This window comes from Eptesicus fuscus, chromosome 17, assembly GCF_027574615.1.
Source record: "Eptesicus fuscus isolate TK198812 chromosome 17, DD_ASM_mEF_20220401, whole genome shotgun sequence".
NCBI classification, from domain to species: domain Eukaryota; kingdom Metazoa; phylum Chordata; class Mammalia; order Chiroptera; family Vespertilionidae; genus Eptesicus; species Eptesicus fuscus.
Window position 1 is genome coordinate 42,322,756 of NC_072489.1, and position 288,358 is coordinate 42,611,113.

Below are 288,358 nucleotides of genomic sequence, written 5' to 3' on the forward strand. Positions count from 1 at the left end.
TGGCTATTGCTGAAAGGGTACTCTGGGATTTCAGATCTGCTCCCCTGGTCTTGCTATGGGAACAACATCAATGATGGTTCGTTCATCTCAGCATTTCAGCTGTTCATTCAGAAATCTTCCTTGAGTACCTATGACGTTGAGAGACTATGCTGACAGAGGGGCCAGCCAGCCGGAACCAGTCTCTGGATGCAGTATGGACTGGGATGGAGCCTTCGGGACCTACCCCATTCACTCACAATGGGAAAATCGCGCTGAACACCGCTGAATCTATGTACGACTGCATCAGAGAGGGCTTACACCTGGCATAGACGGAGATCATTCTAAATTGTTCTGAATATGTTTGTATTTAAATATGTCTCCGATAATAAAATAGAAAGAATGCTTCATGCGATCAGAGAGCAGGACCGAAGCCTTCGTGAAGTGTTCCCTGGGCCGCTGTGAATGGCTGCGATTTCCGGCAGGGACGCGGCCGCCGCCACCTCTGTCTCTTTCCACTCGGCTACCCGGGGCTGGACTTGCTTTGGGACGAGTCTGCCTCCAGGTGCTGCGCGGGGGACTCGGTTGCTGGAGGGATGCTTCTCGTGAGTTGGAAGTCAACCTGGAAGAAAAGAAGAGGACGCCAAGAGAGGTGAGGAGGCGGTTTTCGACTTCCTGAAATTGAAATTGGGGGGAGACCTGTCTGGACCCGGTTTCACCGCAGGTGCAGGTTCTGAGTGGGGGGGACTCAGGAGAATTATCACAGCCACGACCCAAAGCGGCACTGGTGGCGTCACATAGGCTTGGCTAATATTCCCCCCGAAGTGCCACCTAAGGTGACACATCAGGTGTATCTGGATGAACTCAATATTCCTTCACTTTGTATGTATTTGAAAAAAACTACACCTGCAACTCAAACCACGATTTTGCCAATACTGTCGCCTAGGACAAGGACTAAGATTGACGGTGTCATCATAAGCCCCTTCCTGCGGACTGTGTGAGTCACAGGCGGTGTGATCAGGCACGCACTCGCTTCAGATCCTTAGAACTAAACTTTCTGCCGTCATCGCTGAGAAACAGAGAGGAGAAATGAGATAGATTGTTAGTACGGATTCCTAAACTCCAAATTGCCATGCGCATTAATGCATCATTTCCAGTAATACCTGGAAACTTGCCTGCTGGCTGTGTACACAGATATCACGATGGCATTGACCAACAAGCTGGGATATCCTGGCTGTGCAGGAGCTGCAGAACCATCCCGGGAAGTACAGGGAGAGGGAGTGGCTCAGTGTTCTCACCACCCTTCCCTGGAACAGCTGGAGCTGCCGAAGCCAGCTGGCAGTTGAGACACTTGTGACTAAGAGGGCTCTCCAGGGGATTATTTCTTGCCCCTTCCACAAAAATCTACAGTCAGCTTTCCTGCTACTTCCCCAAAGTCAGTGAAGTCAGAACCAAGGGCACTACGGTAATACAGGAATTTAGGAAAGAAACAAGAAACAACGAAATGAGGAAAGGAAGAGGGAAATGAAAGCAACATGACATCTAGAAGGCCGTGGGAAAGCAGAGGGGAGAACCCTGGATGCGGGGAGGTATCTGAGGGGGCCTTAATGGGAACATGAAAACCATCCAGTTACGGATCTTTTTCTTTCCCCCCCCAGCCAAGTGATTCTCCACTTTAGAATGGGAAGACTCTACTGTGATCAATAAATGGATTCTTAGTTGTTACGGTATCTGGGAATTATATTCAAAAGACAATATATTAATGGGTTATGTTAATTTATTTAAAGGCTATATGACACCGGAGTTGAAATATTTTGAAGCAGAGCATGTCACTCAAGATTTTTAGTTGGTTGTATTTGGCCCTGAATAGACTTGCTTTATTTATTTTTTATTTTTTTAAAATTTTATTTTATTGTTTAAAATATTACAAATAGTAGTACATATGTCTCCTTTTTCCCCCCATTGACCTCCCTGCGGCCTCCCCTCCCCCCATCCCCGCACATGCCCCTCCCCCTCCCTCAGTGTCTTGTGTCCACTGGTTAGGGAAGGGTTGCAGCGGGGAGGGTTGCAGGGGGAGGAGGGGGAAGAGATCAACTGAAGGACTTGAATGCATGCATATAAACATAACTAATAGACTTGCTTTAGTGCAAGACACATGCATACAGCTGCCTAACTGTCATTTGATTTTAGGGTAGATGAGGAGCAGAAGGTATAAGAAAAAAAGGGAAATTGGGACAGGGAACAGGCTACAATGGAAGAGTTACTCTGCTTCCTGCCTCTGCAGAAAGTCATTTACAATATGCAGGAGATGGAGTGATCACTGAGCCTCGTTATCTTTAAGATCCTAATCTAATATGACTAGAGCTCAAAAGATTTAGGCGTACAGATGAAAATTCTTTGCTTCTCATGTAAAACATGCCATGGAAAGTTCAATGTCAACTGTTTCTTTTGCTGAGGCGAGTGGGAAGGAAGGGGGTCTGGGCACACAGGGCACCAGAAGGGGGCAGAATGCCATCTGGTGGTAGCCCTTGCTGATGGCACAGAAGAATGCAACCCCTGGGAACCCGTGTATCTGGGCGAGGTCTCCGGGACCTTGCGAACTAACATTTGCCGGGCGCTTTCTATGTGTCAGTCGCTGTACTGCATGCTTTACATGCAGGTTCTCATTTCAATCTCTTGCGAAGGCGGTGCTATTGTCACCAGTTTATGGACGAAGAAGCTGAGGATGAGAGCGATTGGCTGATCTGTCTACAGTCTGTGGACAAATGAGCTGGATTTAGAAGCAGACAGTGCTTTTCACCAGTGTGCTGTGTTACACAGAGGGGAAGGAAAAGTCAAAAGGAAGCGGGGAAGGATATAATAGCAAAGTGATGGAAGACAAATTAGCCTATGAGAGCAATGAGATTTGTTTTTATGGGGAAAGAGGAAAGATTCGCAAAGAGTAGAACTATGCAATTGGTTGTGTGTGACTCTGGGTAAGTGACCTTTACGCGCTCTGTAAACGTCAGCCTAACTCACCAGTTTTGGTTCCCCGGGACCCACGGTCACAGTCACAGTCTTTGGGTCGAACCCAGGCGCTGTGGCAGTGACAGAGTAGGTGCCTGGGAGCAGCAGCCGGAAGTAATCGCCGTGATCACCTAAAAGTTACAAGGATAGAACTCAGTCTGCTGATTAGAAACTGCCCCAGGTAGATAGTCTTTAAGTGAAAAAACGATCTGAGGGTTTTAGCCGACCATAAGCTTGATTTTTCTTAATAGCGTTAACGAAACTGGTTAAGATCTACAACCATCATAGGCTGTTTTACCTAAAAGGAGGATGGGCCTCAGCTTCTGAGAAATGGGAGTTTCCCTGTGCTCTGCCCTGTGAATACGGTGTTTAACTCTAGACCCTGTGTTTTTAAAAACTCATGTCCAGGAAAGGGTCACTGGGAGAAAGGTGGAATGTCTGTAAATGTTTTTGCTTGGTAAAGAGCATGCACGAGACCTCTGTTTCAATATCTGAAAAGCCACCGTGAAGAAATGTGTACCTGAAGAACTAAGCATGGGAACTTTGGGGTTAAGTTGCTGGGAGGAAGATTTTGCTAGACAGAAGCAAAGACTCCTGGGACACACAGAGCTTCCACAAAGGAAATGAGCTGCGTTGTGAAGTAGTGAGGACTGAGGCAGAGACTGATGAGGGCGCTGGAGAAGCACCACAGCTGTGCGGTGCACAACCTGCCCTAGCGGGCGTGGTGGCCTGGGTTGGACAACCAGCTGCCTCTGGGGTGTTGTACGTGTACAATCTTACATGGAGTGGGAGGGCTGGACTGAATGACCACTGAAGGTCTGACTTTGAGAATCCTATTTTCAATCTATCTTCCATCACCTCTAAGAGAGAAAAATAAAATTCAAAAAGAAGGCCTGTCTTTCTATGGCAGGGATGTAGCAATTTGGCGAATGACCTCACATCTCTTTTGAACCAATTGTGAGCATGCCTTTAGATTTCTTTTTTAAGTGTACAGCAATGAATAACTGAAATAAAGGCAATTACGAATGAGACAGTCCATAAACAGTGAGAAAGTCTCTTTTCTGCCCCCTGTTAAATGTCTGTAATTTACTTTACAATACTTTAGTAAAAGCAGTATCTTATTATGCTTTTATGTTAGACAGTTTAAGTCACACCCCAGGGCTATCATTTTCTTAACCAAGGGCTCACATCCAGGTGTGGTGGCTAGGACTGTATCAGAAAGGCCCAATTCCAATAAAAATTAAACGGTGTTTGCATATAAACAGTCATACACGCAGAACCAACATGATTATTTAAAAAAAAGAATACTGAATTAAAAACCCACAGATAAAAATATCCTCCACCACAGATAATTTGATAGACTTCGTCCAAAAGTAAGTCCGCGGGCCCTACTGCTGGGAGCACCAAAATCAACCTCGTCTTCTTCCTTTCCAGTTGATCCAGCTATCCTGCTCTTTCCCTGCTACGCACTACCACAACATCGGTCAAGAAATCCTTCCTCATTTTACTTAAAAAGAAAAAAGGAAAAAAAGAAAGGCCCAATTCTAGATGCAGCTATTATGAGGGCTTCAGCTCTCTTTATCTCTACTCAACACTAGATGCTTTGCTAGGTAGGATAATGAATGCTAGCGACGAGTTAGTTGCTAGTTTTTTTCCCCAGAGGTAAAATGAACAAGTTATTAGTTCAGCCTAATGGATCCTGGAAATGGGCCCTTACTGGTGAAATCAGTGGTATTCAATATCTGTCGATTGGCTAGAATGTTTCAGAGGCATTGCCCATCCTTGGCGTGAGTAAGGTATGAGTCTAGCAAGCCCTGAAGCTCTTAGGGATGCCTGAGGTTTGATCTCTAAACAGCCCTGGTCCCAGTCTGACGCTCCCCTATGAGGCTACAGAATCCTGCCTTTGGAGTATCACACTGCCTTTGTCTTGAATGAGCCTTTCAGGTAAGGTGTGTTGGGATCATCTTAGAGAACATGAGTGATCTCCTTAAAGCTGAGATTTCATCCAGTTTCAACAGACTGTGTGAGTTGTAAGGTGTCTGCTTGGTGTGGTAGAATGTGGCTAAGCCTTGCTGGTATCGAGGCTGTGAGAGGCAGGCAGGTCTCACTTGCCCCTAACCATTGGTAGTCACTGTGTTGCTTTAAAAACAAAACAATAATAATAATAATAATAAAATAATAATAATAATAATAAACCCTACAAGCTGTGCATGATCCAATGGGGCTGATGCAGTTTGCAGCCCCATCGTGCATGAGATGTTCTGTACCATGTAGGAGGTTCTGTCAACCTTGCCCTGCAACAGGTTTATAGGATGCATCTTGCTAGCTTTGTCCTGAATGGAGGTGTAGTGACCCGCTTGGGTCAGGGACAAGACTAAGCATCCGGTTTACAGTCCTTTCTTTTTCTACCCCTTTCACACCAGTACGAGAGCTATTAATAGCTGCAAACCCAGAAAACACCCCTAACAAAGTGATATGAGGAAGTGGCTCCTGATGGCGAGAGAGATGTGACATTTGCATTTTCCTGGTCCTTGCCTCTTAATTCACTGTTCCCATGTCTATTACCATTCCCTCCTCCAGTCCCCCACCCCCAATGGCCTTGATGTCCCTGTGAGTCTCACTGGCTTACAGTTTGGCCTCCTGATTATGCTGAAGAAGAGGGAGTGAAAGCTTCCTTCTCACCCCACTAGGTAGTGGCGACCTACCTGAGGTGACATCATGGTTAATCCCACTGACAGAAATGACAGCCTTAGGGAGATAATTGTTATTCTCATCAAGCACCATTCCCTTGATGCCTTGGTGTACCTGTCAAAAAAAAAACCTTACGGTATAACTATGATCATAAAACAGTGCACGGTGTTTTAGAGTCCCCACAGCCCTGTCTCATATACTTTTGCATTTAACCTCACAAAGATTAGCCTAATAACCCCTTAACTGGGCTCTCTGTACCCTCTCCTTATACTAAATAATGTCTTTTAAATAGAGCAATCAGAACAATCCCATTAAAATTTGAGTCAAATTGTGTCATACTCAAACCCAACTCAGAGCAACAGCTAAAGTTCTTATGATGGTCTCTAAAGCCACAGCCTCAGTTAGCTGACTGATCTCATCTCCTGCTACCTTCTCCCCTACTGTGATTATTCCAACCACAACAGTGTTCTGGCTTCGTATTTTTTTAAATTAATAAAAATTTAAATTGTGATAAAATGCACGCAACATATAATTTCTTATTTTAACTATTTTAAGTGTAGAGTTCAGTAGTGTTAAATATATTCACATTGTTGTGCAAGCAATCTCCAGAACTTTTTCATCCTGTAAAACTGAAACTCTATACACACTAAACAAGTCCCATCTCCTTCTCTCTCCAGACCCAGGCAAGTACCATTCTACTTTTCTATGAATTTGACTACTCTTTTTAAAAAAACATATATTTTTATTAATTTCAGAGTGGAAGGGAGAGGGAGACAGAGCTAGAAACACCAATGATGAGAGTGAATCATTGATCAGCTGCCTCCTGCACACCCTCTACTGGGGATTGGGCTGCAACCCAGACATGTGCCCTTGAGCAGAATCGAACCCAGGACCCTTCAGCGCTTAGGCCGATGCTCTATCCACTGAGCCAAACCAGCTAGGGCTTGACTACTCTTGATATGTCATATAAGTGAAATTATAAGGTATTTGTCTTTTTTGTGATTGGCTTATTTCACTTGGCGTAATGTCCACAGGGTTTATTTATGTTGTAGCATGTGGCAGAATTCCGCCCCCCCCCCTTTTTTTTTTTTGGTTAATCCTCACCTGACAATATTTTTCCATTGATTTTTAGAGAGTCGAAGGGAGAGGAAGAGACACAGAGAGAGAAACATCAATGTGAGAGAGACACATCAATTGGTTGCCTCCTGCATGCAGCCCAACCAGGGCCAGGATGGAGCCTGCAAACAAGGTATGTGCCCTTGACAGGAATCCAACCCAGGACCCTTCACCGAGCCAAACTTGGCTACAGCCAGAATTTCCTTCTTTTTAAGGCAGGATAATATTCCATTTTATGCATATACCATATTTTGTTTATCCATTTATCTCTCATTGAACACTTGGATTGTTTCCAACTCTTGGCTCTCACGAAGACTGCTGCTATGAACAAATATCTCTTTAAGATCCTGCTTCCAGTTTTTTGTTTTGTTTTGTGTGTGTTTTTGTTTGTTTGTTTTGGTATCTACCCCGAAGCAGATTGTTGGCTCATCTGGTAGTTCTGTTTTTAATTGTTTTGAGGAACTGTAGTACTGTTTTGCATAGCGGCTGCACCATTTTACACCCCCACCAACAATGTACAAGGGTTCCAATTTCTCCACATCCTTGCCGCCATTTGCTATTTTCTGTCATCGTTTGTTTGTTTTCTAAAGCAGCCGTCCTAATGGGTGTGAGGTGGTATCTCACTGAGGGTTTGATGTGCATTTCCCTAGTGACTGGTGATGGTGCACATCGTTCAGTGCTTGTTGTTGGCTTTGCAGTTAGTTTTGTGTCCTCACTGAGGGACCCCCTTTTCTCCAGACATGGGCATGGCTCTCTCCCTCACCCCCTTTAAGTCTGTTTAAATGTCACCTCCTCGGTAAGGCCTCTTCATAGCATTCGGCATGTTATAAGATTTATCTGATTACTTTGTTTATTGTCTGTCTATCTCTTCTCACTAGAATATAAACTCCATATGGACAGGGGTATTTGTTGCTTTATATGCACAATCCCCAGCATAGAGTACAGTTTCTGATAGACAGTTTTGCTCAGTAATGTTGAATGGATACATTTCATTGGTAGAAGAAGCCCAGATATATTGATGAGTCAGAGCAAAAGTGAGACTTGAGCCACACAGAAAACCTTGCCTGCCTTTGGAAAAACCTTCTTTTTCCATAACCATAAACGTTAAAGAATTCAATGTTACCTGCTCCAAGAATTGGATTAGGGCTTCCCGATTACCCAGCCACTCGCGCTGCAATTCCTCTTGGCGGGGAAATTTGTCGCAACTCAGTTCCAGCGTGATCTCGAAACAGTTGGTATGGAGATAATTAAAGTCTTGCATTCCTAGGGGAAAGAGCAGGGGCAGATTTAAACAACCAGTTTCCCACCTGACGGGCAATTCCAACTCTCTTTAATCCCAATCTCTCCACACACACCTCGTTACTTTCAATTCTGCCTCTTGCTATTCACTTCCTCCTCCATAAAACCTTTCCTCAATTTCCCAGTTCACATGCCTTTCTCTTGTTCCAGTTTTCTCTCTTTATAAGTGCCCATTTGTCATGTCTACCCTCAACTACTTTTGCATTTAATGACTTAAATTCATTTCTTGCCCCTCTTAGCATGTCCAAAGTCTGCTTATTGGCTGTGCCTTAACATTAGAGTAGGCACATATATAGCTTTCTGGGGACAGGTTTCCTCTTTGGACTACCATGTCCTCCAAACCTGGGAGGTTAGAAATGAGACAAATACCTTGCTTTCACATTCGTCTTCCTACCTAAGAACACAGCCCGAACCTGGAAAAGAGTTACCAAGAAAAACAACCCTGAAGAAGCAGAAGGCAGCTGTATTTTTCCTCCATCAAAGCTGGCTTGTTCCTACCTTCTATATTATTCAATCGGATTATTTTAAAATAGGTTTCTGATGATTAGAATGGTGTTTATACCACAAATTTCTTTGAGTTAAAAATTACCCATTTATACTCTGCTGGAAAACAGGCCCCCTACTGTGTGGGGACATAAGAAAACTCCTACATCTCATTTGCCAATTTAAGATGGAAATCCTAAATTTTAGTTTTAAAATTCTGGCAACTGATAGAAGCTTATACAGAAAACTCTCTGATTATTTAGTGACTCACCACATATTCATAGTATTTGACATTATCTTGTACTTTATTTGTTCTGTAATTGTTTTCAGTCTATATTTACTCTCCCTAATAAAATGATAGTAACTTTCACCTACTCTCTGAGCTAATGTGTGCAAGCAGCTGTTGTAGGAAGCTGGAGAACAACTATAGCCTGTTCCATCACTTCTCTCTCAGAATTAGAATAAGAAGGCTGCATCTTCCAGCCGAATACAGATTGCTGGGCCTTAGCCCAGAGTTTCTGATTCAGTAGGTATGGGGTGGGGCCCCCAAATTTGCATTTCTAACAAGTACCAAGGGATGCTGATGAGGCTGGTCCAGAGACCACACTGTTGGAACAATTGTTTTAATGAAATTGATAATCTTGAAGTGGTGCCAGCTTAATTTGGGGCCATGATTCTCTCTTTTTAAAAAATAAATATTTTATTGACTTTTTACAGAGAGGAAGGGAGAGGGATAGAGAGTTAGAAACATCAATGAGAGAGAAACATCGATCAACTGCCTCCTGCACACCCCCTACTAAAGGATGTGCCCGCAACCAAGGCACATGCCCTTGACCAGTATCGAACCTGGGACCCTTCAGTCTGCAGGCCAACGCTCTATCCACTGAGCCAAACCAGGGGCCATGATTCTCATTGCTTTCCCAAAGGATAGAGAGGGAAGAACAAGTATAATTTGTAAAGTTATACTTGATATTTCTTTTTTGGGGGGGGAATAACCTATTGTTTTCCTAATGTAAACTAAAGAAAGTAAAGTTTAACAAAATCTTCTTGCTTTGTATTCAAGTGAGTTTTCAGCCACTTTCCCAGTACATGGTGACTCCCTAACCTTCCTCCTCCCCACTCTCTACAGGACCAACTATCAGCTTAGTCCTCACTAGTGAGCATTCTGCTACCTAGGCTCCAACCAGGCCAGATTTGAGAAAATAGGGAAAGACAACTGCTGACACGTGATTCCTAAAAGGTCCCAGCTTCTTGCTTCAGCCGCTTCCCGATCCTTAGGTCCCTTATCTACCGAAGGTTCATCAACAGAGGTTCGGTCTCAACTCCCTGTGATGGAGAAGGCCCAGGGTGTAGAGACAGAAGCCGCTTGCTGGAAGTGTCTGCTGCATTATCAATGACCAATGTCCAGGCAAACTCCTGATCCTGGGAGATGGGCAGGGAGGGTACAGAGCATATACCAGAGGAAATGTTTGTGTCCACGCCAGCTCCTCTCCTCACCTGTTGCTCTCTGAGGCATAACTCTATGCGAGTTAGAAAAAGCCCAACATTTGTAAACCAGCTATTTCCAAATGCTTTATGTGCATTATTTTATCTAATACTCATATCAAAATTATGGGGCAAATATTGTTATTCTTAATGTACAGATAAGGAAACCAAAGCTCAGAGAGGTTAAGTAATTAGCCTGAAGCCACATAACTGGTAAATGGGCAAGCTGGGCTTCAACCCAATGTGCCGTTGAAGCCCACACTTTAACCACTTGACTATGTTATTTCCCTCCTATGCCCCAATATTCTGTGTAAACCACCAGTTTTTAAAAGGCCACAAGGTGTCCCTGCCTTCATTTTAATAAACCACAAAATGCCATTAAATGCTAACTTACGACGTTGCCATTTTTAGATCTGTACCCCCAATGCAAAATTCTATAGTATTCCTGTCACTTCTCTGAGGAAAAAAAAAGATAGCCCTGGCCAGTTTCTCAGCGGTTAGAGCGTCGGCCTAAGGATCAAAGGGTCTCAGGTTTGATTCCCAGTCAAGGGCACATACCTCCACTGCAGGTTTGATCCCAGGCCCCAGTTGGGGTGCATGCAAGAGGCAACCAGTTGATGTGTCTCTCACACATCGATGTTTCTCTCTCTCTCTCTCTCTCTCTCTCTCTCTCTCTCTCTCTCTCTCTTTCCCTCTCTCTATCTCTCTCTCTCTCCCTCTCCCCTCCACTCTCTCTAAAGATCAATGGAAAAAATATCCTCAGGTGAGGATTTTATAAAAAAGGTAATTCAGAAGGAGAAATGAGCCCCACCCTACTCCAGCTTGAAGCACTGCTGTAACCAGGCCTCCCCTTACCCTTGCTGAGAGAATACCAGGAAGCCCCATTGGTGATGCCATCCGGGAAGTAATCCCCACAGTTCCAACCATGGTGCATCCATCCATGTGCATAGGAGTAGACCTTGGCCAGCTGTAGGGAAAGTGGGCAGAAAGGACCTTGAGTGTTCCCCACTCACATTGCGATGTTCATACTTAGAAGTTGCATAAAGCCAAGAAACCCTAGGTATAAACTACTGATTATTTGCTTTAGTGAAAGAAAATACCAGCCGAGATAGAGATGGTATGTGTGTGCAGTGGATTATAGTTAAGCAACCTGAAATCTGATTTTTCCACTATCTTGGGACTAAATTTCTCCAAGTGTAAAGTGAGGGGTGGCACTAGATGATATATAAGTTCCCTTCTAGGTGTACAATTTCTTTTTTTAAAATTATTTATTTTTATATTTTAAAATTTATTTTTCAATTACAGTTGACATACAATATTATATTTCAGATGTACAACATAATGATTAGACATTTCTATACCTTATGAAGTGATCACCCCGGGAAGTCTAGTACCCATCTGACACATACATAGTTATTACAATACTAGAGGCCTGGTGCACAGAATTCGTGCATGGGTAGGGTCCCTAGGCCTGGCTGGTGATCAAGGCTGATTTTGGGGCGACTGGCGGGGCGATCAGGGGGCCCCCACTGGCACCCACCTTGGCGGGCCATTGCCACCAGTCAGGGCCTGCGGGCTGGGGCAACTCCTGTGTTGAGTGTCTGCCCCCTAGTGGTCAGTGCACATCATAGCGACTGGTCATTCCACCGTTTGATCGATTTGCATATTAGGTTTTTATTATATAGGATTACTGACTATATTCCCTATGCTGTACTTCACATCCCTGTGACTATTTTTATAACTGACAGTTTGTACTCCTTAATCCATTCCTAGGTGTTCCATTTTCTAGCTGAGTTTTGTAAAAGAAAGAAGCAAGTAAGATAGGACTTCGTCAGGAAAAAACTGTTTCAAGGGTGAATTGTATGTTAAGAAAGGAATATATTTAGAATCTCTATTAATTCCCTTTCATTACTATATTCTATCAGTGAAAAAAATGAGATATACTTGCTTTGCAAAGCAAAAACTGGTATTATTCTCTATGTAATTCATTAATTGATGAATTAATAATTAATGTTATAATTGTAATAATAAATATTATTAAGTTATATAAATTATGTTATTAATAATATATTAACTATTAAATAATCTTAATTTTATTCTATTGCTATTTTTAAACTATGTGCATAGTCTATTTTTCACTAATATAGCCCTACTATCATGAAATTGCAAATTAGAGCCCCCAAAATTCACACTTAATGCCACTCGCTTACCACCAGCACTATTAGTCTTTGGGCATATTTCTTGCTTGTCATTAGCTTAAGTACTTTTTTTACACTGTGGTAATTGTACTATAAAGCTTTCCTATATACTTATTTTTTTCATGACACTTTGGCTTATCACTCAAAACAAAATGCAGTTTTCTAGACTGTAGGCTCCTAATGAGCAAGCAGTGCTGTCAGTTATTTTCTGTGGTCTGTACCTAAGAGGGTCCTGTGTTACTGACTTGACCTGGGTTACTCTCCTGAGTCCCAAGTTCCCAGCTGGACGAGCCACCGTTCTGCATACCTTCTGGAAAAGCTTGTCATCAGGCGTGGGGGTATTGGCAGTGCGGCGGTAACCCCGGAACCGATGCTCCAGGGACTTGTCATACGGGTAATTGGCCACCACTGCCCCTCCATGGAGATTGGCTGAAAGGACAAAGTTGAGGGAGCGTATCCACTGGATTACGGCCCGAGTCTCAGGTTCCACCTGAGGAGAGAGGAGAGACATTTGAATAACTTTGTCAGTAAGTGGCCTGAGGAGATAGCATGTCCAAATAAGACAGGTCCTACCAGGTGTGAGAAGTATAGGTGGGGAAATTTTGATCTTTTGCATGATGGTTTTAAAAAATTAAGTGGATGGCCCTAGTCAGGTAGCTCAGTTGGTTAGAGCATTATCTCATACACCAAGGTTGCAGGTTCAATCTCTGGTCAGGGCACACATAAGAAGCAACCAATAAATGCATAAGTAAGTGGACAACAAATCAATGTTTCTCTCTCTCCCTCCCTCTCTCTAAATAACAATAATTAAAAGAAGATTATCTTAAAAAATTAATTGATGGAACCCTTTTTCAAAATGAAATCTTATATGGAATCCTAATATATAAAACAGATAAAAAGAGAGCATTTAGGGCAGTGAAATCATTCTGTATGATACATGTCAGGATACGTGTGGCCAAACCCATAGAATGTAGCACATGAAGAGTGAACACTAATGTAAATTATGGACTTTGTGTAATAATGATGAGTCAAAGTAGGCTCATCACTTGTAATAAATGCATCAAGCTTGACCTCTCTCTGCCCCCTAGGGAAGCGTCCTCCAATTTACCCACGGCTTCAGTGGCTTCTGAGGCACCTTTGTAGAAATTTAGGGCTCTGGTAAATAAATGTGGAAAATGCTGGTTTACAGAAATGGTTTCCAACCTTCTCCTTTGCCTAACACATCTACTGTGATGTTGACATGGTCATACCCCAATTTCATAGAATAGTGTAATATGGGCCAGGCTTGGCTAAGAAGTAAAATCCCACCCTACTGATTGCATATTGTAGTGCTAATGAGGGATGGTATTCCAAGGAAAGCCACTGGACTTGTAGTACAAGTAGATCATTTCCATCTGCACTGTTTTTCCTCCTCTCAGGGTGGATGTGCTCAGGCTTATGTGGTGCTAATGTGTCTCAGGAGCAGGCCCGCCAGCAGGATGAAACCATTCACATTACCAGGGGTGACGTGACAGGCCTCCTGGGGAGAAGTGTTGGGACCATCTGACTGAATGGGATCCTCTGACTGAAGAGCAGGGAAATGAGAGTGTGGTAAAGTAGTCAATGCTCATATAGAAAGGAAAGAGGAAAACTATGCATAAGGGCAAGACTCTGAATTTCTTTCTATAGCTCAGTGTTGATGAGCACACAGTCCACATGTAAGAGAGATTTCTCTACAGAAAGCTAGAGTTCTGTGTCAACAGTACAGTGCAGTAGAAAGAATGTTGGATGAGGAGTGGGGAGACCTGGGTTTTAAACCTGATTCCATCAATTATAGCTGCGTGAATTTAAATTATTTTTTTCTATAAGCATAAAATCTATAAAACAGAGATGGATAACACGGATGGAAGCACTCGCCACACAGTGTTGCGATGATCAACTGAAATAATTTTATAAAATACTGTGCAACTGTATGATACTGCTTTCACTTCCCTCACTACCATGGCCACTAACATCAAACATTTTGTGAGCAGGTGCCCCTTGGAGGTCCCTATGCTGGGGGAGGGAATAAATACAAAGAGGCAGTTATTACTACTCTGGGCATACTAACATGGAGTTGAGTTGATGCCTAATTCTTGCCTCTTTAGTTGATGTGAAGATTTCCAGAAGAAATTCCAGATGTTGATTTACCTGCTTCTGTATGTAAATTTCTTCCCATACCTGGCTTTTCCAGTTGTCTGGAAGTGGCAAGTGGTGGTTGGGGCCTCCGTACTTCTCATTGTAATAGATGTAGGTATTGAGGTCGGGGAAGTTGCGGTTCAGGTCCACTCCATTTGCATTGTTTCTGCCAAGCAGATATCCAGAAGCCTCTGGGCCCTAGTGGGAAAATGGAGAGAGGGAAAATGAAGGTTTCAGACTGAATCCTATATTTGAAGAACCCCTACTTAAAAACAAAACAAAACAAAACAAAATAAAACAAAACAAAACAAAACAAAACAAAAAAACAGCTTTACTGAGATAAAACTTATGTACCATAAAAGTCACCCATTTGAAATATACAATTCAATTAATTTTAGGATGTTGACAGAGTGTACAACCATCACTGCAATCTAATTTGAGAACGTTCTTATTACCCTAAAAAAAACACCTCATGCCCTTTTACAGTCACTCTGCATTTTTACTCCAACCCTTGTAGATTTGCCTTTTCTGGACATTTGACATATGTGAGACCATACATATGTGTTTGGCTTTTTTCACTAGACAATGTTTTTCAGGTTCCTTCATGTTGTAGCATGTATTAGTACTTCACTCCTTTTTATTGGTGAACTAGAGGTCCGGTGCATGAAATTCTGCACTGGTAGGGTCCCTAGTGGCTGCCGGCTGCTGGCCGGGGCCTCCCTTCCTTCCCCCGGCCAGCCCCGCCCCCTGGTCGAACTCCCAGACAAACTCCCAGTTGAGGGGACAGTTTGCATACTATGCTTTTATTATATAGGATAGCTCCATTATATTTAACACATTTTGTTTACCCATTCACCAACTAATAGACTGTATTAGTTGTCTGGGGCTGCCATAACAAATTACCACAAATTAGGTGACTTATATAACAACAGAAATTTGTTCTCCCACAATTCTGGAGGCTAGAAATTTGAAATCTAGCCATGCTTGCTAAAGGTTCAGTGGACGATCCTTCTTTGTCTCTTCTAGCTTCTGGTGGCTGCTAGCAACCCTTGCTGTTCCCTAGCTTGTAGATGAATCACTCCAATTCCTGCTTCCATCTTCGTATAGCTTTCTCCCCCATCTGTTTGTGTCTCTGTATAAATTTCTTCTTTTTTTTTTAAAAAAAAATGTTTTTATTGATTTTTTTTTTTTTTTTTTTAGAGAGAGAAAGAGAGAGGAGGGAGAGAGAGAAAGGGAGAGAGAGATAGAAACATTGATGAGAGAGAAAAACATGGATTGGCCGCCTCCTGTACCTCCCCTACTGGGGATCGAGCCTGAAACAGGGCATGTGCTCTGACCTGGAATCCAGGTGACCTCTTGGAGCATGGGGTGCATGTGTCAATGCTCAACCACTGAGTAACACCAGCCAGGCACATTTCTTTCTTCTTATAAGAACAACGGGCATATTTGATTTAGGGTCCACCCTAATCCAGTATGACTTTATGTTAACATGATTACATATGCAAAATCCTTATCTATTTATATAAAAGCCTAAGCAACTGTTACGACTGAATGACCGGTCAGCCAGTTGCTATGATGTGCACTGACCACCAGGGAGCAGATGCTTAATGCAGGAGCTGCCCCCTGACGGTTAGTGTGCTCCCACAGTCAATCTCCCACGGCCAGCCAACTTCCCCCGGTTCCTCCCCTGGCCAGCAAACCTCCCACGGTCCCTCTCCCCATCCAGCAGGCCCCATCCAGCAGCCAGCCCAGCCTCAATCAGGACTGGGCAAGATGGCCCCGATAGGCCCTGATCGCTGGCCAGGCCTAGGGACCCCACCCATGCACAAATTTCATGCACCGGGCCTCTAGTTTTCAAATAAGATCATATTTACAGGTTCCAGGTAGACATGAATTTGGGGGGATACTTTTTCAGCCATTACATGGACATGTGGATTGTTTCCACTTTGGAGCTATCATGAATAATGCTGGTATGAACACTCATGTACAATTCTTTGCGTGGATCTATGTTTTCATTTATCTTGGGCAGATACCTAGTGGAACTGCTGGGTCATAAGGTAAGTCTATATTTAACTTTTGCAGAAATAGCTAAACTGTTTTTTAAACTGGCTGTGCCATGAAAACCCCACCATCACTTTTAAAAGTTAGTATACTTGCTTATCTTTCTTCTGAGTAATATCAACCTCATGCTTACACTTCAGATTTTATCACTTATTTGGTCGTGTATTCATTCATTCATTCATTCATTCATCCATCCATCTAGTTAACCAACACTTACTTAAGTCCATCTCTGATAGACACTGGGGAAAGATAATGAGACATTATTTTACCATTCTAAGAATTCACAGTATATGTGGGGAGTCAGATGTTTATACAAATAACTAAAATAAATTCCATGTAATGTTTTGGGTGGCCTTGGAGAAGGGGAATAGTGTCCGCTGAGCCCTGCTGACTGAGAGAGTAGAGCCCCATGTGGTGACTATTCCTAGAAGTAAGGTGAAGGGTTCAGTGCTGGGCAGCTAAAAACGCACAAAGGTACTACCAGTCTCCTATCTTACAAAGAAATCTTTTTTTCACAGATTTCTTCATTTTCATGGCATCCTGCTTATATTTTATTCTTAGATATCATTGAGAACATAATGTTTTTTGAAGTTCTCTTACATTTCCTACATCAATTTTATCCAGTGAAAAACTCTTATCTGATTTTTTTCAGTTTGGAGTTTGATTTTTCACTTCATGAAATAATGATTTTTTCTTATGCCTCTAGGGCAGTGGTCGGCAAACTCATTAGTCAACAGAGCCAAATATCAACAGTACAACGATTGAAATTTCTTTTGAGAGCCAAATTTTTTAAACTTAAACTTCTTCTAACGCCACTTCTTCAAAATGGACTCGCCCAGGCTGTGGTTATTTTGTGGAAGAGCCACACTCTAGGGGCCAAAGAGCCGCATGTGGCTCGCGAGCCGTGGTTTGCCGACCACTGCTCTAGGGGTTTTTCACTACTTTTCTATTAGTATCAACTAGCTCTTACCTGTTCCTATTAACAGCTATGTTAATTTACCTCTCAGTATTACTGCTCACATGGGGCCATTGGCTAAGCAGGCAGGTAAGGAATCCCCTTAACTGAAGGTTCCCATAAGCAGGGCTGGAGGTATATTAGTTTCCTGTTATTGCTGTAACAACTTGTCACCGATTTAGTGGCTTCAAATAGCACAAGTTCATTACATTTGGAGTTTTGGAGAGAAGACTGAAATGGGTCTTACAGGACTAAAACCAGGGCTGTTTCCTCCGCAGGCGCTAGGGGAATCTGTCACAGCATCCCGAGGCCACCCACATTCCTGGGCTCCTGATCCCTCCTTTCACCTTCAAAGGCAGCAGCATGACATCTTCAATCTCTGACTCTGACCTTCTGCCTCCTTCTTCCACACCCAACAGACTTGTGGTTGAGGACACTGGGCCCACCAAAATGACCCAGGATATGAAGGTTACTTGTTTAGCAACCTTTATTCCATCTGCAACTTTATCCCCCCTTGCCATGTAACATACCATATTCACAGGTTCCTGGGATTAGGACTTGGGCATCTTTGAGGGAGTGTGTGTTTGTGTGTGTGTGTGGGGGGGGGCATTATTCTGCCTTACTCAAAGCTGGTTTTTATTTTTTCATTTTATTTTAAATATATTTTATTGATTTTAGAGAGGAAGGGAGAGGGAGAGAGAGAGATAGAAACATCAATGATGACAGAGAACCATTGATTGACTGCTTCCTGCACGCCCCCTACTGGGGATCGAGCCTGCAACCCAGGCATGTGCCCTGGACTGGAATCGAACCGGGGACCCTTCAGTCCGCAGGCCGATGCTCTATCCACTGAGCCAAATCGGCTAGGGCCAAAGCTAGCTTTACAGTTTGGTGGCCAGGCTGGTCTTCCATGAGACAGGTTTCTTCTGGGTATGGAGGTAACTCTGAGAGTTTGATAACCTAATGGGTCCTCTTGGGATTCAGGTTCAAGCTCTGCTCCTTCTGAACAAGTGCACAGCAGGCAAGCAAAAGAGATTGGCTCCTTAATGATACCCATAGGATTTAGAGAGCTGGCGGGGGTTTTCCCCACTTCCTCCCACCCCCACTTCATCTCACAAAAGATGTGGGCAGTGAAGGGTCAAGAGAAGGACAGCAGGCAGGCCTGGGGTGCCACCCCCTCCCCAACTCTTTCAAATTTTTCTGCTCTTTTGGGAACTCAAGTCTCGAGGCACCTCTCTGATTTCCAATGAAGGGAAAAGGTTTTGCTTCTTCATTTGTTATATCACACCAGCAGGAAGTGGTGAGATTGCAAAGGTCAAATTTGTGTTGAGTTCGATATCTTGGCTCCATTCCCCATCCTGTCTCTGCTCACCCTCCAGCCCTACCCTGCTTAGAATATTCTTGCTCACGAAAGGACAGGTACCGTGGGGTTCTACTTGTATGGCTCAGCGTGGTCAGACTCATGGAGTCGGAGTGGAGGGCGGCTGCCGGGGGCTGTGGGGAGGGGAAGTGGGCACTGCTCAACAACGGACATTACATTTGGTTGAGCGGAGGGAGAAGTGCTGGGGTCTGCTGTACAGCGTTGTTCCTGTAGTTAACAGTACTGTCTTGTACACCTAAAATTTTGTTAAGAGGGTAGATCTCATCTTGAGTGTTTCTACCACACTAAAATAAAATAAAAAATTTAATAAAGCAGTGAATTCTAGTTTTTAAAATGAAAAAAAAATTTCAAGACCGCCCCAAATAAAACATTTTTTTAATTAAAAAAAAAACTTTGCACCTTAACTCCCTCCCCCAAAACAAAGCAGGAACGTATTCATTGTGTAAGGCAGGTGTCTGGCTTCACCCTTGAATATTCCGATTCAGTTGCGGGAAGGGGGTGGACTCTGTATTTCAAAATATTCACTTATGACTGTAATGTACAAAAGAATTGCCGCTTTAAAGTTAGGCACACTGACATTTTGAATTTATGTTCATAAAGTAAAAACCCATAGACACTTTTTTCTTCTCTCTCCCCTGCAAATGAAACTTTAAAATAAAGAATTAAAAAGCTGAATACTACACTAGTAGAGGAAAAAAACCTACAGAAATCAAGTATGAAGAATCTAAAATTAACCCCTCACTTCACAGTTCTGGGAAAAGCTTGATCTCTGCTATCCTCCCCCCTTCCTCCCCCCTCCCACCCCAACCCCAATGCAAATGTGTCTTGAAGGAGGAAGCAGAGCATTTAGGGTTCGAAGCCAGAAGTTCAGGGAAGGAGGTCTATTTTGCAATATCCCTTCATGCCTGCATAGTATTGTCCAGTTTACAAAGTGTCCTCACAAATATTGCCTCATTGACCTTCCCAATAAAACCAGGAGGTCAGCTTGGTCTGCGTGGCTCAGTGGTTGAGCATCGATCTATGAACCAAGAGGTCACGGTCAGGGCACATGCCCGGGTTGCAGGCTCAATCCCCAATGTGGGGCGTGCAGGAGGCAGCCGATCAATGATTCTCTCTCATCGTTGATGTTTATCTCTCTCTTCCTCTTAAAATATAAAAATATAAAAGAAAAAAACACAGGAGGTCAACTGGAAAGGTGTTGAGGGAACTGAAATTCAGAGAGCCCACATCATTGCATAGGGTTTTATAAGCCCTGAACCCAAATCTTCATACTTTCTTATATTTCTTTTCTCTCTGTGTTACATAGTGACACTGACTGTGGCACCGAGAGGACACACTGTCCACTGGCTTTTACTCTATCCCTTACGATGGCTTTATTCTCTGCACAGCGCGGTACCTGGGCGGCCGCCACCTCGTAGCCATCTGGGTTCATGGACGGCATGATGTGGATGCGCGTGTCCTGGACCAGCCGCAGGATGCGCGGGTTGGCGTTGCGGAACTCCTCGCACAGGAACTCCGACAGCTGCAGCAGCAGCTCGCGGCCCAGCACCTCGTTGCCGTGCATGTTCCCCACGTACTTGACTTCAGGTTCCACTGCAAGCGTGAGAAAGACACGCGGGACGATCAAAGATGGGGGACGTTTGCAAGTGGATGCCTAACTTTGCAAAGGGACCTCTTCCCTCTCTTTCATCAGCGAATCAGAGAAAAGCTCATGCTTCCGTTGGGTCTTTTCCAGGAATCCCCAAGCCCCTTTCCAACAAATGGCAATCCCAAACGCTACAGGAATCCATGCCAGGGATAACAATGACTACCATGCATTGACTCCCTACTGTGTACTAGGCATTTGTGCTCAGCACTACTAATCTTCACAGAAACCTTGTAGAGGGGTCATGGTTAGCCTCAGGATGAGGGCCCTGGGGAGGCGTGAGGTTAAGTCACTTGTCTGAAGTCACCTAGCTAGTTAGTCTGATAGAGGCCAAAGCCCAGGGACCACTTACAGCAGCTCGCTGCTTCTCAGAGACAAGTCTTTTAGGATAAGGGCGGTGTTTTCCCAAGACCTGCTCACGTAAAATGCTCTAGGACCCTGCTAGTGGTTCTCAACCTGTGGGTGGCGACCCACAGGTTGAGAACCGGTGCTGTAGAGCCTAAGACCATTGGAAAACACAGATATTTACATTACGATTCAATAATAGAGGCCAAATTACAATTATGAAGTAGCAACAAAAATAATTTTATGGTTGGGGGTCACCACAACATGAGGAACTGTATTAAAAGGTCGTGGCATTAGAAAGGTTGAGAACCACTGCTCTAGAACCACGTAAAGAAAATAACTCTTGCCCCTTTTTAAAGGAAGGAGAAAAGCTCTGGCCAAGTGATTTATCTTCCTCCCTCTACGATTTCCCTTCCACCCATCTTCCTGTCTCTGTGATTTTTCTGATTCTGGACCTCTTCATCTCTGTATTTCCAAATCCCCCTCAACATCCTTGTAGGCTCTGGGAAGTCATCTTGGGCTCTCGCTGCTGTGCGCGAGCTCACTGCTGAACTTCCCTTTTATGGTACTTACCACTTTCTACTCTGAGTTTTACCTAATTTTGCATAGGTCCTATTTTTATTTACTGGACCTGGCCTTTCCAATATATACATTTTAAAAATATATATATTTTATTGATTTTTTTACAGAGAGGAAGGGAGAGGGATAGAAACCTAGAAAAATCGATGAGAGAGAAACATCGATCAGCTGCCTCCTGCACATCCCCCGCAACCAAGGTACATGCCCTTGATCGGAATCGAACCTGGGACCTTTCAGTCCGCAGACCGACGCTCTATCCACTAAGCCAAACCGGTTTTGGCCCAATATATACATTTAAACAAATATTTTAGGGCATTTATCTTGTGTACATTTATCTTGTGCAGCAGTCTTTCCCCAAAAAGGATCATGTAGTAAACTTAACCACAAGGATCATGTAGTAAATTTTCCATAATGTGTAGTCTTTAATCTTAGTGCATTTCTTTAATCTTAGATTATGTCTTTCTTACTTTTCTTAGTGTTAAAATATCCCTTCTTTTAAGAAAGGATGGTGATAGCTGATGGCAGGTAGTATCTTCAACATCCTTGTTCAGTAAAATAAAATTTGGAAAATATATTTTAGTCTCCTCCAATCTCTCTTATTTATTTAAAAATATTTTTAACTTCTTTGAAATCTAAAAGTGGGCAACTACTGCCCTATAGAAACTAGCAGAGTGCTTTGCTCTTAGTAGGTGCTCACTGTCAAATTCTTTTGTCTCTACTTTCAATCCAGTATGCGGAATCCGACCACTTATAACAACCACTGCTGTCATTTTGGTTTAAGCCCCTACACTCTCACACCTGGATTATTACACGAAATCTCCTACCTGAACTCCTGGCATCTGCCCAGCCCCATTAAAGTGCATTCCCCTGAGTCAAAGTTTTATTATAAAGAGCCAGATAGTAAATACTTTGGATTTGTGAGCTATATAGTCTATGTCACAGCTACTCAACTCTTGCAGTCCTAGACAGTACAAAAACAAACAGGCGAGGCTGTGTTTCAAAGAAACTTTATTTACCCAAACAGGCAACTGCTCTGAGTGATCTTTACGTTTTTTAAGTCAGACCATGTCACTCTTCTGCTTAAAACCCTCCAGTGGCTTCTGGCTTCGCTCAAAGGAAAAGGAAAAGCCAACATCTTTACAAAAGCCGGTAAGGCCCTCCCCAGGCTCCTCCTGTTCCGCTTCCCTGACCTTCCTGCTCCGACCTGTCTCTTGCTCTCCCAACGTTCACTCTGCTGCAGCTGCAGGGCCTCCTCGCTGTTCTTCGCACGTGCCAAGCTCCTGCTCTCTCCTCTGCCTGCAGTGTTTTCCTTCCCAATATCAGCTTGAGGACATATCAAGTCATTCAGTTTGACTGAAATATCACCTTGACAGAGAAGCTTTTTCTACATAGCACTGACCTCTCCCCTACTCTATCCATAGTACTGAATAACATTCTCTATCTCTTTTTCCTGGTTTATTTTTTTTCTACAGCACTTATTTTTATCCAATACTATATATATATATGGTTACCCATCTACTGCCAGTCTTACCCAGCTAGAATTAAGGCCCTGAGGGCAGTGTCTTCGTTTTATTCTCTGTTGTATATTCAGAATTTACAAAAGTGCTTGCATATAATAGTAATCAGTAATATTTGCGGAATGAATAACGAATAAGTGAAAGGAACAGGTGGATGAAAAGCTAAGTTACAGGTCTCAGAGAAAAGAAGGACCGAAATGAAAAAGCCTGAAGGAAGGCTTGAAGGCCAGAAAGTAGAGGGGGCATCCGGAAGAGGGCATGGAGTAAGGAGGGGCTAACTCTGCAATGTCCCTTAGCACCCACAGGCTTCCACAATGAACACACGACACGAGTGAAAGCAGGTGCTTGCTATGGAAGCGAGGCTTCAGAGCAAGGCCCTTATCCGCACTTAATCATTCACTCCGGCCTTCCTTCTCCCTCCCTTACCCATCGGCCATGTAATATTCTGAAGCGGTCACGGACAGAATCCACCTGGTGTGCAGCTGTCAGTGAAGGTCTTTAAGCAGGGGGGTGAGATGATTGTATCAGCATTTAGGAAAATTATTCTGGCATCTCGGTGCTAAACGGAAGGCTCAGAGAGTGGTGGCCATTAGGAGTTACGAGGTCAGTTAGGAGCCTAGTATAATTGCCTAAGCCAGTGGTCGGCAAACTCATTAGTCAACAGAGCCAACTATCAACAGTACAATGATTGAAATTTCTTTTGAGAGCCAAATTTTGTAAACTTAAACTATATAGGTAGGTACATTGTTACTAACTTAATTAGGGTACTCCTAAGCTGGCCTTTGCTAAAAACTCAAGGGGCCAAAGAGCCGCATGTGGCTCGTGAGCTGCGGTTTGCCGACCACTGGCTTAGGCAAGTTGGGATGAAGTTTGGGCGAGGGTGGAGGGTGTGGAAGGGAAGCAGAAGAGAGGTTTGAGGGGGACAGTCTGAAGGAGGAACCGACATAACTTGGATGTCACAGTTGTTAGAAGTAAAGCAGTGAGAAATTAGAAAAAAACTCAAACGCCCATCAATAAATGAACAGTTAGATACAACCATGCAATGGAATGTTATACAGCCAAACGTGATGATGATGTAGATCTACATTTACAGACATGGATGCCACTCATAAAAGGCTGTGCAGTGAGAAATGCAGTTGCAGTATGATCCCACTTTCATAAAACAAACCGTGTGAGGGGGTTTTAACTATGCACAGAAAAAAGTCTGGAAGGAGATACATCAGTATATTAGCAATGTCATCTGTGAGTGGTGGGATTATGACTGAGTTTTTTTCCCCCCTTCTCTAATTTCTAATTTTAATCCAAACATCACCTGCCTTTATAATAGAAACAAACTAAACAACAACCACACATAATGCAATGAATAAAACTAATACCCCAGACCTCAAACCCTCTCCAGGATACCATGCTCTATGTCACCATCCTCCCCCAAAGAAATATCCCTAAACCCTCCTCAGTTTCCTGGCAGAATGAGAAGGGCTAATTGTTCCTGCTTACGTCTCCTGAGGCATTAGATAGAGGATGACAGAGTAATAAGGGGGGGAGGGAGGGGCAATGGGAGGAAAGGAAATGGGCAGGAGGGGGGATGGGAGCAGGGAAGGAGGTCCTGAGCAACTAGAACCTAAAAGAGAGGAACCACCTGGAGCCTCAACTGAGATTGCAGCTCCCCAGGGGTGGAGGCCATCTGAGGGCTGAAGCAGGGAAAAGTACTCAGCACAGGAGGAGGGGGGGGTGCTATTTGACAGATGGAGGGGTCCAGGACCTCCCCCCCCCACCACCACCACCCTCCTGAGTGGATTTGTAAGGAAGGGTCCTGCCCTCGACCCTCCAAGGACTGCCGGGGGCTTACAGGGCTCGTGGATCCCAGGGTAGTCGCTGAATTCCAGCACGTAGAGGTGCCTCCCCTTCACGCTGCGCCCCACGCTGTAGACACGCGTGATGTAGGGGCATTCGTTGTGCACCTTGTACAGCGTCCGCACCAGGTCATCATAGCGGCGGTGGCGGAAGGTCACCGGGGCGGCCCACGGGAAGAGAAGGACGAGGTGGAGGGAGACCGAGAGCAGGCCTGACATCTCGCCGGGGCTTCTCCCGAGGGAACCCCCAAACCTGCCTTCTTCAGTCAGGATCCCAGGGCCGGGCACCAGCTCTCCCGGCAGTGAACGCAGTGTGCCCGCACCTGGGAGGAGGTGTGGGGCCGCGCGGGCCGCAGCGGGGAATTATTCCTGTGGCTCTGGAATCATCCCCTCTCCTCCCCCATGTCCCTGCCTCTCCGAGCGCAGGAGAACCCTTTGAAGGGGTTTTGCACGTCCCCAGATTCGGTAGTTGCACCGATTCTGGTTTACTGATTAACTGCACTGGAAACGGGCTTCGATAAATAGCTGCTTATAACCCTTTGATTCCCAGAGAGTTTTGAAAATCTTGGGCGAGGCTTGTTCCCTATGTTATAATGTAATGTATTTTTTAAAATTGATTTCAGAGAGGAAGGGAGAGGGAGAGGGAGAGGGAGAGAGAAACATCCATGGTGAGAGACAAATCACCGATGAGCTGCCTCCTGCACGCCCCTCTGGGGAGACGGAGCCGGCAGCCTGGGCATGTGCCCTGACTGGGAATCGAACAGTGACCTCCTGGCTCATAGGTTGCCGCTCAGCTGCCCCCTGAGCTGTAATTTAAAGAAGAGCAATAAAAGAGAGGCTGGGTCCCTGTCCATCCACCGCACACGCCGCTGCCAGACCATCTTTCTGGAGCCCGGCTCTGCCTTGTCCCTTTCCTCCCCCAAAATCTTTTAACAGATACCACTGAAAAAATGAAGAGATAAGCCACAGGGTGGAAGTAAACAATTTTAAACCAGGTATCTGGTAATATATTCAGAATACATCAAGAACTCTTGCAACACAATACTAGAACAAACAACCCAAGTTAAAAACAAGTACAAGACTTGAATAGACATTTTATTAAAGTAGAGATATGAATGGCTAATAAGCACATTTAAAGATGTTCAACATCACTGATCATTAAGAAAAATGCAAGTTGCCCGTGGATAGAGCGTTGGCCTGTGGACTGAAGGGTCCCGGGTTCGATTCCGGTCAAGGGCATGTAACTTGGTTGCGGGCACATCCCCAGTTGGGGGTGTGCAGGAGGCAGCTGATCGATGTTTCTCTCTCATCGATGTTTCTAACTCTCTATCCCTCTCCCTTCCTCTCTGTAAAAAAATCAATAAAATATATTTAAAAAAGAAAGAAAATGCAAGTTAAAACTATTTCATATCCACTAGAACGGCTATAATAAAAAAAGACACACTAACAAGTGTTGGTGAGAATAGGAAGACACTAGAATCCACATGTAGTCGTGAGTACACAAAACAGAGTTCATTCTTGTATTTTTATTTGTTAATTATTTTATTATTTGTATGTGTTACATCTGCACACCTACATTTGCCTGCCCTGTATATTGCCAATGGGAATGTAAATGGTGCCACTACTTTGGAAAACGGTTTTGCAGTTTCTTAAAAGATTGAATATGCACTTACTATATAACTCAGCAATTTCACTTCTAGGTATCTACCTGAAAGAAATGAACATATGTCTACACAAAAACGTGCTCATGCATGTTCATAGCAGTATTGTGAACAACAGTGGAAAACAGTGGAAACAATCCAAATAATCATTGATTGGTGAATGGGTAAACCAAGTGTGGCCTAGCCAGACAATGGAATATCACTGACATGAAAAGGAGTGAAGTACTGATAGAGTGTGCAATATGAATGAATCTTAAAAATATTATGCTCAGTGAAAGAAGTCACACACAAAAGACCACATATTATATGACCCAATTTAGATGAAATGCTTAGAATATAGAGACGGAAAGTAACTTAGAGGTTGCCTGGGGCTGGGAGTAGAAATGTAGAGCAACTATAAATGAGCACAAGGTTTCTTCTCAGGATGAGAGATGTGTTTTTAAATTAGGTCGCGGTGGTTGTACAACTCTTCAACATATAAAGATTCATTGAATTGTATATTTAGAGCGGGTGAATTTTATGGCATACAAATTATATCTCAAAAGAGCTTTAAATAATTAAGTACAGCCCCTAAAAGTTAACTACAAATTTATTGTACAACCCAACAATTTCACTCCTGAGTACCTTATCCAAGAGAACAAAGATAGTTCATTATTTGTTACAGCTTTTCAACATGTGTTTAATACATGTTATATATCAGGTATAGGAGGGACTGGGAGTCCAGAAAGAAATAAGATATTTTCTCTGGCCTGAAGGACTTTATATTTTAATCAAGGAAGTTAAAACACACACACTCACACACAACAACAACAACAACAACAACACAGTTATAGCATAACTAGAGGCCCGATGCACGAAATTCGTGCAAGGGGCTCGGCTCTCGCAGCCCCAGCTTCGTCAGGAAGGTCGTCCGGAGGGTCATTCTGCTGTTCGGTCTAATTAGCATATTAGCTCTTTTATTATATAGGATGCCATGTTTGAAGAGAAGTATGCACAGTTTTTTTGAAAGACAAGGGAGTGACACTGAAATCAGACCAGGGGTAAGTGATAGGAAAAGTTTAGAGAAAATGATGCCTGGACTTGGTTTGGAAACACAAATAGGAGTTAGCCAAATGGAAGGAGAGGATATATATGTTCAAAACCTCTTCTCTGTTGGTGTACTTTACCATACTTTTTTTTGAATTGGCAGAAACATTTACAGAGGCTTTAGAAAGATAGCAAATGGTTTGGTGTGGTGAGGAGAAAGGAGGGCTGTTGGGGAAGAGAGGCGACCTGACGTTGGAAAGATCATAAACATAGGTCATGAGGGCCTGGGTGAGGGAGAGAAGTTTGGACTTAACTAAGGAGAATGGAGAACCAATAAAGAATCTGAACTGTGGAAGCAAGGGGCAAGTTGACATGATGTGATTGGCTGTGGCTGGCGTTGAAGGAAGACCACGCTGGCTATGGTGTGACCTGTGCGGGGGTGGGGGGGTGGAGGGGTGGGGGATGGGGTGGGTTTGAACCCAGGCAGGAAGTCAGATCCAGGTAAGGATGAATGAGAGCGGGACTGAGGCTCTGGCAGTGGAGGTGAAGAACAAGGGGCAGTTAGTTATGAGGATCCGCAAGAGTGGAAACTGAGCGGGCTTGGAGGCTCAGAGGTCAAGTGCATTTGGGAAATGAGTGACAAGGAAGAATTTAGAATGGCTCCCATGTTCTTGACTTGGGCAACAGGTGGTGCCATTTCCCAAGAAGAGCTGCTGAGGGAAGAGATGCTGCATTTAGATTCAAACAGATTGCATTTGAGGTCCCCGAGGAATAGACAGAAGGGGAAAGCATCCTAGTCAAGGCAGTAAGAAAACAATAAATATGACTACTATCTACATAGCAGTGTACAGCGTATCCAAAACTGTTACTGAAAAGTGAGGTATGCTTAGTGAAGACAATGAGGGGGCCTAACCGGTTTGGCTCAGTGGATAGAGCGTCAGCCTGCGGACTGAGAGGTCCCAGGTTCGATTCCTGATCAAGGGCATGTACTTTGGTTGCAGGCACATCCCCAGTGGGAGGTGTGCAGGAGGCAGCTGATAGATGTTTCTCTCTCATTGATGTTTCTAACTCTCTATCCCTCTCCCTTCCTCTCTGTAAAAAAAAAATCTAATATATATATATTTTTTTAATTTTTTTTTTTAAAGAAGACAATGAGGGGGATGGAGCCCCAGGGGCATTTATCAAAAAGTAGAGGAAACCACAGAAGGGTTTACCTTCTTGGAAACCCAAATAATGGCCCTAGTAAAACAGCACAAAATTCATTAAGGGGTGGTGATTGGTGTGCTCCTATGTTTTTCAACCACAGATTGCATTTTTAAATGGTAATTTTTCAATCCATGCTCAGTAATCTGACACCTGCTTTTAGTTAAATTGATCTCTTTCCCAGAGTCCGTGCAGGGATGTGTTGGCTCTGTGTTCTCACAGATTAAAGTCAGAATTCTCTTCAGTTGTCAGTCATTCTTCATAGTTTTGTGTTTATAACTTCTTCCTTATTTATTGGAGGTGGAAGTTCCTTTTTTCTTTTTTGACCTTTTATTTTGCTTTCAGTTGGTTTCAAAAGTTGGAAGTCAATTCACAATGTTCCACTCCCACTGTCTTCAACCAGAACAAATATTCTTGAATACGCTTTCTCTAAATGCAGCCCTCCAGGGGTTTCCAAGAAGGGAAATCCGTCTGGGGCTTCCTCTACTTTTTGGGGTGTGTGTGTGTGTGTGTGTGTGTGTGTGTTATCTTCCTTGATTAAAATATAAGGCCCTTAAGACCAGAGACAATATTGTATTTCTTTCCAGACTCCAAGTTCCCCCTATACTTGATATATAACATGTATTAAATACATGTTGAAAAGCTGTAACAAATAATGAACTACCTCCTCTGCATTGACATTTTGTTGACTTTAGAACAGGGCAGGAAATGATTAAATGGGATTTCAGTAACCCCGGCTCCACCACATGCCCCCACTAACCTTGCTTCCAACAGGGCCATCACTGGTTCAGTGACATGTTGGTTCAGACTGCCCTCTAGCCAATGGAAAGCATGAGTGGCATGGACTCTGAATCCATTCTGTGTACCAGTGTTGCCTAATTTGTAAATAGCCTGTACCTGTATAATCTTCCTTCCTGGAAGTAACGAGGTTCTTTCTGAGTTTGAAAAATGAATGCAATGTGTGTTCTGATATGACGTCATATTGGGTATCAGGGTATCTGGCAGAGGTTAACTGGAAGAGTCTGGCTCAAAGTAATCTGGTCACTGAAAAGAAAGGACTAACATAATTTAGACTTTGAACAGCCGTTAAGCAGACCAGTGATGGATTATAAGTCCAAACATACTAGGTGGCAACTACATTTCATTAATTCTAAGGTGCTGTTTATTTCACATGTTATAGTCTCTGAAACTGGAATATATTTTAAAACAGATGGCATCTTAGATTTAGAGAAATTCAATATTATAATAAGAAGTATAAAAGAATCCAACATGTCAATATTGTATCAGAGAAATATGACAAATATGAATTGATTGAATAGTGACTAAGCCTGGAATTTTCACATTAAACCCTGTAACAGACCAGAAAAAAAGCAGGACTGGCTTAAAAGTTAAAATTTGAATTTGCACTGACTATGGTAGAATTTTCAATGACTTGATAACAAAAAAGCCATCATTTATGAGCCCCTGCTAATTGCCAGGGAAAATACATACATCCTCAACTCCCTAACCTAAAAGGTAGGTGTTGCTAATTTCATTTTTTTTAGATGAAGATCAGAGAAAGTTTGGAGCTGCCTAAGGCCACACAGCTAGAAAATGTCAGGCATAATCAGCTTTCAAAACCTATTAGCTTTATTCTGTTCTATGTCCCTCCTGAAGCAAGCACTGACTGACCTGAAGATAAAAATAATTAGCTAAGACCATTTTTTTTTTTTTTTCAGTTTGAGCAACTGGGTCATCGTTGAAGATCAAACATATTCTTACGTGTTAGAAACTAACAGAGAAGATACTTAGGAAAGAGGAGCCTAAGCAAGCTTCTTGGATTTGGTCTCTAAGAGCCCTGAGAACTGGAAATTTATGGAGGGTTTTCATCCTAAATGACCATAAATATGAAGTTGAATGCAAGTTCACTGAAAATTCAGAGCTAGAACTGACCACTCTGAATATATTATAACTTTTTGTACTGGGTTATGTTAAGTAAGGTCTTTGAGACTTAATATTTGACATCACTAAAATCAAAGGTATTTTGTTCTAAACCTGTCTTGCTGTGATTGCAAATTTGTAGAAATACTATTTACCACATAGGACCTATGCATAACTTTCATTTCATCTCACCTGTCTTTCTCTTCCATCTCAACGTCAGCCTCAATCTAGCCCGAGTTTCCCCACCCCCCTAGGAAACTCTAGATTGAATTGTTCACTTCCCATAAGTGGGCCATTTCCCTCTAGTTATGGTCATGCCTGGTGCTGGGATCTTCCCCTTTCCCTTACTGGCCTGTTCCAATTCCATACTGATGTTCCCGATTGCCTTGAGCTGGGATGATGCTGTCTTGAACCTAAATTTTGACTGCTGTGTGCCCTGAGGCAGGGTTTAAAAGATACCCATTAGCCATAGAGTACTTAGTAGTTATTATGCTTCTACTTATCAGGACAATTGTGCTAATTATTAATGATTTTGTGCTTGTGCATAGGTACTTTTTGAAAAGACAACTTTATTGAGATATAATTTACATCCTATAAAATTCACCTGTTTAAGGATACAGTTCAGTAGTTTTTAGAATATACGAAGTTGTGCAATCATCACTACAGCCTTATTTTATATATATATATATTGATTTCAGAGAGGAAGGGAGTGGGAGAGAGAGATAGAAACATCAATGATAAGAGAATCATTGATCAGCTGCCTCCTGCACGCCCCCCACTGGGGATCGAGCCCGCAACCCAGGCACGTGCCCTTGACCGGAATCAAACCTGGGACCCCTCAGTCCACAGGCTCTACAGCCTGATGTTAGAATACTTTCATCACCACCACCCCCCCTAAGAAAACCCTGTGCTCATTTGTAGTCACTTTCTAGCCCTAAGCAACCACTACTCCACTTTCTGTCTCTGTGGATTTCCCTATTCTGATATTTCATATCAAGGAATCATACAAAAGATATGTGGTCTTTTATATCTGGCTTCTTTCACCGTTTATAGTGTTTTCAAGGTTCATTCATGTTGTAGCATGTGTCAGAATATATATCCTTCCTTGTTGAGGCTGAATACTATTCCATTGTACATAGATGTATAGTCACATTTTGCTTATCCATTCATCTGTCAATGGATATTTGGGTTGTTTCTACCTTTTGGCTCTTGTGAATTATGCTCGTAGGAACATGGGTGTACAAACGTCAGGTCAAGTCCCTGCTTTCAGTTCTTTGGGGTATTTGCCCAGAAGCTCAGCTCTACTTTTAAAGCTCCTTTCCCTCCCAGGGTCCCTGGAGGTGGGGCTGCCTGCTGGTTTTTGAACCATCCTTTTGTGGCAGCTGCTGCTCACAGCTGGGCCACTGCTGGGGTAGGTGCAGCTATTTTCTGGGTCACTGCTCTCTTGGGAATGCTCAGTCTTTCCTTGCAGCTCCTCTTGCTCTTCAACCCCCAAATCCACCTCTCACCTCTTTCTGAATAGGATGGCTATGCATAGTTTGACTTCTTATGCAAGAAGGCTCTTTGATCCTGGCCAGTGTGGCTCAGTGGTTAAGCATCAACCTCTGAACCAAGAAATCACAGTTTGATTGCTAGTCAGGGCACATGTCTGGGTTGAAGGCTCAATCCCCAGTAGGGGGCGTGCAGGAGGCAGCCAATCAATGATTCTCTCTCATCATTGATGTTTCTATCTCTCCCTCTCCCTTCCTCTCTGAAATCAATAAAAATATTTCTAAAAAAATGAAAGAAGACTCTTTGAGTCCCAACAAATAGATGAGGGTGGGGCAGGGAGAGATTTGTGATAGGTTATCATTTAATTTCATCTATTTATCTTATCCTAACTGTGGAGAGCCATCACTCACAGAAAGAAATTTTTGAGACTTGAAATAAAGTCAAACATACAGAGAAAATATATTGTGGAAGTAAGGATTTATTTTGTGAATGTGGTTCAAATCCTACACATGCTTTCAATTGGAAATAGAAATCACACACATAGGCTATTATATTAATGTCCCTGTTTTGAAAAACAACAGAAAATCAGCATATGTCCAAAGCCACAGAAAGAGTGAAGGCTCTACTACAGGGGTCCTCAAACTTTTTAAACAGGGGGCCAGTTCACTGTCCCTCAGACCGTTGGAGGGCCGGACTACAGTTTTAAAAAAACGATGAACAAATTCCTATGCGCACTGCACATATCTTATTTTGAAGTAAAAAAACAAAACGGCAAAAACGCCCGCATGTGGCCCGCGGGCCGTAGTTTGAGGACGCCTGCTACTGTATGGCTAATTAGCCCCGACAAAAGCCTGTGTGGGCCTGCTCTTGGTCCTGCTGACGCGTGGTTTACCGAGAACTGTACAGGGTATGAACACCGTGTTTGTGCCCTTGAGTTTTCAGGACCCAGCTCCTTTTTGTCAAGGGATTTGTAGATTTAAACAAATGTCCATCAGGTTTTTAGTGAGTAGCGTTTCTGTCCTACACAGAATTTAAAATGAAGAGAAAGACTGTTGGGGAGTGAGAGGAAAAGCAATTACTTTGAGTCCAATTGTTAAAAGAGAGACGTTCGTTCATCTAGGAAGAAGGCGCAGCTTGAAAGGTGGGGGAACGTTGAGAAGCCCAGTAACCAGGGGTTTGGCCTCTAGTTCCCTGGGCTCCACCAGGGGCTTCAGGGAAAAGTTTTGCAGAATGGTGGTGAGGAAGAGGAACAGCTCCACGCGGGCCAGGCCCTCGCCAACACAGGCCCGTTTTCCTGGAAGGAGGAAACATTCCCATTAGTGCGCTCCAGATTCAAATCCAATAGCTCATGTTCAAATACAATATGCCAAACAAGACAACAAATACAACATGCCCCTAAGCGCCATGGAAAACACCGATCAGAAAAGGGAACTTTATCAACTGCTGGAAGCCAATTCTTTGTCAGTATATATCAAAGTTCTCTCAAGAAATGTTCCCTCTTTAGTTGGGTTGTCCTCCTTCTGGGTATTTAGCCATAGGAATGAGAGATGCATCTATTAGGATGTCACTTGCATTGGTATTTATGGTATAGATGAGTCAGATGAAAACTGTATATCCACCTATACGAACTAATGGAATAAATCCTTCTGCATTTCACACAACGAAACCTAAGTATGTTGATGTGGAAGATTATTTAACACCACAGTCTGTCTTTTATCACAACAAACTAAGTGAAAATAAATTACCAAAGATTGTACAGAATGAACCAAATTTTATTTTTTAAATATACATCTATTATGTATACTTAGACAACAGTGGTTATCTCTGTAGAGTGGAATGGCAAGTAATTTTTATTTCCTTCTCTTTTTTTGCTTTTCTGCATTTTCCATCTTTTATGTTGAACACTTATTATCACTGTAATTAGAAACAAAACATCTTCACTGTTATCTTTTAAATACTTAGCAAATGATTGAATAAGATAAGGAAAAAGAATATGTGCTGACCAATCCTGAATTGTCTTTATAACCTTATGGGAAATAGTAACTGGGAGCCAACCAGCTCTTGAAAAGAGGCAAGGGTATGTGGGGCTCAGGTTTCAGAGGGGAAGAAAAAAATATGAAGTCGCCAAGTCTCTTTGATGGCCTCTGGCTCTAAGAATCAGAAAGTTAATAATCATTAATAATTTTAAAAGAAGAAAAAAACTTGTACATTTGTTTTGGAAAAGTCAATATTACAAAGGGGAAACCAACAGATAAGAGTCTGCAAAAGCAGGTCCCTTTGTCACCTGGTAACATGTGACATTTGAATTGGCTCGACTGACTTTGGTTTCTTTAAAAACTGGCATTATACTCAGTCACCCAACAACAAAACAGTCCCTGGGTGACTTCCCTAATCCTCCCGGTGTACAGACTAAAGTGGCTCCACACAGTTACATCAGAAACTGTAACGGTTTCACATGATCAACTTTGCTATCATCCAGGGATTACTTAGTTATGCCAAAATCTCAGTGAAGCTAAAAAGTTGTCCAAAATGTGCATGTGTATGGTTTGGATGGATTTATTTGTATTTACCAAGGGAAAAGGGTATGAAGTAATCTGTTTTCCTGAGCCTGCCATTTTTATCCAAAAAATGGCCTGGGTCAAACTTCTCTGGATTGGGGAACTCCTTGCAGTCCAACAAGACGGAAGACAATAATGGCAATACCGTGGTGCCCTGGAACCAAGAAAAGAGAGAGGACTTGTACTTTATCGTGCCTATCCTTGATTCATTAACAAGGCTAACACTCTTAATTAGTAGATTTTTGAATAGGACTGAGCACTCTTAAGCTTGCCTGGTGAGTGACTGTCTTGAGTTATGGCTATTTTATACATGCTATTATCATACAATACTTATTGAGTAATAAGATAATTCTCTTTGAGAAGCGTGATGCTGTGATCAATGTGAGATAACCCGTTATTGTTGGTAAATGGGGTTTGCCACCCACATTGTCTAGACATGACATTTACTGGAATTGCTGCCTCAAATCCGAAGAGTCTACTTTTCTACAATTTTTCCTTTCTGAATTCAGGTGTGAATGGAAGAAAGTGGGATATGAAAACTTGAATCTACTGAATCAGACTCCACGTCCCTCATTTGAAAAATGGGGTGAGGTAACGAAAACACAGGCTTTCCTCCTAATCTAGAGATTTCTGTGAGGCTTAAATGACAAAATAATATTAAAAGCTACCACTGTGCTTAGCTAGCTGTTTATAAAGTGTATTTAATTCTCACTGCAACTGTATTGAGCAGGCTCTCTTCTTGTTCCCAGTGTATAAGTGAGGAAATCGAGATTCAGAGAGGAAAAATAACTTCCTTAAGGTTACACTTTTAGCAAGTGGCATACTTAGAATTTGTCCAAGTTCTATCTGATCATAAGCACCTGTTTAAGTGAACGCTGCCTTTTTTCCATTTTCACTTTATTTTCTATGTCCTTAAACATAATTTTAGGATTATTGAAGAGGCAATACTAGTACATGCACATGGAATAGAATACCCCCAAAATATGTACAAAAGGGTATAAAGTAAAAATAAGTCTCTCTTCTTATACTCAAGTCCCCTGGTTTTCTTCTTGGTGTAATTACTGTTACCATTTTATGCTATATCCTTTGGGAGATATCTTATGGATTTAAAAAAAGGACATTCACACACATATGTCCTCCACTATTTTCACACAAATAGTAGTATCCTATAGTGTGCTGCAGCTTGCTTAGTATTCCACTTTGTAGAAATAAAGGAAGTTTTAAAGTCCTTTGTAAATGAACATTTGGGGGTTTCCCAATCTTCAAATATCACAAATATTGCTGTAGTAAATATTCTTATTTTATAGAAAATACACAAAGGATAATTTCCTAGTAGTGGAACTACTCTTCAAGTTGTATGTATGTTTTGAATTTTAATAGATATTACCACATTGTCTTCCATAGAGGTTATACCAATTTATACCACTAGCAAAACTATATGCTCTTTTACACCCTGCCAACATATTATGATAAGTTAAAAGAATTTTCTTTAGAATTATTATTTTTATTATATTTCATTGTGTGAGCATATTTTTACACATTTAAAAATCATTTGTAACTATTTTTACTCAAATTTTAATTTTGTTTTTCTTGTTCTGCATCTGTTGGTTTTTGGGTTTGTTCAAACTGACTGTAGGAGTTCATTTTATTTTCTAGTAATTAGTCCTTTCCTCTTATGAACCATGCAAAATTTCCTCTCAGTTTGTCATTTACCCTTTAACTTTGTTTATTTTTCCAGGCAGATTTTTCTTATTTGCATATAGCCAAATTTATCGATTTTTAAATACAGGGCCCTCTTATTCCTCTCTTTTTGGGTGTTGGGAGTCAATGTTTGAAGTCTTTCAGAACTCTGAAATTCTCAAAAAAAAGTCATTGCTTTTATTCCTAGTACTTCTACAGTTTAATATTCTAAGTGTGTATATTTGAGCCACCAAGAATAAAGTTTCATGTAAGATATGAGGCAGGGATCTGTTATTATTATTTTCCAACTCCCCCAAGAGTTTTCCAACCTCTGTTGAATATTCCATATTTTCTCTCTAAGGGGAAGACACCTTTATCAAATACTAAGTTTTCATGTATAATTAAGTTTATTTCTAGACTTTACTAGTATTTATTTTATCTGTCTTTTCAAGAAGGTATATTACACTGCTTTAATAACTGTGACATTGTATTACATTCTAACATTTGGTAAGACCTATCCCTGATTATGTTTTATTTTTTTATCTTCCATATCAAATTTAGGATCTGCTAGCTTAGTTCCAAGAAAATCTGGTTGATATTTTCATTGAGATCTCATAAATGTATAATTTTTTTTTATTTAGGGATAACTGCTATTTTTTTACCCAAATACAGAATAAATCTTGTAATTCATTCAAACATTTTATATCTCTCATTAACATTTCAGTTTTCTTTTTATAGATCTTGAATTTTTTTGTTCAGTTTATTCCTAAATATTTTATCCTTGTTTTTATTAATGAAAACTTATCTTCATTATATTTTTAAAATCATTTTTATTTTACATAGGTAGAAATCGATTTTTTAAATAATAATTTGTACCTAACCACTGAATAATTCTGTTTTTGCAATTGTGCTTTGGCTAATTTTTTTTTTTTATTTCCAGGTATAATTATATCATTTACAAAGTTTCTTCTTTCTTTTAAATGTTTTATCTCACTATTTTTTTCTAATTCTACTTGCATAATATTAGTAATGGTAAATAGCCTTGCTTTATTACTACTTAGGAATGCTTTTTATCTTTCATCAATAAGCATGATTGGGAAATAGGGTTTTTTCTGGCTAAAGAGATGTTCATCTATTCCTACTTTATTAAGGGTTTAAAAAAATGAAGTACAAATAGGCAGTTATAAAATAGTCACAGGAATGTAAAGTATAGCATAGGGAATATAGTCAAGAAAATTGTAATAACTATGTATGGTCCCAGGTGGGTACTAGACTTATCAGAGGGACCACTCTGTAAGTTATATAAATGTCTAACCACTATACTAATGACTGAAACTAATATAATATTAAATGTCAATTATAATTTGAAAGTAATTTTTAATTAAAATGGCCATTGAATATTACCAAAAGCATTTTCTGTACAAATGAGATTATCATATGATTTTTCTCCTAAATTTTATTTATATGGTGAATTTTATTAAACTAGATTTCCTGGTGTTAAACCATTCCTGTGTTCTTAAGGATCTCAATTTGTTGGTGATATGGGGTTTATAATGTGTTGTTAGACTTAATGTACTAATATACTTTTGCATTGATACTTTTAAGTAAGATTGGTGGCTGTTTTGTAGTATTTTTATTCTGTTTTGCAATATTTTGATCAGGTTGGCACCTTTTCTTCCTCTTCTATGCTCTGGAACTATTTAAATGTAAAACCTAAGCCCCTAATCACTTACAGGAGACTGACTACATCCCTAGTGAGCATGTACGTTTTGGTAAGTGCTAAGTGTTCTACAAATGTTAACCGTCAAGAGCAGCAATATCTCCAATGTCCTATACATAAAGTTCTGGGAGGAGAACATGTGGGTGAAAGAAGATGGACACTGGCTTAATTACCTTAGAGCTACAGACACATTTTCCACTTCCCCCTTTTTATAATCTATCCTGAAAAATCAGGTTTCAGTTCCCGTAAGATTCTCGTTAATGGAAATCACTGCTCCCAGAATGCATTCTATATGAGAGCAGGAGGGGGCCTTGGAAGCCCCAGGTCAGCCTCCCCCGTCCTAGGAAGGCAGAGACAGGGCTACCGAGCTGCAGAATGACCTGAGGGTGCCCTGCGTGGCAGTGACAGGTTTCAAACCAAGGCCATCTGACTCGGACCTTGTGTGCTTTCCATTACACACGACTGCCTCTCTTCCTGCAATGGAACTGAGAGCCTCTCACAGGCCCCCTGAGGGACCGTACCACCCCTTCTGTCCCGGTCCGTTTTCCCAGACACATCTAACCTTGGGGATGACATATTGTCTGAATTTCGTGTCCTTAGTCACGGCATGTGGTAAATTAGAAGGAAGGAGGGAGATGTATCTTTGTATCTCATTCAACACAGCCTCTGTGTAAGGCATCTTCATCTTGTCCTTCAAGGAGGGCTTCTGGTTTCGTCCAATCACACTGTCAATTTCTTCATGAACTTTGGCTGCAGAGACATGAATCATGAATGCCACTCAAGCGATGTGTTCCCTGGGTACCTGGAAATTACCCGAAATGCTTGCCATGTGCAACAGAACATGGCCTCGAAAAGGTTCCCAATGTCAAAGACTTGTTGTTACACAGCCCATTGCTCTGCTCCTGGTGGAATTTCTCTTTTCTATTTTGCTGTAAATGCCAGAGACTTGCTGAAGGAAACATAAAGGCCGGATTCACTAGGTCCTCAGCCTCCTGGCTTCATTGGTTTGCTCTCATGTACAGGTGAGGCAAGGACCTTTGTAGCAGGGATTATGGCTTAGCCCATGATTCCTGGCAAAGCAGCTGTAGGGGGAAATGTTGGATCCTCACTCTAGTGGGAGCTTCTCCTTTGCCACCTTCACCCAGTCTCCTTCAAGTTCTGGGGGGTGGTAAATACCATTTTGTTGAGCAGTATAAACACTGGCTCATAAGGCCTGTGCTCTGAAATGCGCTTGAGAAAACGAACCTACCAAAATCTCATTTTTGAATGTTGTTATAGCACAGCTAAAAAACCCCCTTTGGAAATAGGGTCCATTTTCAAGTTGGGAAAACAGGGGCCTGAAAGATTAAATGACTTGTTTGAGGTCACACAGCCAGGTATTGACAGGCCTAGGATGAGCATCCGGCATTGGTCCCTCATCTAAACAGGGCTTACTCTTCGGCATTGCATCTCATATATAAGACTCAGGTTCAGAAGTTCCTCTGCTTCCAATTTAAACAACAGCCTTTCAGTTCTTAAAGGTGCTTCTTTCTTATCAGCATTATTAGATAGAGTTCTCATCTACAAAAGCAAAACCACATACATGGCCATTTGCATGGTGCTCTAAAGGCAGCCCAGAGGAAGCGAAGCAGTCGCTGTCAGCAGTATCTTCCCACCCCCGCCCAGTGCCCTGATCCCTGAAATGTTGGCTGTACCTTCCACCTCTGGATGTTTCATGAGGAGCAGGAGCCCGTATCTCATGGTGGAACTGGTGGTCTCTGTTCCTGCCACAAACAAGTTGGATCCACAGATTGCCAAGTTCTCCAAGTCAAATTCAGACATGGGGTTGTGTTTCTCCTGTAGATGGTAGAGTTAACGGCTATAGGAGTTAAAAAGAAGGCAATGGCTTATCAGAGCTCCATAATCACACCCCTTTACTAGTAATAGGCTTCATTTTGTGCACTGTCATGTAGTGGATAGAAAAAGAAAAAAGTCAGTTGTGGATCAAAACTCCAAGGTTCAATCCCAGGTTAGTCAATGAACAGATGTGCGCCTTGGGCAAGTTACTTTACTCTCTACTCAGTTTCATCATCTGTGAAATGGAGATTTAAAAAAAAAAAAAAATAGAACATGCTCCATAGGCTTATTATAAAGATGAAAAGAGTTAATTAATGGGTGGAAGCCTCATATATACAAATACTCAGTGAACGGTATCTTCTTTTATTATATTTAATTATTATATTATTAATATTATTATATTATTTTATTATATTATATTATATTTATTATATTTAATGAAAAAGACCAGATGATACACTCTATGCAAACACAATGTAGAGAAAGCACTGATTTATAACTGGTCTGTTTCCTTCACTTACACTGACTTAGATGCTCTCAGCCCCACCTTCTCCCATATGTCATTCATCATTATAATGGCATTTCTAATATGAAGACTGTACTTGTAGGACACTTTTACTCGTAATTTTTTACATGGGGTCTACAAAGTGTGTAGACAATAAATTGATCCAGGACTTAACAACAGTGAGTGAGCTTCCTATTTTAAAATGATTCTAGTAAAAATAATAGGGATTAAGTCTTCGTGGATGTATCCCGCACACCTGGCATAAAAACGGGCACTGAACATTTGAATGTTTAATGCTGTTACACTAGTTAATAAAATTTCTGTATTCCTATATATTTAAATTATTTTCATTGCTGATGATTTTAATACCATTGGTTTTTAAATTTGAGGAAAGTACTAGAGTACTTGTTTTTAAATTCGCTTTATTTTTAAAACTCTGAGTCGTTTTTCTTCACTCAGTTTCTTTATACTACATCCCTTCTATCCATTTCAAAATGGAATTATTTCTGCATGTGGAAATCTAAAATTTTAGGTACATTGTCGTTTCCTACCTATAGTCCTTGTTGTCTTTATCTGGAATCAAGAATATTGAGTATGTAAAAGTCCCTCACAAGAGAAAGTTCAGTTCATTTTTGTTGTTATTGTTGTTTTAAACATTTTTAATGATTTTTAGAGAGAGAGGAAGGGGGAGAGAGAGGGAAACATTGATGTGAGAGCAAAACATTGAGCCTGACCAGGGATCGAGCCTGAAACCTGGGCATGCGCCCTGGCCAGGAATCCAACCAGCAACCCTTCAGTGCATGGGACACTGTTCAATCAACTGAGCAATACCAGCCAGGACAGTTCAATTAGTTTTTACAAGTCTTTGCTGCTGAAGAGAGTTAGGGAGAAAATGGAAATGTTAACATACATTTTATGTATGTTCTAACTATAATTTCACTAACTAGGATGAATTCCACTGTTTTATTTAATTCTTAGCATAAGCCAAATCTATTATGCAATAAGAGTATAGAAATTTAATATTAACTTAATTTAAAACAGAATGAAACAAAACTTATAGGAAAGCAGAAACACTTCAAAAAAACTTCTATTGATAGTTATCTTACAGGAAAATAGACGTGGAGAGGAAGTTCTATTAGTACTGATAATAGTGTGCCACATTGCCATAAAAATCAAGAATTACCTCCATGGTGTGACCGTGCTCTCATGCACTCCCATGGGAGGGTAAGATACGGTGTTGGAGAGAGACAGCGCATACAGTACCTGCTCCATCTTGCTGAGGAAACAATCGATGTAGTCTCGAGGGTTATTCTGATCCAGGGACTCCTGATGCTCCTTCACTTTTTTCAGAATGAAATTTTTAACATTTGTCATCCTTTTGGAAAATGATCTGTGCTCTCCAGGGAGATGCTTTATGAGTTTTGGCCACAGATTGTACATCTGAAAATGGGGGGAGGGGGAAATACACTGGAAATTCAGTTTGTTAAGAGGAAGCAGAGCTCCGAATGGACTGCCTAACCCTCTCTGTGGTCTGGCCAGACGGAATCCCTTCCTCCAACTTCCAAGCAGAAGAGAAGGGAGGACAATCACTACATACAGGAGAGCGGCCCCTGCCCATCTCCTTGCTCATCCCAGCTTTGGCCAACCCCTGAGTCATACAGGAGAAAATGGGCACAAGGCCCTTAAAAGAAACACAGGCAACTGAGGATGTTTTATCTGTCCCCTTTTGTGTGGGTAAAGCCATAGAGGCAAGCAGAGGGCAAACGTCCAATGGTGCTGGGATAACTGCCATTGCACCCATTTACTTGACATACGTGGAGGGAAGGTGACAATGAATGCTGACATCAACACTTGTTCCTGGAATAGGTGAGCTCATAGCCTGGACCACTGAGATCAACCACAAGTACAGATGCAGCCTCAGCCTTACCTGGATCCATGGAGAGCTTAATTTCTTAGAATTTTCATTTAACAAACTCATCAGGTAAAGTAACTTCTCATCGTCATACTGGAAACGCTCGTTGAAGAGGGTGGAGCAGATGACATTGCAGGGAGCAAGTGAAAGGATGAAAGTAGGGTCAAAGGGCTGAGCTGACATGAGAAACGAACAACTCTTAACATTAGGATTTTCATCAAGAACAGTACCTTCTTCCTGCTCAGATTTATACACAGGATGTATTTCCTCTAAACTTCCCCAAATTAGGATGTAAACACCTTCTAATAATGCTGATACTAGATAGTATTACATTATGCTACTAATACTATCGATTATATTATTATACTAGAGGCCCGATGCACGAAGATTCGTGCAAGAATGGGCCTTCCTTCCCTTAGCTGCTGGCACTGCCTCCACTCTGGCCGGAGCCGCCTTTCTGCTCTGGCCCAGAGCTGCCTTTCCACATTCCCATGCTGCCCAGAGGCCCAGAGCGGCTGGCGTGGTGCAGAACGCCTGTGTTTCGCCATGGCAACAATGCAAGCATCCCGCCCCCAGCTGCTCGGCACCTGTGTATGCAAATTAACCTGCCATCTTTGTTGGGTTAATTTGCATACTCACTCCTGATTGGCTGGTGGGTGTCACAAAGGTACGGTCAATCAGCATGTTACTCTTTTATTAGGTAGATGAATACAGTACTTTCATAGTCATAAGAGCAACAAGTGATATTATAGAGCATTTACATGCTGGATACTGTGTAATTGTCCTGCAAACTACATTATTTAACTCTCATTTGGAGGTTTGACTTTTTTAGCTCCATTTTTCAGATGTGGAAAGTGCATCTTAGAAAAGTTAAGAAACTTGTCCAAATTTACATAGCCAGTAAGTGCTGAAGTTGGGAAATGAGTCCAAACTAAAGGTCGTGAGAGTCCTAACGAAAAGCTCTGCATCACCTTCTTCCCACCCCTTTTTCCTAGCCAGCTCCCTATTAAATAGAGCAGGCTGTGGACCACGGAGTGATTCCCAAAGGAGGAGCTTTGCCTGGGGCGGTGTGTGCAGGAAGTCCTCTTGCCCCCAAAGGGTTGATCAGTGGAATTCACCCTCTGTTTTTCTGAGCTCCTCCACCAGGTACTGGGCTTCCTCCTGGACCCTCTCCTCGATGCTCCTCTTCCCCATCCCGAAGTTCCTCAGGGTCATGAGGGAGAAGCGTCGCATTTGCTTCCACGTCTCTCCATTACTGAAAAGGATTCCTAGGAAAAGCAAGGAGCAGGAACGTTGGTGTCACAGAGTGGGATTTTCCTTAAAGCTGATCTCTTTCCAGTGCCCCTTAGCAGGGATTCAGCAAATGGCAGTTGAAAAGCACAACCTATTCGGGGTTTGGGTGAAATATTGGTCACAAAGAAAAGAGAACCCATGCTCTGGTCAACAGGGGGCAGAGATGATGGAATGGGGCAAGGGACTCATTGGCCAGTGGAAAACATTCCCAAATGTGGGAGAGCCCTCTGTCTGGTTTTCTTAAAAATGGTCAAAAGTGGTATGTGTTCTCACAAACTCCTTTCCTGAGTGTCTGTTTTTATACTTCATATTCCCCCAACTTGTGGTTTGGTTCTAGCTGTGATTTTTCTCTATGAGAGGATAAGCAAAGCAAAGCAATATAGGATTTAGATCATATTCTTCCATGAATTTACTACAGTGAATGTTAGCCTCATCTGAATAAGAAGAAAGAAAGGAGCAAAGGAACCCAGTATGTCCCATACCAATGCTTTTTAATTTCTTCCTCTGTTCAAAACCTGTTACTTAGTCTGAATTTCATATTTCTCCTAATGTGCCATCAGTTTCATCGGCATGTTGTGTCCTCTCAAAAGTCAATGCACGTTTGCTGCTGCTAACTGATCTAAGCAAATGATCTACTAAGACTGGAATATCAAAACACACACCAACACCTATTTAAGGATTATGAACCTGAAGATGTGACCTATGAGTATCACATGGGTTAAACAAAAACATCATGACCTGTGAATATCACACAGAGGATCAATAAAAGCTCGCATAACCACAGAGCAGGAGTGGAGAGTGGCACTTAATGACTGACACTTTGACTGTATCTCTCAGACTGAAGTTTGATCAAAAGGGGGGAATTGTTAATAAAAGAAATACAGGCCGAAATGGAGTCACTTTTGCTAAGCCAGTCACTAAACCAAAACTTAATAACCTGACTGCAGTTTCAGCCTCTCCCAGGAGAGGAATTTTAAACCAATCAGCACAGAATTTCCTGATCTATTCCAGCAAGGTAATCTGCATGATAAAACTCCTGCCATTCCCTTTCTCCAAAAAAAATAGGCGACCTGTCCTAAAAAGAGTTATTTCTTTCCTTTTGCTATTAACTCCCCTCCCACACCCATCTATTAAAACCTTCCATTTTGTACAACCTCTCAGAGGTCTTCCTCATTGATATATGGGATGTTGTCCAATACATGAATAGCTTCATAAAACCAATGAGAGCTTCAACTTCACTCAGTTGAATTTTGTTCTTTAATGGAATTAAGTTTACATTTCTCCGGGACTTGCAATTTTATAATTTTAAGTGGTTTTGAGGTATATATTACATAGATTTCTTTACATATATCAAGTATTACACAATAAAAATAAAAACAAAGATGAAGCTGGCTGTGCCAGAAATACCAACTATGGATTTAGAAGGTTGGGGTTTTGAACCGAAGGCTATCAACTGATCTCTCAACTTTCAGGGAGTAGAACTAGAGATTGAGTTCACTCATGTAATCAATGACACAATCCATCATGGCCATATAATAACTCTGGACACCAAAGCTCAGGTGAGCTTCCTGGTTGGGGAACACATCAATGGGTAACATTCTGATTTCTAGGGAGAGGACACAGAAACAGAAGCTCTGCATTTGGGACCCTCTCAAACCTTGCCCTCTGTGTCTCTTCATTTGCATCCTTCATATGATAAAACTGTAATTACAAGCTAGCACCTTCCTGAGTTGTGTGAATTATTTTACCGATTATCAAACCGGAGGTGGTCATGGGAACCCCTGAATTTTTCACCAGTTGGTCAGAAGTATGGATGAGCTGGGAACCCCTGAACTTGCGGCTAGCAACTGAAGTGAGCTTAGTGTTTTGGGGGATAACGCCCTTAACCTATGGAGTTTGCACTAACTCAAAATTACACTGCAGTATTGTAGTATCTAATCAGTTGCTTGGTGTAGTTCAGACACTTATTGTTAGTCATTTTTTGCTAAAGAAAATGAACCCACATTTGGATTTGAAACATACCGTGTCCTTTTTGGAATTCTGAAATAATTGGAATAGGTCCTCTGCCAAGGAATTCATCACCCTGATCGATGAGAGCTTCCTTCACCGCCTCATATCCATGTAAGACCACAGTGGGCGTGGGTCCAACATACAACGTGTAAACAGGGCCGTACTCTTTGGCTAACTGGAAAAAGATTCAAGCAGTTGTGTAAACACTATTGCAAAATCTCTCCACTGGAGACTTGGGTAGAAATTAAGTAATAATTTATATGTAGCTTAGACTTTGCCCCATCCACTGCATTTTAGAAATTTAACCCAGGGTATAGTCATGGATTCACCCTTCCCTTCATTTATAATATGCAACCATTAAGCAAATATTTACTAAGCACCTGTGCTGTGTCAGACGCTGTGTACAGCCCAGGAGCCCCCACTGAGTTTTGAGTCTAGTGAAAGTGACAGGCAGCAAACTGTCAAACGATATTTGCAATACAAACTGAGCATAATTCTATGCAAGTGATAGAGTGTACTATGTTGGATGATAATGGGAAAACTTAATAAAACAGAGAGGTTAGGAATCTATGAGGAGGTAAGATTTAAGGTTCAACTAAAGATGAGAAGGAAGCAGCCAGGACATGAAGTTGTGGGGAGCTCACTAAGCAGGTATGAAAAAGGAAGAAACCTATATATTTACGATAGCATTAGGTTACCCTTGCTTACCCCCCTTCCAAGAAAAAAAAGAGAGTATCAAACTTCAGTAGGAAGGCAGGGGAGGGTTGGCGGATGTGGGGGGGAAGAGGGGGTAAGAGATCAACCAAAGGACTTGTATGCCTGCATATAAGCATAACCAATGGACACAGACACTGGGGGGCGGGGGGAGGAGGGGAATGGGCCGGAGGGTGGGGGAGGCTGGGAGGAGACATATGTAATACTATTTGTAATACTTTAAACAATTAAAAAACAAACAAACAGCCAACAATTGGAGTATGGTTTTCAAACACCATTCTGCTCTCTACTTCCATAAGTTTGACTATTTTAGATCCCATGCGTGAGATCATGCTGTATTTGTCTTTCTGTGTCTTATATATTACTTAGGATAATGTCTTCTAGGTTCATCCATGTTGTAAATAGCAGAATTTCCTTCTTTTAAGGCTAAATAATATTCCATGTGTGTGAGACAGAATAGGTGATAGCAGATAGATGACAGATACCCCACATTTTCTTTATTTATCCATTGATAGACATTTAGGCCGTTCAGGAGAATATATTCTTGCACAATGAACTGCTGGTGATAAAATCTTTTCTCATATTTGCCAAGGAATGAATGTCAGTCAGGGTAGCAGAGCTGGGCTGTATCAGAGCGAGATGTTGGGGAGGGGAGTGAGGATCACGACACCTCCTATAGATCATTTAGTGTAAAATAGACGCAACAACAATCATCATATAGGACATTTGACACATTTTTACATTTGCTGGGCTTGCCTTTCAGTGTTATATGTTGAAGGGATTGGAAGCCTTTCAATTAAAGTAAGTTCTGATTGCAGAATTTTCTTATACACTAAAATCCAACCTATATTTCTGGTCAACATACCTCACTCCCTGATTGAAAGTGTCCAGTCCAGAAAGAAAGAGGATGTATGTCTTGTGATACGAAGCAGACACCCCAAAGTGCCTCGGTGGTGAGTCAAACTAAGAAAGACTGAGGTGGGAGAGCCAGCCTGCCTGCAGTGGTCTCAGGGGCAGAGCCGGAAGATGAAGATGACCCCCTTTCCTGAAGATGGCCGCCCCAGAATGAAACCCCCTTACCTTGCAGAGAGATGCAGGGATGTCCTTCAGGTTTAGCTGCATCAGATTCCCAATGATGGGAAGGGGAGTTGGGCCCGGTGGTAGCCGTCCCCGTTTGCGACCTTCTTTCCACGCCCAAAGGAAAACCAGGCAAATGACAAAAATAATAAAAACAGGAGTAGTGATTCCCAGCAGCTCCATCTCAGCTACTCGACGTGAGGAACTGTTCGATGCTTGTTAGGAAGCAAAGTCTTGTGCAGGGGTGTGACTTGGCAGTTCTTGGATTTGGAAAAAAATACACCAAGCAAACAAACAAAAAACCCCCTGGAAATTGATTTTGGCTTTATATACTTTGCTGAAGCTTGCGATCAAGAAAGACTCATGACCTCTCCCTCTCATTAACAAAATCTGCAACTTTGGATTTTCTAAGCATCTTCATTGCATGTACGTTTCTTCTTACAGCACGAATGATTTATTAACTATAAAGTTGCATTTATTTTTTTATAATTTTCTGAAACTGTTCAAATAATTAAATTGATAAATTTGAAAAGAAAAAAGAAATCATATATCCTGAGATCCGATTTGGAAAAACAGAACTGTCAGAGTCGTCTTCCACAAACATCATTTTTTATCATGTTTCTCATCAGTTAAGAGTCTACTACGTCCATCAACAGATGAATGGATAAAATGAAGGTAGTATATATACATACGATAAAATATTAGTCACTTTTAAAAAGGGATGAAGACCCATAGCCGGTTTGGCTCAGTGGATAGAGCTTCGGCCTGTGGACTGAAGGGTTCCAGGTTCAATTCCAGTCAGGGGCACATGCCTGGGTTGTGGGCTCAATCCCCAGTAGGGGGTGTATAGGAGACAGCTGATCAATGATTCTCTCTCATCATTGACGTTTCTCTCTCTCCCCCTCTCCCTTCCTCTCTGAAATCAATAAAAATATATTTAAAAAAATAAAAAGGGATGAAATTCTAATATTTGCTACAGCATGAATGAACCTTGAAGACATGATACTAAATGAAATAAGCCAGACACAAAGTACAAGTATTTTATGATTACACTTATATGGAGTACTTAGAGAAATTAAGTTCATGGACATGGAAAGTAGACTAGAAGTTGCTAGGGCCTAGGAGAGGAATAAATGGGGTGTCAGTGTTTAATGGGTACAGAGTTTGTTTGGAATGATTAAAAAAGTTCTGGAGCCCGGCCAGTGTGTCTCAAAGGTTGAGCGTTGACCTATGAACCAGTTCACATACCTGGGTTGTGGGCTCAATCCCCAGTAGGAGGCACGCAGGAGGCAGCTGATCAATGATGCTCTCATCAAAAATTGTGAATGGCTCTAGCTGGTTTGGCTCAATGGATAGAGCATCAGCCTGCGGACTGAGGGGTCCCAGGTTCAATTCTGGCCAAGGGCACATGCCTAGGTTGCAAGCTTGATCCCCAGTAGGGGGCGTGCAGGAGGCAGCCAATCAATGATTCTCTCATTATTGATGTTTCTATCTCTATCTCTTTCTCTCTCTCTCTCTCTCTCTCTCTCTCTCTCTCTCTCTCTCTCTCTCTCTCTCGATCTCCCTTTCTCTCTAAAATCAATACATTTAAAAAAAAATAATAAAGGTTAAAAAAAAATTGTGAATGGCCCTAGCAGGTTTGGCTCAGTGGATAGAGCATCAGCCTGTGGGCTGAAGGGTCCCGGGTTTGATTCTGGTCAAGGGCACATGCCTGGGTTTCGGGCTTGATCCCCAGTGTGGCATGCAGGAGGCAGCCAATCAATTATTCTCTCTCATCATTGATGTTTCTATCTCTCTCTCCCTCTTCCTTCCTCTCTGAAATCAATAAAAATATATTTTAAAAATTGTGAATGCTCTTAATACCACTGAAATGTACATCTTAAAACTGTTAAAATTGTAAATTTCATGTATATTTTATCACAATAAAGAAAAAAAACATTCACTAAGGTGGTTTTTGAAAAATGTTATCTCATTTGTATTTACATTTAAGATAATTAATCCTCTTATTGATTTATTCTTTGAGGTAAATCTTACTATTAACAATAATGTTTATACATTATTTTATGGGGAATTTTTACTATAATAAATCTTTTTCTAAAATCTAAGAAGTCTACTGTGGTTTTCTATTACTTATTATTACAAACATTAAATATGTACTAAGCACAAAAATTCATTAAATGGTTTTTTAAACTTTATTGTGTTCCACTTATTTCAGAGCCATCTCTGTATTTCTCATAACAGACTATTTCTGTTGAACAAAATTGCTTATTAGCCTGCATTAGTGGATCCATTAGCTTTGGGGCTTGTGAGCTGGTATGGAGCACAGCCCCTGATGCGTTTAAACAGGAAGAAGAACTCAGGCAAAGGTAATTAGTTTAAGGGCCCCTGATACGTTTCTGTATTCCTTCCAGCACCTTCTGTGGAACCTGTCCACTGATACTTTTGCTAAGTTGTTTCCAGATATTCATCTGCAGACATTTCACAGTGAGGTAAATTATTGACTTGGAAATGCTTACACAGTTAGGACTTTAATGTCGCTTTGGATGTTGAAAGCAGGTGAAGAAATACAGTGAGATGTTGGAAACATGTTGGGAAAGGACAGATTTAAAACAACGTAGACATATCATTCCCTTGCTTAACAATCTTGAAAGGACTTATTAAAAAATAAACTGTTTCTTTTATTATTAACACTTTATGTTTTTAGAATAGTTTTAGATCCACAGCAAAACTGAGTGGAAGATACAGAGTTCCCATATATCCCAACCCCCACCATCAAAATCCTGCACCAGAGTGGTTATTTGTTACAACCCATGAACCAACAGCTAAGTCCATAGCTGACATTACTGTTCACTCTTGGAGCAGAGATGGTATCTGTCTTATTCCCTAGTTTGTTCACTGTTGGTCCAATACTTCACACGGTTTGGGTTTCCTGACACATACCAGGCACTCAAACATTGGTCGAATTATATTTGATATTCACATTGTTTCTCGTATTGTGTCAGAAGGGTATTGTCTCCATTGGAAAGGGTTTAAAGGTCACCTCCTCCCTGACCACTTGGGCTCCTGTCTCCCACTGGCTCAGGGTTGTTCCTGGAGACGGTTTTGTGCATATCTGAGTTGAATATATGTGCAGAATGCCTGCCGCTTCCATAGTGCGGAGGATCCCTGCAGTGAAACACACGTGAAGTGCAGGCATGGCACTGTTGAGGCAAGGGGACACAGTGAATTGCATTTTAAAATACCATCTGGTGCTCCCACTGCCTGGAACACATTACACCATGACCGTCTCTCTTTAGCTGGCTGGCTACCTCTTGCCCATCCTTAAAATTTTGGCTAAAATCTGACATTGCCTCCTAGAAACCACTAGGCTGGTCTGACCCTCATTTGTGGCCCTTGCATCCAGTGTCCACTCTGCAGTGTTATTTACCACACTGTAAGTGCCTTTTATTTGCTTGCCAAACCCCTACCCTCCACCCACACAAGGCTAGAAGTCTTATTGTTGCCTTGGCAACTAGCACATTCTAGATGCCCAATAATTACTTATAGGAAGAAAGAAAGGAAAGAAAAAAATTGAAGATAAAAAATGGAAGTAGCCCTAGCTGGTTTGGCTCAGTGGATAGAGTGTCAGCCTGTGGACTGAAGGGTCCCGGGTTCGATTCCAGTCAGGGGCACATGCCCAGGTTGTGGGCTTGGTCCCCAGTGTGGGGCGTGCAGGATGCAGCCGATCAATGATTCTCTCATCGTTGATGTTTCTGTCTCTCTCTCCCTCTCCCTTCCTCTATGAAATAAATAAAAATATTTTTAAAAAAATGGAAGTAGATGGTGTCTTAGTCTGCTCAGGCTGTTGTAAAAATACCATAAACTGGGTGTCCTAAACAACATATTTCTCTTAGTTCTGGAGGCTGGGAAGCCAAGATCAAGGCGCCAGAGACTTGGTGTCTGGCAAGAGCCCTCTTCCTGCTGTGTCCTCACATTGCCAAGAGACAGACATCTCCCTTGTGTGTCTTCTTATAAGGGAACCAATTCCATTTACGAGGGCTCCACCCTCATGACCTGTTCACCTCCCAAAAGCCGCCCCTCCAAATACCATCACCCTGGGGATGAGGGCTTCAACATATACGCTTCAGGGAGACACATTCAGTTTATAGGCGATGGGAAGTAGAAAAATGAATAAATAGGAAAAAAGAAAGGTACGAATTCCAAAGAGACATGGTAAGGAAAACAAGTGAAATGTCATTCTGTGTGAACAATGAATTAACAGGATCTACAGCGGACCCCTGAACAGCATGGGTTTGAGTTGCACGGGTCCACTTGCACATGGATTTTTTTTTCAATAAGTACTCTAACTGTATTTTCCTTATGATTTTCTTTTAAAAATATTTTTATTGATTTCAGAGAGGAAAGGATAGGGAGAGAGAGAGAAACCTCAATAATGAGAGTCATTTATCGGCTGCCTCCTGCACTTCCCCTACTGGGGATTGAGCCTGCAACCTTGGCATGTGCCCTTGACCGGAATCGAACCAGGAACCTTCAGTCCACAGGCCGATGCTCTACCCACTGAGCCAAACCGGCTAGGGCCCTTACAATTTCCTTAATAACATTTTCTTTTCTCTACCTTACCTTATTGTAGTAATATGTAATACATATTAACATACAAATATGTTCACCAACTGTTACCTGTAAGGCTTTTGGGAAGAGTAAAAAATTATATGCAGAATTTTGACTTGCAGGGTTGCTCAAGGGCCAACTGTAGTTCTAAATGCTTATTCAAAGACCAGAGACCAGGAGAAAGCTGAGAGGCTGGGCCAGCTTGTTGAGATCTTACTGGAGGGCTGTGGTCAAGGTTTAACCCTTTGCACTCGCTTGCTTTTTTCTCGATTCCTTTATTCTAATGCTAACCGTGTCGAGTTACACTCGACATCCGAGTGCAAAAGGTTAAAATCTAGCTAGCTTACCTCACTGCTGCTGAAGACATAATTCAAAGTCTTTTATGATGCATTCATATATATCAGGTCCTGTGCTCTCTCCACTGCAGAAACTTAAAGTCTACTCAGAGACAGAAACACATGCTGGTTCCCATAGAGTGGGTGAACTAACTCACCCAACCATTACCACTATACTAGGTGCATAAACTTGTCTTGCTGAACCCACTGAAGAGCGAGCGCTGCAAGGATGGGTCAACAGGTTCAGAGATGTTAGGTAACTGCTCATTGTTCACAGTAAGTCCTGACATGGACACTCTAACCTAACTTCTATGTCCTTTTCCCCACTAGTCACTTAACCTGCATTTCACATTCATCCTTTTGTTCTTTCATGCAACACAAAGGAATAACTCATATGGGCCAGGTATTATGTTAGGTATGAGCAATACTACTACCCCAGGGGAGACCAGGGTCACAGTCCCTGCACCTGGAGAGCTGAATTATTTGTGGGAAAGACATTAAGCAGGTAACGTGAGGCACGTGAAATGTTACAAAGGGGGAAATGTGGGGTACTGATCTGGGCAAGCATGCAGGGTGACCTGTTTGAAGAAGTGAAGACACCATTAGGAGTTAGCAAAGGCAAGTTGGAGCTTTGGGGAAGAAAAAGTAAGCTGGGCAGATGGAACAATATATGCAGAGACTGAGAGAAGGTATAATCAAGGATCTGGGCAAGCAGGTCAGTGGGGGCAAAATAACAAAAAGCCTTGTATACACACATTTGAGACTTAATTCTAAAGCAATTAGAAGTCAAATTCCTTCCCCACAGTAAAAAGAAAAGTCCGACTTAATTTTAATACCTACCAAACACCTATAGGATAATTGGTTCAAATTAAATTTCCCTGGTCTGCAGTAGCAGATGTAGGATACTATGGGGTTGGATCCTACAGGAAACCGAGTAAAGTGCTGCTGTCCTCAAAACTCCCAATTACCAAGCCCTGCTGTCCCAACATTACTATGAAATTGTCCCGAGAAGGGAATGTCGAGAGCATGGGAAGGGCAGGTCCAACCTGGTTCCTGGGCTAACATCTGAATTAGTGAAGTTAGTTAGACCACATCATTGCCAGTTATAATGTATACTAGAGGCCTGGTGCACGAAATTCATGCACTTGAGGAGGGGGTCCCTCAGCCTGGCCTGTGCCCTCTCGCAGTCGAGGAGCCTTGTGGGGGATGTCCGACTGACAGAAGCCGTCAGTCGGACATCCTTAGCATTGCCACAGAGGCGGGAGAGGCTCCCACCACTGCCGCTGTGCTCGCCAGCCGTGAGCCTGGCTTCTGGCTGAGCGGTGCTCCCCCAGTGTGAGTGCACTGACCACCAGGGGGCAGCTCCTGCGTTGCCTGCCCCCTGGTGGTCAGCGCACATCACAGTGACCGGTCATTCCACCATTCGGTCATTTGCCTATTAGCCTTTTATTATGTAGGATAACTTGTCCTTCCTCTGCTTTGGGGTAAGTGCCTTCTCCCTTCCTCCAGCTCTCAGGTAGCCTCTGCAGGGCACACTCCTTCCTTCCCCTTCCCCCCTCTGTAGCTGGCTGCATCCCACAATGAATGAGAACATCCTTACTAGGTGTACCGGTTAATAATGCGGATTTTTTTCAACAGATGGAGTTACACATATGTTGATATATATGTGATTTGATGGGGTTACACATATGTTGTATTGACAGCAAGCTTCAAAACTTCATATGTCAAATTTTCTGAAGGTGTTAACATCATAGATATTTTTATGCTTAAAAATGTCAAATTTTATGCCAAAAAAAGAGCATTTGCAGGAAGTTTTAATTCATTATTTTGAAGAAAAGTGCTGCTGAAAGTTATCATATACTTCAGGAAGCTTATGGTGAACATGCTCCATCTCAAGATACTTGTGAACGCTGGTTTAAACGCTTTAAAAGGGATGATTTCTATGTGAAAGACAAAGAACATCCAGGTCAACTGAAAAAGTTTGAAGACCAACAATTACAATCATTATTGGATGAAGATGCATGTCAAACTCAAAAACAACTTGCAGAAGGATTAAACGTTGCTCAGCAAACAACTGCCGATCGTTTACAAGCAATGGGAAAGATTTTAAAGGAAGGAAAATGGGTGCCACATCAACTGAACGAAAGACAAATGGAAAACTGAAAAGTCATCAGTAAAATGTTGCTTCAAGGGCATGAAAGAAAGTCTTTTTTGCATCAAGTTGTGACTGGCGATGAAAAGTGGATTTATTTTGAGAATCTCAAACGCACAAAATCATGGGTTGATCCAGGTCAACCATCAACATCGACTGCAAGGCCAAATCGCTTCAGAAAGAAGACAATGCTCTGCGGGTTTGGTGGGATCAGGAAGATGTGGTGTATTATGAGCTTCTAAAACCAGGTGAAACTGTTAATACTGATCACTACTGACAACAAATAATCCATTTGAACCACACTTTGATCGTAAAACGACCAGAATGGGCCAGAAGACAGGGCAAAGTAATTTTGCTTCATGACGACACACCATCACACACTTCAAAACCAGTTAAAGACACATTAAAAGATCTTGCCTGGGAAGTATTAACCCACCCACCGTATTCACTAGACCTTGCTCCTTCAGATTACCACTTGATCTGATCGATGGCACACGCACTTTCTGAGCAGCACTTCAATCCGTATTAACCGGTTAACAGTTAATCTGCATTATTAACCGGTTAATAGTTAATCCGCATTATTAACCAGTTAATATGGATTTTGTAATCAAAGAAAACACGATAATTTCAAGAGAAACATCAAAAGTGCTTTATTCAAAGTAATGTCCATCGCTAGCTACACATTTCCCCCATCTTTCAGGTAATTTGTGGATACCATCGCAATAGAACTTTTCTTGTTTTGAGGCAGACCATTCAGAGACCTAATTTTCCACTTCTTTGTACGTTTTGAAGTGCTGCTCAGAAAGTGCGTGTGCTATCGATTGGAACAAGTGGTAATCTGAAGGAGCAATTCAACAAAATAGCATACATATCAAATTGCATATATATCAACCTATGTGTAACTCCATCTATTGAAAAAAATCCGCATTATTAACTGGTACACCTAGTAAATTCCACGAGTCAAGAAAAATAGAAACTGTGCTTTCAAAATTCTTATGCCAGGTACTAGCGATCACTTCATAAGTTATAGAAATGTCTACTCGCTTTTATATAGCTGAAATTAATAAGTCAACTGTAATTAAAAATATTTTTAATTAAAAATATTTTTAAATTATTTAAAAATTCTCATACTAGGGAGGCAGAGTTCTGGGAGGGGTATAAGAAAAGCCTCTATAGTTAAGTAAAACTACTAAATAAAGTGGCTACCTAGTGAAAAGGGGCAAGAAAGCCTTGGAAGCATATTAAGACAACAGAAAAGAATGGAGACATATGGAAAACACAAATCACTGATAGTAAAATAATTTTATTTAGTTTCTTTTTTTTAAAAAAGGTAGCATTTCACATATAAATTTAGACTCAAGATTACAGTATACATTTGCCAAAAGGAACATCCCTGAAGGAGGACTAGACCTAGTGCTCGAGTGAGCACAGGGAAGCACACTTCAAGTGGAAGTACTTTCTTTAAAACTTCACCATGTGATTTCCCTGCTTCTCAACTCTGCCACCAGGGCTTGTGGCTTGTAAGATAACCCACATCCATCACTTTGGGGCAGCAACTTTTAGCTCATGGGAATAAAAAACATCTCTAGTAATGAAAGCACAAAAACCAATGATCCAAGTTTCCCACAACAATCATTATCTGCAGCAACAATATATGACAGGTGAAGAGTTTATTTTTAGTTCAAAAGTTCTTTTGAGGGCTAGAGAACACAAAATTCACTCAAAAAGAGAATGCATACAATTAATGAGCAAAAATGAAAAAATGATTCTCTCCATATTACAAATGCTTTTATAGGATAAGGCCCAAGGAAAAGACCCACTCAAATCTGGGATTCCATTCCCATATAAAGTGTTTGGCACAACTCACAACTGTCATGAGACTGAGAGTCAGCTGAGAGGTTGCTGGAAGGATCCCAGGACGTTTCTGTCTGGCTTGAACAAAGTCTACACAAAAGGTCTTAACAAGCTGCACATACTCAGGCCTAACTATGGGGCACACTATTTTAAGAAAGTTAATCTTTAAGGAAAAAAATGTCCAGGTGAAATAGGTCTCTCATAGCCACAGATTAATCTGTCATCCTCTCATGGAAGATTAAATCCACTGGCTGCCCAGGAAGTCAGTGGAATCCTAATCTCCTAGGGAAGGTGAAGCTGGAGAACAACTTTGATTTCAGCATCTCAGGGCCAATAGGGAAGGAGACAAAAATGACCAAGTTACTCTTTGTTCCACACTATGTAGGCTCCTGATGCACAATATTGAGAAGGAGAATTAGTGTGCTAGTAACCATGGCAGCCTAGAATATAGCCTTTAGGCAGAGGTACTAGGGCAAATGAATGTACCCCAAATCCAGTTTAAAAACTTCCTGCAGTTATGATACAATACTGTGCAGTGAATAGCTAGGAATTGTATGCTGCTCCTATTTCTGGTAAAGCCCTGTCTTGCTCTTGGCCAGCCAGAGCTGAGAGGTGACTTATAAGGAGTTGTCTGTGACAAGAAACCAAGTACCTTAGTCACACACAGCCTGAGGCAGTGACACAGTCATTACCCAATGGAGGAGAATTCAGGTCCCCAGAACTTTGATTCAAAGCCAACGTTTCATCTCATCCAAAACTTCAAACCAAGCTCTACCTCTGAGCCTACTAATGCAATAAACTAGTGATTAGGAATCTCTACAAGGAATCTGGTTGAGTGGCAAGGTGCATGTCCCAGCAAGCCACCAACTTGACTGTAGGAAAACAAAAAGGTGCAAATTGTATCAAGTAAATGGTTGCTCAACTGGAAGATCATTTCCTGGGGAACTTCAGCAGACTAGATGCTAATCACATGGATGTACACTGCAGACCCTAGAGAGAGCCTGGGTCCCAGGTGTAGTGAGTCTTCTTTACACTTACCACATCCTGGCCGTCTTCTCTCTGGCCTTCTATCTCTTGAGTGGCTGAGCACATATTTCCCCTGGGACCAATGTAAACATTATTCAATAGATCTCAGCTTAGGAAAACACAGCTTGTTATGTATTTAGTGTTTAACATTCCAGTGCAGGCAGTATCTTAGCATTAGACTTTCCTTCTTTCATGAGTACCAGTTTAGCAAGGATCACACACAGCATACTTGATAAAACTGTGGCTGAAAAGACCATTTGGGTGCCAGATAGCTGGCTCTATCCTGGAATCAGCTGATAAGCCAGGACTACCACAGGAGAGGCAGAACACACGAGCACAGGGAGTCGCGTAACCATTATTCCCACTGAACCCCTTGGGCCACATCTTGATATGGGAGAACATTTCCACCTCTTGCATCAACCTATGCTCTCCTTCTTTTGGACAGGGCTCTCTCCAGAGGGTTCAGCAGCATCCTTAGAGAGGAGAGGAGAGCTTTTCCTTCCAGTCCTAACATCTGAATTTTTCACAGCACAAGAGGCGTCCACGAACATGCTCGGAATGTTGCTGCCAAAGTAGATCTTACTGTTAGAAGCAATGGCCTGGTACCTTCTGAGCTCCAGATACTCCGGGGTCAATTTGTGCTGCGTGGGGACAACAGGAGCAGAGGCATCAGGACATTTGGTGCAATATGCACCCTCTATTTCCTTACACACATTTCCCTATTGCTCTACTGATCACATTACTCAAATCTGAATTGTTGCAATGACCCTCTCTCACTCTGAAGTGTGGCTATCACATTAATAGCTATATTCCAGACTTGAAGTTCATTCAACAAGCTGTTATAATGTAGGAGAATCTGTTTATTTTTTAATAAAAAAAAAAAAAGGTTGGGGGTGATTTTGAGGAACAATGAATGATAACTCACTAAGTAATGATGATAACATTTCCATAGTGACTTGTGGCTGCTGAAGTACTTCCATATGTACTTTCTCATTTCATCCAGCTGAATCAACCTGGGATCAGTCTGGAATTTCTGCTGGCTCTCCTGATATATGAACAGGTCAATGGATGGGCGTGGCAGAGCTTCACAGGAAGGGCCTTGGCTCAGAACCTTATAATAAATCACCTCTGATTCTGCTTTTCTTGATCTCATTTCAGAACTAGAAAATATCTCAAGAAATCACCTGGTCTGGCCTCTTGCCGCTACCCAGAAACTGGATGTTTAATCTGTTTGTGATGGACAGATGTTTGTCAATCATCAGGTTTCTCTCCCTGTCACAGTGTCTTGTTTAAATCGTGATGCTAAGATATATCCAATCACAATCTCTCTGGGTTTGATTAAAACTTATTCATTTCCAATGATCCTTAAAATATACTCCAAAGCCTCTCAGAGCCTTCCCTAGTGATTCTCTCCTCATCTCAAGTCCCAGCCTGTCCTCCAGGCAAAAGCCCATCTTGTTCTTCACAGCCCTCTGACATCTTCCACTCCTGGACCTACACCTTTTCCAGTTGACTCATATCCCCTGCTGAAACTCTGCCATTAAATCTGCTCATCGTGTATAAACAAATTACTTTCTAAAGCCTTATTATTATAGGTCAATATGTGGATAGCATTTTTCAAAGTGACATAAAACTACTTGCTGCCCTTTTGGCATAGGCTGATTTCACGACAAGATATCTGGATATTTGTGCCTGGTCAGCCTCTCCCATGACAGATTTGAAATGTTAGTTTTGTAAACTCAAGTTTCTCATCTCGCCTTCATCTTGACCAAACTCCATTCCGTTTCTATAGAGCTGTGTCCTCCAATATGTTAAGTGTATTTCTAAATTCATACTGAATTTCAAGTCTTATCATTTCTTCTGAATATAGATTATTTTGCTCTTTTCTAAATCAAAAGAGTTTAAGCTCTGTCTCTACCTTCAATCTTTACTACAATCCTGGAAACTATATCCTATACCTTAGCAAACTCTGTCTCCATTCTTTCTGTCCAATCTACTCTACAACTAATAACCTTATAAACCTTGTTCATCTCTTTCCCTTCTCAGAAAGCCATGGGGGTTCTAGCTGCCTCTTAATTAAATAATTTCTGTTAATTAGGCCTGTAGTCTCTAGACCTAAACTTACCCTAGTCCCTACACAAAAATTGGTCACCCATACATCACCCAACCTCCTTTCTCAAGTTATTACACATAAAATGCCTCATGACTAGAACATTTAAAAAGCCCAGTAAACAAGCAATACTCAATTGGTAGCATTTGGAAACATGTGTGTGTGGGGAGGGGTGTTGACTATTAAAATAATTGGCAAACACTACTGACATTTAGTAGGCAAGGGCCTGGGGTGCAAAATATCCCATAATGCATGAGATGATCTTCAACAATTAAGTAGTATCTCACTCCAAAATGCCAAGAATGTCTCTGATGAGAAATACTGCTTTAACAAGCTTACTCAAAAAACCTACCTTCTCTGGAAGCAATTCTAAGTAAACTTTACTCTTTGGTTCTTTTTGTCATTTCAGAAGCCCCTCAATTTTCTGGATTACTGAATTCTTATATAGCAGTACAAATGAATGGCCATATGACAAGCATGTCAAACTCAAAAGGCTAACACGGGCCAAATAAACAAGATTTAAGTTTGTGTGGGCCGCAAAAAACAAAAGCTTCCATTTTCATAGAAACATAAATTTCGATAGAAACATGCTGAATACAAAGGACTGAAATAAATGAGTATTAACATAAAATAATAGAACATTTTAATAAAAATTAATATTTTTTCTTGAACATTAACTTACCAGACACTGAATAACTACATAAATTAAAAAGCGTAACACAAATTTCTATTTTTCCTGTTTTCTGAAAGCGAACTATTTCCTGTTGCGCACACCAAACAAGTCAGTACAAGACTAATGACATGGCAATCGGCTGTTAAAATATTCACTGCTAGTATTAGTGGAGAGAAATGGTGCACCTGTGCATAAGGCATGTAAGGGAAATGAATGCAACACGATTATAGTAATCAGTCAAGAGTGAATGTAGTAGTTCATTATTAATAATTATGTATAACAGGATATTGTAAAAATTAAGTTACGAAATTTTTATTAAAACGTTCTTGCATACCGTTATATTAGCTGGGCTGCAAAAATATTCGTTGTGGGTCACATGTGGCTCATGGGCCGCGAGTTTGACATGCTTGCTATATGGCATGTATTTTTATATATCTGCTTGCCTTTGTCATAGCTCCCCATTTTTTATACGCAACTATACAAAATTCCCTATCTAATAAGTGTACAATATATCTTGCTACGTGATTGGCTGATTCTAGAGGGTGTGACAGTAACTATCCTTTCTTGACACTGGATAAAATCTCCTTTATCACGTTAGAGCCCCCCACAAGAGAAACCAAAACCCCAAACTGTATTACTAGGAGAGTGGCACAGAGAGCCAGTCACCTTGTTTGACGTGGCATATTTATGTGCAGCATAATATTCAGCATCTGCTTTTGCCTTCTCTCGGGCCAGGAAAGCAGCATCTAGCAAAACAACATAGGGTATTTAAAACAAAGGAAACTTGTGATCTATTTCCTCAGCTGGGTAACAAGTTCAGACTCTACTTTAGGTAACAGTCCCTTTTTCCACTGCCTGATATTTTGATCACTTACTTTACTTTAAAAGCATATACCAGTAACTCCAGCAGTTTTCAAATCCCAGTCCTCAGATAGCTTCTGAGGACTTAAATGGGAATACTCTTGTCAATGTTGAACAACTCCCAGCTCAGCTGAGCCCACTTAATTTTCCACCTAAAATTGCCCTTTCTTTCTCCACCCCCATCATCCAAAGCATTACAACCCACCCCACTCTTAGCTTCAAGTGAAATAATAAAATCCAGACATAAAAGCTCTGCTTTATTTACTGCATTTTCTCCCTCCCCTACCCCCGCATTTGATCCAAACAATAGAAAGCAGCAGTATATAAGCAGAAGAGGTTGAATATTTGGTCTCCAAGACTATGAGCTAAGAACAGCAACATCCCTCTGTGAAATCAAGGAGTTTGAGAGCTCTGTGAAAACCGTGGCTTCTTTTTCCCCAGCTAATTTTTATGGTGTGTTTTTTTCGTTGACAGGTAGGAAAGAAACTGGTTGTGTTGGGGTTTCTCTTATACATTCTTTACAACTGATTATGGGTAATTATCATACTGCCTGAGAACAAAGTGGGAGCTAATAAGTCGGAAAAGGAAAGGTTGAGTTAGCCAAAGTCACAAACCAAACCAAGAGCTAAGCTATGTAATGGCAATTTTTTAAAAATTTATCTAGAATATCAAGTCAGTCACTTTCTTCAGACTATTCTGTCTATGGCCTTCCCACCCACCACAGAGCCCAACCCCTGGGGCAGAGAGGCAGATTAGGATAGTCAAAGCCTCTTTTTTTCTTGATGTACCTTCAATTTCAGAAATGCGTTTTTCAGTTTCTTTCTCCATCACCTTCTGCTGAAACCAAATTTTTGCCACTTGTGCAATCTTCTCTGCTTCTATAATCATACAAAAGAAGACACATTCAAAAACATTTCCCTAGCTCCACAGGTACTTAGAATCGACAGCACACAGTCTACCGTTTACTTACATAAGGTGTTATGGACCATTTCATTAAGTTTATCTAACCACATAGTAAACAACTCGATGGAAAAAAAGGGAGTCTATTTCCTACTTTACTGTTCTATTTTGACAGAGCTAATTTTGTGGGAAGGGGAATACAAAAGGTAATAGTTCCAGTCCTTCAAGGGATTCAATAGCAATGGTCCACAAGCTAATGGTGGGAAAAAGATACTTCACTGAAGTACTCAGAACAAAAACAGAGCAACATAAATGCATGGCAAGGTAGGACAATTAATATAATGTGGCAGGAGAAAGAAAGGTAAGTTACACCAAGGAAGGCCTTCTAGAAGAAATCTTAAAGAAAATAATGGACATGACCTAGGTGGACAAGGCAGAAGGTGTAAACAAAGAAGGTACGAATGAGCAAGTGAGAGGTAATACAGAGTCAGCTGACAAGAGATACAACAAAAAATAAGAATAGAAAGAGGGCTAGAAGATACCTGTCTTGAGTGACAGCCTAAGGAATTTAGGCTTTAATATGCTCAGGATCAACTGTTAAATTGCCATAAAGGAAATAACACGATGAAAATAATATCAGAGAAGGAATATTCTGACTGCCATGGAAGGTAAAAGAGAAAGAAGGATAATTCATCTGAGAATGTAAAAACAATGCTGGGAGTGAACAAGTTAGCTGCAGCAGGCCGTTACAGGTGGGGAAAATGAGAAACCTTCTTAGTAAACCTCTGGCCCAATCAAAGGATCCAGGATCAAGGGAGAAAGACTCTAATTAAACTTTTATTTCAATCACTGAATTTCTTGAAGAACGTTCTCAATTCTCCTTTCAGACAAAGAAGGTGAATATTTTAACACATTTTATGCACTTCCCAGGGGAAATGCATAATGTTAAAAAAATTTCCAAGTGTTTTTTTCTTTCTAGAAGACAGTAGCCTTTTTCAACTACTTCAGGGCACATTTCCCTATCAGCCATAAAGTCAATTTATATCATACCACCCCAAAGATAGACTATATTCAACTGGGCTAGAAATTTAGTGATAAGCAGAAACTCAAGATAAAGCTTGAATAAAAGGTGGGGGGATCTGGCATCTGCAGCTAGAACCCCGAGACTGGTGTTTCAACATAAGGGAACTGCTGCCATAGCCCCATTTAACACTGCTCTTTGATGTGTGTGGATAAAGCCATGAAGAGTATGACTGAACTTCTAGTCTAGAAAAATGGTGGAGTAGGCTAATGAGAAAAATCCTTCAGCTAACAACACCTTAAAGGAGCAACTTTCAACCTTTTCATCTCATGGCACACATAAACTCATTACTAAAATTCTGCAGCACACCAAAAACTATATTTTTTTGTCAATCTGACAAAAATAGGGTATACTACTGATTCATTCGTATCAGACAACTATTGTTGTGTTCACTGTTGTGATTTTTTTATTTGACAATCTAAGGGACAGAGGTCAGTGCCCTGACTAGTCAGGTATTAAAAATTCTTACAGCACACCAGTGTTCCTGCCTTGGCACACTGGTTGAAAATAACTGCTTTAAAGTGCTAGATAAAATTTAACAAATTTGTTTTTTAACGCATGACTGAGATTCTAAGAAAGAATTTGTTTTTTAACCCAGGGCTGAGATTCTAAGAAAAAAATGGGAGCTCCTCAAGAGACATAAGCAAAGGGAGAGATGAGAGTCTATATAGTGGCAGCCCAGGGGTGGTTATTAGACAAGTAAGGGAGAAGAACTTGGATTATTGCCCAGGCAGGGCCAGAAGATGAGGCCTTGAGATGTTGGAACTGAGACTCCTGTATACAACAGAGACAGCTACAGAACTGCAACTCCAGTGAGACTAAAAAACTCTATCTTGCCCGACCAGTATGGCTCAGTGATTGATCATCAACCTATGAATCAGGGAGTCATGGTTCAATTCACAGTCAGGGCACATGCCCAGGTTGCATGCTCGGTCCCCAAGTAGGGGGCGCGCAGGAAGCCGCCTCTCATTGATTCTCTCTCATCACTGATGTTTCTATGTTTCTCTCTCTTCCTCTCTGAAATCAGTAAAACTATAATAAATAAAGAAATTAATTAGTAAAAACTCTTTCTACCAGCCCAGTGAGAAGTAAGCTTTTCTCTACCTGGACACATCATAGTGAAACTGGAGAATACCCAAAGACAAAGAGAAAAATCTTAAAAGTAAAAAGAGAAGAGGCAAAACAAAAATAAAAGAATATCACCAAAGTAACAAAGAATAATAACTGAGTTTAGAATTATAGGCTAAATTATCATTCAAGAATGAAACAAAAGCATTTCAGACCAAGGAAAACTGAGCAAGTTTCCACTCTAAGCCTTCACTGAAAAAAACTAGCAGGAAAAAAAAAAATGAATTGCCAGAAACAATGGAGAAGAAAAAATTACATAATACATGTAAAAATTGAAATAAATATTTACTGTAAGAATCAACGATGATGATACTTAATGGGGGAATAAAAACAACATGAAACTAAAATACTAGACAACAGTAATATAAAAAATTGGAGGACAGTGATAAGAATTAAAGTATTCTAAGGTATTATTCAAGAAGAGAATAGAATAACTTTAGACTTTGTCAAGTCAGATATGCTTGTTAACATTTTACAGGTCATGACTAGTTATAATTCTAAAAACTAAATGTAAAACTTCCAATCAAGTAAAAGAATAAAGAAAATCCAATCAATTCAATATCCATCAGAAAAGAGGGGGAAAATAAGCAGAGAAAAAGATGCATGATAAGTAGCACAAAATTAAATAATATAAATAAACCCAACATAGCAGTAACCACAATAAATATAAAAAGACTAAACTCACCAGTTAAAAGACAGATTCTCACATTGGGTAAGATAACAAAATCCAGCTATATGCTGTTTACAAGAGACACACCTAAAACATAATGACATAGAAAAGTTGAAAGTAAAAGGATGCGAAAAGATACAACAAGAAAATAACTAATCAAAAGAAATCTGGTATAGCTATATTATCATCAGAAAAAATAGACCTTAAGCCAAAAACATGTTTGGGATAAAGAGGGTTACTACATAATGGGTGCAATTTTCCTAGGAGATATAACAATCTAAACCTGAATGCTCTTAATGATATAGCCCCAAAACACATAAAGAAAAAAATTATAAGTTAACAAATCCATAGTCATAGTGGGATTTAACACACCTTTCTCAGTAACTGATAGCTCAAGAAGGGAAAAATTGGAAGAATACAGATGTGAACAACACCAGCCTCACCTAATGGTTATACAGAGAAACCTGCATCCAGCATATAGAGAATGTACATTCAATCTTTGTAAGCAGGCAGAACATTTACCAAAAAAGGACCATGTATTGATAGGCCACAAAGCAAATTTCAACAAATACTTAAGAATTCATATAACAGATGATATTTTCTGACTATTGGAAATCAACACTGAAAAGGTAGCCCCCTGAAAACCCTTTTAATAATTCATCAGGCAAAGAAATCATAATGAAAATGTTTTTTTTTAAATTAAAACTAAAAACCAGTAATAAACTACATTTCAAAATTTGAGATATACCTAAAGCAGAACTTAGAAGAAAACATATAATCTTACATATTTTCATTAGAAAAGACTGAAAACTAAAGAATTAAGTAACTCAGTAAGTTAGAAAAGAACTAATAAGTAAGCTCAAAAAGGTAGAAGGAAAGAAATAATAAAACTAAGTGTGATATTATTTTTTTTAAAATGACAATAGAATCAACCAAATTAAAATCCAGTTCTTTGAAAAGATGAGTAAAATAAGACAGACCTCTGGCAAAATTGATTCAGAAAAAAAAGGCACAGTAAATAATATTAAAAATAAAAAGGGAGCAGCATACCAATTTGGTAGAGGTTTTTAAAAATCAAAAAAGAATTCTACAAATTTATGCCCCCAAATTTGAAATAGCAGATGAAATAGACAATTTTCTAGAAAAATATAACTACCAGAACTCAAAAAGAGACAAATATCTGAGTAGACTTATATGCATTAAAGAAATTAAAACAGTAAGTTAAGTATTACCACAAAAAAACAAGCATACAAAACGAACACACAAACAAGTGCAAACCCCACTGGACCAAGATGGCTTTTACAAGTGAGTTCCATCAAATCTACAAAGAAGAGATAATATGTAGTTTATACAAAATGTTCTAGAAAAGAAGAAATGTTCTGCATCTCATTTTGAGGCTAATGTAACCATGATACAAAAACAAAACAAAACCTGACATTTAAGAATAGAAGGAAAAAATATATAAGCTGATCTCATTTATTAAAATAAAAACATTTTACAGAAATAACCAGCAAACCATATAGAGAAATGTATTGGGGTGAACCTCCTACATTATGACCAAGTGGGTTTATCCCAGGAAGACAAAATAATCCAGTAACAGAAAATCTATTACTATAATTCACCATGTTAACAGCTTTAAAAAGAAAAAGTATATGGTCATTTCAACAGATACATAAAAAATTCTAAAAGTTTTAACAGCCATTCATGATAAAATCTCTTGGCAAGCAAGAGGCCGAAGGAAACTTCACTAACCCAATAAAAGTTAAGTACAGCCAACATCATTGGGACTATGTAAAGTTAGGAACAAGACAAGAATGCTCATTACCATCTTTCTTTTCAATAAGGCATAACCTAAAGCAGTAAGATAGAACTAAAAAGTGTGGGACTACAAAGGAAAAAACAGAACTGATTTGAAGACAGTATGATTGCTTACATGGGAATTCCAAGACTATTAGAAATATCATTTTGAACAAGATTGCTAAGTGAAAAAACCAACAGCATACCTATACAAAAGCAAAAAAGTTAGAAAAAGTACCTTCAAAAAAGGAGCATATTTATAATAGCAAAAAAGTTAACATACAGAAATAAATCTCTAACAAAGAATATGCAAGAACTTTAAGAAGAAAATGACAGTTTTTGAAAGACATTTCTCATAAATGGAGAAATACAACAGATTTATAAGACTCAATATCATAAATATTATAATTCTCTATAAAGTGATATATACAAGTAATACAATTCCAATCAAAACCCCAATACTGTATTTTACAGAACTTGAGGCACTGGTTCTAAAATGTATATGGAGGAATAAAGGGCCTCGGATAGTTTTCAAGCCAATTTTAGGAATAGTTAGGAACAGTTAAGAGAAATAGTTAAGGAGAAACTTGCTCTCCCAGATAGAAAGACTTAACATAAAATTTACAATATTTAAAACAGGGTAATATTGGAGAAAGCTAGACCAAGAAATTAAAACAAAATACAGACTCAAGCAACAGAACAAACCATGTATAGAATCTTGTTGTATGACCAATGTGACATTAGAAACAAGTAGAGGAAATAATGAACTATTTAAGTCCGAAGCCAATTGGTTTGCCATTTGAAAAAAATAAACCTGAATTCCTATGTCACACTAAACACTAAAATAAATTCCAAATGGATTCAAGACCTAAATATGAAAAGCAAAACTACAAAACTTTTAGAATAAAATCATTATTTGGGGGCTAAGAAAGAATTCCTAAACAAGATGGGAAAAGCACAAACCAGAAAGGAAAAAACTGATGAATCTAACTAGTTGAAAATTAAATATATATGTCAAAAACATCATAAAGTTCAAAGACAAGCCACAAATTGAGAGAAGATATCTGCAGTGTATAAACATAGGAAAGGATTAAAATCCAGAAGATACAAAGAACTTCTACAAGTCAGTTCAAAAAACGTAATCAAATAATGGACTAATGATATTAACATGCAATTCACATACTACAAAAAAAGGGAAACCTGAATGATCAATAACAATATTCAACTTTATAGTATTGAGGGAAATTCAACTGAAATTATGTGATACAATGTCCACCATCAAACTGGCATAAATTTTTTAAAGTTTGATAACTCCAAGGGTTGAGGAGGATGTGCAGAAATGAGATTCAATATGGCAACACATATACTGGAACTCAAATACTGCTGAACAGAAGGTGAAATGGAAAAACCACTTCAGAGAGCGATTTGGCAATAGATTATAAATTAGAAGATGTATATACCCTGTGACCCAGCAATTCTGCTTCGAGATATGTATTTGAGAGGAATCTTTGGTAAAGCACACTTCTTTTGGGGTATTTCAACCTGTTAGGAATCAATATTTTATAAATTACTAGTAGCCCTACGCACGAATCCGTGCGCCAGTAGCTTACCAGTAGTTCGCTGCCACCCTCCTGTAGCTCTCAGCCTGCTGCCCCGCCCTCCTGTAGCTCCCCCTGCCCCTCCTCATAGCTTGCTGCCCTGCCCCCTCCTGTAGCTCTCCGCCACCCCACCCTCCTGCTGATCCGTGATCCGGTCGTTACTTGGTGGGTCATTACGCTTCACGGTGTAACGACCATTTGCATATTACATCTTTATTATATAATAAAAATGAAGTACTAAGAAAAATATTCAAAACAAAAGCACAAGCTCAAGTTTTTAATTAGATTCAACAGACATAAAAAAAAGCTGAAGGAATTTTTAAACACCCATTCTCCATTTCTGTACTCCTCTCATTGTGGATCAGAAACAAAAAGCTGGTGACAGGGCACTGATCCACACCACATGTTGAGTAACACTATTCTAGGAAAATGCTTGCATGTGTTCACAGAGACCTGGATAAGGGCATTACTGCAGCACTCTTTGTAATAAGGAAAAACTAGAAACTACCTAACTATTCATTAGTGATCTATCAGAATAAATCAAGGTTTACTCATGAAAATACACAGTAATTAAAAACCAAGTAGATCATGTATCAATATGAATAAAACTCAAACAATGTTGGTTTAAAAAGGCAAGTTGAGGCCCTGGACAGTTTTGTTCCATGGTTAGAGTGTGGGCCCCAGGACTGAAGGGTCGAGGGTTCGATTCCAGTCAAGGGTGCATACGTTGGTTGCAGGCTCGATCCCGGCCCCCGATGGGTGTGTGTGGGAGGCAGCCGATCTCTCACATCCATGTTTCTCTCTCTCTCCCCTTATCCCTTCCACTCTCTCTAAAAGTCCAAGATAAGAATTAACAACAACAACAACAAAAAACAAGTTATGAAATAAAAGGTAGAGTCTGATAGCATTTTTGTAGTTTAAAAGAATCTGTGAATTATCACATTCTTTCAGTGAAAGTATAAAAATATGGGTAGAAAGCTATACATCAACTTCAGAATACAAGCTACTCTGTGAAGACGGTTCAAAAAATAAAACCAGGGAAGGGTCTACAGGAGGCTTCAAACAGATATATAATTTTCTTAAAGCAAATATAATTTGAAGAAAATATGGCAAAAAGTTAAGCCTTCATTATATTGTTCTCTGTATATTCTGCATATATGAAATAGTCAATGAAAAACTCCTTAAACTTTCAGCATCCAAGAACAAACAACTGGGGGCCTAAAATGGCAATTTAATATACAGTACCCTGGAGTGTTAGGGAAGTCACTGGTTCCTGTAAGCAATCTTGCTGCTTTCGGAGGTGGTATTATTCATCTATCCAGATAAAACTAGTTGCATGCCAACAGCAAGGATACATACTAAAATGGCAATTTAATATACAGTACCCTGGAGTGTTAGGGAAGTCACTGGTTCCTGTAAGCAATCTTGCTGCTTTCGGAGGTGGTATTATTCATCTATCCAGATAAAACTAGTTGCATGCCAACAGCAAGGATACATACTATAATCTTGCGCTTTTGCCTAAAACTTCTCTCTCCTAAATCTGTATAAACAAAAACCCTATTCCACAGAGGCTAGACTGCCCCCAAATCCTGTCTACTTTCCCAGTCCTTGAAAAAGACAACAGTCGTGGCAGCAATGACATGGTGGAGAGCCAAAGAACTTTATTACGTACTGGCCTCATCTGCTTTAAAAGAATTTAGAAAATCTGACTGTATAAAGAAGTTTCCAGAATTCTAAACTATGTATGATTCAATCTTATTTGAGTCCCATCAATATCTAATATGAAGCTGACAAAGAACAGGACAAACTCACAACACATGTACTCAGAGACAGCCATTTCGGAAATAAATCCAAATACCTATAATAGCCTTTTTCCGCTCTGTCTCAGCTTCTTTCTCCACCACCTTTTGTTTCTGGGTAGCTATAAGAAGTTTTGTCTTCTCAGCCTCCCTGTGGACAAAATATTATAAAAATTAGAAATAACATGCAGTCACAGGAAGTAATTCTGATTCTATAGTGGGTCAGAGAACCATCTTCAACAAGAACTTTTTGAATCATTAAGATAGGCAAAGAGAGGTGTTACCCTATTTTATATACAATGAATCTGAGGTTGAAATGTTAAATGATTGCCCAAAGTTACCTAGAGATAGGAATCAAATTTAGCACCTTTGAATTTTAATTTGACTTTTTCCTCTAACTGTATGATGGAAAGGCCTGTGATTTGGAAGTATCTGGAGTATATAAATGCTCCTTTGCTGTTAGGCCTCCGTCTAGCCCATACAGCATCTCTGGGCCAATTAGCAAAAGGCACCGACTTCTGGGAAGATGCAGTCCTTAGGTGCATGGTTTTGCAAGCAGAACAGGGCTGGATTTCAGTCTCTCTTCAGGCAGACACCCTTGTGCAGTGGCCTTATTTGCTGTATGAAAGATAAAACTAGATGGCAGTTTACTAGGTGGTGAACCGGGGCTCAATGTAAGAAAAATTTTTCTAAGAATCTGAGTTTTCTAATAATGGAAATGGCTGACCTATCACTAAAAGTATGTACAAGTGGCAATTGGGTGACCACATGGCAGGAATGATATTTTAAAAATTACTATTAGGTGAGTGGTTAGCTTGGATGATCTCAAGATGGCTTTAATTCTGGAAATACAATAGTCTATAAAATTAGGAAAGATCCAGAATTATCTGAAAAGTAACTCCAATGATTTCCCCAAAACATTTACCCAAAGCTCTTGCCTTTCCTCCTGCCAACACTAATAAAGACATAAAATGACATACTGGATACTATGAGGAATTTGAGAGCAGAGAACACATAGTATTCATCTTTCCATCACCAGAAGCCAACATATTGAAAGCCTAACACCATAATGAGCCTTCAATAAATATTTTTTTCTATTAATGGATCAGGCCCATGATCTATTCAGCTCCGCATTCTGTGCTTTACAGTTTTTTTGTGTGTGTTTTTCTAAAATATATTTTTATTGATTTCAGAGAGGAAGGGAGAGGGAGAAAAAGACAGAAACATCAACGATGAGAGAGAATCATTGATCAGCTGCCTTCTGAGCCAGCAACCTGGGCATGTGCCCCGACCGGGAATTGAACCATGACCTCCTCATTCATAGGTTGACGCTCAACCACTGAGCCACACCGGCCGAACAATGCTTTACAATTTTTAAAAAGGGCTCCTTTTCTACAATGAAAAAAGGGAAAATAAAACTCTGCATAATAAAAGATAGACTGGGGAACAATAGGACTTAGAAGTATGTCACTCCATAAACTATTAGTATTATTACATGTTGGATCCCTTGTATTTATACATCTGTTGTATCCCTTTTACAAAGTTACTTTTCCAGCATTGCATATTTTTCCTCTTAACATGTCAGCCAAATTTTCTAGACTTTGTTTCTTCTTCTCAGTACTGTCATATGAGAATAATATTGCCATTTTGACTATGGTAGGTATTCCTCTAAAAAGAATCTTCTAAAAACACTTAGAAACTAATTTCATGTCAAGCAAGTAACTTCTCATACCCAGTCAGCCCTGGACACATAAAAAAGAAAATAATACTCAGGAGTCAATTCAGGAAAAGCTTCCCCAGGGGCAAATTGTAAAGACTCAGGTCTAACTTTAGATACGCAACCACATACAAACCAAACCTTATACCAAGAAAGAGACTATTCTTACCATTATAACACAGTAATAAAATGTAGGCACTCTCTTCAACCTTAACAGCTAGAACTCTTTTTCTCCCCTATTAATATTTAATTCAAGGTATTATTCACAACACAATTACAGCTCCTTAGGCTTCCAACCATAGTTCTACAGCCATCTGCACCCTTAGCCACTGAAGCTGCTCCTGAAATGTCCATAGGGAGAAAACTAGTAAGAGTCTAGTGGGAATTAGGACACTAGAATAGGCAATACGGTAGAACCTCGGTTCTGGAACTTAATTCCTTCCAGAAGGCTGTTCGAGAAGAGGTTTATTAGAAAACCAAAATATTTTTACCATTAGAAATAATGTAAATTGAATTAATCCATTCCAGACCCTCAATGATTCCCTGTTTTAATCTTTGTTACAACATACAGTACATGTCTAAGTTACTGTTTAAGCTATCAAGAAATACTATAAAAACAAAAAGGATATAAAAGGTAAATGAAAATTTAGCAGAAATAAAATGAAATATACAGATCAGACATGCAAACACTTCTATCATGCTTTGCAATTATGTCTTTTTTAAACTCTATCGTGTTCTTACAACTTTCCTTTCACTTTGCTGCTATCACTAAATTTCTTAGTTCCCATGGTGACTTACTGTATGTGTTTAATAATAATAAGCAGCCACAAAAGCAAAACACACGAAAATATTCACAGCACAATTTCCTGAGATGTTAACAGGAGGTTTAGCGGTAAAATGACTCAAACTTACACATTCTCTCCTTTGTTGCCTGAGAGATGAGTAACTGATCATGAAAGGGTTGTTGGGTCGAGAACCCAAGTTTTGTTTGACAGTTGAGACATTTTCTGTGAACTGAAATTGTTCAAGATGGGGGACGTTCAAGAACCGAGGTTTGATTGTATTATTAGAATTAAAGTATGGAATACAAACACATAACACACCCCAGAATGTAATATCTCACACAGACATTTCCTTTTGACTGGTATATTAATATGTAGACAGCCCTAAATAAAATATTGGGATCCCATGCACCATTACTCACATTAACTCAAAATTTCTTCTTATGGCTTCTGGGATTTTGGGTTTTGTAACACGCACAGCCTAAAAAATAAAAGTGAAAAAAAGCCAAAGTATATTTGAAAAATGAATCTTCAAACTAAATCTTCTATAGAAGAGCTCCTCAAGTGAAACTAACAAAACAACTACGACATGGCTAGCTGCCTACTAACACCCGTGGGGATCCCACGAGAAAAATCTACTTTTCAGCCATCACACCTATAATCAAGGATAAGCTACTTCTTATTTCAAAAAAACACACCAAAAAAAACCCACAAAAAACCCTGACTACAAGAAAAACCATTCTACCAGTTGAGGAAATAAACTCCTGTAGGGAACAAGTTCTCTCTTAAAAGACTTTTCACAAAGCTCTTTAGTTGGATATTTTGATTCCTTTACCAATTTTCAAACCAAAGAAATAAGACAGGTAAAATTCCCAGATTTAAATTGTTAAGTAGAAAACAACCAAGAACAAATATGAAAACAAAAAACCCAGGTGAGTACATGCAACTTAACAAAGTGAGTAGTAAATGAATTTACCACTTTCTAAACCAGCAATCACTCAGTACTGGCTATAAACAAACAGCCAAAGACAGAAGGAAAACAAATACCAATTAATAGCTTATATTCTTTCTAGAATCTCACTAAGAACAAAGTCTATTTGCCTTTGTAGACACTGTTTGGTAGAAAATTTGTTTTCCTAATCAGTGTACTTTGACATACTTGGGAAGTGTAGTTTTTGAAGGCTGACTTTTCTACATATAGGACTTGATCTCTCACAACATTTTGGTTTTACTAGTTAAACAGCCCTCACTCCCTCCTACACGGCAAGCATACACAAAACACTGCTGATCTGAAAGTTAATTTTCCTCTGAAAACTGGTTAAACTTTTATTTTTTAAAAAACTGATTTTTAGAGAGAGAGGGAGAAGGGGAGAGAAACATTGATGTGAGAGCCAAACATCAATTGGCTCCCTCCTGCACGTCCCCTACTGGGGATCAAGTTGGAAACCCAGGCATGTGCAAGAATCAAACCTGCACCTTTCAGTGCATGGGACAATGCCCAACCAGCTGAGCCACATTGGCTAGGGCTTCTTTCCTCTCCCCTTCCCTTTTCTTCACCTTCCTGCCTTCCCTTCTCTTCCCTTCCTTTTCTTCCTCCCTTCCTCATTCATTCATTCACTCACTCACTCACTCACTCACTCATTCATTCATTCATTCATTCATTCAACTGGCTAAACTTTTAAGCAACGAAGACTTTAAACACATGCCCTTCTTTTAAGGCATTTGAAAAAAACCTTTTTACAATGTTTAAGCAACATAGCCTTCCTTACGTGAAAGCGAACAGTCAAATCTGCACATAATTTTGAGGACTATCATAACTTATTATAAAAATTAGAGTGAAATGGCTTAAGAAACTGGGGACTGTGGTGAAAACACTCATTACCAGCTGAAGGTGAGGCATGTAAGACCATAAGGAACAATTCCTGGAGATATCCAGAAGACAAAAATTCAGAACCAGAATTGGTGAGAGATGCCATGTGACTATCAGAAATACCGACGATTTCCAATAATTTTAATATGTTTCAAAGAAAAGCATTGTCATATTGCATTTAAGTAAGAGATTAGCCATCTATCTTTTTAGTCTTACAAAAAGAAGAATAAAATAGAACTGCTTTCTATAGATGTCTATCTTGCTATATGAGGCTGAAGAACATACATGTTTGCCAATCTTGGGAAACCTTGTCATTTTCAAATATGTGAAATTATAAACACTTGTAATAGATACCATGAATAAGTTGCATTATGACATTTAAGAGAAAAAAAAAATCCCTAGCTGGTTTGAGAGAGCGTCCGCCTGCGGACTGAAGGGTCCCGGGTTCAATTCTGGTCAAGGGCTTGATTGCCAGTAGGGGCGTGCACAAGATAGCAGATCAATGATTCTCATCATTGATGTTTCTACCTCTCTTTCCCTCTCCCTCTCTGAAATAAAGCGTGTGTGTGTGTGTGTGTGTGTGTGTATAAATATATCCAAAAACACTGACCAAAATGAACATACACATGGAGTAAGGAAAAACAACCCCACAGCCGAAACCGGTTTGGCTCAGTGGATAGAGCGTTGGCCTGGGGACTCAAGGGTCCCAGGTTCGATTCCGGTCGGGGGCATGTGCCTTGGTTGCGGGCACATCCCCAGTGGGGGGTGTGCAAGAGGCAGCTGATCGATGTTTCTCTCTCATCGATGTTTCTAACTCTCTATTCCTCTCCCTTCCTCTCTGTAAAAAATCAATAAAATATATTTTTTTAAAAATTAAAAAAGAAAAGAAAAAGAAAAACAACCCCACAAACTGATGAAATAAATTTATCTGTTGAAACTGACCCCTGGGTTATAAGCATGTATTTTAAACCAAAAGTCAGCATATAATATAGTCACACCACTAAATAAATATCAAGGATGTTATTTTCACCACTCTAATTTACCATAGTAGTTGTTCAAGAAAAATGAGAAGGGAAAAATTAAAATAGTGATTGTTACAGAGAATATTCTTTTAATAAACAAGGCAAGACTGCTCTCATGAAATTTAAAATTTAAGGAGGAGAAAACACATCAGACAACAACAAAAAGCAAATAAATGAACAAGAGAATTTCAGATAGTTAGAATATTATGTAAAGAATTAAAATAGGATGATTTGGGGACTGGGAAATACTAGATTGTGGAAGGTGAAATCAAGATTTTTTTTGGCATAATTATGTAACTAAAAAGATCTAAGGAAATTCATAAAGTTTCAGTCAAGCAAGATAAATAGTTCTTGAGATCTGCTGTACAACATTTTACTTATAGTCAATAATAATGTATTAAAAACTTTTTAAGAAGGTAGATCTCATGTTAAATATTTTAACACACACATACACACACAGCCCACCCTAAGGAAATTAACCAAAAAATTAATAAAGATGGTGAATTCACCAAGAATCATTTGCGTACCTTAATGCTTAAAAAAGGACTACATATTTAACAGCATTAAGACTCATTAAATTCATGAGTATTAATTTAATTTGGCATATGAGTTTCTAACCTAGGTCAGAAATTCTAAAAGAAACAAAAATGATGTTGTGATTACATAAAAGCCATAAACTATGCTCCCAATTTTATTTATTTATTTTTATTGATTTCAGAGACAGGAATGGAGAGGGGGAGAGAAACATCAATGATGAGAGAGAATCATTGATCAGCTGCCTCCTGCATGCCCTCTACTGGGGATAAAACCTATGGGTCGATGCTCAACCACTGAGACACACTGACTGGGCACTATGCTCCCAATTGAGGTACCTGATATGCCTTAAAAATAACAATAATGAAACTCCTCTGGCAGAAATTTCAGCTAACACTGCTGATGAGAGAGTATAAGCTGCTAGTTTTTCTGAAAGGCAATTTGGCATTATGTATCAAAAAGCACCAAGCAGGGCATACACTTTGACCTGTCAACCCTAAACATTAAATACTACATTTAAGAACTTATCCTAAGGAAAGGAGTTTAAAAGATGTATTTATAAGCTTGGTCATTGCAACATACATATAATAGTAAAAATTGGAAGCCATAGAAATTAAATAAAACCATTAAAAGTGATAATGCAGCAAATCTTTATTTTTGACTTGAAAAGATGCTTATATATACTGCTAGTGAAAAAAATAGCTATGGCATAATTCTACTTTAGTTTAACATTATTTATACTTATAAACAATATACTTATTAAGAAGAATCTGGAAAGATACAACAAACTCCTATCTCTGCATAGTAAAATTAGTGGTTAATTTTGTTATTCATCTTTTTCCTAATATCTAATATTTTACAACATATTGCATAACATATCCAGAATATACAAAGTATTACAAACAAATCAGTAAGAAAAAATCCAACAGATAAATGGGCAATTCAGGGAGGAGAATAGATAGGGATAGCTACAAAAATAAAAACTAGAAAGATGCTCAACCTCATTTAATAACTAAGGAAATGCAAATCAAAGAGAGAGATAATTTCAAATCTATCAGCCATTTAGCAAAAATTAACATCTGATTGCTTCAAATCTGGTGAGTTGTAGACAAACAAGTATTCACACATACTACTGGTAAGAATGTAGAATTGTACAGCCGATTGAAAGATAATTTTTACATACAAGGAGATGTGTCAAGAATGTTCGCTACATTATTGCTTACTAACAGCAAAAAAAGAAGTGGGGGAGAACAATAGGGAAATCCTATATAATAAAACCCTAATATGCAAATTGATGGGATGGTGGAACAACTGTTCAATGACCACCAGGGGGCAGACGCTCAATGACATGCACTGACCACCAGGGGGCAGACGCTCAATGCAGGAACTGCCCCCTGGTGGTCAGTGCACTCCCACAGGAGGAGCGCCACTCAGCCAGAAGCTGGACTCATGGCTGGCAAGCAACGGTGGTGGCGGGAGCCTCTCCCGCCTCCACGGCAGCGCTAAGGACCCCTCGGGGGATGCCTGCCTGCTGAGGGCACAGGCTGGGCTGAGGGACCGTCATCCTCCCTCTCCCCTCCACAGTGCACGAATGTCATGCACCAGGCCTCTAGTGGTTATATAATAATGACAAGGAATTCTAAGCAGCTGTTAAAAAGAATGAGCTACATCTCCAAGTAACAAACTGGGCAGAATCTAAGACTCTGTGATATTCACATTTATTATCTTTAAACCTGAAAAGCTACTCCAGCCACAACTGAATGTACAACCAAGAGAATTTTGCAGTTAACTCTGGACATTTCAAATGACCCCTGAACTTTGGTGGCTCCCCCAGGCACCCATCAGAGATAATGGCACAACATAAATGAGGATAGGAAAAACCCTAGCCATCTTTCCAGTCTTGTTTATACGATAACACACGATCACTCAACAGTGAATGCACACTCTCAGTAGCAATGAGACAGTCACTTGAGACATGTGACACCAAACAAAGCTTTATCTTTAGCTGCAGTAACGTTCACCACAACGATCAATTGGTCTCCTAGTAACTCTGAGAAATGATACTGAAGAAGCCATATTACCACTTCTCAGGTAATCCAGATCCAGAACCATGGCTTTCAAATGTTATTGACCATGATATGACCATAGTAAAAGACACATTTTAGGATGTGAGGGCGATCTGGTTGCGACATCTGTCACCCCATTGATCGCAGGGTTGATTTGGCTGATCTGGTTGGCTAGGCGGGTGTCCCCCTCCTCCCTCACCGATCCATGTGTGTCCCTCCTGAAGCTGTGCGCTTGGTCGAAGAAGACGACCTTCCCCCCAGAGGAGAGGACTGGTCTTCAGTCAAGGGGATACGAGTAACTGTGCTCCCCTGCTAGAACCTCCAAAGAAGCTCTCAAAGACACATTTTACAGTGATTCCCAATATAAAAACCTACCCACATACTTACATAACACAAAAATTTTACAGAATGACTTCAACTTACTACATGGCATTTACTGATTTATTTTCCTATTTAATTCCAATTTACTTAAAATGCTGGTCATGACCCACTAAAACTGATTTTAGAATCCACTAATGGATTTCAATTCAATCTAAAAAATTATTGACTCAAAAAAGCAGGCATATAGCCTCTCACCATTCTATCTCCCAATGCTGCTGCTGCTGCTGCCACTGCCACTGCCACTGCCACCACTGTCACCACTGCTGCCACCACCACCATTAATTTCAGCTGCTACCTTGCCTTTCTTTACTCAGGGCATTCCACCCACCTGAAATACCTTCTTTACTCCTTTCCCCCTATAAGTCCTATTAATTCCAGATATACCTAAAATCCCAACTCAATCATAGTCATTTCTAGGCAGACTCTCTTGAAATGTTCTCTTAAACTCTTATAGCAATAACCCAATCAATTTGCCTGTCAATTAATGCTTTAGGACATCTACTTTGTGTAGAATTATTGTCCAAATCTTATACTTGAATTTCCTTTCATAAGGAATACTCTTACACTGATTTATAACCATTACTGTAACTTAGTAATGCCTCACACTAGCAGTATGTATATTTTATTTCTTTGTAAGAGCCCCAGCTTATCTGTTCCCTCTAGGGATTCATGATTAGCTATAAGAGTATTTTATTTTGGCAGAGACCTAAAGTCAAACTGAGAAAGGTATTCTATAACTCACTACAGCACTTCCAATTAAATAACTGCAAAATAAACAGTATGATAAAAGGATCTTTAAATTCAAAGCTCTCAAAATTTCCAGAGAATTTCTCTAGGAAAAAGGCTTACCTGTATGGTGAGGCCTGGTGCCATGACGTTTAAATCTTTCTGCAGAGCTTGCTTCAGGTTTTCATCTATTTGATCTGTTTTTGAAGCCAAAAACAACTCTCATGACACTCAAAATTTATTTTTACATTGTCTTAATATTGAAACAAAACCAATTATTATTAGACCTAAAGTTCCCATGGTACTATTCTTTTATAGAGCTTAAAGTGCTTCATATATATAAACAAATATATGTATATTATATATACCGTATTTTCCGGCGTATAAGACGGCTTTTTAACCCAGGAAAATCTTCTATACGCCCAGTCATCTTATACGCTGGAAAATACGGTATTTAGTTTTCCTTTTGTGTGGGAGAAAGTGTGAAGAATTATCAAAGAAATTAAGTTGATCCAATAAATAGAGAATCTAGGTCTCTAATATCAATTCATTGTTTTTAATTAACACGTCCTGATCCTCATTTAAAAAAAGTTTCTTTCTTCAATCTTTACCCCAAACCTCCAAATAACTATTACTTTGGATTTAAAAACAGAGAGGACAAGATGGGTGGACTGACTCACAGGAAGGTCTCTGAAGCCCACAAAAACAGACAACAAACATGTCACTTCACTTGGCCTTATAACTCATGAATTTTGGATCCACCTCAACAGTACATTCACCATTATTATAAAGACTAGAGGCCCGGTGCACGAAATTCGTGCACGGGGGGTGGGTCCCTCAGCCTGACCTGCACCCTCTCCAATCTGAGAGCCCTCTCCAATCCGGGAGCCGTGATGGCTTAGGCCCACTCCCTGTGGTTCTCTGCTCTCTGCGGGCCTGGCCACTCCGCGCCTGCTGCCCAGAGGCCCTCCACGGCCCAGGGGCCCTCCCCGCCCTGGCTGCTCTGCAGGCGCACGCGCTGCCCAGAGACCCTCCACAGCCAGGGCGGAATGCTTGCCTTGTCGCCGTGGCGACAAGGCAAGCATTCCACCAGGCCGCTCACGCTGCCCGCTCTCAGTGGTCGTCCCCCTAGGACTGGGGGACTCTGGGGACTCCGGCGGGGCTGAGGGGACTGGGCGCCGCCATATTTGTGACAGAGTGACGGTTAATTTGCATATTATCCTTCTATTAGATAGGATGGGTGACGTGACAAATCAGGACAGAACAGTTTTCTCAGACATGATCCAAATAGTTGTCAATCATTGATGAATCAACTGGGAGATTTCCAAACTGATTAACCATCCCTATGCCTGCCTCTAAGAAATTCACTAAGAATTCCAGGAAGAAGTAAGGAGCCAATAGCAACAACCCAATCACTGGTCAACCCAATCACTGGTCAGAACTTTCACAGTTATAAATGAAAAGTTATTTGTGCAGCCCTGGCCAGCGTGGCTAAATAGTTATGGCGCTGGCCCACACACCAAAGGGCCTTGGGTTTGATTCCCAGTCAAGGGCATGTACCCGGATTGCAGGTGCGGGAGGGCATGTGAAAGGCCATCAATGTCTCTCTCACATTGATGTTTCCCTCCCTCCCCCCTCCCTCATCTTCTTCTTCCACTCTCTCTCAAAATCAATGGAAAAAAAATATTGTCAGGCGAGAATGAACAAAAAAGGTAATTTATGCAGAAAAACAATAAATGTAGGAGGCCTGAAGCTGCCATCCTTAGAAAAGCCTGTTTGCAAGTTAGCCCTTGGCTTGTCACCTGGCAACTGGGACATAGAGAGGATTTCCATCAACCCCAAAATTGATAAGAATAACTCACTGTACCTAAATTGTTTATACAAATAATGTGGTTTATGCCAAATACCTGCTTTCCTTCTGGGAGTCTGGAATTTTGATATATACCATGCAGAGGGTGCCTATATGACCAGCCCCCAATAAAAATCCTGGGCAGTGAATCTCTAATGAGCTTCCCTAAGTAGACAACATTTTCACACATGTCACAATTCAGTGCTGGAGTAATTAAGTGTATCCTGCTTGACTCCACTGGGAGAACACTCTTGAAAGCTTGTGCCTGGTTTCCTTCAGACTTCACCCATGTGCCTTATCCTTTTGCTGTTAATGCATCTTAGCCGAGAATACAACTATATAATGAGTCCTGTCAGACCTCCTAGCAAATCATCAAACATGGAGGTGGGTCTTGGGACATAGAGAGGATTTATGTCCAGGACAGAGATTTCTAAATTATCTATTAAAATAGCAACAAAGCTATATTGTAGTACGTTATCATAGTAAAAACAGGATATAGTTATGTATTATGCATTTCAGAAAATGGGTATCCTATATAATAAAACCCTAATATGCAAATTGACCGAACGGCAGAACGACCGGTTGCTATGATGTGTACTGACCACCAGGGGGCAGACGCTCAATGCAGGAGCTGCCCCCCCTGGTGATCAGTGCACTCCCACAGGGGGAGCGCTGCTCAGCCCCGGCTGGCGAGCACAAGAGTGGTGGCGGGAGCCTCTCTGGCCTCCATGGCAGCGCTAAGGAGCAGCAAGCCAGGAGGTAAGGAGAAAGGGATCCCGGACTGCGAGAGGGATGTCCGCCTGCCAGCTTAGGCCCGCTCCCCCCGAGGGGTCCTGGACTGTGAGAGGGCGCAGGCTGGGCTGAGGGACCACCCGCCTCAGTGCACTAATTTCATCATTCTTAACCCTTTGCACTTGCTTGCTTTTTTCTCGATTCCTTTATTCTACTCGGGATTTAATTTTTTAAATACCCCAGATTTTACAAAGTGCGGCAGTAGAATAAAAAACTGGAGTTTCTTTTCATACAAACTTATTTATTTGGATTTTTTTATATTTCAAATTATTGATACATTCAAAGAGTATAAAAAGAGCTGCTACCGATGCTAACCGTGTCGAGTCACACTCGACATCCGAGTACAAAAGGTTAAAAAACAGCTTGTCTGAGCAACTAATTAATCTAATCATAAGAAATTTAAGCTTAAGATAAAGAATATTTTAAAGACAATTGCTCTATTTTAAATTCAGAAGGAATGCTCAAATAGCAAGTTTACTAATATTGTTATAGCATCCATAAACGAGTTGACCAAGATTTCCAATTGGTTACTTACATATTCAAAACAAATAAGACACTTACCAAACAATTCAATGTAAACTTCTTGAAGTGTGTGGGCACTACAAAACTGGTTCAGTTCATGGTGGATTTTATTGAAGATTAAGGTCTTGTCATAGTCTGCAGTGTAGTTCCTCACAATATCAAACACTGAAGAAGAGGTACAATCCATGTTTACTCATGTATCTTCTAATTCAGCCAAGGTAAAAGTTACACTGATATTATAATTCTAGTAGGCAAACTTCAAATCCCATTCTAAGAAGAGTATATGTATCTTGGAGGTATAGGGAACGGAAAGTTTTCAAGCAAGGGCATGACACAATCAGATTTGTACTTCGGCAGCAGTATGAAGATGAATTGGGAGGCACAAAGATCAGAGGCAGGAAAGTGTAAAGCAATTACTACAAAGCAAAAGTTTAGCTGAGAGGTAATGAGGGCCTTAACTAATTGAGGAACAGTGGGAATAAAAGAAGGAAGCAGCTGCAAAAGACCATTTTTAAAAAGGCAGTTTTTAAAGGCTGTTAAAAAAGAGACCAGGCTAGAAGGGAAAGAAGCAAACATTTATTGGGCCAGGCTTTATGCCAGGCAATTTACATACATTAGCATTTATGGTAATTATCACAAAAAATCTAATGGAGGAAACTGAGAAACAGAGCATTTCAGAAATGTGCTTAAGGGCACCTACTAGACCATACCTGAACCTGTGCTTTAACTATTCAAACATGGGGGTTGAGGGATGAGTGAGAAAGGTGAAGGAATTAAGAAGTACAAATTGGCAATTACAGAATAATCATCAGGATGTAAAGTATAGCATAGGGAATATAGTCAATATTATTTTATTAACTATGTATGATGTAAGATGCGAACTAGACTTATTGGGGTGATCACTTTGTAATATATATAAATGTCTAATCACTGGGTTGTAAACCTGAAACTAACATTGTCCATTAACTATAACTGAAAAGTAACGAATTAAAAAACAACAACACATGCTGCTTTCTCTTGTTCAGGCCCAAGGACTTGCTCCACTGGCCTTTCCTTGATAGACAGGCCATCAATAAATATTTGTTGATTAATTCATTTGCTTGGTCATTTCTAAGTGAACTGGTGAACCAATAGTTTCCTCTTTATCTTTGGCTAGAGAAAAGCAATCTCCCTTTCTTCTATTTTTCCAATCACAATTCATCCCACTGATTTGTTGCCAGGGAAAGTAGATGAAAAAGGACAATGAAAATACTTACTCACTGAAAAATAGAATACAAATCCACTTGGCAGTAATACAACCTGTTCTCTGGTATGAAATACTTTTGCTATTTGTACCTGATCCAGTGACATGAAATTTAGCATGACCTTACATTCCAATATATATTTGGTATTATGTCTTCTTAAGTAAAATAAAAACTCCTTAGGGCAAAGGTTCTAACATCACCTTTTTAAATTGTTTTCACCAAATACAGTAACCTGTACATACTGGGCATGCCAATTTTAATAATAAGGATAAAGGTAGAATGGCAGATCTTTCCACTAAAAGAGATCAATGTACATCCATGTTCATAGATTATTCACAACAGCAAAAACGTAAAGGCAATCCAAGTGTCCATTGATGGATGAATGGATATACAAAATGTGGTATATACATACAACGGAATATTATTCAACCTTAAAAAGGACATTCTGATATATGTTACAACAGGGGTCCTCATACTTTTTAAACAGGGGGCCAGTTCACTGTCCCTCAGACTGTTGGAGGGCCGGACTATAGTTTAAAAAAAAACTATGAACAAATTCCTATGCACACTGCACATATCTTATCTTGAAGTAAAAAAACAAAATGGCAAAAACACCCACATGTGGCCCGCGGGCCGTAGTTTGAGGACGCCTGTGTTACAACATGGATGAACTTTGAGAACATTATGCTAAGTGAAATAAGCCAGTCACAAAAAGACAAATACCGTATGATTCCACTTATATAAGGTACTTAGTGCATTCAGAATCAGGGAGACAGAAAGTAAAATGGTAATTACCAGGGGCTGAAGAGAAGGGGAAATGGGAGTTATTGTTCAATGTTTATAGAGTTTCATTTTACAAGATGAAAAGAGTTATCAAGATAGAGTTGGTGATGGTTGCACAACAATCTGAATGTATTTAATACCACTGAACTGTACACTTAAAAAATGGTTAAGATGATTTAAGTTATGTGTATTTTGCTACAAAATATTGGGGGGAGGGATCAAACCAAACAAAGACAGATTTTCTTAAGTTTTTTAACAGTGCCCACTCCATCTCTAGGTTTTCATCTTTTACCAAGAAAATGTTTCCCCCACAATGAGGCTTTCAGATTGCTTTGTAAGTCATAGCATATCTCACAACCAAAAAAGATTTTTCTATGGTCACAAATCAATGTGGCTTAAGACTTAAGCAATTATAGATTTTTTAGCATGCATGGAAATGATCTCTCATCCTGACTAGATAAAATGCTACTTTCTAGAAATTCTAGAAATAATCAATGACAGTCTTGCTCTTTAAAAACAAAGAGTAACCCACACAGTTGCAGAAAAGTCAACTGTCTAGAACTTGTGACCTATTTCTGCCACCATTCTCTCAAAATGGAAACTATTCCAGTGATTATTTTTCTATACATCTAGAAATAAATGAGGTCATAAAAACTTTAAAAGTACCTTTCTATTCTTCAGGGAATCTCTCAGTTATAAATACTCTGATTATAACTATAAAACAACAGAACAGATCAGTACCATACCTGCATAAGGAGCCAACATATTAACCACTTCTATCCGATCAATATAGATCATGACCCCACCACTAAAAAAAAAAAAAAAAAAAAAAAAGGAAAAAGCATGAGCCAAATACAAATCTATTATAATCCCAGATCATCAAACATATCCCACAAGATAGAAATTTAGAAGAAAAATCTAAAGACATATATTACTGATTAAAATGACTCCACTAATCACTACTCAAATAACCCTACACGCTCACCTAGTTCCTTTCATAACAAAGGTTCACCTCTGTAACTGTTGTGATCAATTCAGCTCACATGAAGACCAAACCTATAACCTACTTAGCACTTTGCTCTAACTGGCCAACAGATAAAGCAGTGCTCTTCTCAAACGCTTCCATCAAGAAACCAAGTAAAGCCCTAACCGGTTTGGCTCAGTGGATAGAGCGTCGGCCTGCGGACTAAAGGGTCCCAAGTTTGATTCCGGTCAAGGGCATGTACATTGGCTGCGGGCACATCCCCAGTGGGGGGTGTGCAGGAGGCAGCTGATTGATGTTTCTCTCTCATCGATGTTTCTAACTCTCTATCCCTCTCCCTTCCTCTCTGCAAAAAATTAATAAAATATATTAAAAAAGAAAAGAAAAAAAAAAAGAAACCAAGTAAAGTGGTTCTTCAGGAGGTATGAAGGCCAGCCACACTCTAAAATCCTTTTGGTTTCCTGCTTTATCTTAATAATTAATCAAAGAGTTTTTATGTCTTATACATATTTACTTTTGTATAAAAAAAATTTGCCCCTCAAGTAAAACTGACACACTAGAAAGACAGGTCTTGTTAATTAGTGGTTCCTATACTTCCTGGGCTACCATGAGGGACATGTGAACTTCAACTTGAGGTACATGAAATTATAGAGATTTTGAAACTAAACAACTAAGCCTTCCTACCAACTTACAATAACATTTCCCTGCCCCCTCCCCGATAAGAAAAGAGTAATACATGCTCACTAAAAAAAAAAAAAAAAAAAAAAACTGAAAAAAATAGGAAAGCAAAAAGATTAACATGAAATTTACCAAAAATCTCACCAGCTGCCAATTTTGAGTGATCTCTAAAGGGAATCCATAAAAAAAAAAAAAGGGACAGACAGACCTAGGGAGAATTTATCAAATAACTTAAAACACAGGAAATTTGCTCCCTTTTAAAAAGCATGTGTCCTTGCACTGATGTCAAAGCCTCTTTTATACAGGCTTGTAATAAATATTTTAGTCATTTAAAAAATACCTTCAATTTTACATTATTCTTTTGATACAATTCAATGTACTGATTATATTCTAGAAATAATATATGCCTTGCTTGCCTTTCTTTCCTTAAAACTCTTTAGCAATTTTCAAAGTAAGGTCCTAAAACCAGAAATAGCATTACCATCACCTGAGAACTTCTGCTGGAAATGCAAATTCTCAGGCCTCATTCCAGACCTACTGAATCAGAAACTCTAGATGGTTTTTATTACTACATATGACAGGTGAGATGATTTCATTTTAAACTATCTGTTATTGAGTACTTACTCTGGATCAAATGCTGGGTTAGGCATTTCATATACACTAATTCTATCCCTTAGTATAACTGCAAGATAGGTCTTATTACCTGACTAGAGGCCCGGTGCATGAAATTCATGCACGGGGGGAGGGGGTGTCCCTCAGCCCAGCCTGCACCCTCTCCAATCTGGGACATCCCTCTCATAATCCAGGACTGCTGGCTCCCCAACTGCTTGCCTGCCTGCCTTCCTGATTGCCCCTAACCGCTTCTGCCTGCCAGCCTGATCACCCCCTAACCACTCCCCTGACAGCCTGATTGATGCCTAACTGCTCCCCTGCCAGCCTGTTTGCCCCTAACTGCTCTCCCCTGCAGGTCTGGTCCCCCCTAACTGCCCTCCCCTGCAGGCCTGGTCCCCCCTAACTGCCCTCCCCTGCAGGCCTGGTCCCCCCCAACTGCTCTCCCCTACAGGCCTGGGTCCCCCACAACTGCCCTTCCTTGCAGGCCTGGTCACCCCCAAGTTCCCTCCTCTACCGGCTTGATCGCCCCCAACTGCCCTCCCTTGCAGGCCTGGTCCCTCCCAACTGCCCTCCCCTGCTGGCCTGATCGCCCACAACTGCCCTCCCTTGCAGGCTTGGTCCCTCTCAACTGCCCTCCCCTGCTGGCCATCTTGTGGCAGCCATCTTGTGTCCACATGGGGGCAGCCATCTTGTGTGTTGGAGTGATGGTCAATTTGCATATTTCTTTTATTAGATAGGAGGATATAGGCCTGCTGCATGGGTGGTTTGCCCTGAAGGGTGTCCCAGATCAGAGTGGGGGTTCCCTTGGGGCGTGGGGCGGCCTGGGCGAGGGGCCTGTGGTGGTTTGCAGGCCGACCACGCCCCCCTGGCGACCCAAGGAGGCCCTGGTATCTGGGATTTATTTATCTTCTATAATTGAAACTTTGTAGCCTTGAGCGGAGCCAAGCCTCCTGCTTGCTCCGTGGCCGCAGCCATTTTTGTTGGGATTTATTTATCTTCTATAATTGAAACTTTGTAGCAGAGGCCAAGGCAGGCCAGGGCTGCGGGAGCTTGGCTTCCTCCAACGCCAGGGGCAACCCAAGCCTCCTGGTCTCTCCAGCTCTGTGGCTGCCACCATTTTTGTTGGGATTTATTTATCTTCTATAATTGAAACTTTGTAGCCTTGAGTGGAGGCCTGGGTCTGCCAGGGTGTGCAGAAAGCTTGGCTTCCTCCATTGCCAGGGAAACCCAAGCCTCCTGCTCACTCCATGGCCACAGCCATCTTGGTTGGGTTAATTTGCATACTCGCTCCTGTTTGGCTGGTGGGCATGGCTTGTGGGTATAGTGGAGTGATGGTTAATTTGCATATTACTCTTTTATTAGCTAGGATTTTTACAAATGAGGGAACTGAGCTTAGCAAAGCCAATAAAGGCATGTGTGGCAGCAAGGAGTATATGGAAACTCTGTTCTTTCTGCTCAATTTAGCTATGAACCTAAAAGTGCACTAAAAAATAAAGTCTAGTTAAAAAACCCCCACAAAACTCAATAAAGCAGATGTGGCAGTGCTGATATACGTATGAAGTTAGGTCTGCTGGTTCTTTTCAATAACACCCTAATGGCTCTTAAGATAAAAAGCTCCTGTTTGGAGAGAGGGCTTTTCTCATATAATGCCCAGAAGAGAAAACTCCTGGGGTTACTTTCATGCCGTTTGAAAGATGTTTAACTGATTACAGCTTATGAACAGAAACTCCATCTGAACTAAAGGGAGGTTGGTAAGTGAGGGGAAAGCTTACCTTGTTCCACAAGGCACATTTTTAACTTCATCAGTTTGTAGTGTTGTCTGGGGAGGAAAAAACATCTCAATACTCAGGACACATATTGTCAAAGAACTACCGGTCCCAGAGGGAAAACCTCTGGAGAAGTACTGAGAGGTAAATATAGGAGAGCTCCATTACAATTTTAGTCACCAAAGATTAGCTATCAAAGCAATTTCTTTTTGTATCCCAGCAGATATGAAAGTTTTGAGACAAAATATTTTACAGTTAATGTTTGAATCAGGATGCACTAGGAAAGTTTCAATGTTCAACCTCTCAGAGTCCCTTATTTGCCTAGAGCTGGCCTGGGATTACAAACTACCTGGCTTACCCACAAGGATACTACTATGAGGACTTATGCTCTGAACTTTGATTCCACTGCTAATATTACTGCTTATGACGAAGGTAAAAAGATAACTATTATACACATACAACTCAAAGGTACCCTTGAACTGAAAAGCAATCTTTTTCTCTGAAGCTATAGTCAATATTTTAGTTTAGGCCCTAGTAATTTCTCAAATGGTCTGTTCAATTTCCTTTTTAACAGAAGTGCCACCACCAGCGCTGCTTCTTTCCAACAATCTGGTACTTAATTACTTTGCCCCTTTGTTTGGATAGTGATTCTCTATTGTACTCTAAGGCCTCCAATAGGTGAATACCTAATGAGTATATTCTAGACACACTGTACCTTATTAAGCACTCAGCAACATATTACTTTATGGGATACAAAGGAGAAAGAAAGTATAGTCCCTTTTCCCAAAGAGCTCATTATCCAACACAGGAGATAAAATCCTTACAAAGCAATCTATAACAGGTATAAAATAACAGCGTATAAACTGAATTGTTAGGTATTAAATGGCAGAGAGTAAAATGATAGGTTGAAAAGCTCTCTGAAGTGAAGTATTTATAAGCCAGGTCTACAGGGGGAGAAATAAGAACAGACGAGACAGAGGAACATTTTAGGTTCAATAAATATCCTATTCAAATATACAAAGTTGAGAACAAACAGTACATACTAGTACAAGTGACAGGAAGCAGATTGGCTTGCCTGCAGCAGAAGGGGGGATATAGATGCAAGTTGATTTTCTGAGAAGAGAACATGGTGGTACTAGGTGGAGGGCCCTGCATGTTCGAAGGAGGGAGGGAGGGGCTTGGGCCCTCCCTAATCTATCTTATATACAGCCACACAAAAAACTTTCAAAAATATGTTTTTCTTTAATTCCTTTGCTCATATGTGGTGCCATTCTCAGTATCCATCATATTTAGAGGCAAGAAAACCAGCTGGAAAGCTATTACTTTATTTAGGCTGATTTAGTAAAGGGCATGGAAATTAAAAGCTGTCAGCCCAGGAGTCATAATAGAGAAAGGATTAAAAAACTGGTTGCATATAAAATTCCAGGAAAGAAGAGAATTGAGTTTAATTCAGAGGTTGAAAAATAGGGTGATGGTAAACATAGTGACAGGTTCTAGGTAGATAGAGAAAAGTTGAAGAGATGAGCTAATTTACTGTATTTCCTTCAAAACATTTGTCATATTCTACACCAACATAGAAGGCTATATCTTCTAATATGTTCCAAAATTTCATAAATCTTTCATGTCTCATTTGAATAAGAACAATTTTTAAAAAGGGTTTTATTAATTTTTTCCTAAAATGTTACTGCTTCACATATTAAAAAAGAACATTCCTATTAAGTCACACTGGCTCCACCATTTAATTTTTTTGTAAATTCTAAGTATATTGTTGACATGGAAATCTCTTTACTAATTTCATTTCCATTAAGTATGATAGTTTATTGCAATATATATATATATATTTATATATATGTATACACACTATATATTGTATTTGTTATATGTGCAACTAAACTCTAAAACCTATTTAATGTTTATTATCTGTATCTCTTCTATATATCTCTGCATCAGTATGACTCAACATACTAAGCTCCAAGAAGGTAGAGATAGATTTGCCTGACTTTGAACAGATCTACAAAATCCCCTAATCTCTAAGGGTGTGATGCTGCCATTGATAACATCATTATAAACTATTTGGGCTATTGGTGAGGTCATGTAAATAAAATTCCTTCTTTCACAGAGGAATAACTGAAGTCTACAGTAGTGAAGTGATTTTTGCAAAGTCATATAATTAATTGGTGTTAGAAACAGAACTGAAGTCTCCAGGTTTCTGACCCCATGTGTTCACTACACTCTACTGCTCAATTTAACAATTTTCACAAGTAGAAAGGTCAGAAATATAAATGGGTTACAATCCCTGCCTTCAAGAAGCTTGGAGATTTTCTGGAAAGAAAATATACACAAAAACTTAGAGAACAAACAAGACAATTATTATTAAAAGAAATAAGATCAAGGGCCAAAATTTATAGTATAGACATTCAGAGCTATAGATTAAAAGAGGGATTTGTGACAAGCCTTAAGGCTGGCAAGATTTAGACAGGAGAGAAGAAATGAAGGGAAAGATGAGGAGAGAAGAGGTGATGGCAAGAACCAAGGCAAGTGTGAATAAAATAGAGAAAATACGGAAATCAGTCCAGGTAAAGGAAGAACACATTTCACTTCAACAGATACAAATTCTTGCCCTACGCCATTGAAAAACAACTTGGAAGGAAACCTGGAGGATTTAAGTATTTATAATGAAACTCTCACTTATCAAGAAGACTAGATTTAAATTCCAAGATTAACTATATTACATTTTCCTCAGTCTTAAAAAATTAGCAGGTAGTAGACAAACTTCTGAATCCATAGATTTATGATCATACTGATAAAGCAGTCACAATCTAATCCTATTTTATCATCTTACTAGAGGCCCGGTGCACAGTTTTGTGCACCAGTGGGGTCCCTCGGCCTGGCCTGCGCCCTCTCGCAACCCAGGACCCCTAGGGGGATGTCAGATAGCTGGTTTCGGCCGATCCTTGTAGGCCCGATCCAGACAGGAGGGAGACCAATCCTGTGCATTGAGCATCTGTCCCTTGGTGGTCAGTATGCACCATAGCAACAGGTCAACCAATGGTTTGGTCATTCGGTCGCTTAGGCTTTTATATATATAGATTTAAAAAGATATTTTACTGTTTCCCACGACCAAGACACTGTTCTCAATGATAAGATGCTACTTCAAATATTCTGAAATGCTATTAAAATAAAACATTCCCTAAGGTTCCACATAATATTGTGCTTAATGTCCCCAGGCAAAAATGTGAGGCAGAAAAGCTGTGAATAAAAATTCAGATCCTCTGCGTTAACAGTAGTCCAGGAGCTTGCCTCTATGGAAACCAAACACTGTTCTAAACCAGTAATCACTGGTTTGTTTTTCTAGTTGTGCGTGGAAGACCTGCTTTTATTTTGACAGCAACAGAAAACCTGCTGCATACCACTATATAGATGTGAGAAGTCAGTTCTTCCAAGTTGCCTAGCTCTTACTTCTAACATACTTCAAGAGAGTGAGGTGGTTCAAAAGCACAAACTGTACTGTGACAACTGTACTCTGTACTTTAACTCCTTCATTTAAGTAAATACCACCATTTGATTAAGCAATAAGGAAATCTATCTCCACCCACACCAGTTCCTGTCACACCTGTTTATCCAGTGTAGGGGCTTCCTTAGAAATCACTTACCTGCACAGATCTGAACGTAGTAATGAAAGGCAACATAATGTGATAGCCCGGTCCACTGGGGGTAGTTAGTAAAGCTCCTCCCCTGCAAAAAGATGTTTCAAATTGACAAAATTATAAAGAGAGAAATTCTCTTTCCAAATCTAAAATGCTGTAATAACTATTCACTCTTACTCATGCTATTGACCTATTAAAGCCTCACTAATATGAATTACACATGATGAACAACTGCTAGTCCCTAAAATATCTGCCACAGCTAAGAAGGTGAAAAAAATCACATTAAACTGCTGATGTTACACCTTGTTTCATAAGATGAACCAACTATACCTCTGGGTTTCCAGCACTGCTCACAGGTACAAAGGATTTTCGATGGTTTTTAACTGTCTGAAAAATACTTGTAAAAAGAATTCTAATGGCTCTCAGTTGCTATATTTTGATTGTGCGTAACACTAACACTAACCAGTTCAAAACATAATACATTTAATCACCAGGTTAAAAAAGAAGATAATACAAACTTTCAAGGAGAAAATTTCAGAGGCTCAAGATTCTTTTAATCTACCTATATAATAAGGCAATGAAAATACTGGGTGCATAAACTTTATTTTTACAAACACAGAAAAAAGTAGCATGGCAAGATAAAGAGTGAGGGAATAAGATTAAAAGTAGAGAGAATATAACTGTGGACTTCTTCACCAAATTCTGGAATGTGTGAACTATGACAGCACATCTTGGAAATTATAAAAAAAAAAGGCATTTGAGGGATAAATACTGAAAAGAAGTCCTTTTGTACACAGTGAATAACTTCATAGAACTTAGCTTCCTATTTGAAAATATAAATAGATATGCAAAGGATTAATAACAAATAACTAAGAAAATATGAACTGTTTGAGGTATATCCCTAATTCTTTGAGATCCACACCTTGAAACGCTCTTTCCTTGATTTTACTAACAGGAAGACAATGCTGAACTAGATGGAATTATGAACTAACCTGTTATTCATCTGCCAAGACTTATCACTGAAATTGCATTTGAAACTAGCGTTTCACAGGTAAGACTGTTTCTAAGACTCAGGATGGATTTAAAAGTAGAAATATCACTTTTGGGGGATGATGGAAACAAGCAAAAAGTTGAAGCTGAAGCCCTTTCAAATACATTATTGCAATTTCTCCAGATTATCCTCTCTGTGTCTAGGTCAAAAAGAACTGGTGGTACCATGTTGAAGGAAAAGCTACTGGAGCCCAACTAGAGAGCAACACATCCCACACAATTCGTTTCCTCAACCTGAAAGAAAGGGTAAGGTGGGAGGAGGGTGGTCCATCAATGCTGAGTTTCTGTGTCTCGAGGTCCAGGGATATAACATCTGTGATGGTGGTCATGTTTTGGCCTTATCAGCCAAAACCAGACACTAGGTGATTTTAAGGGGGGAGAAGAGAGGATGTAAAGAACCATCACTAATAGGGCCAGCGTTTCTAAACAGCATGTAAAGTTCAAACTGAAAGTCTGTACAGGTGTATGGAATACGACAATTTACCCATCGCTTCAGTTGCAGGTGGAGTGGCCACTGCCTTCCTTCATTCACTTTTTCCTACAAAAATTGAGCTTACAAGGAATACGTAGGGGCTCGACCTCTGCCCAAAATACACATAGCACTGAAATTGTCCCAACACCTGCAGGGTGCTCTGCAAAAGCCTGCCTCGGCCCCTCGGAGCCAGGACGAAAGTCACTGGAGAGGGCTCCCCTGACGCTGCAGAGGGAACAACTCTACCGGGAGTCCGCTTTCCAGCGGAGCTGACTGCACACGCCGCTCACCTGTAGTACACAGCCAGGTGTCCTTCCTCGATTTTGTGGATGGAGGCATAGAGAAAGGCGACCACCACACCCACCACTGCAGCCACCAGAACCCGGACTTGAGTCATATTCATCCTGTTTCTCCTGAATAAGGGAGGAAAGGACCCCCCAGCCCCGTGAGAGACAGGCCTATCCTGTCCGGTTTCCACCCTCCGCGTCCGCACAACTGGCTCCCTTCCGCACGCCGCGCCGGGAAGTCTTGTGCCCCGTTTTCCTCATTCATTCCTCCTGGCAGAACCCGTTCACCCCCCGCCCCCCGCTCCGCGCAAAACGGCCCGCGGGCCGCCCCTGCTCAGTTAGCGTCGTGACACCGCCTCTCCCAATGGCCGCTCCCGCGGCAGAAGGGACTAAGCAGGGGGTCCAGCCGCAGAGCCCGAAGGGAGGCCCACCCCTCCACCGCGCCTCACCGATCAGTGACGCATCGCCCCCGCCCCGCACGTGCAGCAGCTCCCTCGCGCCAACCGCCGCCAACAGCCGACCCCGCCCACTCTCTCGGCTCTGCGGCTGCGCGGGCACGCAAGCCGACGCAGAGCTCGCCCCGCGACTAAAGAGACGGGGAGCGGAGGGGACAAAATTCTCCGGCTGCCCGCAGCGCAATTTCCTCTGAAAGTGCGCGGACTCTTTTCTGTGCGCTGCTGGTTTCCTGCTCTGGAAAACAAGTCGGTAATCTCTAGAGTAAGCAGGGGTGCCGAATTAGAAGAGGGCCTCTGGAACAAGCAACTGGTCAGTTCTTGTGCAAAAACCCACTCCCTCACTCAAGTGTTCCGTTTATTGTCTTTTTGTGTCTTTTACCGAAGCCTAGGTGGCAAGCACATGCTTTATGCACGGGTCCTGCACTGAATTCAGGGGCAACCAGACTTGTTGGAAGTGAGAGTTCTGAAGAGGAAGATATTCAATTTCATTGCATATTCATTCATCAAGTATTTTTCTGAGCACCTATTGATGTGCCTGAAGCGAATCTAGTGAGGACTTGATGGCCATCCAAGCAATAGGAACGGGTCCACTAGGAAAATGAAAAGGAACAGGGAGCATTTGAGCTCCTGTGAAGCCATTATGATGGAAAGGGGTGGGATGGAGGGCTAGTCCCAGATTTTGAAAGGCTCAAAGCACCTTTTCTGTAGGGAGAGGGTACTGGATGGCTAGAAAATAGAGACAGACTTTTTACTGCATATTCTTCTGTTCTTTTAAAATATGCATTATGTGCATATATTACCAAACACAAAAAGGACAAAGGTAAAGAGCAGAGAAAGGAATGAGATGAACGAACACAGGGAGATAAGGGCAGCATATTAGAGTAGGTTGGCCAGTAATGGTTACTGTAAGCCTTCAAAGGCTAGCAGTGGGACCATAACTGTACAAGTAGACTAGGGTAGGAGGACTCTGTAACCTCTTGGGCAGTGCTTTAGGGCCAGTGAGTCTGCAAAATGGTTTACAGTGGAGAGAGATTGGAGGCAGGGAAGCAAAGTGGTTAGAAACTGCAGGTCCAGTTATAATGGTGATAACTGGAAATGGGAAGGGGCAAGTCATTAAAGCAAGCCCTCCCAGACCACTCTCCTCTTCTTTCCCTGTATCATTCATTTGCCTTTTATTACCTAGGAATGTCTGGGACCTTGTCTGTTCCAGATCAACCAGGGGTGGGGAAGGAATGTCTGGCCCACAGGCCATATAAGGCTCACTAAATAATTTGTTCTGGCCCTGCCAAGGCATTAGGGATGAGTTAAATGTTTGACCAAATATAGCAGGCTAATTTTTAAGTTGATAATTTTGTGTGTCCCGTGAATGATGTTATAAATATCCAAATGGCCCTTGGTATGGTGCTGGGAACTCTCGCTCCTCAGGGGGAACTCTGCAGGTGAGATATCCTTCCCAATTTTTATCCATCACACCATTCTGCATCTCTGCTCCTCCTACTGGTCTCCATGTGGCTTCTTTTATTGGACTTCATTCAACCAGGTTTCAGGTGGTTCTGAATGATGGTGGTTCTACAGTTTAGTTGAAATTTTGATGTGGTTGTGGGAGGAGGCAAGTACGTTTACCTATGCCGCCACCTTGCCCAAAAGTCCTGTACACAGGTTTTTTTACAGTAAATAGTCACTGTTCTTATTTGGTGGTTTCATGTCTGCAGATTCAACCAGCCATGACTCGAAACAGTATTTTCGCATTCCCAACCTGTTGGCTGAATTCACAGATGTGAAGGGCCAACTATAGAAGCTAAAGTGATACTCAAATTTTTTACTGTGTGGGTACTGATTCCCCTAAACCCCACTTCGTTCAAGGGTCAACTATATTCATCTGATTTTAATGAAAAGAGAATCAAAAAGTAATTTAAAAATCATTTAATACACAAAGTGAAAAACTGTCTATAATACAAAAGCATTTCACATTTTTTAAAAACAAGTGTCTTCTAAATTACCTAACAGATAATAGATCCACAATCCTTTATCTGAAATCATTAGAGCCAGATGTTTCAGAATTATTAAATTTTCAGATTTTAGAAAGGTAATTCAGTGCATAATACCATACTACATAAACACCCAGCAGGGTCTATGGCAGCAGCCTCCCCCACCAAATAATCAAACATGTTAATATTTTTACAGCAAAATAAATGAAGATTCACACTAGATGGGATAAGTTGATTCAATTGTCAGTTCAAGTTAGATTTGAAAGCAAATGAGTTTTGTCACCAAGCTTATGAAAAACCTTGTTTTCAGAGCTTTTTGGATTTTAGATTTACAGATAAGGGAGTGCAGACCTTTATATTGGTATGACAAGACATGTAAGATTCCTAAAACAAATGATTCATTTTTACAAATGAAAAAACAACAACATGTTTTCAAATACATTATAAATTAACATTTCTTCTTTGATATTACTAAATGTACATCTTAAATACATATACACATAGCACACTTAGGACAGTCCATTGATATTAAAGGCACAGATGCACTGTCCAATGTGTAATAAAACTGAAAAATGGGATTGACCCAACTCCTTATGATGCCAGAAAGAGCACTGTTGAGTGCACCACAAGGAGGTAGGGCTTTTTCTTCGAGAACTACAATTTTACTTGTAAGCAATCTTTGCCACAGAAACATAGGCAGACAATGTGTACTTGGAACATATTAATTGAGGTTTTCTTCTCTGTACATATTACTTTTGGCCTTATGTCCAAAAGTTAAAGGGTATTTTTAGTCAGTTAAATAAGTAATGTTTACAAAGTTTAAAAACAAATAGATTGCAATGATGCGCCTAACTAGCTGTAGTTTTTAAACAAGTTCACCAACATAAAATTATATCTGTTCAGGGGTTAAAATTACCCAAAACCAAAATATAGCCTTTGTAAAACCATGTGTAGTTTTTGATCACAGCCATTTCTTCCATTGAATGGTGTTTGAAGAATGGTTTCATGGGAGAAAACCAATTTCGAACATGTGCAGCAACAACTTCCATTGGTTTGGGCACAGTGAATAAGTGGTAAGTCATTCTGTTAACCAACTCCAATCAAGATTCTAAAATCAGGCATGAAAAATGACAATTAGATGTTTGACTATAAATGGTAGGTTTTGGGTGTTCATTTTTGCAAGTTTTCTAAGTATGTTCGTACATTTTATAATCAAAAGTTTAAATATTAAAAGCATAAATAAGTTGCAATTTGAATTTAGTTTACCTTATTTTCTGCTAACTTAAAAGGTATTCAGAGTTTTCATAAATATTTGAAGCAAATAATTAATGAAAGAGAAAATATAAAGAGTTGACCTTGAGACTAAATGTAAACATTTTATTGTAGTTTCTCCAAGTTTTAAATCAGTAATTCACAATAACTAAATCTTATTAATATAAATAGTTCTATTAATTTCAACTATAATTACAGTATTAATTTGTATGCAACAGTTACTATATTTGAATCATAATATAAATCCTGCCCCATCTTATTGGAGAAAATTGATTGTTGAAGCAGAAAGGTACAAGCCATTTAATTTCAGTGATCATATTGCAAAGAAAGCTCACCAATCATTTAATTTGACCAAAAATGCTACTGTTGAAGATTATTGATGATATAATCCTAGAATATGCACGAGTATGAGAAGATGGGGATTTGAGTCAAGGATATTCCTCAAATGCTCTTTCTCTTTCCTCTCAATTCTGTTCCTCATATGCATCCCAAATGCCAGTTAAGGCTAGCATGGAAAGTTGAAACCCTTTGCAAAATACCTAAAACACACATCCATGTCCATATAAAACTTACCATCATTCTACTGCTCTGCTCCTCATTTACTTCATGAATAATAGTGCTTAAATGGCCAAGACAGTTCACATTTTCTTCTATGATTTGTGCTAAAGTCTCCCTGTGAAATGAAAAAAAAAAAAAAAGCCTTTTCAAATTCAGCAAAAGAACATATGAATTTCCTCTACTTTTTGGTCTTCAGGGTCAGGATGATCAATGCCCTTTCTGCACCCCTGCACCCCAATGCAGCTGATTCCTGTAGGCTTCAGTTTCCTCATCCTTCCTACCCAGAGGCATAGTCCTGCCTATTACTCCAACTGTTGCCTCCGCCCAGCTTTAACAATAAGTCCACTATAATTCCAATCTGATTTTCCTCTGCAATAAAAGTGACACTTATATACCACACACACACACACACACACACACACACCACCCCAGAAATGCTAATGGGGGTGTGGGGGTAGGTCTTTGTGGCACAGATAGATGAAATATCTCTTTTTGTTTTTGGAATATTTCCCTTTCATTACAATTAGGAAGAACATCACCATGCTGACTTTTCAGACACACAAATGCAGGGGAGAAGATACAAAAGTATAATCTGTTCTGCAAAGATCAGAGAAGGTGAAAAGCTGGTTGGAAACTACAGATGACAGCAATGAAAAAATGAAGCAAGCTGATTCCTGAGAACAGAAGAAAACAGTGTGATGGGAGCTGACCAGAACCGAGAAGATTCCTGGAAGTTTACATCTGAAGGAAATCCTGATTCTGGTTTCCACCTTCCACCTTCCATGCTTTCCTCTTCCATATGGCCCCTATTCTCGCCTTTTACCACCCCTCAGAGTTCCTACCCTATTAGAATCAGTTTGAGGCTATGGATGATAGCCACTATTAGCTTAGAACTAAATTCTAATTCAGCTCCTTTTCAACAGATGGAAAAATTGAGGCCAACAGTTCCCAATCCCCAGTGGTTAAATACCACATAATAACTGATATCAGATTTTCTTTATAATGTATTCCTACTGAAAAGTATATTTAAAATTCCTGTCGGATACAGGAATTTTGTTTTGCAAATAACCACAACCTCAAATCTGAAATTCACTGTATAAAGGTGACATCTGCAACCATTAGCATCCCCTAACAAAATTACATGCCTTTAATGAAAGCAAAAAGGTTTGTAATGTATTAAAATGTATTACTTGATTTAACTCTGATTACTGGGATTATTTCCTAAAGTCTATATAACTGATTATAGCCTGTGCTATAGCTGTGGATGTATTATATACCGGGTCAAATCTACAATGACCCCAAGATATAACCTGGAACTTGCTTTCTTTAAAAAAATAAAATACCTGTTATCAGCTTGCCTTCCTCTATGTGCTTTTCTCTCATATAAGTAGAGTACAGAATATGCAAACTGCATGACCTCCTGAGCAGTGATGTAACATGGCTGCACTTCTGCAAAACTAATTATGGGCAGAGCTTCCAGGAAATGCTGGTGCTGTAGAGGTCTCCATGAGTTGTGAGAAAAGTGACAACACACAAGCTAGCAAAGAGCCACTGGCTCTGGGTACGGCACATCTTATGCTGAGAAAAATAACAGAAATGGATAGTCATTCAGCTTTTAGCAGAAGAGTAGAAATTAATAAAAGAAAATATAGGGCTTCAAACTTCAGTTCTTATTTGCAAAACTGATTTAAGGCATTAAAAAAGTCTGTTAGAAATACTAAGTTATAAAATAGAGTAGAATAAACTCAAAATTTATCAGAAGGGTGATCAACACCCCAAAATGACAAATGCAAAAGGACAGCAAAATTTCTCAGAGAGAAATGATTATGGGCAGAATAAAGTCTGGGTAAAAGAACTGATAAGCCAAAAACAGAGAGAGAACTTAGAACATGAATTGAATTAATAAGTAACATTTGCTGAATACATATTTACTTCCCAGTACTTTACGTTTGTTGTCTAATTGACTTTTCACAGCAATTCCCATTTTGCAGGTGAGGAAATGTGAACATTAAAAGAGTCAAGTTAATTGCACAAGGTTATTACAAAAGGACAGTCAGGACTCAACCCTAGTCTATAGGGCACTGAAGACTATTCCTTAACCACTATGCTCTACTGCCTCATTCCTATCACTGCTTATAAAAACTATCTATTGTTACAAAGTGAACCCACCCATCTTGAGGAGTTACCACGCATGACAGAGGATGTTCACGTTCTGCTGAAGTCGGGGGCAGCCATGCTGATGCCTGAGGGGTAGTTACTGTACCGTCTAGACTGGACCCTACAAGGGACCGAGCTGAACTCTGTGTCTGAAGGAAAAAAAAAAGATTATAGGCAAGCATCTCCGCTAATTTAAACAATTTCCTACCATATTCTTAAGACTTACATTTCTATCACAACTTATATGTACACCCAGAGTATTTCTGCACAAAACTATTTCTAGTAGTGGGTATTACATGCCACTATCCTGTCCCTGGCCCATTCTTCATTGACTAAAACCAAATGTATCTATTCATCTAATTCCACTTTAGTTGGAAGGATAAAAAAACCATTTGAACAAAAGCTTTTTTTTTTATTAACTAGTCAGGCATGTCTATCCCCAAATCAGGTTGGGATACCACAGTGGTCTAGGGCTTAAAGGAGTATAAAAACAGGAGACTGGAAAGATAATGAAGGGTGATCATGAAGTCCTTCATCTGAACTGCTGTCAGACACCAAGCAAAGAACACAAGCATCAACCCAACACAATATACACATTCAAGAGGACCCAGGTCATGCTGACAAAAATTCCTTTTGCAGGGAATAAGAGCATATCAATGTCACATTAAATAATTCACTAAAAGTTACTTACACAGGCAATTTTAAGGAGATGCCATATTTCTTTCTGCCTCTTCCCCTGCATAAACATGACAGTATTGTCAGCTTCTTTGATGTTACTGAGGGCCATTTCCACCTTGGGCAGTAGATCAATAATCTTCTGCTTACAGCCCAACAACTTGCTAGAGAGATGAAATCAGAGTCAGACCCTTACATATCCCTCAAGACTGTACACCATACTCCCAAACCCAGCTGAGTAAATAAACCACAATCAGAGGCATATTTAATGTCTGATCTCCAAAGCAATGCACAAAGACAGGACACCTAAATGTACACAGCGGTGGTCAAGATACCCAAGATACTGCCAGAACTCTTCCTGAATCTAATGTATTTACCAAAAGGAGTATTATACTTTGAAAGAAATCTGATAAAAATACCCTGGCTTCTGAATAGGAAATAAAATTATTTTTCTACCTCAGATGACCAAACAGCTCCTTCAGAACCCGGTCCTGACTCTGCACAGTATGCACAATGATCTTCACCATCTCCGTGCTGTCACTGTAGGAGTGATCTATAAAATACTTCAGTCAGTGGGTATAACCTCTCTTCTGCATGAACATGTCAGCCTCCAAACAAAAATTCCTAAAAATCTGAAACTAGTTTTAATTGATAACATCACTTAAATTCAAAACTGAATTGAGATGATTTTAAGATTATACTAATAAAAGGGTAATATACTAATTAGACCGGGAGACCTTCCAGGAGACCTTCCAGACGTCCTTCTGGACAAAGCCATGGTGGCAGGGCCGAGGCAGAGATGGTTAGGGGCAATCAGGCCAGGAGGGGAGGGCAGTTGGGGGTGATCAGGCTGGCGGGGAGGGGGGCAGTTGGGGGTGAGCAGGCTGGCAGGGATGGGCTGTTGGGGGTGAGCAGGCCAGCAGGGGGGGGAAGTTGGGGGCAATAAGGCTGGCAGGGGGGGGCAGTTGGGGGCGAGCAGGCCGGTGGGGGGGGGGCAGTTGGAGGCAAGAAGGCCGAGGGGGGGCAGTTGGGGGTGAGCAGGCTGGTAGGCAGAGTGGTTAGGGGCGATCAGGCAGGCAGACAGGTGAGCGGTTAGGAGCCAGTGGTCCTGGATTGCGAGAGGGTGCAGTCTGGGCTGAGGGAAAGCCCCCTCCCCCCATGAATGAATTTCGTGCACCGGGCCACTAGTATATCTATAATTATATACCTAGAAGTATGTGTTTGTGCATACATAGATGTATACATTTATCATTGTATCCTCAGCTATCTTTAACTCATACTAACCCAAGCCTCAGACACATGCAGCCTTCTAGCCAAAAGATCAATCTTTCTTGGATAATAAACATCATTGATTTAGAAACAGTAGGATAATTCATCTAACTTTCACTGCCTCAAAGGAAGGAGGCTCTTGCTCCAACTAGATTGCTTGGATTTTCGTGTTTATTCATCTGTTCACAGCCCCTAAAAACTTAGAAAAAGCTAACTGACTTAAGCCAAATCTCATACACTAATGAAAGGACCCATAGATACCCTTCAAAACAAATCAATTTTTAACTGAAGGTTAATATCTTGCAGGTACATAATACTTTATAGTTTCTAAAGCATTATACAATACCACTCACTGAGTTAGTAAAGCTAGGTTTCAACCCCATATTACAGAAAAGGGAAAGGAGATGGAGAGAGATTAGGTAATTTGCCCAAAGTTACTTGGCCAGGAAAATGCCCAATCTAGAATTCAAGCTTTCCAATTCCCAATCCTATATTCTTTCCAATAGCCTATGCTCTGTATTCAATAGATGTTCAAAAAGAATTGTTTTGCCAATGAAGCAAGCAACCAGTGACCAGGTTAGATGAAAGCCTCATTTTCAAGGTAAATTGCTTTGGCCCAGCACATGAGCCTTCCCTCTGACCATTCCACACCTGAACCTGTAGCATCAACTCTTTACCAACCTCTCTAATCTTAAGCTGCACTTATTTTTTTCCAACTTTCCCAAATTTTTTGCTTCCTCCTCCTCTTTGAATTCCCCTTTCCCTCTTTTATTCCTTCCTTTCAGTTTTCTTTAAAAATTTTTCTATCTCAATTTTCTTGTAACTTTGCCTTCCTAATCTCTTAAATTCTCACAAACTAAAAGCTGTTACATATAAATATCTCAATTGAAATACCAAAACTGGAACTTATTCTGCAGCTTGTTTAAAATCCAATCCCTAGGATTTGTTAGGCTGGAGATGGTTTCTTAAAATGCCTTTGTGTACTGTGATGAAAGTGTCTTACCTGAAGGTCTGTGCTTTAACTGCTTATACAGATCAATGGCACGCTGTTCTCTACAAAAGAGAAAATGTTTCTATGTGAAGATAATTTAATGACTCTTATAATCCACAACTTAAAATGAACAATATTATTTGAAGAGAATAATGATCCAATTTTAAAGTAAGTATATATTGCCAATAAATATTTTACAGAGAATTTCACTGAGTGCTAAGCAAGATCTTAAAATGCAAAGTGTAATACACTTCTTATCTGCTGTGGTCTACCAGCACATATCTGATCCTTGCACCAGAAACACTTGCAAAAATTATGGCTTGTGATTAGAGACAAATATGTGAAGTTTCTAATCCAAACATTTTGGAAGTTAACCTCATTTAGGGCATTTAATAGACAATACCTATGGTAAGTAGGGAAATAGTTTGTAACTTAGAATACTTGAAAAATTCTTAACAGTCACATGAAAAGATTCTTTGATTAAAATAGCAAAAGTCAACCCTAAGAGTTATTTCCAAAATTTCCAATGATGAAGAAAAAACTTCCTTTTTAAAAATGATGCCAAGATATTTGGGGAAAGGAAAACTATAGAAAATAACCACATACAGGCTTAATATCCCAGAAGTACATAGAAAGAGTGATCTGCTACAAAAAATTATAAATACCAATACCAACGACATGAGTATGTCCTTACAGAGATTCCATCAAATCTCCCTGACGTCTTCCATAAGGGCTTTTCTGTAGCTCCATGATTTCAGTGTGCAGGCACATGATCTGATCCTCCAGGTATCCAATGACACCTACCTACAATATGATGAAACGTAAAAGAAATGACAGGCTCACCACCACACAATACAGAGAAGAACTCAGACAAAGAATGACTTACTCCTGCAGAGGAGAACTAAATGATTTAATATGAAATACTGATTTTATGTAAGTCTTTTATCTTTCAGATTCTGACAATCTTTCACACGAGAACATACTTATTCCTAGCTTCTCATTTTTCTCTCCTAACAACAGTAAACTATTTACATCTGCTTTCTCCTCCTGAGAAGTAAAAGAATATGTGTCACTAACAACACAGAGAGAAAATGACCATCAAAACCACTTCATCTCAGTTCTATGATTTTCATTGCTTCTTCTTCCCAACTACCTTGAAATAAGAATAATAAAGACACTGGATTTCCCACCCCAGGATACTAACTGTCCCACCCATGTCCTTAGGGTAAGTTTTCACTCCAAGGACAGCAACAATTTTGTAGGACCATAGATAAATGTAAGGAAGGAATCTGTCACCTAGAGAATAACCTATACTAATGTGACTATTATTGTCCAAACCTGCATAACTTTGACAATGAAAGTACCATTGATAATTATGGCAAGACAGGTGCAAATGGACTGACCTAGGTAAACCAGGATGCGCAGCCATCCTATCTAAACCATTTGTGTATCACTGTTGTTTTACAGTGATAACTGCCACTTATCATTTATTACCATTCAATCTGCATAACCTTACTAGAAAAGGTATATATAGTCCCCATAATATAATATGGAAACTGAAGCTCATGGAGGCTTTAGTTTACTAGTAGTTTCATTTGTCCAACACCTTTATTTTTATCCACTATATACACAAAATATCTACTAGATAGTTAATATTCAGAAATGACATGAAAGATACTCTACATATCAAAACCAAAGAAAGTTTCTAAGGGAGACCTCAGAAATAAACACACAGAACAAGCTCAATGATTTTACCTCAGCGTAGTGGATAGCCTTTTCTTCCATTTCCTTCCATGCTTTTAACATTTTTTCTGAGGCTAAAAAAAAGTTTTAATTGGTTATCTCAGAAACAGCCATAGTTTTAATTACTGACCTACCCACCTCCATGACTATCAACATAAAAAATGGTGTTATGGGTTGAGTCGTCCCCCCAAAAGTTATGCTGAAACCCTAACTCAGTACATCAGAATATGTCCTTATTTAGAAATAGGGTCAGTGCAGATAGTTGGCTAAATTAACATGAGGTCAATCTGGAGTAGGTGGACTGTTATTCCAGTATAACTAGGGTCCTTAAAAGAAGAGAAGAGACACGAAGATGCAGATGTATGAAGGGAGAGTTCCATTTGATTCCATTTAGCAGAGACTAAAGTGCTACAGCTGCAAGCCGAGGAATGCCAAGGATTGCTGATAAACATCCCAGAAGCTAGGAAGAAGGAAGGAAGGATTCCTCTCTACAGGTTTCAGAGGGATCACGGTCATGCCAACATCTTGAGAGTAGACTTTTAGCCTCTGGAACTGTCAGATGATAAATTTCTGTTTTTTTAAAAAAATATTTTTTTATTGATTTCAGAGAGGAAGGGAGAGGGAGAGACAGAAATATCAGTGATGAGAGAGAATCACTGATTGGCTGCCTCTTGCACACTTCCCAGGCATATGCCCTGACTGTGAATCGAACAGGTGACCTTCTGGTTCCTGGGTCAATACTCAACAGCTAAGCCATACCCGGCTGGGCAATTTCTGTTGTTTTATGCCACCCAATTTGTAGTAATTTGTTATGGACACTAATTTGTATTAGGACACTAATACAGATGGTTTCCTCTTTCAAAAAAAGAAAGAAAATTATTTAAATGACACATGAAAATGACTTTTTAAAAATCAAACATTATAAAAGGATATAAAAAAGAAAACTCTTTCTCCTCTCCACACTCCATCCTATGGGATCTTAATTTAATAATGCTATACAGACCCATACCCTTTCCTTCACAAGTGAGACTATCTATACATGCCTGCCTTTCTTTGCTTTTATTCCCCAAATTAAAACATCACTGCCATTAAAGATCCAAGTGATCTTTTAATATCAGCACACGTAGGTCTACCTCACTCTTTTTTTTTTTGAGCAATACCTATGTATTTAATCTTATATAGAGCTGATATAGATTCTTTCTACCTCATTCTCTTTTAACCGCTGTATCAGATATACAACTTACAAGATAAGTCAAGCTAATTTGATGAAATAATGTTTTGCCATTAACCAGAATACCTGTAATACATAACTATAAATAAAACACCAATCATAACCAGCTCTAGTGGGTAAATTTATTCACCCACCTGGACACTGATGATCACTTATTCTAAGATACCCACACCTTATTCAAGACAAGTATACAAACCGGATAAAAAAAGGATTTGTTTCGATGGAAAAAAACAAACAGAAATTCTGGTGGTGACCTCTTCAGTTTATTATTTGATTTTAACTCTGCTCTTTATATTTCCTTAGTATATCTGAAGGGAGATAAGCTTGAAGTCAAATACTGAAAAATAAAAAAGTGGGACCTGTACAGTAGGTGGTTTGGGGAAAAACACAGAATTACTTGTGTTGTTATTTACAGAAAGATAAGTAGTTTAGGATTTCCCTGGCTAAGAATATGATTAGCCAATATGGATTTTGTATCTACCTATCTAATAAAAGCCTAAGCGACTGTCTGGCTGGTAGCTATCATGCACACTGACCACCAGGGAGCAGACGCTCAACGTAGGAAGACGCTCAACGTAGGAGCTGCAGAGCTGTGGTGACTTGGCAGCTGCGGTTCTTGGGTGATGCACCCGGAACCAGAGAGAAGGGAGCCCGATTCTGGGGTGCATCACCCGAGAATTGCCCTCTCACAATCCGGGACCCCTCAGGGGATGTTAGAGAGCCGGTTTTGGCCTGATCCTGGCAGGCCAGGCAGAGGGATCCTAAGTGCATGAATCTGTGCACTGGGACTCTGTAGTTTTTTATATTGAGCTTGAAAATCATAAATTCTTAAATCACCTTTGTATTTTTCAGGAGCTAAACAACTTAACTTTAGTCCAATTGGGGGAGGGGAAGATTCCTGTTAAATTGTTCAACTAAACGTTAAAATAAAAGCTAATATTCAAAACAAACATGCCTCTTGTTCTAATGTTGCATGCAAGAGAAACAATTGGTACAAGGCAAGAAGGCAAAATAGCAGACGGCTTCAAAAGACTAGACCCTTCTTTCAAATACATTACCCCAAAACTTACATATACCATAAGTCATCTGCTCACTATATCTTTCCAAGTCAAGCTGAATGCTTTTGTGAAAAAACTCCAGTTTAGCTTTCAGTTGCTGAGATGCTGAGATCAAAGCGTTCTTCATTTTTGTCAAGTTAGTATTATATCTAAGAAGACTTAACCTAAACCATAGCCAAAAAAAATTTAAAATTAACATTCCATAAATATTGAACAAAAATTTTAAAAATTATATTGCCATAAGCCCATTGCCTAAGTTTCTATTATCAATCTATGAGAATTAGCTGATCTGTAGAATCTAGTCTTTAAAGACTTTCTGTTGGTGGCAACACAGTTTCTTTTATACTAGGACGTTCTGCTCAAAAACTACTCTCAAGCCATTGCAACTGAAGGGTTTCATACCATTAGTAAGAAGTCTACAAGTATGATCAGAAAATTACATTTCAAATTGGTCCAATATTTTAGTATTGCATGGAAAATTATTTGTGAAAACTGGCAAGATTAATTCTTGAACGTTAATGTGCATGACGCTGTCACTGTAAACAACAGAATCCACTTACATTGCTGCTCTTTGTCCCTGAAAGAGCCTGCTGTAGTCCTCTTTTAGCCCAGACACATAGTGCACTGCTTCAGCCCATACTTTACGCAGCTGTATAATTGGAAGCTGTATTTTGCTGTCCTGTACTATATGTAAGAAGATGAGAAAAAGAAGACAAGAGTTACTTTTTAAGATTTTAGAGTTCATTAATCATTCTTTGATTTCCAGTCCTTACAAATATCATTCCCATGGATGCTAGAAAGAACCACTTGTCACTGTTTCATTCAGTTCAATATACATTTACTGAGCACCTGTAATACACAAACCCTGCTCCTGATACAAGGGAAAATAAAGATAAGAAATAATCACAAAGCCTGAGATTATTCCTATAATCTGTTTCTTTTTCTTTCTTTCCTTCAACCTAGAATACTGTTTTTTCTTTTGCTAATATAAATTCTTTATTCTTTCAATTTTTAAATCAAGTCCCATCTCTTCCACAATCTTCTATGGTCTTTTCTGCCTCTGAATAATAAATTGTTAGCTCCTGAACTACCAACTCAGCTTCAGGAAAACATAGAGGGTAAATAGCAGCTTAATAAGATATGCTTTCTTATCCTATATAATAAAGAGGTAATATGCAAATTGACCCTCATGCTCTCACACAAGATGGCCACCCCCATGTGGTCAAAGATGGCCACCACAAGGTGCCCAACAGGGGAGGGCAGTTGGGGGCAACCAGGCTGGCAGGGAAGGGCAGTTGGGAGGGACTAGGCCTGCAGGGGAGGGCAGTTGGGGGCGACCAGGCCAGCAGGGGATGGCAGTTGTGGGTACCAGGCCAGCAGGGGAGGGCAGTTAGGGGCACCAGGCCAGCAGGGAGGGCAGTTGTGGGCGACCAGGCCAGCAGGGGAGGGCAAGTTGGGGGGGACCAGGCCAGCAGGGGAGGACAGTTGGGGGTGACCGGGCAGGCAGGGGAGGGCAGTTGGGGGCAAATGGGCCAGCAGGGGAGGGCAGTTGGGGGTTACTGGGCAGGCAGGGGAGGGCAGTTGGGGGCAATCAGGCCAGCAGAGGAGGGCAGTTGGGGGCAATCAGGCCAGCAGGGGAGCGGTTATGTGTGGATCAGGCTGGCAGGGGAGTGGTTAGGGGGTGATCAGGCTGGCAGGGATCCTGTGGGATCGGGCCTAAACCGGCAGTCGGACATCCCCCAAGGTGTCCCAGATTGGAGAGGGTGCAGACTGGGCTGAGGGACACCCCCGCAGTGCATGAATTTCGTGCACTGGGCCTCTAGTCTATACTAGTAAGAGAGAAATTGACCATTACTCCACGACGCCCACAGCCAATCAGGAGGGAATATGCAAATTAGCAGGACAAAGATGGCAGCGGCCATGGAGCCAGTAGGAGCGGGTGGGAGGCTTGGGTCGCCTCCAGTGACAGAGGAAGCCAAGCTTCCTGCCCAACTGGGCCGGCCACCGAAGGAGGGGCCTGTGGGCGGTGGCCATGGAGCTGGCCGGAGCGAGCGGGAGGCTTGGGTCGCCCCAGGCCACGAAGGAAGCCAAGCTTCTCACCTGCCCTAGCCGGCCACTGAAGGAGGGGCCTGTGGGCGGCGGCTATGGAGCCAGCCTGAGTGCACAGAAGGCTTGGGTCGCCCGGGCCGGCTGCTGAGGGAGGGGCCTGCAAACGGCCCTCAGCCCCTCACCCAGGCTGGCCACGCCACCATCGGGGTGAGGGTCCCCGCAGGGGGGTGTGGTCAGCCTGCAAATAGCCATCAGCCCCTCACCCAAGCCGGCACCATCCCCAGTGGGGACCCCCACCCCAATGGAGGCATGGCCGGCCCCTCGCCCAGGCCGCCCTGCCCCTCAAAGGAACCCCCACCCTGATCCAGGACACCCTTCAGGGCAAACCAGCCCCCCCACAACACCGTGCACCAGACCTCTATCTATACTAATAAAAGGGTAATATGTATATTAGACTGGGAGACCTTCAGGACATTCTTCTGGACAAAGCCATGGTGGCGGGGCCAAGGTAGAGGTGGTTAGGGGTCAAGAGGGGAGGGCAGTTGTGGGTGATCAGGCCAGGATGGGATGGCAGTTGTGGGTGATCAGGCCAGTGCGGGGGGGGACGGGGGGGTGATCAGGCTGGTGGGGGGGCAGTTGGGGGTGAGCAGGCCGGCAGGGGGGGGCCAATTGGAGGCGAGCACACCATCAGTGGAGGTCAGTTGGGGGCAATCAGGCCAGCGGGGGGGAGGGGGGGCAGTTGGGGGTGAGCAGGCCAGCAAGGAGGGCAGGTAGGGGTGAGCAGGCTGGCAGTGGGGATATCAGGCTGGCGGGGGAGGGGCAGTTGGGGGTGAGCAGGTAAGCGGGGGGGGGGGCAGTTGGGGGCAAGCAGACCGGCAGGCAGAGTGGTTAGGGGCAATCAGGCAGGTAAGCAGGTAAGTGGTTAGGAGCCAGCAGTCCCGGATTGCAAGAGGGATGTCTGACTGCCAGTTTAGGCCCAATCCCACAGGCAGTCAGACATCCCCCGAGGGGTCCCAGATTGGAGAGGGTGCAGGCCGGGCTGAGTGACACCCCTGCCCAGTGCATGAATTTCGTGCACCAGGCCACTAGTCTATTTATAATTCTCTTGCTCTTTCTTTGGTAAAGAGAATACTACTTTCTAAAATCATGGCAGGTGTGGATGTTTGTTAAGTTCAATGAAATCGCATTTTAATGTTATGAAATTATGTAGATATGAAAGAGTCATCCTGTACTATAAGGTGGCAATTATATTGTTGCTAGAGGCCCAGTGCATGATTGAATCATGCACATGTAGGGTCCCCTACACGCTTTCGCTTTCGATCACGGTGGAGCTGGGTGCCTGTCTGCTCCGGGCACCAGGCCTTTCAGAAGCCTCCGCCGAGCCGGAGGCTTCCGAAAGTCCTGGTGCACCAGCGGACAGGCACCCAGCTCCCCCGATTTTGATGGTCTGCAGTGGGATGTGAGCTCGCTGTCCCATAGGCCCCTTCTGTTCCACAGCACAGCCATGGCGGGGACGCTGAGCTCGCGCCACCAGCTCAGCGTCCTGCCGGTCCAATCGGCTACCCCGGCCTCCCCGAGTCCCGCCCCCTGCGCCTCCCATTGGCCCAATCATGGGCGTAGCGGAGTGATGGTAATTTACATATTACCATTTTATTAGGTAGGATTCTTTTCGAATGAAAACTTTCAGAGAAAGGTTGCTACACTAGGGTTCATAATGAAAAAAACATATTATCTGAAGCAGACTTCAAAAATATAAAGTTCCGCCCTGGCCGGTTTGGCTCAGAGGATAGAGCGTTGGCCTACAGACTGAAGGGTCCCAGGTTCAATTCTGGTCAAGGGCATGTACCTTGGTTGCGGGCACATCCCCAGTGGGAGGTGTGCAGGAGGCAGCTGATCCATGTTTCTCTCTAATCGATGTTTCCAACTCTCTATCCCTCTCCCTTCCTCTCTGTAAAAAAATCAATAAAATATATTTAAAAAAATATATATATATATATAAAGTTCCATATCTAGAAAAATCTTTGCCTCCCTAATAATTATTAATAGTCTTGATTAATCTTTCTTCTTATATGACCACTCTTATTGCTGAGGTTTCCTACAGTAAACAAAACACTTTTTTAAAAAGAGTCTTGAAGGGAAGCCTGGCCAAAATAAACAATTTCAATCTCTCTCTCTCTCTCTCTCTCTCTCTTCTCTCTCTCTCTCTCCCCGCGCGTGCTCTCTCTCTCTCTCTTCTCTTCTCTCTCTCTCTCTCTCTTCTCTCTCTCTCTCTCTCTCTCTCTCTCTAAGTCTGAAAGGACCTAAGAAATCATACCCAGTAGCTAGAAGCACGCCTAGTGTCCAGATATTGTTGTCCAATACTGTTCTCCAATAAAGGAACCAAGATATCTTGGAAAAATGGCTGATTCTAGCACTGGGGCAGGAAATATACAAGTTGAGCCTGGAATACATTGTGTAGTGCCAGGAAGTAAGGAAGTACTAAAAAAAGAAAACTCTCATTGATGAGGCAAGTAAAAAAGGCAAGGAAGCCAATTAAAAGAGCTTCTCACCCAGCCAGCATAGCTCAGTGGTTTGAGTGTCAACTTATGAACCAGGAGGTCATGGTTCCATTCCTGGTCAGGGCACATGCCCGAGTTACAGGCTCGATCCCCAGTGTGGGGCATGTAGGAGTCAGCTAATCAATGATTATTTCTCATCATTTATGTTTCTATCTCTCCCTCCCTCTCCCTTTCTCTCTGAAATCAATCCTATCTAATAAAGAGGGAACTAGAAGCCTGATGCACCAACTTTCGTGCAAGAATAGGCCTTCCTTCTCCTGGCTGTTGGCACCCCACGGGCTCGCTCAGGCAGCCTGTGCCTCGGTGGTGGTGGCACTGTGCACTCCAGGGACACTTCCTCCTCGCCCTCCTTCTCCGGAGAGTTCCTCTGTGCAGCGCTGGCACTCCCAGGGAGGCGCAGAGGGGAAGAGGTGGGGGGAGCGAGGCAGGCGGGGAGGACTGGAGAGATTGGGTGTGCTAGTGCGTTTCACTTTCCCATTGTGAAAGTGGGATCCAACTGGCCCCCTTCCTCAACCTCTTCCTCCTCTGCCTCCTGCCCGCCCACCGTCAACTCCACACCCATCGCCTCTCCCCTCTGGATTTGGCGAGATAGGGAGGAGGGAGATCTGATAATTTGGGTTATTGTGTAGGTGGCCTCTTTCATCTATTCAAAACAATGCTGAGCTGTCACCATCACCCCTTGGCTGGCCCGGGGCTCCTGGGGTGCGTTAACTGTGCACCCAGCGAGCCCCCGTGTGTGTCTGTGCCCCCGGGGCTGCTCGTGAGGGTTTTGTTTACCAGAGCAGCAGGGCAGGGGTGGGGTAGAGAGAGACGCCAGAAACTGGGAGCTACGACCTCAGGCACCAGAGGGTTGCCTCTGAGGCCGGGGGATGGGCCATAGGGAGGCTGCAAGGATGGTTGACAGGTATGGAGCGCGGCAGGGAGGCCCTGAGGAGGCTCACTGCCCAGAGACCCAGAGCAACCAGGGGGAGGGGGGGGCGCCGCCATCTTTGTCAGGTTAATTTGCATACTCACGCCTAATTTGCTGTGGGCGTTGTGAAGTGACGGTCAATTCACATATTTCTCTTTTATTAGTATAGATATGTTAATTGACCCTTACACCATCGCAAAGATGGCGGTGCCCACAGCCAATAAGGAGGGAATATGCTAATTGACTGCCACGCCCTCAAATATGGCAGCGCCCACAGCCACAAGATGGCAGTGCCTAGTCCCCTCAGCCCCACTGGGGCAGCAGGCGGGCCCAGCCACTCTGTGCACCTGCCTCCAGAGTCCCCCAGTCCCCTCAGCACCCCAGCTGCCCAGGACCGCCCGAGGCTCAGGTAACCAGTGCCAGCCAAGGCTTGTGCTGCCGGCAGTGGTAGCAGTAGAGATGTGATGGGGCGTTGCCTTCCCCTGTTCACCACATCGCCTCCCACCCCTGAGGGCTCCCAGACTGTGAGAAGTCACAGGCTAGGCTGAGGGACACCTGCTCCAGTGCATGCATTTTCATGCACCGGGCCTCTAATAAAAATATATTTTAAAAAAACCTAGAACTCCTAATGGCCAAAGTTATGACAATTTGAATAAAATAAATAAACTAGTATGAGATTAGTATAAAATAAATATCCATGAATCTACCGTCCTCGATAATAAAAGGCTAATATGCAAATAGACCGAACAGCGGAACAACCGAACAACCAGTTGCTATGATGTGCACTGACCACCAGGGGGTGTGCACAGAACATAGTGGGCGTTGGCCGCAGCAGGATGGTGGAGCAGGTGAGCGGGGGCACCATACCAAGTCGGGGCACTGGTCACTGTCAATGGGGTGAGCCTCTGGTGGTTACTGAAAATTCTTTGCTCCCATGCACCGCAGTCCCGCCCCGCACTTGCACCTACTGCTGGCGCCAGCCCACTCACAACCACTGCTGGTGCGGGAGCCGCCGCTCGCACCCACTGATGGCACCGGCCCCACTCACACCCGCTGCTGGCGCTGGCCCAATCGCTCCTCACTGTCAGCGGGTGTAAACGGGGCTGGTGCCATCAGCGCGTGGAAACGGTGACGGTGGAAGTGGGGCTGCTGGCAGACAGGGGACAGGGGGCCGTGGCGGGAGGGGTCAGGTGGGGGTGCGGAGGATGGGCTGAGACCCACCCCTGTGCCTACCGCAGCCTCGCAGCCCACAGTTTCTTTCAAGGTGCATGAATTCGTGCACTGGACCCCTACTATTGATATCCTATCTAATAAAGAGGGAATATGCTAATTGACCATTACTCCGTCACAAAGATGGCTGCACCCACAGCTGAGGCCAAGTTCCCATAAGAAGCCTTAACGAGCAATCAGCAGGGATCTGAGGCTACGCCCTCCCCCGCCCCTGTGGGGCTTGACAGGGGACCTCAGGCTGTGCCCCCCACCCGGCAGGGCTTGACAGGGGACCTTAGGCCGCGCCTCCCGCCCTAGTACCAGGCCAGGGGACCTGAAGCTGTGCCCTACTGCCTGGCTGGGCTTGACAGGGTACCTCAGGCTGTGCCCCCCGCCCAGCGGGGCTTGATGGGGGACTTGAGGCTGTGCCCCCCTGCCGGTGGGGCTTGACGGGGGACTGCGGCTGAGCCCCCTCCCGGTGCTGGGCCGGATCTGAGACTGCACCTCCCCCCACCCCCCCCACCCCCGCCTGGCAGGGGTTGACAAGGGACCTCAGGCCATGACCCCACCCAGTGGGGCTTGACAGGGGATCTCAGGCTGTGTCCCCCACCTGGCGGGGATTGACAGAGGACCTCAAGGAACACCCTCCGCCCCGGTCTGGGCTGGGGGACCTCAGGCCACGCCCCCCGTCCTGGCGCCGGGCCAGGGGACCTGAGGCTATGCCCCCTGCCCGGCAGGGCTTGACAAGGGTGGGACTGGCCGGGTCTGGATCTAGCCCAATGGGGGGGTGCGGGGGGGCGGCCGGGTCTGGATCTCACGCAATTTTGAGGTGCATGTGGGTGGGTGGGGACTTGACTCTGGGTCCCGTGGTGATCCCCAGACTCTGACAGGAGGAAGGTTTTCATATACATTTTACTAATTTTCTTTCATCTCTGACACTTCTATTATAGAGAAAGGGCAAACAGCAATATTAAATTATTTCCTCTCATTAATCCCCTTTTAATATGCACAAATTTCGTGCACCGGGTCACTAGTAATTGAATAAATTAATAAATGGAAGAGAAGAGACAAATCTTGTATGCAGAAGAATTCCAAATAAATTATGTAGGTGTCCTACCTTAAAGAAAGGGGAGTATAACTTCCCACTCCTTAAATGTGGGTTCTGCATAGTGACTTCCTTCCAAAGAGTAATGCATTGGCAGGGGGGTCGGGGGAGACTAAACTACACAGTGGAAAATCCTGATGAACACTACTTTAGCCAGGTGATCAAGGAATGCAACAACAGTCATACATAATGTTGATAGTATGTACCCTTTATATAATGTGACTAGAGACCTGATGCATGAAATTCATGCAAGGGTAGGCCTTCCTTTCCCCGGCTGCTGGCACTGGCTTCCCTCTGGCCGCCGGCAGGCACCCGGGACCTGGGATTCCATCGCAGCTCCAGCTTTGTCTGGAAGGTTGTCCGGTCTACTTAGCATATTACGCTTTTATTATTATACATAAGAATGGTACTTCTGTGATCTTTCTCTCAAAAACCCATAATCTTAGTCTAATCATGAGGGGGGGAAAATTAGAAAAATTGCAACAGAGGGGCATCCTACAAAATACTTGACCAGTACTCCTCACAACAGTCAAAGTCACAAAAAACAAGGAAAGTCTGAGAAACTGTCACAGCCAAGGAAAGTCTGAGGAGAATGACAACTAAATGCAATGTGGTGTCCTGGATGAGATCCTAGAACAGATAAAGGACACCAGATAAAAACTAAGGAAATCTGAATAAAGTATGGGCTTAATAATAAGTATTGGCTCATTTATTGTAACACTAATGTAAGATATTACAAATGGGGAGAGGGATAACATGAGAACTCTGTACTACTATCTGATCATTTTTTTCTGTAAATTTGTCCTTTAAAAACTAATTAAAAGGTAACAGAAGAAAGATTAAATAATTTTAGCCCTTATGCACAATTTTGTTCTTAATTTTACAATTTTGTGCTTGATTTTAGTTTGGGGTAGACAGAAACTGACAGCTATCTTCTTCAAAAGAAAAGAATAATTCTCACAGAATAAATGAAAAAAATTGAACATTAAGCAGTATTCACAGAATAAAATGAAATATTTGAACATGCTTAAATAATGAAAAACAAACTAAAAAGTAGGCTTAATGAATAATGGAGATTCATTCATCTGTGAGAGGGTTATCCTGAGGAAAGTAAGTCTTTTCCCAAATGACGGATCTGGTGGTGATTTAAAACCTACCTTTTCACATTCCAAACTGTAGAAAATTTCCACCATAAATAGTAAGCTAAAGTATGAGATACAAAACAAAAACACCAAAAACCATTTCTACTAATCATGTTCAATCAAAATGATATCATTTCAGGTTTAAATCTCAGTCAGTAAATGGACTAGACTTACCAATATAATTTACAGAGTCAGATAAACTTCTGGAAGCAAATGGTCCTTCATATACAGTTTTACTTTTATCAAACAAATAAACCATGTAGCTATCACAGCCTCTCTGAAAAACAAAGAAACAATTTTTTATTTTTTTTAATATATTTTATTGATTTTTTTACAGAGAGGAAGAGAGAGGGATAAAGAGTTAGAAACATCAATGAGAGAGAAACATCGATCAGCTGCCTCCTGCACACCCCCTACTGGGGATGTGCCCGCAACCAAGGTACATGCCCTTGACGGGAATCGAACCTGGGACCCTTGAGTCCGCAGGCCGACGCTCTATCCACTGAGCCAAACCGGTTTCGGCAGGAAACAATTTTTTAAAAGACACTTGATAACCATAGGTTCTCCAAGTACCAGTGAAATGCAAATGAACAAAGTCAATGTTCATTAGCATACATCTTACAGATTTAAGGTCTAAACTTTTGTTTAGGAAAAATAAATAACTTTAGTATGGGTTAAAGTTAAAACAATCACCAGACCCAAAAGGACAAAAGCAAAAAAAGTCATAACAACATATACCTATATAATAGGAACATTATTCAGTAATAGAAAGGAATGAAGTACAGATTCATGCTATGACAAGAATGAACCTCAAAAAAGTCTGACACTAGAGACTACAGGTTGTATGGTCCATTTATATGAAATGTTCAGAAAAGGCAAATCTATAGATATATAAATTAGTGATTGCCTTGGGTGGGCAGAATGGAGATTAACAGTTAATGGACAGGAAGAATCTTACTGAGATGGAAATGTTTTAAGGCTGATTCATAGTGATGGCTACACAATTAAGTAAATTTGCTAAAACAAAAACCAAAAAAACCCTAAATTATACACTTGAAATGGGTAAGTTATATAATATTTAAATATGCCTCAATAAAGTCAAATAAAATGAAAAAAGAGTCATGACTACAATCATATTTTACCATCTACCTATCCTCTGGCAGGACCTACAAGAAAGACTGCTGGTATAATTTTAAGATTCTAGGTTTCAATTACAAAAAGGGAAAAAAAGAGGGAGGAGAGAGCTAGCACCAAAGAAAAAGTCAGACATAGTACATTCAAAATACCAAATGTTTCACTTCTATCTTGTTCACCTTGCAAAGCACTAAGAGAAATGAATGGGATAAAAGTAAAAGAATTATGAAATGTGCATAATCCCCTAGAAGATTTCAAATACACATCCAAAAATGCAGGGCATGCAATCCCTCTATGCAAACAGATTTCTTATATTAGAATTTTAGATATATTAGAATTTTCTTACTACTCCATCTAGAACACATTGAGAGGCTGGTTTCCGTGGATCAAGAGAAATTCCCGTCTCTGAAAGAAGCTCTTGAGAAGCAGTATTTATTCCAGTTTCACGCTCAATACGTGACTGCAGTGAATGAAGACTTTCATCAGGTGGTAACAGAAAAGAAATTATCTTTGCAGAAGTCATATTTAGGATGTGTACTATCTGTATATATAGGAAGAAAGAAAAATGATTATTAACCACCTGCTACATAAAAAAATTCAGTGCAAGATAATAAAGGGAATATGAGCAAAAGGCATTATCTTTGTTCTATGCAAGGTTCAATCATTTTCCAAAGTGTAATCTCCTTCTATAATTATAAAATGACATGTGAAAACTCAAGAATTTACTTTTCTACTACAACAAATGTTAGTTCCAAGGAATAAAATTTCAAAGTTCTAGGGATGTACAAAGTCCTAGGAATGCACAAAAACCCCAATTTAAAAAGGCAACACTTACTTATTCTGAGAAACATATCACAGACCTGGAAGGAAACATTCCCATTTATGAAGTACCTAATAGATGCCAACCACAGAGTTAAGTGTTTTATGCTTAACATAACATCCCCTTAATTAGCTAAGTTATATTTAACATAACACCATGAATTAGATCTTCTAATCTCCATTTTGGCAGGAAAAAAAACACAGAACCCTGAGGGATCACACAGCTGATAACTGACTACCTTACATTGTCTTAAGAAATAATTATGATAGAAGTGATAGGTCTCTCTTTAAACAGGAAGAAGTATTATTAGTCTTATTTTTCAGACTAGAGGCCCGGTGCATGGATTTGTCCAGTGCATGTCCAGCCATCTTGCCCAGTTCCAATTGGCCAGACCCCAGCAGCAAGCTAACTTACCAGTCGGACCCCTGGTGGTCAGTGCGCGTCATAATGATTGGTCGAATGAAGGGTCAGACACTTAGCATATTAGGCTTTTATTATATAGGATAAGAAAACCAAATCCCATAGCAGTGATTTATCTTAAAGGGCCCAAAGTTAGGTAAGAAAATACTCTTACCTAAAGACCCATTGAAAGTAGGGGTAGCCTAATACAGGCCAACTAAGTGTGAAACTGAGTTAGGTGAGATAACCAAGAGTTAGAGGCCATAGAGTTAGAGGTCAGTTTTTTGAACAACATGATTTTAAATCCTCTTCCTCCCACTGTCCTTAGATAAGCTATACAAAGTAATAGCTTTGTTTCTCCAATGCTTTACATTGACAGTGTACAGGGGTGGGGAAAAAGGGTTAATAACAATAACAACAATAATTAGAAGTATAATAATTAATAAGGAAATAATATTACAAGAATAAACTGTTTCACGTACTCACAATTGTAAACTTATTTTTGCCCACCCCTGTATACAAATGATTAAAATTATATCTGCTGGAAATGCTTATTACATCGGTAAAGCATTAACTTCCCTTTAATATATAATAACCCTTTATGTTTAAAAAAGGTAAAGGGAAGAGAAGGGAATCTTCAAAGTTGACATGGATGTACAATACAAGTGTGAAAACCCTACAGTGAACATTTACTTTTATACAGGATATATGTCTAAAACTAGGGTAAGTGATCATAGCATCCTACTACCAAAGCTGAGACAGAAGGGGGCAAAAAAAGAAAAAGAAAATATAACTTAAATTTATCCTTTTGTTCACTCAAACATTTAATGAGTAACTACTATGGTACATACTATTAACTGTGTTGTAGTGACAGTGGGTAAGCAAATTGAGTAATTTATGATCCTTGCCCTCCATAGGATAATAGTAAAAAATAAGATATTAGAAACATTAAGAGAACTAAAATACAAGGCAAAATGCAATAGGTGCTATAATAAGGTATTTTGCAGATTCCAAAGGAGATTACTTGAAAGGGGTGTTTTTATAAAAGAGGCACTATTTGAGCTAAACTTTGAAAAGGAAGATTAGAATGAGAAAAAACTGAAAGAAACCTCTCTGATTATGCTCATATTCTCTGTGTTTTCTTGAAAACAAGGTAGGCAGAGAGGTAGAAAGGGATGAACGTAATCAGAGAATATAAATAATCCAATTTAAAGGTACTTAAAACAGTGCTGGCATAGGGCCTAATATGAGATAAGGCTGGAAGTGTAGGATGAAATGAGATCAACATAGATTCTGAATACCAATGTTAGGATTTGGACTTTATTCAATAAGCAAAAAGGAACTATGGAAAACTTTCTAAATTAAGCATCTGACAAGTTCAGAATTGTTAAAACATTCAAAAGATAAATCTGACAAAATAATTGAATATGTAGATTGAAGGAGAAGGAACAGTAAGACAACTCAAGTTTCCAACTGAGTTGTTAATCTTTCCCCCTGCCCATTTCCCCTGATGAACTCTTAATTATCCTTCAAAATTCAGTCCAATTATCATGTATAGGAAACATCCCTGAACTACTTGAATAGTACCCTACGCATACTTTATACTAAACAACCTCACAATAACATTGATCCTTTAAAGAAGCTATTACTGAATCTGAGCTATAAACAAACAAATAATTGCCTAGATTCACAGATAGGTACATAGTAATGCTACAAATTGAACTAAAGTCTATAGACCACAAACACCTAGGGAGGACTCTTTTCCCACACTCTATGACAAGCAGATGACCACAGATCCCTTCAAAGTAGAAATAATGTTACAATTACCATGACAGGTCTGAAAAAAGCCTGAGATAAAAAACAAAATTTACTGGAGGTAAGAGAACTAAAAGGTATCACCAAGTCCTAGTTGGCTAACACATTGAAAGGTGATTTATTCCTTGACACAGTAGAAGAAAACCAAGTAAAAAAGCCAGATATCTTTTCAATGTAAGTCACAAATGGCATCAATATATGATTTCCATTCTCATTTAATTTGAGAAACCCTGTCTATCTCAAGCAACCAACAAATACGGAAAGACTGCAGAGTGCAGATGAGAGTTGTTTCTGGGTAAACAGCATAAAAGAACCTCTCATTCATATCAATGAAGATTTACTGAGAACCTGTTACAGGCCTGCTTTATATAGAACGCCAGGGAAGGGATGGCATAGTGGTAGACTGGACAATTGTTAATAAAAATAGTAAAAACTATCCCAGCATTGAGGAAGAGGGCAATCTACAAGGAGAGGAATAAGTGGAAGATGAAAAACAAGTAGACAATGTAGTAAATATGACTAAATGACAAACTGTGGCCGAGACCATTAAGAAAAAAGGAGAGTTGAATATATACCAGTGTAGGTAAGGAGATACACAGAGATAGAGATCATTCTGGGCAGAGGATAGTATCTATTCAAGCACAAACATGAAAGAGGAGCTTGATGGCATGAGAAGCAGTCACAAGCTGGTCCTGAGTGAAATAAAGGGTAAGAGAAGCAGGTATGAGGCAAGAACTTGGTTGGGATGGACCTGCAATAGGAAAGCCCCCCAGACCAAGGCAGATCAGCTTAGACTTGACTTAGTAGGCAGGGAAGAACTATGTTGGTTTCTTGGACAGGGAAACAAAAACGTATTTTTAGAAGATGAGATGGGCAGTTCATGCTGCATGGATTATAAAATGGGTAGAACTATAGAGGCATGTAAGGCAGGTAGAAACCTTTCTCACCAAACCAAATCCAGACCTAAATGAATGAGGCATCAATCTGAGGAAGGGGAAAATCCAAAAGATGCTTCAAAGCAAAGACCACTTTAAAAGTAAAACTGAGAAGGCTTACTAAAAAAATAAAAACACGTCCACTCTAAAAAAATAACTTTCTTTTTCAAATAAGCATCAAGAAAAGACTATTAAAATATATTTAATACTAATTTTCCAAATAAAGTTGTTAACTTCAATGCAAGTCTTCTGAAATAGATCTCATTCATAAGAAACTAACCTTCAAATTCAGAATGTGATCCATTAATACAAAACATCTTGGCTGCTTCAAAGTTGTATCAATAAGTCCTCCTCTCTGCTGAGGATCCCAATTCAGCATCAACTGTAGCCAATTTTCCATGGGTTCTACTATTAAACTAGAAAACATACAAAAATGGGTGAAAATCCTTGTTCCAATATTACTTTAATACTGTAAAAAAGGTAATTTTATAGGTTGTCCATTTCCTTTCTCATTACTTGTCTGTACCATTTTGCATCTTACTTTCAAATAATTCATGAAATGGCCCAGCCAGAGTGGGTCAGTTGGTTGAACATCATCCTGGGCACCAAAAGGTTGCCAATTCAATTCCTGGTCAGGGCACATGCCTGGGTTGTGGGTTCAATCTCTGGTTGGGATGCGTGCAGAAGGCAACTGATCAATGTTTCTCTCTCTCATGTCCTTGGGTGAGGCTAAAAAATAAATAAAAATAGTCCTGGCTGGCATGGCTCAATGATGAGAGCGCTGGCCCATGCACCAGAGGGTCGCGGGTTCGATTCCCAGTCAAGGGCACATACCTGGGTTGCAGGTTCTTCCTGGCTCCATTTGGGACATTTGCGAAGGCAACCAATCGATGTGTCTCTCTCACATCAATGTTTTTCTCTCTCTCCTTTCTCCCTCCCTCCTCTCTCTCCCTCCCATCTTCCCTCTCCCCCTCCCTTCCACTCTGAAAATGAATGGAAAAAATATCCTTGGGTAAAAATAATAATAAAAATAAATAATTCATGAAATGATAGGGGACAAACTTTTTCCATAAAAAAACAACCCAGCCTGGACATTGTGGCTCAGTTGGTTGGAATGTTGTCCCATCCAGGTTTGATTCCTGGTCAGGGCACATATTCAAATTGCAGGTTCAATCCCCAGTCAGGGTGCATATGGGAGGCAAACGAATGTTTCTCTCTCACATCAATGTTTCTCTCTCTCTCTAAGAAAAAAACAACAACCCAAAACCCACATATGTAAGTTAGTTGCTGGCAACTCCAGAGGCAAGTCCAGTTCCATTCTCCAAGGAACACATTTACTTCAGTATCCCAAGAGTCTTCTTAGCACCTAAGCCAATCAATTGAATGGCAGCAGTTATTGTTTCCACTAGACTTGTGCTGTCCAATATGGGAGCCACTAGTCACAAGTGGCTATTTGCATTGACACTGAAGTTAATTAAAATGAAATCAAATTTAAAATTCAGTTCTTCAATCATATCACTCACCTTTCAGGGCTCAAGAACCTAATGTGGTCATAATATAAAACATTATATAATATAAAACATTTCCATCATAGCAGAAAGTTCTACTGGATTATAATACTTGAAAAAGACAACTCTATTGAAGAAACTGAGGTGAACTGAAATAAACTTACCTACAAAGGCTATTTGGTTGAGGTAAATGACTACTAAACCGAACTTCTCCTGTCATCTCTTCACATGCAAATATATACTTTGGATCCTTCTTCTTAATCTTCTCATGCCTATAAAAAAACAAAAGCTACCTTAGTAGACAACCTGACTCACAAAAAAACTCTAAGATTTTTGCCATTTAATTTTATTCAATTATGTGTTTAAAAGGAAATTATACCACTTAAAGAGAGGAGAAAAAAGCATGTTACTAAAAATTTTCATTCACATTAAGCACACTGAAGTACTCTTCCATTTCTTACCAAGTAAATGGCTGCAGATGATGTAAAAAAGGCCTATATCCAGCAATACACTCAAACACCATGGTCCCAAAGCTCCAATAATCAACAGTAGCTGTATAAGGTTTATTCTCAAAGAGCTCTGGGGCCTTAAAAAGAAAAGAAATGCTTTAAATGTCATACTGTAAGAGAAAAGGTACTTTATTTTTGAACTACTATGTATATTTATGACCTTCATAAATAAGAGAATTTGGAACATTTAAATTCAAAGAAACAATACATGTCTTACCAAATACTGCAATGTTCCCACAAAAGATGTACACAGACTTCCTTGATCAACATCTTTGGCATATCCCAGATCAATTATTTTATGTATAATCTACAAAATGATAAGCATTAAATGGTTGAGAAATTTGAAATGGAAAGGCAACAATGTCCTGATAAGGTTCTGGAGAGGGTGATGGTGAAGAGCTTGAGCTCTGGAATAACACAAATGTGACTCAAGCCTGAGCTCCACCACTTAACTAGCCTTATGATCTTGGTCAAGTAAGTTAAACTTCTCTTGACTTCCTATATAATATTACTAACAATCCCTACTTCACAGAACTGTTATTAAGATTCAAAGAAACAGCACCCCAAAAATAATTTAACACAGTGCCTGTACATGGTAAAAACTAAATACAGATTGGCTATCGATTTTTATTTTGGCGTATTCAAAATAAACTTGATCCATTATAGTGAAAGGCAAAGGTAAAGGTGACTTCCAAAGGAAGAAGCAGCATACCGTCTTAGAGGGGATCAGTGGATTACATACCCATCTAACCTCAAAAATAGGCTGAAGGCTTTGGATTCAAAAGAAGGGAGATAGTTGGTGCCAAGCACACATGAAAGCCTCCTAAGGGAAAAAGCATCATGGAGGTTTCATCACTTCCAGCTGACCACCGTCTTAACTAACTACAAGACCACACAATCCAATTCAAAGTTTAGTCTTGGCTTTACATCTTTACTGGGATGGAACTTCAGTGCTAACAGCAAACAAACTGCTCAAATTATTCTGATAAAAACAAATATTTCAGGAATCAATTCACAGTTTTTGGTTCCTTTCATGATGACTCATTTAAGAATCTGAGAAATCAAGTTTTGATTTTTAATTAAATATAGAACTTAGGAGGAGAATGAGTTTTTAAAGAGTATATAAAACACATACTTAAGTAAATGTGCTTTTTCTTTCTTTAAGTAATGCAGACCCAGGATGCATGTGTGTGTTTCTTAGTGTGCCTTGTAAGGATTAATAGATTATTTACTCACTGCCTACCATTTCTGCTAGATATTGCGCTGGAAAAACAGAAGTGAACAAGACAGGTGCAGTTCCTTCTCTAATGGAGCTACCGTGGCAGCAGAGGAGACAAACAACTAAACACAAAACCGCAGCTGAGTACAGTGAGGGCTGAGTAGAAAAAGTCAGAGTGCTATGGAAGGGCACCTAACCTCAAAGACTAACTACCACACGGATACTGTATTCAACTGTCATGGAAAATGTCTTCAGTTTTCACCTACCTTTCCACCAACATCCTGAAGAACTATGTTTTCAGGTTTTAAATCACGATGTATAATTTTGTTTTCATGCAAATATCGGATCCCAGACCCTAAGTAAAATTTAAAATGTATTTTGAGGTAAGAGAAAATACTGAATTAAAAAAAAAAATCATCTCACATTTTGTACTTCTCTAATGCTCAAATTTATAGGGACCATCATAACTACTCAATTAATATTACAGCAGTTAAGATTTTCTCCACAGAAAATCCAGTAACACTTAAAAAATACTACAGAAATATATGTTCATTTAATTTATGAAAATTAACATAAAAAAGAAATGGAAAAGCAATTTAGAAAAATCCTATACTTATCCTTGTAGCCTTTCCCTCCCTTTTCAACTAAGCTTTGGTCTCCATGACCCAGAAAAAGAAACAAAATGGAAATACATAGGGAAACATATTCTTGGCTTTTGAGCTTGCTTTAAGGGCCTATGTACTGATTATTTTAGGGATTTTTCAGGAATTATTCGGATTAAAAAGAGATTTCACCCTAAGAGTTGACTTGAGAACCTATTTAACAGATATAATGCCGCTGTTAAATGAAATTACTATGCTAATTAAGGAGGGAGGAAGAGTAAAATTAAATTAGGTCATTTAACACCATTTTTTGTCAGCAACTGGAGCATCTATTAGCCAAAAATTGACTCCTAGCCAAAAACAAAACAAAAAATAACAAAATATCCTAGTTTTAATTTAGCATCAACAATAACAATTAAATTTTTCTGATAATTTCTTGTAGATGCTAAAATCTATGCTTTATAGTAGCATATAGAATCTTTTATGAACCAAGGTGGCATTAAATCATGATGGTATTTTCAAATTGATTACATACCTATATCACTCAGTAAAGAAAGTATCTGGCTTTCTTTAAGTCCGCAGCAATTTTCAGGTTTGTTGAGTAGCTAAAGAAAATAAAAAAAGACTAAAAATGTATATTGCCAATGCTGCTGGGCAGTAACAGTGACACATTAATCCCTATACTGTAAGAGAATATTCAAATAATAAGTCATGATTAAGAAAATATAAGAGGGGGGAAATTACCAAATCCACACAGAGAACATGTAAATTTCATGACAAGGCTTACAAGTAAAGATAAAGTATTTGAAATTGAAAAGTTTGAAAAATCTCACAGATATATACATAAAAAATCCATATGGCAGATTTAAAAGAAGATGGGAAAGAATGATTTGCAATACAAAAGAAAAATTTTTTTGAGGAGAGGTGTTGGGGCACTGGGAGAAAGAAGTGAAGGGATTAAGAAGTACAGATTGGTAGTTATAAAATAGTCACAAGGTATTGTGATAACTATGCATGATGGCAGTTCAGTACTGGAAATATCAAAGGGATTGTAAAGTATATAATTGTCTAACCACTATACTGTACATCTGAAACCAATATAAAATAATATTGAAAGTAAACTGCAATTGAAAAAAAACACACCTTTATTTTTATTTAAATTTTCTATTGTTGACACTACTGTAGATGTCCCCCATTTTCTCCCCTTTGCCCACCACCACCCAGCCTCTGCCCTCTACTCCCTTAGCCCTTATCACACTACTGTCTGTGTCCAAGGGCTATGCATATATATTCTTTAGCTAATCCCTTCACCTCCCTTTATCCAGTCCTCTCCACCACCACCACCTCTCTGACATTTGTCAGTCTGTTCCATGTATCCATGCCTCTGGTTCTATGGCAACATTATTTTCAATAGACAAGATGGGGGGAGAGGACTTTTTTATAAACACCTTGAACATTGATATTTTAATCTAACACCACGAATATAGTCCCACCCTGGAAATACCACCACTAACAAAAGAATGCATGTTCTAAATCAGGGGTCAGCAAACATTCCCTGTAAAGAGACAGACAATAAATAGTTTAGGCTTTGAAGGCCAGTGGTATCAGTCACAACTACTCAACACTGCCACTGTAATAAAAAAACAGCTATAAAAACAGGTAATAGGCCATAGTTTACGGAACCTTATTCTAGATTATCATATTGAATGTGATTCAAACACTGTTAAAGTTCATGATTTACTATCTCATCATCTCAAAACATCCACACTACCTTCCGGAGATCTCCTCCAGAACAGTATTCCATTGCTAGAAGAGGTACATCGTTAATCAAAAAATTTAGTTCCTCGGGAACATCACAGGCCTTTACAACGTTGGAGTGGTTCAACCTAACAAAAAGGGGGAAAAATTATAATCAACATTTTTTTTCCAACGAAAAGGGACTGGGTTTGAAATGGTAGTTAACTGAGGGGCAGTGAGGAAAGAAAGGTTGGCATCATTTGTATAATTAAAAATTAGTAAATAAAAATACTGTCACTATTACTACAATTATACTTCTATATGCCAAGTAGTAAGCACCTTAATATACATTAACTCACTTACTTGTCATATAATTCTACTATGTGTAGAGTTATTAATAGTCTCATCACACAGGAGAAAACTGAAGCACAAATTGGCTAAGTAACATAAGATGACACAGCAAGTAGGTGGTCAAATAACGATTAAAATCTGGCAGTCTGACTCCAAAGCCTATATATATACCATACTGCCTCTCCCATAATCACAGAATTACCTAGAGGTGAACACTATAAAAATTTTGACAAATTGCCTTCCAGATTTTAATCTGTTGTGTACAAATTTATTTTTTCAATAAATACTTCATCACACTATACATTGTTTTCTAACATCTTTTTTTAACTTAAAATATATCATCCCAGCCGCCATCATCATCATCATCATCATCATCATCATCATCATCATCATCATGTAGTGGATCTCAAAACTGCAATAGATTCCCAGGTCTTAGGGACCTAAAGAAACAGAATCGCTCTATGTAGAACCTGAAAGTTTATCTTTTCACCAAGCTTTCCTGGCAATTCTGCGTCTGAGAAGCATTAAAGTGAATTGAGAACAGATACCGAAGTCAGAAAGTACTTATTTCAAAGCCAGAATCTCTTACCTACCAATTTTATGACTCTTTGAGCTTCAACTTCCTCATCTATAAAATAGTAATAATACCTAAATACAGGGGTTGCTGTGGTAACTAGAAGAATTATTTATGAAGTAGCTGGCATACTACCCATGAAGGTTTTAAAATATGTCCACTTCTCCCTTTAAGAATTTAATTCTCCTCCTCTTGAGTATGGGCAGTATTTAGTGACTCATGTCTAACAAATAAAAAGTGGCACAAAGGATGGAGTACAACTTCTGAGGAAAGATCTTAAGAGGTATGTCAGCTTTCATCTTGCTCTCTCTCAGATCATTCACTTTGGAGAAAGCTAGCTGCCATGTCATGAAGACATTTAAGCTTCCCTCTAAAGAAGCCCATATAGTGAAAAACTGATGCCTCTAACCAATAGCCATATACAGTAAATGAGCCTGGACGTGGATACTCCAGCCCCACTCAAGCCTTTGGATGACTAAAGCTCCACTCAACATTCTGGCATGTTTCAGGAAAGATCTGCATTAAAACTACCAGTTAAGTCATCCCCAAATTCCTAAATCACAGAAATTGTGAAATTCTAAATGTTTGTTGTTTTAAGCCACTAAATTTTGGGGTAATTTTTACAAAGCAATAGATACACTATTTATCAAAACTAGGTGAAAGTAAGAAATGAGAATAGTTATTGTTATTTAACTAGAAAGTTAAATAGATAAGCACTGCCCAGGATCCAGAAGAAACATATTCTGTACTCATAGAGCTGAATCTGATAATACCTAGCTGACTTTTTAAACTAAATTAGTCATAATGTGATGTTATTATTTGAAATAGAACACATCTATTTAATGAAAAATATACTCCTAAAAAGATCCTATGAAGAATGGATTCCTGGCCTTCTTCTCTATGATGTTCTCTGGCTGGGCTGCAGAACTCGAGAAATATGTCAAGTATACTTACTTTTTCATGATCTGGATTTCATGGCACCACCGTTCTCTGTTTTTGGTACTCAGCTCTAGGCGACAAGACTTAATTGCTATTTTGAGATCAAGTTCCTATCAAAATAGAAAATGAACAGAAAATAATACAAATTAGGTTCTTGTACAGACTTACTTGCTATCAAAGAAATACCAACCTGGGGAAACAAAATTGTTTAGCTTAGCTCTCTTGAATCAAAGCTTTTACTAGGTAAAACATGAGAACCAATGCTTTAAAACTGAGCAAACACACCAAAACATACAAGCAAAGTGACTGAGGGTGATCCTATAACAGGTCTCTTCAGAACACTGTCTCATAATATATTGCTAGAAAATACAAAGACTCTGTCTCCCCATCAAACCCCTCTTTGAGCTTAGTCAAGACAGCTAACAAGGGCACCAGCCTCTAGTAGAACTAGAATGAAGAGGATAATTCAGGGCTTCCTGGCCTCCATACCAGGTTTTAATATGACCAAACCTAATACAAAAAACTCCAAATTAGTTCCTGCTTTCTTTGCATTTCAAATGACATAAAAAATCCTAACAATAACTGTACTTCTATTTCATATTTATAAAACGAACCTAACAGCTCTTGCTTATGGTTAGTAATTTACCCAAGTCAGACTGAAATTAAACCCAACCTAATGTGCATTACAGGAAATAGCCAGACTTCATCACATTCTGGCAACAGAAATAATGCAGCCCAGGAACAGCAGTCGGGACCAAACAGGAGGAAAGAAAATATAGAGGAAGCAAGACATACTTGTACGGGATAGTCTAAACGGGGGTGAGGAGTGGAAGGTGGGAGGAAGAAGCTAGAGATAAGATAGTAGATGTATGGAGAGAGAAGAAAGGAACTAAAACTAGTCTAACCCAGTGGTTCCCAACGTGGGGCACACGCCCCACAGGGGGGCAATTTGATTTTTAAGGGGGGCAATTCGAGAATGAGTTATTAACAGTGATTTTTTTTTGCATTTCTTATGGTTCTAGGGGCCTCACATACAGTATACAAATATATATTGTGACATATTTATGCATTTCAGTTCTCTATTGTTTTAAAACTTTACTTGCTATTTTTCCACATCCCTTCATGTTATTTTTTAAACAATTTCTTAGTGAATTCTTCCTCGGCACTTCAACTAACCTTTTGTACTTCTATTTTTCTCTTTTGAGAAAAATCACAAGGATGCCATGTTCTTGTTTAGATCATGTTAATGGCCGAAACCAGTTTGGCTCAGTGGATAGAGCGTCGATCTGCGGACTGAGAGGTCCCAGGTTCGATTCCGGTCAAGGGCATGTACATTGGTTGTGGGCACATCCCCGGTGGGGGGTGTGCAGGAGGCAGCTGGTCGATGTTTCTCTCTCATCAATGTTTCTGGCTCTCTGTTCCTCTCCCTTCCTCTTTGTGAGAGAATCAATAAAATATATATATATTTTTAAAAAAATAGATCAAGTTAATGGCCTTTTAGGCTTCTTCCACATGAACAGGAGTTCACTTTTTGAATAATAAGAATTATATGTCATGGGCAGGATTTTAGAGATGCTTATGTAGGGCATGGCCAAAAAAAAGGTTGGGAACCACTGGTCTAGTGTAACCACAATCCTCATGCCCTTCAATCTTTCTTTTGTTTTAATCAGGTACCTTATTGCAGCTACGTCCCAAGTAAGCTTTTACCACCATGGAAACAATTTGGTACAAACATAAACATTAAACCCAGATTCTCATATGACTGAGGCAGGAAGCTATCTATTTCAAAAAGATCTCATTCTGTAAGACCCTTCAACTCCTCAGTTTCTATTTCACCTACTCTTTTGTTTTGTTTCTGAAAACAATTTTTATTTAAATAAGGGTTTAAATACATAACATAACATTAAAACTGAAGGAGGGAAGAAAAGAAAAACACCCAAAAAATCTTTTTTTTTTTTTTTTACTTCACATGGCATTGGGCAGCTGTTGCTAGTAAGTTGGAAGCTCTATAGCTAGCTACATGACTGACACTTCAGTTTGAAATTTGTTCCCTTGTCAAAAGTTTAACTCTGATAGAAGATTGGCCTCAAATTATGGTGTTTGGACAACAATGAGCTAGGATATGTCAGGTCATAAAGACCTTGGTGGCAAGCCCGAAGCCCTTACACCTCCCTGGAGGGAAGGAGGGAGGCTGCTCTAAGCTCCATCCACCTGGTCAGGGGGAGATCTTTGACTACGGAAGGCTCCCTCTAGTGGTACACATGCCGCTGCTACCTGACCCCTCTCCTCTCAGCTTCACGGAAGGCTGTTCAGGCGGTGACATTCTCGGAGGGCAGGGAACTCTGGTGAGGAGCTTTAGCCAGACATGGGCTTGGCTGAAACATCACGGTATTGCTGTTTCAGGCTGTACTGCTTGACCTCTGTTTAAATGAGGAACTTCAAGACTAGACAGCATGGCTCTTTTCAGTTTATTGCATGAAGGAGTTACACTAGTTCAAGTTAAAAGCAGACCCCAAATGGTTACATTATACAAGCTGTGAGGTTTTTAAACTTGTGACAAGGGACAGAAGGGAAATTCTACTCATTGCAAAGAAATCCTCACTTAAGCTTCAGTGAGCCAAAAGCACTTAAAACCCATTAACCTTAGCTGGTCGTCCTTAGCCAGTCCAATCTCGACGAGAAACTGGCATATGTTCTTGCACTGGTCACCCTGCAACTGAATTACTTCTCCATATTCTGGATGCTCAATTACAGTACCATTACAGGCAAATTTCTTCTTAAAGGCCTTCACTAGTTTCTTTTTATCGTAATCATCAGCGATCCCTGGGACAGTAGTAAGGGTCTTCCTGCCATTTCTCTGTTGAATTCTTATATGGATTCTAGAGGCCTGGTGCACGAAATTCGTGCACGGGGGGGGGGGGGGGTCCCCTCAGCCCAGCCTGCACCCTCTCCAATCCGGGACCCTTCAAGGGATGGCCAACTGCTGGTTTAGGCCAGATCCCGGGGATCGGGCCTAAACTGGCAGTCAGACATCCCTCTCACAATCCTGGATGACTGGCTAACTGCTCACCTGCCTGCCTGCCTGATTGCCCCTAACTGCCCCCCCCCCTGCCAGCCTGATCACCCCTAACTGCCTCTGCCTGCCAGCCTGATCGCCCCTAAATGCCTCTGCCTGTCGGCCTGATCGCCTCCAACTGGCCCCCCCCACCGGCCTGATTGCCCCCAACTGCCCCCCCCCCCATGCCGGCCTGGTTGCCCCACGCAGCCTGCTGCTCGATCGTTTGGTCACCCCTCACTAACCCCCCCGCCAGCCTGGTTGCCCCATGCAGCCTGTTCAGTCATCCGTTCAGTTGTGACGGTCACTTAGCCTTTTATATAGAAAATCCTCAGTGCCAGTGGGAAGCAGATCATCACCCTTACTTGCATCAGCAAAGGGGTCGAAAGAGTGGAGGTTCTGGTTAGCGGACATACGATACGATTCCTTTTCCTCGGTGGAAACGATCTGCGGAAGGCTGCGGCGGGAGAAGGTGGCAGGGGGGACAAAGCGTTGGGAAGCGAGGGGGGCTTAAGGGGGAGGCTGCTGAGTCCTTGGCGGCGGCTCAGTCACTGGGCTATTTCACCTACCCTTAAAGGCCTTCCTCACTCTACTTTTCACAAAGTAAACTTTCTGTGGAAAGTTTACAGATGTCCAGCAAAAAAAATTTTTAAAGTTCTTTTTAAAAAAATGGGAATATTCCAGAGACAGACAGTGATGGTTGTACAACAATGTAAATGTATTTAATGCCACAGAACTGTACACTTAAAAAGGGTTAAAATGGTAAGTAGTATGTATATTTTACCACAATAAAAAATGGAAAATACTAAATTAAATTAGTTTCTTTACTATAGGAGTTCTCAGAACTTGTAATATGCTAATGTGGATTATGATGCTCCAAATGAAGGAATCCTCGCGCGACACTGCGACGTCGTCACAAGATGGCAGCCACAAGATGGCTGCCACAAGATGGCCACCCTCACGTCATCACAAGATGGCCAGCAGGGGAGGGCAGTTGTGGGAGATCAGGCCAGCAGGGGAGGGCAGTTGGGGGCAAGATCAGGCCAACAGGGGAGGCCAGTTGGGGGCGACCAGGCCAGCAGGGGAGGGCAGTTGGGGGCGACCAGGCCTGTAGGGGAGGGCAGTTGGGGGCGACCAGGCCGGCAGGCGTGGGCAGTTGGGGGTGACCAGGCCGGCAGGGGAGGGCAGTTGGGGGCGACCAGGCTGGCAGGGGAAGGCAGTTGGGGCAATCGGGCTGGCAGGGGAGGGCAATTGGGGGCGATCGGGCCAGCAGGGGAGGGCAGTTGCGGGCGATCGGGCCGGCAGGGGAGCAGTTAGGCGTCAATCAGGCTGGCAGGGGAGTGGTTAGGGGGTGATCAGGCTGGCAGGCAGAAGCTGTTAGGGGCAATCAGGCAGGCAGGCAGGCAGTGGTTAGGAGCCAGCAGTCCCAGATTGTGAGAGGGATCCCAGATTGGAGAAGGTGCAGGCTGGGCTGAGAGACACACCCTGCCCCCCCCCCCGTGCAAGAATTTTGTGCACCAGGCCTCTAGTATTATATATGCAGCAATTTATCCAACTATTTGACCATAGTACCCTTTTTTCAAAGTGTTTCATGGGATTAGTTTTTCCAAACACACTTGAGAAGTGTTACCCTATTCCCTAGCAAGTGTTCTTTGATTACGCTGCCATTCTCCCATTATTACATTGTTAATAGGTAATCACATTGTACTTAAAAGTGTTTCTGTGTCTACCATTTCCACTAGACTGGAAATCTCCTTGAGGGAAGAAAATACTGTTTTTGTTGACTTGGGCACCAGCAGCCTCCAGCACAGTAATCAGCTAAATAAACTATCTCACATCCTTTTCTCTTCCTCATTGTGATTTAAGAGGTGTAGATGAAATACTGAGATGTGGCTTCTACTAAAACACAAGGATCTTGAAAGTTGTAAATGCAAATTGTAAGTCAGGCTTGGAAAAGCAATGATGCTGCTTCCACATATTATGACAGGGTATTTATTCTTCTTTTTTTTAAAAAATATTTTTATTGATTTTTTTTAAAAAGAGAGGAAGGGATAGAGAGATAGAAACATCGAAGAGAGAGAAACATCATTGATCGGCTGCCTCCTGCACACCCCCCACAGGGGATGGAGCCGGCAACCCAGGCATGTGCCCTGACCATGACCAAGGAATTAAACCAGCAGCCTCTTGGTTCCTGGGTTGATGCTCAACTGCTGAGCTACACCAGTGAGGCTCTTCTCTTTTTAATACATGTTGAGCTGTCAAATGTCCCAGTGTGGGGGAAGTCCACTCTGGACACCTAGACAGTTCCTGAAAAATTTCTAAGATTTTAGAGGGCTCAAACCTCTTCCATTTAAAAAGTGATAAATTCCATTCAGACAGAAAGTAGAATGTTGATTAACAGGGGTTCCAGGAAGGAGGAAATGGGTAGTTACTATTTAATGGGTACAGAGTTTCAGTTTCAGAAGATGAAAAAGTTCTGAAAATGAATGGTGGTGATGATTGCACAACAATGTCCTTAATGCCACTGAGCTGTACACTTAAAAATGGTTAAAATGGCAAACTTTATGTCATATATACTTTTTAAATTTTTTAAGTGATATATTCATCCACCCCCAGCCAAGGACCAAGAAAAGCAGCAACGAAGCATGGCAGCATGCATACAATTTTTTCTGATGGTCAGGCTTTGATAAAAAGGCCACAGGCAACATCCACTGGAAGTACTTGGCTCCCCCCTCTTTTCTCTTTGAGTGCCTTTATGTCCTCTCTGATGGTGAGAATTGCTAAATTTACTAGTTAGTTGTCTGACTGTCAAAGTCCTTAATGTCTTAGTCCTCACCTTCCATTCGCCCTCTCTCCAAGATTTCCTCCTATGCTCTATCTGGAAACCAGTCTCACAAAATTTTCTCAGTTCTATCAGTGACATTTGTCATTGTAACTGTCACACAAACGTGCCTATTCCTACCAGATACACTCCCATCCCCCCTACTTCCCACCCTATATTATGGGCTCTCTACCCACAACCATATTTCTTAAGACAACAAATCATTAGACTCCAAGAAAAAAAAAAAAAGGCAATCAAATCATGATTTGTTCTCTTGAATTCACTTCTCCATTCATAGGCCAATTGCAAGCATTTTAGTAATATCTTAACTGCTCATCTTGTGCCATATATTTTTCCACTCAGATTATCTTCCACACAAAAAATCTTCGGAGAACACCACTTTTATCTTGGCATTTCCTTTTTTAATGTCAATTAATAATGATGATGATACCAACAACAAAGCAGCAGCAGGAGCTAACATCTAAGGGCTTATCATGGGCCAGATACTGTACTTAGCTTTACACACATTATCTTATTTAACTCTCAAACAGACTCATATGCATTGTTGTGACCATTTTACGGATGCCCAAACAAAGGGTATATGGCAGGGGTCATTAGTCCAGGGTCTATATATCAAAAAGGTCTGTGAATGTCTTTCAGGAAAGCATGAACTTCCTCAAATGGCAATGCATAAGGTTGCGTGGATGTGCCTCTGTACATTTTTTCTGAGAAAATGGTTCTGTTTTTATAGGTGCATCAAAAGGTCAAACATGCCCTGGCCAGTTTGGCTCAGTGGATAGAGTGTCGGCCTACAGACTGAAGGGTCCCAGGTTCGATTCTGGTCAAGGGCATGTACCTTGGTTGCGGGCACATCCCCAGTAGGGGGTGTGCAGGAGGCAGCTGGTCGATGTTTCTCTCTCATCGATGTTTCTAACTCTCTATCCCTCTCCCTTCCTCTCTGTAAAAAGTCAATAAAATATATTTAAAATAAAAAAAGGTCAAACATGATTATTAACTGCTGCTACATTGGTTAAACATTTTTTATTAAATCAATGCAAAATTCCCAAGTGGGATGTTAGCTGTCTTCCATCCACTAGACTAGAGCATCTCACCCTCAATCTATCTCCTTTACCTGGTGAAACCATGATCATGTTCAACAGTGGCTCCTCATACTGTTCCCCACCTGGAACCCATTCCCAATTCCAAAGCCTATCTGTGTTTCCAAAAGCTTACCGGTGGCCCCGCCATGAAACCTTCTTTGTCCACTCCAGCCCCACTGACATCACATGGTCTCCAAGCACACACAAGTACACACACATTCCAACAGGAAGCCCCCTCTTCAGCCCCGTTTTCTCATCCCCTCGTGCACACTCTTTTGATGTGCATCTGCTTCACCCACCCTGACACTCTACATTCCCGGGGACACATGCACAGTACACGGTCACACTCGTAAACACCTTGTCTCGTCTTGACACTTACACTATGAATTCTTCCTAATAGTTCTCACACACGCACACCTAGGACCTCACTCACCTGGCTCACAATCTCTCTCTCTCACACACACACACACACACACACAATCTCTCTCTCTCTCTCTCTCTCTCTCTCTCTCTCACACACACACACACTCTCTCTCTCACACACACACACACACACACGCTCACAATCTCTCTCTCACACACACACACACATCTCTCTTTCTCTCTCTCACACACACACACACACACACACACGCTCACAATCTCTCTCTCTCTCTCACACACACACAATCTCTCTTTCTCTCTCTCACACACACACACACACGCTCACAATCTCTCACACACACACACGCACACACACGCGCGCTTGCTGGCTGGCCCCCAATACTGCCCAAGGTCTCACCGACAATCTTTCACAAACTGACAGCCGCGGGGTTCCACAGACGCTCAAACAAACCCCCGCCGCCGCCGCTCCCTCGCGCGCACCGCCTCACCCGATGCTGGTACAGGCAGACGTTTCCGAAGCCGCCGGTGCCCAGCCGCTCCCGCATCTCCCAGGGCCCGCCCGCGCCCGGCCGCAGCCCCGGGGGCCGCTCCATGGGGCGGGAGGGCGAGCGGCCTCGGATTCTACCCGCTGTTCCAAGGCCGGTTCCGGGCCGCGGAGGCTCGCGCGTCTTTCTTCTCGCGATATCGAGGCGTCACTTCCGGTGACTGCCACAGGGAAAGCCCCGCCCACGTTTTCCCCGGGAGTCGCCGCTACCTAGCGGGAGTGAAGGTGGGCGGAAAAGGTGGGCGCTTTGCACCCGGTGAGTATCCCGGACATTTTCCTAGCTGAGAGAACCCACTTGTGGTTTTTTTTCCAGTCTCCAAAAGTGTAAGATCTCTCCAGGCCGTACGTTCCCTTCCAGTCACTTTCCAAACCAGTCTGTCCGTATTGGTCTCCTAACCTCACACCGTCTCCACCCTATCACCTTCACACCTCTACCGTCTATGCGTCAACCCGTCACCCGCTGAGCTGGCACTGGCCAAGGCCGTCAATGATTTAAATATTGAGGAATCTGAAGAACTAGAAAGAATCCTGCGCTAACAGGCCCACTGATGCATTAGCCTTCATAGTTCGCCTTTTTTAAATTAAATGATTAATCATCTTCCATACACTAGTCAGGCTCAGCTCTTCTGCTTGACTTTTATACACTGTCCCAGGATAGCCCCTGTATCCCAAACGACTCAAGGATGTGATGCTGTTCCAGAGTAAAGAATGTTGCTTCTGGCTTCGGCAGCTGTTCCCCAAACGCCTCACAGAGCTTGCTGTCAAGTTACGGGTTTGCCAGTGCCCTAGTTTCTCATTGTGGGGATTATGTCATGCGTGATCCAGGGTGCCGAAGAAAGGTTCGGGAATACTGTTGGTGCAAAAGGAAGTCCTTCCAGTGGCGGATTGCTTTAGCTTAGGGGAACCAGCTCCCCATTTTTGCTTTGAGTGGGTCATACACTCCCATAATTGGGGCATCTCCTTAATCACTTCAGGTATGACAATCAGCATGGACTCAAATTCTCTGAAGAAATGTATCAGTTGCATTAAGCTGAGTGTCCTTTGAGATCATGTACACTTGGACCATCATTTGCACATCTCAGCCTATGAACTCAGTACTTGGAATTCCTACTAACACTTCGTGACACACCCGACGTAACATGTAAGATGTTTAAAGGTGGGTACATTGTTTGTACCACAGTGCTTTGAAAGCACTGAATCTGCGTCTGGTAGAGCAAATGTGTCTCGTCACCAAAATCCTTGAATAGTGCAATGAGATTGTTGAGCACTGCACGATACAAAACGAGTCATGTTATAGTTCAACAGTAATGTGTGTGGTATTGGAAATTCTGATTTCCCATATGTGCTTGGTAGCCATGGTGCTGGAGTATCAGACTTGGAGGTGATTGCAAATGGCACCTCTAAGAATACTTACCTTAGAGCTGGGCAGCCTGCACTGATGACTGTGATGTAGATTGTACTATCATTTGCTAGGTGTACAGCATATCTAGCACTGGAGTGTCCGATCTCCACAGGTGTGGCTGAAATCTAATTATCACTTGGAAGAGCCAGGGAGACATGCTGAGGACGTGAGGATTCTGATGATTGGACTGACCCTGATCTTTGCAGGAACCTGGTTTCCTATAGCTCACTCTTTGCACATCCCATTCACATGGATATTGCATAGGTTTTTGTTTTGTTTTTTTAATCCTGGGCTGATTGATGGACTCCATAAATTCAAGTTGGCCAATCTGTTTTTTCATGCATAAAATGGAGGTAATAGTACCTACCTCACAGATATTTTGTGAGGATTAAATGAAATAGTGTCTAGGCCACAAGTGCCCAATATATAGGAGCAATTCCTTTTCTTTTGGCTTTCAAGATATGGCATTCTCCTGTAAAGTCTGTCTCTGCTCCTTCTCCATATACTTGTTGGGTCACTCTACTTCCAAGGTAGTCATCTTCAGCTTCGGACTGTATTCACTCTATCTTATTTTCATCCAGTCTCATCATTTCACTTGTGGCCAATACCCTGATGAGCCCCAAAGCCCTATCACCAATCTAGATCTCCATGAGTTTATAACTATCCAACAGCACACCAAAACTCAACATATCTAAAGTAGAATTCTTCTTAAATCTGTTCCTTATCTTCCTAATTAGACTATAAATTCTGGGACAACAGAGACCATGTTAGGACATGGCTATACTCCTAGAGCTTAAAAAAAATGCCTGGCACATAGGCATTAAGTATATGCTGTAAGACTGAATAAGCTTTTTTATATCAATAAAATGAATGCTATAAGAAAAATGGCAAAGGCCCTGGGTCCCTTCTCCATCCTAAGTTGCTTAGGGAGAAGCCACCTGTGAGATCCTGGGATAACAGCTGGGCCTAAAGCCCTGGTTCCTCCTATTAGACACACACCCTACTTCATTTCAATGGTTATAGATAACATCAAGATAAGGTACCTCCCAAGCATAGAAAAGTATCTGGATTTTATTTGATAATTTCAGTGTTTTTGAAAATATTGATAAACAAAAGCTGTACTTGGAGCTGGATGACAAACCTGTTTTTTAACATAAATTTTCATCCTCAAATGTGACTTTTTCTGAAAAATATTCCATCTTAGGCCTCTTGCTGCAGACAGGTTCCATGGGAATGCACCAAAAAGAGGCAGGGAAACAGTCCCCATGGGAGACTAGTTTCTTTAAAACACAGGCTGCTACTACTTCCTGTGAAGTTCATAAAGTGCCTGTCCCTTTGCTTAGTCATCCAGAGTGAAGTCAAAAGGCTCAAAGTCTTTGCGGAAGCGGCGAGCCAGGGTCTCCTCCTCTTCCTTGCTGATCTGACACTGCCTCCAGTCAGACTTGTCAGGAATATTAAGGATGGCTTCACTTGCCAGGACCTCCCTGCAAAAAGAGCACAAAGAAGTCATAATAGAATCAATTTAAACCACCCCTGCCCCCCTCCTCTCCTGCCAGAGAGCTTTCCTCAGCATCACCCAAAGAAGGCATGCAAATTCCTCTGACTTTACTCATACCATTTTCTCTTGTCCTGAGTGCCATCTCTGCCATTCTATCAAAATCATACCCATTTTAAGTGACCAGCTCAGGTCCTACCTCATTCTTAACCCCTCAAATCCCATTTACTTCTCTGAACAACTTGGTACTACATTCATTGGTACTTAGAGAAGCAACATGGCACACGAGAATGAGGGCAGACCCTGGTGCCAGCAATATCAGAGACAATCCATTCCTAGTTCTGCCACTTGCTGTCTATGACTTGAACAAATTATTTCATCCCTGAGTCTTGATTTTCTCACCTATGAAATGCAAAATAATGGTTTTGTGAGGTATAGAGATAACACAATCAAAGCACCAAACTAGCTGTGATTATTACACCCTGCCTTAAACTCTAGTTTTGTCATCTGAATTAGACCATGAGTTTGCTAAGGGCATGGTGCAGAGTCAAGCACCTAGTACCATAACCCACTCTGACTTTATGTCTCCTTTTAGAGGACGCAAGCCTACATAGGCACAATAGCACAGGCTCAAACAAACAAACAAACAAACAAAAAAAAAACCCACAACAATTTGTCTTGGTTCTTAGAATTAAAAAATAACTACTTTCAGACACATATACAAGATAGCTTTTAATTGCCACTGCTTTATATTTATTTTTATTTATTTTGCTATATTAGAATAACTTGGTATTTGTGCATTTATATGGTTTATTTCTCACTTTGAAGCTACAATAAATAGAAGAGCTGAAAACAAATCACATGAATCTTCTAATTATGTTCAAAGGACGTGAGCATAATTTCTACCTGCCTATGCAAACCTTGAACCTACTTCTTCATCTGTAAAATTAATATAGAACCAGCTTTATTGTACAACTAGTGGCTCGGTGCACAAATTCGTGCACACTGAAAGGAAATTAATTAGAAGAAAAATTTTAATATTGCTATTCACCCTTTCTCTATAATAGAAGTGTCAACCAAATTCACAATCGACAATGACAGATGGAAACACACCGTGCGATTGATGCCAGCGAGAGCTTTATATGTATTGCGCATGTGCAAGTCAACTTAGCCTTATATATATATATAGAATAACTTGCTTAATTAGACCTGCTTTCTGATTTAACTAAACTTTTTCCAGCCCAGTGAAGCACCCCAACTTCTCTTTCAGGTAATTGTCAGCAACAGAGCAGTAAATATCAACACAAGCCAGATTATTATTATTATAGATCACGCAGGGAGAACAAAGGGTAAAGTATTTAACTGCAGCAGTGTTTGACTATATTCTGCGCAGTGAGAAAACCTGAATTCATTTTTAAGGTCCACCATTTCTTACTTCTTTTCAGAAAGTTTCTAAGCTTTCTAAATCTCCATTTTCCAGCTAATGAAAAGAAAATAGGATTCCACTGAGTCTCCTATCTACCTACTCCAGGACTTCTGTGAGGGTCAAATGAGATGAGGCATGGGAAAATGCTTCACAGACATTTGGTTAAAGTGTAAAATGTTTCCCCCTGGCTATAAAGCAAGTCATGTTCCTGGGCTGAAGAAACTGCAAGGAGGCTAGTCACTAAGGAGAGGAAGCCGGGCGTTGCTATGTGGCGTCATTACTGAGACGGACACTTAGCATATTAGCCTTTTAGATAGATAGATAGATAGATAGATAGATAGATAGATAGATAGATAGATAGATAGAGGGAAAATGTGTTTTCATAAATTTTTTTAACTATAAAATGCTATATAACTGTAAGTTTGCATTTTTTTAAAATACTCCATACAACTACCATGAGCATAAAATTAGAAAATCTCTCTTGTAGGCTTATGTGCCTGTATCTGCCATCATGTACCTATGTCATCACTGTCCACATATGCACCTGTTGCTGAGGCAACAGCAAAAAGATAATGTCAAATGTTTGAAGCTTTTAACATACTTGTTCATTAGTCAATTATCTTTTTGAAAATGCAGACAATTACATTTACTGGACTTTTCCAATGGTGGCAATCTCTTGGAGGCTTTCCAAATTCGACCAAGAGGGCTCAAGGTTGACTCAAAGCTCAGTTTTAATTAGGGAAGGAAAACAGCTGCAAATCAGATACCAGCATCAGATAATCTGTTCTTCACATTTTCGACTCCTCTCAATACTCTATATCTTCTGGTCAGCAAATTCCTGTCTTTAGTTTTTGTCTAATTCATACCACTCACTGTATGATTTTGCAGTCATGTTCTACCTTGATATGAGAAGAAATGAAGTCCCATCCCAACCTTCAGGACAGTACAGAATAATGAGGTTAAGACCTCATATTTTGTGGTCCAACAGGCCTGGATTTGAACCTACCAGTGACCATGGACAAGCTACTAACCACTCCAGAGCCATGCTGTCCATTATAGGAGCCAGTACTCAAATACAGACATTTAAATTTTAATCCCAATTAATTTAAATTAAATTAAAAATGCAGTTCCTCAGTCACATTAGCCACATTTCAAGTGCTCAGTGGCCACTTGTGGCTAGTGATTACTACATAGGGCAGTGCAGATTTGCAGAGTATTTCCATTATGTAGAAAGTCTGTTGGGTACTGCTCTAAAGCCTCATTTCCCATAGTGGTAAACTGAGATGCCACTACCTACCTTACAGAATTGGGAAGGTTAAATGAGACAATGCATGTAAAGTTCTTGGCACAATGCCTGACCCAGAGCATGTGTTCAATTAATGGAGGCATTTATTCCCTCAGGCTAGAATTTTGACAGTCCAAAGTTTACCCTCTCAATCTCTCAGTCTCAGCCTCAACCCTTTCACGAAGCCTTTCACCTATTAGACATGAGCTCACTGTCTCTGAATTTCTGAAATACATTGTTCCTAAAAGGTACTTTTCACATTACTGTCATATATGTAAATATCTGACTTGCTCTAAGACTATTACTTCCTTGGGGCAAGAATTCTTTCTTATTTGGCTTTTTATTTAACTGTTCATGCAGCCCACTACTTTGTTCAGAGTAGGTCTAGTCAAAATACATTTAAAATAAGAAAACTTAATGGTAAGATATGAACACATATAATACCTTAATAAAAAAAGTGTTACTGTGAAAAAAATAAAATAAGAAAACTATACAAACCTTCCAAACTGCAAAGGAAAATTCTTTTTAATTCTGTGGAAAAGCTTCTCTCCTGTGTCAAGTTCAACATAAAAATATGCTGCTCCTGGCTGTGCAATCTAAAGTAAACAGAGTTGCATGAGGACATACAATAGTGCTTTAAAAATTGAAAACCTGGCTCATCTCTTGGAAGTTTTAATTTGGCAAAGAATTCAGTCTAGAAGCACAAAGGATGTTACCAGCTATAGATCCCAAGCCATTCAGTGGAACTTGAGTTTAAAAAGCCAAACTGGCAGATATTGCAAGATCCTCCCAGTGGCACTCATCTTTCTAAGTTCCTGCCTTAGGAAGTTTCTCGTTTCTTGTTTTTCCCAGGAAAGCACTGAGGCATTGCTGTACTGCCAATTTGTCTCCAGTCTAATCAATACTCCAAGCTCTTGTTCCAAACTGTCACCTGTCTTTAACATTTTTGGAATGCCTTGGTGGTACCTCAGGCTCAGTGTGTCAGAAACCAGGTTTTTACTTCTCCCTGAACATCACCTCGCCCTTCCGTTTTACCTGCTTGATGTCAGAGTGCTCTGGGATTTCCAACAGCTCTATCTGTTGCTCTTGTGCCTGGGTAATGAAGGCGTCTTTAATGTCATCGGTAGCACAGCGGCTGAGTGGCACAGGAACGACCTGGGGTGGGGGTGGGGGCGGATAGGAAAAAGTGTTCATACAGGTCCCAGAGAGGTCATGCCTCCTGCAGTTCCTGAGAAATAGCAAATCCATCACAGGGGTGGAGAAACACCCCTCAGCAGAGATTCTCCTCAGGCCAGACAGGTCCATGTCAGCCTGTCTGTAAGGACTTAAACTTATGAGATAGCCTGCACATGTGGGAGCCAGTCTCTGATGCGGGAAAGGCTAGAGAGAGATCTCTTTGTCATCAAGCCTTTCCCAGCTCCTATATAATATATGTGGCAGAGTCAGGCACATTTGAAAACTTAACAAATGTGCCAGAAAGAAAACCACCACAACTACAAACAAATTATCCATAACAGTCTCCAAATGACTGAGCTGCTAGCCCCACAGGCTCTGAGACTGTTTCCTACCTCTGAGCAGCCACTCACGTTGGGCTTCACATAAAATACCTAACCTCTTCCAAACTCTACCTCTCAAGGCCCAGATTTTTCTTGGAACCTTCCTCAAATACCCATTCCTTTTCTAAACAAGGTACTTACTGTCTGTGCAGTTCACTTATACTGACCATGCACTTCCCTGTGAATTCTCTGGAGTTATCACCAGAGACTCTTTAACCTTTTAAATGAACATTACCTAAATATTAATATGAAAATTCATGTTAAAATTTTAAATATAAAATATTTAGTTTTACATTGAAATCAAATATTTTAAATATTAATCAAAATAATTATTAAAATTAGCATTACTTAAATATTTATCAATATCTAGGCCCCCATATGGTCCTTCCAAGTTCTGGGGCAGAGACCACCTACCTGTAGCTGGAGGTGATGGCTCTTATAATTTCTCTCAAATAGAATACATCGTTTCCCTCGACTCTTAAAAAACTTTCTCAATGTAGCCTTATACTTCTCCACCTCTTCCACCACCTCTGCTGAAAGCTCCACCACTGACTGGTAGTGTCCAATAGGCAGGATAAGGACATGATCATCAGATAAGCCTCCTTTGGCCAGAGCAAGGTAGCACTGCAGATGAAGCACACAGAAGTGAGAAATCAATACTGCAGGTATGGTTCTTCAGGGAGAAAGTGATACAAAGAGTGAGCCTGGGGGGTGTGGAAAAACAGCTCAAGAGGCTATTAATAGAAATTCTCCAACTTTTAAAAATCTGATTTTAGAGATTACAACAATAATGTTCCCAAGTACCTACTGAAGAATGAGATTGGATGCAACAAATTTCTATGCAAATATCAAATGAATTGGGGGCAAATGAGCAGCACACAAACAGACTTTTGGCTTCAAACACATCAGAGCCAAAAAGGACCAGAACAAACAGTTGGTTTTCCTTTCTAGGCTCCAAACTTAAAAAACAATTTTTCAGTTACTATTACCTTCAGCCACAGAAAGAGCCCACCCACTTCTGCTTTCAAATGACCACTCTCCCCACAGTAACATCCATCCTACCGCAAATACACGCCCAGGCTCACAAAAAGAGCTCAGATGACATGATTAGCATCCAATGTCCTACAGCCTTAAGCTGCTGACTAACCTCTACAAAAGGAAAGCAAACATGACCTAATGGGTTGGAGGAAGAATGAGAAACTTCAAAGTCAAGTGTATCCAAAAAGGTAGAAAACTATTGTTCCAACAATGGATGCTGGCAGCTAAAAAGCAACTAAAAATATATCTGTCAAAACCAAAACATGTAAGACCTCTCTACACTCATTCTTTGAAAGGAAAACAACACAGTGAATAGAGAAAAGCCAATGCATACCAATGCAGGCAAATGGAGGTACCAGAGCTTTAGAAAGAACAATCCAAAGTATACTTTTAGTGTGGCAGGTTCAAAGTTAAGGCTGAAGGTAGGAGTCATTTATTTTTCATTTACTGAGAAAGTCCAATAGAACGACAATATAGGTAGTGGAAACAAACTAAAGTATGATCATCCTTGATCTACTTGGCATAGAGAATTGAGTACATCTACAGTTACCTTTCCAGATGACTAAAATTCATCAAAACCTCATAAGCACTAATGCATTTTCTTAATTTTTACAATAACGGCTATTGTAAAAATTAAGAAAATGCATTAGTGCTTATGGTTCTTTTTAAAGCTTACTCCAGAAGCCTGAATCTTCTAGCCTTTTCTTTATATCAAAGGGTCACAGTCATAAATAACAGTTTTTATATTGTGATGTGAATTGAGGCTACTGAAGCTTTCTAGTTTACACTACCAACCCCCAATGCAGTACCTTCCAGTTCTTGTGAATAGTTTAATACTTGCCCAATCTCCTTCCTCCTTTTCAAACTCTCACCTTCTAATCTGTTCTATACTGAATTATCTCTGAATGTATCTCAAATGTATAACTAGGACCTAAATGAATGCTTCCCCCATAGTAAAATGTATGGACTTTGAAGGAGTTATTTTGGACTTTTCGCAGGTTCCCCTCCTTTTACCAATTGTGGCCATGGGCCATTAGCATAGGTTTATGTGTGTTTCTTGAGGAAGGTATGGCAAAGACAGAAAGCCAGAGGGGAAAAGTAATGAAAGGAGATTATTGCAAACCCTTCGCCAGACACCAAAGGTCACCAGAGGTTCCCAAGAGGTTCCCCCCAGACAAAGGACAGTACAGGTAAGTGTAGACTTGATTACTAGGTAGGTGCTAGAATCCTCATGTGGCCTCCGACTTGGGGTGCAGGGCCACAATCAAGGCGTAGGATGCTTTTTGCCCCTTCTGCCTTCAAGCACAGATGAGAAACAAACAGGTTTCCTCAATTATCCCCTAAGTTAACATTACAAATCTCTTTTTCCCTGCATGCATTTAGAGCCTATTGAAGCCTCCAAAATAGAAGGGCAGTGTCAAGCCTGCCTTATCATTCAATGTGTGAGGGAGAGAAGAATGTCGTAAACTAATCCAAAGAGGAAGGGCATTCTTGTAAAAAGCGAGAGCTTTTCAAGTTTGCTCTTCTCACTGACGGGTTCATCCACAGGCTCCACGGTCCAATGGTGTCACAGGCTTTGACCCCATCAGTGCTCCCCCTAGAGAGAGGAGCGTGCTAATACTAAAGACATAAAAATTAAATGTAAAAGACTGGGACTATTCAGTCTGAAACAACAAAGGCAGGAAAGGGATGTAGCTTAAAGTGTAAGACGAAATTGAGATTCTAGTCTGTCAGTCTATAGGAGGCCACAAAAAAGGGCCCTCAGATTGTCAGGATTAAGTTGAGGAAAAGATCACATTCAGAAACCAAAATTAGAATAAATTAATGAAAAACAGATGAAAGTATCTGTCTGCAGAAGCACCACACATTAACAAATGGTTTGTAAATATTTCTTTCAGGAGCCTCAGGAAACAGCCGATTCTAGTCAGGCGTGACAAGGGTGTAACTATAACCCTGAAAATAAGCTTTTTTCATTCAAAGCAGGTGAAAGGGATAATGGTCTATATGGTTCCCAGTGAAATGAGGGTCAAAGACTAATATTATTTAATACCTAATGGAGCCCTGCCCAAGGACAAGTAACTGGGGAAATGTGAAATAGGATGAGACACACGTACTTCATTAGCGTTTTCCACAGCCTAAGTAACATTATCTTTAAGGTCATAGTCTGATTCAGTACTCACCAAGCAACCTTATAAGTATTACTAGGGTTCCCAGATGCCCACGCCAGGAATGTGGATATGGAGATTCCTGTCATTAGGAAGCTATAGCCTCGACTACTAGACAACACTGAGAACTTATCACTTTTTAGTAGTATGGAATAAAAATAGAGTTTGAAAAGCATATAGGAGATCCATACCTATTTATCAGAGAGGGAGGAAGGTGGGGAGCAACCTTGTGCAACTGGCACTACAAAACCCCAAGAGAACTGCTATAATAAAAAAAGACAGTAACCAATGTTGGCAAGGATGTGAGAAAACGTTTTGCTGGTGGGAATCTAAGATGGTATAGTCATTTTGGAAAATAGTTTGGCAGTTTCTTAAAAGGTTAAATATAAATTCCATTCCTGGGTGTGTCTCCAAAAGAAATGAATACAAATGTCCACACATGCCTGCACATGTTCACAGCAGCATTATTCCTAATAGCCATAAAGTGCAAACAACCCAAACATCAATCTGTTAACAAATATATAGACCAAATGTAGTATACAACGGGATACTATTTGAAAAGGAATACTGATCAATGCTACAACATGGATGAGCCTCAAGAATATTATGCTAAGAAGCCAGACACAAAGATCACATAGTCTATGATTCCATTTGTATGAACTGTCCAGAAAAGGTCCACCCATGGAAACAGAAACTAGACTAGTGTTTGCCTGGGGATGAGGTGGAAATGGGGATTAACTGTACTGTAAATGGGCATGTGGGATCTTCCTGGAGTGATGGACATGTTCTAAAACTGTATTACGTGATGGTTGCACAACTTGGTACGCTTACTAAAAAATGTTGAATTGTACACTTAAAGTGGGTAAATTTTACAATATGTTTATGGACTCAATAAAGTGATACAAAACAGACAGATGTCGCCTTCTCTGTAAAAGATCCAAGAAAGTAACTTACATGTGTGCCAATGTTGACTACCAAATGCTTCTCCACTTCGGGGCTGGCGAGACAAAACCAGCAGGGTCCTAGAGGCTGAGCTTTATGCGGAAGAAAGCGAATGTTACTGTGGTCCAAACACTCCAGCATATAACCACCCTTGTCTGATCTTTATATCCTGCAAAGACTGGTATTCAGCACTGCCACAATGGGCTGGGCCTGTTGTGCTCCCACTATGACCACTACCCCATCACCACTATCGATGAAACTAAACCTCTATTAGAAAAATTCTGAATTTGTAACCATTCCACAGGTAGGTAATCCATAACTGATAACCACATATTGACTAAAGAAGCATGTGACTGGCAACAGGCTGCAATGAAAGAACATTGAACTGGGTGTCAGAAACCCCAATTTTAGCCCCACCTTTGCCACTAGCTGGCCACATGACCCTGGGCACTAAGCTTTCCCAAGGTCAGCTTCTTCATCTTTGAAACGAGGGGGTGGATAAAAAGGATCTCACCTGGCCAGTATGGCTCAGTGGTTGAGCACTGACCAACGAACCAAGAGTTCACAGGTTCAATTCCCAGTCAGGGCACATGCCTGCTGGGAGCATGCAGGAAGGGGCCAATCGATGTTTCTCATCAATGTTTCTACCTTTCTATCCCTCTCCCTTCTTCCCTCTAAAGTCAATAAAAACATACTTTAAAAAAATTTTAAAGCAATAAAAAGAGGATCTCAATGAAATAGCCTTAAAGTCTCTTTTAGCATTTTGATTATCCTATTATTTTATGAACCTACATTAGTAGGCTCTTTAGCTCATGTTTTACAGACATGAAGGAAAGGAGCAGTTTCCATAGTTCTCATAGGAACAGTCTCAGCCTCAAAGTCATGCCAATTTTGCATTATTTCATTTTTTATTACTGGTTCTAATGACTCATTATACAATTTCCTTTGCCAGAAGAGGCTCTCTTAGCAATGCTGCTTCCCAAACAAGACCCACAATAACAATTATTGCTCACAGAGGAGACCTCTGGAACTGAGGTACTTACGAGGTTTGCGAGGCTGCTTTGGGTGAGGAGACTTGCTATCTCTGCCTGTAGATGAACGCTTCCTTCCCTGCCTTTCATTTAAATCAAAGAAAAACTGACAGGCTGACTCTTCCTGGAATGGCCAAAGGTAGAAAAGTATATGTTATTTAACCTCTAGACAAGTGCCAACCATTCACATACAAAGGAGTATTCCTGCCATGTAATGTCTACCTTTTCTCCCAGCCCTTTCTGCCTATTCTAGAGAAGTGTCTGGACTTAGTCATATTTCTCAGCATTTATCCCAGCTGCCACCAAATCCATCGCTTTGGAAAGGCAAGTTAAAATCCAAGTTATAGAGCAATTCTTGACTAAAACAATATGAACTCATCCAAATTCCTTTCCCTTTCTCTCTCAATGCAGTCCTACACTCCCCAGGTCAAAGAACTCTAATTGAGATTTAATTAAAAAGATAAGGTTGCTCATAAAGAAAAAATGTCTGAGAAAGCATACTAATTTTCCTCCCATTTGACATTCCTTGCTGTAGTGAGGAGAAATTAATTTCAGGAGAGTTTGCTATTTAGAAATTTCTTCAGAGTGAATCTTATTTACCTACTAGCACTCATAAAATCACAAATTACATTGCTACCAAGCAGTTGTTGGATCCTTGCCTAAAAAGTTAAGAATAGCCTAAAAAGTTAAGAATAGATAATCAACTAGATTTAAAAAAAAAAAAGTTAAACTATGAAAAGTTAAGCTCAAACTACAATTAAAACAACAACAACACTGAGCTTACTTAAAAGCTAAAGCTTTCTAAATACCACCATGATTTCCCAACAGGAAATGAAAATTTCAATTCTAAGGATTAAACTTATCTTATAAATTAAACTATAACACAGCAAGGGGAAATCCTGCCCCAGAAAATGCCACCCCTCAATCAGAACATACCTCAGGGGCAGGAATTTGCTTTCCTATGGATGCTTCCTTCCCACATTTCCTGTAAGGGTTTTCAGTGACATCTGGAGGCTGTTTTACCAGTTCTGCTGCATCCATTAGTTTCATGGGGACGATGCTGAATGCGTAAAGATACTTTGGAGAAAAACAACATAATAACATTAAGGGAAATACTGTTCATCCAAATGTAGTCAATCTATTTTATTGTGAAGATTTCACAGAGGCTTCTGAAACTAAGTAAAATTTGAAAAGCAGCAATTGATCCATCTGTGGCTAGGAGAAGACTTAGTAAATCAAATGCCAATTCAGTGATCTCTGCAGGGCTAACCAAGGGCTGACAAGTAATGAGCAACAAGTCAAAGTCCCCGCCCTTACACAAAACCACCATCACTACAAAGCCCAGCAGGATTTGCTCCATAAACTTGGAAGACATACTGCTTCGGTCTCTAAGTCCTGTATCTTTGTGTACTTCATCAACAGAACCATGGCACTGCCATTCTTTTTTCTAACGAAAACTAAATTGGACAAATTAGTGTTCGCTCTGACATTACACAATTTCTGCTGTATATGCTGATACATTTTCTTAGTAGCAAAGAGGTGACTATTCATATGGATACCTAGAATTTCAGACTAACTGCGCAGTTATTGAGAACTTTAGATGAGATAGGAATAAATGCTTAACCTCACTACTGATCACGGAACTCTAACAATGATACACCATCTTCATCTATCAGAATGGCAAAAACTAATAAAAATGTGGCACTACCCAGTAAGAATGTGGATAGGAAACAAACTCATACACTGCTACTGAGGTGTAAATGGGAACAAAATTTTGAGGTGAATTTAATAATGCCTCCCAAATTTAAAAATGTGCATATTCTCTGACTGAAGTATGAGTTGCTTAGGGCTGAGACTAACACATCCCTGAGAGTAAAGCAATAGACTGAAAATACTATGAATGATACTCGGTCTTTATAAGGCAGCAAAAAATTTTAGCTATCTAAACGTGTTAAGAATGCACTGGGCTTAAAAGCTTAAGATATTATGGAAAAGACAAAATATATATTCGCTTATCTTTTGCATGTACACTGTGTATGGCATGTTATAATTACTGAGGTGCTGGGACGCTGCGATTGGGGAGGAGAGAAGACATGAATGCTAAACAGGGAAAGAGGAACATTTATCAGGCAGACAATGATTATTACCAACAAATACTAAAATCTTTACCTTTTTCTTTTCTGGATTTCCAACATTTGCCAGTGCTATGAACCTGGTGGCATGCTGTGCATTTTCCTGCAGAACGATGTGGTTTCTATAATATATTAGAGAGATGAAAGGTTACCAAAAAACTTAAAATATGTAGACTCCATGGGGCCATGAAAAGAGTCCTAAGTCCATCACAACCAATAACATAATCTCAGATGTTACCTGTCCATCTAACAGGATAATCACTCCTACCTCCCAGGGCTGTTGTTGGGGAAGAATAACATCACAAATCTAAAAAGCATAAAACTCCAACTTTTGGTTTTAAAAGAGTTGTCAAATTAGAAAAAGGTTGATAATTGATAAAACTACGTGATAGGTATAGGAGGGTTCATTATACTATTCTCTCTAGTGTAATAAAAAGCTATAATGAAAATCAAAAGGAAATGAGTTTTAAGTGGAAAAAAACATGTTTCAAATAGTAATATATAGGATCATTTCATTTTCCTAGAAAAAATATAAAAACACATGAATGTCTATTTTTCATAGAAAAAATATGGGAATCGCATATACCAAAATATTTTTTTAGCTTTTCTATGTTTATAAGCATTCTACATTAAGCAATTTATTATTTTTAATTTTTTAAAAAGTTATGGCATTATACATATTTTTTATTTTTAGTGAGTTAATTGACCATTAATATAGATGCCAATACTTAGAGTTCTTTACTTTCCTCATGCCTCAGAAATTTCCTGAATCTGTCAAAAAATGTAATTTTATTTAAAAATCTAGTATAGCAGTCCTAGCTGGTTTGGTTCAGTGGATAGAGCGTCGGCCTGCGGACTGAAGGATCCTGGGTTCAATTCTAGTCAAGGGCACATGCCCGGGTTGCAGGCTTGGTCCCCAGTAGGGGGTGTGCAGGAGGCGGCCAATCAATGATTCTCATCATTGATGTTTCTATCTCTCTCTCTGGTTCTCTTCCTCTCTGAAATCAATAAAAATATATATATTTTTAAAATCTAGTATACCATCTATCTATATAAAACCCTAATATGCAAATTGACCAAACTGCAGAACGACTGGTTGCTATGACACACACTCTCCACAAGGGGGCAGATGCTCAACGCAGGAGCTGCCCCCAGCCCGCAGGCCCCGACTGGCATTGCTGGCGGGGGAGGGGGGGGGGGGGCCAGCGAGCAGGCAGTGACAGGCCAGCCAGGGTGGGTGCGAGCAGGGCCCCTCAATCGCCCTGCAGGTCAGCCCTGATCTCCGGCCAGGCCTATGGACCCTACCCCTGCATGAATTTCGCACACCGGGACTCTAGTTTTATATAAATAAATCCATAAATATATGTTTCATATTCACACTAGAAGCCTGGTGCACGAAATTCGTGCATGGCGGGGGGTTGTCCCTCAGCCTAGCCTGTACCCTCTCCAATCTAGGACTCCTGGAGGGTTGTCCAATTGCCCGTTTAGGGATCGGGCCTAAACGGGCAGTCGGACATCCCTTTCACAATCCAGGACTGCTGGCTCCCAACTGCTTGCCTGCCTGCCTTCCTGATTGCCCCTAACCGCTTCTGCCTGCCAGCCTGATCACCCCCTAACCACTCTGCTGCCAGCCTGGTTGATGCTTAACTACTCCCCTGCCAGCCTGTTTGTCCCCAACTTCCCTCCTCTGCCAGCCTGGTCACCCCTAACTGCCCTCTCCTGCAGGGTTGATCACCTCTAACTGCCCTCCCTTGCAAGCCTGGTCCCTCTCAACTGCCCTTCCTTGCAGGCCTGGTCCCTCATAACTGCCCTCCCTTGCAGGCAGGGTGCCTCCCAACTGCCCTCTCCTGCTGGCCATCTTGTGGTGGCCATCTTGTGTCCACATGGGGGCAGGATCTTTGACCACATGGGGGCAGCTATATTGTGTGTTGCAGTGATGATCAATCTGCATAGTACTCTTTTATTAGATAGGATAGAGGCCTGGTGCACGGGTGGGGGCCAGCTGGTTTGCCCTGAAGGGTGTCCCTGATCAGGGTGGGGTTCCCATGGGGCGTGGGGCAGCCTGAGCGAGGGGCCTGTGGTGGTTTGCAGGCCGGCCACGCCCCCTGGCGACCCAAGGGGAGGCCCTGGTATCTGGAATTTATTTTCCTTCTACAATTGAAACTTGGTAGCCTGGAGCGGAGCCAAGCCTGCTGTTCCCTCTGGGGTGGCAGCCATTTCTGTGGCAGTTAATTCACCTTCTACAATTGAAACTTTGTAGCCTTAAGCGGGTGAGCCCGGCCAGGGTGTGCGGAAAGCTTTGCTTCCCCTGTTGCCGCCGGCAACCCTGGCCTGCTCTCTCAAGCTCCATTCTGCCGCCATTTGTTTGAATTTGTTTACCTTCTATAATTGAAACTTTGTAGCTTGAGTGGAGGCTTAGGCCTGGCAAGGACAGGCAGAAAGCTTGGCTTCCTCTGTTACCTAGGAAACCTTGCTCTCTGTGGCTGTAGCCATCTTGGTTTGGGTTAATTTGCATACTCGCTCTGATTGGATGGTGGGCATGGCTTGTGGGTATGGCTTGTGGGTGTCGGAGGTATGGTCAATTTGCATATTTGTCTATTATTAGATAGGATTATTGAAAGAAATAAACCAAAATATAGTCTGTCTGCTACAACTTGTTTTTTTTTTTTTAATAAGTACATTCATAGTTGATAAATGGGAATGATGTCAGTTTAAGGTGAAAGTCATACTATTTCATATACAACTTTCTCCAACTATTTTATATATATTTTATTGATTTTTTTACAGAGAGGAAGGAAGAGGGATAGAGAGTTAGAAACATCGATGAGAGAGAAACATCAATCAGCTGTCTCCTGCACACTCCCCACTGGGGATGTGCCCACAACCAAGGTACATGCCCTTGACCGGAATTGAACCTGGGACCCTTCAGTCCGCAGGCTGACGCTCTATCCACTGAGCCAAACCGGTTAGGGCCTTTCTCCAACTATTTTAAATGATTAGAACAAGTTTACTCATAATTAAATGGAAGCTTTAAAAATACATGAAGACATTAAAAAATATCCTGAGAAATGTATTTTTTTAGTGGATGTAGTGCAGTGAGCTCAAGAACTGCTAATACTTTCCACTGTTAAGCTATCCAGGTGTAGTATGCAAAATAATGGCCCCCAAAGATGTCAATGTCCTAATCCCATAACCTGTGAATATTAGCTTACATAGCAAAGGGAAATTAAGAAGACAGATAGATTTAATAACTTGCTAATCAACTGGCCTTAACATAGGAAGATGATCCTGGATAAGCTGGGTAGACTCAACATAACCACAAAGGTCCTTAACAGTAGAAGAGGGAAGCAGAAGAGAGTCAGAGGTAAGTGGCTACTGAACCAGGTAAGAGTAGTAAGAAGGATTCAACCAGAGTTGCTGGCTTTATAAGATGGAGCAAAGGGGCCATGAGCCAAGGAGTGTAGGTAGGTGGCCTCTAGAAGCTGAAAAAGGCAAGGAAACAGACTCCCACTAGGGCCTCTAGAAACGAATACAACTTGGTCAACACTTGATTTTAGCCCAAAGAGACCTGTGTCAAACTTCTGACCTATAGAACTGTATGATAATAATTGTATTGTTTTAAGCTATAAAGTTTGTGGTAATTTGTTATAGTAGCAATAGAAAACTAATACCACAGGCAAACTGCAAGTACATATAAAAAAGTTGGGAAGATGTTTCCCTCATTACTTTAAAATAAAAATGATGGATGCAGCCCGGCCAGCATGGCTCAGTGGTTGAGTGTCAACCTAGGAACCAGGAGGTCACAGGTTCAATTCCTGGTCAGGGCACATGCCTGAGATGCAGGCTCGGTCCCCAGTAGGGGGAGTGCAGGAGGCAGCCAATCAGTGATTCTCTTTCATCATTGCTGTTTCTATCTCTCTCCCTTTCGCTTCCTCCCTGAAATCAATAAAAATATATTGATAAAAAAATGATTGATGCAGAATGCTACCCCTGAATGGTGTTTTTAATCATAATAGCTCCTCAAAGGAATACAGGGATGCAAAGCATGGACTGACATAATTCTGGGTGCAAATGTTAGTAGAGATTTAGCTATATTAGTATTTGTATTATGATAATTATATGGGTTTTTGTTACAGCTCTGGCTAAAAAAATTAAGTTTTATTAAGATTTAATTCAAATACTATATTATTTAAAGTATACAATTTAATAATTTTTAGTATATTCACAGAGGAATGCAAATATGGAGATATAACACAAAAACCTGTATTACCCATGGTTATGTCTTATGCTGTGCTACTCTGGGGAAAAGGCAGGTTATTTTCTTCTTTTCACTCAGCTCTATTTTTTGAACTTTCAACAACATATATGTATATTACTTTTGTGTAAAAAATTATTTTAGGGATTACCCATGCCTTACACAGTGAAGATGATTCAGAGTTAACTTTACTTAGCTCTACCACTTATAAATCAATGGGCTTATTTTCTCTGCAATACATCCTTTAAAAATTTCACCTTTAAACTCAAACTAAAAGCATAAATAAATTGAAGCAAGTTCTTGATTCTCAAATTGAAATACTTCTAAAGTGATTATACTGAGATTAAGATTATACAAAGAGTACAGTTTGACCTGATCAAAATAGGAATTACTGTTACATCAAGCTATGATGATTACACAACATTGTTATTTCAGACCCTCAGACCTTTAAAGGGCTCTATAAAGTGCAATCCCTTATGTTTAAAGTTAGGAAACAAACTCAGAAAAGTTGAATACTTTGAGAGTCACTCATTCAGTGCCCGAGTAACTAAAAAACCCCAAGATGTTATAAGGCTGAAATGAACATGAGAAGTTAACACAAAAGATCCAAGGTAAATTCTTCAAAAAGTCAAAAAGAATGAAATGCTACTCACCGATATGGAAGCCTCTCGTAATAGGTCTTTTCCAAAGCAGCAAAATGGTATCTTGGTTTCAAGTCTGAGGCAAGACTGGAGACCAAAGCAGAGCCACATTTTTTGGTATCCACTTCTCCCTAGTAAACAGAAATTCAGTCATCTTAACAGACCTAAGAGTAACCAAGAAATGCAAAGAAATAACAAGACACTTTGAAATTTGTATGTGGATACAAATGTGGGCAGTAGAATTTGCATAGTAAATTCCATACTATGGAAGTCAATGAAATCTCAAACATACAAATGGAACTGAGTTACTATGAATGCAGAAACAGAAACAACTGCTGGAAGCTAGAGGTTAAAAAGCAAGTTCTCCAGACTAATACCCAAAACAGGGTTTATTAAACGTCTTAAAATATTTTGGGGGCCCTGGCTGATGTGGCTCAGTGGGTAAAGCATCAGCCCATGGACCAAACGGTCAGGGTTCAATTCCTGGTCAAGGGCACATATCTTGGTGGCAGGCTCAATCCCTGGCCTGGGTCAGGATGTGTGGGTAGCAACCAATCAATGTTTATTTCTTCCTCTCCCCCTCATCCCTCCCCTCCACTCTCTCTAAAAATCAATGGAAAAATATCCTCAAGTGAGGATTAAAAACAAAAAATCTTTTTTGGAAAGTAAGCTCTCTGTCTGAAGTCCACAGACTATACTTCTATGATTTGCTTTGTTGTGCACCTATAGTTATGACAATGCAGATAGTTAGTCAATTCACAAAATAGAACTAAAGCTAGCTTTCAGAACCCCCTAGAACTTAGAGAATACTTGGGATGAAATATTCAAGGACTTCATCATATAAGCATGCAATCCTTTATTTTGCTTCAGTTAAGGAATGTGTAGTTTGTGGAAGAGCGCATCATGCCATAGTTATAAAGTCTGCCAAAAGTTAGACTCGTTCCCAGAAAATCCCTAGCTTCAAATAATAACAAATTATGTGATCTCTCATCCATATGTGGAGATATTAGCAGGAAATCAATCACCAAAGTTAATGTTCCACTAAGTAAAGCAAGAACTCCCTGTTGTTTGATGCTTGCCTCCTTCAGGTTTCTACTGAGGGACAGGGAATTGGCCTGGAGGTTAGCTGTGGTATCTTAGGGACTGGTGAACTACATTTTCTTCCCTGTAAGTATCTTGTATGGTTATTTATAAACTTGAATCAAAATCTTGGTTAGCACCCCAAAAATGAAGGAGCCTCTTTCTTCTCCTTCCTTACAGAGCATCACACATGTCTTTCTCCCTTCTCTCATCAGCTTAATAGTCCTCTGGATCCTCCCTAGCTTCGCTGTATCTTCTCTATGCTGCAATCAGCACTGACCCTTGAATTCCAGGAGAATAACCCTGGATTTGTGGAAGGGGAAGAGAGCATTGTCCTTCTGCCTTTCAGCATCCTTCCTGACAATACCTGGTATCTCGTTGGCCTTTTTGGTCATAGACCCATTAAGCTAAAGTGGCAGAGAGTGCTCTACAAGACCCTTTTCTGGATCATTTCCCTTCACTGAAGCTCAGCTGATGATTTCTGTCCTCACACACAACCTTCCAGGTCTTCCTTAGGCTGATTTCCACCAGTATAGTATTTCCCGGTAGCTGCCATTCACCAACCTGATGTACACCCTCTTTTAGACTGCTTACAAAAATGCTATGGTGAGCTCCAGTGCATCCCAACATTAAAGCTTTCACATAAAATAAAATAAAATAAATTTTAAAAGCTTTCACTTTAGAGACGTACTAAGTTTTTAACACATCTTTTCCTATCTTTAGGTCTTTAGATCACTACCTTTGATCCATAATGATTCCATCTAAAAAAGTATTTTGATAGCCAAAAAGCTATAACCTGGAATGGAAGGGAAGAAAATACAACTGCTGAGCTGCCACTTGTTATAAATCTTTTCATTGAAAATTAGTGAACTCTCAAAACAAAATAAGAGGAAGCCTGAAAGAGGGCACCTGAAGCAGAGAATATAATTTAAAGAACCATTCATTTATAATTAAGATTTCAGCAATCTCAACTGTGAATCAAACTTTCATAAGATCGACTTTTGCTTTGGTCAGTTAATATAGCTTTAAGTATCATGAAAAAATTCACAAAAAAATTAAGAGTCATATTAAGAGATTATATTAAGAGTTAAAACACTTAATATAAAGAACAGAAAAAGCCCAAATTAAGCCAGTGCCATTTGCTTTTAGAAATTCCAACTGAACAAGCACTACTCACAGAAGAATTCCCAAAGTTCCCCACATACTTGGGCCATGGGGATGTGAGCAAGATATCAACACCCTTAAACTGGGGTGTCGAACACAGCATGGTCCTCAGGGAAGAGACATCCTTGGGACTAAAACTGTAACCTGGGACTGGCTCATTTAAGGACTCGGTCCCACTGAGGTACACAATCTGCAGCCCCGAGGTTCCAGTGAAGACACCTTTCCGCCCTGGGTTCAAAGAAAAATGGACAAGTTTTAGTCAAAACTGCAAAATGAAATGTCATTACGGGGACAAATCTCTCTCCCCACGCCACGATTCTGCTACCTCCCTGCCTTTGTGTGTCTACGTAAAGCCCTAGCGGCCCTTCTGGCTGCTAGGCCTCTGTGTCGGACGGCCACAATGTACCCCCTGTTCAGGGAGACCAGCTGCTGGAGCCACTGGTCAGTCTGTTTACCCCAGGTGCTAATGAAAAAAGGTGGGAAGCAAAAGGCTTTCTGCCTTCTAGTGGAGATTCTGCATAGATTAAAAGAAAGCCAGACACCTGGACATAATGAGAGGTGATGAAAAGAAAAAGATATCTGCAGTTCTGAGGAAGGTATAATCTAGAATAGATGTACGCTTCATGCAGGCAGCAGCTGCCAATTGAAGGAGAATGTTTCAAAAGAGCAGCTATTTGGGAAAAATTAGCGACTCTTCTAACTTTCTTCCTTGGTTGTGCCTTTAAGACCTTGCTCCATCAGTTTTCACCTTCCTTTCATCTACTAAGTCTCTTCTTCTCAACTGACTCTTTCCATTCAGGAAACAGAATATTAAACATACTAATATACATACTAATAAAGGCACATACTAATTAATAAATACACATACTAACTGATAAAGAAACCTTTTTCTCTTCAGTTTCACATTTTTCAAAAGAGTAGTCCGTCCTAAGTGCTTTACCTCTTAATTAGCTGCTTAACCGACTGCAATCTAGTTTCCCTCTCCCACCATCCTCTTAAAGGTCACTAATCACCAATTGTCTCTACTCCTGAACTATTCTCTCTTCACTTACTCTATGAAAGATAGTATCTTTACCTCTCCCAACACACCTGTAATTACTTTCACCTCTGCCTGCCTTCTAGGTGAAGATATATGCTCCAAATCAAAAGATACTACCATCTGCCTGCTTCCTTTCTCATATTTCTTACTTAACAATTTGCTCCTCTTCTCAGCTTTATTTCTCATCTTTGTGGGACCAGCTGCCCAAAACCTATACTCTCCAACACTGACCTCATTTATAAACTCAAGAAAAATCATGTCCCACTATAAGTTGGATGTTCTGCCAGCACTTCAAGTTCAGTATCACATGTTCACTATGAAGTTCATTGTTTGCTCCGCCTACTGGATCTCAAAAATTCTCTTCCACAGAAATAACCTAAATACCTCAGCTGCTCTTTCCACTCTTGGCACTAACTTCATATGGTAAAATGGCTGTCATAAATATGTACAGCAGTGGTCTTAATCCAAATCTAATAACTACAGTGAGAACTGCTGTAAGTCAGGTCCACAGTAAGAGCTACAACAAAAGGATCTCAAAATGTATTTCTCACGATGATGATTAAAAACAACAAATAAAATCTGTCCCTCAATTTTTTACCTAAAATAATCTCATATGGTTGAAACAAGATGAGATTCAAGAGGGCCATAGTCAGATGTAGGGAATCAAATAAAGGCCAAGATGGATTATGGTGCGGAGGGAGACGAAGGGTATTTACAACAAAGAAAATGTGGAAGAGAAATGAGAGACCAAGAAAGAGAAAATGTGAAGAGCAGTGGAGCTATTTTAGGGGGGGGAATGAGCTGAATGATCCAAGAGGTTGTGGACTGACAACAAGTGAAGAGAAAACAAAATGGCCAGACACTGAGAAAGCCACTAAATGAGATGCAGGGGGGTGGGAGGAAACAACTTTAAACTGGAACTAAAGAGTGGACCTGGAACCAGAAAAAGGACAAAGGAAGTAAAAAACCCAAGGATCGGCACAAAAAGCTCAGTGAGACCTAGAGCTATAGCTAATAAGGAATCTATTAAGTAAGCTGTATGTTATATGGTGAGACCACATACATAGATTTTTTAAACATAATTTATACTTTAAATACTCTATATATACATAGTCAAGTAATTTATTCCTCTGTTTGGCTGAAAGAGTATGTATTTGGTTGTGGGAACACATGATTTGAGGGAGGTGGAACAGACCACAAAGGTCTGAACTAGCTAATACCCTTACCTCTCCCAACATTCCTGTAATTACTATAGTCTTAAGGGTATAGACACAGACTTTGGGAAAGAACCCCCCTGATCCCCATTCTGTCTGGCAGTAATAGCAGAAGAATCTAGCCACAAATTTCCTAGAAGACTTTATTATGTTCACTACAAACACAAAAAGTATCAACTTACCCAGGTAAGTAATGTTCTCAGCTAATTCACACCCATCAGCATCTTGGAAATATTTTACTGTTTCCTGGTTATTGGCACCTAGCACGTATGTCTGAATAGGAGCTAGTGAGAGAAACAGACATGACACCATAGAGTTACCAGATCTGCTTTGGAACTTGAGCAATGCTTCCACATAGGAAAAATAATCATAGCAAAAGTACAGAGTCTGCAATCCTACATGTGGAATATGATCACCAGTTAGCATATCCTACACCCAACCTTGTGGCCTGATTATTAAATGGTATCACTAGGATGATGAAGTGAAATCTTAGAGGATGGTCAATGTATAATTAGGAAAAAATAGTCCCTAAAAAGCTGAGGGGGGGGAAACACTGATGCTGGAAAAAGGAAAGAACACATACGATTTCATTTATTCAATTCTTGCCTACTTAAAAAAGAAATGATTTTTCTGGAACTAATTCCAAATGTGAATCAGCTCAATGCAGAGCTCAAAGGGAATTTCTTAAATAACTAACATTTGTGAAAACAACCCAAAAAAGACTGTGCAGTCTTGAAACTTTGTTAGAAATCATTTGATAAATAAAAAGAATTTCTATACCTTTTTTGATGCCAGTTTTATACTCCTCCCATTCAGCATCTGGAGTGGAGCCAAAGAAATTTCCTATACACAACAGCAGCTAAAATGAGTTTTTTAAACAGATATGAGTTTTTTTTATATCAAATGGTACATAATTGATAGTAACATTACTCAGCTAATTATCCTAAGTAATGGTCTCAAACCAGGTTTTTTTCCTTAATCAACTTGCAGAATTTCAATACATAATTCTTTAGTAACAGTTGTATAAATTACTACATTTTGTCTTACTGACTGTCAAATTCAAGTTGGGAATGGGGAAGAGGGGGTCCAAGGAAAGATGGAGAAATCAACCTTGAAGAATCCTCTGTGAAAAATAAAACTTTAAATATTAGATACCTTGAGAAATACAGGGCATAAAAAACATGTGTGCTGCCTGTTGTCTTTACTCAACCTTTAACCCAATGAGCATATAATCCCCATACCTAGAATACTCTCCTGTACTCCAGGAGTTTACAGTCTAGCTGGCAACCACACATAACATTTAAGGCTCTTTGGTTTGTGAAGCACTTGCTCATGTTATCTGACTTAATCTACACCATATGCTCATGAAATACATCTGTGCTTCCCAACCCAGTGGTTAGAATTACTTAGGTTGGGGAGATAAATGGTGATGGATGGAGACCTCACTTGGGGTGGTGAACACACAATACAGTGTACAGATGATGTGCTGTGAAATTGTATACCTGAAACCTGTATAATCCTGTTAATAAATTCAATATAAAGGAAAAAAGAATCATTTAGGGATGTTCTGCTAGTCTGTTTTCACATTTGTGTACATTAATAAAGTAACAAGATTGAAATTTTAAAAGTATAAAAAGGTAAACAGGTCTCCTTCCCCCACTGCTCTGCAGCTACTAAGTTTCTATGCTCACAAAAGGTACCCAATCTAACAAAAAAAAAGGAGTATGTGTTAAATCAAGAAATGAATAAAGGAGCCCAAGCTTTATTTCTGTATGTTGATAGTAAAATTAAATTCAGAAAAAGGAAACATCTTACGTCAAAGTTTCCACTTTTCTTCTGAATTGCTCGAACTCGATTGAATAAAACATCAAACTTTCCTTCAACATCTCCACAAGCCAAGCTGCAAACAAGAGATAAACATTAAGGCAATTCAGGCAACATGAACAGGCCTGCCAGGTCTTCCTCGATCACACAGACATGTGATCAAGTCTTCCTGAGGCTACCTGACAGGTTCAGTGCATGTGAACTATTACTGACCAGGGGCGACTTCACCTAAGTCTCACCAACACCTTCAACTCACCCTACCTAAAGTTTACCTTATCTTCTCCTCCAAAATTGAACCAACTTCTCCTCACTTCCCAAATATTGTGCATCGGTCATTCACCAACCTGGTCACTAAGAATCAAAAATCTCCCCTCCAATCACCAAGTCTCATCAATCCCTTTTTCAAAACATCTTACACATCCATCCTGTCCTTTTTATTTCCATTGTCATTATCTTGGTCCAGAGCTTGAATTATCCATTCAATAAATACATACTGAACACCTATAATATGCTAAATGCAATATACCAAGTCCTATGCTAAGAACGTATTAGGAGTACAAAGAGGGGTAAGACAGTTCAAACCTCAGAGTTTACAATCAGGGAAGGGAAGATACTCTCGTAGTCATAAATTTACACAGGGTGGATCAAAAGTAGGCTTACAGCTGTCTGTATGGAAACTACAATAATTAGTAAATAATACAAAAATAAACTGTGTTTCACATACTCACAACTGTAAAGCTACATTTGTCTCACCCTGTATAAAAAGGGCTTCAACAGCCCTGGCTGGTGTGACTCAGTTGGTTGGAGCATCATCAAATACACCAACAGGTAGAAGGTTCGATTCCCAGTCAGGGCACATACCCAGGTTGTGGGTTCAATCCTGGGTCGGGATGTGTGTAGAAGGTAACCGACTGATGTTTATCTGTCACATAGATGTTTCTATCTCTCTCTAAATTTCTGTAGAAATGTATCCTCAGGTGAGGAATAAAAAAAGGGGGGACACTACAATAGGAAGTATGTGTAAAGTGCTATGGGGCAGGGAGGTAGAAAGTGGCAAGAGCTAAGGTTTGTAAGGCAGACTGGCCCTAAGTTGTGAACTAACTTGTTCTATCATATCATTTCTGAATTTTTATAATTCTGATTTACATGGTTTTCCCACTTCTCATATTTTTTTAAATAAATTTTATTGATTTTTTACAGAGAGGAAGAGAGAGGGATAGAGAGTTAGAAACATCGATGAGAGAGAAACATCAATCAGCTGCCTCTTGCACACCCCCTACTGGGGATGTGCCCGCAACCAGGGTACATGCCCTAGACCGGAATCGAACCTGGGACCTTTCAGTCCGCAGGCCGACGCTCTATCTACCGAGCCAAACCGATTTTGGCCCCACTTCTCATATTTTATGAATGTCTTAACATATCTTGAAATATATTTCTTATTGTTTTGTCATTATCTCTTCCTGTTGTGCTTTTACTGTCCACATCACCAAACATTTTTTAAATATATTTTATTGATTTTTTTTTTTTTTTTACAGAGAGGAAGGGAGAGGAATAGAGAGTTAGAAACATCAATGAGAGAGAAACATTGATCAGCTGCCTCCTGCACGCCCCCCCCCCGCCCCCCACTGGGGATGTGCCCGCAACCAAGGTACATGCCCTTGACCAGAATCGAACCTGGGACCCTTCAGTCTGCAGGCTGATGCTCTATCTACCGAGCCAAACCAGCTAGGGCATCACCAAACATTTCAAGCTGGGTAGTGACATAAGCATATCTGTTTTAGAAAGATCCTTTCAGCAACAGAGTGAAAGATGGTCTGGAGAAAATTACCAGTGTAAAGGGCAATGTTAAATGAAGATGGGGAAGAGAGAAACAGATGGGAAATTTAGAATTCTGAGGACCTAAACACAATTTGAAGTGGAGAAGTAGCATGGGAAATGGGGGAGAAGGAAGAATGGAGGATAGCTGCAAGGCTGAGCAGTGATATGGCAGGGGCAGCAGAGAAATATAATGAATCTGGTATCGGATACAAAGTAGAGAATACCCTTACATTTCTTCTAATGCCTGATCTTCTTCCCATCCATCCTACATACAGCCAACAGTTTAATGTTCTTTCCTCAGGAAACGTCAAGAGAACTCCACTGCGTGCAGAGCCACAGCCTTCCACAAGTCCCTCATCTCTTCCTAGAGACCTCTCCAAGTTTCCCTCACAGAAACCTTCCCTACTGTCAATCTGATCACTCTCTCCCTCTGCCATTCCCTGGGATGGTTAGTTCTCCTATTAGTCCCACCCTACCCAGCCTGAGTCTAAATTTTTCTCATGCTTCAAATCCTGGCACATCTCTACAGTCTTCCTGACCAGGTCAGAAAGTCACTCTCAAAACTTCAGAAACCCAAAGCAAGCTCTGTAACAACCTACGCAGCATTTTTCCCTTCTGAGCAACCCCTCTTCTCGGGAGCCCTCTGGTCCCTATCAGTTACCAATTCTTGGTGCTCCCACAAGACCCTGCACTTCCTCTATCATAGTAGCAGTCACATGGAATTGTAATTATTTCTGGGAGAGCCATGGTTCAGTTTGTACATCATAGGACACCTCAAAATTCATCATCTCCTCGTGTGAGCCCGTTCCCAGTGTCTCCCAGCCCACTGAAGAAAGAAAAAAAAAATCTAGGACCCCAACAGTGCTGACTCCTTCTTAAACCCGGTTATTGCATCTCCTCCATAAGCCATGAATCCCTGCACTTTTCTCCTGCCGTCGCTCTATCTAATCCTAGCTGCTGTCCTCTATTTTTGCCTCTAATTTGTTCTCCACATAGCAACTAGAATCACTTTCCAAAACGAAAATTTGATCATGCCAAGTGGTTCTTAAACAGTTCAATGACTTTCCTCCTTAGGATAAAGACAAAACCATTAAGGCTCAATCCTCACTTCTCCTATCCCTCACATTAAGCCAAATACTCCTATTCTACACCCTCCCGGAACTGTGAATCTTCTCTTCCTGACATTTACCACTACCGTAACTTTGCATGTATCTGGATTCACTGATAGCCGTCTGTCTGTTTCTCTTCACTGTGCGTTCCATTAAGGCAGTCACTCCATCTGCCCTAGTACAGTGCCTGGCACACTGCAATTGCTCAGTAAATAGGGGCTGAGTGAGCGGATGAATGGAAGTCCTCTCTGTCCGGTCCCAGCCTCCCGCCCCCTCCACCTCCCTCGGAAAGTGAGCCCGGGCAGGGGACCTATCCATCCACCCACCGCGGCCCAGGGCCCCTCCCCCGGCCGCGTACCTAGAAATCCTGGCTTAGTAACGGGAGTGCGGGAGGGAAGGGGTACATGAGGCGTCGGAGGCCAGAGTGGCCTACCCAGGAAGAGGCCCGAGGAAGCTTCTCTCGGCGACTATCGCCAACAGTCCCCGCCTGGAAGCGAAACCGCGGGGGAAAGAGGCCGCCCCGCCGGACGAAGACGGGATCGGAGCTCCCAACCCGCAAAGATGTGACAGGAGCTCCCACGCCGCTGCCTCGCTCCCATCCCCGCCTCTTGGTCTTCCCTTCCCGTCTGCAGAGCCCACCCCACCGCCGCAGGCAGCCACGTGAGCGCACACGCACACGCACAGAGGCTTCCGATTCAGGGTCACTCACAGGCGCAGCGGTTTCTGGGCCATCGGTCCCCAAAGCCCGGGTTGGGGCCGCCACCACCACGCAGGACCCGGCACCCGCACTCCTCCGGAAAATGCGGTCGCAGCACAGTAAGACGTCAGGGCATCCCAGCCAATGAGGGCTCTCCGACCTACGGAGAGCGCCGAGGGACAGAAGCCTCTAGCAGGTCCATTCGCCTCAAGAAGAAATTGAGTCCAGAGGGAGAAAAGGGAAATAGCATTTTAAAAAATCCCATTATGATTTTGTATTTCCGGGGCAACTGGAGTAAGTGTCTGAGCCGCTAGAGAGGTCCCAGCACAATGTTGGACCCTAACCTGTCCTAACCTAACCACATCACGCTGGAGAGCAGGACGCTCCCTCCATACCCACTTTTCATAGGTTTTGAACCTTTTGAAAAATTAAAAGAATGGCCATCACCTTCAAGGTGCACAATCACTTTTATTCTCATTGAATCACCTGACTGTAAGTTCCAGACATCAAGAATGCCTCTGCGTGCATTTCCCAAGGACCACCCTCCTACATAACCACATCATTAACACCTAAGAAAATTAACATGAACTCACTATCACCTAGCACATCCATATTTAAAGTTCGTCGTTCCCCCCCTCCCCCCCATTTATTTTATACCTTTGTTTTCAGTCAGGATCCAATCAAGTTTCACACTTACATTCAATTCTATCTCTCGTCTCCTTTAATCTCCCATAGCCCACCTACCTTTTTGGTTTTGGTTTTTATGACATTGACTTTTTGGAGAGTTCAGGCCAGTTGGTAGGAGATAGCAATGTTTAAAGAAATGGAAACAAAGGTCAGAGTTCCTGACAATTGAAGGACATGGAAAACTCATCAAGGGCAGCCAAACAATTCAAAATGAACTAAAATGTAAAATAAGTTTAAGGAAGAACAACTAAGTTCTGGTTTTCCTTACAATTTCTGCAGTGCCTTTTGGGGCAATATCAAGTTCCCTGCCTCATAAATATGGATGCCTCAGCTTCGCTGGCAAACTAAGCATGTGTTTTTCCACTTTGGGGTAATGCAGCACAGCCCAGGACTGGAGATCAAGACTGAATTTTGAAGAAGAGTAGAAGTTTGCCAAACATGGACGGATAATAATTTCAGAAAGAGGAAACAACAGTAAGAAATGAAAACTCATCCACGGAATTCTGCATTATCTTCAAAACATTTTTGCAAATCTAAAACTATTCTAAAGTAGGAAGTTTATGAAAAGAAAACTCATCCATGGGAATTAAGGTAGATCAAGACAGTTAAACACAATGCAAGTGTAACAAAAAATGAAATTTAAAAAAAGGAAAAAAACCAGGAGCCTTGTATGCATGCCAAGTTTGGCTTTAGAATACACATTTTTCCCAAGTGCACTTGGAACATTCTCCAGAATAGGTTAGGCCACAAAACAAGTCTCAACAAATTCAAGAAGACAAATTATATCAAGTATCTTTTCCAACCACAAAGGTGTGAAACTAGAATTCACTAACAGGAGGAAAACTAGAAAATTGATGAATATGTGGAAATTAAGCAACACACTCCTAAACAATCAATGGACTAAAAAAGAAATAAAAAGGAATATAAATGGATATCTTGAGACAAATGAAAATGGAACCACAACATACCGAAACTTATGGATGTAGCAAAAGCAGTTCTAAGAGGAAAGTTTATAGCTATAAATGTCTTTATTAAGAGACACTATCTCAAATAAACAACCTAACATTACACCTCAAGGAACTAGAAAAAGAGTAAACTAAGCCTGAAGTTAGAAGGCAGGGAATAATTAAGATTACAGCAGAATAAGAGAAATAGTCCAGAGGAACAAAGTATAAACAGAGGTGGTCTGGAACACAGATAGTGGGAAATGATGGAAACAAAGTTAAGAACTGTTTTTAGAGATGGAATTGGGGACCTCAGCCACCTTCTTAGCTGCTAACACGCAACTATGGATAAGATTGCCTTGTCTTCTAAACTACACTGATCAGTCAGTAATCTCCACCTACTGATGTCCTTAGTCTGGGAGGAAGATGATCAGGTCCTCAGGAGCCCCCCTCATCCTGCAAACACAAGTAGGAAGATATTTTATAAAATGCTTTATTTTATGAGTGGCAGCTCCACCTGCCCCACCCCGACCTCATACATACATACACATACACATTCTGTCTTTGTCTTTATCGCATTTCCAAAGGGGAACACATGTCAAGATGTCATCCATCCTGAGACATCGGATTCACACAAAGAAGAGACAGGAGGGGCCCATCACATACACCAAACTGTCACAACACTCCTTTCACTGTTTCTGCTCGGTCTAAAGGACTCGGCCTGAAATTATTTTAAGATTTTTTATTATTGATTATTATTTACTTTTACAGATAATTACTGACACAAGATGAGAAACTGTGAAGAAGTTTGTTTTGTTTTCCTTTTTTAATTTAGATTCTTGTTAGCAACACATTAGCTCAATAGAAAAAAACAACCATTTACACAGTAACTCAAAATCCAGCCACTTAAGAAAATAATGTAGAGAAAATAAGCCCTCTCATTTGATTCAACTGAAAAGCCCAGGTTTATCCTGAACTTTGAGAGACTTGGTGTCCTAAATGGATAATTAAGCATTCAAGTAAAAGGTAGGGGGTAATAAGTGTGCGTTTCTGGGGGACACTGCCCCAAGAGAAATTCAGGAGTAGCCACAGTTCTCCAGTTTACTCCAATGGTCGGATGTTTCTGAGACGGCCAGCATGGTTTCCTTTTGAGGAGTTGTGACAATTCATCAGCCTCAGGATTCAGGTCTCATTCTTCCACATTAAAAAAGACTTTGTTCCACAGGAATAAGTTTTTCATCGCTTCTCCAGCTTCTTGTACTTGGCTTCTGCGAGGGTGAGAGTTATATTTAAAACTGGCTCTTACAAAGATACTTCTTCATTGGTATTTCCTAGCAAGTTCAAAAATGTTTATTACATTAAAAAAAATTTTATTAGCCCCAATCTCATCAGCTGTCCAAACTGTGTCCAAATTGTAGGCACACCATAAATGTTAACTACCATATTAGTTAAGGACAGATATTTGAATGTGTATCTAAATTTTATTGATAGGCACAGCTTAAGGTAAGAAGTCAAACACACACACATAGAATAAAGAACCCAACACAAGTTCACTATATTCTAACCCTGTCAACAGCACCTGCTCAGATGGCTCCACAGGGAGTAAGCCGATCGATGGGCACCTGAGCCACTAGGAGCATAGGGAATTGCCTCTCCAGGCACTGTGCCAGGCACCCTCTGGGAGCCAGACTGGAACTCTTAGGAAGTATAAGTGTATGTTTTACCTTTTATTGTCTTATCCCCAGAAAGCAATTTTGAAAGATACAAGATTTAAAAGACCATCAAAAAGGCTTTTTAATGGAATGGATTCCCTTTGTCTTTAAAACTTTAAAAGCACCTTGGTACAATGCCGCCTATATAGTGAGGTTCACGGTCACCATTCAGTAAATTTAATTGTAGACAATGACACTGTTAATCACCACCTACATCAAATCTCAGTCTGCTACAAACCACTCTCTTGAAGTAGTCAACAATTGTTTATGATAAAAATAAAAAAATCTGTAAATTATATCTAAGATAAAAACAACTTTGTTATTTTTAGTCATGGTTATAAGAGCCAGAAACAATTAGTAAGCCATCAACACTAAAAGTACAGTTTCCTCCTTAAAAAAAAAAAAAAAGTAATTCCCATGAAGACAGAAGAGAAGCAGTCCAGAGATGGAAGACGCTTACGTCGCCTTGCCATACTAGCAGTTAGCAGCTGTGCGTCACTGCAGGTTGCCCAGGACCAAACCAGAGAGGGTCGGACCTGCATTACCACCATTTGTCCACCATCCAGAACTGAAATATCATTGCTGACATGTACACATAAGGAACTGTTTGACATTGAAATTGGGTCTCAAAAGAACTGTTGGCCCAGAAAGAAACTCACTACAGACTGATCCATTTGCCTTTCAGCATAACCATTATTGCTTGTCTCATTTTCGGTTCTCATAAGTGTATTTCTAGTAGCACATGATCTCACTCATCTAGGGGAAATGATAAACAACATAGACTGATGAACAAGAAGAGACCCAGAAACAAGGAGGCATGGATCAGACTGTCGGGCCTCAGAGGGAGGGTAGGGGAGGGTGGGGATAAAGGGGAGAGATCAACCAAAGGACTTGTGTGCATGCATATGAGCCTAACCAGTGGTTAAGGACAACAGGGGGGTGGGGGCATGCATGGGGAGGGGTGTGGGATGGGAATGGGGGGATGAGGACAAATATGTGATACCTTAATCAATAAAGAAATTTAAACAAACAAAAAAAGGAATTCTTGAAGAAAACCCTTGAATAACTATCCTGTTTATTAAGACATATGTATCTACATTATTAAAGATGCTCTAGCTCTAGCTGCTGAACCACAATTAAGAGCTTGAGCTTTGTAATCAATCAGACCTTGTTTGGAATACAGCTCTTCCACATACTAGCTTTGTGTCTTTATATAAATTGTTTAACCTCTTCAACCAGTTTCCTCCTCTATAAAATAAGGATAAAAATCATGTACTTATCTCATAGGTATTGAGAGGATAAAAAAACCTAATATATGTAAAGTACTAAGAACAGTGCCTGATATATCAAATACCCAGAAAATGTTATTTTTAATACTAGTACTACTAAGAAATTATTCTCACTAGGTTTTTGTGAAGATTAAAACAAATCATTGTAGCCATGGCCAGATGGCTCAGTTGGTTGGAGAGTTGTCCTGTGCACCAAAAGGTGACAGGTTTGATTCCCAGTCAGAGCACATATGTCGGTTGCAGGTTCAATCCTCAGTCGGGGCACCTATGGGAGATAACTAATCAATGTTCTTTCTCATACTGATGTTTCTCTCTCTCTCTCTCACTCTCTCTCTCAAGATATCCTCAGATAAGCATTAAAAAGAAAAAAAGATCATTATAAGCACATCATAAATATTAACTATCATATTAGCAAAGGTCATAACGGCAGGTACTCTTATTAAGCAAAACAGAAATAAAAATGGTTACCCAGTTTTTTGGAATATGCATCCAATTTGTAGGCTGCCTGTTCAAGAGCTGCTACCTGCTCCTCAATTACATTGATTTGATCCAGGTAAGGCTGTAGTTCAGCATCTTTGAAAACAAAGACAGGCCACATGTTTATATGGCTTCAACAAGTTGAACAGAAAAGAGTGAAAATGTAAGAGTGCTAGTGTCTCTCCAGCTCTGCCTAAGACACACAAGGTGGGATGACATGATTCTGATCATTAGCAGGACAAACGCTTTAGAAGACAGTAGCTAGCTGATCAGGCATGATGTGACCTAGACAAAACAAGTCTCTCTCATCCATTAAGTTTGTCTCTTAAATTCCTTATTCTACAAGCAATCTTTCCATTACAGATTCCACATCTTGGGTACTCCCAGACCAGGAAAGAGACAGGGAACACCAATATAAGCTAATGGAAAAAATATAGTCTACCAGTCTAAATTAGCATTTTCCATTTATAGATGTTCTGGTTTTCTGTTCATAGAGTAATCCTTTATGGATTTCATTGTTAAATCAGAATCTGGCCACCCTTTCTTTTCCCCATCCCTTTTCAGGAATAAACTGATCAAATCAAGATTCAGAAGCAGAAATAAGCATACCACCAAAACATGCTCCTCCTCAGAATGGAAGAAATGCACCTTAACTTTGTAATTCACTTAGAAAATGAGGTCCCTGAGTACAGGGGCCATGTTCCCTCTCCTTCTCCATGGCCCCAAGCATAACAGAACATTTATTACAAACACGTATAATTATAAAAATTATTACTTACACTTCTGGTTTAAATCCTTTAAGTTTCTACTAATGTTTATAGCAATATCTTTCATTTCAAGATACTTCAGGCTGGTTAATTTATTCATATTTTCCAGGAGTTTATAGTCTTCACTGGTGGCTTTAAAACAAACAGAAGATATAATGCCTTTAATGTTTATCTTGGATCATTGGAATGTGGAATTAGAGGGCAAATGGTAGTTCAAGGCAGGATCTAGGGAATGTTAAAGGAGCAAGCCACTTTTGACCTATGACATTTATACTCAGCCTGTGTACTCTGAATGTCTAAGTAGAAACTCAGGCAACAATCAGCAAATTATTTAAACCAAATAAGATCCATAAACTTCAGGATCTGGGTTAGAAAGGGATATGATAAACGTATGTCCTAAGAAAAGGGAAGTGAAAGTCTTGGTATTTCTACAGTGTGAAAACATGTAAACTGGGGAAATGCACCATAAATATTACTTATATATATAGTCACCTAGGATCTTACCACTTCTTAGTAACTCATTACTATGTGATTCTACACTGCATTTTATGCACTGACTTTTCCAAACCATTTGTCGGCTTTTCATATCCTCAATTCTTTTCCCCATCCCTACTCAAAGCACATGGCTTCTACTCCAATTTTCTCAAGCTGCCTCAGCCTTTTTGCCTCACTTAGAAATTTCTCTGTACCTTAATATCTTCCCAAGAGGCAGAAGTGCTTTATTCCTGCCAAGACAACTCCACCTGCTGTGTTCCTAACCCCCAACTCTTCCACCTCTTCAGGGCCTCTCTTCAGTCATCTCCTCTCTCTTGCATTTCCAAACTCTTTCCACCCTGGATCTTCTATTGGAAATATATCCAGGTTTCCTCCAGCCCAAAAGCACTCATTTGCTCATGAAAGCAAAGGAGATTCACTGCTAACTCTTTTGAAAGAGTAGTTTACACTCACTGCTTCCTCGTCCTCACCATTCACTCATGTGAACCCCTGCAGTCTGGCCTCTGCCCCTACCATCCTGAGAAATTACATGCCTCAAAGTCTCCTAACCATGAAATCCATGGTTCTTATTCTCCTGAACCTCTCTATAGTATCTGACACTTTGATCTCCCTCTCTTCAGGAAATTCTCCCTTGGCTGCTATAGAATTGTATACTGTATTACAATGATTTTTAAATCTCCTTCTAACTGTTCTTTTTAGGTTTCTATGCCATATCCTTTTTAAACCAACCTCCTGAACTGTCAGTTCTCAACTTTTCTCAACTGTGACGCATAACTGATGTTTACACTAGTGGCACATTCCCAAGGTATTTCCTTTCAAACTCAAAAAAAGTACTTATGCAAGTAAAAATGACAATCGGGGGAAATTACAATCTGCTTAGAATTAATCAATCAGCTCAATGGATAGAGCATCAGCTACGGACTGAAGGGTCCCAGGGCCAAGGGCACATGCTGGGGTTGCAGGCTCGATCCTCAGTAGGGGGCGTGCAGGGGGCGGCCGATCAATGATTCTCTCTCTCGTCATGCTTCTCTCTCTCTCTGTCCCTCTCCCTTCCTCTCTGAAATCAATAAAGATATATTTTAAATAAAAAAAAATAACAATCATCTGAAAACTAGGTACTTAAAGTACTGTTATTAAAAGCAAATTAATTGCCCTATACCGGCATTCCCTGAGATTTTAGTCAAGGTGCTCTGATCTACCTCTAAGCTCTTCCTTGCCAATCTCATCCTGCACAGCCCCAGCTCACAGCACTATGCAGGTGCCCCCATAGTAAAATCTGTTTCTCCTGCTCTGACCACTCTTTGAGATCTGGACTCATGTGTTCAAGTCACCTGAGTGTCTTAATAGTAGTCAACTGAGTGTCCTGGTAATATCTAAAGTCAGCCAAGCCAAAACTGAAAATATCATTTTCACATTAAGCATAGTTCCTCTTTCCAACTTCCCTATTTTGGTTGATGGTACCACCCAGGCTTAATAGCTCAAATACTAGTACATCCATCTTGGGCTGCTCCCAACCCCTCAATACCCACCTTAACAAGTTCTATAAATCCCACTTCTATAATGTTCTTGCACCCACGCCTTCCTTTCCATTCCTTTTACAATCACTCCTTCACACGGGACCAGACTTCACCTTTTGGACTCTCCTCAGCACATAGATCATGTGTTCATCTGGAAATACACCACGAACCGAAACTTAAATCACCCAAGGGGTGTCACCAAATCCTCTGACCAACCTAACAGGTCCCTACATCTGCAGGTCACTCCCCATTCCCTTTTCTCTTTGCCCCAATAAATACAACTGTTTTGGCCAAACACACTTCTCACTTACACCACCACACTCACTCACTCACGCACTGGCTGTTTTCCTCCTTTTGGGCCCATCACTCCCTTCACAATCTGCTCAAAATGCACTTCCCCCAAGGAGGCACTTCGTGATTAATTCTTTTTTGTTTTCTCGGCGTTAGTCTGCAATACGGAGGCCTGTGGAGTTGTATTAAGTATTCTTAAGTGTGTTTGAAGGTAGTTCGTGAATTTCTCCAGGGGAAGGAATGAACCTCTTTCCTTCCCATTCATGACGGCGCCACACTTCCAACAGGCATGTTTCAGGGCAGGTGGGGTTAGGGAGAGGGGGGCGCAGACCGATGCTGCGGAAGCACCTCCCAGGTCTCCCCAAGATAAACCGCAGCTCCAGCGAGGGGTGCCCCGCCTCACCCGTCAGTTCCCCAGTGAGGTAAGTTGCCATTTTGGAGAACATGTCCCGGCAGAGCTCGGTGATGTCAGCCTCCGCCGGCTCCTTCGCTTCCTCAGCTGTCTCCACCGCGGCATCGTCTGGATCAAAGGAGAAGGACTCAGCGCCCCGCAGCCGGTCCTAATCCAGCCCCAGCCTCTGCTCCCACACGCCGCCGCCTGTCCTCCTTCAATCGCGTCGGCTAAATTCTCCTCCAGGTGCCATAATTTCCAGCCCCCCGCTCCGTCCTGGCCCCACCTGACACACCAACTCTGCTCCCTCGCACCGGCTTCAGCTCACACCCGACCCCACCGCCAAACCATCTCACGCGCTTTGACCAGGCGCAGAACACGCACGGGAGCACACGGGTCCGCCCCTCCGACGGCCCGCTCCTGCCAGGTGGCCCCGGCATCCGGGCCCCAACCCAGGTTCCCAGGCCTCCAGCTCTGGACACTTCATCCCCACCCAGTCGGCGTACCTCGAACCGGCTCCTCTCGTTGGCTCGCAGGGACACCTTCGGGAGCCACCGCCGCTGCCGCCGCCGCCGCCGCCATGCTAGGCCCCGCGCTGCTTCCGGTTTGGGGATGCCTGCGCATGCGCGCCGGAAGCCCTGGGTTCCCAATGCACTCTCTCCGCTAAGTCTTGCAACCCAAGTTTGAGTAATAAGATGTAAGCATGAAGCCAAAATTGAAGCTAAGAAAGGTTATCCTGAGTCGATCTACTACCAAGAGTCGCGACGTCTGGAACCGAGGATGCGCTCATCCTAGAGGGGTCACCAGTCCAGTGAAGCTTACGACCCGTCTGGGTCTGGTCTGATGATCAAATGCACCGGAGACAGGTTGTCCCCTCCCCAGAGACTCCGCGCCCAGGCCGGTATTAGTCGCCAAAGACGGCTCCGAAAATCCATGCTTTTGAAAGTAGTCTCATTCAGGCTTAGGGAAACCTTCAGGCGTGGATCCCTGCGCCGAAATACTCTCCCTTCCAGTGTCCTGGATTAACCCTTATTCTTTGGTCCCTTTTTCTTAAATTGTAGGGTGGCACCTACTTCTATTGTTGATGCAGCCTTTCCATAAGAACGCTTAGATCGTAACTTTTTTTTAGGGCTGAGGATAGACTGTGCTTCTTTGCTGCGTGTTGCTATTTCACAAGTCTCCTAGTGGTACAGAGTGCACTTGGTGGGATGGCAGAACAGGGGTGGGTGAGGGAAATGGATAAGAAAAAGCGACTGGGGAGCAATGGAAGGCGCAAAATGAGGAAAGGATGAAGATCACAGGGGAAGGGAAAGGAGATATATAGGAAGTCTTGATGAAACAGGAATTTTAGGGGAATATAGGCAGGCTTAGGGAATTTTTAGAATTGGGGTCCATGGAAAACACAGAGCTACAGATTGGGAGAAGGTACATCTCCATAACACAAGGAAGCCAGGTGCAGGGAGCAGCAACAGTTGCATTTACATAAGACAAGGGAGCTGGAAGTAGCCAGAAAGAAAAGAACGATGAAGGAGGAGGGCATCACCTGTCCCATGTGGTGTTTGACCTTTGAGTTCAGGAGTTACTATAGTAACCAGTCTAAGGAATAGTGACCAATCAGAGGGGATATCAAGGCACCGGGATCTGCAGCCTTTATAAGCCATAGGGAAAAGGAACTCAGTGGGACCCTTTTCCCCTCCCCATGTGGGAGTCCATTCTGTGGGACTCTTTCCCTCTCCCCACTGGGAGTCTGTACTTGTTCTTCAATAAATTTCCACCTTTGCTATACTACTCTCTGACCGTGGATTCATTCTTTGACTCTGGCAGACAAAGAATCCGGGTTCCAGTCCAAAAATTCCATTTCATTGAGATGCAGACCTGTACACCCAAAATCTTGGTGTAGAAGTTTTTGGTCTTATCCCTGGTTATCTTCCATCTGCACCCTGTCACCCTCCCCCACATACCAGCCACCCCTTCCTCCCCCCACCCCACACACACCAAAGTAAGGGGGCTACCTTATTCCCTTCATTCTGAGGACCAGGTCTCCCTAGGTCACTGTCTCCAGTCTCTAATGGTACAATCATAGTGCCCACCAGTTCAAACCATTCCTATGAGCCAGAAGATCTTATTTCAGGACTCCTGAAGCAGCCAGCTCCTTCATACTGCCACTGCCTCCACTCCAGACCTCCCAGCAGGGATGAGCTGTCCCCACCCCAAGTACAAAGATGACTCTCAGTTCCAACTCTTTTCTTCCCCTTACAGTCCCAGAAGCAAGTGCAAAGTCTTGATTTTCCTAAGGATTTTTATTGATAGTCACCAGGGAAACCCACACTGTCCAGTGGAAGAATAGAGTCAGAGCCTAGCACATCTTAATCCAAAGATCTCTGAATCCTGGGGCCATTTCTTTGCCTGGTTTTCCTCAGGCTCCAACTTCATCCTGGTTTACAGCCCCTTCAGTTCCATGTTCTGTAGGAGGTTGGGAGCAGGATCCTCCACTGAGCGTTCATGGACTGTCTCCTCAGGTTGGGGAGGTAATCACTCCCCACTCCTCTGCAACACTGTAATCTCCCCACATGAGAGTCTCCTCACTTATATGACTTCCCCTTCTCTTCTACAGGGAAATTCTATGGGGAAGACAAGAACCCAATAGGTTCTAGAAGTAGGTCTCTAGATGTCCAATGGGTAAGACTCACTAGTAAGTAGGAAGACATTAGATATTGCTACTCTTGGATGCTATATTTTTCAGAAATCATGACTATCCAGATGCTTGGGGAAATCACTACCCTCCCTTCCTTTATTCTGTTTGCTATTGACCTTTTTGATTGTTTGTTTAATCACTACAGCACAGATGGGAAGCACAGGGTGTGAGAGGCCCAGGGGGAGATATTATTTCACAGAGCTATGCAGAGCTACATAGCTACACACAGAAACACTGAGTCACAAGCCTAAGCATGACGCTCAGTTAACACACAAAAACATGGGCTTAAAAGGCCAAACACAGGATAGGACTTGGCAGCAGCAGTGGTGGGAACTGTTGCCCTAGAAATAGAGGGAATGTGCAGAGGGGGCCTCTGGGAAGGCAGTGAGAGAGGAGCCTGCTGTCTGATGCTTTAGGACCCCTCCCCCACCATTGTCCTGCCCACCCTCGACTTCCCAGGGGGCTGGAATCACAGCTGTGGCTGGCTACACGTGTTCCCAAATGCCTGCTCCCCCTGTTAGAAGAAAAAGGGACAGACAGGTCATTAGAGGATTTTGTGTCCCACTTTCCTTTTATCTGGATCTGAGTCTCCAATCCCAGACCATCTCCTAGAGGCCAACGCATCCCTCAGGCCAGAGCAACTACCTTTAGGCCTTGCCCCCACCCCCTAACCTCCCCTATATACTGACTACTATGAAGAACATGTCACCCCAATAGCCTGAAAACAGATCTCTCAAAAATGTTTTGCCTCCACTCACTGAGTGGAGAAGATGGTTAGAGTTCAATTGTGGGGAGCCAAGGGGACTCAGATGAAGGGTCACTCACCATGCCTGGGGAGGGAGCCAGCTGCCCCTTCCTCTCCAGCATTCTTAGCTTTGAGCCCACAGCATCAACCTGGGCCAGGACTCCTTCCAGGACAGACTCCATCTGCAGAACTCTTCTTGTGAGCCTGTTCAGGATTTGAGAGAGACCAAGGAAGCAGAAATATGTGCTTGGGGGATTGAGTGTCTGCAGAGGAAGGAGAACAGAATGGTGTGTGTCTAGATGGGAGAAAAGAAGGTAAGACCCAGCCTTTAGGGAGAATTAAATGGGGGCAGAAGTTCTTCCTAGGCTAGGACAGAGGATTAGAAGGTTGTGAAAGAAGTTCAAGGTAGGATATTTAAACACAGTCAGCCCTGGGTCCCTGGCTGCACGTACGTGTAGAATTCTTCTCCTGAAACCCAGTCACCTGCTCCGGTAGCCTCTAGATCTGATTTGCCTGGTGAACTCCTCACAACGGACCAGCCCAGGTTCTCAATTTCAGCATTGAGGGCCACCTGATCAAGAAGTCAGAGGTCAGAGAGGAGAAGATGACTCTGGGAAGCCATCAGCTCTGGTTCTAATTCGCTTTCAGGAACAGGCCTTGGGCTATAGTTCTTGCTATGCCCCTTCCCTCTCAAACTCTGGAGACAATGGAATCAGAGTAGTAGCACTGGACACGAAGCTGGCCCAACCTCTGGAAAGGAATCACAACCCAAAGAAATAAAACACGAGCTCCTTGAGGCCTTGATTAATGAGGTGTTCACTAGAGGCCAACTCAGTTTGGGAGAGGAGGGACAATACCAGAATTCCTCGTACTGTCCCTCCTGCCGTTGACTTTTTGGTCTACACTAGATACGGATGAAGCAGGTATATTATGGACAGCTAAGGATAAGAGTTTGAAAAATCTCAAAAGGAAGGAATCATCAGGGATTCTTAAGCAATTGGACCTTTCCCCCTACAGACTATTTTAGAGCAATGGTTCTCAACTGTGGCTATGCATTGGAATCACCTGGGAAATTTTAAAAAGTACTGATTTCTGGGGTCCCCAACTTTCACACACACAGTGATTCTGGTCTAGGGTGTGGCCTAAGTATAAAGATTTTTTTTTAAATCCTCACCCAAAGATACATTTTTTTATTGATTTTAGAGAGAGAGGAAGGGGGGCGGGGAGAAATATCAATGAGAGATAAATATCGATGGGCTGCCTCCTGTACACACCCGGACCAGATATCAAACCCACAAACCACCTGGCCAGGGCTGAGTATGAGGACTTTTAAAGGCTCTCATGCATTCTAATATGCAGCAATTTGAGAACCACTATTCTAGAGAGCTCTTTCCTGCTCATCTATTGGAAGATTTTCAGTTTGGGTTTGTGTTGTGGGTGAATAGGGAGCGAGGGGGGTGAGCAATTTCCTTATACTACCTCTCCACCATCCAGCTGAGCTCACCCTCTCCTCCTCCAGGTCCTGTTGCATTTGTTTTTGCTCCTTCTCATCCAGGACATGATTCCCATCTTGGTCAAACCTGGTGAAGGTAGCCGTGAGCTCAGTGATCTCGTGCTCTTTGTGCCCCAGTCTGAGGAGAACAGGATGATAAAATAACTTCTGACAAGCTGTGGCTCTGATCTCTTGATTATGGACTCAATACTCTGGCAGGAGTCTCATTCTCTAGGGAAGAAAGGGATCACCTCATAGGAAAGCTGGGATCTCCAAAGTCTAGCAATTTTACCCCCAAGAAATCACTTGAGTCTATTTCTTTCATTCCTGTCTCCTGGTTCAGGCCCTTGTGATCTCCTACAATGCAAAATCTCTTTGCCTTAAATAACCTGCCCTCCATTTCTTCAGCTTCCCCTTTACTCCCTACTTGAAATCCATTCTCTATAATGCAACTAGAGTAATTAATCTTTCTAAAGTATGGGTCTAAATATACCCCTTCCCTGCTTAAAATGCCTCTTGAGCATCCTATCCTTTGGATAGAGTAGTAGTGTTTGAGGCTTTTTCCAATGTGGTCCATTTCTATGGCCTCATCTCCTGCTATGTCCCATCTTTCACTGGATACCTTAGCAATGATCAACTACTTATTATTCAGTGTCTGGCCTACAGCTGGTACTTACAATATATTTCTTCAGTGTTTATTAATATGTTTAACTGGGAAGCTGGGTGAGAATAGCTAAGGAAATAGACCAGTGTTTGTGAGGGAGCATGGAACAAAGATCAGAGTTTTGTGGGAGTGAGCGATGTATACAATGATCATGGAATCATGTTACATTACTCCCAAGAGTTGGTTCAACAAAGTCCAGAACATTATAGAACATGGTCATAGACCTTTAAACCAAAGGCACAATTCTGAAGGACAGGATCAGAGACGTATAGGCCAAGGTCAAAAGCCTATTAGCCAAGGGCAGAGACCCATAGGCCAAGATCAGAGGCTTATAGGCAAAGGATGTATGGTTGAGGGTCAAGGATTTATAGACCAATATCAGAGAAAGTTGGATCGCTGATTGCTCACTCCCTCAAGGTGTTAGTGAAATCCTCAAACTGGATCTCCTGCTCCCCACCCTGCAGGACCTTCTGCACATCCGAAACCTGTTTCTTCCTGAGATGCAGCCTCAGTAGGGTCTTGTTGTAGCCCTGGAAAGGGAAACAGGCACCAGTTCCCACAGCCTCCTCCTCATCCCTTCCCCTCACCCCTATCCACAGGCTTCCAGGCTTCCAGGGTCAAATTGAAAGGACACAAGAGCACAGGCCCCCACATTAGTCAGGAACAGACCAGGACATAGATATGCAGCTCAAGAGATTGAGTAGTTACCTGTTTCAGGAGGTCAGAAATCTGTAGCTCATCCTTCTGTCCAGCCAACTCCTCCTTGACCTCTGAATATGTGTCATTGATGATGGCAAGAAACATGTTCTGGAGGGTAAGGCAGGGATGTGGGTCCTCATGCCCAGACCCACTAACAGCATGGAGCCCACTGGCTCTATTAATGTTCTAAAGGGGCCATGCTTTCAACCCCAGATCTGCAGCCCACTAACCCCTGAATCTCAAGGCCCTCAGAGCCCAGCCTTTCAGCACAGTCCTGTTAGTGATGGATCATGGAGTGGTGACCTCACTCCATTGCTACAGTAACCTGACCAGAAAGATACTCCAACATATGCCACAGTCCCTTCATGTAAGGGCCCACCAAGCACTGAAGCCAGAAACTTTCCAAGGTGTTAATATAATTGTGATCTCCTTATCACCAATCCATGTCTGTATCCCTATCCATTGATCAAATAAAGAAACCTGCTACTTTGTTAATAAAAATCAAACCCAGATATTTATTTTATGGTTGTCAGGAAGAAAGAACAAATACACAACAGTGGTAGTAAAAACAGCTAGTGATCCCCACAGGAAGGGGAGTTTTGTAGAATAGGTGTGGAAGCTTTTAGGTGAAGCCCCTTCTAATGAGGCAGTTTTCTCTCTCTTTCCATCCTTGGAGAATACAGGTTTGATGTTAGTGAGGTAGCCTGCAGATTCCCTTATACTGTGCAAACTACCTGACCATGCTGACCACACTGACCAATCATATTAGCCAGCTCTCAGAAGATCCAGCCCATCTCACAACACACTCCCCATCTTTGATTTAAAAAACCCATTGTAATCTTGGATGCAGAACAGGGTGCAGGTGTCAAAACCCCACCTTGCAGTCCTTCTACATCTCCCCCTTCAGGTCCCAAATCCCCACCCTGTTCTCAGAAGGACCCTCACCAGAAGCACGAAGAAGACGAAAAAGACATAGGTGACAAAGTAGGCAGGTCCCAGGATGCGGTTGGCATTGTCGATAGCATTGTAGTCAAAGTCCCCAAGGATGATCCGGAACTGAGTGAAACTGAGAGACCAGGTTCTGGGTTTTACCCAGAGCCTAACCATAACCCTGATCCCAACCCATACCCCATCCACTTTCCTAACTTCTCTTTAGTGGACTCAGACAGACCCCTCACTGCACCTCCAACCCAATCTGATAGGGACAGGACAGGATGCACAGATACTTGAGCGCACGCATCTGGGCCTCCAGGGACTCTCACACAGATGCTTTAAGCACAGGCATGCCCACATGAATATACCCAGCTTCCCCAAGGATACATACACTCATGGAGTTGGAGGGTGAGGGGCCAGGGAAGCGTGAAGGGGACGGGACACACACATGCACTTGATGAAAGTACTAAAGTTTTCCACTTGGGTCCCGAAAAGCAGGTAGCCAAGCTGGGCATAGGCGAAAAATACGATGAAGAACATGACAGCGAAGCCCAGGATGTCTTTGGCACAGCGGGCCAGCGTGGAGGAGAGCTGGGTCATGGTTTTGTTGAAGCTGATGTACTTGAATATCTGGAAGGACCATGTTGAACCAAGCAATTAAGAAAGAAAAGAGAAAAATCTTGAAACAATCCACTTCAGGGGACTATGGAGGTCACAGGAGTTGCCAAAACAGGCAAGGGAAATGAGACAAGTATTGAGGAAGGGAGAATGAGTGCACTGAGGTGAAACTGGGAGTAAGGAGTCCCAAGGTACCTTGATCCAGGCAAAGAAGAGGTTGACGGCATTCATGTTGTTGTACTGTGTCTGCCAGAAGGCGAGGAACTCGAAGTCAGCGTATGTATTTGGCTGCTGCAGGAGCTTCCCCATCAGCCTATCCACCTCAAGAGTTCGGAATATGTGAAAGCCCACAGCTACAATGGAGAGCTGTCATCACAAGGGTTGAGGGGTCAGAAAAGTCAAGGGGATCTCAAGGGAAGTTCAGCGATGAAGTTATAGGGGTAACCCAGGTGGGAAACAAAACATCCTTCATTGCTGCGTTGTTGACTATCCCAGGTTCAAGTGGAACTGGATAGGATTATTAGGGAGCGTCTTAAAGCCCAAGAGAAGGTTCTGGGGCCAATGGTAAATACCTCGGTTGTAAAGGACCATAGAGAACTGGAGCCAAGTAACTTTATTTCCCCCACCACTTCCCAGCCTTGCTCAGGAAATTAATGTGTCTTATTAATAGGAATGAGACAAAGATGAAGAGGCAGGATATTTTAATACGAGAGAAAAGGCAGGAGTTTCAAGGGGATAATAAAGGCAAGAGACAGATGAGGAACAGAGTATCAAGTACATAAAGAAAAGAGCAGGGTCTGGATCAAAAACTAGAGGGAGAAGGGATGTGGGAGACAAGGCTTTCCCAGGGCTGAGTCAGGGGAACATCAGCCTCTTGCTCAGAGAGCTGTTACACAGGGATTTGACCAGAAGTCATAAGGAGGACTTGGGACTCTAAAAGGAATAACTCAGGACCCCTATCAGGGTAGATCCCCCATCTCCTCCCAATATGTCCCAAGTCCAAGATATCTGTTCCTCACCAAAATGACCACCAGGTCCAGAATGTTCCAGATGCCGCTGAGGTAGCGAAGTCGGTGGACATGGAGCTCCAGGATCTCCTCCACCACATAGTAGAAGATGAAGATGCAGAAGATGATCTCACAGCCAATGATAAAGAAGTCCCAGTTGCTGACATAGCGAATCAGCTTAACTGTGCGGATTTGCCAGGATGGGATGGCACCTCCTGTAGCTGGAAACTCCACCACCAGTCTGTGGGAGGAGAGATGTCTGGTGGGGCCTAGGCTGGGACAGTTACTCCCATTCCCTTCTCTCCCTATCCCCAGCACAGGTTGCATGTTTAGGGAAGGGTCTTGAGCAGAGAAGAGAACCAGGAATCATGGATGGAGGGATGCAGTAGGGAAAGGGGACCCACCTCAGAACACAGAAAAGATTGATGTTGGCATTGTAGACGGAGAAGTCGATGAAGACCACCCGAGTGCCCCTGTCTAGCCACAGGCTCTCCTGAAGGTCCCGGAGTGCCTCTGCACTGCCCTGTCGGGATCCCGGAAGGTCCAGGTAGTAGCCACCTCCACTGTAGCTTGTGAGCTGGCCCCAGTGAGAAGAGCCCCCCAGCTCATCCTGTGAGTGGTATGTCCACCTGCCGAGGAAGAAGCCATCTAAGCAGATGTCTGAGTTAACCAAAAGCTCATCTCCCAAGGCAATGGCAATACTTTATGATTATCTGGGCTTTACAGTTTCATACATATTATATATATACATATCACATATATCTCCCCCCAAAAATGTATACACACTTTGAATAAGTAAATCCAATGTTTCTTTTCTGATTTAACCCATTGAAATTAATAATTATACATTTTTGGGACACCCTGAATGTATATTTCACATATATTATCTTGTTTTGTGTTTAACATCTGTTTTAGAACCGAGGATAAACATTATCCACATTTTGCAAATGAGGAAACCAAGACTCAGAGGTGTCTGAGATTATCCAGCTAGTTAGTGGCCAAACTGAAACTCAAATGTAAATCTCCTAATTTTTCATGATGTCACCCAAGAGTATGGATGACATACCCAAGCCCCACTTTTGACCCCACCCTGAGTAGTCCCCTTACAGGAAGCACCTGGCCCATATAATACAAAAAAGTCCCTCTCTGTTCTTGTGGTCATGTACCTAGCTGGGTAACCTCATGAATGTTCTGATTACAAACTTTCTACCCTGGACCCCCTTTCTTTCCTGTCCTAGCCATACTTGCCCCCTTTCTCCCCTAATTTGTCATCCATACTTGATTCCTTGCTGCTCTCCCTATCAGTTCCAAGGGTCAGACTTCCAACCATGACTCATATGAAAGTATCGATGCTCCATCAATTCTCCATATTCTCAAGTGACTTCTGGGCAAGAAAAAAATGCCGTCTCTGGCAGGAATCCCTCCAGAGTAAGGCAAATGTGACTGTAACCTGTGTGTGGAAACAAGTCCCGAGGCTATGGCTCAGTCTGCTAATGTACCTTCTCTGTTCCTCAATGACTCAGACCAAAGTCTCCAAACAGCCAAAGTTGGGACTCAGAGAGATACCCCTCCCCATTTCTCCGAGTAACCCAAGGTTCTACCTCTACTTTTCCCTATGGCTCTGTGGAAGTGGTTTCCAAACCTTGGGATGGTGTCAGGCCCAGAGGGGCAAGCCCTATAATATTGGTGTGGGAACTCACGCTGTGCCATTGAGGGGCCCAAAGGGGAGCTGCTCTTCTTTGTCCGGAGAGTAGACGTCATAGCAGCTCACAATGTCCTCTCGGAAGTCCTCATGTACCACACAGGAGTCATTGCGGACCCTCAGCTGCCGCAGCCTTGGCACCCCCAGCAGCAAGTTCTCATAATAGATGAAGGAGTGGGAGCCATGGCCCAGGCTCTGGTTGTTGTACCATTTGGTCCAATACAAACTGTCCAGTAGTGGGCCCTGGGCAAACTAGACCACAAGCAGGGTTGAGCCTGACCCAGCCTCATCCTGACCTCTACTCTTAGAATGACCTTTGCCCTCACTCCCTGTTCCTCCACCTTGTCTCTAGTCTGCTTCTGTTGGACTCCTCAGCTGACCCACGAACCTTAATCAGATCTTGACCTGTGGCCTTACTCTTTATTTAATATGTATTTAGAAGTTCAGTCTTACCTCTGACTTCCCATACTAGTCTAATTCCTGGCTTGATGCCCTGATCATCATCCTGATCTCTCACCTACCTCCACCTTAACTCTAATCTGACCCATTAATTCTTTCATGACTCTTTGGTTCAGTCTGATGCTGGAATGATCTGGTCTCTGGATATGGTCTCATCCATTGTCTGACATACCTGAACTCTGGCCTGTATGTGGCCTCATCCCTCAGGCCATTGAGAAGGAGAGGTTATGTCATACTCACATCCCAGAAGTCTGCCATGCTGCTGATGGCCTGGAAGGAGACGCTGGTGTCTGATGGGGTATGCAAGAAGAGCTCAGACATGACTTTGGTGTAGTAATAGGCACTGGAGCTTGTCATCCCATAGGTCACTAGAAACGAAACCAAAAGGCATTCTTCTCACTGTTCCCATCTCCATTCTCCAGAAACAACAACAACAACAATAACAAACACAGAAAAACCCATTGCCCTTGGGCCAGCAATGCTGCCTAGATGGAAGTATATGGGACCCACCCCCTAGAGTTGACTGGGGAGGCTGATGGTGGCACTGGGGAAACCAGGGACTGCATTAAGGAAGAGTTGTGGCTACAAGGTCTCCTCCTTCCCTCCTAACTCACCTCAGAGAGACTGAACTCCACTCAGTAATTGTCTCTTGACATTGTCATTATGAAAATTCACTTTTCTCTTCCTGAACCAGCTTAACTTCCTAGTTCTCACTCCCTGGAGCCAAGAAATTTTCATCTTCAGCGTCAGATAGTGCTTCGTTTTATTTGTCTTATATTTATGCCCTTGGGAAAGTGCCTGAAAATTCTAGAGTACTCCAAGGCCTTGGCCAAACACCTTACAATGGAGATGTGGTCTCCTGGACCCTGGAGTCAGTTTGCAGCCATGGGGGTCAGAGGTAAGCATGGTACCTCTGGCCCCATTGCATCCTGATGGGCACAGTTGTCACCTGAGAGAGGAACTCAGAGCATCACAGATAAAAAAAAAAATAATAATAATAATAATAAAAAAACCTGACCTTTGCTCTGAAGAACTGGATCTCTACCAACCACCCTAAGACAGACACCCAGTCTAAAGTAGGGCTGTCAAGGGAAAGTATAAGTTTTCTGATTAAAAGGCAGAATTTGAAGAGTATAGCCATTTATTTTACAGATTGATCCTTAATGGATTCCTTAATTTGCTAATATTATGATTTATTTTGTTGCTAAATATTTTAGCTAGGTCATGAAAGAGAAAGAAAGATTAAAGAATTGTTGTAGATTAAAAGAAAGTAAAGAAACATGACAACTAAATGCAATGTGTGCATTTAGTTAGGATTATATACTGGACCATAATTTCTTTCTTTTGCTATAAAAGCTATTAGTGGATTAATTGGTGAAAGTATAATAAGGTCGATTTATTAGATGATAGTATTGAATCATTGATAATTTTCTGACTTTGATAAAAGAATGTCCTTGTTTTCAGAAAATATACATTGAAGTGTAGGAGTAATGAGACATTTTTGTCTGCAATTTACTCTCAAACAGTTGTATGTATATGTAGATAGATATCTAGAGAGAATGATACAGGGACAGCAAGCATGGTAACGTGTTCCTATTTGAGAAATCTGGGTGAATGGAGCTAAGAATACTTTGTATTACTCTTGCAACTTTTCTGTAAGTCTGTAATTACATTAAAAATGTTTAAATAGGGTTTGCTGGCCTCTAATGGGCAATTCCCTTTTAAGAATTTTCCTTTTCAAATCTTGGGTTACATTTCCTCCTACCACCCCATCTGGAAAAGGTATGACTTGGGTTGGACTGGAGCTTGTCCATAATCTTGGAGGGTAAATGGGGCCAATATGGCCTCAGATTAGACACAAGTAACATCATACTTTTCCAAGGGGGACATCAGCAAAGAAGGAAGCTTGTTACTTCACATTTCCCCATTTCATTCCATGAAGTCCAATAAATGACTTTACTTCTCTTTAACCCAAATCTGTGATTACCTATCCTAAGTATCTGGAAGACTCAGACTCAGTTTTCTGGATCTGGAAAACAAATTTCTGCCTCCTGAGAGACCATTCCATTACACAGTTAGAGCTAATGGTCAGTGAGCTGAACTTTTCCTAATGACAATCGGCTGATTAAATTGTTGCGCCTTCAGAATAGCCACTAGGTGGTACTCGTTGCCATAGCTTTTTCTCTAATTCTCCAAATCTGTTACTGCTCAGAATTAACATTGCTTTGAACTGGTTGTCCACTCTTTTTTAATAATATTTTTAATATATTTGTATTGATTTCAGAGAGGAAGGGAGAGGGAGAGAGAGATAGAAGCATCACTGATGAGAGAGAACTGTTGATTAGCTGTTTTCTGCAACCCTTGCATGTGCCCTGACCGGGAATCAAACCATGACCTTCTGGTTCATAGGTCAATGCTCAACCACTGAGCCACTCTGGCTGGGCTAAATCCCTATTATTAAGGTTGAGCTGGCTCAGATCACTTCACCCTCATATGAGAAGAACTTTGTAACTCTCTGTGTTTGGATGGGCCATAGTAACTGAGTATGCTAGGAAAGGCGTGAAATCATCATCCTATGGCCATTCCTAATCTTTGGCAACCACTTCTAGAGGGCTAGCCTTTCTGATCCTTCATAAGCATTATTCTGATGCTTTCAAACAGATCTCAGTTTTCTAGTGGGTTAAATTTTACTTTTCAATATTTTTTAAATTTGTGCCTTGATGTGAAATGACAACTGATATTTATTGAAAGCTCACTTATGCTAGGCACTATACAAAGCACCTTATTTGTTTTTCACCAATCTCACATTATTCTCATTTGATATATAAGGAAATCAAGGCTTCCAGAGATTTAAGTATCTTGACCTATCTTGCCAAAGGCACATGGCTAATATCAGGTTAACAGGTTGTACTATCATATGAACCAAGGCATCTTATTCCAAATTCCATACTCTCTCCATTACCATTGTGCCTTCACTAATGTCATAGTTCTATGTAACCAATTATTTTCTGCCATCATTATGTAGCTGTACCACATAAGAAATAGAAGCCTACCTACAATTTCCTGAACCTCCAATATACTTCTGTTTCTTCCCTTGTCAATTCTAAGAATGCTCGATCAAAAAGATAACTTAAAAAAAAGAAAGAAAGGTAAATTTTATGAAGGTTCCTCAAAAAATTAAAAATAAAACCACTATATCATATGATCTAGCAATTCTACTTCTGGGTATTTATCCAAAGAAAATGAAATCACTATCTTGCAAAGATATCTGTACCCCTATGTTCACTGCAGCATTATTTACAATAGCCAAAGCATGGAAACAACTTGTATATTCATCAACAGATAAGTGGATAAAGAAAATGTGCTGTATATAAATACAATGGAATATTATTCAGCCATTAGAAAAGGAAATCCTGCCGAAACCGGTTTGGCTCAATGGATAGAGCGTCGGTCTGCGGACTGAAAGGTCCCAGGTTCGATTCCGGTCAAGGGCATGTACATTGGCTGCGGGCACATCCCTGGTAGGGGGTGTGCAGGAGGCAGCTGGTCGATGATTCTCTCTCATCGATGTTTCTAGCTCTCTATCCCTCTCCCTTCCTCTCTGTAAAAAATCAATAAAATATATTAAAAAAAAAGAAAAGAAAAGGAAATCCTGCCATTTTCAACAACATGGATGGACCTTGAGGGCATTATGTTAAGTAAAATAAGTCAGACAGAGAAAGACAAATACTGTATGATTTTACTTATATGTGGAATCTTAAAAAAAAAAAAAAAAAAAACCCACCCCAAAACACCAAACTCATAGATGCAGAGAACAGACTGATGGTTGTCAGAGGCAGGAGGTGAGGGGGGTGGGTGAAATAGTGAAGGTGGTCAAAAGGTACAAACTTCCAGTTATGAGATAAATAAGTCCTGGGGATGTAATGTACAACATGGGGACTACAGTTAATAATACTGTATTATATATTTGAAAGTTGCTAAGAGAGTAAATCTTATCTTAAAAGTTCTCATGACAAAAATATTTTAAGTATGCATGTTGATGGATGTTAATTTATTGTGGTAATTATTTTGCAATACATACATATATCAAATCAGATTGCACACCTAAAATTAATACAATATTAGATGTCAATTATATTGCAATAAAAAAAGAAATACATCTTCTTCCTCATCTCCAAGCTTACTTCAACCTCTTTTGTTAATGCAAGATTCCACCAATCAATGGACAGAACCTTAAAATCCACTAAAAGAAAAGTAGAGTGAGCCTGGCCAGTGTGGTTGAGCCAACAATGGTTGAGTGTTGACCTATGAACCAGGAGGCCGAAGTTCGATTCCCGTTTTGGGTACATGCCTTGTGTTGTGGCTCAATCCCCAGTGTGGGGCGTGCAGGAAACAGCGATCAATGATCAATGATTCTCTCTCATCATTGATATCTTTCTCTGTCCCTCTCTTTTCCTCTCTGAAATCAATAAAAATATTTTTTAAAAAAAGAAAGTAGAGTGATATAGGCAGGCATTTGCTTATAACCAGTGATGGATAAAGAGCATCCAATTGATGTTAATTGGCATGTAGTCACAAGTCACAAAGGCCAAGGGTCTCTGCCCTCCTCCCCAGCTCCATGGTGATCAGACCCAGCCTTGTCCTGGCTCAGAGCCACTCCTCTACAGGGCCAGTTCCAGGTGCACCTTTGAGATAACAATATTGTCTCCTAAAACAAACAGCTATTGTTTCCACACAAAGACCTTCAATGTTTTCTCCATCAACAAAAGGCTACAGCCATCCTGCCAAGAAGACAAAGGACTGGAAGCTGTTTCATAAATGTCATGATGGTGAGAGGGGAGGGGTGGAGGCAGAAAGATCATTCTCCAGCACTTTCTCTGCCTAGGAATAGAACCAACTCCACCGATCAGGGACCATTCTGACTTACTGATCATTTCTCAACTACTTATAATGACAATAATAACAGCTTCCTAATCTGTGGAACAGAAATAATCATATCTATTTCTTACAGGACTGTTGTCAGGATCGAATGAGGTAAGAGTTGTGAAAGCTCTTTGTAAGGTTTAAAGGGTTACATACTGATAAGGTTTTATGAGAAGATGGATGGTTCACCCACATTGCCTGCATTAAAAAGATAGCTCCACGTTAGCCAGATGCGATACCAAATAGCCCTGGTGTCTAGTTCCACCTAGTTCCTAGAATAAAGCATGAGGGAGAAGAAATGTGGTCAGTATGGCTGACCATTATAATTTTCGAGGGCCCATCCCAGGCCAAATTGCTGTGCAGGTGATGTCTAACTTCCTTGGCTGTTTTCAGCCCCAGGAACCCAGATCCTGGAAATGAGCCCCCTGGTGGTTGTCCCACACCTAGGGTCTAATGCTCCAAACTTCATCCCCCAATTGCTCCATTGCCCCTCTTAACACTTACCTTCCTTATGCAATTAACACAAAAATAAATGCACACAATGAATTAAAACATGAGAAAAGTGTCCATCCTCACTAGTGATCAGGACAAATAAATTAAGGCAAATTGCACCACTTGATGCTTATTTAATAATTAAAACTATAAATGAAAGTATCCAATGTCGGTGAGCTTGTGACAAAATTGGTCCTAGCAGCATAATAAATGTGTATGATCCCTTACAGAGGCAAAATGACAACACATAGAAAGCACTGAGGAGATATTCCTATCTTTTGGCCTAGTAATATCTCTCCCTGGAAATTCCCAAGGAAATAATTCAACAAAAGTGAAAAAAAGCCGCAAGGACAGATATATTTACCTATAACAGGCAAATATTGAAATAACAAGAGAAATGCTTTAGTTAATTGTGGAATGACTGTAATCATTAAAATGAAAATATAAAAACTACTTACAAACATGAGGAAATGTTTATGATATAAATGTAAGTGAAAGTGTAAAATATGATACAACTAGGTAAAATGTGTAAATATATGGATAAGGACTGGCAATGTGAAAATATCTTTGGTATTGTGGTGGTGAATTATAGATGAATTGTATTTTAAGATTTTTTAAAATGTTTATGTCAGCTTTTAATATATTTTTATTGATTTCAGAGAGGAAGGAAGAGGGAGAGAGAAACAGAAACATCAATAATGAGAGAGAATAATTGATCAGCTGCCTCCTGCATGCCACACACTGGGAATTGAACCCAAAACCCGGGCATGTGCCCTGACGGGAAATCAAACTGTGACCTCCAACCACTGACCTACACTGGCCAGGCTATATCAGTTTTTAACTACAGCAATACAAAGAAAAGAAAGCAGTCAGGTAGTAGAATTCTATCAAGATTCTGCTTCTGTTATGGTAGGGCAGGGAGCTGTTCTTGCTAAGATGTTGATGGGTTGTTGAGACTAATGTGTGATACATCTTCAGAGAGACTGTAGTGGACTCTAGCAGGTAACAACCTCAGAATTTGAATCAGGCCAACAGACACTGAATTGGATTCCTGCTTCTGCCACTTACTGACTGTGTGGCCTTTGACAAGCTATTTCGCATATCTAAACCTTTCCTAAAATGTAAAATGGGAGTGATAACAGAACCAATTTCATGGGCTCATCTGGAGCAATCAATGAGATAATGTAGATAGCATAGTGCTAGGCACATTGAAAAATTATTCAATAAAGACTTGTTGTTTGTGCTGTTAATGATGCTGGTGGTGGTGGTAGTGAAAAAATAGGGTCTTCTGGAGAAAATGCCTTAACTTAAAGGTCTAATGTCAGAAGTGGATGCTGCTCAAATGACACCATCCCTATATGTGGAGCAAACTACAAACCAGGTATTTTAAAAATAGACGTTACCTATTAGAGCAGTTTTAGGTTCAAAGCAAAAATTGTGCGGGAGGTACAAAGGTTTCCCACACATCCCTTACCCCTATATAGCATAGCCTCCTCCACTATCAAAATCCCACACCAGAGTGGTACATCTGTTACAATCATGAACCTACATTGACACAGCGCTATCATCCAAAGCCCATAATTTACATCAGGATTCACTCTTAATGTTGCACATTCTATGGGTTTGGACAAAAGTCCAACATGTATCCATCATTATCATATCATATAAGTACTTTCACTACCCTAAAAATCCCCGATGCTCCATTTATTCATCTCTCCCTCTCCTTGACCCCTGGCAATGGCTGATCCTTTCACTATCTCCATAGTATTTCCTTTTCCAGAATGTTACATAGTTGGAGTCAAACAGTACATAGCCTTTTCAGATTGGCTTCTTCCTTGAAAGGTATTTTTACAACCATCTAGAAGCTCAAGTTAGTGTTTTGAAATTTCATTCGGTAATACAAAGATGATTACTACCAGTGATTGTGTTAAATTCTTTATACATGTAATCTCCATAATATACTAGTGTTATTATCCTTGTTCTACCAAAAAAGGAACTACCTAAGGTCACAAAACCAGTAAATGGCAGAGCTGGTATCTGAACCTAGTTTGCCTGACTTCAGTGTTCACATCTTTCCATTATGCCACAGTGTTTACCCTAATACCGAACACGGGCCCCGGAGCATCTGAGCCCGTCACAGGAGCTGACAGAGGGAAGCGCACTGGTAAAGGTGCATGTCCAGCCACATGGCACTGCAGCTCTTAGAAGACAGCATCCTGATAGACCAACGCAGCAGCCACCCTGCAGACTTGCATCCCTATCCTTAGGCAGAAGAGCTTAGTCAGTACACCTTGTCAGAACACTACTAGCCAACTTAGATGGGTCTACTTACGTGCTTCTTAACCATTTTGCATTATTCCCCAACCCAAGAGCCTCTTTAGACATTTTCTTTTTAATCATTCCCCTCCCCAATTAACTTTTTTTAAAAAACAAATCTTTATTGTTCAGATTATTACAGTTGTTCCTCTTTCTCCCCCTCCCCCCCCATAGCTCCTCTCCACCCGGTTCCCACCCCACCCTCTGCCTTTAGCATCCCCGCCCACTGTCCTCATCCATAGGTGTATGATTTTTTCCATTCTCTTCCTGCACTCCCACACCCCCTTCTCCCCAAGAATTGTCAGTCCACTCCCTTCCTATGCCCCTGATTCTATTATATTCACCAGTTTATTCTGTTCATCAGATTTTTCATTCACTTGTTGATAGATATGTCTTTGTTGTCACTTTGTTGTTCATAATTTTTATCTTTACCTTTTTCTTTTTCTTCCTCTTCTTAAAGAATACCCTTCAGCATTTCATATAATACCTGGTTTGGTGGTGATGAACTCCTTTAGCTTTTTCTTATCTGTGAAGCTCTTTATCTGACCTTCAATTCTAAATGATAGCTTTGCTGGGTAGAGTAATCTTGGTTGTAGGTTCTTGCTATTCATCACTTTGAATATTTCTTGCCACTCCCTTCTGGTCTGCATAGTTTCTGTTGAGAAATCAGCTGACAGTCATATGGGTACTCCCTTGTAGGTAACTAACTGTTTTTCTCTTGCTGCTTTTAATATTCTCTCGCCCTTGGCATTTTAATTATGATGTGTCTTGGTGTGGTCCTCTTTGGATTCCTTTTGTTTGGGATTCTGTGCGCTTCCTGGACTTGTAAATCTATTTTTTTCACCAGGTAGGGGAAGTTTTCTATCATTATTTCTTTAAATAGGTTTTCAATATCTTACTCTCTCTCTTCTTCTGGCACCCCCATAATTCTGATGTTGGTACGCTTGAAGTTGTCCCAGAGGCTCCTTACACTATCTTCATAATTTTTGGATTCTTTTTTCTTTTTGCTTTTCCAGTTGGGTGTTTTTTGCTTCTTCGTATTTCAAATCTTTGACTTGGTTCTTGTGATCCTCTAGTCTGCTGTTGGATCTCTGTATATTATTCTTTATTTCAGTCAGTGTATGCTTAATTTCTAGTTGGTCCTTTTTCATATCCTTGAGGGTCTCTGAGGTTTCTAGAAGATTCTTGAGTAACCTTATAACTGTGGTTTTGAACTCTATATCCAGTCATTTGCTTTCCTCAATTTCTTTCATTTGTGACCTGTTTCTTTGTCTCCACATTTTGGCTGCTTCCCTGTGTTGATAGTGTGGCTTTGTGTGCTAGGTGTCCTATAGAGCCCATTGGCTCATCCTCCCCAGTTACCTGAGGTGGACACTCTTGGTGGGCTTTGTGCACAGTCTTGTTGTAGTTAAGTCTTGATTGTTGTTGATATCACTGGGAGGAATTGACCTCCAGGTCAATTGGCTGTGAGGATCAGTTGTGTCTATGATGGAAGAACTTCTGCACTGGATACACCCTTATGGAGCAAGACTTGCTTCAGTGGGGCTTTGACACTCACTGAGTCTTCCCCCTGAGTGTGTCTCTTATGGATCTGAGGAGTTGTAATCTGGATAGACTCACTCTGACCACTGGGTACACTGGCTCTTGGATCTCCAAGGAGGTGCAAAGTCAGCAACTGCCTGAGGCCACCCAGCAGGAGCTACAGAGAGATCTGAAGATTCCTCTTCTTTGTTTGGGTTTTGGAGGTGCCCAGATGAGGCCCAGCTGTGAAGCAATGCAAGCTGCTGTTCAGCCTTGGGCCTTCTTTTGGAGGCTCTGGGGCTCTCTGACCCAGCTACAGTTTGTTTGGTTTTAGATTGCAAAAGGCCAGGCCATTCATATGCAAAAGCCTCTGTGCACATCTTGGGTTGGGTTGTAAATTGGGTGGGGTGGGGGTCTCAGGGAATCACCAGGGCAGAACAAACAGCAATGGCTAACCATCAGCCCTGCCCCAGAGAGGTCCCCAGGTCTCTGTGTCCCATGGCACCGTGCAGGAACAATGATCACTTCAAGCACCTCTGAGAGAAAGCTGCCCTCGTGTTCCAACCCAATGCCAGACAGTCCAGTTTCTCCCCGTATAAGTCTGGGTCCCCAGAGTCTTGCCCAGAACTGGAGTTCAGAGCAGTCAGGAGTTTGTATCTCCCTCCTGATTGAAAAAGACAACAGCGTACTCAGTTGCCAGCCCTTTTCTGCACACGCGCCTCCATACCTCCACACTTCACTTCTGTACCTCCGCACCTCCTCCCAGTCTCAGTGTGCTTTTCTCTTTCCTTCTGGTTGTATAAATTCCACTCAGCCAGCCTTTCTGTGGTTCTGGATGATATCCGTTTTGTCTTTTAGTTGTAGTTTTGAAGTGGTTGTGTGAGGCAGCAAGTTCAGGTGTTTTCCTATGCCACCATCTTGGTTCCTCCCCCAATTAACTTTTAATACCACATATATACTCTTATTTGCTTGTGTGTGGTGGCCTTTTCAGAGGGCCAAAAACTATTGTAAAACTTAAGTTATTTTGCCTTTGAAGAAACTATTTGCACCCCCTTAGGGTTTAGGGAGGCTGACAGGATGTTGAGATGTCAGTGAGGTGAGGTTAATGTACAAGGCTGGATGGTGTCTGAAGATTTGCCTGAAAAAAATGAAGAGGCCTGGAGAGGATAGGGGCTAGGAAAATAGTATTAGTACTTTTTTACTGAATGTTGTAGGAACCATCCTATCTAATAAAAGAGTAATATGCAAATTGACCATCACTCCAACACAAAGATGGCCACCCCCATGTGGTCAAAGATGGCCACCCCCATGTGGACACAAGATGGCCGCCACAAGACGGCCAGCAGGGGAGGGCAGTTGTGGGCAAATCAGACCAGCAGGGAGGGCAGTTGGGATGGATCAGGCCTGAAAGAGAGGGCAGTTGGGGGGGACCAGGCCAGCAGGGGAGGGCAGATGGGGTGACCAGGCCTGCAGGGGAGGACAGTTAGGGGCGAACAGGCCTGTAGGGGAGAGGAGTTTGGGGGGACCAGGCTGGCAGGGGAGGACAGTTAGGGGCAATCGGGCTGGCAGGGGAATGGTTAGGGGGTGATCAGGCTGGCAGGCAGAAGTGGTTAGGTGCAATCAGGCAGGCAGGCAGGCAGACAGATGAGCAGTTGGGAGCCAGCAGTCCTGGATTGTGAGAGGGATGTCCAATCCAGGATCGGGCCTAAACGGGCAGTCGGACATCCCTTGAGGGGTCCCAGATTGGTGAGGGTGCAGGCTGGGCTGAGGGATACACCCCCCGTGCACAAATTTTGTGCACTGGGCCTCTAGTCAGAATATGAAAGCCTCCAATTTCTTTTTCATAAGGAAGTTCTTGAGGGGGCTGACACTTTGTGGACAGGGAATTCTCAAAGTCAAAGGCAGTTAATGACACACCCTCAGGTAGTTTAACCGTTTCAAGGTCTTTTAGTAAGAGCCCAGCTCCATAGGAGTTGGAGGTTTTCAGAGGTTTAAAGGTATCAGATTAATTCTCTATCACTCTCCATTATATGTTGGATTCATGACACTGCAGTATAGTTTTATGATGTCTGTTGTGAGTTGAAAATAATAGTAGGTATTATTTATCATGTGCTAGGTGCTGCACCAAGCATATTAGTGGGCCGTTTGATTTAACCTTTACAACAATCTTGTCAGCCAGGTATGATCATTCTCAAGACTAACAGAAGTTAGCAAACGTGCTCCAGATCACACAGCTGATAATTGAAAGTGCCAGACCTTGAACCCCTTCGGGCTTCAGGGAGTCATACGGATGTAGATGGCTCAAGAGAAGAAAGTTCTAAAAAGGAGAAGGTAAGCCCCTGAAAGGCCCAAGAATCAGCCAACTCTGTATCCCTCAGTTCAAAATCTGGCACAGAGAATGGGGCTCCATGAATGGATGGAAATAGAGCTGCCCTGCAGTAGAATGGGTTCCCCATGAAACAGCGAGATCCCCATGGATACTCCCCACAATAGGGCTGGTTTGACACTAGATAGAGCACTATAGAGGGGATCACAGAGAAGGGATTTTTGCATCCTTAAACTTGATGACCTCTAAAGCTCACGCGTCCTGTAATTATTGGACTGAGTCTATGATTCAGACTTTGGGAAGTCACAGCTCACCTAGCATTCAGCAGTGCATTGAGATCTTAAAAAGTGGAGAACATGGGTAGATAGGACTTATGGGCTCCAGAACCCATGCTTACAGAGGAGTCAGAAGTGGCACCCCATAACTCTGAGGAGCTAGAAACCTCTCAATCTTGCTGCAAAGGCTAATCTGGAAAAACAGACGTTCAAATCATTTACTATAGAGAAAGGCTCTGCCTGTGGGTTTCAGCTGCTGTCATGGGATCTGAAAAAGAAGAGGAACACACTCCTTCCTAGCAGATGGTGAAAACAAAAATCAGTATGTCAACAAATGAGTTTCTGACAGTTGTTTGCTGAAAGCAATCAAATGAGCCCCACAAAATGCACACTGTGGGGTTGACCGTTGTTCCCCACATGCACTGTCTCTTTTCAGTCCGTGATGAGGGTCCATGGTAAACACTGAGAATTGCCCCCCTCTGTCCCCATGGAGTGAGTCCCAAATTACAGGTAGATGCAAGTGCTTAGCTTTCTGGAGGGCTCACACAAATGTGGGTGGCTCACAAAGATGACAAATTTTTCTATCAACACTGATATCAGACCTTCAGATTCCACTTTCAAAAGAGTCATGCATCCTAGAAACAACAACGAAAACCAGAGTCTTCTGTGGGGCATAAGGTACCTATTGATGGAGGTACCTTAGTTGTACAATCCAAGGAGCAGCTTTAATCAACACACACACACACACACACACACACACACACACACACACACACACGCACGCACGCACAATTCTGTGAAATTAGCCAAACCTCACTTGTTGTGCAAGTTTTTAAAGAAGTAATTACCTGAGTACAAAGCACCCTTATCTATAGGCTATACAGAATCTGTTGGGTCCAACTTTATTATTATCTACATTTCTTTGCTTCTATCCTTTTGTGATTCAGCATTTTATCTTTTCACTTGCTTCTCTCAAAACCAAACCTCCCCAGTTTGAGTCTATAGCTAGAGCTTCGCATCTCTCCTGTGGCCTGGTAGTCTCTTGTATGGGAGAACCTAAACTGCATCGACCATCACCACACTATTTGCATCTCCAACTCCCCCTCCCCCTTTTTTTTTTCAGGGGTCTGAGCTCTAAGACCTGCTGAATCTTTTTCTTCCTTCCTCTAAAGAAACATGGAACAGACATGGTATAATAACTATGTGAAACCCACCAAAGTATGTTTCCCAAACAGAAAGGAGTGGTCTTCTCCCAAACTCAGCAACTAGTTCTTTTTAAACATAATATTTTCAGCTGAAAAGGTCATAAATAGAATTTTGTTATTAATATCAAGATCCCAGGACACAGCCTGCTCACACGGATAGATGCTGTCCCCGAGATGTTGCCTGCAGAAGTACGTACACAGATGCTGTACACATAGTTGCTTCTCACAGACAGATGTTATTGTACAGAGAGACAGCTGTTACTCACAGAGACAGATGTCCACCAGGAACACGATGTACACCAAAAGCTCCCGCAGGGTGGTCTTGACATAAAGTTCCCGGTTCTCAGCTGTATTCTCAGTCAGGGTTGTCCCCCAAAGTCCTAAGAGGCATTGGAGAGATGCCCAGGATCCCCAAACAGCAGGGTCCCTCCTAGTTATCCCCACCCCTCAGTTCCTGTATTTTACTCCCATTTCCATCCCAGCCTCTTTCCTCACTCATCATCTTATCCCTTGGCTGAATCTAGCTACTCTAACCATGCCCATTCTCCTCCATCAAAGTCCCCAAATGAAGGCATGGAAAGAAGGCACTTGGTCCAGGTGGGACAGTCTAGAGCAGTGGTTCTCAACCTTCCTAATGCCGCGACCCTTTAATACAGTTCCTCATGTTGTGGTGACCCCCAGCCATAAAATTATTTTCGTTGCTACTTCATAACTGTAATTTTGCTACTGTTATGAATCGTGATGTAAATATCTGTGTTTTCCGATGGTCTTAGGCGACCCTGCTAGTGGTTCTCAACCTGTGGGTCGCCTAAGACCATCGGAAAACACAGATATTTACATTACGATTCATGACAGTAGCAAAATTACAGTTACGAAAATAATTTTATGGTTGGGGGTCACCACAACATGAGGAACTGTATTAAAGGGTCGCAGCATTAGGAAGGTTGAGAACCACTGGTCTAGAGCATCATCAAATCCATGTCTTTCCTTTAACTAGCTCCCATGTACCATTCTGGGCCCCCAGGTGATGTCCGTGCCAGGCATCCCCTCTGGGGAACATGGGCTGGCTCCTGTGTTCTAGGGCATGCAGCTCTAACAGACAATTCACAAACCTCAAAGAGACATGAAAGTCCACCTCTTCTTCAGATCACTTCCCCCCACCAAAAAGCTTTTGGTGACCCCTTCCCCTGACTCCAGTATCCTAGGAAAACCGTCCCCCACCAGCTACCTCTGATGCCCCGACGAATCTGGAGGCAGCAGGTGGACACCAGGGTCCTGTGTGCCTTCTCCTGGGGTCTGTCTTCATGTTTCGTGGCCTGGGGCTGGGGGGGCACCGCACTGGAGATGGTGCAGATCCTCAGCGTCCCGTGTGGGGAGGGGGGACCACTATAGGCGGGGTTGTCCCAGGCTTCGCGCCCCAGATTTTGCAGCTCCTGCCCCTCGGGACTTTCCACAGCATTCATGGGGAATGAGGTGGGCACCTGACACCTCAGGTATCCACTCTCACCTGAGAAAGAGGGAGCAAAGGCCCAGCCCAGCCAGGCCAGCAGAGAGCAAAGGGAGTCTGAGAGCAGCTGGTCTCAGCCAACCTCTGCCTCCTGCCTTTTGTAGGGGAAAATCTGTGGCCACTGGGGGGGCGGGGGGAGGGGGGAGGGAGGGGAGGAAGGGCCATCAATCCTGTCAGGGGCTCTCTTTCTCTCCCTTCTGCTGCAGGTCCCAGGGGAGAAGGAGGAAGGGGTGGGAGGGATCTTTGAGGCAGGGGTTTGACGAACTCTTTTTTTGAGAAAAGGGAAAATGAAGAAGATGTGAAGACTCGGGTGGAAGGAAGGAGGGGTGAAAGAGGTGAGCGCTGCGGGGAGAGGAGAGCTGCTTGCAGATGGGGCTTGATGGAGGGATGGTCCTGAGCCCAGCGAGACAGAAGAGGTGATGAAAGAGCAATGGGAAGAGCTGGGAGAGCAGGAGGCTAGCAGACTCCATTGTGGGTCTGAGCTCATTTCCACTAAAAGCTCCTGAAAGGGCTGACACAGATTGGGGTGGGGGTGGGGGGGGGGCGGGCGGCGAAGACCACGGCCAGGGAAGAGAGACTGAAAAGTGCTGCCTCCCTAACAGGCTCAGTCAATGGTGTCTGGGGATGCTTTACTGTCTGACCTTGAGCTGTCCCCTGGTGGGATGCAGAGGGGGAGCTCCCATCCCTCACTTCACCCCATAGCTGGGGGGAAAGGATAGCGGCAGGAGGACCCCCAGTTTGCAGATACCTAAGTGACAGGGTCTCTGACTGCTCATGGATGAGGAAGGGAGAAGGTCTGCAGAGTTTCAGGTTGTATCCTTTTCTCTGAGGTCTGGATAGAACGTTCTCATTGCTCAGCTGTGCTCGTGGCTTGGCGAGTGCTATGCCGATAGAAAGGTGCTCCTTAAGGATGTGGGGCTCAACCTGGGGAAAGGCTAAGCCCTGATTCGGAGGCTGGATAGGAGAGGACAGGGTGACTTGGGACTCCTTAAGGGGAGTGGATTTCTGGGCCCAGCTCAGCTGACAACCTTATCTTATGACTCTGCTTCTACTGGACCTGGAACTGTGTGTGAGCACAAAACGGAAATATGAGAGAGATCAGGGCTGATCTGCTTTCCTTCCAATCTCAGGTGTCTGAATTTAAGCCCTGGCATGAGCCCTCAAGCACACCTCTGACCAGGCCCACATGTGGCCTCTGATCACCTGCCCTGGCTCAGATACAGGAGTGGGGCTGCCCCCACGAGTGCAGGTAGTTACCTCCTCCTTGATAGCTAGAGTCAGGGCTACCCTTTCTCCAATTCCTGGCTCTCCATCTGAGATGAGAGAGCAACATTGCCTTTTGCTTCTCAGTCTATAGCTGCATTGGCCCGAAGCCCCCCCGTTTCACACTCAGTAAAACATCAGCCTGGTGGAAGTCACCAGTCTTGAATGTCCCCATAAAGAGATCCTGGCTCTAGACAACCCAGGGCTGGGCCCAGCTCCTTGATCAATAAGTGCACCCCAACATCTGAGGCAGGGTTGAATAAGCAGCAGCTGTCCTACCACTGGGTCTGCTATACGGATCTCCTGCTTCAGCCCAGACACTGTTAAGGGAACTGACTCTGTCTGGGCTGGAGCTAAGGCCTCCCTGTGAGCCCTCCTGGATGGAGGTCCCATCTCTCCATTTTATTGGCTAGTGAGACACATCCCAAGGTGCTTGTTTTCTTTGGGAAGACAAAAAATAAGGAATGGTGCCAGTATTGACTATTTTGTGTAAAACCAGCTGATTTTGTGCTTCTTGCCCACAAGCTTTCAAACAATTGCAAAAGGATTCCTGGCTTGCAAAACTGAACATTGGGACAGGGGTGATGAACAGGGTGAGGAAGCTAGCCATATAGTCCACAGTAGTTGGGAGAGGAACAGGAGATGGTTTCTGATTTCTTTGCGGTAATTTTGAATTCTGAGGGAGGTCTTTGATCAGCAGGGCTTTGGATGGACTCCTCATATGACAGGCCCCATACTCCTGAGAGCTTATGGCCAGAGCTGGCCTGCTTTTATTTATGGTCATCTTCCTGGACAACAGTGCTTTTTGCTTCTCAGTCTTGAGCACTCTCCATGTGTGTGGATCAACCTCTAATGCCCCCGAGAGCACAGGCTATGTAACAGCTTGAGAAATTTCCTCCCAAAATGCTCTTTATTTCTAGCATATTTAGTCTTACTCAAGAAGTTGCTGATCTTGTAATCAAGTGGGATCTCCTAATGATTTTGTGTCTAGCAGCTCTCCATGTCCTCAAGTTTCTACTGGCACTTGACTTTTCTTGTGTGACCCTATTTAAGAGGGCAACCAATTTCAGAGGAATCCCATGGCTCAGGCTGCAAAACCCAAGAGGCTTGAACTTGAAACCAAAACTCCCGGGTGTAATTCTTGGCTTAGCTCTTTACGAACCATCTGGTTCTGACTAAGTCCCTTTGGAGACTTAGTTTACCACTCTGCAAAGTGTTGATAATAAAGCCTGCCTCGCTTACCCTAAGGACTGTTATAGGAGTAAAACAGTAGAATATAGTCTTTTAGTGTACTATAAAGCACAAAACAAATTTATCTTACCATAGCATCCATCCTTGCCCATTCCGCTCATGCACAGCAGTTCAGGTTTAAGGTATATACCTTCATCCAGGACTCTGTTGTTGTTTTCCCAGGGGCACAAGAGTCCCAGGACTTTCTGCATCCACTCCCATTCCATTTCAGCTGACACCAATGAAATAGAATGAGGTCATTTCAGTGCGAGAGTATTTTAAAAGTCCTGGAATGAAAGCACCTTCTGGTTGCCCATCAAATTCCAAAGACATCTTCACGGTGATGCCTCTTAGTCCACTTGGTGCCTTGGTCCCATTGCTTCACTGGGATAAATTTTTTGGCCACATGCTGTCCCAGTTCAGGCATCGAGAAGAGAATCACCCCATTTCCACCATCATTGTGCTCCCTTTTTACACAATGCCCCTCCCAGACAGAGTCTTTGGATCTACGGGGCCCTGACAAAGAGCCTAGGGCAGTGGTCGGCAAACGCATTAGTCAACAGAGCCAAATATCAAACAGTACAATGATTAAAATTTATTTTGAGAGCCAAATTTTTAAAACTTAAACTTCTTCTAACACCAATTCTTCAAAATAGACTCGCCCAGGCCGTGGTATTTTGTGGAAGAGCCACACTCAAGGGGCCAAAGAGCCGCATGTGGCTCGCAAGCCGCAGTTTGCCAACCACGGGCCTAGGGACATCAAAGTCTGTAGCATAAAAACTTGTGGTCCACCTCCCTGGAAGTTCTCCATATAAGTTCCCCTGGAATAAGTCACCTCCCATATTCTAGAGCAAGCATGTCAAACATGCGGCCCCCCAGAGTTTGACATGCTTGTTCTAGAGGAAGGAATTTTGGGATCAGTTACAGTCCAGATTCTACAGGGAGAAGTAAGCTGCAAACCACCTTCTGTACTCCACGTAGTGACTCTCAACCTTTTTCACCCCAATAAACATAAACGATAGGACACACTCTATAAGTAGTGCTACCTCGCTATGGCAATTATTCTCAATGGAAGACATTGGAAATCACTCATCTATAAGAGCTTAACCTTCACCAATATACCACCGAGTCATCTGCTCAGCAAAAATTCTGAAATTTGAGTAGCCCAAGTTTTCAGCAGCAACAAACGTGTGCGTTTGGACCAAGCAAGCAGACCAGAGTAGGCTAAGCCCAAGAGAGTCCTCCCTGCCTGCCTTTATATACGTAACAAACACCGCAGCACTGCACCAGGGGCTTCTACAAGCCCTAGCTTCTCAAAACATCAGAATGGACAAGCCAGACCCATTGGAAGGTTTGGCTGTGAAGAAGTTCTGCTGCACTTGTCCCAGCTCAGGGAGCCAAGAAAATGGCATTTTGTTCTACTTCATCAGGGGCCTCAAAGAGAGGCTGTAGGTAACCCCCTTCACATACAAAATGACCCACGTTAGCCTTTTACTTCCTTCCTAGCACCTCCTCAATTTCACAAGTCCTACTGGAATACTATTTGCATCTGCCATCTTTTAATTTAAAAAAAAACTTTTTTAATGAGACCCTCAGCTTTCCTCCCATTCTAGAAGACCCTCCTGGACATCCAAGTCCATTTGTCTATGCCGTCTACAGAAGATTGGCAGATAGAGGGAACCAATCAAACTCAGGTGATGGGAGGCAGATGATACCATCAACAAAAATGAGGAAGTTAATCTTTAGTTGCCTGGAAATTGGGGTCTGAGACCATGACCATGTCCCCTTGCTGAGTGTCGTCCGGACATGGAGTGCTCACGTGGTCCTGATGCAATCCATCAGCAAAACTTCAGCTGTGGCAATCTGAGGTCTGTAGCTGATGTTGAGTGTTAAACCAGGCCACCTGCTGGAGGTGGTGGCATGGAGAAGGAAAGAGCTCCATGTGAGTTTGAGACACCAGGCTAGAAAGAATGGGGAAGGGAGGAGAAAGAAAGGCAAGATATATGACAGAGAGACTTGGGAAAGAGGAGCTGAGAGAATGCAATCCTTCTTTCCCTCAGAGCCACTCACCAAATTTCACATGGGGCATGGGTGACTGAATGTCCCCATCATGTCAGGGACTCAAGGCAATCACCCAAGGCACCTCCTTGTCCCAGCTTCTGAGGGCCCCATTACAGGAGACACATATTTTTCCATCCTGAGTTCTCATTCCTCAGATACTTATTTTTAAAAAAACATATTTTTAAAAATATATATTTTATTGATTTTTTACAGAGAGGAAGGGAGAGGGATAGAGAGTCAGAAACATTGATCAGCTGCCTCCTGCACACCCGCTACTAGGAATGTGCCTGCAACCAAGCTACATGCCCTTGACCAGAATTGAACCTGGGGCCCTTCAGTCTGCAGGCCGATGCTCTATCCACTGAGCCAAACCGGTCAGGGCCACAGATACTTACTGAGAGCGAACTACACTGTAGGGATTATGCTTAACCCTAGAGATAAAGCAGTAAATAAAACCACCAGGTACTTACATTCTTTGAAGAAGATAGGCACTGAACAACTACACAAATCATTTTTTTTTTTTTTCTTTTTTCTTTCTTTATTTATTTATTTTTTTTACACAAATCATTTTTAACCATAAAAAGTTCCGCAAGGGAGAAATACAGGGTGCTATGGGGATACACAGCAGGAAACCTGCATTTCTGAGGCTAATGAGATATGAAACAATGATGTCTACCTCTCTTCCCCCTCCTCGTCCCTGTATCAAACATGGTTTTCTGAGATTAAGAAATGTTTCACTGCTAATATGCACAAGAAACAGACCGAGTTAAAAGACCAAACAAGGAGAAAATTGCAACACAGCAAAAAATGTTAAGATTTAAGTAATCGTTATCCCTCATGGTCACTGGAATGTGAGTTGAGCTAAACTTGAACTCTTGCATTAGATTCTTTATTATAAAGACATAAAATCCACCCACATCTTCACTCCTGAAATTGGTTATCTCATCAACACCTGGAACACAGATAGAAATTAATGAGAGAACTAGAGTAGCTGTTGAAACTCCATTTGGATTAAAAATTTTCTGAGGTGGTGGGATTTAAATCATGGAATTCTCAGAGTCTGGAAGCTCCTCTGGACTCATCTACTAGTTCTCAAATACTTGAGTTGTCCTCTGAGAGGAAGCTTTCACTAGTCTGCAGTGAAATGAAATAAGTAAGATTATGTGCAGTGGATTTTTCCATATCTTTTTAAGGACTCTCCTTAGTATTCTAAGACTATGTCTCCTCCTTTTTCAGTCCTTAAATGCATGTGGGTTTTTTTGTGTGAGTTTTTTGTTTGTTTATTTGGTTAATCCTCACCTGAGGATATTTTTCCCATTGATTTATTTTTTATTTTTATAGAGAGTGGAAGGGAGGAAGAAAAAATATTTCCTGAGGTGATGGTTTTCACCTGTGTATTTATCTCCAAACTCAAGTTGTACACATTAAATACAGGGGTGGGCAAAAGTAGGTTTACATCTATGAGTACACAAAACACAGGGTTTATTCTTGTGCTATTATTTAATTAGGTGTATTATTTATTTGTATTACAACTGCAAACCTACACAACTGTAAATTTACACAACTGTAAGCCTACTTTTGCCCACCCCTGTACATACAACCTTTTGTATGGCAATCATAACTCAATAAAGGTCAATTATACTTCAAAAAATTTTTTTTTAATTTCATGAACAGGAATTCAGAACCAAGAGCCTTATTTTTTTATTCCATTGGTTCTTTAATCCCATATCTAGAAATCTATCTTGATATTTCTATCAGCATAATTAATACATTTTTTGAAAGCTGAAAAAGAGAAAGCCCAAGTATCCAACAATGGAAAAAAAGATTAAGTAAGTTAGGATACATTCACATGATGGGTTATTGTGTAGAAATTAACACTTTAGCCCTAGCCGGTTTGGCTCAGGGGAGAGCGTCGGCCTGCGAACTGAGGGGTCCCAGGTTCGATTCCGGCCAAGGGCACATGCCTAGGTTGCGGGCTCAATCCCCAATAGGGGGTGTGGAGGAGGCAGCCGATCAGTGATTCTCTTTCATCATTGATGTTTCTATCTCTCTATCCCTCTCCCTTCCTCTCTAAAATCAATAAAAATATATTAAAAAAAAGAAATTAACACTTTAAAGTAATATTTAATGTCACGAGAAAATGCTCAGTACATGTTATGTGAAAAATCCTAGCATATACATCTACAGAATCCAAATTTTATGTGTACATTATACTTAAATGCATAGAAAAAGAGACTAATATTAAAGAATATAAAATTTAGTAGTGGTATCTCTGGATGGTGTGATTAGAAATGCTTTTTATTTTGTTAAGTTGTTTTCTATGATTCTGAGTACTTTTAGATTCAGATAAATAATTATTTTTTAAAATACAGTAGCCAATAGCTATATTCATAAAGACTTGAGGTTCATTTTCATCTCAGACTCAGAGAACCTCTTAGCTGGTTACTTTCACCACCCTAGCTCCCATGTCAGCAAGAAATTATTAATTGTTCATTTTTTAACATGGGAATCATTTATACAATACCTTTACTTATCACCTGTTGGCTCTAAGACTTTGTATTAATTTCTGTTTCCTTGAAGATTACATTTGGGGAAGAATTATGGGTGAAAAGTGTAAGCAGTATGAAAACAGCTACACTGAGAAGTAATGTAATGAGAAGTACAACATTTAACAGAGGTTCAGAGGAAGGAAGGTGATTGGGCTTGGAAGTGGGACAGTCAAGAAAAGAATTTTGAAGGAAATGGCATTGAGACAGACTTTGAAGGATGGGTAATATCTTAAGAGACAGAAATAAAGTATAGCTACCATTTATTAGCAGTGCATTCTCTCGGTTAATTCTCACACCATCCTATGGGGCAGACTTTTATTATTTCCATTTACAGGTGAAGAAATTGAGGATCAGAGAGATAACTCATGGTGAAATCAGGCTTCCGAATCAGGTCTGTCTGACTACAGTGATAATGACTTCCTGTGTGTCATCCATGCAGGAACAGCAGCAGGTGCAAAGGCAGGCAGGTGGGAACACTGCGTACCATTTTGGAAGAACAATTCTACTTTGGCTAGAGAGTAGGAATCCTGGAGAGAGGGTTAGGAGCAAATATGGAAGGCCTTCAATGTCAGACAGTTAATTCATTAGGCAACGGGAAGACAAAGAAAGCGTCTGAAGAGAATAATAAATCAAAGCAATATTATATGAAAAGTAGTCTGACAATAGAATGGGTTGGTTTGGGGGGAAATTGAAAGCAAGGAAATCACTTGACAGGTTGTTGTGCTAGTTTAGGGACAGATAATGAACGCCTGAATTGTGGTGAGGAAGTAAAAAATAGAAATGAATGGAAAGATATATGAGACATCTCATAGGCAAAACCTACTGAGATAAGAACCTGATTGGACATTTGGTACAAGGGAGAGAGAAATCAAAGGTAGGTCTAAGGTTTCAAACCTGGATGACTGAAAGGATAGTGATTCTATTAAAAGGAGGTGGGGGAGAAAGATAAAAAGGAGCAGGTTTCAGCAGGAAGGTGATAAATGCAGCTTTAGATATTTTTGAGTCTAAAGTGAGGATAGGACATTCAGATGAGTTAGAACTTGAGAGAGTAATGAAGACTGGGGAGAGTGGGGTGGGGATCATGTGTTTATTAGAGCCACAGAAACAGTTGCAATTGTCAAAGGGTTAAATAAAGACAGAAATGAGCTTAAGGAGTTTGGGGAAGAGAGAGGAGCCAGAAAGGGAGAGAATGAGTCATAATCAGAGGAGAACCAAGGATTTTCAACACACAAAATCAAAGAAGAGGGTGGCAATTGACAGTGTCAAATGACGCTAAAAGGTCAAGGGTTCTCATAAAAGCCTTTGGATGTTTAGACTAGAATCTTTCAGGTGACCTTGGAAAGTGAGATGGGTATAGATGCTTGATTTGAAGAAGTGGGGGTTTTGAGGTTAAAGGGGTGTAGTGAGGAAATGAAAGAAGTGGCTCCATTTAACTGCATAAGTAATTTATTATTTATTGAACACCTAATATATGACCTTCTTACATATCTTTTGGGGATGTCCCATGAAACTAAAACTAACCATTCTCATCTCTATGTTCTAAAAGTGTCATTTCATTCCAATTTCTCTTTTGGTGCTGATTTTTAAAAACAGCTTTATTGAGATACTAGAGGCCCAATACACAGATTTGTGTACCAGTGGGGTCCCTCAGCCTGGCCTGCACCCTCTCGCAATCCAGGACCCCTCGGGGGATGTTGGATAGCCAATTTCGGCCCGATCCCCGCAGGCCCGATCCCGACAGGAGGGAACCCAATCCTGTGCATTGAGCATCTGCCCCTGGTGGTCAGTACGTGTCATAGCAACTGGTTGACCGGTCGACCGTCAAATGGTCACTTAGTCTTTTATATACATAGATAGTTCACATACCATACAATTTAACCAATCAAAGTGTACAATTCAATGGTTTTTAGTATATTCACAGATATGTGCAATGATGGTGCTGATTTTAAGGAGAAACGCTTTGGATGTAAAGTTTGGAATCAATTTCTATAATATATGCTGTAAATGAGAGAGAGAGAGAGAGAGAGAGAGAGAGAGAGAGAGAGAGAGAGAGAAAACCCTAAACACCAGAACAAATTCTCCACTCTTGAGCAGAATCACAGAACTGAATGGGAGCCTAGGTTGCTTTGTCCATAATGGCCACCAGGTGGCAGCAGGACCCATGTCCTGTCTGTCAGTAAAAAAGCAGATGAATCAGTTTGAGGGCCTGTGTGTTCAGAGGATCCCCAACCTAGGGACCTTTTTTTAAAATTATTATTATTCTCAGTTCCTTCCTGTTATGTATTATTTTCTTCTGGGTAACTCTAAAGATTCATGTCACCCTGCTGGTGTAACTCAGTGGTTGAGCATCGACCCATGAACCAGGAGGTCACGGTTGCAGGCTCGACCCCCGTTAAGGGGCATGCAGGAGACAGCCGATCAATGATTCTCTCTATGATTGGTGTTTATATATATCTCTCTCTCCCTCTCCTTTCCTCTATCTGAAATCAATAAAAACATATTTTTTTAAAAAATTTAAAGGTTCATGTCTGGCCCTGCTAAGAGATCTTAAGCTGTGGGTAGTTATCATTCTGGAGATATACCTGGCTGCTTCTTTGTTAGTATGCGTCCTCTGAGAAGCAGACACCAAGAGTGAATAATGGTTTTGGTGGGGAAAACACCTGTGAGAGAAAATAGGCAGGGAGCCAAGGAAGGCAGGGAGAACTGTCAGACCATGATGTAAGTCTGATCAAAGGAGAGGAGGTAGGAAGGTTGGGTGGGTTTCCGCAGTGTAGTTAGCCTAAGAATGCTTTGCAGGACCTTCAAGGAACCAAAATAAACCGTCAGGGGAATTCTGTGTCTCCCAGGAAGAAGCCTACCTTAGTATCCCTGCTAAGTTCAATTATTGGTTGGGCTGCTCCTAGGACAGGGACGTTCCCAGGCTGCTCGCCTGGAAGGGTGGCCCAGGTGAATGCTGTTGGTCAATTATTCCACTGGTAGTTGGAGGTCTACCAGGACCGTTCTTGAGGTCTCCATGCCTTCTGGTGAAGAAGGGATAGCGTCAGCCTTCAGGAGTCTCTACCAAGTGCCTTCTGTGTTGGCCACCACTGAGGGGACAACTGAGTCCCCACCTCTCACTTCATGTGCTGATTTCACTCTCCTCTTCCCCCCCCCCACCCCCCCAGTGAACAAAGAATAGGCTCCTCCATCCCCTGCATCTGACTCTGTTTCTGCTTTTCTGGATGAACCCAGGTACATGCACCTTCCCAAGCAAGTCCTACCTTTTCCATAACTCTGCCTTTGGCTCCTTCTTGCTTATAAAGCCCTGAAATGTGAATGAGATCATGGGATTAGGTCAGTGGTGGCTTCAGCCCTAACCCACAGGCCCACCTACCCTGACAGGAAGCTGCCCAGCACTAGGCCCCATCCCTTTATTAAAATCCCACTATCTCAGATGACCCTCCCTTGGCACCAAGTTATGGCCTCAGTCAAAGCCTAGTACATGATAGGGCAGCCACATATTTGCCAGATGGTCCAAAAAGCCTGGTCGCTCTTGGGGTCAGGAAGAAGAAGTTGGCATTTGTCTGGGGGAAGCAGAAGTTTGGTAAGGAGGCTGGTAGAGAGAAGACTGCTGGGTGCCTGGCATGACAGGGACTGACTGGGTCAATAGCCTCTGTGGGCTTCCCTAATGTTTTGAAGGCGCTGCTGTCTCTCTTTCCATCTGGCCACTTCTCAGCTGAAAGTCAGGCTTGGGGAGAGATGGGGTGATATAGTTGGCTCTCTTGGTTGCTGCTTGAAAGGATATGGGGAAACCAAGGATTCTGCAACAGCATGTCTGGGCCAGAAAGCATTGCAAACCCAGTCTCCTGGGTAAATAGAGGAAATAACTCGGAGCTGTAAAAGGGAATCTAGCCAACCCCTGGTGTGGAAACAGCAGAGCAATATCCTGGAATCCCTCATGATGACATTACTTTACACCTTAGACATAATTATTTTACATCTTAGGTAAAGCTACAGGCAAGTATGGGATTTTCCCTTTCCTCTCTTGGGCAGGGAGAGGTGGAGAAGAAAGGTGGAGGTGGGGAATGGAGTAGAAGGAAGATGATTCCCAGAGGCCTTTCAGACTGGAACTTGCTCAGGGGCCAGGACCCTAGGTTCCAGGGTTTATGGAGGATGGATGGGACCCTGGGGGCAGTGGTGGGTGGTGGGAGGGCAGAGGAGGATTAGGATCCAGCAAATCTCCTTCCTACTGTCTGTTCAACATGTTTATTTCTGTGCTCTTCAAAGAAAATCGGTGAGGTAGCTACAACACACCTAACAGATGTACCTGATACATCCCCACCTCATGGTCCCCCACCCCAGTAACCCTAGGCTGGTACAACTTTCCTGAGCCTGGTAAAAGAGGGATAAATATGTGGGTAGATGTCAATAGATTGTCAAAGCACATAAGTGCACATACGTAGACATTTTAAAAATTCCAAATGAGTCTGTTTCAAACCCATTCTCTTCCCCTAACTAACTCTAGGGGCCCCTCTATAAGAAAGGGCCCCTCTCCCTTCCCAGAACCTTTACCCTACTTAATATGGTATGTTTACCCTCTGCCGACATCAGATACTACCCTGCTCAGTTGGCTATTGTGCTTTGTCCTGTTTCTCTTGGAGATCTGTGAGCTCCCCAGGGGTGGGCCCAGAACTCTGGCTCCATTCTCCCTCCCACAGAGTTGGGAGGGAATTAACTGACTCTCCCCTGGGCACCGGAGGGCCCAGTCAACACTCAATCCCCAGGTGGATACATTGGCTCAGAGAGACCGAATGGAAGAGCAGCAGACACTTGGCCTGTAAAAGCTAGAGGAGTTGGGGAAGGGGGAGGCGGGGTGGGGACACAGAAGGAAGCTTGGATATGAACACAGCCAGTTGCCCTCTGGACCTTGCAACCCTGCTGAGCCCCACTCAGCTGCTGTGTTAGTGTAAAGCAGGGGTGACATCAGCGGGGGAAGAGGTTACTGTCAGGCAAGGCAAAGGGAAAGCAAGGGGCAAGTGGACTGGCTGACTGTGCATCTCCCTGAGGAGGGAAGAGGTTACTGTCAGACAAAGGGAAGGCAAGGGGCAAGTGGACTGGCTGACTGTGCAGCTCCCTGAGCAGGAGGCTACAGGACTGGGAAAAGGTTGCCTTTGGGGGTAGGTGGGGAGGAAGGGGAGTTCTGGCAGGGGCCTGCTTGTAGGGAGAAAAAGAGGGGAGGAAAGAAACAGAGTGAGGGGTGAAGGGCTAGAATTGGCTAAGGCCTGATACCTTTCACAGATGGGAGGGAACAGGCCCTGGTTTGAACTTCTGGAAGCCAGTTGTGACCTCCCTCAGGACACTCTTAGCAACTACTGAAAGCAAATGGGGTATATCTCTCTCTGACCACAAAGGCAAGGCTGGGGCAAGCCCCTCCCCTCTTCCCACTTTGGCTCCAAAGCAGCCAGGGCAAGAAAGAGGTTCCTTTCGGCTCATTTATTTCTTGAAGGCCCTGGGCCTGTATCTGCTTGTCCTCTCCGTATGTCCATCCTAGATGGAACGCTCTGGTGTGGGGCTGGCTTCCCAGGCTGGAGAAAGATTCCCTGTGGGAGGTCAAGCCACCACAGACATCTCCAGCCTGGCCCTTGGAGATTTTGTCTCCATGTCTCACCTGCCCAGACTGTCAACCATATACTCTGCCCCAAGATATGAACTGTTCCCAGTCGCATGCACTATCTGACCTGCAGACGTACACCCAGGTCTGAGATATAGATAGTAATAACCTGGTAGAAGCCCCTTCCCTGCGACATACACCAGCACATGCAAGTGTGTGCACAGGTGCGCGCGCGCACACACACACACACACACACACACACACACACACACACGTTCTCTGCTTGACAGGGGAGCACCTTGGGGAGAAGGGCTGGAGACAGAGGTAGATCATGTCTTGCTCTCTGGACAGTGTGGAACACAGGGAGCTGGTGGGACAAGGGACTGGCCTCTTCTTGGTCAGGGTCACTGGGCAGAAGACCTGCCACACTATCCGTCTGGCCTGGAGTCCAGGAGGAGCCATAGTCGAGGGTCCTAGTCAGTGGCGTATCAATTTAGAGTCTCTTTCCTCCTTCTGGGCCTCTAAACTCGTCAACTGCCCTGCTCCACATCTACATCTCAATGGCCTCTGGGGATTTGGCACCACCACCTCCTCCAGGAAGTCTTCCCTGACTCTCTGAAGCTGGTCTTGTCTGCCTCGCGTCTGGAGCCTATAGCATTCTGTGCCCAGTCAGCTTCATGATCCAGCATCCACTATGCTGAACTGCCAAAGGTCAGGACCTCCTTATCGCTTTATCGGTGTGCCTGTTCCGCGTGGTAGGCCATAAACATTTGCTGAATGAATGAACCAATTTACTCATGGCGATGCGGGGGCCCCATCCTTTGTTTCACTCTATCTTCTCCAGAAGCCAGGGGTGCCCAGATGGGATCCAGAAGAACAGACCAGCCTAATCCCCTCTCTGGGCAGGAGGAGGGGAGTTCAATCGCACTAGCTTTCCTGCCTGTGACTCAGCTTGGACCACAAGACAGAGAAGAGCCCAGAGCCAGGGAGGGGCCTGCCCCTTTAACTTGGCACAGGACAAGCGCTGGCCCAGACTTGGGAGCTGGCTTCCATCCCTTGTTCACACTGCCCTCTGTTCCATGGGAAAGCCTGAGGTGGGGCTGTGAGGACAGTTTGTACAGCTCTGGCCTTTTACCCTGACACTGCCACGCCTGGGACAGCGTGGATGGGCAGATATGTGGGCTGAGGAGATCTCAACTTATCTCAGTACGCTTGTTTATTTGAGCAACGTGGCACTTTAATCTCAGGATCTGAAGGGACTGAACTGACAGTGGCTTGGAGAATGATTCCTCCAGTACCTGCAGTTATGGGGGAGGAGATTGCCTCGTTTCTGTCACTCATAGGGTAGGGCCTTACAGGTCAAGGGCATGTATTATCTTTGCTTATGGACACCCAAAGTTTGGCTTAGATCTGTGTTTTAAAATGTAAGAGAATGAGGAAAGAGTAGGTAAGGAAGGACAGAGTTTGGAGGGTGGCTGGGGCAGGAGACACCTCTGAGGCTCCCAGCAGGTCCTTCTGTGAGCCTTACCTCCCCAGGCTCAGAACCTTATGGTTGCTGCTGGCCTTTCCTTGCAGGCAGCCCAGAGGGCAAGAGAAAGGGCATGTTAAGTGGGCTGGCAGTGAACATCCTACCCTCCTTTTGACATCTGCTGGGGACAGTCACAGACCTTGAAGGTAGATGTTATGCAAAGACCATCCCCCGCCCCTGGGCTGTAACAACTCCATCTCCCTCTTCCATGCCATAATCCCAGGCAGGTGTCCCCAAGCTCCCTCTTCCCAAACATGTCAGGAGAAGAGAAAAGCGGGGCCAAAACTGTACCCAGGGCTGGCCCTGTATGTCATAAGTAGGCATTCATGAGAATCCCATGATTTCCTGGGATAAAGGTCACTTATGTGCAGAAAGCCTAGCACAGGGGTCCTCCTCCTTTCTCCCAGCCCTCTCCTCCCCGCCCTCCCCGAGACTGGAGCCAGATAGATTGACTTCCCACCTGTGAGAGCAATGCGTGATCATGGAAGTCAGCTTGCCCCCATTTTACAGAAGAGAAGCTGAGGATCAAAGCATTGAAAAAGCAAGTCAGAGACTCCAGTTGGGAGAGAGAGAGAAAGGCTCCGGAATCTTGTTGTTTTCCATCCTGCCGAGTGTCCGCTTATTTTCTGAGCACGGTCGGCCACCGTGTCACCCCTTGCCTACGGTGGCATAGGAAACAACTAAAACCTACAAAGGGCGTTGATTGCTTTATCCGCCACAAAACAATGCAGCATCTGTGTTATAATACCCAGGATTCTGGGGCCTTCAACGTGAATCTAGAAAGCAGAGAGACCTAATAAACTGAGTCTGCCCCTACCTTTCAAAACCCTTGCCCAGGCCAGGGCAGGGTCAATACAAGGGAACATCTTACTAAATACACGTGGCAGATGATTTGACAGGCAGCAGTGACTCACAGCCACAGGAAGTGAGAGAGAGAGAGACGCAACAATGCCCCACAAGTCTGCTTCCATCGGAAAGCTCTGGGAGCGGGCGGGCCACCCTCCCCGCCCACCATGCCTGGACAACCCCCATTCCGAGAGGTCAGGGCATCCGAGGAAGTCCACCGCACTGTCGCTGGGGAAACCCAATCCATGCACGGAGCAGTGAGGTCATTAAAGAGAGGCCTCCACCCAGGGGGAGGAGGGTGCTGAGGCCACATTCAAGAGGCATAGCTCTCTCTCTCTCTCACCTGTCTTGACAGTGACCTGCTCGGGTCACATATTTTCTCTGTAGGCAGAAGGAAATTTTGACAGGACAATCAACATGTTTGCCTCCTAAGCAGTGGGAAAAGGTGGAGAACTCCTCAAACTGTCCTCCTTGGGGTCAGGTGTCTCTGTGAGACAAAGGTCAGATCAATGCAACTGCACAGGTGCAAAATTAAATAAGAGCTAGGCCACAGCCCAGCCGGGTGTGGCTCAGCGGTTGAGCATTGACCCTGGAACCAAGAGGTCACCAGTTTGATTCCAGGTCAGGGCATATGCTTGGGTTTCGGGCTCGATCCCCAGTGTGGGGTATGCAGGAGGCAGCCAATCAATGATTCTCTCTCATCATTGATGTTTCTATCTCTCTCTCCCTCTCCCTTCCTCTCTGAAATCAATACAAATATATATATATATATTTATATATATAAATATATATATATATATTTTTTTTTAAAGAGCTAGGCCACAGAATTCCTCAGAAAGACCTCCACCCCTTGAAGAGGTCTGGATGGAATGTGAAACCGGCAGGCCTCTCTGGTGATCCCTGCTCTAAGGAACTCAGCCCAGCCCTGGAAACATGCTGGAGGGCAAGTCCTGATTTCCATATTTGTGGCCCAAGGGGAGCTGGAAGAATCCCAGCCAAGTGGGAACTATTAGGGGAATTATTAGGCGCAAACACGGAAGCCCCAAGCTTGTAGGGCAAGTGGGCAGCAATTAAAGAAGCAAAACACAAATGGATTTTGGGTTTCTCTTGAGCAAAGGTGATACCTAGAATCTCCAGTGTCTACCTTTAGTAGAACATTTTACTCTAAATCCTTTTATCCTTTTTTTTTTTTCCCTCTTCACCTTATATATCTACTTACTTTCATTGTCCGTCCCACCAGAATATAAGCTCCAAGAACCTGGGGCTTATTCCACAGTGTCCCCAGCTCCCAGAACAGTGCCTGCTCTGTAGCAGGGGCTCAGTAAATATTTATTGCAATGAATGAAGCAAATTTTAGGGCTCCTTTTCCTGGGCTCATACTCTGGTTCTCAACCCCTTCTAGTTAAGTTGAGGTATAATTACCGTACAATAAAATGTGCAGATAAAAAAAAAAGTGCAGAACATAGTGTTCAGTTTTATGAATCTTGACAACTGTATATAGTCAGGTAACCAGGAGCCAAAACAAAATATAGAACATTTCAATCACCACAATCTTCCCTCAGGTCCCTTCCCAAATCAAATCATCCTATCCTAGGGAACCTCGTTCTGACTTCTCTCATTACAGATTGGCTTTTCCTGCTACTGGATTTCATAGAAACAGAATCAGTCAGTATGTACCTGTGGTGATTAACATCCGTGGTGAGCACGTTTTTGAGAATCACTCATGTTGTTGCATGTATTTATAATCATTCTCTTTGATTCTGAGTATCTATTGTATGACATGCCATCAATTGTTTGTTTGTTTTTTATTGGTGAAGTTTTGGGATGTGTCCCATTTGAGGCTATGCTACATCTTAACTGCAATGAATTTTCTAGGGCAAGTCATTTTGTGGACATACATTTTTATTTCACTTAAGGAAATTTCTGGGAAGAGAATCACTGGATCTTAGCATAGATGAATGTTTAATGCTACAAGAAACTGCCAAACTACTAGTATTTCTAAAGTAGTTGTACCATCTTATGTTCCACCAACGATGCAGGAGAATTTCAATTGTTCCACATGTCTACCTACCCTTAGTGATTCTGTCTTTTTAAAATTAGTCATTATAGTGTGTAGTGGTATCTCACAGTTTTTGTTTTAATAGCTTTATGGTGATGTAATTGTCCTACCATACAAATTTATCAATTTAAATTTTATAATTCAGTGGATTTTAGTATATTGTGCATCAATCATTGTTGGAACAATCAATGCCACAATCAACGTTAGAACATTTTCATTACCCCAAAAAGAAAATCCTGTATTCTTCACCCCCTATACCTTCCACACTACTCCCTCCAAGCCTTAGGCAATCATTAATCTACCTTACATTTCTATAGATTTCCCTATTCTGGACATCTATAATAATAAAAGCGTAATATGCTAATTAGCCCAGACAGCCGAATGACCTTCTGAGTGTCATTCTGGACATCCTTCCAGATGAAGCCATGGCGGCAGGGGCCAAGGCAGAGGTGTTTAAGGATGATCAGGCAGGTAGGCAAGCAGTTAGGGGCAATCAGGCAGGCAGGCAGAGTAGTTAGGGGCAATCAGGCAGGCAGATGAGTGGTTAGGGGCAATGAGGCAAGCAGGTGAGTGGTTAGGGGCGATCAGGTAGGCAGGCGAATGGTTAGGAGCCAGTGGTCCCAGATTGTGAGAGGGATGTCTAACTGCAGGTTTCGGGCCTAAACCTGCAGTCAGACATCCCCTGAAGGGCCCCAGATTGTGAGAGGGTGCAGGCCGGGCTGAGGGACAACCCCCCCCCCCCCGCCATGCACAAATTTTGTGCACTAGGCCTCTAGTTTTATATAAATGGAATCATACAATATGTGGTCCTCTGTGACCTGTTTCCTTCACTTAACATTCATTTATGTTGTGGCATGTACCAACATTTCATTTTTTTCATTGCTGAATAATACTCCTTTGTAAAATTATACCACATCTTATTTATCCTTCAGTCAGTTGATGGACATTTGGTTGTTTCTGCTTTTTGGCTATTATAAATAATGCTGCTATAAATGTGTGTAGAAGTTTTTGTGTGGACATATGTTTTCATTTCTCTTAAGTATATACCTGGGAGTAGAATTGCTGGGTCAGATGGTAGTTCCATGTCTAACCTTTGGAAGTGCTGCCAAATTGTTCTCAAAAGTGGCTGTACCATTTCACATTCCCACCAGCAGTGATGAATGTTCCAATTTCTCCACATCCTCACCAACACTTGTTATTATCTATCTTTTTTAATATAGCCATCCCAGTGAGTATGAAGTATCTCATTTTGGTTTTGACTTGCATTTCCCTGATGACTAACAATGTTGAGCATCTTTTCATGTGCTTACTAGGGGCCCAGTGCACGAATTTGTGCACCTTGAAATGAACTGTGGGCTGCGAGGCTGCAGTGGGCACAGGGGTGGGTCTCAGCCCATCCTCCACACTCCTGCCTGGCCCCTCCCACCATGGCCCCCAGTACCATGTCTGCTGCCAGCCCTGCTCCCACTGCCGCTGCTCCCACGTGCTGATGGTGCTGGCCCTGCTCACACCTGCTGATGGCGTGGAGCGATTGGGATTGGCACCAGCAACAGTGTGAGTGGGGCCAGCGCTGTCAGCATATGTGAGCGGTGGCTGCTGCCCCAATCACCCCTCAGGATCAGGGGGAGGTGGAGAAGCCCTCAGCTGCAATAAGGGCTGGCAGCAGCCACTCACACCCGCTGACAGTGCCAAGTGATCGGGACTGGCACTGAGCACCAGCAGCCGGTGCAAGCAGCGGCTCCAGCACCGGCTGCAGGTGCGAGAGGGGCCGGCGCCGGCAGTGGGTGCAAGCAGCGGCTCCAGCAACAGCAGTGAGCGGGACCGTTGCCAGCAGTGGGTGCAAGTGGCGGCTGCCAGCCCCAATTGCTCCTCAGGAGCAAAGGGAGGTGGAGAAGCCCTGAGGAGCGATTGGGGCTGGCAGCTGCCACTTGCACCTGCTGAAGGCGAGCACACGGGGTGAGCGCCCGGCGGGACCGTGGTGTGTGGGAGCAAAGAATTTTCAGTAACCACTAGAGGCTTGCTCTGATGACAGCGACCAGCACCCTGCCTTGGTCTGGCGCCCCCACTCACCTGCTCCACCATTCCACTGTGGCTGATGCCCGACATGTTCCGCGTGCACCCCCTGGTGGTCAGCGCACACCATAGCGACTGGTTGTTCAGTTGCTTGGTTGTTCCACTGTTCAGCCTATTTGCATATTAGGGTTTTATATATATAGATAAAGATAGGCCATTTGTGAAGTTTCTTTAGAGAAATGTGTATTCAATTTTTAATTGGATTATTGGCTTTTTACAATTGAGTTGTAAGAGTTCTTCAGATGTTGTAGGTATGTCTCTTATCAGGTATGATATGCAGACATTTTCTCCCATTCTGTGGGTTATCTTTTTACTTTCTCGATAATGTCCTCTGAAGCACAAATTTTTAAATTGTGATGAAGTCCAATCTGTCTATTTTTTCTTGTTGCTTATGCTTTGGGTGTCACATGTAAGACTAACAATGAACAATTTTTCATGTGCTTATTGGCCATTTCTATATCATTTTTGTGAAATGTCCGTTCAAATCATTTGCCATTTTTAATTCAGTCATTTATATTTTCATGTGCTGTGATATATGTCCTCATTATTTTCTGAATAGTTCCTTTTGATAGCAAAATATTTGAACTTTCATAAAGTTTAATTTATCCATTTAAAAATTGTGATCATTGCTTTTTAAAAAATATATATTTTATTGATTTTTTTTTTACAGAGCGGAAGGGAGAGGGAAAGAGAGTTAGAAACATCAATGAGAGAGAAACATCGATTAGCTGCCTTCTGCACACCTCCTGCTGGGGATGTGCCCGCAACCAAGGTACATGCCCTTCACCGGAATCGAACCCGGGATCCTTCATTCCGCAGGCTGATGCTCTATCCACTGAGCCAAACTGGTTAGGGCATGGTCATTGCTTTTGTGTCCTGACCAAAAAATCTTTGCCTACCCCAAGGTCACAAAGATATTTTCCTGTGGTTTAATATAGACACTTTATGGTTGTGGGTTGTACATTTACCTCTATGACCCCTCTCCAATTAATCTTTGTCTATAGAGTAAGCAAGAAGTTGAGGTTTATTTACTGTATATGAAAATCAGTTTTTCCAGAAATATTTGTTAAATAGAATTTCACCTCCACATTGTATTGACAAGGGAACTTTATAAAAACATCAGTTAACCATATATATGTTGGTATATTTCTAAAATTTCTAATCTGTTTCATTAATCTATTTGTGTTCACTTTTGCTAACACCACGCTGTCTTGACTATTTTAACTTTATAGTACATCCTGAAATAAAATAGTTTAATCCCTCCAACTTTATTTTTCTTTTTCAAGATTATTTTGGCTATTCCAGACCCTTTGCATTTCCACTTAAATTTTAGAATCAGCTTGTCTGCCTCCTCAAAGAAACCTGCTGGATTTTATTTAAATATATTTTCATTGATTTCAGAGAGGAAGGGAGAGGGAGAGAGAGATAGAAACATCAATGATGAGAGAAATCATTGATGGGCTGCCTCCTGCACGCCTCACACGGGGATCGAGCCCGCAACCCAGGCATGTGCCCTTGGCCGGAATCGAACCGGGGACCCTTCAGTCCAAAGGCTGACACTCTACCCACTGAGCCAAACCAGCTATGGCCCTGCTGGATTTTTATAAGGATTAAATTAATCTATAGATTAGCATTGAGTCCTCCTATCTATGAACATGTTGTGTCTCCATTTGTTTAAAAATTTCTCTCAGCAATGTTTTGTAGGTTTCAGAGTAGGAATCCCGCATATTTTGTTAGATTTATTCCTTTGTATTGATATTTCTGATGTATTGCAAACAGTATATTTTAAATTTCATTCTCCAATTGCTCTGTAATAGTATGTAGAATACAACAATTTTTATATTGACTTTGTATTCGTGAGCTTTCTGAATTCACTGAACAATTTTGGCAGCAGGGCCCTGTCTCTAGGAGCTTGAAGTTCGATAGAAGAAATGATACATGAGGTAATTATTTTTAAACCTGTGTAAGAAGTACCATAAACAATGGAGTAAGTTCTCTGGAGACCCCGGGGGTAGGGAGGGGGGGAAGAGAGAGAGAGAGACTGATGCGAGAGAGAAAACATTGTCCCAGCCTCTCACACAGCCCCAATCAGGGGACTGAACCCGAAACCCAGACATGTGCCCCCACAGAGAACTGAACTCAAGACCCTTTGATCCACGGAATGATGCTCCAACCAACTAAGTCACACCAGCCAGGGCAAGAATAAGTAATATTTTGACAGGCAGAACTGAGGGGGAGAAAAAGTTGGGGAAATGGAGCATGTTTAGAAATCAATAAAAGAGCAGTTTGATGAAGGTATAAGTTAAACCAAGCAGGTAGTGAGAATTAAAGCTGAAACAGGAGCACTTGGAATACTATAACTGCAGCTTACTAAGTGTCTAGTAGTGTATTAAACACCTTAATACATTAGTATTCACAACAATTTTGGGTTCTTTTTAGAGGTGATCTTTTAAAGAAAGTTTTTACTTTATTTTATTTATAGTTGACATGCAATATTATATTAGTTTCAGGTGTACAACATAATGATTAGACATTTCTATAACTTACAAAGTGATCACCCATTTGACACCATATATAATCACAATATCATTGACTATATTCCCTATGCTGTATTTTACATTCCTGTGACTCTCACAACAATTTTACAAAACAAATAGTATTATTATCCTCACATTACAAAATGAGGAAATTGAAGCTCACAGAACAAAGTAAATTGACCAAGGTTAGCGAGTGTCTCAGTAAATTCTCAGGACCAGTATCTCAGCCTAATAGTTCTTTATTTTCTTCCTTTTACATGTTGTTTTACATAGTTGTGATCACATAAATATATGTTTTTGTCCTACCTTGTTAACACTATAGCATGAACATTTTCCCATGTCATTAGAAATAGGTCTTACACAATGTTTTTATTGGTGTTGGCTGCATAAAACTGTATCATAGGCCCTGGCTGGTGTGACTCAGTTGGTTGAGTGTCATCCCATGCACCAAAAGTTCACCAGTTCAATTCCGGGTCAGGGCACATGCCCAGGTTTCAGGTTGGTTCAGTCCCCTGATCGGGCCACATATGAAAGGCAACTGATCGATGTTTCTCTCTCCCCCTCCCTTTCTCTCTCTCTAAAGTCAATAAAAAAATATATTTTTAAAAACTACTACATTTAGCCGAAACCGGTTTGGCTCAGTGGATAGAGTGTCGGTCTGTGGACTGAAAGGTCCCAGGTTTGATTCCGGTCAAGGGCATGTACCTTGGTTGAGGGCACATCCCCGGTAGGGGTTGTGCAGGAGGCAGCTGGTCGATGTTTCTCTCTCATCGATGTTTCTAGCTCTCTATCCCTCTCCCTTCCTCTCTGTGGAAAATCAATAAAATATATTTAAAAATAATAAAAATAAAAATAAATAAATAAATGAAAACTACTACATTTAATAAACAAATTTGGCAAAGTAGCAGGATGCAAAATTAACATGTGGACATCGATGGCATTTTTATACACCAATAATGAATTCTCAGAAAGAGAAACTTAAAAAGCAATCCCATTTACCATTGCAAGAACAACAAAAATAAGAAACCTGGGAATAAACTTAATCAAGGAGATAAAAGACCTGTACTCAGAAAACTACAGGACATTGAAAAAAGAGATGAAGGAAGAAAAAACAAGTGGAAGAATATACTATGTTCATGAATTGGTAGAATGAACATCATCAAAATGTCCATACTACTTAAAGCAATCTACAGATTAAATTCAATCCCTATTAAAACACCAATGGCATATTTCACAGATATAGAACAAATATTCCAGAAGGAGGTATCACCTCATACCTGCCAGAATGGTTACCATCAATAAATCAATAAACTACAAGTGCTGGTGAGGATGTGGAGAAAAAGAAACCCTAGTACACTGCTGGTGGGAATGCAGACTGGTGCAGCCACTGTGGAAAACAGGATGGAGTTTCTTCAAAAAATTAAAAATGGAACTCCCGGGAATCCCACTTCTAGGAATATATCCCAAGAAATCAGAAACACCGATCAGAAAGGATATATGCACCCCTATGTTCATAGCAGTGCAATTTACAATAGTTAGGATCTGGAAACAGCCCAAGTGCCCATCAGCAGATGAATGGATAAAAAAGCTGTGGTACAGCCCTAACCGGTTTGGCTCAGTGGATAGAGCGTTGGCCTGCAGATTGAAAGGTCCCAGGTTTGATTCTGGTCAAGGGCATGTACTTTGGTTGCAGGCACATCCCCGGTAGGAGGTGTGCAGGAGGTAGCTGATCGATGTTTCTATCTCATCGATGTTTCTAACTCTCTATCCCTCTCCCTTCCTCTCTGTAAAAAATCAATATATATATATATATTATTTATATTATAAATAAATAAAACAAGCAAAAACCTGTATCATCATTTATAGGTTTTATTTTATTATTTTAATACTGTGAATTGTTTTTGAAATATTGTAATCACTTTAATATTGTAAATAATGTTGTGGTGAATATGTTTGTGAATCAATTTACCCTCCTACCAAAGATGAGTTACATATCGTTATTATTTTGTACTGAATAATTAGTAAAGTTTAAGTGTTTGTTTGCCATCTGTATGTCTTCTCTTATGAAGTGCCCATCCAGATCCTTTGCTCCCTTATCATTCTGAGCTTCAGCTACGTTTATCAGGCTGGATGAGCCTGTTCTACATAATGGCTGTTTGTTGTGATAACTGTTGGGACAATTTGTTTCCTTTTCTTCCCCTAGACCAAGAAACAAATGTAGAATACCAGTTAGTGTGCTGGTTTGACCATTGTCACTTGAGAGCCATGGTATGACCAAGGCCACAGGAGTGCAGGTGATCTCTGCTCCAAGGAGAAACGACTTCCCAGGTAAGGAAACAATAAAAATATTCTTATATGATTAATCTGAGGTAGCTTTCCCCCTCAGCATAAGCACTTCTAATTTTTAAACTAATAAAGAAAAAGGGCGTGGTAGCTGAAACAAATGCAAACACTGTATCGTTCCGTTCTAAATTATGTTTTCATCAGGTTCATGTGAAAAAGCAGTGACAATTTCCCAAGGCTCTGGCTGAGAAACCGTTAGAATTCTGGCAAACTGAATCAGTGAAATACCGGTCTGGGTCCATTACGTTACCTGGCTATGCAGGATAAGAGGGCCTGGGGATTTTCAGGCTCAGAGCACCAGGACACCCAGAGACACGGGGGTGAACCAGAGAACTTTCCCAAGCGCAGATTTGCATTTCCGGCCCTGTCCGGAATGTGAGCAATCCCTTGTCTACAGTAGCCAAGCCCAGCAACACTTGAGCCAGACTGAACGAACAGGGAGATGGCTCTCTGTGACTTCTTGCTGTTGGCACCTTATTCACGTAAGATGGCTAAAGGGACTCTGTTTCTTCTTGCTCTTTTGAGTCCAAGAATCAAAACGAAGTTGAAAAATTGCCATGGTGCCTTGTACCTCTCTTCATAGAGGAAGGTGCATAGTTCCAATCTCCACCTCCCAAGTATATTTTGTACTTATATACTAAATTACCTATCCTCTTATATGGAAACTCTATGGCATACGAATATCGATCACACACTTATTTACAACTTCCACTTTGCCATTGGCCTAATACTTCTTTTTTATTTATTTATTTTTTATTTTTTATTACTTTTTTTAAAATAATATATGTTTTTATTGATTTCAGAGAAGAAGGGAGAGGGAGAGAGAGATAGAAACATCAATGATGAGAGAGAATCATTGCTTGACTGCCTCCTACAGGCCCCCACACTGGGGATCCAGCCTGGAACCCGGGCATATGCCTCGACTGGGAATCAAACCCTGACCTCCTGATTCATAGGTTGATGCCCGACCTACTGAGCCACGCTGGCTGGGCTATATATACATTTTTATTGATATCAGTCCAAAGGCCGATAATTTATCCACTGAGCCAAACTAGCTAGGGCTAGTTTGATATCAAGGCTCGTGCTTTCCCATGACTTGTACCATGCAGCATATTCGTGGGCTATTAGCAAGTTACTGAGGGTTTTAAAGTAATGGCGGCACATTCATAGCCATGTGATATGCCCTGGGTGAACTCTGGGGAGGAACGCAAGCTAGGAAACCAGTGACCTTTCTGTCCTAGTTATCAACAGTGAGATGGCCCTGAACATTTCTCCCTGAAACTCTCTCCCCAAGGCAGACCTTCTCTAGATTCCCAGAGTCTGTCCCACAGGGTAGCATCTTATCGTTAGAGGGAAATAAAAGACTCCACGTCTACATTTTTGTCTTGGCCGGCCGCCCCTTTCTCTGGCAGAAACTGAATTATTACTAAGTACTAACGGCAGCACTAAGCAATACCAGCAATAGTATCTATCAGAGTTTAAGGGCCAGGAGAGCAGTTTCCAGGAAACCTTGAGTTTTTCAGATTGTTCCCTGATGAAGTCCAGGGTCTGGAGGAAGCAAGGTCAAACATACTTAGGCCTTAAAGAGAAAGAAAGCTCGTCTCGATGGTAAAGCCACCTTCAGCCACAATTAAAAGTACACCCCCAAAAGAAACAGTGACTCTTCTCCCTAGAAGAGTCACCCTGTAGTTGGTAGAGGAATTAGACAAAATCAAGCATGCAGAGAGAGTCTGAAGAGGAGTAGATTTCTCTTCCACATGCCAAGCATTTCTGAGCCGTGACAAGACAAGCTGCCCATATCTAGTCCCATCCAAAACCTCGGCACTGGCCCTGGCAGGGTAGCTGAGTTGGTTAGAGCATTGTCCTGATAGGCCAAGGTTTTGGGTTCGATCCCTGGTCAGGGCATGTACAAGAATCAACCAATGAATGCATAAACAAGTGGAACAACCAATCAGTGTTTCTCTCTCCTTCCCTCTCTCTCAAATCAATCAATAAATACATAAAATAAAACTTCTGGAGCCAGAACTGGAATGGATGTATCTGGTGACTGACCAGAGAGATGGCCTGACCCTGAGACCAGTGGCCAACAAGAAGCTTCTTAGTCCTCCTCCCAGGCAATCCCAGGTGCCTATCTTCCTGAGAAGCCAATTGTTGGCACACAAGTCCTTACTTTCCCTTCTTCCCTGAATGATCCTGGGCTAGTGTTTGGGGAGGCATAGCTCTCCAAGGAGGCTGGGAGAACGCATAGCCGGCCTGGTTCTCAGCTCTCTCTCATGATGAGGCTCCCACAGCCTAGAAAAGACGGGGGGCGGGGGGGGGGGGGCGGGGGGGGGGGGGCTGAGGGGCATGTGCCATCAGCGAGGTCAGAGCAGCTCAAGAACCTCGGCTTCCGCACAGGGGAATGCAGTTCGCACTCCAGCATCAAGCTTCTGGGCTCATTTTAATCTCTCCGTGTCTCTCCTTCCTCACCTGTAAAAGGGACTATGGACTGGCCCCCTCATGGGGTCACAGTAAGGATTAAATAATATGATTCGTGTGGACTGGCTTGCAGTAATAAGTCCATACCTGCTAGCTATTCTTGCTTCATAGAACCCTTTCTCCTGCTTTGGGGACAAGCACAGGTCCATGCTTCCAAAAAAGGCATTTTTCCCAGTAAGGAAATTACAACCCGACTATCTGAAGTATCTCCAACCCCCCCCCCTCCACCCCCCAACCCCCGCTCGCGGTCTGCAGGCGTGGACAGAGGGATGGGATGGCTCCCTGGTGCCTGGCGGTGACCGGCCCCGCTGGGCGTGCCTACGGCTGAACCTCGTGCGCGCGTGCAGGTCCACACATCCGAGGAGGGGCGTGCGCCTGCTCCGCCGCCCGCCCCAAGGCTCGGGGAGTCCCGCGGCCCCGGGTGAGCCTCGCCGAGCCGGTGGGCGGGGCAGAGCCGTCGTTCGGCGGCGGACCCGGTCCCCCGCGCTCGCTAGGGAGGGCGGCGGGCTGCACCGGCCTCCCTCGTGCGATCCCACCCCCCGGTTTAGAGCCACGTCTCCTCTCCCCACGCGTCTCTGGGGAAGGGGAGGGAAAGCGGAACGGAGTTGTGCGTAGGGGTCACCCCCATGGCTTCTCTCCTGCTTTCTGTGAAACTTCCCCAGTGCCCATCCATTCGCGAAGTGCTGGGGGGCCAGGCCTGGGCTGGAACCCACCCCCCATTCCCGGACGGGGCCCTCTCGGTCTTCCGGAGAGAAAGCTCCTCCGCGCCTCCGAGGCCGCGGGGTGCCGGGCAGGGAGGCCGGGCGGCCGGTGGAAGGGGAGCGGAGAAGAAAGGGATGGGAGGGGGGGCGAGGAGCTCGCGGCAGAGGGAACAGCAGATTGCGCCGAGCCAATGGCAACGGCGGGACGAGGTGGCACCAAATTCCCTTTGGCCAATGACGCGCCAGAGTCTACAGAAGCCCATTAGCATTTCCCCAGGGGCTGGCGCTGCGGCTGCGGAGCCGCGGTGTGTCTGCAGCATCCAGGTTTTTGCGTGCCCGGCCCCTAGCACGCCTCGTCTCTGTCTCCTCCCCTCTCCGCCCATGCGGGGGTCCCACCGCGAGCCAACTCTGCGCACTTTGCCCCTGTTGGCAGCGAATAAAAGGAGTCTGAGGAAATACGGGACACGGCCATCCCCTGCCAGCTCCAGCCTTTAAATCCCCAGCCTTGGGAGATCCGCGCACCGGGTCCACCGACACCGATCCAGCGCGCACGGCCACCCATCCGAGCGCAAGCGCGGGCTCAGCCACCGACATCTCGCCGCTGCCCCGGCCGCCCCGAACTCCGCTCCGCAGCCTCGGCCCTGGGAGAGTGACCCCCAGGCATCAGAGAGCCCAGATGCCGGCCCACTTGCTGCAAGAGGAGGTGAGTTTCCCTGCACTGGCTCCTGGGCTCCCCGACCGCGGGGCGCGGAAGCTGGCCGGGCTTCTAGGGGACTCGTGGATGGAGGAGTTGAGATCCCCGCGGAGGACAGAGCCATCTTTTGCGAGGTGTGCTGCCTTCACTGGCTGGGAATCTGCGTTGTAATTTGGGGACTTGGGTTTCCGAACTTTTGTTTCTTAAGCTTCAAAGGAAAACCGGGTCGCGGCGGCACCCTGACGTCGGTACGCCTGCGGGTGTTCCTTTGTGTGTCCGAATGGGTGGGAGTGTTTTACTCCTTCCTGTGGCCCCCTCACCTTGAGGTTTCACCCCCTCCCCAATCGATCTGCATAGTTCCCGGGGACTTCCTTTCCTTTCATCTGGGGCGGACCCCGCCTGCGGTTACCCTGGGTATTGGGGCAGGGTCTGTGCCAAGCCTTCACTCTTCCTCCAGCTGGGTTAGAGCGTGACGTGGCCCCTGCTACCTCCACGTGCAGCCTCCTCTCTCCTGACCCTCCGCTTCCTCTCCCCGCCAGATCTCTAGCTCCTACGCCACCGCCACCACCACCACCACCACCACCATCACAGAGCCCCCCGCCAGGGTCCTGCCGAATGGAGAAGGCCACTTGGAGAAGAGCCTCCTGCCCGCGGAGGAAGACATCCGGCCTGAAATGAAGGACGACATCTATGACCCAAGTTACAAGGATAAGGAGGGCCCGAGGCCCAAGCTTGAGTATGTTTGGAGGAACATCATCCTTATGAGTCTGCTGCACTTGGGAGCCCTGTATGGGATCATCCTGATCCCCACCTGCAAGTTCTACACCTGGCTCTGGGGTAAGAGGGTTTCTTGTCCTCCTGACCCAAGACGCCAGGTTCTCTCCACCCTTGAACAAGATAGGAGCTTACCTGGATCAGAAGTACTGGCCCCTACAATTTCTGAGAGGCTGAGTGCCTGGGAGCAGAGGCTAGGGGGACGGGGAGGCAGGAGTGGCAATGCTGGGGGTCTTTTCACGTGAGTGCTGGGGAGGGAGCCCCAAGACCATGTGCTGTGGACTTTGAAGTGGGTAGACCTGTGCCAGAGAGTCGGCTTTCCCTGAAAGAGCTTTTCTGTTTCAAGCCATTTGCTTGGCTGCTTGTCCCAGCCCCACCATCCACAAGACTCAAGGCCCCTCGCGGGGAGCATGGGAACATGGGTGAGACCAGTGGTTTCAGGGTTATATGCGGAGCACAGTCGTGGGAAAGCAAGAGAAACTGCTCAGGAAGAGAGCAGGAGAGGGAGGAACCGAGAGGTGGTTACCCACCAAGGTGTTTGCCCGACCCCTGGCCCACCTGCCTCCTTTGTTAGAGAGAAAGATGAAGCTCCTGTGGAAACCAGTTAAACAGATGTGGTGACCCCCCGCAGGTCTCCAGGGCACTGCACTTTGCACCACTCAGGGAGAAGTCCTTTGATTGAAATAAGGTGGAAGCACTGTTTCATGTCCCACTCCCCACCTAGCCTGCCCCAGCTCCTGTCTCCTGATGCCATGAAGTCTCTCCTTGCCTGGACAGCCAGACCAGGCCAGAAAAGAGCCCTAAGCGGCCCCAGCCCTGAGGCTGCTGCAGGGAGGGAGGCAGTTCCCAATCCTGTCCCTGACCTGCCCTTAGCTCAGCTTTTTCAGGGATCCATGGGTGTGAGCGGATAGCAGCGCCCTGCCCCCAGGAAACACACATGCGCTTTGCGGGCATTTTCACCTCTGCCATCATAAGCCTGAGTTGGGGAGGGGAGATGAGGGAACTCTAAGGACCCAGGGGCCCCACATTGCCACTCTCCGAGGGTGGTGAACTGAATTCTCTCTGGGAAACCACGTTAGGGTTTCCAGAGTAGTCTTGCTGAGAGCTGCACTCTTGGAGGATAGTTATGTAGAAGGGCCAGTAGGCCAAGTTTTAGCTGATTCTCCCAGGACCTCTTACGTCTAAAGGTGGTGGGATCTGGTCCCTAGAGCTTCGTGTTGGGAGATCCTCTCAGTGCCTCAGACAGTGAAATGCAACTGGGTAGACCCCTTCTCTCAGGATCTCCATCTTTCCAGGTACAAACTGGGACAAGAGTACTTTTTTTAGGATCAGGAAGGTAGTGTTCCTTAGCTTACAGGTGTCTCATTGCTGAGGCAGCGCAGGTGCAGGAAATGAGCTCTTCTGCAGACCAGGAAGGGCTCTTCTCTTTGTGAGGGGAGGGGCACCTCTGTTCTCTAGCCCCTCTGAGATCCCAGCCCAACTTCAGTTCTCCACCCTCCTACCCAACAGAGGAGTCTTCACAAGTAGGTTTGTAGCCCGCAAGTCCCTTCCAGCCTCAGCACCCCCTGTAGGCCTGGCTAAGTCCACAGAGTTCGGCCAAACTGCTTCTGCTTGCTCCCCACCCTTGGCTGCTGGAGCAGGGGTAGAGTGCGATCCCCAATCCAAGGCTGTGCCCACTACCTTCATGTGCCCTGCCCAGGTGCCTTTGGACAGAGAAATGTGGCACCCAGAGCCTGGATGGTGACCTTTTGTACTCCTTTCCCTGGGCCTTGTGGGGGATGGCTGAGCTGACTGATAACCATCCTGGTATGGGGATAACAGAACTCCTCTGTCTTAAGAAACAAGAAAGTGAGAGGGGTCCCACTTTCAGAGTTTAGGAGCTTGGCCTCAGCCTTTTCTTTTGTCCCCAAGGACAGTATTAAATTAACAACTGGTTGTGATTACAGCATTTCTTGTGACTGAGCAATTTAGAGAGTCTCCCAGAAGGGCCCTGAGGGGCAGCCTGAAGGCATATCTCTGGCATCACTGAGGGCCGAGGGGCAAAATTTCCCTTCCCTTAGGGCCAAAGCTCTGAGATTTTTGTTTAACCATCAATTTGGACATTAGTAGAGAATGAGCCTCCTTCTAGTTGATAGGCTTAGAGGTGTTGATAGAAAAGGCACAAGAATGCTTGGATTCTTTTCCCAATTCCCCTGTTAACACTAGGATCTTAAGTGCTTTCTGAGTTAACTCACAGGGTCATCTGTGGCATGAAACAACCCTAGTAGCTTCCTTCATTTTGAGCCAAGTGCTTCTGTGTTCTTGCCCAAAGCCGTTTTTCTTCCTCGTTGATTCCTGTGGTTGTGGCTCAACTGTCATTCTTCCAGCTGCAGACGCAGGTAGATTTTGCATCTGGGAGCATACAGTCACATGGCTTAAGGCCAGCAAATCACGTAGCAAAGGGATTAGAGACAGAACTTTCATTGGGATAGACTCTGGCTCCTCGGCTCTCCGTGGGATCCTGTAGGAGGCATAGGATAGGGTGGAGGAAGATGGGGTGGGGGTGGGGGAGTTGTTTAGGAAACTGCTATCTGTGGCTGGAGAAGAACACAGGACAATTTGTTACAACATGTGGTGTCTCCAACTGCAACTAAATTCTGTGGCTACTGAGGATCCATTGTTTTGAGCTGTATCCCTAGGAATGAAACATTGTCAACAGTCAACGGCTCTACCAAGGCCTCACTCAGCCCCTGCCTCCTAGAGCTACTGAACAGAGGAATATGGGTACACCCAGCAACCCACTGCCCAGTTAGAGATTATTGCTGGCACCTCCTGAGCTGGCAGGCCTCCAGGAAGGTGAGGGAGGACAGTGTTGGGGTGTTCCACCAACAGCTCTGAGCATATCCCACCATCATCTAAAATTAGCCTTGCCAGAGAGAGTAGGGGCTGACAGAGGGGTGTGGCAAAGGAGAGACGCAGGAGCTATGTACATATCCTGGGGAGCTGGATGGTATAGTTGGAACATGAATGCTTGTTGACAGAACTTTTAGTTTCAAACTATGGCTCCATTTCTTACTGGCCTTGTGACCATAGATAAACACAACCTCTCTGAGCGTCTTTTTTTTTTTTTTTTTCAACTGCAAAGTGAGGCTATTAAAGGCCATTCAAAGGATCCAGAAAATGAGAGAATATAAAATTCTTAGCTAAGCTGTGTAGATAAGACTTATGTGAAGGACAGATGGTCCCCTGATCTGGTCACACTGCCTGCTAAAATACGGAAATGCTTTTGTACCAGTTGGTAAATAGCCATAGTTCTGAGCCCCTGGGAGTCCTCTAGAACCCAGAGCCCCTTGGATTGATGAGTGCCCAGACTATACTGACTATTAAATCATTTGGGACCACGCTTGGTTATGGGTCCTAAGCTCTGTAGGAGTGGTCTGTGGTCCTTAAAAACTGGGGGAAGCTTAGCTAAAGTTCAAAGGAGATGGGACTTGAGATAACAGTCCTCATGACTGAGAGTGACCAGTGGCTGGGTAGCAAGCTCTCTCTTCTCTGTCCTGCCTTTCTAAAGCTCCTGAAACAGCCCGGCTGGCGTGGCTCAGTGGTTGAGTGCCAATCTATGAACCAGGAGGTCACGGTTCGATTCCTGGTTGGGGCACATGCCCAGGTTGTGGGCTTGATCCCCAGTGTGTGGCACATAGGAGACAACCCATCAGTGATTCTCTCTCATCGTAGATGTTTCTATCTCTCTCTCCCTTTCCGTTCCTCTCTGAAATAAAAAAAGTTCCTGAAACTTCTTAGCTTATTCCAATTTCCTGGGTGGAGAGGGTGAGAGGTGATGGTTTTTTTCAAGTAATAAAATCGGAGAGACCTACGAGGCCAAGGTGTCCCTGCACTTCAGGGAAAAGCAGATCCTCATCCAAAGCCTCTGAAGACACAGCCAACATACAGAGGACCACATGTGAATGTTTTTCCAGATTATTGACCTCTCCCTGTTTCCGCCTGGCAGGGTTCTCCTACTACATCATCAGTGCTCTGGGTATCACAGCAGGAGCCCATCGCCTGTGGAGTCACCGGAGCTACAAAGCTCGGCTGCCTCTGCGGGTCTTCCTGATCATCGCCAACACAATGGCATTCCAGGTAGGAAGCCGGCTCTGCCCAGCCCTTCCCTTCACTCTGTCGGTGATCAGGGGCGGAGGGAGGAGATCAGCACCTACAGAGGCGGAACACCTGGACAACCATTCCACTTGCCTCTCTCCTGGGGGTCACCTCAGGTGCAGGCTCAGTCCTTAAGTCCATAAAGCACGGGCACATTTCTGAGTCTAGAAAAGAGAAATAGGAGATAACTAGGAAATATTCATTCCTATCTATTCCTACGGCTCCTCTGTTATCACACAGTCTGGCTGTTGGGGTCCTTCATTCTCAGGGTCTACAAGGCATAAGCCTTCGCTTATGCTGCCGATTTCCTGGGTAGGCATTGGACAATCGACTCACCATTTTCGGTGAATAGCTTAGGGCTCCACCATGATGGGACTGAAGTGGATGTTTCACAGACTCAGGAATTCTGTTGTTTTCCGGCGATGACAGCAAGTACTTACAGCGCTGAGTATGTGCCTGGTACTATTCTAAGCACTTGACATAGATTACCTCATTAAATTCTCTTGGGAGGTGGGTACTATTCATATTCCCATTTTCTAGATAAGAAAATTATGTCATGGAGAGGTTAGGGAGACCAACAACATGGTCCTGTCTTGGGCTGCCACGCTGGCTAAGTCAAGTATGGAAGTTTGTGGAGTCAGAAAGTTTATAGCAGAGATAGCATGAAGGAAACTGGGGAAAGGGAACGCATAGCTATTACGTGGTGGCAATGGGCAAAGGGTAGCTTGTGATGTGGGGCTTAGCTTGGAGCAGAGGGGGAAAAAGAGGCCACCGAACTTGTTCCCTTCTTCCTGGCAATATTCCAGGTATTTACCATAGTTACACCATCATCTGGGCCATATTACTTTATACCTGGAGGGCTCCTGATATTGGGACAGAGGTAAGAAAGAGATATTGACACATTCTTTAAGGGATGGAAAGAGTCCCAGAGGAGCCCAGAGGTCATTTGGGAATGTGGCCACGCTCGTGATTTATGTGCCTGGTCTTGCTGAGTTGTGAGCTGTCTCTTGCCAAGGCATCAGAATGACGCTCCCTGCAGCTTTTTCCGCTGACCAGGGCCCTAGGATGCAAGGCTGTCTGCCTTGCTCTCCCTGCCCAGGGATTAGGCACCCCACAAAGACCTTCTCCAGCATTTCTTGCTGGGGGAATTGCAATGTTCTCTCCTAATGAAATTGTTTGAGCTCTATGATCTACCTCCATTCTGCCCACTGTATACTCTTTATGAAGCAGCCAGTCCTATTTATGTGGTCCTGGGACTTTAAGTTGCTTTTCCAATTAAGCTTCAGTGGCAAGTTGGGGGGAAAGAGGCGGCTACTCCGTGACCCTCCTTTGGAGCCCCGGCTCCTGGGTATTTTGTGAGGTTGGGCTGAGAGTGACGGGCTCTTGAAGATGTCTATCCACTGGGATTCCCCTAAGAGGGTGTCTCCCCTCAGGCCTACAGTCTTCTTCTCTGTCCCTCCAGAATGATGCTTACGAATGGGCCCGGGATCACCGTGTTCACCACAAGTTTTCAGAAACAGACGCTGATCCCCACAATGCCCGGCGTGGCTTTTTCTTCTCCCATGTGGGTTGGCTGCTTGTGCGCAAACACCCAGCTGTCAAAGAGAAGGGTGCTTTGCTGGACTTGTCTGACCTAAAAGCTGAGAAGCTGCTGATGTTCCAGAGGAGGTGAGTGGAGCGGGGTTGGAGCTGGACACTTGGTGTTTGGGGAACCCCCTCACCTCTTTTCTCCCAGGACTTATAAACATGAGCTGAGAAATTTACTGGGTTTGTATATTCAAAAATCATAACTTAAAATCCTAATTTTTAAGAGTCTCCAAGTCTACAGCCATAGAATATTATTCTTTCTGAACTTCTTAATTTAGCCAATAAAATTCAACTAATGCTTACTGACCTAGGAAGTCATGGGTACAAAGATGACTGTGTCATAGTCCTTACCTTCAAGGAGTTTGTAGCCTGCTGGCGAGTGAAAGGATAAGCCAAGTGTCTGAATAAGTATGATACACGGCAAAATATTTTCTGTACCAGTAAGAGACACAAAGGAGAGGGAGACTGCATAGTGGGAAGCGTCAGGGAACGGTTTGTGAAGCAAGTAGCTTTGGAATCCACTGATGGACAGAGATTTTCACAGGTGTCAGGGGAGAGGGACAAACAGTACAAACAGAACAGAATGATCTAAGCCTGAAGAATGTTCTAGCGACAGAGTCCTTTTGCTTCAAGTATAGGGTGTGGTAGGATTAAGACTACAGAGGGAGACTGGGGCCATTAAAAGCAGACTTAGGATTTAATTTGTTAGGCAATAGGAAACCATTACAAGTTTTTTGATTGGGAATCTGTGATGGTTGGAGGTGTGCTTCAGAAAGATCACGCTCATGACAGGTGAAGAAACCAATGAGCCAACGAGGTGAGAAGCAGGGCCACAAACTAGGAGGCAGTGAGGAGCCATGCTAGGGAAGCAGCGGCAAGAATGGAAAGGAGTTGGGTGCAGGAATACCAATGGTGTAAGAGCATAAGGCTTGACTGCTGAAGAGACGCAGGAAATCAAGTCAATGGTCTGGTCTCCTTACCTTGAAGGAGAGGTTGAAGAATGGGACAGGACCTTCAGAGGATTGGAGATCGGGAGGCATCAAAGATCCTGAGGGAAAAGAAGAGGAGTGGTTAGAGGCTGGCTGGCAGGAAATGGAGGCAGGACACTAAACATGGACTCTGCAAAGAACATTGATTGGAAAGAGAAAGGAGCCCAAAGACAGAATGGAAAAACAGCCTGGGCAGGAGAATTCAGTGTATTCATTTGTAATCTGGACCTTGCCTATTTTACTCACATGAAATTGTGCTATAGTAAAAAAAAAAAAAAGGCAATGACTTTCGAATCAGGAGATCAGCATTCCAATCCTTGCTCCACTGGTTCCTTGTGGTGCAATCCTAGAAAAGGCATTTAACCCCTCATTACCTCATCTAAAACGTGAGATAATGACACTACATTCTCACAAGATTTCCCACCCCATCCCTCTTTCTCTGTTTCCTGCCACACTGTCCTCCCAATTGTAGAAGGAAAGAGACAGCCCAACCCAGTGGTGATGGAAATCAGGTAGGTCTAAGTCCCCTCTGCTGACTTGGTGTATGCTCTCTCCATGTAGGCATTACAAGCCCGCTGTCCTGCTGATGTGCTTCATCCTGCCCACACTTGTGCCCTGGTATTTCTGGGGTGAAACTTTCAAACACAGCTTGTACGTTGCCACTTTCTTGCGGTATGCCATTGTGCTCAATGCCACCTGGCTGGTGAATAGTGCTGCCCACCTCTACGGATATCGCCCTTACGACAAGAACATTAACCCACGGGAGAATATCCTGGTTTCCCTGGGAGCCGTGGGTAAGTCAGCAGTCCACAGCCAGACCACAGCTAGTGGTCTGCTGTTTGGGTGTTAGGCTGGGAACCAGAAAAACCAGATCAACTTGTTTTATGACCTCTTTCTATCTGTTTTTCCACTCTAGAACGAAGGGGCAATATATTAGAAAACTCTTGAGAGCCAGGCAACAAGTCTTATATGAAAAGGAAAGGTTAAATATAGCAATGCCTTTGATTCCAGGCTCTTAAACAATTCCCAAATGTTATATATAATGAGCCCCTTTGGGTTTTCCTTTTTCCAGTCACGTCTGGGCTGGACTGTAGGGAAGTATAAATCGATATAAATAGAATAGGGCCCTCAGGGTGGCCAATATGCCTAGTGGTGTATATGTCATATCAAATGTAGAATTAATACTTGTAATTTAATGCAGTAAACTTCTCTTTTATATATCTTTTTGCTATATTCAGATAGGCCATACGTTAAGTGTATGCCATGCCTTATTGCCTGGTGATGCCAATCTGAAGGACAACAAAGCAACTGTTGGTGGCCATACCCTGCTTGTCTCCTGTCCTTGATTTTTCTCTCTTCTGCTGTATTCTGTGCTAAGAATGGCTTAGGGAACCCCTGATAGAGCAGTTAGTTTAATCACAAGTGCCTGCTGACTGATCTAATGCTTGCTATTTGTGAAGTTATTTTCCTATACTTTGAGTTCCAATAGCCAGAGTTCTACAATCTGTCTCCAGTTGTTGTTTTCTGTCACTGTTTTCAACTAAATAGAGACCATCACTAAGGCCTGGAATTAGCCTTCCTTAAGGAAACCCAGTGGCCTCTTGTTCCTCACCGTTGATCAGTACTATTGGTTACACAATATAGCTAGGCAACCTCACTGTTCCATGTATTTATGTATATCATGGCCTAAATTCACCCTTTTCTCTTTATAGTCTCAACCCTGACCATCTTCACTAGGTACTGTCTGTATTCAAATTTTCTCCCTCTCTCTTTTTAACTTTCATGCCTCTCCCCTCTCCTTTCAGGCACCATCTACCATTGTGCATGTTTTTACTCTGAACCATGTTTGAAATAAATCACCTAGGCCATCTAAGTCTGCGGTTTTCATAGAAATGGAAGTTTCTGGAATGAGATTTGTCCTGTCCTGCAAATGGGTCTACAGTGAGCTTCCCTAACTGTAGCCTCTTTCTGACCACTAATTCAAAGTGGCTCCCTTGTGCAAAAAAAACAACCAAACAACCCCCACAAAAAACAAAGTGGCTCCCAATATCTTATTTTGTCTCAGTTATTTATTTCTCTGTACCTGCTGCTCTCCTCCCTTATCACCTCCCCTTTTGTTCTCTAGCTCGCTTCCTGCCTTTCTAATCTTTTCTTCTTGAATTACCTCCCCCACAGTCACATGCTCATCTTCTCTCTGACAAAGCTGACCTCCCTTGGGCCTTTCTTGGGCTGTATCTTGCTGCCCCAGTTGCAAAGTCTTGTCCTCCTTCTTCCTATTGACTCTCCTTCCCCCCCCCCCCCCCCCTTTGGCTATGTGTGTGTCTGATTCAGTTTTCAATCTGATAAGTGTAGGCCTGGTTAGTGCTTTATATAGAGCCTGGTGCAAAGCCATTGATGGAAATGAGAAATCCTCTGTCAGTACCTTTAGCCTTGGGATCATTCCATCCTCCTACTCAGTTCACACTGTCACACAGAGTCCATGTTACAGAGAGGACGCACCTTGAGATGCCTTGGACGGTGTCATTTACTTTGCAGGACTTCCTTTACTTGCTCGTTATTAATATCATTATGGCTCTACTGAGGTTCTTTTATCTTCAAAGGACTCGATATGCTCTTTTACTAGCTATTTTTTACCCGGCTTTACCCCAGCCTCATAAGGGTCAGTATTGTTATTGTTGAATGTGGTTCAGAAAAAAAAAGAGTTCTGCCAACGATTGGAGAACTCTCTGTGGAGTTTCCAAAGTTTTATCCAATACAGAAATTATCCTGAATCCAGAATTTTGGTTTTTTTCTCCATCCAGCAAAATGAACCGCTCATCTCAGAAGTTAGAGGGAGTTTCTAAGCATTCTGCCTCTGACTCCCTCAGAGAGCTTCTGTTTTTATCTGCATCACCACCACACCAGGGCCAAAGCTCAAAGAATTTGAAGTCAGAGAGTCTACTGAACCAGGAGTGGCCGAGGACACTCGAGCCCTGGGCTGGGCCTCCTTTCTTCTGACTTTCAGCTGTTGCTGCCCAATTCTGTTGTTCTCTCACACGCTTGTAGGTAGTTCCAGTGCAGGTGTACTCCCTTGCTCACCTTTGTAAGAAACACAGCAAAAGTTCTTCATTCTAGACTCTCTCCTCTTCCCACCCTAACACGCACATGTGCGCGTGCACACACACACACACACACACACACACACACACACACACACAGAGCCGTGAGAATCTCAGACCAATATTTAGTAAAGCTCTGGGATTTTCCGATCTAAAATCCATTTCCAGTGATAGTTTCTTTTTAGTCATCTTATCCTCTGAGAAAAACTGCCAGTCCTCGCACAATGGCTCCCAGAAATCCATGGGTGACCAAGGTCTCCCGTTTCCTTTCTTTCTTTTTTTTAACTCTTCACCAAAGATATTTTTTCCATTGATTTTAGAGAGAGTAGAAGGGAGGGAAGGAGGAAGAGAGGTAGAGACAGAGAGAAACATAGATGTGAGAGAGACACATTGATTGGTTGCCTCCTGCTGCAGCAGGGAGATTGAACCTGAATTCCAGGTACATGCCCTTGACTGGGAATGGAACCTGAGACCCTTTGAGGCGAGGATGGATGCTCTAACCTCTGAGAAACACTGGCCAGGGCTCCCCATTTTTTTCTTAAAAAGCCTCTGAGTGGATCTATTTGGTTCAGAGTAGAAGAGACTAGTTTCATTCATTCATTCAACAACAGCAAGTATCTACTAGGTTTGAGGTACTCTGCTAGGTAACTGATGTTCCAAGATCAGGGAGATAGCAATTCATCGTAGAGCGCTATAACTTTTTTCTTTGTTTTTTGGTTTCAGGTGAGGGCTTCCACAACTACCATCACTCCTTTCCCTATGACTACTCCACCAGTGAGTACCGCTGGCACATCAACTTAACCACATTCTTCATCGATTGCATGGCTGCCCTTGGTCTGGCTTACGACCGGAAGAAAGTATCCAAGGCGGCCGTCTTGGCCAAGATTAAAAGAACTGGAGATGGAAGCTACAAGAGTGGCTGAGTTTTGGGTCCTCCATTTTCCTTTTCAAAAGCCAGCCAGGCAGAGTTTTAATGTTCTTTTTATTAACTACTGAATAATGCTACCAGGATGCTAAAGATGATGAGGTTAACCCATTCCAGTATTCTTTTAAAATTCAAAAGTATTGAAAGCCAACAACTCTGCCTTCATGATGCTAAGCTGATACTCTTCTTTCTTCTCTTTTCTCCCCTGACTTCTAGACCCATTGTCCTTTTCTTTGCTTTTTTCCTTTCACCTTCCTTTCTCTTCTCCCTCATTGCCTCCCAGACAAGCAGCTGGTGAGGCAGTGGTGGGTATCTTGCTTCTGAAGTCTAGACAACCTTTCTGTCATCCCAAACTAATGGTTTTGCCCCAGATAATTCTTTCCTTGAGATGTTCTAAGCTTCAAGGTAGGTGGCTCAAGCTAGAGATTTGACAAAATCTTCTGGGAAGACCCCTATTAGTTATTTTCATTTCAGACTTTTGCTAGATGGAATGGAAAAACAACTTTATTTGTCTCAAAGCTTCTAAAGCAGGTAAATTGTCAGGGGAGAGAGTTAGCGTGCATGGTACGATGGATAAGTAAGGTGGCAAACAAAGCAAGAAGCTCCTGATGTGATCAAACATACAGCTGCCGGCCCACTGCGGCCATTGTGCCCCACCACCCAGCACGCATCCTTTCTCTCCTGACTGTGAGTAGGGAATGGCCATGGAGCTTGGCAATGCTAGACCACAGGAGTAAATCTTAGGTCCCAATAGACTCTAGGCTAGAGATAAAGAGGAAGCATTTAGTTTGTAATACAAATGATCTTCAATGGAGTTTTTTTCCTTTAATAACAGGAAAATTTCTTATTTCATATACCAGAAAGTCTTGAGGTTGGTTGTTTCAGAACTGATGAATCCAGCAGCTCATGGAATCATCAAAATTCTTTCATCTTTCTACTTTGCCATCTGACCCTTGGGATTTTGGTCAGCTCTACTCAGTAATGCGATAGCTGCAGCATTTCCAGACATCCAAAAAAGGAATGTATTGGTGGTATAATGGTGAGCATTCCAAAAAAAGGAAGGATTTTAGGAAGTAGGTTAAACAAATACATATATATATATATATATATATATACAGATATACTTTGCTTAGAATATTAATTCACTCAGAGTATTTCCCTCTGAAAGAGGGATGCTTGAAGAAGAGGATAGGGGATGGAGAGGTTGAAGAACAGGGTCTGTGGGCAGTTCCTGAGAGATTATTTTACAGAAGAAGGACTTTGAGAATGCATTGTCTGGGGATTTGGATTCAGAAGCTTACTAAGTAAATTATTGGGTGTCGTAATAGGAAAGCTGGTTATCCAAACAAGTTAGTTGTTAGGTTCACTCATTGACTCCCATTTCTCCTTGGAATAAGTAAAAACTAGAAGGCTTTTTGCCATAGTGTCGGACTATTTCACTCATTTCTTCTGTTAACAGGTAGCCCAGTGATTTTCAATCTCTTTCATCTCATGGCACACATAAACTAATTACTAAAATTCTGCAGCACACCAAAAAATATTTTTGCCAATCTAACAACAAAAAAAAAGATATACTTTTGAGTGATTCACACCAGACGGCTATTGTTGTGTTGGCTGTTGTCATTTTTATATTTGACAATCTAAGGAAAAAGAGGTCAGTGCCCCTGACTAAATAGTCAGGTGCTGCATGTTTTAAAAAGGCTTGTGGCACAAATGGTTGAAAATCACTGATCTAGCCTAAATATAGAACTGCCTGGGGGCAAGTAGAAGTCTTTACCCTGGCTATTGACTCCTGGCTCTACCCAATCTGTCCATTTCTCCTACCGGTTCTATCTATCCCCTGACCTTTTCTTTTTTTTCTGGACAGGCAGCCTCCTTTGTGTATGCAGAGGCAGTGATGGCTATTGCTGTCCAGGCAGACAGAATGCTCAGGGTCACTGAACCACTGTTTCCCTTTATAAAGTTGCCCTAGCTGCCACTTTCACCTGGCCTCCAGAGTCTCTCCACCTACAGTCCTATTATCCCCTGCCACAGTGATGACTCAAGACAAGGCTGGCAAACCCTATTAGAAACATCCCTGGCTCAGGCTCCCTCTCTCTCTCTCTCTCTCTCTCTCTCTCTCTCTCTCTCTCTCTCTCGAGGCACAGCCAAGCCGAATGCTTGCATCATGCTAGTGAGCCAGCCCTGGAGCAAAAGAGAGTTTGTTTTCAGTCTCCTCCGTCTGGGTCAGAACCAGAGAACATACTGGACGCCCCCTGCTTGCTTATTTACCCTGCCCAGCTTTAGCCCGTGCTCCCAGCTGACTGCAGCGCCGGTAGAAGTAGGAGGGAGCCTAGCCTTCACTGGAAGCACAAGAAACAAAGGCAAGTTCCAAAGTGCCTCACTTGAAAGAAGGCCCTGTTCATTCCCTGGAGCCAGGGTACACTGCAAAGCTTTGGCTGGGACTTGGGATCTGAGATGCCATGAACTTTGCTGAACAGCGTCTCTGTTCAGCAAACTAACCAGCATTCCCTACAGCACAGCCTAGAGTAGACAATAGTGTAGAAGAGGTCTGAAAAAAATAAAATAAAATCAGTGTTTTGAGAGCCTTGGGCCACTCCTGTCCCTGTACCTCAGTCATCAGTGCAGAAGCCTGGCTTTTCTCTATCAAGATTGGAAATGGATGATACCAAACGCTCTGTCCGCTGCTGAAACCGAATGGTGGAAGGGAGGAGGGCCTTTCTTTTTGTACTTGCTGAATAGATAGAGGCTACAGGGGTAAGCCTGGTCTAAAGGCATCTTTGTCTTTTGAGCTGTTCCTCTCAGTAGAAAAGAATCAAACGGAAGGTCACTATAGTTTCGATCTGTTGACCTGTGCACCTCCCCCTCCCCCCCCCCCCCCCCCCCGGGAAATGTCTATTGGATAGTTTTAACTCCACAGGTCACCAGATGCCTACTTTATAATTTATGATCAAAAACAACTTTATCTTTCTATTCTAATCATGTTCCATGCATCTGATCCACACCATGACCCTACCTACACAATGCTGATTGGGGTCCTCAGGCTGAGGGCCCTAGTGTATATGTGGATGTGTGTGGGGTCGGGGGAGGTCTCTGCTGAATAAGGAACACTTCTCAAGATTCTAAAGCTGAATTCACATCATGCATTAGTGATCCGGAAACCCGGATCTGATCAGGTGTGAATTTCTAACAGCCCTTGCTTTGTGGGTGTGCTGACAACTTATTTGGGTGCCTTACATGTTTTCTAATCAGTGTTGCATATGGGCCTGCTCTCACTCCCTCCTCGCTCCTCTGTGGGGTTCCTTTGCACCTGAGAGCTTGCAGAAGTGGCCGGTGGAAAGGGGGGCCTGGCTGGAGAATTAGCAGTACAGCTGTTCCCAGGATTCCCTCCTGGGCTCCATTTTGGGAACGTTTCTTAGGTCTGTGTTTATGAAGTGCCCACATTTGATGGAGGGTGGAAGTAATTTGAATGTATTTGATTTTTTATTTAGACTAAAAGATGCTTGTAGCATTTAAAATGGGAACTCTTTCTCCTTGGTTTTCCAGTATCCTGAGTGTATTCTCTGTAAGTATAGCTCAAATGGGTCAGCGTGAAAGGTTAAAGAAAGCAAGGTATCAACTTTACCCAGGTGGTTAAGGCCAAGGCCTCTCCTACCACTGTGCCACTGACTTGCTATGTGACCCTGGGCAAGTCTCTTAACAATAATGTGCCTCAGTTTTCCTTCTGTTAAAATGGGGGTAATAATACTGACCTACCTCAAAGGGCAGTTTTGAGGTGTGACTAATGCTTTATATAAAGCATTTTGGGACCCTTCAGCAGAGAAGTTCTCTTAAGTCCTGAGTATTTTTATAGTAGTAGTATCCACCATGAATTTGTGTCCACCGTGAACCATGTGTCCCAGATGCTATCATTAATCTATATGGTGTTCTCTGAGAAACTGAATAAATCCATTGGATAAGTGGTAGATAACTAGCCAGATAAAATTTGAGAATGCATAAACTATTGTCATGGAAACAGACACAGGATACCTGTTCCTTGATTGGGTGGGATTCCCCCCCCCCCCTTTTTTTTTTTAATGTGGGATAGTAGTTATTTGTGACCTAAGAATAATTTTGGAATAATTTCTATTAATAACTCTGAAGTTAGTTGTACTTATCTAACATTGTGTTTGTTCATAATAAAAGTGAAGTGAATCTGACTGCACTGTGTCTGGGAGTTTTTTGGGTGTGATTCAAAGTCTCCTGGGACTTATCTCTATGGTCCACCATGATATCTAGGTCCTGTTCCTGTACCTTTAAGAGCAACACAGAAGTAAAAGCTACAGTGATTGACTCATATGCCCCAGTAACCCGCCCTATCTTTTCTAAGGGTAACTTTAGGTTAAATTCAGTCTTGGCAGCAGGAAACCAGCAGTCTGCTGCCATTAAACCAACCACATTAATACCAGCTGACACTTTGGCCCCGGCATTTGGCCCTGGCCATGTCTCTTGTGTGTCACAATGTCACATGGACCCAAGAGGAAGTTAGCAGCAGGAAAATCACTCTGGAAAAGCAGGTTTTTATCATGCAGCCTAGGCTGGGCTGTCCAGGTCATTCCTCCAAAATGTAGTCAACCCTGGAATAAAGTGGCTTCCTGGAAGTGCTGATTAACAACAGCAGGAAGAAAGGACAAACACAAGGTGGAAAAGGCTTTAACTTTTACTACTTTATCTGAGAATCCTCAGGTGGAAAAGAGAAGGCTGACTTTTTACAATTGGAAGAAGCCCTATCCTCCAACAGGAGCCAATACTTAGGCTTCCAAGAGTTTCTTAGAACCAACTCCTCCTGCTTTCTAATGTAAGGTTGCTCTCACCTTGAACAAGAAGCAAGATTCTCTCAGGTTAAGTCAATGCATCCAAAGTCAAATCTGTATTCATTGAGGTCTTGCCAGACCTTAAGTTGATGGTGGCATTTTCTTCATCAATATCTGGCTTTCCACCCCTTTCCCTGTTTTGCTTAAAATGTTCAGGCTGGACTTCTTTTTTTTTTTTTAGTTCTATAATTGCGCTGTTCCTTCCAAGTGTTTTATTTCCCATTAACCTGCATCCAAGTTAAAATAATTTATCCCCACTAAGCTCTGTTTCCTCCTGTTTTATACCTGGCTATCCTCCCTCTGATTAAACAGACTGCTACGCTTTCTTCAGACATTCTATATCTCATGTTTGTTATTTCACCCTGGAGCGGTCTTTTTATTCCTATATGCAAAAGTTCCAAGAAAGAAGAAAAGGGAAGAATTCTTAAAACTTGATTAATATCTTCAGTTGAGTTCAAGATTGAGAGGGAAAGAGAAATGAGTATGAGTTTATCTTTAAGGGTGAATTGTAAAATAGCACTTGGGGGCAAACTAATGAATTCTTGTTTTTGACATGTTCTATATAGGTTAAGGCTCTATTTAATAATCAAGATTTAATCATGCGACAAAGAACAAAAGTAATGTAAGGAAATAATGGGGAAGAACACAAGAATCAAATTTCTGATACCCAATGGCCACCAGTTTTTCCTAGAGGAAAAACCAAGATAGTTCCTAAAAAAACAACAAAACTGCCAGGACATGAAAAGAAATAAAAGACATTCAGATTGAAAAGGAAGAAGTAAAACGATTGCTGTGTGCAGAGGACATGATTTTGTGTATTAAAAAACCCTAAAGAATCCTCACAAAAAACCATTAGAACTAACTTAAACTATTAAAACTATTAGGACAAGTTCAGTAAGGTTGCAGGGTACAAGATCAATATACAAAAATCAATTGTATTTATATAAACTAGAAACAAATACTATGCAAATAAAGTTAAAAGAATTCCATTTATAGCATTAAAAAGAATAGGTGAATAGAAATAAATCAAAAGTACATAAGAATGGTATATTGTAAATTATAAAATGTTATTGAAAGAAATTAAAGAAGACCTAAATAATGGAAAGAAATTTCATGTTCATGGATTAGAATACTTCAAAGTTAGTAATACAACTGAAACTATCTACTGATTCAATGCAATTTTTATCAAAATGTCAACTGCCTTTTTTTTTTTTTTACAGAAATTGATAGCTGATCCTAGAATTTATACAGAAATTCAAGGGACTCAGAATAGTCAAAACAAACTTGAAAAAGAAGCAAAAAGTTAGAGGATTCACATTTCTTGATTTTTTAAAATTTTTTATTAGTTTTTTTTAGAGAGAAAGGAAGGGAGAGGGAGAAACAGCAATATGATAGCAAAATGTCAATTGACTGCCTCCTGCACACACCAGTACTGGGGATCGAGCCTGCAACCTGGACATGTGCCCTGACTGGGAATCAAACGGCAACCTTTTGGTGCACAGGACGATATCCAACCAACTGAACCACACTCGCCAGGGCTCACATTTCCTGATTTCAAAATTACTTCAAAGGGTCAGTAACGGAGACAATGTACTACAGGTATAAGGGTGGGCATATGCCTCAATGGAATAGAATTGAGAGTGTAAAAATAAACAATTCATTTACAGTCAACAGATACTGAAAAAGGTTCCTAGACATTCAATGAGGAAAAGATAGTGGGTTTGTTTGTTTTTTCCATAGCTGGTGTTAGGACAATTGGAAATCCACAAGCAAAAGAATGAAGTTGGCCCACTACCTGACATCATATATAAAAAGTAACTCAAAATGGATCAGCTAAAATTATAAAACTCTGAAGAGAAAACAAAGGTATAAGTCTATAACCTTGGATTAGGCAGTGGTTTCTTAGATATGACACCAAAAACTTAGCAACCAAAGAAAAAAATAAATTGGACTTCATCAAAATTTAAAAATTTGTGTTTTAAAAGATACTATCAAAAAAGTAAAAAGACAACCACAAGAGAATATATTTGCAAGTCATATATCTGATAAGAGACTAGTACCCAGAATATAAAAGGAACTTTTATAACAAAGACAACTCAATTTAAAAATAGGCAAAGTTGCCCAGCCAGTGTGGCTTAGTGGTTGAGCCTTGACCTATGAATCAGGAGGTCACCATTCAATTCCCAGTCAGGGCACATGCCCAGGTTGCAGGCTCAATCCCCAGTAGGGGCATGCAGGAGGCAGCCGATCAATGATTCTCTCTCATCATTGATGTTTCTATCTCTCCCTCTCCCTTCCTCTATGAAATCAATAAAAATATATTTAAAAATAAAAAAGTAGGCAAAGTATTTGAATAGACATATCTCCAAAGAAGATATACAGATGACCAATAAGCACATGCAAAGATGCTCAACATTATTAGTTCTCAAGGAAATGCCAATTAGAACTACAATGAGATACTACTTCATACTCACTAGAATGGTTACAGTAAAGAAGACAGTTAAGTGTTGGTGAGGATGCAGAGAAATGGGAACCTTCATACATTGTGGGGGAATCTAAAATTGTGCAGTGGCTTTGGAAAACAGTTTGGCAGTTCCTCAAAAGGTTAAAACATGGAGTTTGACCCAGCTAATCCCAGGCATATACCAAAGAGAACTGAAAGCATATGTCCACGCTTGTACATGAAAGTTTGCAGCAGGATTATATGCTATATAATAGCCAAAATGGACAAACAACCTAAATGTCTATAACAGATGAATAAACACAATCAGTTATCGCCATATAATGAAATATTACTAAGCCAGAAAAAAAAAGGAATGAAATACTGATGCCACTACAAAATATATGAACTTTGAAAATATTATTCTAAGGGAACGAAGCCATACACAAAGAACACATAGGGTATAATCCCATTTGCATGGACTGTCCAGAATAGAAAGCAGACGGGTGTTGCTAGGGGCTGGGGGAAGAGAACGAGTGGCCATTTTTGGAAGGACAATGAAAATGTTTAAAGTTACATACTGTGATGGTTGCACAACTCTGAACAGGTGGAAACTGAACCATTTACTTTAAAGCAGGGGTGGGGGACCTTTTTTTTTTGCCAAGGGCCTTTGGATATTTATAACATGATTTGTGGGCCATACTAAATTATCAACTTAAAAATTAGCCTGCTGTATTTGGTCAAACATTTAATTAAGTCACCCCTAATGTCTTGGCAGGGCCAGACCAAACGATTTCGCAGGTCTTATAGGAGGTTCCCCACCCCTGCTTGAAAGGGTGATTTTATGGGATATGAAATATATCTCAATAAAAAGTATGAGAAAAAAATTCCACATGTGTAATGTTTTTACCACTAATTGTAAATAGCTAAGATTCAAACCCAATATAATCAAGAAGCACTCCATATTTTCTTATATAGTGATGTGGTTTCTACTCTCAAACTACAGGGAGATACCAGACTCATGAGAAAAGGCAAGCGGCTATAAACTAGAGAGTCGTCTAGGACGATATTCTTGCTTTACCAAATTCTACATTAGTTAAAGGGATTGAGACCACCGCATAAACACAGATCTAACAACATTTCGATGCAGAAGAATCTCAGTTCTGAGTGCAGCAGACCTGTGGACACAGTGATAATAACAACACTTACCATAGCCAGACATTGTATGGCACGCTTGGCAGTGCCTTATCGCACTGAGTCAGAAGCAGGTGATAGTCTTACCCCAATTTTATTGATGCGATAACTGAGTTTACTTGGAGAGAAAGTAAGCTGTGAGAGAGAACTGTCTTTAGGGATTCTATATTGGGTGTGGAATAGATGGCAAACTAGATAAGCCCAGTATGCATAATCCCTCATATGTTCAAGTAGATGCCTGGTGATATTTAATTATACTCAGGCAAAGCCTGGTGGTAATGGCAGGGAGCTTAATTTATGCAAAGTTAAACTTCAGAAGTGGCCTCTGTTCTGGCAGAACCCAACTCACTCTACCTGATTACCCATTTTAACATTCAGCCACACCTGAGTTTTAGGCTCTCCTCTCAAACCGTAGAAGCAGACTTGACATTTCCTCTATACTTTTCCAAACAATACTCCACCCTGCTGTCAGGTTTTGAGATCCTTCAGGGCATTTTCTTTAGAAATGTCTCCTGCATCTAAACAATCAATGCTTGATAAAATTATTGAAAGATCTCTTGTTTTAAATTCTCACTGCCAAATTGTGGGAAATGTCACAGGGCGCGGTAGTGGTGACCTGTAGTTAACTTGCTACGCTGCAGGCAAAGAGCTGATTCTTGTGTACTGACTTTGGGGCAAATGCCACAGGCCTTAATTGCAGGCTCCAAGGAGCGGAGGTTCTGTAGTGGGTTGTGAGGCAGAGCCTTCCCCTTTTCAGGACCCAGGCCTGTCCCTCCCCCATCCAGTCCAGCCCAGCCAGAGTGAGCTCACAAAGGCCAAGTGTCTGCTGTGCTGACTCACCACGGTTCTGGGCCCGGCTAGGAGGGTTTCAGAAAGGCCAAAGAGGTCCTCTCCCCGCTGGCCATTTCCCATAGGAGCAGCGAGTAGCCAGAGCCATGCCAGGCTTTAGAGTTTGTGCTCAACCAGAGCAAATGAGCCATGAGAAGAAAGTGAAAGTGAAAGGCAGGGGAGGGCTCAGAATTTCTCATTACTGTCGTTCTATTCCTTCCTAAGAGAATTCTGGACAGTAGTCTTTCAGTCTTTTCGTGTTATCTATAAAAATTGAAGTAAATTTTAGATAACATAAAATTAACCATTTAAAAGTGATATTTGAGTTCATTCACAATGTTCTGCAACCACTACCTCTATCTAGATCCAAAACCTTTTCCTTACCCCGAAGGAAGACTTTGCACTTGTTAAATGGTCACTCTCCATTTTCTGCTTTTCTCCTAGACCCTGGCAACCACCAGTCTGCTTTCTGTCTCTATGGATTTACCTGTTCAGGGGTAGTTTATATAAATTAACCCTACAACCTATGACCTCTGTGTCTGGCTTCCTCCTCTTAACCTAATGCTTTGGAGGTTCGTCCACATTTTAGCATGTATCAGTACTTCTCTCCTTTTTATTGCCGAATAATATTTTATTGTATGTCTATAACACAATTGGTTTCTCTCTTCAACTGTTGATGAATATTTGAGTTGTTTCCACCTTTTGGCTGTTATGAATAGTGTTGCTATGAACACTGGTGTGCATTTGAGTACGTTTTCAATTCATTTGAATGTAAAGCTAGGAGTGGGGTTGCTGGGTCATGTGGCAATCCTATGTTTAACTTTTTGTGGAACCACCCAACTTTTCCACAGTGGCTGCTGCATTGTACATTCCCACCAACAGCGGGTGAAGGTCATCCTTTATTTTTAACTTGAACCCATTTGTTCCTTTCCTCCTCCCTACCTCCAGAGCCCTTGGTGTAGGGGATAGAAGTTGCGCCTCCAGTAGAAAGACTATCATCAGGCAAAGCTCAGCAGCAGGAACCCTGGGGCCTCACACTCTGCCTCCCTCCTGCCTTTTCCACAAATAGGATTCCATGGCCGGGAACAGGCAGGACAGGCTCCATCTCCCTGTGGCACACCCACCACAGCCATTAATGCTAGCCCATAAAACTACCCTCCGAACACCCTCCAGCACCTCCGTCCTCACACAGAACATGCCATTAAACCCTCTTAAATAGTCAAAGTTAAGTGCAGGAAGGAAGCAGCTGTGTGTGCAAAGCTGCCAGCCCTGGCTCAGACCTGCGAGTGGGTGTTTCACTCAGCTCAAGCTTAAGATCAGCAAAGACACCTCCTCTAGCCTCGTCCAGCCCAGCCCCCGCTGCTAAAGGGTTTGCCTGTCTGGGCCTGGCTCGCATAGCAAACGTGAATGGAGAGGCAGAGCCTCCCTCTCCACCCTTCTCACCCGGGGTTACTACCGGTCACAGAGCTATTTACATTTACAACAGCCCAACAGCGCCTGACTCGGGCGGAGCCAATCAGCAGCCCCCAAGCTTGTCTGACTCTGTCTGCTCCAATCAGGAGGTGCTATCCTTACAGCCTCTCTCTCTCTCTTTGAATCCGAGGTCGGCTGTCGCCTCTTATGGGAGGGGAGCCTGACTCAGAGTTCTGCTCTCCTAAATCTATCTCATGGTGCTATTCTCTAGAAGGGGGACCGTGCTGAGATAGCTACCGTCCGGTTGAGGAGGAGACACATCTGCATTAGAGAACTCTAGGAGAGTTTACCTCGGAATAGAGAACAGGGTTCCGTCCAAGCACGTACCCAACGCTTCTCCGCTATGAAGAAATAAGTGTAAAGAGAGATTTTAGCCTCCCTCACTGCCGAGCCCCTCCCTAACTCGGGATTATCCCTATGGGCTCTTAATCCACAACTGCCTTTGAGGTGAGACCTTGCTAGCCAGGCCAGGCCAGTAGGCAGGGCTGATTTTCTGTTCTGTCTGCAATAGTGCAAACATCTATCAGGGAAGAGGCGAGAGAGCAAAGAGCCAGCAAGACTGGGTAGGCACAGGTAAGAGCAGAAGCTGGAACGTGTGCTCAGGAACGTTCGTGGCTGATGTAACCCGAGCAGGAAAGTGGAGTGGGAGGGAAAAGGGGAGAGGAAGCCTGAAAAGCCTGCGTGGAAAGTCTGGACGTGCGTCTGTTAAGAGATAGGGAGCCATCACGTATTTTCCAAGCAAGAGAGGAAAAAGTTTTTTCTCTTCCATGTTTTGGAAAGTTAACTCTGGTAGCCACATAAAGAGCAGATCAAAGGAGGACCAGACTAGGCCTGGAAGATGAGTGAGGAGGTCCTGGGACCTAGAGTCTAAGGGGGCACTGGGGAAGTGCAAAGGAAGGCCACAAGCTAAGAGGCATTTGGGAAGAAAAGCAATCGGCCTGAATTGATTGGCTCTGTGACATGGGGGAGAGGAGTCAAAGATGACTGAGGTTTCTAGCCTGAGTCACTGGAAGGGTAGCACGAGGCGTCCTCAAACTTTTTACACAGGGGGCCAGTTCACTGTCCCTCAGACCGTTGGAGGGCCGGACTATAGTTTAAAAAAAAACGATGAACAAATTCCTGTGCACACTGCCCATGTCTTATTTTGAAGTAAAAAAACAAAACGGCAAAAACACCCGCATGTGGCCCGCGGGCCGTAGTTTGAGGACGCCTGGCTAGCACTCTGCTAACTGAAATAGGTAGTAAACGTTTAAAAATAATGAGATGTAGATTTTGGAAAGGGAATAGTTTAATTTCTGGTAGGGTGGGATAGTTCAATTTTTTTACATGTGGAGTTTGAGTTGCAAGAATATCCACGTGGAAATAATTCCCAGTAGACAGTGGGGAGTAAGGATAGTGGTGTTCAGAAAGGTAGAGATGAGATCCAAAGAGCTTAAAGTGAAACTACACAGAAAATCTATCACTTAGGGATTCTAGAAGCAAGAAGGTTGAAAGACAGAATCTTGGGAAGTACCAACACTTAACAGGTAGAAAGAGGACACAGAGTTAGCAAAACAGACTAAAAAGTATCAGATATGAAAAATAAACCACTAGAATGGTATCATAAAAGTAGAAAATTCCAGGAACAGGGAGCAAAACATTATTGAAAAGAAAAAAGATTTCTGACAAAAGGATATTGGTTAAATAAATTATGAAACATTCATTTAATGGACTACTATGCAGACATTAACATTACATTGTAAAAATATATTAATTGCCATTAAAATATATTCAACACATGTTAAGCATTCGGGTTAAAAAATAGTATGTACAAAATTGTTCCATTTAAAAAAAAATCACATGTGACTGCAAAAAGGCATTAGGGAACTTTTAGGGTGAGGGAGCTATTCTAAATCTTGTTGGGATAGTAGTTAACTGTATGCAATTACCCCAAATCCTAAAACTGTAGCGCCTTAAAAGGTGGGGGGTGTTGATGGCACCTACTTCATGGGTTCTTCTGGGAATTAAATGACACTAGAGAGTACGGTGCCTGGTGTACAAGAAGAATTCAATCAGTGGGGAAGGGTGACCCAGAACCACTGCATGGAAGCAAGACCTGGAAAGATGTGGAAAGATCACATCTGGCCCACCAAAATAAGAACAAACCAGACCAACAAAAATCAGTGGAGGGGGTCCATACAGAAAAGAAGGTTGGAGAACTGAGTACTTTGAGACTGAAAAAAGGAAAGTTTAAGAAGGCTGGGTAGCTGATTAAAAATATGCCATAGAAGAGGAAGTAGACCTATGCCTATTGTTCCTGAGGGTTGAATAGAGAAGAATGAGGGAATGAGAGTGGCTGTGGAGAACGGGGAAGGTAGGATCCAATTCAAGGCAAAATAACTTGAGCTTTTATGATACCTTGGAAAGGGTAAGCATTTCTCACCAGAATTGTTCAACCTGTCCCAAATGCGTGAGGAGGTTCCTGTGTGGTGAGTAATGGACTACCTCTTAGGTTCTACCTAGTTTTAAGACTACGATTTCAAGTACATGAAAGCCCTTTATAACAGAAGGTGATAGGAGTTAAGTTTTATTTCCAGTCTGTGGAATAAATGTTTTCAATCTAGCTATATCCCAATAGGTCTATTATTATTTCAAACAAATAAATACTAAAAACGTTTATGTTCTAATTTCCAATGTGGTGAATGTTTAATAGATATAACCCACATAAACAAAAACTCTTTAGGGCCCTCAAATTTTTTCATAACAGCTTTACTGAGATATAATTCACACACCATAAAACTTAACCATTTAAAATGTATAGTTCAAAGGTTTGAAGGATATTCACAGAGTTTGTGCCACTACCAGCACAATCAATTTTAGGACATTTTATTTCCCCAAAAGAACCCCCTATCCATTAGTAATTACTCCTTATATTGTTCCTATGACACCCCTTCTAGTCCTACTCACTATTTCACTTTTTTCTCTATAGATTTCCCTATTCATATAAATGGAATCATCCAATATGCAGTCCTCTGTGACTAGCTTTTCTCACTTAGCATATTTTTTCAAGGTTCATCCATGTTGTAGCATATATTAATTTTTCATTTTTTTAGTTGCTGAATAATATTCTATTGTATTCATATACCACATTTTGTTTATCCATTCACCAGTTGATGAATATTTGGGTCAATTCTACTTTTTTGGCTATTGTGAATCATACTGCTATCAACATTTATGTATTAGTTTTTGTGTTTATATATTTTCATTTCTCTTGGATATATAGCTAGAGCAGTGGTCGGCAAACTGCGGCTCTTTGGCCCCTTGAGTGTGGCTCTTCCACAAAATACCACGTGCAGGCGCACACATACAGTGCGATCGAAACTTCATGGCCCATGTGCAGAAGTCGGTTTTCGGCTCTCAAAAGTTATTTCAGTCGTTGTACTGTTGATATTTGGCTCTGTTGACTAATGAGTTTGCTGACCACTGAGCTAGAGGAATTGCTGGGTCATATGGTAACTCTATGTTTAACCTTTGAGAAACTGCCAAGCAGTTTTCAAATGCAGCAGCAACATTTTACATTTTTACCGGCAGTGTATGAGGATTTCAATTTCTTTGCATCCTTACCAACATTAGTTAGTGTCTTTTTCATTATAGCAATACTGAATTGTGAGTGTCAAGTGGTATCTCATTATAGTTTTGATTGCCACTTGACTATTTTGATTGGTGAAGGAGTTCAGAACAGACCTCTCCAAGTTGTGCTACTTGGCACATGGATTATTTTGAGCTGAAGGCAAGCAAGGCCCGGCAGGCTCAAGAGAAACTTTTACCTCTCCCTTAAGTAATTTAAATTGGGGGTCTTGCCCATAATAAGAGTTATCACCAGAAATACTTTAAAATATATATATTTTTTTATTGATTTCAGAGAAGAAGGGAGAGGGAGAGACAGAAACATCAATGATGAGAAAGAATCATTGATTGGCTGCCTCCTGCACGCCCCCTACTGGGGATCAAGCCCACAACCCAGGCATGTGCCCTTGACCGGAATAGAACCTGGGACCCTTCAGTCTGCAGGCCAGCGCTCTATCCACCAAGCCAACCTGGCTAGGGGCAGAAATATTTTTTTATGATCTATCTATAAGGCATGGAAAACATCTAATTACTGAACATCTGCTCTTCTTATTGTCCTGCAAATGACCTTCCTTCCCTCTGAAGCCTCAGGCTTCTGACCTCACTCTTTAGCTCAGGAAGTCACATATACTTCATTTACCTTTCTGTTTTGAACCTCTCGTGTATATGGAGCCTCTGACTCTCTCATGTATGTGGGGGTTCCCACATGTGGGTATATAATCCAACTTGGTTGTTTTCTCTTGTTACTCTCTGATGTCAGTTTAATTCTTAGACCAGCCCAAATAACCTAGAAGGGTAGAAGAACATGTCTTTCTCCCACACATTGGCATTTCCCTAATGACAAATGATGTTGAGCATCTTTTCATGTGTTTACTGGCCATTTGCATATCTTCTTTGGAGAAATGTATATTCAAATTCTTTGTCCATTTAAAAATTGAATTATTCCTTTAAATTGTTGAATTATGAGAGTTCTTTGTATATTCTGGATACTACTTCCTTATCAGATATATAATTTGCAAATATTTTTCTCATTTTGTGGGTTGTCTTCCTTTTCAAAAAAAATCCTCACCCAAGGATATTTTTTTCCATCGATCTCTAGAGAGTGGAAGGCTGGATGGAGGAAGGGAAAGAGAGACAGAGAGAAACATTGATTGGCTGCCTCCCTGACTCATCCCTACCTGGGCTGGGGAACCTGCAACAGAGATACATGCCCTTGACCAGGAATTGAACCTGCAACCCTTCGGCCTGCAGGTGGATGTTCTAACCTGCAGGCGGATGTGTCACCTTGTGAGGTGAAAGAGTAACAAAATAGTCTGTTACCTATTTGGCAAATGTGAGTACTTGCCAAAAGCCAATGAACCCTGAGACCAGTCCTGCTTCTAAAGGAGGAGACCTAGAGAAAGAAGTAGTAGAAGTTGCATTAGGAAACAAGATATTAAATGGAATGTAAGAAAAGGGAATTACATTAGGAGAGACAATCTGGTTTTGATATTTGGATGGGTGGGAGCGGTGTCCTAATGGGGTCTGTTTACTTGAAAAGTCTCTGATAGTTCATTTGCATTTTGTGTTTATTTTATACCTAAGTTACACTTGTACACAGTTTAAAGAGTCAAATATTTTTATAAGGCTTATTTTGAAAACAGTACCCAATCCACCTCTTGTCACTATTTTCTGCCCCTCAGAGGTAACCATTTTATTTCTTTTTTTAAAAATTATATATTTTTATTGATTACAGAGAGGAAGGGAGAGAGAGACAGAGATAGAAACATCAATGATGAGAGAATCATTGATTGGCTGCCTCCTGCACACCTCCCACTGGGGACTGAGCCGGCAACCTGGGTATATGCCTTGACCGGGAATCAAACCATGACTTCCTGGTTCATAGGTCGATGCTCAATCACTGAGCCATGCCAGTTGGACAGAGGTAACCATTTTCAACTCTTTTTAGCTGACTCTTTTGGCATTTACCTCTGTATCTCTAAATGACATGCTTATATGGCTACTTACTGATTTAAAAAATGTTTACCCGTTATTGACCGCCCACCATGGAAGATGAGCATTTCACCTTTTTCACCAGCACCACCATCACATACTCACTCACTCACATGGGCATGAGCATGCTTCACTCTCCCTGACCTCTCAATAGAGTTGTGTTGTAATTTTTAGTCATACCACTATTCAGTGTTTATATTACTATCACTATGCAAATATTGTTCACACATAGACATGTAATAGATAAGTGACTTCTCTCTTACACAACTTTTTGTTTTCTCTGGATCGCACACGTCTTTTTTTTTTTTTTTTTTTTTTAAGTTTTCTATGTACTTATCAACCAGTTGTCTACATCTCTTTTCAATACATTTGGTCACCTTGGGTATTCTATCAATTTCATCTTCTTAAAGAAATCTCTCCTGGAGCCTTCTCACCTGCTCCAACCTGGAATGGTTGCTAAGCCTGCTGCCCAGCTGTTGTCCTGGGAATTCTCTTCAACATCCTTCTAAAGATGCTCTTTTCAAAACAAACAAACAAATAAACAATCTAGCTCTTTTCTACCCTCCTTGGTTGGATGCCCTGCTCCTGGATCCTTTGTGTTCCTCTTTCTTGGTTTCTCCTTATTTTAAAGAAATCCATTCCCCCCGCTAGCCAGTTTGACCCAGTGGATAGAGTGTCAGCCTGAGGACTGAAGGGTTCTGGGTTTGAATCCGGTCAAGGGCACATACCTTGGTGATAGGCCCAATCCCCGTGTCGGAGTGCGTGTGGGAGGCAACCAATCGATGTGTCTCACATCGATGTTTCTCTCTCTGTCACTCCCCCTCCTTTCCACTCTCTCTAAAAATAAATGGAAAATTATCCTTGGGTGAGGATTAATTTTTTTTAAAAAGAAGAAGTCCATTCTCAACTAGTCTCATTTTTTTAAAATACTATTTTAAAGATATTCTCTTTGTCCTCAGTTTTCCAAAATTTCCTGGTGATGTGCCTTGGTACGGATCCATTTTCATCCAGGATTAAGGTCATTTGGATTCTTTCAATCTAGAAATGCTTGTCCTGAGAATTCCGGGTGGTGGTGGTGATAGTGGGAACTAATTAATTACTTTCTTCACCTTCATTTTCTTTGTTCTTTCTCATGCTCTCTAATCTCCAGAATTGATCCTTTATGCTTTTTAACCTTTTTATTTTATTTTTCCATGCCTTTTTCTTTTGCTTGGTTTTCGAAGTGGTTTCGTCAACTTAACTTTACAAATCTGTTATTTGATCATGATAATGATAGAGTTGAAGTGTCTTCAGCTAAATAGCACTTCCTGAAGAACAGAATTATAACTATTACTTATGTTTACTTAATTGCATAGCATTGATTTATTTGCTCCACACTGATAAAATGCCTGCAATAGGCCTGACATTGTGCCAGGCATTGGCAATACAAAGATAAGTTATACATAGATCTTGTCCTCAAAGAGCAAAAGTCTCATTGGAAAGTCAGAGAAATCTGAGGAAGTGAAAGGTATAATCGCTACTTTCCAACAGTTACTAGTATTGCCCTTTCTTTTAAAAAATATAGATTTTATTGATTTTTACAGAGAGGAAGGGAGAGGGATAGAGAGTTAGAAACATCAATGAGAGAGAAACATCGATCAGCTGCCTCCTGCACACCCCCTATTGGGGATGGGCCCGCAACCAAGGTACATGCCCTTGACCGGAATCGAACCTGGGACCCTTCAGTCCGCAGGCCAACGCTTTATCCACTGAGCCAAACCGGTTAGGGTAGTATTGCCCTTTTTAATGAGACCAGAGCTTCTCACCCACAGGACAGCCTACATTTACTAGTACTTCCCACTTTGGAGAAGCAGCTTGATGAGGCGGGATCAAGTGTATGGGCTCTAGAGCCAGACTGTCTGGGTTTGCCTCCAAGCTCTAGCATTTCTCTGGCAGAGTACTTTTGAGCAAGTTATTTAACTTCTCTTTGCTTCAGTTTATTTGTTAAATGAGGATGATAATAGCACACAGCTCCTGGGTTTGTTATGAGGATTAAATGAGTGTTTACATGTAAATACTTTACATCTAAAGTGTTTAGAACAATGTCTGGCACATACTAAGTGCTTAATAAGTATTAGCTACTATTGTGGGATAAATATTGTTCTTTGTGTTCGACTGTGTTGCAAACACATTTATCTTGGAAATTTTTAACTGAAGGTTTTGATTTAATAAATGAAAGCTTTGTAGCAAAGGTGAGTTTAGGAGAACTTTAAAGGATGGAAATGAGCTATCCCAACATAGTAATAACATAATAAATGGTCAGGAGGTAAGAATAGAAAAACTGGACAGCGTGAATGTTCAGGGGATTTTGTAAGGACAGGTGAAACAGAAAAGAATATCAATAGTTGACAGAAGAACCTGGAACCAGCTAATTAAGAATACTTAGACTTTTTTAAAAAGAGCCCTAGCTGGTTTGGCTCAGTGGATAGAGCATTGGCCTGTGGACTGAAGGGTCCCGGGTTTGATTCCGGTCAAGGGCACATACCTCAGTTGCAGGCTTCTCCCCTGCCCAGACCCTGGTCCGGGCACTTGCAGGAGGCAACCAATCGATGTGCTTCTCTCACATCAATATTTTTCTCTGTCTTTCCCTCTCTCTTCCACTCTCTCTAAAAATCAATAGAAAAATATCCTCAGTGAGGATTAAAAAAAGAAAAGAAAGCGGGCTATTAAAGATTTAAGGGAACAGTGTATGGTCAGAGAAGTGAGAAAAAAAGGAATCCACCTTATATCTAGTAACACAGAATTAACACCTTTGTGATTTTGCCCAATATCTTGTATAGCACTAGTCTAAGCTGACTTGAACCATACCTTTGATGCTATCTCTTACCTGCTCAAGAGCCTGCAAGAGTTCTCTGTTAACCACCAAACAATATCTAAACTCTCTAGCATGGTATTCCAGCCCTGCTGTAATATGGGTCTAAATAACTTAAAAAATGTTTCATGCAATATTTAAGATATACAGACTGTATTAAAAATAACACAATAAAATACCCATTTACCCTGCATCAAATTTAAGAACTTGAACATGGTCAACTGAGTCAAGGCCCTTAGATAAACTTCTCTGATCATATCTTTTTCCCTACTCTTCTGAATTTGGTATTCATTCTATCCAACATTTGTGTACTCGGAGGGGGGGTCCCTCAGCCCAGCCTGCACCCTTTTGCAGTCCAGGAGCCCTCAGGGGATGTCTGGGGGGAATGGGCCTGAGCTGGCAGTCGGACATCCTTAGCACTGTCCCGGAGGCGGGAGAGGCTCCCGCCACCACCGCTGCACTTGCCAGCCATCAGCCCGGCTTCTGGCTGAGCTGTGCTCCCCCTGCATTGAGCGTCTGTCCCCTGGTGGTCAGTCCGCATCATAGCAACTGGTCATTCCACCATTCAGTTGATTTGCATATTACTCTTTATTATGTAGGACTGCCTGGATACCGGCAGTCCTCGGGTTACATTGGATTTACACCGTTTTGTGGTTATGTTGCCATCTCCCATTTACAGTATTTATTTTTAAAAAGTTCCACCATTTCTACATATGTACATATGTGCTTTATGTTTTTTATTATTTATTTACCACAAGTAAAGGTCAGGAATTGTTATCTTTCTTTTAAATTTTTTTACTGTTTCACTTCATTACTGCTGTGTATGTGCTCCATGTGAGTGACGCAGGTGCTTATGTAGGTGGGTTCCAACTTATGGCAAAAATCAAGTTACATCACCCCATAGAAATGCATCTCTGATGTAACCCAAGGACAGCCTGTATGTATATGTATGTGTGTTTGTGTGTGTATATATATGTATATAAATATATACCTATACATATGTATATATAATACAAATATAATATATGTGTATATATATATTCCCTAAGTAATAATATTTTAATCTTAAAGTATTTTAATCTTTATATAAAAGATAACATAGGAATTCTCCTTGGTTTTTCTTTTCCACTCAATATTATATTTATAATATTCACCATGTTGATACATCTATAGTTGTTTATTATTATTCATTACATAATATTAATAGAAAACATATAACTAATAGCACAGTTTGTTGTTCATTATTGTTAATATATCTATAGTAATACCTCCATTCTCCTGCTGATGGACATTGATTTTGTTCCAACTTTTTGCTACGAATATTCTATATCTGTCTCCTTGTATACATGAGACTTTCTCTAGAATTAGAATATCTGGTTCATAAGATATGAGCACCTTTGACTTTATTAGACGTTGATAAACTTTTCTCCAAAATGATTGTGCCAACTTACAGTCTCACGAGCAGTGTGGAAGAGTTTCCAAGGCTCCCCTTACCAACACTTGATAATGTCAGACTTATTCTCCAGCTTACTTTTGTAGCTTTAATTCCCACTGCTATCCTTCATGAATCTTTGATTCCAGTCAAATGGTAGTACTCACTGATCCCTGAATTAATTTCCCTTCTCCCTCATGTATTTATTGAGCAGGTGTCCTATGTCAGAAACCCTATTAACTGTTAGGAAAACAAACATGAAAAGACATGGCTCCTGTCTTTAGGACTTTATAGTTTCCTGGAGAGACAGACTTGCAAACAACAACTAGAATATAATTGTCAAAATGAAAATCTACAAATTACAGTATTCAGTGAGGCACAAGGAGCACACAAATCTACCTCTGGGCAGGGAGAGAAAGGAAGTGGGGAGAGGATCAGAGAAAGCCTCACAGAGGAGGTGATTTGATCATGTTTTCACTCAGGCAGTCACCTGTCCCTGGAGGATCTCATTCTATTCACGGACAGCTCAGAGACCAACTCCCCACAAAATATTCCATTCAGCCCAGGAAAACACTGTACTTTGCATTTTTCTTATAGCCTATATTACATTGTCCCGTATTATATATATATATATGTGTGTGTGTATATATATATATATATATATATATATATATATATACAGTGTGTATGTGTGTGTGTATATATATATATATATATATATATATATATATGCATATATAATCTCCTCTAATAAATTATAAGCTCATTATTGGAAGGTGTGGCCCTCTTAGACATCTTTACATCTCCCACCCAGCCTAGAATGTTGCTGACATGCACCGTGTATTCAGTAAATGCTTGTTGAATGAAAGATTAAAACAAAGGAGTAGGGGCTATATCATTTGACTCCCATTCTCCCAGATGCTTGACCCTTCAAACATTTGTAGTAATTGCTAAATCAGACTGCTTTTTGCTATTGTCAAAGTAACAGGAAGACTTTAAAAAAAACTTTAAAGTTGTCTGCCCTATTTTTGGAGTGTAAAAAACATGTTATGTAACGTTACAAAATTTGGCCAATCGAGAGGACTTTCTCTGGCTTTCTGTTTCTTGCTTCTTTAATAAACTCTACACTGTCATTTCAAAAGATCTTGCCAACATTAATTCATTACCACTGTACCCCTCAGCACAATGGAAAATATTGGCATATCTCTTTGGTATAGCAATGAAGAAACGAGGTCAGGAGCAATTCAGAGCTTGGAAGCTGGTGGCTTTTATACTCTCTATATAATGAGTCTTCCTCTTTATTTTCCAAACTGAGCTCTCACTCCACACTGAAGTAGGGCATTTGATTCTGCTCCAGGATTTTGTGAGAAATGCATATTAACCATTAAATAACAGATGTAGGGAGTGGCTACAGGGTCAAGCCCCAGACTGACATGTGGTAGAGCCACATACAAGTCCCAGCTTGGAGGGTAGAGCACTCCTAGCACAATTAAGTTTGACCTTACAGTCCTCCCTTGTTCCTAGGTAGCTAATGGGCTGTGGGAGGTGCAGCAAGTGCTGCCAAAACAAGGCTTGAGTAAAGAAATAGACTTGAAACTCACAAGAACATTGTAAACATGTTGACCACTCCCCTTGTTTTGGTTTGTGCGATCTGACTATAAAATGAAAGTTCGGCTTACAGGTTGGGTCACTGTTTCCTCATCCAGGCAGTGATCCACCTGGTCCCAACTGTATTCTCTTGTCTGTCTTCTTTAATTCTTCACTGCCCCTCCTCAGGTTCACCCCTGGCCATGCAGGACGTGGTTCAAACAGACCTGTATGAAATAATTTTTATTCATAGCTTTTTACACATACCCACTTAATGATACTATCTATAGAAATGAAATCAGAAAGCTATATAAACTTAGGTGAAAATATTTTCCTGTTGTCTTATAAACCCTCTTTGTTAAAAACTAACCTACAAACTTCCCAGATTTTAGGTTGGCAGAGAGATAGAGCAAATACCAAAGGTATCCCTTAAGTTCTTTGTTGCCACCCAAGCCACACTAGTCATGTGGATATATCTATGGAAGCTGGGTTTGGAATGAAAATGTACTAACACGTCCTAACCAATTTGGCTTAGTGGATAGAGCGTCGGCTTGGGGACTGAAGGGTCCCAGGTTCGATTCCGGTCAAGGGCATGCATGTACGTTGGTTGCGGGCACATCCCCAATATGGGGTGTGCAGGAAGCAGCTGATCGATGTTTCTCTCTCATCGATGTTTCTAACTCTCCATCCCTCTCCCTTCCTCTCTGTAAAAAATCAATAAAATATATTTTTTAAAAAGAAAAAAAATTTACTAACACAAGTACCCTAGGAGACTTTATGAAGAATCACAATGGAAAACGGTGATCTTTCATTAAGGAAGATAATTGGTGAGTACTTGCATATCATAGCAAAAAGTCTTAGTTTTAATTCATGAGGGAAATCCATTTGTATCTATTTTTAGGACCAAGATGGAAGATTGGAGGGAAGAAAAGATTCTTTTCATGAAGACATTTGCAATAACAACTGCAATATATGTATTTTTAAACATTTCATAGAAAGAGCTATTTTTACAATGATTTTGTTACAAGGATCATCAGGAATTCCCTCATTTCATTCTGGTGATGGAGGACCTGTATACATAATCTATCTATATATTAAAAGCCTAAGTGACCATTACGGCAGAACGACCAGAACGACCGGTTGCTATGACGCACATTGACCACCAGGGGGCAGATGCTCAACGCAGGAGCTTCCCCCTGGTGGTCAGTGCGCTCCCACAGGGGGAGTGTGGCTCAGCCAGAAGTCAGGCTCACGGCTGGCGAGCGCAGTGGCGGTGGCGGGAGCCTTTCCTTCCTCCACAGCAGCACTAAGGAGCAGTGAGCCGAGCAGTAAGGAGCAGTGAGCAGGTGGGTGGTAAGGAGCGAGGGGTCCCGGACTGTGAGAGGGCACAGGCCAGGCTGAGGGACGCCCCCCTCCAGTGCACAAATGTTGTGCACCAGATCTCTGGTGTATATATATATAACCCTAATATGCAAATACACAGAACGCTGGAACAACTGAACAACCGGTCACTATGACATGTGCTGACTACCAGGGGGCATGTGCGGAATATGGTGGGCATCGGCAGCAGGTGGCAGAGCACCGAACATGGCGGGTGTCAGCCCCAGCGGGATGGTGGAGCAGGTGAGCGGGGGTGCTAGACCAAGGCGGGCGCTGGTCGCTGACATTGGGGAGAGCCTCTGGTGGCTACTGAAAATTTTTTGCTCCCATGTGCCACAGGCCCGACCGGCACTCGCACCCGCTGCTGGTGTCCAGCGCCAGCCCTGATTGCTCAGTGCCGTCAGCGGGTGCGAGCGGTGGCTGCTGGCCCCGATGGCCCCTGTGGGCTCCTCCACTTCCCCCTGCTCCTGAGAGGCAATCGTGGCTGGCAGCCACCACTCCCACCGGCTGACTGGCCCCACTTATACCTGCTGCTGGTGCCGCCCCCAATTGCTCCACGCTGTCAGCAGGTATGAGCGGGGCTGGCGCAGAGCATGGGAGCGGCGGCGGTGGGAGGGGGGCTGCCCGCAGAGAGGGAACCAGGGGCCGTGGCAGGAGGAGCCTGGCGGGGGCACGGAGGATGGGCCAAGACCTGCCCCTGTGCCCACTGCAGCCTCGCGGCCCACAGTTTCTTTCAAGGTGCACGAATTTGTGCACTGGGCCCCTAGTCACAAATATTTTCCCAAACTTCAAGATGAGTTTAACACTTCTGTCCCTTTCTGGGCTTGTGTGAAGAAAGTGAACCTCTTCACATTTTATTCAATAAGGGACTGTATAAGGATGTAGTGTGGAATAAAGAGGATAAAGGTGAGTCTCTCCAGCCAGGTATAGATAGGCTCTAAGATTGATTGGTGATAGGCTGGTGCCCACTAGAGGGCAGAATGACCACTAGGGCAGGAATGCATGGAGCTGCCTCGGTTTCTGTGTTGTTCTTCCTTTCCCTTCTGTGAACATAAACTTCTGTCAGTGCTTAGCCTATTTATCCCCCTCCACCTTCTGTCTGGGAAGAGATAGACACCAGCCGGACCCCTCATGGCCCTGCTCTTGGTATAACACTGAAAGACTTACCTTCAGTTACCTTTAGTTTTGGAAATCTATATTTCTTTCTCTAATCCTGGTAATTGAGTGAGTGATCCAATAAAAGGAAAAAGTGTTTGTCACATTTTTTCAATTCCAGTAAAAGATATGTTCCTATCTCTTTTTTGGGGGGTGGGGAAAGGAGGAGGTTATATTGATATTTATTTGGGGGGGGGGGGATTAAGACTCAGAACACGCCCTGACCTGTCTGGCTCAGTGGATAGAGCGTCGGCCTGCGGACTGAAAGGTCCCAAGTTCGATTCAGGTCAAGGGCATGTACCTTGGTTGCGGGCACATCCCCAGTAGGAGGTGTGCAGGAGGCAGCTGATCGTTTCTCTCTCATCGATGTTTCTAGCTCTCTGTCCCTCTCCTTTCCTCTCTGTAAAAATTCAATAAAATATATATTTTTTTAAAAAAGACTCAGAACACTTTAAAACACAGCACTAGACAAGCACACATTCTTTCTTAGCTCCCTATCTCTTGTATTTATGCAACAAAGCTAATACATTTTTTAAAATTCTGCACTTGTAATACTGTAAAGCCACAACTGACGTAAGCCCAGATGAAGATAAAGTATCAAATTCAACCTCAGACAGACTGGGCTAGGCCAGAATTTTGTGACACTAACACAGAAAAGTCCTCCTGTTTAGCTGAGCATCCCTACTCCCAAACCCTCCGAAGAATTAAAATCCTCGCGTTTTAGAACAGGAAGGGACCTTTGTCTTTGTGACTCCCCTTCAGTCTCGCTCCCCCGTGCGTCTTGCCTCCAAAAATGTCCCTTTTATGTGAAGTGGGACTCGGGTGCAGCCAGAGCTTTTTGTCTTTCCCCTCTTTGTAATCAGAGAAAACACCACTGGCCGAGATTGTTGTCAGTACGTGGGTGTGGCTGGGGAAAAGTACTCTCTGTGACCAACAGCCCTTTCTTCACTGTACTCTGCTTTCATACTGTTTCTCATGAATAAAACATATTCACATGACGTTCTGTACTTTTCTGTCCTTGTTCAGTGGGTGCAGATAGCCACTTCCTTTGGGCCGCGGGAGAGAAGGGTCAGCTCTGTGTAGCCAGAGGGTGAGAAGGAGAGCTACAAGCTCGCGCAGTGGCAGTATCGTAGCCAAGGAGGTTTATTTGAGGCACAATTATTGCTTTAAAAAATATACCTACAGAATTTGCTTAAGGGTGCATGATGAGACCCTCTGAGAATCGAGATGAAAAGTCCAAGTTCTGAGCCTGCTCTCTTCCCTATGGAAAGCTTGCTTTCTTTCCAGGACAAAATAAATTGACAATAACTTATTTTCTGGGAACAAATGTCTATGTACTCCGTCTTCAGGGAAATAGGAGAGAAGGAAAGAAAAGAGAGAATCAGAGTCGTTTCAAATTCAAACTCTTTTTAAAAATATACCGCCTTAGGCCAGTTTGAAAATACAAGCTTTCAGTAGAGTGAACATAGCTGTTTTTGGAGAACAAGGTAAATCATCTGGAAGTTACATACAAGAGCAGTTAGGTTCGTTCTGAGTAGAGTTAGGACAGCAACATGCTCAGCCTGAAATGCTAGAGGGAGCTGCGGCTCATCTAACCGGGTCAGGCCATCTCCTCCCTGACCTGTGGGTTCTCTGAAGCAGCTGCTTGGCAGGGTTTTTCCACAGCTGAGTTATCCCTGAGCTACCGTGGCTTATGGGATGTTCACAGCAGTCTAAGTCTCTGGGATGAAAGTACAGACAGGTTCAGAGGGCTTTAAAACTAAATCTTCCTGTGGTGTTGTGTTTTTTTTAAAAGACAATAAGGTAGAAACAAAGGTTACCGGGAGGATTTCAACAGGTTTGCCCTTGTCCTTTGCAGAGCTACGACAAGAGCACAAATGAAGGCCCATATACGCGTTAAATATTTAAAATTAACGAACTGTCAAGTAACATAGGGTAAAGACATAGCCTTTCCTTTTGCATTGACACATATGCCTTTATATTCTCAAAGGCTAGATTTGAATTTAGAATTGTCAGATGGCTCAGAGTTCCACACTAGAGAGCGTGGGAAAAGCTGGCTCTCACCCCGGGCTCTAGCACCCTCCTCTCCCCTCATGCTCAGCCAGGTGAACCTTCTAACTCATATGGTTCAGTTCAGTCACACACCCTTCAAACAGCCACGCCTGGGGTCTGGCGATGTGTGCAGAGGGGGCACTGTCCACCCTTGGAGGACAGACCCAGGGAAGAGGCCCACACTGCCTCGGGAAGTGGGCTCGGGGGCCATTTGGGTAAGAAATGCTGGGGTTCCAGGTCCCCAGAGACTAGTCTAGATGGGGGTGAACACAGATCAGGGTGGACCTATTCCCTTGTCCCATGGATGCCTTCACATGTCAAAAGAAGGATTAAAGGGGCCCTAAAGCCTGGGGCTCAGGGCAGGGTCTGCTCTGGCCTGGGTCTAAGTGTATACTAACTTTCAATATTTTTCACTTATTTTTATTCAAGTAATACATGTACATAAAGCAGATCAAATAGTAAAGACTCCCTTCCCTCTTTGCAACCATTATTCAGAGGGAACCTCTTTGAACCACTTCTCGTATTTCCCTCAATAATCCTAGATTACGTTTTCACCTCTATTAATTAATCTTTAGACATTATCTTATTTTTTTAATTTATCTTTATAAATTTTAGTATAATTGTCCCCTTTTTCCCCATTAACCCCCTCCACTCTGTCCCATCCCTGCCTTCACCACACTATTGTCTATGTCCATGGGTTATGCATATATGCATATAAGTTCTTTGGTTAATCCCTCCCCACCCCACCACCCACCCCTGCCTTCCCTCTGAGATTTGTCAGTCTGTTCCATGCTTCTATGTCTCTGGATCTATTTTGTTCATTTGTTTATCTTGTTCATTAGATTCCACATATGAGTGAGATCATGTAATACTTGTCTTTCTCTGACTGGCTTATTTCTCTTAGCATAGTACTCTCCAGGTTCCTGCTGTCTCAAAGGGTGAGAGATCCTTCTTTTCCATAGCTGCACAGTATTCCATGGTATAAATGTACCAAATCTTTATATACATACACACATATATACACATATACATACATATACATATACATACATATACATATATATACATATACATATATATGTGTGTATATATATGTGTGTGTGTATATATATGTGTGTATATATATATATATATATATATATATATATATAATTGATATCAGAGAGGGAGAGAGAGATAGAAACATCAATGAGAATCATTGATCAGCTTCCTCTTGCACACCCCCTACTGGGGATCAAGCCCGCAACCCAGGCATGTGCCCTGACTGGGAATGGAATCATGACCTGGTTCATAGGTCAACACTCAACCACTGAGCCATGTTGGCCGGGCGCCACATCTTTTCTTATCCATTCATCTACTGATGGGCACTTGGGCTGTTTCCAGATCTTAGCTATTGTAAATAGTGCTGCTATGAACATAGGGGTGCATATATTATTTCTGGTGTGACATTATCTTCTTTATATACACAACCATAAACTCTACAAAATTTGCAAGTATGGCACAAGAAACTTTTTTTTTCTGAAACATTTGAAAGTAAGTTGCCAGTCTGATACATCATCACCCCTGTATTTTTTTAGTGTGCCATTTCCAACATGCAAGGGCATTATAAAACTACATGGCAATCGGCAACCCTCAGGCTCCATCCAACTGTCCCAATTGGAGTCTTAGCACAAGAATCCAATCTGGATCATGCATTGCACAGAGTTAGTTTCCTTTTTAGTTTCCTTCCATCTAGAACAATCTTTTCTTGACTTCTATGATCTTGACACATTTGAAGATTAAAGGTCACATACTTTTTCAAATGTCCCTCAATTTGGGTTTGTCTACTATCTTCTCATGATTAAATTTAGGTTATGGGCCTTTGGCAGGAATATCACAAAAGTTCTGATGCTGTGTTCTCATTGCATTCCTTCAGGTGGCACATAATTTAGATTTGTCCCATTATTAAGAATATTAATTTTGTTCAGTTGATTGAGGTGGTGAAGGAAGGGTAGTACTTAATAATTTTTCTGAGGGAAATACTTAGATATCCCATTCTTCAGTAAATGAATGTCTTCTTCACCACATTTGAGATCCAACATCGAGTTTTCAGGCAGCACCTGGCATGGACTCCCCATCACCTCCTTATACTTCAACACCCCACTCTGGGTGTCATTGCTCCCAACCACACCCATCATGAAGAGACCAACTTAGACTGACTTTGCTTACCTGTTGGCTTTGGACTGAAATTATTCATCAAGAGGAGGAGAGGGGAGGAGAGGGGAAAAGGTACAGGAAGTAAAAAGGTACAGGGGAGGAGGAAAGGTACAGGAAGTAAAAAGGTACAGGGGAGGGGAAAAGGTACAGGAAGAGAAACAGCAATTCTGATTTACTTTCATTATGGAGATTATGGAAATAATCTGAATTAATGTTATTTCAACACGGAAAAATGTTTCTTTTGCATCTGAAAACAATAAAGGTTTACTTCTTATACTATTATTCTTTTTCCTCATTGGCCAGATAAACTTGTATTGTGATGTTCATTTAATGTGGAAAAACGGAATAACATTTCTCTAGGCCATATGGCAAATGATTTGCTGAGCTAGGATTAAAAAATTGCAGGGTCAAATCTATCACCATTTTGCCTCTATGACTTTCACCAGAGAGTATAGGTAGGTAGTGCCGCTACAGTATGACTTGAGGGCTCTCTCAAGGTCCCAGATATTTGCTAGAAAACATATTCCCCATTGATCTGTCATAACTCCACTCTCCCCTTCTATGTACCCTGAAATTCACATGATTTGTCACACATTTTGGGAAGTTAAAAAAACTCATGCACACAGACAATAGTGTGTGAAGGTCTAGGGTGGGGGTGGGGTGGAGGGGGTCAATGGGGGAAATAGGGGGCATCTGTAATACTTTCAACAATAAAGATTTTTTTAAAAAAAGACTGGAACACAGTTTCAGGAAGTCTTTATTTATATTTTGATTGATTTCAGAGAGGAAGGGGGAGGGAGAGAGAGAGACAGAACATCAATTATGAGAGAGAGTCATTGATTGGCTATCTCCTACATGCTCCCTACTGGGAATCGAGCCTGAAACCCAGGCATGTGCCCTGTCACTCAGTGTGGGTTCCTCTACTATTTCCTCATGACTAAATTCAGATTATGGGCCTTTGGCAGGAGTATCACAAAAGTGCTGATGCTGTGTTCTCATTGCATCCCTAATGGCCTTCTGGTTCATAGGTCCACACTCAACCACTGAGCTACACCCACTGGGCAGGAAGTCTTTATTTAAACACCCATTTATTGCCTGAAAGACAGCAGACTTTAAAGAGTGAGTCCTTTAAACATCTCCTATTTGTGGTTTATGAGACAAGTGCAGCTCAACAACTACACCCCTTGGGCCAGGTACCATGAGAGAGTTGGCAGTGAATGAGACAAACATGGTCCCTTGTCTTCATGGAGCATCACAGTACAAATATGATGATTGTCACAAAAACAGAAGCCACAGGGGGTTGGGAAAGGATGTAATATGGAGAACAGAATCAACTTTCTGGAGACGTGAAGAAAATAGGAATTAAGTGAAAGGCTTGTGGAAGAAGAAAGAGGGGGAGCATAGTGCTCAGACAGAGGAAAAGGAATGTGCTAAGGCTAAAAACGTAGAGTATCCTTGGAGGAGAGAACAAGAAGGGTGACCAGATATAAGGTGAATTTATAAGCAAGGAAGGACCTTATAAACCATCATAAGACCTGCAGTTGGCCCTCTGTATCCATGGGTTCCACATCCACAAATTAAAAAATACTGGGGAAGGGGAATGTTATGTTATATTATGAAGTTAGCCTACAATGGTTGTATCTGTATTGAGCAGGTACAGACTTTTTATTTTACTTATTTATTTTTAAAAATACATATATTTTATTGCTTTTTTACAGAGAGGAAGGGAGAGGGACAGAGAAACATCGATCAGCTGCCTCCTGCACACCTCCTACTGGGGATGTGCCCATAACCAAGGTACATGCCCTTGACCAGAATCGACCCTGGGACCCTTCAGTCTGCAGGCTGATGCTCTATCCACTGAGCCAAACTGGTTAGGGTGGTACAGACTTTTTAAATTGTCATTATTCCCTAAGCAATACAGTATAACAACTATTTACTTAGCATTTCATCGTATAAGCTATTGTAAGTAATCTAGAGATGATTTAAAGTATATAGGAGGGTACACATAGGTTATATGCAAATACTATACACCATCCTACCTAATAAAAGAGTAATATGCAAATTGACCGCACCTTCGCTATGCCCAAGTCACGCCCACCAGCCAATCAGGGTGAGTATGCAAATTAACCCAACCAAGATGGAGGCTAATTTGCATACATATCTGGGTCCGGGGAACCTCCTCAGCACCCAGGTCACTCCTAGCTGGCCATCAGGCAGAGGCTTTAGGCTTGGGAAAGGGCTGAGACTGCGATTGGAGGTGCGGGAGGGGGAACTCCTTCCCAAGCCTAAACCTGGGTCGGAGGCTTTAGGCTTAGGAAGAGGCCAAGCCTATGATCAGAGGTGTGGCGGGGTGGGGAGAGATGGACCCCTTCCTAAGACTAAAGTCTGGGGTGGAGGCTTTAGGCTTGGGAAGGGGCCGAGCTTGTGATCGGAGGTGCAGGGCTGGGGGTGGGGGGGATGGGGACAACCACTTCCCAAGCCTAAATCTGGGGTGGAGGTTTTAGGCTTAGAAGGGGCCAAACCTATTATCAGAGGTGCGGGGGGTGGGGAGGGACCCCTTCCCAAGCATAAACCCTGGGGAGGAGGCTTTAGGCTTGGGTAGGAGCTGAGCCTGTGATCAGAGGTTCTGGGGTGGGGGGGACCCCTTCCCAAGCCTAAAGCCTGGGGTGGAGGCTTTAGGCTTAAGAAGGGGCAGAGCCTGAGATCGGAGGTGGGGGTGGAGGCCCTTTCCCAAGCCTAAACCTGGGGAGGAGGCTTTTGGCTTGGGAAGGGGCTGAGCTTGGGATCAGAGGGAAGGGGGAAAAAATCAATGGGAACATATCCTCAGGTGAAGATAAAAAGAAAAATAAAGAAATGTCATACTCTATGAAAGACACATCTTGAAAATGCTTAAAGAAAGTTGTCATTTTTTCATGGTGAAGGGCCTGGGGTCTGTGGTGATGAAAATACCTGGGCGGCTGCAGTGACTGGCAGTGATTGCCGCAGAGGGGTGATGGGCCGGGCACCTTCCCCTGATCAGCCCGGTCACCTCAAGCAAAGGGAAGCCAGGCTGCGGTTTAAGTCCGCTCCCAATGGGGAGTGGGCTTAAGCCATCCATAGGACATCCCCTGATGGCTCCCAGTATGTGACAGGGGGCAGGCACTCCTCCCCAGTGCACGAATTTCATGCATCGGGCCCCTAGTCTATAATAATAAAAGCATAATATGCTAATTAGACCAGACAGCCAAACGACCTTCCGAATGAAGCCACTGTGGCGGGGGCCAAGGCCGAGGCGGTTAGGGGCGATCAGGCAGGCAGGCAAGTGGTTAGGGGCAATCAGGGAAGCAGGTGAGTGGTTAGGGACAATGAAGTAGGCAGGCAGAATGGTTAGGGGCGATCAGGCAAGCAGGCAGGTGAGCAGTTAGGAGCCAGCAGTCCTGGATTGCGAGAGGGTGCAGGCCGGACTGAGGGACACTACCCTTCCCCTCCCCTTCCCCCCCCTGCACAATGTCATGCACTGGGCCTCTAGTTTTATACAAAGGACTTGAGCATCTGCATATTTTGATATGGGGTGTCCTGGAACCAATCCCTCCTGGATACTGGGGAACAAGTGCATATACTTTATTCCACTAAAGGGTTTTAAACATGCAGATCTGCATTTTCTTTAAAATATTTTATTGGATTTTTACAGAGGAAGGGAAAGGGATAGGGAGTTAGAAACATCGATGAGAGAGAAACATCGATCAGCTGCCTCCTGCACACCCCCTACTGGGGATGTGCCCACAACCAAGGTACATGCCCTTGACCGGAATCAAACCCGGGACCCTTCAGTCCACAGACCGATGCTCTATCCACTGAGCCAAACCAGCCAGGGCTGCAGATCTGCATTTTTAAGAGTTCACTATGGATATAGTGCGGTAAATAGACTGCGGGCACAAGGGTAGACAGAAGGAAACCTGTCAGGAAGCTATTTCAATAGTCCAAGTGAGGCATATTAGTGCCAGTGGCATGGAGAAAAGAGGACAAACTGAGGAGATGTTTAGGAGTTAGAACTGATAGGACAGATAGAATGACAGGTGATACAAGGTAGTGATGAGGAAGAGTCAAAGATGATTCCTTGTCTTTTCTTCGGCGGTTCTTACAACAACTAGAACTAGTTAGTTATTTGTGTAATTATCTATTTAACTCCTGCTTTCCCCACGGGATTATATGCAACCCAAGGGCAAGGGCCAGTCTTATTCAACCCTTTCTCCCTTGTGTACATGCTCTACATAATGTGTGGCACATAACGGTGCTTAAAAACTATTTGTTGGTTAAATTATATTTTTGGTTGCAAGCAAATGGGTTCACGGTGGACTCCTTCACTGAGTTGGGAACATGGAGGAGAAAGGAGAAGTTTGAGGGATGAGTTTTGACAATGCTGAGTTGCAGGTACCTGTGAAACATCCCAGGGGAAATGTCCTGGAAGTGGTTAGAAATGCAAGCCTCAACCTCCGGAGACAGAGGTGGGCATAAGAAACGCAGTCAGAGTCATAGACTATATGAGATGGCCTGATTAGAAGGTTTAGAATAAGAAAGAGACCCTCGGAGAGCACTTGGAGGAGGTAACTTTTAAGGGTTGTGCAGAGGAGGAGCAGCCAATAAAGGAGACTGAGGAATGGCCAGGGTGTTCTGGGTAGGAGGAAACCCAAAAGAAAATGGAATGAGGTTTAAGGGAAGAGTGTTTAAGGAGGAAGGAATCGATAGTGTCCCATGCTTCTAACTCAAACAATGGAGGTAACACAATTTAGTTTCAACACAGTGATGGACAAAAGCCAGAGGGAATTAAGGAGAAAGTGGAAAGAGAAAATGGATTTAGCAAATGTGAGCACATCATTAATTAATTTATCAGATTAGGGAACTGTCATTCTTAAAAACAATTGATGATCCAAAGAGGATAAAACAAAGAACTTGGATATTTTTAAAAGGAGGGAGCAGAGTAGGAGTGCAGTCAAGCCCTTGATGAGGCAATAACACGGAGATCCAGGGTTAAGGTGGCGGTCTCCAAGGTGAATAGAAATGAGAGGAGATTAGGGTAGATAACTTTGATTATTTCATCATTTTGCCTGGCTTCAACCCTAGTCCTCAGCTTCAAAGAAGGTCACGAGTTAGTTAACAATGGAACACCTTTCACAGATTTCCTTACGTTCCTCATTCAAACAGCAACAAGATAAAGCACTGTTGAGAAATTTTAGAGCATTTCTTTAAGCTTGCAACCTCTGCTCTACAAAGAAGCTATCCAGTACCAAACCTCTCTTAGGTGAGAAGTAACCTTTTTGTGGTTGCTGTTCAGGAATTTGATTTGTTGCGTATCATCACTCTTCCCCTTATCACCCCTGCGTTATAGGGATGCCGAGAGAACTAATAAGACCATTTATGTGAAATGCTTAAAATCAACGATAAAAATACAAGAAGACACTTCCTTTCCTAAGGGTTAAGACATTAAACATTAACCTAAACTGACATTTACTACTGGAGGTTTATACATTCAGCCCACTTGCTAACTAGAAAAACGGAAAGATAAAATACAGTTTCCATCCCTGATCTTGAAATTTCTAGAATTATGAGATCAGGAAAAACTGGCCTGAGAAATGCCGTTTCGAGCCGTAGTACAGAAAAGCAGATCCTCACAGCAGCCCTGACCTCCAAGGACCTTGGATTCTAATAGCACGTCAGCGAGGAGGCTGCACACTCCACCCACTGTGGTGACTAGCGGTCGGTGCTCAGCCCGTTGAGTCCTGCAGGCTGTTACCTTCCTAACGTAAGGGGATGGGGAAGCCTCTCCTCTCCTCTGCATTCTCTATGTCCAATCATTTTCACAACCGTGTGGTCGCTCCTACCATGCAACTTCTTGTTCAAAATAGGTTAAAGTTGATTTGAATAGAAATCTGAGTGTAGAAAGTCAAATTTCTACCCAGAAAGCAATATTTCATGGCACATAAAACTCCTATTAATAGGAGGGCTAGTTCAGGAAGTAGGCAAAAGTGGGGATAGAGAAGTTGTAGGAATGCTGTCCTTTCAGTGTACTTAGGCAACAGCAAACGTGTGTGTGTGTGTGTGTGTGTGTGTGTGTGTGTTGTGTGTGTGTGTGTGTTACAAAGCTCTGTTCCCAGTGGACATTCCAGATAATGAGGACTAAGGCAAGCTCGGAAATACTCAGGATTGGAGCTCCAAAAAGATGTCTTTATTTCATTTCATCTTTACCCATCTCTTCAACTCTAGTTAAGTCTTCCATCTATCATTATAATTGAGGAGAGGGCCCAGAAGTCCATCCCCAACTTTCATTCATTCAACTGACACTGCTAAAGTTCCTTTCATCTTCCACCATTATGCCAAGCACTGCAGATACAAATGTGAATTAGACCTGATCCTCAACTTCAAGGAAGTTAATGGTTTAGTGGTGTTTCAAGAAAAAAGAAATTCAAAGAATTCTGGTGACTTAAAGCGTTTCCTGGAATAAAAAAGTAATAAGGCACTGGGTCTACTTTTGTAGATAAGTACCATCTTCTCATTTTGCCTTATTGAAACCATGACTCCAAGTCTAAATACACCTGTGTATGCATAACCTTAGATGTTTACGCTGTTAAATTTTAAACTGGTCCTTAAGTAGAGGGCTTTTGCAACTCATTTTTCTTGGGTTTGTTTCTGAGGTATTTCTTAATACTAAAGCACTCATCAGATGATTTAAGCAACCCTCCCCTGCCCCGATTTTGAGAGTCAAAGGGCATATCTGATAATAAGTTCAGGGTACAGCCCAAGCTGGTTTGGCTCAGTGGATAGAGCATCAGCCCCACAGACTGAAAGGTTATGGGTTCAATTCTGGTCAAGGGCACTTTCTTTGCAGGCTCGTCATGCTGGAGGCAACCAATCAAGGTGTCTCTCTCACATCTTTGTTTCTCTCTCTCTCTCTTCTCTCCCTCTCCCTTCCACTCTCTCAACAACAACAACAAAAAATCAATGGAAAAATATCTTCGGGTGAGGATTAATAAATACAGGGCACAGGGTCCCAGACATTTTTATTCTCTCTAGTTTTGAGGGCTTTTTTTGGCCTTGTTTGAAGAGGTGTATTAAATATTATATAGAATTCGTGTTTAACAAACAGCGTTGCAAAGCTGAGTTGTGACATTTTCTATTTTATTGATTCATTTGACTATCTAAAGAGTATTTTTACAATTTAATATCTGGGTTCCTCACTGCAAACATTTGGTGTTTGAAACAGATACTCAAAGTAAGACAAAAATTCATGATGGTTTACCACAACAGTTATTTAATATTTATCCTTTTACTTTTATTTTCTAATTATGAACTCAAAGTTTGGACCATAATAATTCTAACCTGTAATCTGGATACTTGATGAATACTGAGTAGATTAACATAGAGCTATATGCAGCCCATGAGTTTGAAATTATCTTCCGTATAATAAACATTTCCATTTCATTCATTCTTTCATTCAACAAACATTTACTGAGAGCCTTTTAAGAGGCAGGCACGGTTCTAGGTGTTGTGAATACATCCGTGAATCACACAAATAAAATGTATCGCCCCTAGGGCGCTTACATTCATTTAATCAAACATTCCAAATAGCCGAAACCGGTTTGGCTCAGTGGATAGAGCGCTGGCCTGCGGACTCAAGGGTCCCAGGTTTGATTCCGGTCAAGGGCATGTACCTTGGTTGCGGGCACATCCCCAATAGGGGGTGTGCAGAGGCAGCTGATTGATGTTTCTAACTCTCTATCTCTCATTCTTCCTCTCAGTAAAATAATCAATAAAATATATTTAAAAAAAGAAAACATTCCAAATAACCAGTTTTGAGAATGGATTCCACTTTTATGGAGGAAGGGAGACAAAAGACAAGAATCCCAAATCTTTTGAAAGTTGCAGCACAGAGCAGCCCCAGGGCCATTGGATTTTCAATCAAGGGGCACTGTAGTGGAGCTTGTTACTTTCTGGACCTTAGTTTTCTTATCTGTTAAATAATGGCATTGAATTTCATAACCTCAAAAGTCTCTTCTGAATTGAATAGTCTATGAGTCTATGATACGTAATAGGCATTGACTTATTAATTAATTAAGGCAAATTTACAGAGAGTGGAATGCGCAGGTCACAGAGATTTAATTTTTAAAACTATAGAAATGTTCAGGAGTCATCTTAAACTCCTATACCTTTTGTAGCTACAATATAGTATAGAATTAGATATTATGTTCAGATTAATGATCCCAAGGCATTGCAGAATGCTGACTCAGTGAGAGAAGCTCTAATTATGTTCATTAGAGTACTTATTAAAGCAAGAAAATGCACTGAGGTGACTTAGAGAGATTTCAAACACAAAGTGTCTTCTCATTAACCCACAGTTAATCAGAAACCCAATTAACCAGTGAGCTCTACTCCAAGATTTTACTGTTTTTAGTCTTATGTATTCTTCTTTACAACCAAGTCACGGATCCACATCTCTGCCATTTCACGTTTATACTACTAAACTCCATGGATTAGCTCTCCCTCAAACAATATAAAATGCTTCCATCCAAACCCTCATTTCAGAGACAGAAAAGCAATTATTTAAGTAAGAAATAGATACAAGTAAAGTGATAAAATTCTGAGTTTTATTTGAAAAAACAAAGGGTCCGAGGCCCAGGATAAGGTAGACATTTAAGGGACAGGTACACAAAGAAAAGAGATTTTAAAGTGCAGATGTCCAAGACAGAGCAGACACTTGAGGAGAGGACCTTCGCAGACTGAAAACTTCTTTTGTTTGTTTTTTAATCCTCACCTGAGGATATTTTTTTCATTCATTTTTTTTAAGAGAGAGAATGGAAGGGAGGGGAGGAGGGACAAAGGGAGAGAGAGAGAATAGAAGGGATGAAGGGGGGTGCATATATATATATATATATATATATAGAGAGAGAGAGAGAGAGAGAGGGAAAGTTGAACCTACAACCTAGTATGTGCCCTTAACCAGGAATCAAACCCACCACCCTTCCGCCCTTCTGTGTATGGGGCCCACATTCTAACCAGCTAGGGCCAGACTGAAGACTTTTAAAGGGGTAGGTGTTCAGGAGAGAAGGACATTTTAAGGAGATGACAGCCAAGCTTAGAAGACATTTAAGGAGTTATGGACTGAAGTTTGAGAACAGGTTTATTAAAGAGGCAGGAATAAAGGAGTCCGTTGTCAATGGCCTGGTTAGGAAAACCCTGAAAGGATCATCCTCAAAGGCAGAACATGCACTCCAGCCTACCCCATCATAAAAAAATGTTTAAAAATAGATGTAAGTGAAGTGATACAATTCTGAGTTTTGCTTTAAAATATTCCAGATGTATTTTATTGAGTATATGGGCAATTAAAAGCAAGTGAAAAAAAGAAATTAAAACATCTATTTCCAAATAAGCTCTCATTTGGGCAAGTCTTAATCCTTTCTAGATTATAAATATCCATAAGCATTAAAATATACTAAATAAGGGTCTCTGGAAAATGTCCCCCACTGAGGAGACTGAGTGTCGGGAATGCTAGGCGATGCTCTTTTATCCACGGTACCTAAGAAGCTAAAGCAGAATTCTTCGAAATCTTAGTGGACACTTAAACTGGCTCAACTCTACAGAATAATAAAGCAATATTTAAAACTTTAAATTTTAGGTATTCAATTTTTGATTCTAGCATTCAGGAAGGATTTTAAGCTTGGCCTATTGTATTAAATCTGTAGACTCATTCATCAACCTGAACTCATTGCAAAATTACAAATTTCTTTCACAGGATAGCCCTTGTAGCATTTATTTTTGTCTTCAATCAGCAAGAAAATTTTAGTTCTTCCTACACTGACCATGAATATCTCCTCAGAAGTTATTATCCGCAATAATATTTCCATGTTTTGAAAAAACTAGAATTTTATTTCCTCTATTCACATTGCCTTTGATTAGACTTTCTCTTCCATTTCCCCTTTTGAACTACTTCCTTTCATTGGTCAGTTAAGTCAGTCTTTCAGAAACATTTTTTTAAATCCCTTTCTGTTTTTCTCTCTCCTAGTTCTCCTTTTAAAACACCTTTCCTCATGTTCAACCTGTCAACCTAACCATTTGTACTGAGCAACTAGTGCATGTCCAACCACATGGGAGGTGAGTCTACAAGGGATGTAAGAGATCCAGGCATGGAGCCTGCAGTCAAAGGGCTTACTGCCTAGTGGGAGAAATAGAAAACACATTTGAACAAACAAAGCCATGACATTAAACCATGTGATCTTGGCAACAAGTATAACCCTATTTCAGGGGAAAACCAAGTAGCTTGCAGAGAAACAAAGCCATACCATCATCTGCCAGGAAATTGTATGCAAATCTGCAGAGTTGTACATCCTTCTAGGTGGTCCCTAGAAGGCCTATTTTGAGGCCTACATGCAACTACTGGAAAACAAGAAGAGAATACAACCAAGTAGACTAGTGGATTTATGTAAATTTAAAGATATTCTCTTTCTAACTGTACTAATTTAGCTGGATCCCTAAACATGATTAGACCATTGAAAAAATGTCCAGGTACAAATAACAAAAAGTGTGAGTGAGTGTGTGTGTGTGTGTGTGTGTGTGTGTGTGTAAGAGAGCTACAGAGTGACGCTTAGCCAGGTGGGACTCAATAAAAAGATGCATAGTTATACTTGGCAGGGGAGATACCATGATCAGGAAGGTGATTTTCCCAGGGCGAAGCTCACACATTGCCCTCCAGGTATGCTGACTCCTGCAATTTCCCCAAATGTGGGAAAATCAACTGCATAATTGGTGGTGGTGGGTGGGGGGGGAGGGGGACATGTATTCATGTTCTCTCCTAATTAAAAAAAAGTATGCATAATCAGAACAACACTATAGTGACCCAACCTGCTCCACCAACATAAACCTATGTGTCATTGGGTAGAAGTATCACCAGACAAGAGGCCGGATCTATTAATTAATGCCTGACTCATGTGTACCATATGAAAAAAATAAAACTTTTCAAGACATAACTGAAGCAGATACTACCCCACATAAACATGTCTTTATAAAATCCCACATTGACTTGGGGGACCACCTATATATTCTTACCCTGATCAAGACTGTCTCAGAGATTGACTTAACTTCCGCAGAAGGCTTGTGCCTGCTATGCACTTGGCCTCTTTCCCCGTTTATTCTAGTTTTACAACGTGTTGGTTTCTGATTTCTGATCTGGCAAGGATGTTCCACCCCATGCCTTCTCCCAGGAGATGTTTACTGAGATCATACAGGTAGGAAAGGAAAAAAAAAAAAAAAAGTTCTTGTTTTAAAAATGCAGGGAAATGGTGCCCTCTGCAGGACAAAGTGGAAACTGCAGCGCCCGTGATGTATGAGGACAGTGTCCTGTACTTTCTGTAGCACTATATTGTCTCTCCACAATGTGGCGCTGCTGTTCTAAGTGTCGTTTACTAGTACAGCCAATTCAGCATGAAAAAGACAACATGACAGCAAGGAGAGATGTACAGGGTAGGGGCACAAAAGACTTAGGAGCAAGGAGAGGTTAAAGAAGAAAGCAGGCTCTTTTGGCCAGATTGGTCTTCCTTACCAAAAATCAGACCCATTGCAATTAGGAAAGTTATCCCTTAGCCCAGGCGTTTCATTTAGGATCATTTAATTCAATAGTTCCCAAACCTGGTTACCCACAAAATCACCAAGAAAACTGTTTTAAAAATACAGATTCATAGAGTCTATCCCAAGAAACTGATTCAAAAATTTTAAAGGGGCCCAGTCATCTGTCTTTTTAAAAAGCTCTCTCGTGCCTGGCCGGTGCTCAGGGGTCATAAACCAGGAGGTCACCCTTGGATTCCCGGCTGGGGCACATGAGCATATGCCTGGGTTGCAGACTCAATCCCAGGTTAGGAGAGTGCAGCGGACAGCCAATCAACGATTCTCTCTCATCATTGGTGTTTCCATCTCTACCTTCCTCTCTCTGAAATAAATTTAAAAAACCAAAACTTTTGTTTTTAAAGCTCTCCTGAAGATCACTGGTGAATCTTTTATAGATGATTGGAAGGGGGAAATGTTTTAAAGGGACTGAGTCCTTGCAGGATTCAGCAAACTCAGCTTCCATTTCTCAATTCAATAACAACAAATGTAGTGAGAATCTATTCTGTCAGTGAGTTCTCTAGGAAATAAAAGCACAATTTATTGAGTAAGCCCATCTATACTCTAAGGAACTTACTAATCACACCTTTGTTCAGTGTTTTCTCCCATCCATTTGGGCAACAAATTTATGACTCCATAAATTCATAATTCCCTAGTCCAGTCCTCACTGTCTCCCTTCCATGTACTTATCAACCCAGTTAGGGAATAGGGGTGACCTGACAATTTTTGGAACTGAATTTTAATCTACTCAACTCATCAACTATGGGACATTAAAAAATTATCTAACCCTTTCTGAACCTTTATTTATAATAGGAGATAGCTATACCTGCCTCTGAAGGCTGTTATAGGGCTCAAATTAGACAATTTAAAGTCCTTTGCACCCTGCCTGGCACATGGTGTTCAATAAATGTTATTGTAGTATTAATATTAACCTGATCCCTTGACTTCTAGAACTTCTCTCCAAGACCGATGTAATCTAATGACTCACTGTATACGTAGGTCCTTCTGTGTCCTAATGCCATGCTTTGAGAACTGCTTGGCCTTGCCTCCAATAACCTGTAAGGAAATGTCCTTCCCTCCTCAGAATTATAGCAGGTAGATAGAATAAATATACTTATCAATCCTCAATTCCCTTCCCCACCCCCCATCTCTCTCTCTAATGTTAGGATGATATAGTCGGAACTTACTTTAGTGGATTTCAGCCTCTGGTGAGCAATAGAACCCTCAGGAGCACACATTAAAAGTGCAGTCCCCCAGTGTGTGGAGGGAAGGTGGGGAGGAGGGTGGGAGGCAGCAGGTGCGAGAGGCAACTGCTGGCCCCGATCGCCCCTCAGGAGCAGGGGGAGGTGGAGAAGCCCTGAGGGCAATTGGGGCCAGCAGCCGTTGCTCGCACCCGCTGATGGCCCTGAGCAATCAGGGCCAGCGCCAGGCGCCAGGCGCCAGGCGCCAGCAGCAGATGCAAGCACCGGGTAGGACCACGGTGCACATGGGAGCAAAGTATTTTCAGTAACCACCAGAGCCTCACCCCGATGACAGCGATCAGTGCCCTGCCTTGGTCTGGCGCTCCTGCTCATGTGCTCTACCATCCCACCGTGGCCAACGCCTGCCATGTTCCGCACACACCCCCTGGTGGTCAGCACACGTCATAGCGACCAATTGGTTGTTTGGTTGTTCTGCTGTTCTGTCTATTTGCATATTAGCCTTTTATTATATAGGATATGCATCATAACTCCTGGGGAGGTTGGGGAGGGTGGGTGGGAGGCAGCAGTATGGTGACGGCATGTGGTGCGGGGTAGAGGGGGATCAATGAGAAAAAAAGCAAAGGGGACATCTGTAATACTTCCAACAATGAAGATGAATTTAGAGAAAAAGGAAGATAAACTATATATACACATACATACTAGATACATATACACCAAGTGGCCAGATTATTATGATCTCTGAAAGCATAATAATCTGGCCACTCATATATATATATATATATATATATATATATATACACACCAGAGGCCCGGTGCATGAATTCGTGCATGGGTGGGGTCCAGTCAGCCTGGCCAGGGGGAGGGGACATGGGCGGTTGGCCGGCCTGCCTGCTGGTCGAACTCCTGGTTGAGGGGACAATTTGCATATTAGCCTTTTATTATATAGGATATACACCAAGTGGCCAGATTATTATGCATTCAGAGATCATAATAATCTGGCCACTCAGTGTATATATATACATACAGTGAAAGGAAAGATATATACCTCTTTTTAAAAATACGTTTTTATAGATTTCAGAGAGAGGAAGGTACAGAGAAATAGAGATAGAAACATCAATGATTAGAGAGAATCATCGATTGGCTATCTCCTGCACACTCCTTACTGGGGATTGAACCCACAACAGGAAATTGAACCGTGACCTCCTGGTTCATGGGTCAATGCTCAATCACAGAGCCACACCAGCCTGGCAGGTGTATACCTCTTAACAGTAAATACCGCTGAAGAATGGAACTGGGAAGAAGAGGACATTCTCATTTTATATATCTCTAAATTTTTTTAAACAACTAGAATGGATAATTTTTGTACTTTTTTTCCCCAAAAATAATATACAGATATCAGATAGCTGGCAGTGATGATAGTATAGTTATTTAACCTCTTTGAATCCCCACATAAAAACCAAGAGAGCAACAAATAGCAAAACCAACATCTGTGGACCACATTTTGCAAAACCAGGTGACGCGAGGTATCTCGGTGAACCCCATACACAAGGTGAGAACAAATCACCAATAGCCACATCTATATAATTTCAGCATCTGTGTGGGAGAAAGCAGAGGAAGCCACAGGACATCAGACAGACCCCAAACTGGAAAACCCACAAATAGCCAATAGGAAAGTGAGGTGAGTCAATTTAAGAACAAGAGATTAAACTGGAGGAGTTTGGCTTAATCCTATTAGTGGATGAATGCACAGGCCCATGCTAAAATCTGAAGTGGCTAGGGCAATCTAGCTCCTATAAACTTTTTGGGTTTTTGTTTTTTTTACTATAAACTCTTGAAACTGACCAAGCAGGGCTCCATTCCAGGGCATGACCACACACTGAGGAGAAACTTCTGGGTGTAGAATCATAATTAAGCAGGATTAGGATAACAGAGACAAGGAAAAAGACAGTCTGGATTAAGTGGGGGAAAGAAACAATGGCAGGAAGTTGCAGAAAGCCACCATCTTTTAAAACACCACACTCCTGTATCCTAAAACTTCAGGAAAATCAACAGCACATCACAATAAACAACAGGAAAGAATCCAGGCTAAGTCCAATAAGTACAACCGATAACGCCTTACGAGAAATAGAAGGTGGGTAAAAAAGAAAATTTAAAAACCAAAAAGAAATCAAACAGATTAAACAGAAACTGACAGATATTGAACTTAAAAGAAGAACACCCAGCATATGGATAATGAGATGTCCATACTCTCATTGTTGGGAGAGATCCCAACTATATTGGGAACACACATTTTAAAATAATTTTTAACTTTTTAGTTTAATTAAAATCGAAAAAGATTAAAAGTTCATTCAATTCTATTGTAGTTGTTTCACTAATCTCCCTTTCCTAGGGAAGGTATCCTGACTCGTTACAAAAAGCAACACTCTGCTGAAAAGTCATGTGGACCAGCACATCTTGGGTCGTCGGGATCCCCAATATCTTGGTCTGATCCAGATTTTTATGGATCCTATAGCTTTTAGAATTTGGGGAACCCTCATTTAAAAAAATCCATTTCTACTCATGTCTTCTAATACCAGGATAGGCTATCCTCTAGTATTTTTAATTTTGATGATTTGTTTTAAAAGACTATTGTTTTAAAGCACTTAGATTTACAACAAAATTACAAGAAAGGTACAGAGATTTCCCCCACACACTATGTCTCAACACATGCATAGCCTCTTCCATTATCAACATTCCCCACCTCAGGGGTGCATTTGTTACAACTGATGAACCTACATTGGCACATGGTAATCACCCCACATCCATAGTTCACATTAGGGTTCACTCTTGGGGTTGTACATTCTATGTGTTTAGACACATGTATAATGACATTATCCATCATTACAGAACCATCTAGAGTGGTATCACTGTCCTAAAAATCCTGTGTATTCTACCTATTCACCCCTCTTCCCAGCCCCTGGCAACCACCGATCTTAGCCTCCACAGTTTTGCCTTTTGAAGAATGTCATATAGTTTGAATCATACAGTCTGCACCCTTTTCAGATCACATCCCCTTTTCAGTATGTAATATGCATTTAAGTTTCCTTCATGTCTTTTAATGGCTTGATAACTCATTTCTTTTTATAGCTGAATAATATTTCACTGTCTGCAGGCACTGAAGTTTATCTACTCACCTCCTGAAGGACATCTTGGTTGCTTCCAAATTTTGGCAATTATGCATAAAGTTGCTATAAACATCCCGGTGCAGGTTTTGTGTGAACACACGTGTTTAATGCCTTTGGTTAAATGTTAAGAAGCAGGATTGCTGGGCTGTATGGTAAGAGTATGTTTCGTTTGTAAGAAACTGCCACATTGCCTTCCAAAGAGGCTGTACCATTTTGCATTTCCACTAGCACCAGCATTGGGTGTTCTCAGTGTCCCAGATAGCTGGTAGGAATGGAAAATGCTATAACCACTTTGGAAAAGTTTGGCAGTTTCTTGAAATGTTAAGAATACATCTGCCACATGAACTGCCATTCCATTCCTAAGTATTTACCTAAAATAAATGAAAATGCATGTCATACGAAGACTTATACCTAATGTTCATAGCAGCTTTCTTTGTAATAGCCAAAACCTGGAAACAATACATATGACCATCAACAGGTGAACGTGTAAACAAAATGTGGTATATTCATACAATGGAGTACTGCGCAGCAATAAAAAGGGTTGGGCTGCAGCCGGCGTGGATCAGCGGTTGAGCATCAACCTATGAACCAGGAGGTCACGCTTCAATTCCTGGTCAGGGCACATGCCCGGGTTGCAGGCTGGATTCCCTGTGCAGGAGGCAGCTGATCAATGATTCTCTATCATCTCTATCTCTCCCTCTCCCTTGCTCTCTGAAATAAATAAATATGCTTTTTTATTTTTTAAGGAGTTGGGCTGTTGATAAATGAGCAACATGGAAGAATCTCAAAAGCATTAACACATTAAGTGCCCAGCCTGTTTTGTCTTCCGGATGGAAAGTACAGTGTCAATCACTGGTGACTGACTGGGCGCTTCACGTGTTAAACTGAGTGAAATAACCCAGACAAAAAGAGTACATACTGTACAGTCCACTTACACAAAATTCTAGAAAATGCAAACTATAGTGATAGAAAGCAAACCAGTAGCTGTTTGGGAAAATAGAGTGGGAAACTGAAGAGGAGCAGAAGTTGACGAACACTGTATTGTATAATTTAAATTTGCTAAGAGAGTAGAACTTAAATGTTCTCAGCCCCCCAAAAGGCAAATATGTGGGGTGATGGATGTGTCAATTAACTAGATGGGAGGAAGCCTTTCACAAGCATACATATTATCAAATCATCAGGATTTATATGTAAAATACATTACAGTTATATTTGTCAACTGTAATTCAAATAAGGTGAAGGGAAAAAAAAGACTAGGGAATGACTGATGAGGAAGAGATAGCCACGATGGTGGGAAGCACACCAATAAAACACTTTCAAGGGATCCATCCAGGATGGTGCTCAGAAAACCTAGGTGGCAAAACAGTAAAGACAATGGTCTGACAAGTAGCCATTTATAATGCGGGGTCAGGCGTGATTTAATCATCCCTCCCTCGCACAGTAGCGGAGGTATGAGCAGTTGGGCAAAGACACTTTGTGTAGTACTTGGTGCTCATTTTTTAAAAACATAAAACATGTATCTTCAAGAGTCCGGAGGAAAATGAGACCCCCGAGTTTCCTGGAGGGCCCGCCTGTACACAGGCTCGTGTGGTTTCTAGACATCATGTTTCACTCTTGTAGGACTTGGGCTGAATGGCTGCCATTTGTCTCCCTGACTTGTCTACAATTCACCAAACTAAGGCATTCTTCTCTCTTTCCATCCTGTCCTTTAGCAGATTGCTGTTGCTGACACAGAATACCTTGCCTTTATTACTTTCCTTTATTCTATTTCCTCTTTTTTTAAAACTATGGTTAAAAAACACACATAACATAAAATTTACCATCTCAACCATTTTAAGTGTATGATTCAGATGTGTTAAATATGATTCACCTTGTTGTAAAATAAATCTATCTAATCTATCCTACCTCCTCTTGCCCCCAAACGATCTCCTTTTCTGTACTCCACATCCCCTTAACAGCATCCTCAAATCCAGATTCAAAATCTCAGAAATAACCTTTGAGCACTACTTCTATTCCACTTACTAATTGCAATCAGTTCCACTTGTAAGTTCTGTTAATTGAGTCTGCTCCCAAATTGTTTCTCATTTCATCAGTCCCTTCCATTCCACTCCCTTTTCTCTACCCTAGTCTAAATTCATATTACTTCTCGCCTGGTAATGTTGAATTTTATAAGTGGTTCTCTTATCTCCAGAATCTCTCCCCTTTGAGTCATTCTTTACCAAATTAACAGGTGTTTTTTTTTGGTAAAAGTGTTTAATCATGTTATTCCTTTGTTCAAAAAGACCTTCAATGATTCCACCTACAAAATAAATCAAATGGCTCAATGAGAAAGCATCCAATATGCAAAATGTAGGCTCTAGAATCATAGAACTTCTTTCAACATCTGATGTGTGGGATTTGACCACTGAAATGAAAGGGTCAAAAGTGTTAAAATCTGCCCGGCCAGTGTTGCTTAGTGGTTGAGTGTTGACCTATGAACCAGGAGGTCATGGTTTAATTCTTGGTCAGGGTACATGCCTGGGTTGTGGGCTCGATCCCCAGTGTGGGGCATACAAGAGGTAGCAGATCAATGCTTTTCCCTCATCATTGATGTTTCTCTCTTTCTCCTTTCTCTAAAATTTATTAAAAAATATATTTTTAAAAAAGTGTTAAAATCTGAGATTATGCAACATCTGAATAAGAGTACAAGATTTGTTGGAGTTACATGTTTAAAGCTATATATACCATGTGTTATGGGTTCTATTATGACTCCAAAAAGGTATGTTGAAATCCTAACCCCCTGTACCTGAAAATGTGACCTTATTTGGAAATAGGGTTACTGCAGATGTAATTAGTTAAGATGAAGACATACTGGAGTAGGGTGGGCTCTTAATCCAATGTGATTGGCACCGTTAAAAGAAGAGGAGACACAGACACAGAGGGAGTGCACCCTGGGAGCACAGAGGCAGAGACTGGCGTGATGTGTCTACAAGGGATTTCTGACAGCCCCAGAAACAAACAAAAAGTCGTAGGACAGATTCTCCCTATGACCCCCCAAGAAGGAACCAATCCGGCTGACACCTTAATTCTGGACTTCTGTTTCCTGAACTGAGAGAGAATACATTTCTGTTGTCAGCCTCCCAGTTTATGGTACTTTGTTACAGCAGCCTCAGGAAACTAACATACATTAGTTCTCTATATCAGTTTTTCTCTCTCAGCCTTGGCACATCTCTTCCACTCTTAAGCATCCTTGAAAAACCAATGGAAATGAAACAGTAAAATGGAGTGGGTTAAACCAAACCCCTGGGATATGGTTTACTTCCTGTCTAGACTTTCTCTACAAAGAGAGAGAATTCTGAGTCGAGGTCGTTTACCATGAAAGAGGATCATAGCCACAAGATGCTCATCAACGTTAAACAGCCAGGTATCATTTTTTCAAAGTTGATGTAGTCCTTTTTGGTTGTACAAAGACTTTGGCCCCTTCCACCCACTTTATAGAACTTCTAGGTTCTCTAAGTCATTTATTTTAGAAAGCATTGTGCTATCCCATGCTATCTCTGTTTGGGGGGGAAAAAAAGGAATATTCAGGATACACTAAGAAGCTTAACTTGACAGAGATACTATTTTCTCTCTCGTCCCTCTCATCCAAATTCCTAGGGAAGGAAACCTGATTGGCTCAGTAGGATGGAATGCTGCTCGGTGAGTCAAAATCTGCTGGAGGGTTCCCATTGGAGGTAAGATAGTCCATAAAAGCCGTCATTATGAGCTGGGTAGACACTCCAAGTGTTCTACTAACGCTATTATTTATACCAATTTAATGAATATCCTTGTATATACATTCTGATAAACATTATCTGATTAATTCCTTAGGATAAATTC

The 288,358-nt window shown here is 42.2% G+C and overlaps 8 protein-coding genes, 1 non-coding gene and 1 pseudogene across 19 annotated transcripts; 2 read left to right on the plus strand and 8 right to left on the minus strand.

Moving 5' to 3' along the window:
• Nucleotides 1–383: 383 nt before the first annotated feature.
• On the minus strand, nucleotides 384–24,966 carry CPN1 (carboxypeptidase N subunit 1). The gene is given in 10 exon segments (XM_008144175.3): nucleotides 384–571; nucleotides 574–598; nucleotides 2,995–3,113; nucleotides 5,688–5,787; nucleotides 7,913–8,052; nucleotides 10,912–11,023; nucleotides 12,562–12,744; nucleotides 14,454–14,609; nucleotides 20,205–20,401; nucleotides 24,744–24,966. Coding segments are annotated over 10 exon segments (1,443 nt in total).
• An 8,194-nt stretch (nucleotides 24,967–33,160) lies between these two features.
• Nucleotides 33,161–47,613, minus strand: LOC103288471 (cytochrome P450 2C44-like). Its single transcript, XM_008144176.3, has 9 exons — nucleotides 47,357–47,613; nucleotides 45,575–45,737; nucleotides 43,378–43,527; nucleotides 42,275–42,435; nucleotides 41,611–41,787; nucleotides 39,701–39,842; nucleotides 38,569–38,756; nucleotides 34,619–34,760; nucleotides 33,161–33,342 (listed from the first exon to the last, which is right to left on the minus strand). Exons 1-9 carry the CDS (start codon nucleotides 47,534–47,536, stop codon nucleotides 33,161–33,163), a joined length of 1,485 nt encoding a protein of 494 aa, XP_008142398.2. The 5' UTR covers nucleotides 47,537–47,613.
• An 8,118-nt stretch (nucleotides 47,614–55,731) lies between these two features.
• On the minus strand, nucleotides 55,732–94,204 carry ERLIN1 (ER lipid raft associated 1). 4 transcript variants are annotated; one of them, XM_008144177.3, is made up of 12 exons: nucleotides 94,177–94,204; nucleotides 93,731–93,853; nucleotides 91,925–92,006; nucleotides 88,278–88,324; nucleotides 84,980–85,041; nucleotides 82,246–82,371; nucleotides 79,167–79,240; nucleotides 72,867–72,925; nucleotides 70,005–70,096; nucleotides 61,761–61,850; nucleotides 60,778–60,857; nucleotides 55,732–57,969 (listed from the first exon to the last, which is right to left on the minus strand). In XM_008144177.3, the coding sequence occupies exons 2-12, from the start codon at nucleotides 93,841–93,843 to the stop codon at nucleotides 57,745–57,747; spliced, it is 1,050 nt and encodes a 349-aa protein (XP_008142399.1). In that variant the 5' UTR covers nucleotides 93,844–93,853; nucleotides 94,177–94,204; the 3' UTR covers nucleotides 55,732–57,744. The 4 variants fall into 4 exon arrangements, with proteins under 4 accessions (XP_008142399.1, XP_054585016.1, XP_054585017.1 ...); XM_054729041.1 differs by lacking the exons at nucleotides 84,980–85,041; nucleotides 93,731–93,853; nucleotides 94,177–94,204 and having other exon boundaries at nucleotides 91,925–91,975; XM_054729042.1 differs by lacking the exons at nucleotides 84,980–85,041; nucleotides 88,278–88,324; nucleotides 93,731–93,853; nucleotides 94,177–94,204 and having other exon boundaries at nucleotides 91,925–91,969.
• A 1,886-nt stretch (nucleotides 94,205–96,090) lies between these two features.
• CHUK (component of inhibitor of nuclear factor kappa B kinase complex) lies at nucleotides 96,091–136,647 on the minus strand. 6 transcript variants are annotated; one of them, XM_028149202.2, is made up of 21 exons: nucleotides 136,488–136,647; nucleotides 128,655–128,749; nucleotides 126,810–126,924; nucleotides 125,574–125,643; nucleotides 124,703–124,791; nucleotides 123,435–123,524; nucleotides 123,170–123,294; nucleotides 122,873–122,980; nucleotides 121,481–121,616; nucleotides 117,578–117,772; nucleotides 116,272–116,374; nucleotides 107,685–107,808; nucleotides 107,137–107,288; nucleotides 104,848–104,909; nucleotides 103,787–103,896; nucleotides 103,105–103,154; nucleotides 101,289–101,385; nucleotides 100,849–100,996; nucleotides 100,187–100,306; nucleotides 98,016–98,115; nucleotides 96,091–97,278 (listed from the first exon to the last, which is right to left on the minus strand). In XM_028149202.2, the coding sequence occupies exons 1-20, from the start codon at nucleotides 136,590–136,592 to the stop codon at nucleotides 98,047–98,049; spliced, it is 2,163 nt and encodes a 720-aa protein (XP_028005003.2). In that variant the 5' UTR covers nucleotides 136,593–136,647; the 3' UTR covers nucleotides 96,091–97,278; nucleotides 98,016–98,046. The 6 variants fall into 6 exon arrangements, 4 of the variants coding, with proteins under 4 accessions (XP_028005003.2, XP_008142400.2, XP_054585290.1 ...); XM_008144178.3 differs by having other exon boundaries at nucleotides 100,170–100,306; XM_054729315.1 differs by lacking the exon at nucleotides 136,488–136,647 and adding an exon at nucleotides 136,397–136,476 and having other exon boundaries at nucleotides 100,170–100,306.
• Nucleotides 136,648–138,996: 2,349 nt separating this feature from the next.
• CWF19L1 (CWF19 like cell cycle control factor 1) lies at nucleotides 138,997–165,959 on the minus strand. Of its 2 annotated transcripts, XM_008144179.3 has the most exons (14): nucleotides 165,869–165,959; nucleotides 162,224–162,308; nucleotides 161,189–161,267; nucleotides 160,591–160,692; nucleotides 158,169–158,383; nucleotides 155,924–156,042; nucleotides 151,053–151,137; nucleotides 149,820–149,960; nucleotides 148,896–149,007; nucleotides 147,865–147,944; nucleotides 144,122–144,331; nucleotides 143,187–143,306; nucleotides 142,650–142,747; nucleotides 138,997–139,429 (listed from the first exon to the last, which is right to left on the minus strand). In XM_008144179.3, the coding sequence occupies exons 1-14, from the start codon at nucleotides 165,889–165,891 to the stop codon at nucleotides 139,285–139,287; spliced, it is 1,614 nt and encodes a 537-aa protein (XP_008142401.2). In that variant the 5' UTR covers nucleotides 165,892–165,959; the 3' UTR covers nucleotides 138,997–139,284. The 2 variants fall into 2 exon arrangements, with proteins under 2 accessions (XP_008142401.2, XP_028005018.2); XM_028149217.2 differs by lacking the exons at nucleotides 160,591–160,692; nucleotides 161,189–161,267; nucleotides 162,224–162,308; nucleotides 165,869–165,959 and having other exon boundaries at nucleotides 158,197–158,261.
• On the minus strand, nucleotides 143,499–143,646 carry LOC114232572 (small nucleolar RNA SNORA12). Its single transcript, XR_003618644.1, has one exon. It is a non-coding gene; the product is annotated as a small nucleolar RNA SNORA12 (small nucleolar RNA).
• Nucleotides 165,960–168,217: 2,258 nt separating the features above from the next.
• On the minus strand, nucleotides 168,218–175,065 carry BLOC1S2 (biogenesis of lysosomal organelles complex 1 subunit 2). Of its 2 annotated transcripts, none has more exons than XM_008144181.3 (5): nucleotides 174,933–175,065; nucleotides 174,439–174,555; nucleotides 171,745–171,864; nucleotides 170,957–171,061; nucleotides 168,218–168,755 (listed from the first exon to the last, which is right to left on the minus strand). In XM_008144181.3, exons 1-5 carry the CDS (start codon nucleotides 175,048–175,050, stop codon nucleotides 168,724–168,726), a joined length of 492 nt encoding a protein of 163 aa, XP_008142403.3. In that variant the 5' UTR covers nucleotides 175,051–175,065; the 3' UTR covers nucleotides 168,218–168,723. The 2 variants fall into 2 exon arrangements, with proteins under 2 accessions (XP_008142403.3, XP_054585157.1); XM_054729182.1 differs by lacking the exon at nucleotides 174,933–175,065 and adding an exon at nucleotides 174,713–174,749 and having other exon boundaries at nucleotides 168,222–168,755.
• Nucleotides 175,066–177,457: 2,392 nt separating this feature from the next.
• On the minus strand, nucleotides 177,458–199,961 carry PKD2L1 (polycystin 2 like 1, transient receptor potential cation channel). Its single transcript, XM_054729083.1, is given in 15 exon segments — nucleotides 177,458–177,629; nucleotides 177,943–178,070; nucleotides 178,319–178,437; nucleotides 179,371–179,497; nucleotides 180,431–180,552; nucleotides 180,731–180,829; nucleotides 181,667–181,787; nucleotides 182,103–182,284; nucleotides 182,468–182,638; nucleotides 183,292–183,520; nucleotides 183,684–183,908; nucleotides 184,980–185,233; nucleotides 185,681–185,808; nucleotides 198,765–198,878; nucleotides 199,727–199,961. Coding segments are annotated over 15 exon segments (2,421 nt in total). The 3' UTR covers nucleotides 177,458–177,462.
• Nucleotides 199,962–227,721: 27,760 nt separating this feature from the next.
• SCD (stearoyl-CoA desaturase) lies at nucleotides 227,722–241,601 on the plus strand. The gene is made up of 6 exons (XM_008144183.3): nucleotides 227,722–227,966; nucleotides 228,497–228,794; nucleotides 232,720–232,850; nucleotides 234,331–234,536; nucleotides 236,006–236,238; nucleotides 239,266–241,601. The coding sequence occupies exons 1-6, from the start codon at nucleotides 227,940–227,942 to the stop codon at nucleotides 239,463–239,465; spliced, it is 1,095 nt and encodes a 364-aa protein (XP_008142405.2). The 5' UTR covers nucleotides 227,722–227,939; the 3' UTR covers nucleotides 239,466–241,601.
• Nucleotides 241,602–279,157: 37,556 nt separating this feature from the next.
• On the plus strand, nucleotides 279,158–279,331 carry LOC114232548 (U1 spliceosomal RNA; annotated as a pseudogene).
• Nucleotides 279,332–288,358: the final 9,027 nt, after the last annotated feature.

Coding starts and splice junctions, on each gene's coding strand:
- LOC103288471 (XM_008144176.3), bottom strand. CDS start 47,536: ATGGAGCTGCTGGGAATCACTACTCCTGTTTTTATTATTTTTGTCATT. Junction 42,436..43,377: donor GGAGCTCAGAAAAACAGAGG/GTGAATTCCACT, acceptor TTCTCATGTCAG/CTCAGCCCTTTGACCCTACT. Junction 41,788..42,274: donor TAAGCTCTCCATGGATCCAG/GTAAGGCTGAGG, acceptor CCCCATTTTCAG/ATGTACAATCTGTGGCCAAA.
- ERLIN1 (XM_008144177.3), bottom strand. CDS start 93,843: ATGAATATGACTCAAGTCCGGGTTCTGGTGGCTGCAGTGGTGGGTGTG. Junction 88,325..91,924: donor CTACGTTCAGATCTGTGCAG/GTAAGTGATTTC, acceptor TTTCCTCCCCAG/ACAACACTACAAACTGATGA. Junction 57,970..60,777: donor AATATGCCACGTCAAACAAG/GTGACTGGCTCT, acceptor GTCCCCACGCAG/CACAAATTGACCCCGGAGTA.
- CHUK (XM_008144178.3), bottom strand. CDS start 136,592: ATGGAGCGGCCCCCGGGGCTGCGGCCGGGCGCGGGCGGGCCCTGGGAG. Junction 123,525..124,702: donor TTCAGGATGTTGGTGGAAAG/GTAGGTGAAAAC, acceptor ATCATTTTGTAG/ATTATACATAAAATAATTGA. Junction 117,773..121,480: donor ATCACATTCTGAATTTGAAG/GTTAGTTTCTTA, acceptor CTATATATACAG/ATAGTACACATCCTAAATAT.
- CWF19L1 (XM_008144179.3), bottom strand. CDS start 165,891: ATGGCCCAGAAACCGCTGCGCCT. Junction 156,043..158,168: donor GGAACTTTGGGAATTCTTCT/GTGAGTAGTGCT, acceptor TCTGTTTACTAG/GGAGAAGTGGATACCAAAAA. Junction 149,008..149,819: donor AGCAAATTCCTGCCCCTGAG/GTATGTTCTGAT, acceptor TGGCCATTCCAG/GAAGAGTCAGCCTGTCAGTT.
- BLOC1S2 (XM_008144181.3), bottom strand. CDS start 175,050: ATGCGCAGGCATCCCCAAACCGGAAGCAGCGCGGGGCCTAGCATGGCG. Junction 174,556..174,932: donor ACGAGAGGAGCCGGTTCGAG/GTACGCCGACTG, acceptor CCTTTGATCCAG/ACGATGCCGCGGTGGAGACA. Junction 168,756..170,956: donor TGCATATTCCAAAAAACTGG/GTAACCATTTTT, acceptor TCACCCTCGCAG/AAGCCAAGTACAAGAAGCTG.
- SCD (XM_008144183.3), top strand. CDS start 227,940: ATGCCGGCCCACTTGCTGCAAGAGGAG. Junction 227,967..228,496: donor CCCACTTGCTGCAAGAGGAG/GTGAGTTTCCCT, acceptor TCTCCCCGCCAG/ATCTCTAGCTCCTACGCCAC. Junction 234,537..236,005: donor CTGCTGATGTTCCAGAGGAG/GTGAGTGGAGCG, acceptor CTCTCCATGTAG/GCATTACAAGCCCGCTGTCC.